This window comes from Microcaecilia unicolor, chromosome 6 (assembly GCF_901765095.1).
Source record: "Microcaecilia unicolor chromosome 6, aMicUni1.1, whole genome shotgun sequence".
Lineage (NCBI taxonomy): Eukaryota > Metazoa > Chordata > Amphibia > Gymnophiona > Siphonopidae > Microcaecilia > Microcaecilia unicolor.
The window spans coordinates 319,417,760-319,706,117 of record NC_044036.1 but is presented as its reverse complement, the minus strand read 5'-3'; the positions used below and the strand labels follow the sequence as shown (position 1 = coordinate 319,706,117).

The window sequence follows — 288,358 nt, the reverse complement described above, 5'->3', positions numbered from 1 at the left end:
TCACGTGCAGAGCAGGGTGACTCATGCGTACACTCAGCCAGGTAAGAAAAGCAGCTACTGTGAGAGACTAAAAGGCAGTGAAGAAAAGAGACAAAGTTAATAGAGAAGGCAGAAGAAATAGAATTAGAAGGAAGGGAGAAGAAGAGGAATAGGGAGACATAGCCACTGAGAGGGGGGGGGGGGGGGACAAAATTCCCCAGGCCTGGGCCTCCAGGGGGGACCCAGCGCAGGGGTCTTTTTCAGGGCCGCCTAGAGCCGGGGCCGGGCCCGGGACAAGGCCGCTCCCGGGACCCCCCCCCCCCGAGGTCACGTCGCGTTGCGCCCCCCCCCCACCTGAGGTCGCCGGGCCCCCCTCCACCCGCTGCCAGTGCCGGGCCCTCTGAACTAACCTGAAGCGCCTTCATCTTCGACGCAAGCAGCAGCAGCAGGGCAGACCTCTCCTTCCTTCCCTGCCCCGCCCTCGCGGACGTTACGTCAGGCGAGGGCGGGACACGGAAGGAAGGAGTGGCCTGCCCTGCTGCTTGCGTCGAAGATGAAGGCGCTTCAGGTTAGTTGTGGGAGCGACGGAGAGCGGGTGGGCCGGACTGTGGCGGCGCCAGGTCCCCCGCGCAGGCCCGGGCCCGGGGACTTTTGTCCCCCCTGTCCCCCCCCTCTCCGCGGCCCTGGTCTTTCTCTCTTTCCTGTTCCTGATGGGACCCGGTTATCATGTCCCGACAGGAGCAGGAGAGAGAAAACTCCGGCACTGGGCCCCCCTTGCATTGCCTGACTAGCAGCTGCTGGGCCCTCAGGCTGCACATGCTCAGTTTTGAGGAAAGCAGCCATAGGGGCAGGCAATGCTGGGCAGAGGAAGGAGCCACGCTGCCTGCATCTTTAGGGGCCAGCCAAGGTACTTTAGGTGGGAGGGAGGGGGTGCGGCAACGGCGGTGGTGATGATGATTTTGGGGGGGGGGGTGGCGGCGGCGGTGATGATGGTGATCCTGCCCTGGGCCCGGTGGCGGCGGCCCTGCCCCAGGCCCGGCTCAGTCTCTCAGCGGCCCTGCAGGGAGAATCCAGGAAGAACAAGAATGAATTGGTTAGAAAAGGGTAAAGACAGAGGGCAGGGAGGTGATTAAAATATGGAAGATATTGAAAAGCAAAACCTAAGAAATGGGAAAGGATGATTCTTTCTGTATACAAGTACACAGACAGTTAAAGAGAAAAGGGCTTATATTCAACCCGTGGCGGGCAGGGTTTTTAAGCCTCTGACAGCCATGGGCTGAATTAAGCCTGGATATTCAAGCTGGGCCATGTCTGGACACTGGTACTGAATATCCCAGTCAAAGTTGCAGACCCAGAAATTATACGGATGCTGGCCGATATTCAGTGCCGGCGCCTGCATAATTAAGTGGGCAATGATAGGACTGTTCTTTTGTGAATTCTCTCTGCCCGCGTAGCTACGTGGGCAGTACCCGCAAACTGTTTGCTCCTCCCTGACTCCGCCTATGGACCGCCTGGCATTAACCGCACAGTGCTGTGGTGGTCAGAGGGTATGTCCATTGAGTGGGCTTTCAGTGGGCAAGAGCCTCTGCTGCCTGCTTGAACCCCATTGAACAGTATGTAAGTCAGGGGCGTATCTGCGTGGGGCCACAGGGGCCTGGGCCCCTGCAGATTTTGCCCTGGACCCCCCTACCGCCATTAACCCTCCCCCGCCTACCGCCAACCCTTTCCCCGCCTACCGCCGTCACCTACCCCGAGGTCCGCTCCTGCCAGTTTTTTAAACTATTACTTCAGCTGGCGGGGGACCCCAACCCCCGCCAGCCCAGCCGAGGTCTTCTTTAACTTCATCTTCATCCTCGTGCTGTTAAAGCTGCATGATGCATCCTTCCAGTTGGATGGAGTTTGACGTCGCAGCACGTTGTACGGACGGCGATAGGCGGGGAAAGGGTTGGCGGTAGGCGGGGGAGGGTTAACGGTGGTATGGGGGGGAGGGTTGACGACGACAACGGCGGGGGGGGGGGGCAGCGGCCGTAGGGGGGGTTATAATGTGCCCCCTCACTCTAACCCCTGCCCCCCCTACCGCCGAATCTCAGATACGCCCCTGATGTAAGTGTAGCCCAGCAAAGAATCAGATTTCAAAGACTGTTAGAAACCAGTTTTACATCAGTTCATGAGTGTCCTTTGTTTAATCCCTTAGGTGATTACACATTGACAGCTGAAGCTTTCAACCAGTATGACAAAGTCCAGCAGATGAGCCATGTCTGCGCCATCAGCCCTTTAATCTCATTGGCTCTGCTAGCAACTCCGAGTTCCGCCCTAGTGAACACGACAATCTTGTTTGAGGCCTACCCTCGTCCTTCCCCTTATGGCAGTACCTACTTGTGGAACTTCAATGATGGGTTCCCTGTTCAGGAGGGAACAAATACAGTGATGCACTACAGCTTTGGAAAGACTGGAATGTACAATGTCACAGTTTCAGCCAATAACAGCCTCAGTGAGGTCACCACTTACCTGCCTGTGGTGGTAGGGGAAGGAATTGTAGGTCTCCAACTGTCTGCCAGCGGACTTAGTGAACTTGGTTCACCTACTGTTGTCAGTGCCACGTTACAATCTGGTACAAATGTGCTTTGGACATTTGACATGGGCGATGGGTCTGTGTACCATAACTTATCAGCAGGGTCTGTCTCTCACATCTTTGCCAAAGAAGGCAACTACACAATTACAGTAACGGCAAAAAATATCTTCACTTCTACCTGCAGGTCTATTACTGTGGAAGTATACCAATTTCAAATTACTGCTCTCCTAGCTCCGGGCTTCCTCCTCAGCAGAGAAATAGCCCTTTTCCAGGCATTTGTAACTGGGCCTGTCAAAGGGATCCACTTCTCTTGGAACTTCAGTGATGGCGACTCACCTTCAGTCTTGGAGGGTGACTCCAGAATTCGTCATAGTTATTCTAAAGCAGGAAATTATCTTCTGAACCTGACTGCATTCACTGCAATCAGTACAGACTCCCACCAATCCATAGTTGTGGTGGAAGATCGGATCCTTTCTGTGAAGCTGGCAGCTTCAGCACAGGCTGTGGCTCTGGGTGAAACCATTCGATTCACATCTGAGGTTATCCCTGCTCCAGACCCACAGCACCAGTATCGATACTACTGGGATTTTGGCATCAACGAACCACCTGTGCCATCAAGTACTCCTGAAATCACTTTCATCTATCTAGAGGAGGGGGTATATGAAGTCACTGTTCAGACGCAGAACAATGTAGACAGGCAGAACGCTTCCATGAAGATCATCATTCAGAGAGGAGTCGGTACCATCACTATCCATCATAGTGGGGAAACTGGACAGGTCCTGGCAAGCAACATTTCCTATGTCTTTACAGCTGAAGTTAGTACCGCAGCCAACTCAAGTTTCACATGGAACTTTGGAGATTTCTCTCCCCTCCAAGAAGGTCAGAGTGCCTCTCATACTTATGGCACCATGGGAAATTTCACAATATCAGTGTCTGGAGAGAATTTGGTTAGTTGTAGAACAGCCATGGTTAATGTAACAGTACTAACCCCGGTGAAATCACTATCATTAAGCTCTGATCACTTGGTGGAAGAGGTTGGGCAGGAGGTCACATTTTGGACCTCTGTAGCCACAGGGGACAGAGTCCGTTACCATTGGGCAGTTTGTGAATTCTGCGATTTTAGGGAGGGAATCTCCTCTCTCAAACATACCTTCTTCATTACCGGCGTCACCATGGTTTTGGTCATTGCAGAAAACACAGTCAGCACACAGAAAGCCAATATCAGCGTTGTGATCCAGGAGAAGGTACAAGGGGTTCAAATCCACAGTCAGGACACAGTCAGGGGAAGATACGCTGCTGCTGAAGAACCGTTTGTGCTGACAACAGATGTGGTGCGTGGCTCAAACGTGACCTTCAAGTGGGTCATTTCCCAGGGTTTAAGCCAGCTGTTCTCTGCAGAGGGTCCCTCACTTACTTATTGTTACAATACCAGTGGAGAACTCCTGGTGGTGGTAACAGCTGGGAACTTGCTGGGGAATATGTCTGAGAGATTGGTCTTACAAGTGATGGAAAGAGTTGATGGAGTCCAGGTACAGTCTACCACATCCAGTGCAGCTGTTGGGAGTCCAGTCAACCTGACGGTGTCTGTCGCTTCTGGTACAGATCTGCAGTATGCATTTTATATAGATGAGGAACCACAAGCCCTGCACAGTAACGATTCCTCTCTGTCCTATACTTATTGGTCTCCGGGTTCCAAGATAATAGTGGTCATGGTTTCCAATTTCATGGGCTCAAGTAATGGATCCACAGAGCTAAGAGTCCAGGAGCCAGTATCTGGTGTGAGTTTTAGTATCACTGGGATTGGCCAACCTTCCTTCTTGAAGTCTAATACCACAGTCCAGTTCCAGGGCTCAGTGGAGAAAGGGACAGATGTCCAGTGGGAGTGGTGTTTCCAGAGTGAGAAAGAGACTCTGCTCTTCCAGCAGCAGAATATCTCCTGTGCGCTCCAGGAGGTTGCCGTATACAGAGTGGTTTTGAGAGCCTGGAACCATGTCAGCAAGGATGTATTTGAACACACTGTCACTGTCCAGGAGGCTGTGCTAGGGCTTGAGGTAGAAGTGAACCATAAAAACATCTGTACTGACGACATGGCCAACTTTCGGTTCCAAGTCCAGCGAGGCACTAATCTGATGTTTGCCCTAACTTTTACCACTTTGGGGTTGACCCTAGACACCCTTAAGTCTAACTATAACTTTTCTTTCCCTGTTGCTGGTCAGCATCGGGTGCTGGTGTCTGCCTATAATAATGTCAGCCTTCAGACGGCATCTGTCACGGTGCACGTGCTGGAGAAGGTGAAAGGGCTAAATCTCATAAACTGCTGCCCACCCATCCTGGAGTTCAGGGAGAAGATGCCATTCTCTGCTGCAGTGCAAGCTGGAGGTCAGGTGAGCTTCTCATGGACTTTTCATCTTCATGGACATTTGGACCACAGAGCAATGGGACAACAGGTTTGGTACTCGCCACCCACTGAGGGGAACCTCACTGTTCAAGTATTTGCCAGAAATCTCTATTGTTTGGCATCTCTCATAAAAACTGTGATATTGCAGGTCCCTGTAACAACAGCCACTCTATCCAGCAATGGGACAAATGCCTTCATCAATCAGACGATAGGGTTTCATGCTGTAATCCAATATGGCAGCGATCTCCATTTCCAATGGAAATTTGGTGATTCCAATAAAACGTTTGAAAACAGAGACGTGACTGCAGCTCATAGATACAAGCAGCCCGGTGATTTCATTGCAGAGGTGAAAGTGTACAACAATATCAGTTTTGTGCTGGTGCAGGCAACGGTCACTGTGAGAGAGCTACAATGTAATGCTCCATATGTAGATCTGGTAGAGGCACCTTCTGTGATCCCAAAGTCGCAAGCGAGCTACTTTGAGGCCAGTGTAGATCTGCAGGGATGTACAGCCTACAGAGCGCAGTACCTTTGGAAGGTCTTTCGGGGAACAAGCTGCCAGCACATCAACCACACCAATCAGGTTCCCTTGGGCAGTGTGGATGTAGTCACCCCATTATTAGTGCTCCCCAGGCTCTCGCTGGACGTTGGTGCATACTGTCTGTGCTTCACGGCATCCTTCCATGACACTCCACTCCTCCATACAGCTTCCCTGTACATCACCGTGGTGCAAAGCAAGCTGGTTCCAATGATCAGAGGTGGCTCTCAGAGGAACTGGTCGGCGGAACAGGATTTGGTTCTGGATGGGAGCAGGTCCTATGATCCAGATGTGGGAACAACAGACGGAAATGTAACACTGGAGTATCACTGGGACTGGATAATACAGGTAAGACGTGGAACGTGACGAGGTGATGAGGAATTTCTCTAACAGACTGGCGCTTGGGTAGGAAGAGTGAATCAATAATTAAGGTGATTGTAACAAACATAATTGTTGTAATCGGCCACCGAAATAAATCCTTCAGTCAAAATATGTTGTATCAATGTAATATGGTCATGTTCTAACGTACGATACCCCTTATTTTATATAAAATGTTGTTAAATAAGAGGTATCGTACGTTAGAACTTGACCATATTACATTGTAAGTCAAATAAGTGTGGGTCGGATCTAGTATTCCATGGGACCCGGAAATATTCTTGTTCAATCAGTCTGTCTTGGGGATACCTGTGGAAGGGAAGGCATTGGCGCGGACTTGTTTTTGTGCAGGTCGTGTGACCATTGCCAGATCTTGGAAGCAGTGTAATAGCCCCTTGATGGTCAAGTGGACACAACTGTCGGAGTATATTGCTGAACAGGAGCGGCTCTTGGCACGAGAGAGGAACATCCTGACCAAGTGGACAAGGATATGGGCTCCTTTTATATCCAAGGGGTAGTCTTGGGGTAGGTCAGGGCATGTACTCGGCCAAATTTGATTGAACCTTGCAGGGGCGGGGGGAGGGGGATTAGGTTGGTTACTATAAGCTTTCTATATCAATAGTTTCTTTAAACTTTCTTTGTACAAAAACATAACTGGGTTGCACTTGGCTGAGTGTGGGGGTTCCTGCTTCTGTGGGACTCTTGCTGCAGATGAATCTAACTGTTTGGAACTGTTATGTCACACTGTTTTGTACAATGTATATTTGCTGGATTCATTAATAAACGTCTGGTTTAAAATTATAAAAAAAAAAAAATAGGGTTAGGGCATAGTTACTAACATATGCTATAGTTAACAAGAGTTATTTTAGCACAGGTCACATTTTATGCAGTGAAACTTAGTTACTAATAACTGGGGTTAATTGTAAAATAACATGTCTTAATGGTAGCCCACGTTAATAACTGTGCCCGTTAATCATCTACCTCAATACTGTAACTAACATGACTCCATAGCAAAAACAGTTCTGAAAAAAGAATGAGTACACTTACCTGAGCTCATTTGGCTATCCCAGTGCAAGCGTTTCGGCATAAACATGGAAAAGTCATGGCTTATGGTATATAAGTACATATAAGTACATAAGTAATGCCATACTGGGAAAAGACCAAAGGTCCATCGAGCCTAGCATCCTGTCCCCAACAGCGGCCAATCCAGGTCAAGGGCACCTGGCAAGCTTCCTAAACGTACAAACATTTTATACATGTTATTCCCGAAATTGTGGATTTTTCCCAAGTCCATTTAGTAGTGGTCTATGGACTTGTCCTTTAGGAAACCGTCCAACCCCTTTTTAAACTCTGCCAAGCTAACCACCTTCTTTACGTTCTCCGGCAACGAATTCCAGAGTTTAATTACGCGTTGGGTGAAGAAAAGTTTTCTCCGATTTGTTTTAAATTTACTACACTGTAGTTTATCTTCAATAAATACCTGAGAAAACAAAAACGCGCAGAATACATTGAAGCAGATGTTGACTTGCAAAAATACTTAGCACTAAAAATGGTTGACAGTAACTAGAACACGCAAGATATGGAGCATGCACCGTACGCTGCAAAATAAATACATGAATTGACCGATCATAAAAGCCGATATCTGGTATCCAATCTTGACCGACCAATTTCATTATTAAGTCCACAGGGAGAAATGGTTTTTAATCGATCAGTCCCCACTGATCTCAACAAAAGACCATTGAGGTCAGTCACTCATGAAGAAAGAGTAGATTGATCTAACACCATAAAGTGCAACCTTAGAACGTATGTCCCTACTGAGAGCAATGCGCCACTAAAAGCACTTCCATTCAACAACTGTGAACAAATATGAGTCGCTTCCGAATTCAATATAACTGACAAGGGCAAATTACCAGAAACATAACTCCCACACTATCACATATTTTTGAGACCTGTAAGGGTATACATTGTCCATTTTCAAACATCCTGATCTCTTTTAAGGACTGAAGACAGATAGAGCAAGGTCCACAACACTAGACATTGACACCCTCATGATCAAAAGCAAACGCCGGCGATAGAGGCTGTTAGCGCCATACTAGCGCCGGCGTTTGCTACCGCCCCATGATTAGAGCCCTCGAGCGCGTGAAACAACGCGCTCGAGGGCTCTTTGCGCAAGTAGCATGCAAATGCATGCTAAACAGGGTTCAGTGCATTCATCCCCAATGATCAGCGACCAGCATGCCAAAGATTTGGTCGCTGGCCGCGGCAAACCCTACGCCAGCTCCGAGCTGGCGTTAGGGTTTGCCAATCATTGGGGAGGAATGGTGAGCCCTGTCCAGCATGCAGTTGCATGCTGGTAGGCCCCCGTTCCCCCCCAAAGCAAACCTGCCAGGCTGCCAACAAGGGGCTGGAGGTCCCCCTCCGGTCCCCCCCAACGATCCCACCCCTGCAAACCCCACGAAATTGGTCCCTGGTGGTCTAGTGGCTGCCGGCAAAACCCCCTCCCACCCAGCGAGCGATGGGAGGGGGGGCTGGAGGTCCGCCGGACCTCCAGCCCACCCAACTCCCCCCCCCCCCAGCGTTGTCTGAACGATCCCTGGTGGTCCAGCATAAGGACAGCCCCCTCCCGGCCCCCCTACCTTAGTTGGAGGAGGGACGCAGCCTGCCTCCCTTCTCTTGGTTGACGACACAGCAAAATGGTTGCGCCGAGCCCCGCCCAGTGCATCCTGAGATGCACTGGGCGGGGCTACAGACCATGTAAGGGAGCAAAGGTAGGCGAAGGCGGGTTGGCGACGGCGAGTTGTTGGCGGCGGGAGGGGGGTCGAGAGGGTCATCGGCAGGGGGGTCCAGGGGCAAATCTACGAGGGCCCAGGCCCCCATCCCATAGTAGCTACGCCCCTGGCGCTTACAACTTGGAATCACGCCCATCTCAACTGAAACATGGTACAAACCCCTTGTGCCAAAATTAGGCGTGGATTCCCTTTATTCTGTAATTATATATGTAATACCCCTGATTTGCCCATGACCTTCCCATTCCATGCCCCCTTTTTGGACTCGCCCATAAAATTTTGGAGTGGATCCTATGCCCAAATTTATGCACGTACATTTCAATTAAATCTAATTAGTGCCAATAATTGCTTGTTAAGAGCTAATGATCAGCACTAATTAGCTCGTTAGTCAATTAAATTGCATGTGTAAATTGGGCCTGTGTCCAAACTTGTGCGTGCAATTGTTAGCGCTCTTTATAGAATTCTTGGGTAACTGTTTAATATACTTTATCTACGATGACTTTCAACCACTAAATGATATTTGCGAATGAGATCCTGATAGAGAAGCTAATCTGAGCTGTTTTTCTCTCTCCCTTAAGAGTGCTTTGTCTCCCTCCTGCTCTTCTTACCTTCCTCCTCTGAAGAGCATTGCAAACATAACCATTCCCCGTTCCATGCTGTGCAGTGGTGCTACCTATGAATTCACCCTCACTGTTAGACATGCCAGGAAGGAGCCTGTCTCTGTGACACAGACGGTAAGTTCAAGCCTTATCTTTCACTCAGTTCTAGGCCTATCTGTGTGTAATGATTCTACCAAAGGGGAAGAACAATTTCAAAGGTTTATCTTGTGAAACAGTAGAGAGACAGATAGGGTTATCATATGGCTCCAGAAAGAGGAGGATGGATTGAGCCAGCCAGCCGGGTTTTACTTCCATTGCACACGCCACGAAGCCCTATTTAAGAAGTATTTTGCAGGCCGGAGCAGTGGAATGGAACAAAAGGAAGCACGCACGATTTATAGAATAAGGTCAGTTGCATGCACAACTTAATTCAATAATTGGCAGTTAATTGGAATTAAGAGCTAATTATTGGCTATAATTGACTTAATTGGCGCCAATTAGCAGTTACATGTGTAACTGCCCTTAGCTGCTAATCTATAAGTTGTACGCTGAAATTCGAGTGTGCAACTTCAAGGAGGGGGGCGTGAACATGGGAGGGACATAAGTGAGTCCGGGGGGGGGGGGGAGGGTCAGGCAGTTAGATGCACCGGTTATAGAATACTGTTTGTTTATTTTTATTTTATTTTTTTATGCATTCTTGTTTCCCACTATTATTCAAAAACAAGTTTCCGTTCAAAGTGGCTTACAATTTACATTTTGGTGGAGTTACAATTGTGTTGTGCATTGTGGAGAGGGTATCTGTAGTTCGTGTGGTTATTCATAAGAGTTTTTGAAGAGAGAGATTTGAAGTGGAAAACGTAGTGGTAGCTTTTGTGTTCAGTTGTTCAGTTTTGATGATATTTATTCATATAGTGTTCGAAGAGGTAGATTTGAAAGGAAGGCGACGATATCTTTGTGATTAGCTGTAGAATTGTTTGAAGAGTTAGGTTTTCATTTCTTTTCTGAATTGGAGGAGATTTGTGATGCTTCTTATGGTTTTTGATATCAAGTTCCACCATTTGGAAAACCAGGTAGCTAAATCCTGCTGTGTAGGTAGTTTTGTAGATGGTGTTTTTGCAGTTGGGTAGATGTTGCCATCAGGGGCTTATCTGCGTGGGGCCACAGGGGCCTGGGCCCCCGCAGATTTTGCCCTGGCCCCCTCCCCGCCGTCAACCCTCCCCCGCTGCTTACTTTTGCTGGCGGGGGGCCCCAACCCCCGCCAGCCGAGGTCCGACCCGCAGTCTTCATATTTCTTCTTCCTCCGACTCCTCCGTGGCCATGCTGTAAGTAACGCTGCTGATTCGTTGAATCCAGTTCGGAGTCTGACGTCGCAGCACGTTGTACGGGGGGGGGGGGGGGGAGGGAGGCAAAAATGTGCCCCCTCTCTCTGGCTCTGGCCCCCCCCCCTACCGCCGGATTCCAGATAAGCCCCTGGTTGGCATAAGTAGTTTCTGTTTTCTGGTGGGGTTTGGGGACCCTCACCATCCAAGGTATGTGGGGTTGCAGCAGGGAGGTGGGGCAAACTGTGCCCCTCCACTTTGGGCTCTGGACCCCCCAAACATTGAAGTCTGGCTACGTCCCTGCTTTATTTTGAAAACCAGGTGATAGTAGCCCCTTTCAGGGAGTAGGCGTTGTTGACCATCCCCGAGTAGTTGTTTTACTTTATGAAATATGAATTAAAGTCTAGCATTTTTGTTTCTCATAATCAATACAAGCAAAATTTTAAGTAGCGTTTGAAGCCTAAATTTCGGTGCCATTTATTGAATTTACCCCAATGGAATAAAATTGGCAGGAGTGCAACACAATTGATGTATTTATGCAGGTTATATGAAAATATTGGACTCAATATTCAGAAGCACTTAGGTATTCAGCAGTGGTTGCCAACAGCATAAACGCTTTGTTTGAAAAACGTTGGCACTTTGTTGGCCTTAAAAGTTCAAGTTTTCCTTAAATTAGGCTGAGAGCTGAGGTGGGCCAGAACTGGGTTTAGAAGTCCTACAGGGAGCAGTGAAATTGGACCATTTTTGAGATAACTCACACATGATTCAGGTCTGAGCACAGAAATAGGAGGAACAACTTTAACCTGGAATTTTCAGTGTTCAGACATGCACACAGAGCTGCGCTAAAAATGAGCATAACTTCAAAGGGAAAACGTATCCGTGTATCCGTTTCAAGTTTTGTGTTCTACCGCACGGCTGAATGTTACCCTTGGTATTTACTGTATTTGGCTCTATTCTTATTATAAAATGTAAAAGACTGAATGCAGTGGCGTAGCGAGGGCGGCTGCCACTCGTTGCAGTTCGCCGCTGTGCACCCCCCCTGGGTGCAGCATGACACCCCCCTCAGTGCATCAACCCCCCCCCTCGGTGCATCAACCCCCCCCCCCTCGGCGCATCACCCAAGCCCCCCCAGAGTGCATTCTTGCCTGCCGTGTGCATGCCGCTGGGGGGGGGGGGGGTGTCGGTTCCGCTGGTTCCCTGCTCCCTCTGCCCCGGAACAGGAAGTAACCTGTTCCAGGGCAGAGGGAGCAGGGAACCAGCGGAGCCGACACCCCGCCAGCGGCGTGCACCCAGGGCGGACCGCCCCCACCAGCCCGCCCTTGCTACGCCACTGACTGAATGAAAACAAGAAGTGGAGATAGTGGTATAAATTCTGCCCAAGTCACCTGCTCCTTGTGACCCTGGGCAAGTCACTTAACCCTCCATTGCCCCAGGTATAAAACTTAGGCCCCCTTTTACTAAGGCGCGCTCACGTTTTTTTTAGCGCGCGCTAAAATTGGGTGCGCGCTAAACGTTAAAGACGCCTATGCGTTCCTATGGGTGTCTCTAACATTTAGTGAGGGCCCAATTTTAGCGCGTGCTAAAACCGTGAGTGCGCTTTAAGGGCCTTAGATTCTGAGCCCACTAGGGACAGAGAAATGTAAACTGCTATGGTTGATACCACAGAAATGTGGTACATCAAATCCACCTCCCGTTACCTTTTACACTTTAAGGGGACGGACAGAGGAAGAAGGTGCTCACCTGCAGCATATTCTGAACCTCCTCTTGTGGGACTTCTTTCCAAAATTGTAACTTGGGGGCCCTTAATTTAAGCTGACACCACTGAGTTTCAGAGAGTCTTATGCAGTGGCGTAGCTACTTGGGGCCAGGGGGGCCTGGGCCCCCTTGGATTTGGCCCTGGACCCCCCTACCGATGACCCTCTCAACCCCCCCCTCCTGCCGTCGGCTGCCTTTGCTGGCAGGGGACCCCAACCCCCGCCAGCCGAGGTCTTCTTCTTCCCACAAAAGGCTTCCTTCTGTTTCTGACATCCTGCACGTGCAGGACATGAGAAACAGAAGGAAGCCTTGGGCGGGAAGAAGAGGACCTCCGCTGGCGGGGGTTGGGGTCCCCCGCCAGCAAAGGTAGGCGACGGTGGGTTGGCGACGGAGGGGGGTCGAGAGGGTCGGCGGCGGGGGGGGGGGGCAAAGTTGTTGTTAGTGGCGGCGGCGGCAATGGTGGGGGGGGGGGGTGGGTGTCGGCAATGGTGGGGGGGGGGGGGGGTCGGCGGCACCAGGGGTGGCTAAAATATGTCACCCTCACCTTGGGCTCTGGACCCCCCTCCCGCCGAAGTCTGGCTACGCCCCTGGTCTTATGTGAAGCTTCTTTACACTTGGTGGTACACAAATGCCAAGTTACTCAATTCCAGACTGCAGTTTTTGGGACAGTCCTGGATTTCTAACAACTCTGTTCTAGTGAATTATGGATCTGGCAGCACTGATTTCAATGGGCAGGATCAGGCACTACAATTCCCACACTGCTTTGGGATGTAAGTTCAAAAGCAGGACTGGCCAGGACGTCTCTGGCTTGGCACTGGGTAACTTGGTACCTCTGGATGATGTCATTAGGTAAATGTAGAAGGGATTTTTAACTCAGTTCCTAACAGGACCCTGATGACTGTGTTAATCTATAGGTTTGGATCAGGTCTGGCCAGATCCTGCCAGTGACGCTGGAGTGTCGCTCCTGCTGTGCGCTATCCAGTTACCAAGTGAGCCGAAGTATTCACGTCACGGTGTCTGGGCAGTGCGAGACCTGTGACAACTCAACTCAGGTCAGCTTTTTCTTTAACTAATCCTAGGAGAGAGCTTGGGGACCACAAATTTCCAGTTTCTGGGGTACCGGAGGATGAACCTTACCCCTAAGCCAGGGTATGTCAGGGATAATCCCATCCCACCTCTCAGATTCCACTTCCTGTGAAGAGGTATCTGACCTCCAGTCCTCACCTCATTTTTACAAGAGGCCCTCCAGGCTGGACAGAGCTACATGCATTCAGACTTTGTGAGTGTTATGTAACACAGGAAGAGCGTAGATGATGGCAGAAAAGAACCTACATGGTCCATTCAGTCTACCCAGCAGTCACGTTCATTGCCAATTCATGATTAAATTAACAATCCTATTTTACTAAATTCAACTTTGATATCCTTCCTTCCCCCACTGATTTACACAGTACCCACACTCATGAGGGTTAGTTCTCTACAGCAGAAGCATAGCCAGGTTTTGACATCAGGGGGAGCAGACTTTTTGTAAAACAGGCACTGGGACGAGGCTGCAGGCCCAATCTGCATAGGTGCTGTTTCATTCAAAATTCGATAGGGGGAGCAGCCTCTCCCCTCGCACACCTCCTAGCTATGCCTCTGTTCTAAAACAGTGGATTTCAATCCAGTCCTCAGTCAGGCTTTCAGGATACTGTTTTAATTTCCCCCTCTTGGACCTCTTTCTGACTCCAGATCACACGGGGGACTAAAGATACCTATTTCACATAACAGGTTCTGTATAGTTTCTCTAACCTCCATTGTCACCCAATTACAAGAGGGTGGCATTAGGAGCTGTAATTGAAAACTAATTCCCATAACTACTGCTTTCTGTCTTCCTGGATCTAGGTATACTCTGGGCCATTTATGTTCCCAGATAATGCCTATTAAAATTCTGTCTAAGTTTCTCCAGAGAGTGAGTGTATGTGATTTGCCTTGTAAGCTAAATGTAAGGTAAAGAGAAGATAGAATAAAGACAGAGATAGGTTTAAATAGATAGATACATTTTATTTCTTACCCAAAGACAAGTCTTCAAGTTGGTACAAATACAGACATCAGACTTTAATCAGGTACATTCAGCAGATAGATTCTGGGTACAACCGGACAGAGCTTCGCCGTCTGAGATAAGCGTTGGGGCGGATACCAAAGCTATGGCAAATTGTCCCCTCTTTTATACACAAACTCTCCATAGAAGTCAATGGTGAGATACCTAGCTCTCAATTTCTGAGATGATACTTTCCCATGCAGTCTTATCAGCATGTTTTGGGAAGCGTTGAGATAACAGTTCCACATCTGTCTGTGTCGCAATACTTTTAAGAACTCTGTATAACCTCTGTAGCCTTCTATACAAAACTAATAGACTCCATTTTGTTCATCTGATTTAAAGTGACAGTTGTACCAGTTTGTGTCAGGACTCATTGTTCAGACCTGTTTTTTACAGATTCTGAAATATTAAATCATGTACTTGTTATTTGGCCTAGTCGGTACTTCTTCATTTATTGTAGGCTTCCTAGCCTTGGCCCTCACTATTCCAGTGGTAGATCCAAAGCTAGGCCATATATTAACATTCCCCTCTTCACCCTATCCCATAGGGTGACACCAGGGTTAACGTACCTTGGTACCATCCATTCCAGAAGGTATTCTATGAGGCCATCAAATTATCTGAGTCTTAAGCTCAACTGGTACAATTTGGATTGCTAGTAGGTGGTATATTTCTGGGCATATGGAATTCCCTTTATATTACCCAACCCCTTGGGCCTTAATCTTGATATTACCCCTCTTGAGGCGTAAATGGGACAAAACCATGAGTTCATCTACAAAATCTCACGAAGTATATGTATACGGGTAATAGCAATTTCAGGTGGATCATACTAATACTTTCAGGTTTTTTCTATGACTTCTATTGTATCTGTTGCATAGTACATGGGGAGATAATCTAATGTATGTATCTCAGTGGTCTTGAGAAGGAATAGTGGTTTTGATTAAGCATTGTTATGGGCTCAACAAATATATGGTTAGTATTCAGATTGCAGGCTGTTTAAGGTTGTAGATATTCAGAATCCTCAAACAGGTCGGAATTCTTGGATCTTACTATTACTCATCATTGGCATCCAATCATGAGCACTAATAAGTGGATAGCAAGTATGAGGTTGCCTCATACAGCAAAAATGGTATCAAAGGTTATGCATGGATCTTGACATATGCATAATGACCTGGAAGTATGGGAAGCAATTTATATATCCATTACCCCACTTGGAGCTTAGTCAAACCTACAGAAAGACATGCCTACACCAGAGTTAAACAATTGCATAACTGATTGATACTAACAGAGTTTACATCTACATTATGATATCTTAGCCAGTATTAGGGTTTGATGTTACCCTTGTGTCTGAGCAATATCAACTTCAATTTTAAATTACCTAAACAGAAATAATAGGGAAACTCTTAGAAAAACAATTAGAACAATAAAGAACAATAAAGAAAATAATAGGAAAATAAAATAAAACCTTTTCAATATCTAGACAGGATTACTGCTAAACTGAAAATAAAACAAAATATGAATCTATAATGTCCATAAACAGCATCGATCATGGTTGAGGCGGTGGAAGCGCCGAAGGATCTGGACGGAGATCTGGAAGATCTAACAGGGCTGGGTTTTCAGGCTGGCCCGTTGAAGGAAGTGGTCGGTCTTGAGATGGTTAGGCTGGTAACATCTGGTTCGGCGGCTGAGTAAATCTGTATATCTTTCACATGGACCCGAGACTTGTGGTCCAGCAGTTTGCAAGGTGTAAAGATTATTGCCACAACCTTGGGGGATCTAACATCATTTGGATAGATCTTGAAGACGTACTTGTGGTGTATAAAGTGGGATCTTTCCATGTCTTTATTCTAGGCATACACCATCATAATCAGTCCATCAAGAGCCAGAGGCTGGCAAAGGAATAAGCAAAATAACTGTATGCCTGAATGATACATTGCTATATCTTAGTGGGCATAATCAGTGTGAATTGAATAGACATGAAAGACAATGTAAACATGGAGAAAACAGTGCTAATTAAGTGCAAAAGCAAAAGGGAAACCAGAAGGGTTCAATAATGAAAAGCCAATTTACATAAATAGCAATAGTATATATGAAATTATATTTACAAAAAAACAATTAGAATTTAGAGATGATGGTAAATGTTCAATTATTGATGTATGGAGGGCAAGGAATATGGCGAACAGAAATAGGCAAAAAGGCACGGATAATGCGTTGCAATGTATAGCCAGTAGGTATGGATTCTTCACCTGTAATGACTACCATTCACCAAGGGTTGAGCCCTCAGCTGCAGGAGGCCAGCAGGACTTACGAGTTAGATGATTCAGAAAGAGAGGTAGAGGCCAAAGCTTTTTGTAACTCTAATAAGTGGAGAGCCTGTCTCTTTCGCTCATGGACCACTTGATGCATCTGTTGAAACTCACGCTCAATAATGTCTCGTTTTTCACACCAGGTAATGTTGGGGTCTGTGCATCTGTCTTTTAATTTAGCGATTCTTTGCTGCAACATAGCCTTCAGATCAGATACATTATCGGGTAGTTCTTCTTTGCTAGCAGTCGTGTCCTCGGTGAGGAACGTCAGCGGAATTCGTGTATCCATCTGGAGAAAGGCAAAACTAAAACAGACCAGTAAATTTATTGAAGGAAGTCATAATGCTAGGAGGTGGGTTGTGGGTATAAATGGGGGCCAGGAAAGAGGCTTGGTAAGAAACAAAGCATCGAAAATGAAAAACCAAAAAAAAATAAAAAATAAAAATAAAAATAAAAATAAAAATAGGCTTACACACAAAAAAATTGAAAATAAAACAAAATATTATACATCTGAATTGCGGCAAGGCATATTCAGATGGCAATGCAAGGAAAAGGTTCCTCGAAAAAGACAAATGGAAAGGAAAAAACATTAAAAAGTGCAGCCACTTGATTGACCTTCACATAGAGTTTAGGTAACCCTTTTCAATCAGTCAAAGAAGTAGGGAGAAGCATATCGCTTTAAGACAAAGCCACCATGTGGTAAGAGTTAGTTGAAGCAAGGTGTTAGTTAAATACACAAAGCATAAATTCCAGGACCGCTGCACACGAATAATGTACACCAGTTCTTCTCACAATCACTCACAGTGAAAGACAGAGAGATAAAAAGAGTAATAGTTGCCATATTGTGATAACCTGTTTTGAATAGAAAGGAATCAGAAAGTGGAGTGTATAATTTTCTCAATTTATGTCTGAAAGCTTTACCAATTCTCAGTCCAAGAATATTACAAAATCTATGATCAGCGCAAAATGCTCCCCCAAATGGCCAGTTCAAGGGAATATTTCTCGCATTCATTCCATATAACGGATAATGGTTATTAAATATTTCTTCTTTCTTAGACAAGGAAATAATGAAAAGCTTTCAGATGTCACACATGAATGTCAAAAATGAAGGCTTTATATTCATGAAAAAACTAAAGAAGTGAATGTCACATTAATTTAAACATCAATTTAAACAGCGTAACAGTTAAAGCAGAAAACATTTTAACCATGAGCAATATACAGCTTTTATTTAAAAGGGATCCCGTATAAAGTAAAATGGCATAAATAAGTCAGTTCAGGTATATATAAAAAAAACATAAAATGAACATCCTCTGGGGATTGCTCTTCCCTGCAGTTGATAAGAACTCCCCTGGGAAGGTATGCTTAGAAACAAATAAATAACTTGCTGACTTAGTTAGGTCATTTGTGTGGTACCATAAATATACACTTGCAATTAAACCTAGAAAAAATAAAATAAAGACATGTCACCTGTAATAGAAACAGAAACATCATACCAATACATATACAGAGAAATGGTTTCTGGATACTAAATGAGGAGCTGAGTAGTATGAGTAACTGAGAGCAACAAAATCAGATCGGGTTCGGACTACGTCAGTTAGTATGGACGGGTGGAATCGGGTGTGTATGTGTAAATAAAGTTTTAATAACCTTTGCAGAGTTTTGGTATTGAAGGTGCCCTTACGGGGCCACGAGAGTCCAGGCTGAAACTTATTCCAGGAATGCCATATTTGGCAAAACTTTATAAGATTTATGTGGTCTCCTGGGAAGTGATTTATCACTCTCTCAAGAGGCAGCATAATGAATTGGGTACCAGAACACCGATATCTGGGTTGTGTCAAATTGTATTAGCAAATCTAGTCTTATAAAACACTTATATCACTACAATCTGTTACTATTATCTCCACAAGAAATCCGAATATAAAATTGCCAATAGAAATCCAACTATGAATACAACTAAAAATCACCAACTCCGTGGATTATCACAACTAACGTGACAATGAACTACAGAACCCGGTACAAGGTCAGTGGTTCAAAAGGCAGCTTCAGGGATAGCAGGGAGACCTAGAAATGAAAATGTGCTAACAGTTTACAAAAACATGCACTGATTATCCTGATAGTAGAACATACAGAGACACAATCATACTCACGCATCTATTAATGTGCTCCAACAGAGGGACCTAAAATAAAAATTACCAATTAGCGGAAAGCTCAACGCTTTGACCGCAAGTGACATTAGGAGAAAGCAAGACAAAAGCTGCAAACAGAAATATGCATAGAGAGACAGTACGAAAGTAAATAAATACGTAGTGTCAGCTATTATATATTTATACTACTCTATCCCAAATTAATAAATACTACTCCCCAGAGTGTGCTTCTAAAGACAGGAATAAATCTCGGTTTCTACTGCCTGCCAAGAATTTTCCCGGTTACTTGGCCATGAGCCCCAGGCCATGATAGAGTCCCCAAAAAGGGACATTGCAAACACTCCCAAAATGAATTCAAAAAACCAGCGAATAAGGTCCTATGAATTGAAGAGCAGCGGTCCAATGGATTTCCGCAGATTAGGAATCTTCTCTTTTACCACTAACCCCTCCAATGGACCAACAGTGGTTTGGAATGTTTCTCGTTTACCACAAAACACTGAACAATTTATGGTGAGGAATTTTCTCTGTTGCCACTAACCCAACTAAAAACATTGGAAGACTATGAATTTTCTCTGTTACAACTAGCCGTCCAAGAATATTGAATGCCCTAGTCAACCTGTATACAATCGCAACGAAAGTCATTAGACGTCTCTTTATTAACCCCGCGCTCATCTATACAAGTAACTCATAGGTGGGCAATAATGCCGAAACCGCAGGCCACTCCGACAATGGAATGGAAATCTGCTCAAAATCTAATAAATGAGATACCGTCATCCATTGAGGGATCCCCTTCGATGGATGTGAGTCCCAGACATCGGTATCAAACCCAATGGTTATAGCGTGACACTGGTATATAAGAAAACAATAAAAGTATAGTATGTCCCAGGGAAAAGCCCCTGAAAATTACTATAGAAGTGATAGAAAAATAGAGAGAGAAAAACGAAATATTCCAAAGCAAAATAAAACAAATGTAAGCTCTTTGGGAAAGTCATAGTCATAAAAAGAGCCTTTAGTTGGAACACCTTAGTCAGGACAAAAAATGTGAAAAATTCCACGTTCATCATTCACTAGACAATATATTTTCCACTCAACAAACCAGGAGAAGGAAACTCAAAAGCATTAGAGCGGAACAGTAACAATAAGAAAGCCTGCAATACAAGGGCAAACAGTACAAATAAATTCATTCATACCTGTAGTAAAAGAAGAAAACTAATTAGGAAAGATAAGTGTACATATTATATGATAAAAACTGGGCCTACCTAATTTGTAATGTAAGGCAAAAATAAGCTGTAAGGGTAGGTTGAAAGCCGTATATGAAAACAAAATATAGACTTTAAACAAGACATGAAACTACTACATACTATAATAAGAGTAACAGAGGAGAACCATATATGTAACTGGAAAACCGATTTCAGCAAAAGGCAAGAAAATGTATATTAACAAAGACATTATAACATGTGTAGTCCGGAGCTATACCCCTAGAATAAATGAAATAAAGGTAAATACATATTAAATGCTTTTGGGGCGGGTACCGGATAGGTTGGAAGTCGCATCTAAACAGGAAAATATAAGAGAAGCATATAATTCAAGAAATTGTGAAACAGGACACTAGAATCGTTGTGCAAACATGACAAGTTAATACCCATAAATATGACAAATTAATATCCATACACTCAGAAAAGGAACATAGTAAATAAAATAAACCCCAATGCGATGGCAGGAAGCTTTTGTGACTAAACAGGTAAAAGGGGAAAAGAACAAATTAAAACATGTGATTCTTACATTAAGAACTTCCAATGATACGGCATAAAACATACATACTAATCAGTGACTGAAATGATATGTCTAAATGATGACAAACAGAACAGCTGCAGCATTAGAAGGAAAGAGAAGGTGGGTTGGGTTATAAAGAACCAACAGGAAATAATTGAAGAAGTGAAGCAACGCTGTATTCTCATGGCACGCAGTCATCATCTTCTCAACAGAAAAGGGAAAACATATTTTATATGCATATCTATTAAGGTCTTTAAAACGAGTACGTCATTAAAACAGAGCACAAGAAACCTGAACTATATGAGAATCTTATCTAGAGAGTGAATAAGATCCCCTCATATCTAGCGCAGTATAACACAAACAGTAAAATAGATAATGCAAGCAATAGAAGCTGATGGGCGGGGACAGCATAGCGCCTAGCTTATAACGGGAGCAAGATATAATCCATATAGCGTCTAAGCAAATTTCAAATAGGAAAATAAATAACAAACCTTAAGCATTAATTAAGAGTAGGACAAGTACAAATTTAATAAAACAACTGAAAATAGTAGCCAAGAGACTATCAAAATTAAAAAGGAATATATTTAAATAAGTGGCAGAGAAGAGAACGTAACCTTACAGACAGACAGGCTATATGTAAGAGCAGGAAGCATAGTCAGGAGAAAAGAAGGGTGCCGTTGCAGTACAGGGCGAAAGGTTATTACCGGAGATTATTAGAAACAGGATAATACATTCCAAAGCTAGAGATTAACAGATACGAGAGACAGAGAGGGCAGAGAATGGAGGGGAAGTTATTTATAAAACAGCCACAGAAAAAGAGGAAAATAGACAGCTATGCACTTGTAAATGGGGAAAGCAAAAATACAGAGAAATGAGACTGCAAGTATAGGGCGAGAGGTCTCAGTCATAAAAAGCTGAGAACTTGAAAACAGCCGTAGAGAGGAAACAGACCTTTCCTTTATTAGAGAGAAGTAAAACAAAAGTGGCTAGAGAGCTGAACGCCGTAATCGGTGCATCCAGCTAACGGTGAAAGAAAGTTATAAATAAACAAATAGAATAAGGAGACATACAAGCGGGTACGAGGAAAAAGGGACACACTCCGAACAGCAATCTTATCAGGGGTGTGCACAGAACGAAACTGTAATAACAGGAGGAAACAAAGGTAGCTGTGCAGTTCTAAATAGAATGCAGGAAGTGTGGTTCATAGCTAAAAAGGTAGCAAGAAAAAATTTTGTTTTAAAGGGAGAAAAACATGTAAGCTCTTCGGGTAAGGCACCTTAGTTTACAGTGTATACTAAGGTTGCCACACAGCAAACTATGAAAGGAAAGCTGGAGGGTGGTAGAGCAGAACAGGAAGGAAGCTAGGGCAAGCAGTACAAAAGCAATCATGCAGGACAAACAAAGCTGAAAAAGTCTGAGAAATCCTTAACCTTGTAGAACAGTTTTGGTATACGTAGCTTAGTGTTAAAGATTATAGATGGGCAGCGGACCAGCACTGCCATCATAGAAGTAAAAGTTATGAAAATTTGAGCACAAATATTTTTACAAGAAAGAGTCTGTAGCTAGCATGCTCTGGAAATCACGCTATATTCCTGTATTATAGAGCACAAGCACAATATGATAGCATTTAAATGTAACAAAAACAGTTGCTTCTCAACAATATAACCACAATATGCAGCAGTCTTCCTAAAACACTACCAGTTAAGCATTCAGCAAGAAATACATGCATATTAATCATACTAAGGTAAATGTGACATTATAGTGGAACATTAAGACATATATCTGTACAGGGCAAAAGAAAGTAACATCTGTAGGAATTGAGTAATACCATTTAAAGTGCAAAAACCAGGATCATGAAGCATAAATCATGGGGGGCCACGTAAATGAACTATCAGCATAATACCAAAAACAGATTAAAGAAGCATTGTAACGTAATCACAGGAAGTCATACTCGGACAAAGAAGGAGAAAGCCGGTTTTCAAAGGGGTAAGTTATGTATGTTTGAAGGAAAGATACCTTTTTAACACTTTGTAAACACATGGTGTAGCACAATGAAGTCTATCAGGCTGTCAGTAGCAGTGCAAAAATAAAGAAACCTGTCTCGGGTTTAAAATCATGACTCAGAGACAGAGTGAGAAAGTATTAGAGTAAAAGGAGAATGCAAAGTAAGACTAAGATGCAGTGCCATAATCGTAGAAGTGAAAGCAAAGATGCATCCGTACATTCTTACATGCTCAGAAGTGCGCGTATAACGGACTTGGCAGCATGAGGAAATATACCAGAGAATTAGATATAGTTAGATAAATTTAGGAGCAATACAGTTGACGGAGGATAGACAGCAAAAGGTTCACAATATCCCTGTGTAAATGATTGGTTAACTTGTACCACTCCAGCATAGAACAGAAGAAAACGGACGGAGAAGGGGAAAAAAAATTACTTTCTGAGCTTTTAAAAGTGACTGCCGAAGCAGTGCTGGACTGATAAGGCAGCTAAAGTGGGCAAGCTTCCCAGATTCTCATGTCCTTGAGATAGTGAACTACAGCGCTTGTTAGGGAAAACTCTTAAAAGTTACAGAAATATGTGAGGGAAAAAAGGGTTTAGAACTTCAGCTCTTCGGGCAAATTTAAATGGATTTATAAAGGCAGAGGGAATATATATATCAAATATGACAGCTACTAGTAATGTAGTAAGCTTTGTTCCGGAAAGAAAAATAAGACTCACAACACATGGGACTGAGAAGGAAAAAGATTAGTTTTATAGGGAATCTAAAAATGATTTCTAGTTAGCACCAGAAGCCAAGAAGGTGTATGTAAGGTGTTAAGTTACCCCAATTGGTATCGTGCGGGCCACACCCTTATAAATTTTACACGGACCACGAACAGTCGGTAGAGCATCAGAGAAGAGGGCAGGGAGGATTATTATGGCAGAGAAAGTGAGAGAAGAAGAAAATGTTGTGGAGGAAGGAATCCAGATTGAACGTAAGGGAGGAAAAAAAAAAATGGCTATGGGGGTGGGGTGAAAGCACAGAACTGAGCAGCAGTGAAAAAGGGCAATTAGGTGAACTACGCAGTAAATAATAACGGGCAGGAAATGCGTTTCAAAGAAAAAACCAAGCCAGATTTAAACAGGTGGAAACCGGTGCCGTGCATGCCAGCAGCATACAGAGATAAGAACTGAGAAAAGCAGAGCCGGAGCAGTATAGTTCTCACAAAATAAACAAAAAAATTCCAAAGCAGACGGAGTGCGGAAACACACACAAAGATGCAAAAGGAAAAAAGAGCGGGCACGCCTACTGACAATAAAGGGAAAATAAAAGATACAAGACCAGGAAATGTGTGTAACAGCTGAAAAGATACATCTGTCACATAAGTATACCCATTACAGTTTCCCACAAGCATACGGAGAAACGGAAATCAGAGGTTATAATGCAGCGTAAGGAAAAATAGCCGAGAAAAATGTGGACAGGAAGGGGGGCTGTGGGCTGTTAGAGGGAAAGCATAGTTCAGAGAACTAAAAGAACTGAATAGGGTCTTATGGGAAGTGTAGTGCACAAAGATTTGGATACGGCAAAGTCATGGGAGGCAGAGAAGTTTAGAGATAAGGGGAAAACAGCAGTTGAACGGCGGTAAGCAGCTACAAAGCTGAGCCCCGTAATTAGTGTTTGCAGCTGAAAAGAGAAGAGAGTTGTAGGAAGTAGGAGGGACAGTCCCGAGGCAATAATAAAAAAAAATCTCGAGGATAACTGTGTCAGCACAAGCAAAAGTATGTGCCGCACACACAGAGTAAAGGCAGTAGCAGATGTAGAAAGGTGGGGGCTGTCAGTGTTAAAGAGTGAGTATAGGAACGGAGAAAGCAGAAGGAGTTGTGGGGAGAACAATCTGAAAGCGTGCTGTTCTCCTAGAGTAAAGAAAATTCCCCCGATCCGGGAGCCTACAGAGGAGAACGGAGCAGGATTAGAGCCAGGGGATTAATAGGAAGAGGTAGGCAGAGGAAGTTAGGATGAAGGAGAGCAGGGAAAGGGATTGGGGGGGGCGACAGAAGAAGAAAGAACAGAATACATAGTAAGAACAGGGGGACAGGGATTTGAAAAGGAGGGATTAAGACAGAACACAAGATGGAATGGGAAACAGAAAATGCCCAATCTCTAAGGATTGTTAAGCGAGAATGCTAGCATAAAGACCAATCCAAAGATTTTGAACATTGAAATAAACTTACAGCAAACCCCAAATCGCAGTCGCCTGGATTCGTTGTTATGCACCATTCACACAACAAGCACAGTCTTGCGCACATCTTTCAAATCAAAGGGATGGACAGAATAGGAGAAAGAAAGAGGGTGAGAAAGAACAGAACAGAATATAGAAAAACAGAAATGAAAGTTTGAACTCCCCACGGGGTTAAAAATTAGGGAAAGAGATCAGCACAGAAAAGGGCAGGGAAGCAGGTGTGATAGTTCAGCGCAGGGCATGAAGACATTCAGGGAAGAAAGTACAAAGACAGAAGAATAGAAGAGTATTTAAAGTAGGGGTAAGAATGGACAGAATATTGGTGCCCAATACCCCTGAAGTGGGCAGTGTCCGTGATAGGGGAAAAATGAAGGAATAACAGCAGGGAGATAAGAGAAAAAGAGAAAAAGAGATGGACAGATGACATAGAACATTTGAACGCACAACGATATAAGTATCCCCTCTTGCGTTCAAAAAAAAAGAAGAGAAAGAAGGATAGAGTGAACGGTCAGCATACGGCTGGTCACCACTGTTTTAATTTCCCCCTCTTGGACCTCTTTCTGACTCCAGATCACACGGGGGACTAAAGATACCTATTTCACATAACAGGTTCTGTATAGTTTCTCTAACCTCCATTGTCACCCAATTACAAGAGGGTGGCATTAGGAGCTGTAATTGAAAACTAATTCCCATAACTACTGCTTTCTGTCTTCCTGGATCTAGGTATACTCTGGGCCATTTATGTTCCCAGATAATGCCTATTAAAATTCTGTCTAAGTTTCTCCAGAGAGTGAGTGTATGTGATTTGCCTTGTAAGCTAAATGTAAGGTAAAGAGAAGATAGAATAAAGACAGAGATAGGTTTAAATAGATAGATACATTTTATTTCTTACCCAAAGACAAGTCTTCAAGTTGGTACAAATACAGACATCAGACTTTAATCAGGTACATTCAGCAGATAGATTCTGGGTACAACCGGACAGAGCTTCGCCGTCTGAGATAAGCGTTGGGGCGGATACCAAAGCTATGGCAAATTGTCCCCTCTTTTATACACAAACTCTCCATAGAAGTCAATGGTGAGATACCTAGCTCTCAATTTCTGAGATGATACTTTCCCATGCAGTCTTATCAGCATGTTTTGGGAAGCGTTGAGATAACAGTTCCACATCTGTCTGTGTCGCAATACTTTTAAGAACTCTGTATAACCTCTGTAGCCTTCTATACAAAACTAATAGACTCCATTTTGTTCATCTGATTTAAAGTGACAGTTGTACCAGTTTGTGTCAGGACTCATTGTTCAGACCTGTTTTTTACAGATTCTGAAATATTAAATCATGTACTTGTTATTTGGCCTAGTCGGTACTTCTTCATTTATTGTAGGCTTCCTAGCCTTGGCCCTCACTATTCCAGTGGTAGATCCAAAGCTAGGCCATATATTAACAATACCCACAATGAATCTGCATGAGAGAGATTTGCATGAAAAGGAGATAGTGCGTGCAAATCTATGTCATACAGATTCATTGTGGGTATCACGAAAACCCGACTGGCTAGGTAACCCCTGAGGACTGGGTTGAAAAACATTGCTCTAAAGGTTGCCTAAATATAGGCAGTAAAATACGGGGTGCTAAGTGCAAATTCTATATCAGTAATTACATGTGTAATTGCCTTTATAGAATACGAGCATAAGTCTGCATTTTAGCACCTAACTTTAGTCATGAGCACTTATGCCATCTCAAAGGCTGGTTAAAATACTCACACCTAACTGACAGTATTCCATAACTCATGAAAGGGTTCAGCATGCCCCTGATCGGCCCATGCCCTTCCAGTGTTCCTGATCAGCTCATGCCCCTCCTTTGCCCCTCCCATGTCCCTGATTGGCCAATGTCCCTCCCATGTCCCTGATTGGCCCAAGCCCCTACCAGGTTCCTGATCGGCACATGCCCCTCCCAGGCCCCCCCATGTCCCTGGTTGGCCCATGCCTCTCCCATGCCCCTCTCATGTTCTTCATTGGCCCATGCCCCTTCCATGTTTTTGATCAGCCCACACCCCTCCCATGTCCCTGATCAGCCTATGCCCCTCCCAGGTTCCTGATCAGCACATGCCCCTCCCATGTCCTTGATCGGCCCATGCCCCTCCCATGTTTTTGATCAGCCCATGTCCCTCCCATGCTCCTGATCAGCCCATGCCCCTCTCATGTCCCTGATTGGCCCATGCCCCTCCCAGGCTCCTCACATGCTCCTCCCATGTCCCCGATAACCCCATCCCCTCCTATGTCCATGGTCAACTCATGCCCCTCCCATGTCCATACCCCCTTAGCAGTTACACACTATAGAATTTGCTCGCTATAGTTATAGAGCAGTTATGTGTATAACTGCAAATTGATGCCAATTAACACTAATTACCACCAGTAATCGATTATTAGTGCCAATTAGCAGCTAGTTTGTCTATTAAGTGATGTGAGTAACTGTAGGTATTCTACAACCCATGCATGCAGTTTTGCGTGCTAAGCATAGGATTGGATGCACAAGTTTACAGAATGAGGAGGATGGTATAGAATCAATTCCTACTGTGCGAAAGAACCTCTCCACTCCCCGAAGCTCCACCCTCTGAATATACTGCCATCTCAATACCAGAATATAGCAATAACAGCACAGCTCATGCATACAGTTGTTGCTCTTGACTGGAAACTCAAGGGTCACACTGTCCAGGTACAGGTGACGATGAGAGGTTGTTCAGGAAGAGGGCTGGTGCGTGTTGACAAGGATATGTCATTCTAGCTTCTATAGCATGAGTTTCTGCCGTTAATAAGGAGAAGCAAAGTTTAATGAGACAGATAAACACATTGCTGCATTTGGTGAGAAATTAGATAAGATTACTGAGGTCATGGGAGCCAACTTTTCAAAATTATTGGGGGTGCTAAGCCCAGTGGAAATAACCCCTCCCTGGACATATACAAGGAATTTTCTCAATATTTGGGGGGGGGGGGGGGCTCAAACACCCACAGAGCTGTTGCAGACACCATATGATATGACTGCCACACTGTTTCATGTTTTGTCATTGGCTCTTTCAGTATAAGTGGACAGTTCAGAGTTCAGATGGACAACTCCTGCCCTTGGACAACGCTACCACATCAACGGGAGCTTTGAACCGCGATTTGGTGATCCGCCAAGGGATCCTGAGAGATGGCATAAACTACACGTTTACTGTGACTGCATTCCAGCCCAGTGGAGAACTGTGGGGAGGATCCAGCATCACGCTGACCCCAAACAAACCCCCTAATGGAGGGGTCTGCACTCTTCAGCCAGAAGGCAACATCTACCTGTTGGAGACTTTTGTGTCATATCAATGCACAGGTGAGAATCTCTAAGGCTACACAGAAGCACAAGTGAATCAAAGTGAGGTAGGGTACTGCTAAAATAAGAACATAAATCCAAATTTGCAATAGCGAACAAAACCATCCCAGCGCTTGTCAATGTTCCTTTCTTTCATTCTTTTATATAAATCAATTCTTTTAAAGTTAACAGACCATCTGTTAACTTTAGAAGAATTGATTTACAAGAAAAGAGTGAAAGAAAAAAAAACATTTGGCAAGTGCTGGGATTGCTTGTTCAGAAACAAGCCATGTCAGGTCAAACCATAGGTCCACTGATCTCAGCATCCTATTATCTCTGACAGTAAGCCAACCTGGGTCATTCGGAAGTGCCAGGCAGGTCCCAAAGTGCAGACCCATTCCCTGCTGCCTTCTCCTGGGGATAAGTGGTGACTTAAGGACTCAGACCTGCCAAGTTTCCCCCGCATTCAGCAGGAGACTCCTGCTTTCATGGGTCATTTCCTGAACTCTCGCTGGTGAACGAAGAAGTCCTGCTGAGCAGCCTTCCCTTCCATCAGTACCAGAAGATGCATTAATAAGATGTCATCTACCGCTACTGTGGGACCAGTCTCATAATAAGAGCTGCAGAATCTCACAGCTCTTATCACGACTCTGGTCCCACAGCAGCAGGAGGTGATGTTTTGTTAAGGGTCCTCTGCTGCCCAAGGGGGTGGTGACTTGTTGGTGATGCGGTTGAGCCAGGAGGTGGAATGGACAGGTATGGGACATGGCCGGGTGGAATGGAGTGGAGCTGAAGTCATGGCTTATGAAAGTTCCTCTTAAAGATCAGGGACCCTTGGCAGCTCTGTGAACTTTCCTATAGCAGCTTGTCCAAATCCCTTTTAAACCAAGTTATACTAGACATGTTGACCATATCATTTGGCAACAAATTCCATTGATTGATTGTTTGCTGCGTGAAAAAAAATATTGGGGGCAATATTCATCCAGCAGCAGTCTGTGTTTTTATTAAACGCTGGCTGAATTGAGCTCAAATATTCAGTGCCAGGCCCTCATCTGGGTACCAGGTGGCTGCTGGGAGATACCCGGGTACTGCCGATATTCAGCAGTGGTACCCAGAGAGTTACATGGTTAGGTTAACTGGACAGTAATCTGGGCACTGCTGCTGAATATTTGTGGTGCTCAGGTAACTCCTGGCTCCGCCAGCCTCTACCCCCAGACTGCCCTGGCACTAACTGGATATTGCTGAGCTGGTCTTCCTGGATTTTCAGTGATACTTCTTGGTTACCTGCCACTGAAAATCCAGTGCTACCTAACTGGGTGGGAGCTTAAATAGCAGTGACTATCGGGCTCATTTTTTCCAATTTGTTCTACATCTGCTACTTTTTAGTTTCTTGGAATATCCTGGTCCTATCTGAAGAAATAAAGTTACTGCTCCCTATTTACCTACCTGCAAGGGGAAGTAATGAGACAAATCCAAATCTACTCTATACCTAGGGGGTTCTGCTTCGGTAAGGAGGATTATGTAATATCAGAGACAGTGTGAGCCCTGAGCCCAGCATTATTTATTTAGATTTTGCTCACACCTTTTTCAGTAGTAGCTCAAGGTGAGTTACATTCAAGTACTCTGGATATTTCTCTGTCCCAGGAGGGCTCACAATCTAAGTTTGTACCTGAGGCAATAGAGGGTTAAGTGACTTGCCCAAGATCACATGGAACAACAGTGAGATTTGAATCGGCAATCTCTGGATTGCAAGACCAGTGCTCTAACCACTAGGCCACTCCTCCACTAGCAACATTCCATGTAGAAGCCTGCCCTTGTAGATCAGCAACGCGGCCGCGCAGGCTTCTGTTTCTGTTAGTCAGACTCACAGAAACAGAAGCCTGCGCAGTTGCGTTGCTGATCTGCAAGGACAGGCTTCTACATGGAATGTTGCTAGTGGAATAGCAACATTAACATTCCATGTAGAATCTCAAATAGTAGCAACATTCCAGAATCTCAAAAAGTGGCAACATTCCATGTGGAATCTTCAATAGTAGCAATATTCCATATATTTAGATTTTGCTCACACCTTTTTTCAGTAGTAGCTCAAGGTGAGTTACATTCAGGTACTCTGAATATTTCTCTGTCCCAGGAGGGCTCACAATCTAAGCTTGTACCTGAGGCAATGGAGGGTTAAGTGACTTGGCCAAGATCACAAGGAGTAGTAGTGGGATTTGAACTGGCCACCTCTGGATTGCAAGACTGGTGCTCTAACCACTAGGCCACTCCACTCCATTGAGAGATACTATAAACCAGTAGCAGCAAAACTCGGATGCAAAATGAACAAATATGGAACGTCGGCTGCCCTGCCAAGGTATCTGCTGCTAGAGCCATTTGAAAGATTTACTCACCTGGTGCACAAATGTTGACACAGCCCATTCACTTTGAATGGACTGTGTCAGTGTTGCTGCATGGCTTGGTAAACAGGGGTGTGTGTGTGTAAAAATTAATATATTTATTTATTTATTTGGATTTTCCTCACACCTTTTTTCAGTATGGCTCAAGGTGAGTTACATTCAGGTACACTGGGTATATGTTGCTAACTTACTATCCCCCCTGTTTACTAAAGCTTAGCTCGCGTTATCTGCAGCAAGGCCCATTTTATTCCTATGGCCCCCTGCTGCTGATAAGTCAAGCTAAGCTTTAGTAACAACCCCCTATAATTGCACATGTCTTTGATGAACGCAAGCTAGTTCAATTCTGGTCACTGCATCTCAAAAAAGATATAGTGGAATTAGAAAAGGTACAGAGAAGGGCGACAAAAATGATAAAGGGGATGAGATGACTTCCCTATAAAGAAAGGCTAAAGTGGCTAGGGCTTTTCAGCTTGAAGAAACGATGGCTGAGGGGAAATATGATAGAGGTCTATAAAATAATGAGTGGAGTGGAACAGGTAGACGTGAATCGCTTGTTTACTCTTTCCAAAAATACTAGGATCAGGGGGGCACACAATGAAGCTACAAAGTAGTAAATTTAAAACAAATCGGAGAAAATATTTCTTCACTCAATGTGTAATTAAACTCTGGAATTCATTGCCAGAGAATGTAATAAAAGCAGTTAGCTTAGCAGAGTTTTAAAAAGGTTTGGATGGCTTCCTAAAGGAAAAGTTCATAGACCATTATTAAATTGGTCTTCGGGAAAATCCACTGCTTATTCTATGATAAGCAACATAAAATGTATTGTACTTTTTTGCGATATTGCCAGGTACTTGTGACCTGGATTGGCCACAGTTGGAAACAGGATGCTGGGCTCAATGGACCTTCGGTCTCTTCCAGTATGGGAATACTTATGTAGTAACCTGGCTGAGTTGGCTGTAGTTATTTTGAGGTTTTTTTAATTAGTTGTATGATATGTATGTTAATTATTCATATTTAATGTCTTATTTATTTTGTATGTTTATTTGCGCACCGCCAAGTACAAGGATGGTGCAGTTTATAAATATTTTAAATAAATCAATTTAACGAAGGAATAACATCACCCTGTGAGTCGATCTCTTCGTAAAGAGGATTGCAAAAAGGGTGACCATACATCTATAAGCCGGGAGCAGGAGGGGAAGACAAACTGAGCCAGTCCTGGAACTGCATTTCTTCATAGGCACCTCCTAATTCTGGCATTTCTAGCCTTCTGGATTAAATCATATACAATGTAACGCTAAAGCATTAGTTTGACTGTGTTAACTTGAGAAACGTTTTTTAGCCTGACGTAATGGAGTCCTTTGATTTCACTGAAAGTGAAAATTAGGATTGAGGCATGCTGGAAAAAGGATAACAGCTAGAAATTGATGCTGGATACTTTTTGCTGTGGTTATTTGTAGAATACTGGATAAGATCTTTCCCTTTTTTATTAGCTTTATTTATGTATTTATTTATTTGTAGCATTTGTATCCCACATTTTCCCACCTATTTGCAGGCTCAATGTGGCTTACATTGTTCCGTAATGGTGATCACCAATTCTGGAAAAGAGAAATACATATTTAAGGTGGAGGACACTAAATGTATTAGGTATACAGATAAAGAAAGTACGTTTTTGTAATCAGAAATAAGAGGTATAGGATTAAACTTACAATCGTGATAAATTAAACTCGAAATAATCAGGAATATGAAACTTCAATCGTGATAAATTAGTATGGACAATCAAAAGATAAAGAATTACGTTTAGTGAAGGTTCGATATAAATTTTGTTAACTGGTATTTAGGATGGATTATTGTGGTATGGTCTTCAATAATTTACGGAAATTGTTTATTTCATGTGCTGTTTTTATGGATTTTGGTAATTCATTCCATACTTGCGTGCCTATGTAGGATGCATATATTAATTTATATTTCACTCCTTTGCAGTTGGGGTAGTGAAGGTTCAATTACGTGCGTGATGATTTAGTAGAGTTCCTGCTTGGTAGGTCTTATAAGGTCTGACATATAACCTGGAAGTTCACCGTGTATGATCTTATGAACCAGAGTGCAGACCTTGAACGTAATACGCTCTCTTAGTGGAAGCCAGTGTAGTTTTTCTCTTAAGGGTCTGGCGTTTTCATATTTCGTTTTGCCAAATATGAGTCTGGCTGCCGTGTTTTGTGCAGTTTGGAGTTTCTTAATTTGTTCTTTGCAACCGGCATAAATTATAATTATGCATTATAATAGTTCTCTCAGGTTATTTAATATATTTTGGGTCAGGGGACTGGATCCTCCCTCTGTCTCCCTCTCTTTCTCATTATTACAAGTTCTTTGCTTTCTTCTCAGGATGGGTTGATGAAGACAGAAATCAAGGGCAACTAATTTATACTCTACTAGTCCAGACCTGTTCGCATGATGGCCAGTCCTGCCAGCAATTCTGCCTTTATCATGGGACGAAGTCCTCTTTCAGCACTTTACTGCCTGTAGGCTCTGGTGGAAATCAGTCAATGGTTGATATCTCTGTTGAGCTGGAAGACTTACAAGGTGCCAAAACACTGGCCCTGAAACGGTGAGTGTATTGTATTGTGTTTGGACTTGGGAAGTAAAATGCAAATCCAGACAGCTGAAGAACTTGTCAAGTTACAGTCTGAATCATGTGGGGAGGTTTGGGGCTTCATCAGGGCTTCATCCGGCGCCCCCATGCAATTGGCCCCGCCCTGCCCCCCGAAAACGATCGCTACACTACCCGCCCTCTTCTCCCCAGATCCTTTTCCTTTTTTTTTGTTTAAATTTACTTCTGTCCGGCGGCAGGGTAGCGTTAGTGAGAAGGAGGCGGCGCTCCCCCGCCCCGATGTGTCAGTCTTCCCTTTGCTCAGTGTTCTGACGTCATTTCTGATGTCAGAAGAAGGCAGAACTGAGCGAAGGGAAGACTGACACGTCGGGGCGGGGGAGCGCCGCCTCCTTCTCACTAACGCTACGCTACCGCCGGACAGAGGTAAATTTAAACAAAAAAAAAAGGAAAAGGATCTGGGGAGAAGAGGGCGAGGTAAGCATGGTGCGGCGGGGCACCCCCCAGAGGATGGCGCCCTCCTGCCATGCTTACCTCACTTACCGTGTTGGCACGGTCCTGGGCTTCATATACTTTCCCTTTGGGGCCTCATTTTTCATTCATCTATGCTTCTGTTCTTGATATATGTTTCCCCTACCCCACATCATCATTAATGTCAAATCCCACTCCCATTCCGTTTCTGTTTGGGCTTCATTTAGAGGTGCACAACTCCAAAATTTTCATATTGTGTCATTCCCCATATTGTTTACAGCAATACTCATTTTCTTTGGGAGGTTTTTGGCATTTTTTGTTTTGTTATGAGAGCAATGCTATTAAGAGTGAGAAGAGTGAGAGTGCACTGTTCACAAAGAATGCACACTATTTGCCAAGAGAGCACACTCATTCGAAAAGAGTGAGCACTTTTTCCCAGTAGTGCATGCACGTAAGCACTATTTGCACATGGGTGATAGTTTGTTCATGCATGCACTATCAAAAAAAGTGAGCATTCTTTGCAAAAGTGTGCACTCTGTGAATACTGTGCACTCTTTCTGAAAGTGTGCACTCTTTGTGAATATTGTGCACTCTTTGTGAAAAGTGTACACTCTTTTGGAAGAATGTGCATTAACCCCTTCCACACACACACAGTTTTCTGTTTCATTTTTTCTGTCATTTTTGTTTGAAAATGATATGCAATGACATGGGGAATGTTGTTTCAAGTGAATCAACATCCCTAGTGTATTACTTCCTCCCGTTTCTTAGCCCTCAGAGGAAGGGGGGAAGCACAGGAAAATAATAATAAGAAAGAGAACTTAGACTCCATTAGGCGCAGCCAATAATTACCTTTATTAGCATCTCACAGAGCCAAAACTACAAAAATAGTTCTCTCCCTGGAGCAGGTTGCCCACCAGCAGTGCACATCCTGAAAGACAAGGTCTGCTCAGCTAATACTGCCCCGGACATCACATATATACTGTTACAAGTTACTTTTTCCCAGAAATCATGTGATTTCAGTATAAACTGCGCTATACAAATGCTAATAATAATAATAATAATAATAACCATTAGGTAGCCTTATACCATATATGGATTGGTCATGTATTCTATCAGTCTCTCCTGATGTGTTTGCACGTGAACAGTCGGTGGCCATTGGTTAATTACTTATGAGTTCTGTGTCAGTTCTGCGTGCACAGCCAGAACAATACCCCTGTGTCCTCTCTCTGTCTATCTTTCTTAGCCCGCACACTGTGTCCTCAGCCTGTCAGCAACTGCCAAGGTTACACCTACCTTATATGAAAAACATACTCAGCTGCAAACTAAATGTTATGAAGTGTCAGTTCTCAGCTCCCGAGAAAGCAATGATTGTTACACAAGATGCTGAGTTAGTAGGCTAACATGTGAGAACCAAACTGAGCAAAGTACAGGCCTTAGGCCTAGCCCTTTGGAAAAGTTCAAACATAGAAAGGCATATACACTAGCTTTATTCCACAGTCTACCTTTGCATTTCTGTCTCTCACAGATTCCCATATAATTCTTTTCCCTTCAGTGTTGAGCTTCCATTTTATATTATATAGTTTCCATTATCCATTCATTGCCTCTCCCTCTTGCAGGACCCTGACCATTCACATGCCAGAATTGCCCCCAGAGTTCCAGAGTGTAACCAGCTGGCTGAAGAACAAGAGCCAGTCTGAGCTATGGGGCTTGGTCCAGCAGGGAAATCCCCTGGAGGTGATCCCGTACTCTGTGGCTCTTATCAGCACTCTCAATCAGGTGAAAACTCAGATCAATTGTCTTCCTACATCTTGAGATTTACCTCTAGGAAGAGAAGATAAGGGTGACTCTGTGCTTTGATTTTGTCCCAGGATTCAGAGGTGAGCAGAAGCAATAGTTGGAAGGACCTGGAGGACCGTATGTCTATCCGCAGTAACATCACTGTGGCACTTACTTCTCTTAAGATTGCCAGCGTGAAGGATGTGACCCAGCTGAGCGCTGCTCTGGCGCAGTGTGTGGTAGGAAAAGGCTCCATCTTTGCATCCTCCTCCTTTTAAAAACATGGCTCCCTTGGTTAAAACTAACACGAACACTTAGGCCCTGAAATTCAGACCACGGGAGATAGACGGGCTGTCTCTCGTGATCCACTCTGAACCTGGCTACTCAATGCCAGGTCGTTTCCGGTGACCAGCATTGAATATCAGGGTTTTTACGGCTGGTTTGAAGATAAGCAGCTATAGTGATATTCAGACATAGCTGGTTTATCTTTAAACCAGACAAAGATATACCAGGGTTTGACACGGCCAAATATAACTGCCAAACCTGGTTTAAAAATCAGCGGATAGCCAGTTACATCACGTGATATAACCGATTATTCACCAGCTGCTAACTGTGGATATTCAGCAGAGGATAGCCGGTTATCCTCTGATGAATATCGGTGGATAGCCGGTTAAGTGCCATTTAACCAGTTAGCATCTGTTCTGACCTGGTAAATAGCGCTAAATATCAGATGGTTAGTTTTTAAGCACGCTTAATAACACTGCCCTCCCCCAAATCTTTATAATCCAGTGGAATGAAAATAACATAGGTTTCTGCTGAAAATACTAAATAAAGCATAACAACCTCAGTCTGTAGGAATGGAAATCACTAACTCTGAAATTCTACAAATGGTGCTTAAAATTACGTGCCCTATTTGCGCATTTAATTTAATTGAATAGTGAGCCAATTAGCACTGATGAATTGGGTGCTAATAATCAATTATCGACACTAATTGACATTAATTGAAATTTTGCACACATTTTTAGTTGTGGGGATCCATGTGTAAATTTTACACGTGCATCCAAAAAGGGGGTGCAGCCATGGGAGGGTCATGGGCGGATCGGGGGTGTTGCTACAATTTATGCGTGCTGTTATAGAATAAGGGGGATCTGCGCCTAATTTAGGCACAAGGATTTACACCAGGGTTTACTTGGTGTAAATCCTTGCATCTAAAAGTTCGGCACTGCTCCCGACACTAAGCTTATTCTATAAACTGCGCCTAACTTAGCACGTTTTTTCAGCGCTATTTATAGAATTTGGTCCTAAGTTTTGTCTGTACCTTTCTGCTCCACTGCCAATTACAGACTCTGCTCCTTCCATCTTGCTGCACTGTATGCCTGGAATAGACTTCCTGAGTTAGTACTTCATGCTTCATCTCTGGACCTTTCTAAATCCTGGCTAAAAGCCCACCTTGCTTTCGGCTCTTGACCCCTTATTCACCTGTTCAGTACTTATGTTGTTTTAATCATTCCCATAATAAATGTAATTCGTTAATCCCTCATTGGTCCTGTTTGTCTGTCTTGAATAGATTGTAAGCTTTTTCGACTAGGGACTGTCTCTTACGTGTTTGTGCGCAGTGCTGCATAAATCTAGTAGTGTTATAGAAATGATTAGTAGTGGTAGTAGGTTTTCACACTGACCACCACAATTCAACTAATACAACCTCATTTTTGTAACATAGGATTTCAGAAACTGAACTCAAAAATGTCATCTCCTATTGGGCGGAATAAGCAATTCTAAATTAGTAGGAAACTCCAGTCTGCCTTGGCCTAGTTGCTTGTTTCCCCAATTTTTATACCTCCCGCACTAAGCAAGAGGCTTTTTACTTACATTATTCCATTCCATAGAATTAACATCAGTTCTTCAGAACTCCCTTGTCATCCCTACCAGACCAGTCCAGGACCAATGGGTTGTGCCCACCAACTAGGAGATGGGACACAGAGCCAGTGTGAAGTGAGCTGTGCTTAACATAGGGCTCCAAGCAGGCACAGCTCTTCAATATTGTCTTCAGCAGGTGGTTGATGAATATCCATGCAGTACTTCTAGACTGTTCTGTGTTTGGACCATTTGGAGAACCAGTTTCAGTCAAGAGGGCGATGGAATTCAGGGTCCTTTCATAAGAACATAAGAACAAAAGAATAGCCATATTGGGGTAAGACTAATGGTCCATCTAGCCCAGTATCCTGCTTCCAACAGTGGCCAATCCAGGTACATGACAACAGACTGGATGGACCGTCATTATCTGTCGTCATTTACTATGTTACTATGAATATATGGAATGAGGACATACTTTAAATACCCAGGAGTCCCTTTGTAATGTGTCACTGGGCTAAAGTCAAGATCTTCTATTTAATGCAACTTGCAATTGAAAGCCAATGCTGTTCTTGTAATAAAGGAGTTATGTGATCATACTTTGATGTGAGATCTGATCGTATTTTTGTTTTAGTTGCAGGTGTTAAGGTAGGTTTGGTAGCGTCTAAAGCCACCATTGCTTTTTGGATTAAAGAAGCTAAATTCATCTGCTTATTTGCTGCTTGAACAGTTAAGGGCACATTCGACAAAATGTATGGGTCGAATCTCATCAAGTTTCGCAAGATTATATTTGTAGAGATACGACTCTCCATACTTTTGCTAAGCATTACTATTTGGATGTGAGTACTAAGAATGAGTAGTGAAGTAGTGCTCAAGGCAGGGTTTTCAGAATCCTGCCCAAAGAAACAGGAACTTTGGTATATCCTATTGGTCCTTGACTGGTCTGGTAGGGATGAAAAAGAAGGTGAAATTTGGTCTTACCTGTTCATTTCCTTTCATTGAGTCCCACAAGACCAGTCCAGGGTCCCTCCCTAATCTGTAGTGCTGTTGTTTTTGGTTACTTTCCCCAAGTTTCTGAATGTTGTTGCTTTTGGGTCCTGAACTCTGAGGAACTACTGGTTTTGTTTTTGGACATTGCTTTGACATGATAACACTAAGGAGCCATGCCTGCCCTATATAAGGCAGAACTCACTTCGGATTGACTTCCATTTGCTGGTTGGTGGACTCAACTGGTCTGGTAGGACTCAAGGAAAGGAAATTAATAGGTAAGACCAGATTTCACTTTTTTGGGCTCATGGAACTTGTTCATTTAAGACAGTTAAAACCACCTTCCTCTCAAATCATGCTGAACCTGCCAAGTCAAGGAATGTGGCCAACCAGAAGGAAAGTTGAGTTACTTAGAAACACTGATTTACTAGGATGTGCACTATAGAATCCCTATGATCTTTGCTTAGAAGGCCTAGTGGTTAGGGTGGTGTACTTTGGTCCTGGGGAACTGAGGAACTGAGGAACTGAGTTCGATTCCCGGCACAGGCAGCTCCTTGTGACTCTGGGCAAGTCACTTAACCCTCCATTGCCCCATGTAAGCCACATTGAGCCTGCCATGAGTGGGAAAGTGCAGGGTACAAATGTAACAAAAATAAAATAGATACTATTGGAGATTCTACATGGAATGTTACTACTATTGGAGATTCTACATGGAATGTTGCTATTCCACTAGCAACACTCCATGTAGAAGGCTGTGCAGGCTTCTGTTTCTGTGAGTCTGACGTCCTGCACGTACGTGCAGGACGTCAGACTCACAGAAGCAGAAGCCTGCACGGCCACATTGGTGAGCTGCAAGGGCCGACTTCTACATGGAATGTTGCTAGTGGAATAGCAACATTCCATGTAGAATCTCAAATAGTAGCAATAGTGGAGGAGTGGCCTAGTGGTTAGGGTGGTGGACTTTGGTCCTGAGGAACTGAGTTGGATTCCCACTTCAGGCACAGGCAGCTCCTTGTGACTCTGGGCAAGTCACTTAACCCTCCATTGCCCCATGTAAGCCACATTGAGCCTGCAATGAGTGGGAAAGCGCGGGGTACAAATGTAATAATAATAATAATAGAAGATTTGCAGATGGAGAGGGAAGATTAAAATAAGATTGTAAGAGTTTAGTTTAGTTTAAATTTACTGCCCTTTAAACCATAGCCTTACAAAACAATTTACAATAAGATAAATCAAGGACAGAATAAAAGAATGAAAAACAAAGAACAAGTAAAAGAGTAAAGGAGATGAGCAGAGATCAAGATGAAAAAGAGAGAAGAGGACTACTGAGATTAAAATAATGACAAACAGAGAATCAGAACAGGGAAGGAGAAGGAAGCTAAGAATCTCTTTTGCTAAGAATTTCCTACCCTTTATCTCACTTTAAATTTTTGCAGGTGTCACCCGAAGAGCTCACCTTGGACAGTCACGCCCGCATATTAGAAACAGTTCAGCGAATGATCCACATTATCGGCACAGAGACTGAGGAGGGGCACAACACCCCCACCTCTGCCGGAAGAAGCATCTTAGGAATTTTAGGTGAGCTGTGATTCCTGATGCTTTTGTAGCATTTTACAAACTCTGTGCGAAACCAGGACTTCACAAACACAGCCATAGTACACTTATATTCAGAGTAATAGAAGCAGATTTCTTAATTTCTATGCGGAAAGGAACACAAGAAAGCAGATCGGAAGTTGATGTACACAAACTTTATTAGTAGAGTTACACACAGAATATATTGCCCGACACAGGCCGTGTTTCGCCCAGCAGGACTGCGTCAGGGGCTACTTAGTGATCTTCACTAAGAAATACTTGTACAAGGGTATATTCTCCACCAATTGATGCTAAGGCAAATTGTACCAAAGTCAGAAAAAAACAGCACAAGTCCTATATATATGACCAAGGCACGACATGAAATAAATTGTGTTGCCTGAATGCATGTCTTTATTTGATGTCATGCCTTGGTCATATATATATATATATATTATTATTATTATTAGCATTTGTATAGCGCTACCAGACGCACGCAGCGCTGAACACCTGGTACAAAGAGACAGTCCCTGCTCAAAAGAGCTTACAATCTAAATAATACAGACAGACAAGACAGTTACGGGTGAGGGAAGTAATGGGTGAGAAGGGAGGAAGGGACAAGGGGAGGGCAATTGTGGCTAGGAGCTAAAAGCAGCAGTGAAAAGGTGGGTTTTCAGCATAGATTTGAAAACAGGTAGAGATGGAGCTAGACGTATAGGTCCAGGAAGTCTATTCCAGGCATAAGGTGCCGTGAGAGAAAAGGAGTGAAGCCTGGAGTTAGCAGTGGAGGAGAAGGAGGACCACAAGAGAGACTTGTCCAGTGAGCGGAGTTCACGGGGAGGAATGCAGGGAGAGATGAGAGCGGAGAGGTAACGGGGGGGGGGGGGGGGGGGGGGGCTGCAGAGTGGATGCATTTAAAGGACCTGTGCTGTTTTTTTCTGACTTTGGTACAATCTGCTTTAGCACCAATTGGTGGAGCATATACCCTTGTACAAGTATTTTTTTTTTTTTATTTATGAATTTCAAAATATACATTCATGAAAATAAATGTCAGAAAATCAGGAAATACAATACCATGACTATTATACACATAGTCAAGAGTAAATAGCAATGTCTTTGTTACTTAGACCACAATCTTAGATCAAGATATAAGGTAATTAGTTACAGAGGTAAAGCATAAATAAAAAATACAATAAGAGGATAAGAGGATAAGAGCTAGATCTTTGCCTGCAGTTTTAGCTAACTTCGGTTGCTATCGAAGCAGATTCGTCTACATTTTCTTTTGCTATTACAAACTTTTTCAACTTTTCTGGTTCAAAGAATACATAATAAACATTTCTTAAGGAAATAAGGCATCTACATGCAAATTTTAACTTAAAAGTTCCGCCTAAGGTGAGAATCCGGGGCCTAAGTCCCAGAAATTCTCTCCTTCTTTTCTGAGTAGTTTTGCTAACATCAGGGAAAATTTGTATCTTTGAACCCAGAAAATGAGAAGACATAAACTTGAAGTATAGCCTAAGAATATTATTTCTATCTGTTTCGAAGGCAAAGTTTGCAAGAAGAGTTGTTCGTTCTGTTATAATTTCTAAGGACGTTTCCAAAAATTGAGTCAAATTTACTGGAGCCTCTTCAGTAATAGCTTTAGCTCCCGTAATATAATAAGCTTTTACAATTGGAGGTATAGTATTTCTTAGTGAAGATTACTAAGGGGCTCATTTTCGAAAGAGAAGGACGTCCATCTTTCAACATAAATAAGAAAATGGACGTCCTTCTCCCAGGGACGTCCAAATCGGTATAATCGAAACCCGATTTAGGACGTCTCCAACTGCACTCTGTCGCAAGGATGGCCAAAGTTCAAGGGGGCGTGTCGGAGGTGTAGCGAAGGCGGGACTTGGGCGTGCCGAAAACTTGGACGTCCTTGACCCATAATCGAAAAAAACAAGGACGTCCCTGACGAACACTTGGAGGTTTTCACCCGGACCTGTTTTTCTTATGACCAAGGCACAAAAAGGTGCCCGAAATGATCAGATGACCACCGGAGAGAATCGAGGATGACCTCCCGTTATTCCCCCAGTGGTCACTAACCCACACCCATCCTCAAAAAACATCTTTCAAAATATGTCGTGCCAGCCTCAGATGTCATACTTAGGTCCGTGACTGCGCAAGCAGGTCCCTGGAGCAGTTTTAGTGAGTACTGCAGTGCACTTAAGACAGGTGGACCCAGGCCCATACCCCCCCCCCCCCCACCTGTTACATTTGTGGAAGAAACAGCAAGCTCTCCAAAACCCACCAGAAACCCAATGTACCCACATCTAGGTGCCTCCCTTCGCCCGTAAGGGATGTGGTAGTGGTGTACAGTTGTGGGTAGTGGGTTATGGGGGGATTTTGGGGGGGCTCAGCACACAAAGTAAGGGAGCTATGTTCCTGGGAGCAATTTATGAAGTGCACTGCAGTGCCCCCTAGGGTGCCCGGTTGTTGTCCTGGCATGTCAGGGGGACCAGTGCACTAGAAATGCTGGCTCCTCCCATGACCAAATGGCTTGCATTTGGCCATTTTTGACATGGACATCTTTGGTTTCGAAAATCGCCTAAAGTCAGAAACGTCCCTGTCTAGGGACGACCAAATCTAGGGACGTCCAAATTTAAGGATTTGGACGTCCCTGACGGTATTTTTGAAACAAAAGATGGCCGTCCATCTTGTTTCGAAAATACGGTTTTCCCCGCCCCAGGATTTCGACGTTTTGCAAGGACATCCAAATCGCAACTTGGACGTCCCTTTCGAAAATGCCCCTCTAAGTAGCCTCTGACGCAGCCCTAATGGGCGAAACATGACCTGTGTCGGGCAATATATTCTGTGTGTAACTCTACTAATAAAGTTTGTGTACATCAACTACCGATCTGCTTTCTTGTGTTCCACTTTGGCGTTTGCGGATCGTCTGCCTTGCTGTTTCGTGGGACCCTCTATGCTGAAAGGAATACAGATTTGATATTAACTCCTGTTCAGATGGGGTTAGGACTCTGAAGAGCTCACTGCTGAATATGAATGAATGTGTCAATGCCTGTGAGAAGTGTAGGATAATGGGGAATAAGAGGTGTATGAGACAGGAAGATGAAATTAAGGTCTGGGGAGAGGAGGCAGTGATGAGAGAAACCGGATAAGAAGTGAGAAGAAGGCAACAGCTACATTTGGAAGAGAGAGATTAAAAGAGCGTATGAAATATAATAGGTGCACTATTTCCTATGTTTTAGTTCTTTATTTGTTATTATTGTTCCTTTTTTCTTGTATATTGCATTGAAATTTTTCAATAAAGCATTTAAACTAAAAAAAAATAAAAAAATTAAGGAACAATGGTGAATGCAGGGATTCATCTAATCTATGATGCGTCCATTGCTTTTTCAGGAAGGACTTTATCTACCCTGGACACTGTGCCCAGCAGACGTGCTTTTGCACTGGGAAGCAGTGGCGCTGCTGTATCCACATTTAACCTCACGCGAGCTCTTATGAAGTCTCTGATGAGATCCCGAGTTCTGAATGAAGAGACGCTGTCACTTTCTGTCTCTGAGATTCAAGTTCAAGGCAAGCGGGTGGATTCTAGGAGCTTAATGTGCACAGAGGCTTCTGACCGTCACTGCCTCTTCTCTCTTCCTACTGCCCTCTCTGCCCAGCTGGCAGGGAAAGGTGAGCTGGTGCAGGTGATGATGGACATCGGCATGAATCCCTTCCCTTTCCACTACATGTCAAACAACTCCATCTCTACTCATCTGGCCTCCCTGGAGTTCACAGCTTCAGATGGGACCCAGATTCCCATTTCCAACTTGTCTGAGGAAAAGTCCATCCGACTGAGGTTACCAGTCGAGGACCAGGAAAGCTGGAACGCCAGTGAGACATTAATCCACATCCCTCCAGGAGACTCTGTTAACTTCATGGTGAAAACAACCAGACATAATGAGGCTGTCAGGACCCATATCCATATTCATGTCACTGTGCCCGTGGGTAAGTCAATTCTGCCACTTCACTGTGCCAATGGGTAAAAATGCTTTGCTAGTGCTACGTCACTGTCACAAAGGTAAATCTGCCTCACTGTGTAACTTTGTCATAGCTCTGGGCTGTATCTCCTCTAGCTGTGACGGTTCTTCTATTTGCAGGCTTTGATCTTGCCCTGGAGAGAAAGCCTATGGTCTCTCTCAATGCACATGAGAGCCTGATGCCTAATGTCCCCCACTCATTGTGGAGACAAGATGTCACCTTCGCCTCGGGAATATCTGGCAGCAGCAAAGAGCTCACCATCTTAATTCCACCTCCGTAAGTACAAGATCACACTGCCGAATTCTGCTGCCACAATGATTAACCTTTGACGTCCCACAAGAGAAATGTTTCATCGCCAAGGGCCTAATTTAATAAGGCTTTCCTCCCTATAATCTGTCTCTGGAAGAAAAGCTTTGAAAATCAGGCCTCAGGCGATGCACCTGTGAGTTCCTTATCCTGGTTTACTCATGTTCCCACCTTAGCTGTGGTATCAACTCTATTCTCACTTTTAATGGTTCAACAAACAAAAAAAAAGGAAATCAAACCTTCCGTAGATGAAATAAAATAAAACCAAAAGAGCTTGTCAGGATGGCCAAAAAGGCTGAGTTTATTCAATAATAACACCAGTCTTCACATTCATTTTTTTTTTTAGTTTTTTATGTTTTTCATCAGGACCCCTGATGAAGGCAATTCCTTCTGCCGAAACACTGGAATGTTGGGTTTCCTTTCTTTGAAATACCTTTCGTATACTGCTTTTGGTGATATTTTGCATATTTTTTCTCTGGAAGACTAGTGTTGTTATTTGAATAAACTGGGCCTTTTTGACCATCCTGACGTGTTATTTTAGTGCCTTTCACTCTTTTCGTTTTATGTTATGGGTATAGGTCATGCATTTGATAAACCACCTTTCTGTGGTACAATCAAAGCGGTTTACATATTATACACAGGTACTGAAGGGTAGAAAAAAAGAACATGGTATGTAAAAGGAAATGAAATTTATTAACCTCTAGATTTTCCTCGTTATACCGGTGTATTTTACATCTTATATTTTTTCACTGGAAAGGACTCGTAATTGATTTAGTTGTCTTGCGATATTGATTTAGTTGTCTTGCGATAGTGACTACGGTGGCCCTGGATTCCTCATTCTCATCCTCACACATTCCTTTCCTAAAATATTTCCACTATCCATGTATGTGGCCACTCTGCAGGGCCCAGTCCTGAACCACGTCGGGGTTATTTTCAAGAGTAGACATTTAGTGGATCGTGGGTGCGAGCATTCAGGGGGCAGTTTTCAAAATAGCCTGCCCAAGTGCAAAATTCATAGGGAACATGGACATGTGGACTTTGTACATATTTTCAAAGGCAAAGTCCACATATACTTTTTCTTTGAAAATTGTCCACAGGTACAACTGGACCATCGACGTCACTCTTGCTTTTAGTTAGGGCTAATTTGGCTGGAAAAGAGCACACATCTATTTGACAATGCAATGCGCCCATGCTATTTTTTAATTCAACTGTAACACGTCCCCTGGCAGTGCCTCCCCTTAACCCAGCTACAGGCACACATGTTGTGGAACCCTGCTTGTACTCTTAGCCAGGTTAAGGGTGGGTAATTGTCATACAGCGATGTTGTAAAGCCTAAACATCACCGATATTCTGTGAAATTAAAGGCTAATGAGATCATCGTCCTCCGGTTGAGAAAAACATTGTGAAGTTTGTTTTTTGGGCTTTCTGGTTGAATAGATGTCTGTGTCTCTTTATATGAGCACCAAAATAGGTGCTTTCCTAAACCCTGTTACAAAATTATTCTCGTAGTGGCTTGCAGCTTGATATGTTATCTTTCTTCTTCTCCTAGCTTCAATGGCACATTCAAGGACTATCATGTCAAAATCACCAGTCACTTCTTGTATGCACCAGTTAATGCCTCAGTCAGTGTTTTCACCAGCCTCTGCCAGTATTTCCACTTTCAGAGCATGCAGTGGAGCACGGAAGGTATAACCCCAACAAATGCCACCAACCACAAGGAGGTGGTTTGCCTGACAGAACATTTAACAGTCTTTGGAGCCAGTCTCTTTGTGCCACTTCGCAGTGTTATCTTCCTTCCACCAGTAAGTTGTTTATTATCACCATCTTTCTTACTCTCCCAGGATGGGAGAGGACCAATCAAGCTTCGTGATCATTCATATCAAAGATTGATATTCCCTCTTTATTAGATTAGGACATTTTCTTAGTTCATTGACTGCCAGTGACATACTGTACCTTTCCTCCTTGCCCTCAGTTCAAGGTTTTTAAAGTTAGCTACAGATCTGTGGTAAAGGAGACGCAGCAATAATCCATTACGATGCCAAGAACCAACAAATTCATGCATTTTTTTTTGAAGCAGTCCAGGGTGAACAAATCAATAATTTGTCCATGGGTTACTGAAAGGTAATATAAAGAGAGTGTCTCTTCCTCAAGGCAAGAACTTCTCCAGCACAGTTCTAGATGAAGCGTAAAATTTTTTCTTCCCAGGCAGATGATCGGAACTGTGCTCACTACATTTCCTCCCCAACACCCTAAAGGCAGCTTTTCCCTTTGTACTTAATGCTGTGCTTCTGCATTTTGATTTCAGAGTGAGCACTCGAAGCAGAGTCCGCTTATGGTGATCACCTGCTCCATGCTTTTTTCTATCTACCTGGTGATGGTCCTGATTGCCCATAAACTGGATGACATAGACATTACCCGAGTGGGCATCATTCCATTATGTGGTCCCCCAGGCCGGTACAAGTATTGGGTGATAGTGAAGACTGGCTGGAAAGGGGGGTCAGGTATTTATTTATTTATTTGTTTGTTTTTGTATCTGACAATTATCCAAAAACAAGTTTCGGTTCAATGTGGCTTACAGTTGACAGTCAGTAGGAATTACAGTGTTTCATTACAGTTGCGAATTTGTCTAGATTTGGAAGAAAGATGGGAGGTATGACAGTCCTAGAGAACATATCCAGTCTCCGAGGCTCCATCAGGCCTTGTATGAAGCCATAGATGTAGTAATCTATTTCAGGCTCCAATATATAGCATGTGTTATGTGATAATATGTCCTCCTCTTCCCATCTCCATATGCTCAAGGATTCCATAGAGAAACAATGTGTGCATGGAGATTAGAAGAGTACATTTTTCTCTCATCCTTGAAGCATATTTATCTTCCAGACCAGGGGCTTTTAGAAAATTAATTATGAGCAAGAGAAAGAGATCAAGAAACATAAGGAATTTCTCCAGCAATAGTACAGGTATACTGATAAACCTCTCAGTTAGTCACCCTGGAGATAAATAGAAATAAATTCAAACAAAAATGAAGGTAAAATAATACCATTTTTATTGGACTAGCTTAATACATTTTTTGACTAGCTTTTGAAGACAATACCTTTTGTGGGTCAGAAAACTTCTGACCTGAAGAAGAAGGTATTGCCTTCAAAACAGGGGCGTAGCCAGACACCCAAGTTAGGATGGGCCTGGACCCAAGGTGGGTGGGCAGAACTCCGCCTTGTCCTACAAGTGATTTGGTTTCTCCCTCTCTCATATGGTCTTTCAAACATCCCCTCTCCCCCATATACCTTTTAAATAGCAGATTTTCACCGGCAGCAAACAGTTGTTGGGAGTTTTTGGCTAGTGGGGCTTGGGGTCCCTGCCAACCACATTATAGGTGTGCTGCTACTTGGTGGGCCTGAACCTAAAGTGAGTGGGCCTGGGCCCACCCCAGCCCACCCTTGGCTACGCCACTGCTTCAAAAGCTAGTCAAAATTGTATCATTTTCTTTTGTTTTGAAACTAAGTATGAGATAAAAGGAAAGATTTGTGTTCAGCAGCACAAATGTGGACCTCTTTTCTTATGTACATAATTAATTGGGGGAGCCCTACGACCAGGAATGCATATCCTGATCCCCGAAGCAATGATTATTTTGGTCCTGGGAGTGTCTGAGGCAAAGCTCTCCACTCCTGGGTCTGAGCTCAAATTTATAGATTAGCTTTACCCAAAAGTAGTTTGTTCCTTTATCTGACTGGCTTAAGTGAGATAGTTTCAGTCTTAACTAAAGGTAGCTTTGTGAATCATTGCCTCATCCTTTCTGAATTTCTCTCTCTCTCTCTCTACTGTAACGTTGTAGGAAGCATTGAGAATAAATGAAAAATTAGATTATTTATTAAGTTAAGTTCTGTTTCTTAATAAAAAGTTGAATATTTCTTCCTTCATTACAATTTGCATCCTATGTTGACAGCATACATTTAAGAACTAGAAACTGATGTACGCTTTGATGACCTTTCAAGTCAAGTTGTTTATAGTCCATTCTGAAGGTTTTCTGATACTGTTCTAGGTACAACGGCACATGTTGGTATTAGCTTATATGGATTAAATAGAAGTGGCTCTCGACACCTAGACAAGAGCTGGGCCTTTCAGAGGAATAGCCAAGACATTTTCCAAGTGGAGACAGATGCCAACTTGGGAGAGATCTGGAAGATCCGAATCTGGCATGATAACACAGGTGTGGCACTGGTAGATGGGAGAGAAGTTCATGTCATTGACAGTTTCAGGTTCTTTTATTTTTAGTTTTCTTTAGATTTTTTCATTTATTTTGCATAATTTTGCATGTTTAGCATTGGTTTTGAATGTCCTTGGATTTGGCAGCATTGCAGTAAAGTGATAAAATCTCACCTTCTCTCATCTCTCTCCCCCCATCTCCAATTTTGCTAGACCCATAGGGTCCGATACTCAAAGCAATTGAATATCGCTGTTAGCGCCAAACTCAAAGCCGGCTATGTTGGGGGTTCTCTGGGGGCGGAGTCAGCATGGTGGCTTGAAGGCTGATATTCAGCCCTTAAATGGACAGGTTTACCTCATAAATGGGACTGCATAAAGTCTATCCTATTTTTATGCGGCAACCCATGGCCTCTTATGTGATGGATATCGACTTAAGCAGTTACGTGTTAGCTGGCTTAAAAATAACTGGATATTCAAAGCCGAAGCCCATACAGGTCCCAGCTTTTAATATCCGGGTATAAAGCCATTGGCGGTGAGCTGCCGATGTCTGAATATAGACCCCTTAATATTTTCCTCTCTTCCCTTGCTTTCTTTTGGATTATTCCAACCAAAGCTTAGAAAGTCAAAACAAGGGGAATGTACTACTACTACTATTTAGCATTTCTATAGCGCTACAAGGCGTATGCAGCGCTGCACAAATATAGAAGAAAGACAGTCCCTGCTCAAAGAGCTTACAATCTAATAGACAAAAAATAAATAAAGTAAGCAAATCAAATCAATTAATATGGACGGGCAGGAAGAGAGGAGGGTAGGTGGAGGCGAGTGGTTACAAGTGGTTACGAGTCAAAAGCAATGTTAAAGAGGTGGGCTTTCAGTCTAGATTTAAAGGTGGCCAAGGATGGGGCAAGACGTAGGGGCTCAGGAAGTTTATTCCAGGCGTAGGGTGCAGCGAGACAGAAGGCGCGAAGTCAATACCAATACCAGCCATCTTTTGTCGTAGAACAAAAGGAGATTGCAGTATCCAAATGAAAAACTACAAACTTAAAGAAAAATAAAATACCCCCAAATCGCCTCTTTATTTGGCATCAAGCTACAATATTTTCTGTCTTCAAATCTACTGACCTGCCTTATCTGTTTCTTCTTCTCATGGATTCTCACACCGTGATGATTTGGGTTAGGGCTGCAACCCTAGACCTCTGTTGCTGCTTCTTTGATATTTATTCTGATGCTTTGGTGGTCCTAAATTTTAAACTGTCTAAACTCCTCATTCAGCCTTGTTGCTGTTATTCCAGGTTGGTTTTGTTGGCCGCAGTGGACGAACTGTGACCACTTGACCGCACATTTCCTAGGTTCAATGAGGCCGACATTCAAAAGAAGTTAGTTATCTGTTTTCCAGTGGCTGGTGTAGATTTTCAATTTTTTTTAATGGATAGTATCAGACTTTGAATTTGACTGAATGGCCTTGAAAGTATCCATACAGGAAGGGGCCAGGTTTGGGGTGGAAAGAGAGTGTGTTGAAAAATGATGTGGCTAGCAGCAATATCTGGGTAAATTATATGTTTAGGCGTGCTTGTATATTCAACACTCCTACCTATACTAGGGTTATCATATGTCCGGATTTACTCTGACATGTCCTCTTTTTGAGGACAAGTCTGGGCACCCGGGCGGGTTTTGCCAATCTGCCCGTTTGTCCGGATTTCTGGACAAACGGGCAGGCTGGTGGGCGGGCCGAAATCCGGACAAACAGGCAGATTGCTAGCCTCCCCTCCCCTTACTTACTACTGCCCTGGTGGTCTAGTGACCTCTTCCGCCTTCAGGGCAGGAAAGAGCCCCCTCTTTGCTGCCCGGAGCGCTGCCCTGCAAGCATCCTTCCTGTTCGTGATCTTGGCGCCAATTCAAAATGGCCGCCGAGAGCTGAAGTGACCTCGCGAGACGTCAACTCTCGGTGGCCATTTTGAATCGGCTCCGAGATCACGAACAGGAAGGATGCATGCAGGGCAGCACGTCAGTCAGGAGAGAGGGGGCTCTTTCCTGCCCCGAAGAGGTCACTAGACCACCAGGGCAGTAGTAAGGTAAGGGGAGGGAGGTGACGGGGGGGGGGGGGGGGGGGGGGAGGGGGGGGCGGAGCGAGGGCGTGAAAGTGGGCGGGGCATGTGTCCTCCTTTTTGGGGGACAAAATATAGTAACCCTAACCTATACAGATAGTGCTGCTGAAAATGCAGAATACGTTAAAAGCCACGACCAACTTTTAACTTTTTCCCATTACTGTGCCAGCTGAATATTGGGCCCAGTATGTCCAATAACTAGTGATGCACAGTAAAACAATGCCTTCCTGGGCTCACATCTACAGTGTAGCACATATTGATTTCAAAGAATCACACTCCTAACTTGGGTTTCATGTCGTATGTGCGTATTGTGTGCAGGTTGCATTACAACATGGAGAAATTGATGTTTCAAACCATCACTTCTTCAAAATTAGTAACTCTGTGCTTGTGAGAGTAGCAGGAAGTCCATGTTATGTATTTTTATAGATGAAGGCCTTGATTTCATCTCATTAGAGCATGACAAATGAACGCCAGACAACAGATGAGTGCAGTCGCTTAAGTGAATGGTTAAATCTCTTCTCAGTAGCCCTTTGAGGCTCTCACTGTGTTCTGTCTTCCTTGATCCCAGGAATGGACCCGTCTTGGTACCTGCAGCATGTTATTGTGTGGGACAAGCAGACGAATATCATGTACTTCTTCCTGGTGGAGGACTGGCTGTCAGTAGAGAATGTAAAGACTGAAGGGATGGTGGAAAAGGAGGTTTTGGCTGCCTGTGAGTCTCACTTGAATTTCACTTTAAATTAATTCCCCACCTTTTTTTGCCAGTCCAGGAGCCCTTTTACTAAGCCGCGTAAGCGTCTACGCTCGCCCACAATGGAGTTACTGCCCAGCTACCGTGTGGCTTTGCGGAAATTTCATTTTTGGCATGCGTCCAAAAATATATTATTTTCGGAGGTGCAAAATGGATGGGCTACGGCTAAGAAAGCAAATAGAATGTTGGGTATTATTAGGAAAGGAATGGAAAACAAAAATGTGCAAAGTGATTCATGTGGGAAAGAGGAACCCGAATTATAGCTACGTCATGCAAGGTTCTACGTTAGGAGTCATGGACCAAGAAAGAGATCTAGGTGTCGTTGTTGATGATACGTTGAAACCTTCTGCTCAGTGTGCTGCTGCGGCTAAGAAAGCAAAGAGAATGTTAGGTATTATTAGGAAAGGAATGGAAAACAAAAATGAGAATGTTATAATGCCTTTGTATCACTCCATGGTGCGACAGCACCTCAAATATTGTGTTCAATTCTGGTCGCCGCATCTCAAAAAAGATATAGTGGAATTAGAAAAGGTGCAGAGAAGGGCGACGAAAATGATAAAGGGGATGGGACGACTTCCCTATGAGGAAAGGCTAAAGCGGCTAAGGCTCTTCAGCTTGGAGAAAAGGTGGCTGAGGGGAGATATGATAGAGGTCTATAAAATAATGAGTGGAGTTGAACGGGTAGATTTGAAGCGTCTGTTTACGCTTTCCAAAAATACTAGGACTAGGGGGCATGCGATGAAGCTACAATGTAGTAAATTTAAAACGAGTCAGAGAAAATTTTTCTTCACTCAACGTGTAATTAAACTCTGGAATTCGTTGCCAGAGAATGTGGTAAAAGCGGTTAACTTAGCGGAGTTTAAAAAAGGTTTGGACGGCTTCCTAAAGGAAAAGTCCATATACCATTATTAAATGGACTTGGGGAAAATCCACTATTTCTGGAGTAAGCAGTATAAAATGTTTTGTACTTTCTGGGGGATCTTGTCAGGTGTTTGTGACCTGGATTGGCCACTGTTGGAAACAGGATGCTGGGCTTGAGGGACCTTTGGTCTTTCCCAATATGGCAATACTTATGTACTTATGTAGTTTTTACTATAACAAGGATGCAAGAAGGTGGTAAAAGAGAGTGACAGGGTTGGAGACTGAAAACAGTTCTAAAAATTGAAATATTAATAGTGAAGCTAGTAACAGACAAGCAGGGCATTATTTAATGACCAGAACAATAACAATTTTAATCTGTACATGAGATATAAGGGAAATATGGGATATGCAATAGAAATAAATACATATATGATGTGTGAAAATGGTGGCAAGCTCAGTAGTATCTGGCAGTGGTGGTCATGATGGACCTGCCAACAAGGGAAATGTTTGATTATGGTAAGTGTTAGTGACAGTTTGTTCTTTGTGATATCAGGTCTTCAGGAGCTGAGAAGCTTCCCTCGAGTCTTCCTCGCACAGCTGCTTCTCGGGTTCTCAGACTGGCACATCTGGCTGTCTGTCTGGGGCCGTCCACCTCACAGTCGCTTCACCCGGGTGCAGAGAATCACCTGTTGCATCTTTATGCTTTACCTTTTCATGGCCTCTTGTGCTTTGTGGTATGGAGCTGTAGGCATTAAAGGTTACAGGTATTTATTATTTCATTTAATTGATTTATAACTCACCTAATTGTCATGGTTCTAGGCGAGGTACAATATACGTTATATAATACTAGAAATAAAAACTCAACAAAAACATGCCAACGTGACAACACTGAAGTGAAGATAGGAGTGAAAGATGGAAAACGTATATGTCCATGTCAGAGAAAACAGTGTTATTTATCCAGGTAGCAGTTGCTGCTAGCCAGATGGGTGCTGCTGACCAGAACCATGTCTGAATCTTCAGTGGCATTATCCAGAAAATCATGGCTCTGCCCATTACCTGGATTTTCAGGGCTCATATTTATTTATTTGTTGCACTTGTATCCCACATTTTCCCACCTATTTGCAGGCTCAATGTGGCTTACAGAAATCTGTTATGGCTTCGCCATACCAGGGCAAGAATACAGTTGGTATTATACAGGAGTCAAGGAAAACAAGTAGTTATAGAAAGATACATTCTGAGTAGAGGTTGATAGGTGTTGTTTCGTAGGTAGTTATGGATTCTCCTGGTAGGCCTTGTTGAATAGGTATGTTTTCAGGGATTTGCGGAAGTTGGTCTTCTGCTCAGTGGGGTCGCGCTGTCGGGTAATACATTGCGGTTCGTAATCTAGAGATCTAAAACGGACCAGCTAGGCAAGGGACAGGCAGTCACCCTAGCGCAGGTAGACTCGCTCCAGACTTGCCCCGTAACAAACATCAGGGAGTACCTAGTGTTGAGTCCCCCGGGTAGCGATGCTCTGCTGGTATACCAGGATAGATCCCCTATGACCCTCTAGAAAATATTTGTTGTGTGTTTCCTCAGTTGTTTGAGGAAATTACCATTTTGTTTAGGTCTACCCCCTCCACCTCTGTCATCACAGGAGGTGAGACAAAATGAAAATGTTCTGACCCCCTCTACTCTTCCCAGGCCCTTTGGGCCTATCTTAATCTCTGGTGGTCCAGCAGGGGATAAGAACATAAGTATTGCCATACTTGGACAGACTGAAGGTCCATCAAGCCCAGCATCCTGTTTCCAACAGTGGCCAATCCAGGTCACAAGTACCTGGCAGAAACCTAAATAGTACCAACATTCCATGTAGAACCCCAAAGAGTAGCAAGATTCTAGAATTCTAAAGAATAACAAGATTCAATGCAGAATTTCAAAGTGTATAGCAACATTCCATTTAGAACCCTAAAGAGTAGCAAGATTCCATTCAGAATCCCAAGTACATAAGTATTGCCATACTGTGACAGACTGAAGGTCCATCAAGCCCAGCATCCTGTTTCCAACAGTGGCCAATCCAGGTTACAAGTACCCGGCAAGATCCCAAAACAGTATAATACATTTTATGCTGCTTATCCTAGAAATAAGCACTGGGTTTTCCCCAAGTCCATTTTAATAATGGCTTTTGGACTTTTCTTTTAGGAAGCTATTCAAGCTTTTTTTAAACCCTGCTAAGCTAACTGCTTTTACTACATTCTCTGGCAACAAATTCCAGAGTTTAATTACACATCGAGTGAAGAAATATTTTCTCTGGATCCTTGGGGTAGAAGTGATGCCCATTTTCTTCTGCCCATGGCTGCAGCTGCCTCCAATACAGCAGCTGTGACCTTTCATCCTAGTCTCACAATAGCGAGACTAGGGTGAAAGGTTGCAGCCACCATATTGAATGTGGCTATAACAATGGGAAGGAGTGAATGGGCATCCCTTTGACCCCAACGATCTTCCGCTGGATCACCAGGGATTGAGGTAAACTAAGGAGTCTGTGTGGAGTGGGGGGAGGGGGAGAGCACAGGGAGAAGAGTCAGAAAGGGCTGTCTTGAGGAGGGGGGAGCCAGAAAGGGAGGGGGCTTGAATCACGGAGGGGAGGCAGCTTGAAATCGCACATGGGATATCATTGCCAAACCTGTCAGCAAATGCAACCCTGCCCATTTTCATTTTCCAACAACAAAAAAATGACCGTTATTGTTAATAACTGTCCATCCCTAGCTGATATTTGGATGGTGGCTTGCGATGAATATTCAAATATAACTTAAAATGCCACAGCTGGCATTTTAATAAAACATCAACTGTGGAGTTTGAATACTGGCCATTAGCAACTTAAATGCTGTGAATCTTTGCTTGAAGCTTGAAACTCTTCTGAATGTATCTGTATGATCAATTTTCCTGTCATCTGGAGACTTTTTTCATTGGATGTGTCATAATCAGAGCTCTTGTTTTATTTGGCCTTCTGAGTGTCCCTATCGGGAGCCAGGCACTGGTGACAGCTGAGAGCATTGCAGTGGGAATGGTGGTAGCAGTGGTGGTCTTCCCCATACAGCTGCTTCTCACATCTATCTTCAGAGAAACTCAGAGTAAGGTATGCACTGCATGTTCTGTGCCTCGTTTTACCCAACAACGTATCACAGTCTAACACCCACCAACTAAAGAACCACATTATCAACATTAAACCATAAGGAACTGTACTGATCTGCAAACCTACCACTGTTACATAGGAACACTGTACAATAACCCAATTACCAACTCTACCTGTGTGTGATTTGTGTTTAAATGGTTGGTTTGTTCTTTATTGTATTTCATCAAAATGTTAGATTTCCCCCTTTTTTTTACTTTATTTTTTGACCTGAGTTTCATCCTGCTTCATTGGGCTTGAAAAATGGCTTGCAGTAGCGTAGGCGCGGGTTTTTGGAGCACACCGATCTGTTTTTTAGCGAGTCTGTAAAAAAGGCCTTTTTTTTTTTTGCTGAAAATGGATATTCGGCAAAATGAAAATTGCCACGCGTCCATTTTGGCTCTGAGACCTTACTGCCCGCCATTGACCTAGTGGTAAAGACTCATGTGGTAACCGGGCGGTAATGACCTACGTGCGAAAAAAGTCACTTGGTGCGCATCTGTTTACACACGCCCGAAAATAAAAAAATAGTTTTCAGATGTGCGTATTGGACACGCACCAAAAATGAAATTACCGCAAGAGCCACGCGGTAGTCGGGCCGTAACTCCATTTTGGCGCACGTTGGGCGCGCGTAGACGCTTATGCGGCTTAGTGAAAGGGCCCCCAAGGAACTGCAAAATCTCCAGTTTCAGCTAAAGCTTTTTGAGAAGCTGAACTCATGTCCTTCACATAGCAGCGCACAGGATACCATCTGAATCACAGGTCCACCCAGAAGTTTCACATTTATAACTTTACATGCCTGTTAAACTCTTGAGATCCTGGTGAATATCGTAAATAACACTTAAGTTTATGCCAGAGGCAGATGACACCTTATAAACTAATTACTTGAGTTAGATTCAGTTTAATTTAGTTTGGTGTTCGGTGTCCCTCATTAGGTAAATTAGCAAGGAGTTAGGGTTTTTTTTTTTAATCACTCGATTTTCTCACTCATAGTGAGCTTTTGCGACTGATTGGTTCCCCCCCCCCCCCCCCCTTTTTTTTCCTTGCTGGAACCAACGATATAAACGGACTCCTAAATTGATAGAGGGTTCTTGATGCATTTGTATTTTTCCTCTATCGGGAGATTTGAGGTTCCGTTTTGTTTAAATACTTTCTACTTGAGAGACACCCACAAACTATTTATTCAAACTTTCTAAGTTTATGGAATTGTTATTGGAACCTTATAAACTAAACAATTTATTGAGACATGAGCTTTTGAGGACCAGAGTCCTCATTTATGGTATTTATGTTCACCTGCTGTACACCTCCTTGGGCGAATCTCTTCATAAAGGTGATTAATAAATCCCAATCCTATATAATAAAACACACCTCCAACATTCTGAAGCTGACTGCATGGCTGAGGCATTCCTGCTCTCTGTATCCATCTCCTGAATTGACATCACGTACTTCCGGGTTCATCACAAGCAGAAGTGACCAACCACACGAGGTTTCTCGACTTTAGAATGTTGGAGGTGCATTCTATTAAATAGGATTGGTCAATTCCTTGAAGCACAGCCAGAGCTCAGTGTCCTGCACAGTAACACTCAGACACTAGAGAGAGGGGGGGGGGGGGGGGGGGGGCTGACACCAGAGAGAGGGAGGGAGGGAGGGGGGGGCCTGACACCAGAGAGGGGGGGAGGTATCTCTGTCACACACACACTCTCTCTCTCTCACAGTCAATGTCTTTCTCTCACTCTCACACACTCTATGTCTCACACTGTATCACATTCACTCTCTATGTGTCACACAGTCACTCACACACTCTCTTGGTCTCATACACTCAGTCTCACAGAGAGTCTGTGTCTCACACACTCTCTCTCTCGCACACACTGTATCTGTGTGAAACACACTCTCTCTCACACTGTGTCTCACATACGCACTTGCACACACTCTCCCTCTCACAGACACACTCGGATCCAGACTCACACTCTCTCTCTCTCACACACACACACACACACACACACACACTCGCACATTCACTCTCTCTCTCTCACACACAGTCACTCTCACATACACTCTCTCAAACATACACACTCCGAGGAAAACCTTGCTAGCACCCGTTTCATTTGTGTCAGAAACAGGCCTTTTTTACTAGTAAATAAATAAATAAAATTCTCCTCGAACGCTCAGGCCACAATAAATTGGTTAGTCTATAAGATGAACTCTCACAAATTTCAAAAACTGCACAGAGTATTTAAATTAGAAACTATTGATTCTAAACCAATACCCTGAATCTCAGTTGCTAATTTGGCACTTATATCAATTATCAATGATTTATTTTTATACAAAAAATAGCCTCAAAAGCCCAGGGTACCTTTAAATTAGGACACCAACTGTAATGGCTATCATCATTGGCTCCTCCACCACCCGAATAATAGCTAAGTAAAAGAAGTTGTTCTCGTTCTGGGATCTTCTTAATACTTTAGTATTGATATGAGTTTTTCAATTTCAGAATTAAAATATATGGTTGACCTTTGAGCACTTAGATCAAACATTTGTCATAGTCAACACCTCTCCTTCCGTTTTTTACTACAGGCTTTTTCTTCGAACATTAAAAAATTCTGGAAGTTTTTACTCTGTAGGTGTTTTCGGGTGGTGGAGGAGCCAATGATGATAGCCATTACGGTTGGTGTCCTAATTTAAAGTACCCTGGGCTTTTGAGACTATTTTTTATGTAAAAATAAATAATTGATAATTGATATAAGTGGCAAATTAGCAACTGAGATTCAGGGTATTGGTTTATAATCATTAGTCTATAAGATGCCATCTACTTGTCATTGTTGTTACACCAGACTAACCTGGATGCCCCTTTGAAAACCTAAGTTTATCTTCTCTTATCAGCTGGGACAACAAGGTGGAGGAGTGGCCTAGTGGTTAGGGTGGTGGACATTGGTCCTGGGGAACTGAGGAACTGAGTTCGATTTCCACTTCAGGCACAGGCAGCTCCTTGTGACTCTGGGCAAGTCACTTAACCCTCCATTGCCCCATGTAAGCCGCATTGAGCCTGCCATGAGTGGGAAAGCGCAGGGTACAAATGTAACAAAAATAAAATAGATACTATTGGAGATTCTACATGGAATGTTAATGTTGCTATTCCACTAGCAACATTCCATGTAGAAGCCTGCCCTTGCAGATCAGCAACGCGGCCGCGCAGGCTTCTGTTTCTGTGAGTCTGACGTCCTGCACATACGTGCAGGACGTCAGACTCACAGAAACAGAAGCCTGTGTGGCCACATTGAGTGGCCTAGTGGTTAGAGTGGTGGACCTTGGCCCTGGGGAACTGGGTTCAATTCCCACTGCAGGCACAGGCAGCTCCTTGTGACTCTGGGCAAGTCACTTAACCCTCCATTGCCCCAGGTATAAATAAGTACCTGTATACAATATGTAAGCTGCATTGAGCCTGCCATGAGTGGGAAAGTGCAGGGTACAAATGTAATAAAAATAACCTTAAAAGGATTGTCTAAGTGTAAGGAAATGAAAATCAAAATAAATATCTCTATGGCATTGCTGGAAAGCAGGAGTCATTGAACCTGGAAAGTGTATTACCAGGCTAGAAAGATCCCACAGCAGGAATGGGACATCATGTGAACATTATTGTTTATTGCTTATCCACAATTTATATACACATCAAAGTGGTATATCAAGTCTTATACTATTTATTTATTTATTTATTGGAAATGTGTAACCACCTTTATGAAGAGATTCACCCAAGGCGGTGTACAGCAGGTACAGTTTAACATAAAACTTACAATTTTGTTAACAGCATAACAATAGTAAAATAACCAAGAATAAACATAAATACAGTAAATGAGGTAAACTTGAAAACAGTAAATTGAAACCTAATAATAGAACTACCATGAAACAGTATAAAAAATACACACGTTTAACAGCAGTGGAATTCAAATACCAAAGATATAATACAATGTTAGCATAATACTAATGATACACCTAATAAGCATCATTAAAACATTCAACTAACATAGATAGGATGCTAAAGATTTTCTACAATACGGTTTACCATACAGCTGAGGGACCAAGAGCAGATATATGATGGGAAAAAGATGCGTGGTACAAAGTCAGTTGGGATAATTAGAAGGTTAGCTGAACTCAAGGCAAGTTCTTTGTATAGTTAAGCAAGAGATAAGGAACTGATCTAAGTTACAGTATGCGTAGCAAGCTAGTCCAGGTGCAGAATGAATGTATAGTCAGTCATCCTATATATTAAAGGCTTGGGAGAAAAGCCAGGCTTTCACCTGCTTCCTGAAGTAGAGGTAGTCTTGAAGTTATATGTAGCCCCTCTGGGAGTAAATTCCAGAGCGTGGGGGCTACTCCTGAGAAGGTTCATTGGCGGGTATCACATTGTACGATTTCTTTTGACGAAGGTACAGATAGTGATGATTCTTGAGAGGGCCTTAGAGGTCTCAAAGGTGTGTAAAGGGCTAACTTATTCTTTATTAGATGCAAGGTCATTCAAGTCAGGCCATCGTTTCAATGAATCTCATCAGTACAAAGTGTGACCCTTCCTTTTGTTGCTGTAGGTGGTTGTAGAGGATCCTGACCCACCTGCGCAGGACGCTCAGACTGTCGAGGTGGACATGTGCCTTGAGCACTCGGAGCTGGGGAGCTCTTCTTTCTTGTCCATTCCTGGAGGTCCGGACTCCATCATGGATGTCAGTTCCCTCAGCTGTGTAAGTAAACAAGGCAACCTACAGCTTTGTTCCTCAAGGACATCAATCAACAGAACCATATGTCCCGTGAATAGATCAGGCCTAGCACTCTTCCTTTTGTTTATTTTGATTTTGTTTTACAGGAATCCCCTGTGAGCGGAAGACCCGTCACTATTCTGGAAAATACTACCAAATTGGATAATGAAAGGTACTATTATGGTGTGACATGAAGATGTGGGAGGTTTGCAGAGAAAAATGGGGGTCCTCGTGGGGACAGTTCTCACTTGCCTACATGAGGACATCTGTAATCCATTAAAAGCAAGTGTTTCAGATTAACAGACTACATATGCAGTGAATAAATACTCCATGGCACCGGCAACATCTGCAGGGCAAATACGCACGGGAAAGTACAAAAGTAGATTTAAAAATCAAATCTGTAAAGCGCAGTTTCCTCTCCCTGACTCATCTCCACCCCTAGGGCAGTCCATTTTTGCAGTGGATAAAGCTAGCCACCTTGGCAGGAGCAGTTCAGGTCAAGCATAAGTTTGGTTTATGGTCTGGATTTTTACTCTTTCCAACCCAATGGAAGTTGGAAAGAAAGTTACAAAAGGAGTCAAGAATGTCTGTATGCTCATGTGTCTGGGGGCAAAAATAACTCTCTGAAAATAGTATGGAAAATGGTAAAAAGTCACATGTAGTTTGAAAATGGGCCAAACTGGACTGGGGGCTCTACAGAAATAATCCCCCCCCCCCCCCCCCCGAGAATTTTCAAATGTATGCATGCAAATTACCTCAAAACTATTGTGTTTTACTTATAGCACATGTAAATGTGTGTGGGCATTTTGGGAGGGATAATTTTCAAAGGGAGAGGATGCATATATGTTTCCTTTAAAAAAATGGTGTAACTTATGCACAAATGTTTAAAAATGTAGTATTTAACTCAATCCTTTCCAGTGCTAATTCAAGATGAGTTACATTCAGATACAGTAGGTATTTCCCTGTCCCCAGAGGGCTTACAATGGTCCTTTTACTAAGCTGTGGTAAGAACTGGCCATAGTGTGCCCTTACGTGGGCCATTCCTGCAAGCTAAGGCTATTTTTTACCACAGCTATAAAATAGCCTTTTTTCTATTATTTTCATTAATGGCCATGCGCTAGTGTTACCATTAGGGAAATGGAAGGGGAAGGGAAATGGGACTTGATATACTGCCTTTCTGAGGTTTTTTGCAACTACATTCAAAGTGGTTTACATATATATTCAGGTACTTATTTTGTACCAGGGGCAATGGAGGGTTAAGTGACTTGCCCAGAGTCACAAGGAGCTGCAGTGGGAATTGAACTCAGTTCCCCAGGATCAAAGTCCACTCCACTAACCACTAAGCCAGTGGCATACCAAGGGGGGGCGGTGGGGGCGGTCCGCCCCGGGTGCACGCCGCTGGGGGGGTGCCGCGCGCCTGTTGGCCGAGTCCGCTCGTTCCCTCCCTGCTGCTCCCTGTGCGCGGAACAGGTTACTTCCTGTTCCAGGGCAAAGGGAGCAGCAAGGAACGAGCGGACTTGGAGCCGACAGGCGCGTGGCACCCCCCCCCCCCCCAGCAGGTAGAAATGCACCCGGGGGGGGGGGGGGGAGGTTGTAATTTTACCGGGGGGGGGGGGGGGGGGGGGCGCGCTGCACCTGAGGTGGGGGCGCATCGGCAATCCGCCCTGGGTGTCAGCCATCCTAGGAACGCCACTGCACTAGGCTACTCCTCCACTGGCCTGCCCATTAAAAAAAATTAGAATGCGCACTTACTGCCTCCTAATTAGATGATGCTACGTGCTCTCGCAGTAATTGCGCACTAACCAGGTAGTAATGTAGATAGCACAGGAATGCCCACCTCTGCCATGACACGCCCCCTCAAAAAATTCCCCCCAAATTATTACGGTGTGGTTAGCACACGCACATTCTTAAACTAACATGGAATGCTTTAGTCTGTCCTGCATTAAGGTGTTTTTTGCAGAGTGTTAGCACCTAATGCAGCTTAATGAATGGATCCCCTAAGTTTGTTCCTAAGGTAATGGAGGATTAAGCAACTTGTCCAAGGCCACAAGGAGCGTCAATGGGATTTGAACCCTGATCTCTCGGGTTCATAGTTTGCTGCTTTAACCATTAGGCTACTCCTCCAGGTGTCCTGGGCAAGTCACTTAACCCTCCATTGCCCCAGGTACAAATAAGTACCTGTATATAATATGTAAGGCACATTGAGCCTGCCATGAGTGGGAAAGCGCGGGGTACAAATGTAACAAAAATAAAATAAATTACCTTCTATGTGCCTCTGTACAGTGCTGTCTATGTCTGGTATGCACTATACAAATCAATGATGATAATATTTGAGAATCATTTTAGTGCTGCTTAACAGTAAAGCACACAATTATGGAGTGGACTCCCGAAAGCTGTAAAAACAATCAATAACCACCTAAACTTCAGAAAATCACTAAAAACCAACCTCTTCAAAAAGGCGTACCTCACCGATCCAACGTAAATCCCCACGTCCAGCAACACAGCTCAACCAATGATCATACTGGACAATATACAATCTTCATTCCATACGACCTTCACGGTGTCTAACACACACCTACCTCATTTGACCACAATACAACCTTGTATTTGTTATCTACCGACTGGCGAACGCCTTTACGGTACTATGTAAGCCACATTGAGCCTGCAAATAGGTGGGAAAATGTGGGGTACAAATGTAACAAATAAATAAGTAAATGAAAATTTGATTTAACCTTAACCCTGTTCAGTTTTCAACTGTTCCTCCCTTCATAGCTATGGGAAACACTGGCTCTCCTGTGACAGCATCTTTGACATTCCTGATCTTTTGAACTCTGACCCCCTGGTGACTCGAAGCCGAATTCTCAAGAGGAAGAAAGCTTTGTTGAAGCTGGGGATGGCATCTCAGTCCAGCTTAAATGATGACCCCTTGTCCTTCTCAATGGGTGACTCTGCAGGCAGCAGAAGATCTAGCTGTGATCATCACCACCTTAATGTCTCAGGTACTGCGTGCTCAGCTCAGCCATTTGCTTCCTGTTGCTGGATTTCTACCATATAACCAGTGTTCCCTCCAAGTTGAGCGGGAGTCCTCCAACTGCACTGCTACCAGTAGGGGGTGCTGCTTCAATATTGTGTTTTCAATCGCTAGGGAAAGGCAGGTTCCCTGGAGTCCTCCACAACTTGCCTGGACCTCAGTATTGAACATGTGATGGTGAAAGAGCACCCCTCCACTGGCAGTACTGTAGGTGGAGGGCTCCCGCTCAACTTAGAGGGAACGGTGCATATAACTGATGAAGTAAAAATCAAATTTGGTAATTTATTGGTCACAGCAATAAACAAATTCAATATAATGCTAACGATATTAAAGGTACCAGAATGAGGGGAGCTTTAATTCATTAATTAATTAGGATGTGGACTCACAAACGAGAAGCAGTCTGACAGATCAAACCTACTTCTGATGAATACAAGTTTCTCCCTGTGTTATATACTTTAAATATATGCCTGGTCACTGTGGAACATGATTGGTCCTGGTGAGGGCCACCGAGAGGCAAACACCACTCCGGGTCTGCGCTCACCCCTCCTCACCTTGATTCCTCTCCTGCGCTCTGTTGCACAGGTCCTTCTTCCTGCCACGTCCAAACAGGAAATACTAAACATAGGAGGCGGGATGCGGCAGTAAGAAGGACCTGTGGCCAGCAGAGCAGAGTTAATGTGATAGCTCGATAACTCGGCTCTGCAGCGCACAGGAGCAGGAGAGCCATGCTAGTGTTGGGCGGGTCCCCCTTGGAGGCTGGGCCCTGGGGGATTTTGTCTCCCCTCTTGGCAGCCCTGGTCCCAGTGGCGTTCCTAGGGGGGGGCGGTGGGTGCGGTCTGCCCCGGGTGCACACCACTAGGGGGGGGGGGGTGCTGCGCGCGCGCGCCTGTCCTCCGTTGTTCCATGCTTCTTCTCTGCCCCGGAACAGGTTACTTCCTGTTCCGGGGCAGAGAAGAAGCATGGAACAACGGAGGACAGGCGCGCGCGGCACCCCCCCCCCCCCCGGCGGCGTGCACCCGGGGGGGGGGGTCCTTCGCGGGGGTGTCCTTTCGCCGGGGGGGGGGGGGTCCGCGCTGCATCGGGGTGGGCGCTGCACCCGGGGGGGCGGGGCGCATCGGCGATCCGCCCCGGGTGCCAGCGCCCCTAGGAACGCCTCTGCCTGGTCCTGGTCTTTTAGCTTGCCCTAGCATGAGTTAGTCTTTTATCTTAATACTTCACATCTTTTAAGGGACTGGTTAGGACTTGCCCTCTTGATTATGTGCTCTCCACCGAGGCAGACCCTCAGGTCATCTGTAGGTCTCGGGGTTTGTCAAAACTTTAATTTCTCATCTTATTTTGAGCAGAAGGGTTGGTTTTATTGTTTATTAAAATTTACTGTACTACCGCTGAAACTGAACTCAGAGCAAAGCAGTTTACAAATCTAAAATATAGTCAGAAAAAAACTTTATAAATCAAAATAAAAGGATACAAACACACCAAAGTATTAGCAAAGTAAAATGCAGACTTTACTGCCTGTTGTGCTGTTTCTGGCCTAACCTCTAATCTACTTATTTCTGTTATACCAAGTACTTAGTTAATTAATCCAGCTATTTATTTTATTTTTCCTCACAACCAATAATTGTTGATCTATAGAGTATTTTCAGCTGATCCACTATGTGTGAGATGTTCTTTTCTTCTTGTTCCAAAGGGGCAGATACTTAGGGTTACCATAAGTCTGGTTTTACCCAGACATGTCCTGTTTTTGAGGACTCTGTGGGGCATCCGGGCGGGTTCTGCCAGCCTGCCCATCCGCCGTTTTGGTGGTACATGAAAAGTGGTGGAGGGCTAGCCACCACAATGTCGTTTCAGTGGTACATGAAAGGTAGTGGAGGGCTTACTGCCCTGGGATTTGGGCTGAGGTTGTCTTCAGCTGGTGTAGATTGGGGATCCCTGCCAGCTACACCAATGTTGTGCCACTGCCCAGGCCCTCCCAAACCCACCCACGGTTAAGACCCTACTCCAGTCTTAGGAGTATGAGAGCACTGATGTATTCACAGTAAGCATTTCTTTTTCTTTTTTTTCTTGAAATGCCAGAGGAGCATCTTCTCAAATCAGTTGTGGCAGAATGTGGGAAGGGTGAGGGCTCAGACCACGTCACAACGGACAGTGGCAGATTCTCCCCGTCAGCAGACGCCGATCTGACCTCAGATACGTATGTCCATCTGCTTGTTCTCTGTGTTCTTTCCTTTATAAAACCAGTTGTGCTTTTTTTTATGTCTGAAACTATCCTAGTGAGCATTCCTAAGGGACTTGAAAATGGCATGACTCCTTTCTATAAATTTGCCGTGGCAACAGATTTTTTTCCCCACTATGACATGTTCCCACTTTGGCAATACCATCCTGATATTTCAAATCAGATACCAGAATATGTGGTAAAACTGACAAGATGGCTTTCATCTGCACCACGTTTTTAATGCAGCGGGTCTCAAAGGGGACCCTATTACTGAAGCTTAGCATGCGCTAATGGAATTAGTGTGCACTAACTGTTGCACATCCTATTTTATACCAGGGGCATAGCCAGACTTCAGCAGGAGGGGGGTCCAGAGCCTGAGGTGAGGGGGCACATTTTAACCCCCCCCCCAGTGCTGCCGACCCCCCCTGCCATTTTTGACCCCCCCCCCCCCCCCACTGCTGCCACCGCCACCACCAACTTTGACCCCCATCCCGGTGCCAACCCTTTCGACCTCCCCCTTCCCACCACCATCAACCCTCCCCTGCCGCTGCCGCCGTCACTGTCAGGTACCTTTGCTGGCAGGGGACCCCCAACCCCCGCCAGCCGAAGTCCTCTTCTCCAGCGCGGCCATGTTGCTGGCTGATCTGCAAGGCTTCGTTCTGTTTCTGTGAGTCTGACGTCCTGCACGTGTACGTGTACGTGCAGGACGTCAGACTCACAGAAACAGAACGAAACCTGGCGCCGGAAGAGGACCTCGGCTGGCAGGGGTTGGGGGCCCCCACCAGCAAAGGTACCCGACGGCGGCGGCGGGATGGCGGTGGGAGGGGGGGGTCGAGAGGGTTGTCGGCAGGGGGGCCAGGGCCAAATCTATGGGGGCCCATGCCCCCGTGGCCCCACATAGCTAGGCCCCTGTTTTATACCATATGGCATTTACCCCGGTTTCTACATAAGGCGCTGCAAGTTGCATGCATTAAATTGGGCGCATGCCCAAGTTACACTTGCACCTTAATTGAGTAATGAGCCAATTAGTAACAACCAATTATCACTAATTTGCAAACATTGAAACTTCTGCATGCTTCTTTTTAGGTGTATTCTAAAAAAACGAGGCATGCATAAATTCTAACGCATGTAGCTGAAAAGGGGAAAATCCACTACTTGTTTCTAGGATAGGCAGCATAAAATCTGTTTTACTCTTTTGGGATTTTGCCAGGTATTTGTGACCTGGGTTGGCCACTGTCTGAAACAGGATACAGGGCTTGATGGACCTCCGGTCTGTGCCAGTATGGCGATGCATATGCTCTTATGTACGTTATGGCATAGTATGCTACTTAAAATGTCAGCACAATACACGATAAAACATATTAATAGACAGCAAAGTGGTTAAACAGAGGTGGAACATATAGAAATATAAGATAAAGTAACAGGAGTTAGATAAACAATAAGGGTGATAAGCAGTGGCGTAGCGAGGGGGGCTGCCACCCCCCCCGGGTGCAGCACGATGACATACCCCCCCTCGGCGCATCGACACCGCCCCCCGACCCAGTGCCCACCCTCTTCCGTCCAACCAGCTCTCTACCTTAAAAAAAATATCGGAATCTGAAGCGAGGCGCAGCGCCTCGCGCCTGCACGTAAAAGAAATGTGCACCGTCTCATCGGGCCTTCCTTCGCTCTGTTTGTCCCGTCCTCCGCTGATGCAACTTCCTATTTCCGCAAGGGCGGGACAGACAAAGCGAGAGAAGGCTTGATGAGACGGTGCACATTTCTTTTACGTGCAGGCGCGAGGCGCTGGGCCTCGCTTCAGATTCGATATTTTTTTAAAGGTAGGGAGCTGGTTGGACGGAGGAGGGTGGGCACTGGGGGGGTGTCGATGGGCTGAGGGGGGAGGAGCTGGCAGGGAGCCTCCCCCCTCGAGCTGACACCCGGGGCGGACCGCCCCTCCCACCCCCCCTTGCTACGCCACTGGTGATAAGTTAAGAAAGGTGCAGGAAAATGATCTCAGCTAGGGTACAGTGTTTGCAGCCGGTGTTACTCCTTGTGTGTATATGAGACTAGGTAGTTAGTTGTTTCTTCCTTAAAGGCTTGAGAGAAGAGCCAAGCTTTCAAACACCTTAAGCATGAAACCCTGAGCATGTAATAACCTAGTGACGGCTGGGAAATACTAGTTTTGTTTTCATCTATCAAGTATTCATTGGAGTTTTACTGTCTTAATCAATTTCCCTCCCCTTAACTCTTCTTCCCATTCCTTATATTAACTGTCCTCTCCTCCCCATCCCCTCCCCATCTTTTCCTCTCCTCCCCGACCACTCCTGATGTCTTTCAGTTTGGAGAGCTCATGCAGCGACTGGTCCAGTACTGTTGTGGAGCAGAGAAGGAGCGGCTGGGGCTTCCTGCACAAGTCTTTCTCCTACATTTCCACTGTGACCAGCATGGGCAGTATCCTCCTTCCTGCCCTGGAGCCACCATCTGCCCCAGCTTCTTCCTTCTCCACACGAATTGGTGATTATATTTAGTGGAACGATCAGATGACGTGAAGGACTTGGAACGTGGAAGAGAGTGAGGAGCTTTGGGTTTCCTGCTGTCAGCACAGGAGGCGTAAAGATGCCGACTAGCTGAGATCAGTTTTGAATGGGGCAGTGGAATGCTGGTTAAGCAGTGCATTTTTTCTAGCGAAAAAGGTGCTGGTACTCAAATGCCAGGCCACCCTTCAGGGGTGGGGTGATCACTGAGGGACCCACCCCACAATAGCCAGGCCCCTTGCAACCAGTCACAGAATCTATGACAAGGCAAAATTTGTGTGTAGAGCCTGAATTCTTTCATTAAAACTTGGGGATCATGGGTCAATTTTAGCAGACAATAGAAAAGGTGCCAGTATTCAGTAGAAAACAACAAAGCAAGCAGAAGATATCCAGAAAGACCAAACTGAAGTCACAGATGTTGAGGAACCAAAATGATTTATTAGGACCCTACACGGTCTGTGTTTCGGCCAAAAAGGCCTTCTTCAGGGGTCTACAAATTGGTGTATACGGATGTTCCTCCAAAGGTTCTCACAAAATGAGACGATCGCTTGGAGCTATCCGAGTAAAGCGTGGACTTTTCAGTCTGCGGGAGATTTGGACTCTCTTTGTTGCTCTTTGCCAGTATTCAGTACCCCCAAGTACCAACACAAAAAAAAGCCTTGGTTTTAAGAAATAACATTCCACTGCAAGTCACCGAGTTTAGTTATCAAAAACTGGAAGACACTGAGAAAAAGGTAATTTTGACCTCTTTAGCCTATTTTTAAAATGTATTGTTGAATTACATTGTTACATTGCATTACATCAGCATCTTATATTTCACCAATACCTTATCAGTTCAAACATGTCTAGGAATAACACCAATCAAAACCAAATAATTAAAATAACAACCAATGCTAAAAATCAAATATTAAACTAGGTCTGACAAGCCAAATTTATGAAAGAAAAACGCTTGAAGTTTTTTCCTAAACATGAAATAATGTCTACGTGATCGAATAACGAACAGTAAGGAGTTTTAGATTGCCACTGCCTGATATTGTATGGAAGGAAAAAGTTGCTTCACTGATTTTACTCTACTTATAGTGGGGAAGCGCAACATAAATGTATTGCGAGTGTTGTGTATAGTCTTAGGTCCATGAAGCAGGGATACTAAATCGGACATATATAAAGGTACATCCACAGAAAAAAAATTAAAAACCGTGCAACCTAGTATAAAATATTTTAACAGAATAATCAAGCCTTGACAAAATCAGGGCTTGAAACAAAAAGCCTAAATACTGCTGGGTCGAAATAGTTTTTATAGCTCTGAGTTTCTTCAGAACATAGAATGATTTCTTCATTACAGTCTGAACATGGTGATAAATAGATAGTAAATGATCAAATTCAACTCCACAAATTTTAGAATATAAATCAACTGAAAATTGATTATCTCCAACTGTAAACTTCTGGATATAACTAGGGTTATTAGTAGATCCCAAACTTAAAAACGTAGAGGCTGATATTCAGACCACGGGAGTTAGCCCGGCCAACTCCAGCGGTTGGCGCTAAGCCTGGCTATTTAACGTCGGGCCGTTTCTGTTGACCGGCACTGAATCTCCGGGTTATTTTTGGCTGGTTTGAAGATAATAGGCTATGCTGATATTCAGATTAAGCCAGCTATCCTCAAACTGGCCAAAGATATTCCAGGGTTTGATTCGGACAAATATGGCCACTAAACCTGTTTTAAAAATTGGCAGATAGCTGGTTATATCGCACATTATAACTGGCTATCCGTTAGCCACTAACTGGGGATATTCGGTGGGGGATAGCCGGTTAATCCCCCGCTGATTATTGGAGGATAGCCAGTTAAGCACTATTTAACCAGTCAGCAGCAGTTCTGACTGGTTAAATAGAACTCAATATTGGGCAGTTAATTTTTTCCTTATTCTGCTTAAGCTGATGGGCTGTAACCCAATCTTCAATCAAGTTTATGCAAGTCCAGATATTCATCAGTATCTGACCAAAGTTGTGATTTTTTTATTTTTTGTTACATTTGTACCCCGTGCTTTCCCACTCATGGCAGGCTCAATGTGGCTTACATGGGGCAATGGAGGGTTAAGTGACTTGCCCAGAGTCACAAGGAGCTGCCTGGGCCTGAAGTGGGGATCGAACTCAATTCCTCAGGACCAAAGTCCACCACCCTAACCACTAGGCCACTCCTCCGGTGTCTCTCCATACTTCCTCCCCTTTTCTTCTGATTGTAAACTGCTTAGATATAAACTAACTACGAACTAGAATTGGATGAGCCAAACAAAACTGACTGCAATAGGTCTGGTAACATAACACCAAGGTGATATTCCCCCTTTATGAAAGCAGAAGACATGAGGACAATTTTATTAAGGTTTGCCTGTTTTACATGTGGAATAGGCCTTTTATAAAATTGCACAGCCGAATTCATGTGTGAAACTAAATGGGTTGAAAGAATCCACGTGCTTTTACACAAATCGTATATAGGGCATTTCCAGGGACATAGTTTGGGTGGAGTTAGGATATATGCACGTATTTAAAAATATATAAGTATGTATGTAGGTTACACACACACACATTTACAGTGAATTTGTGTGGTATTGGAACGTGTTCTGGGTGGAGGGGCATTTTCGATATGACGTCTACATCCAACTTTGGATGTTTTGTGAAAAATGTCCAAAAATCAATTAGTGAACATGACCATTGTCGAAGCTGAAAACGTCTATCTTTTCTCTTTGAAAATGACCATTTCCTAGACATTTTCTAGACATCTTTTGCTTAATGTATCTATCTTTTTGGACCAAAACAAGCCATTGGGATGTAGGAGGAGCCAGCATTTTTACTAGACTGGTCACACAGACATCCCAGCAGAGCAGTGGGGCCCTCTAGGGGGCACTGCAGTGGACTTCACATAAACGGTCCCAGGTACACATTTTACCATAACCCCCTTATATTGTATGGTGAGCCCTCCAAAACGCACCAAAAACCAGTGCGTATTTCCTAGTAAAAAAGGTGCCGGTACTCATATGCTAGGCCACTCTTCAGGGGTGGGGTAATCACTGAGGGACCCATCCCACAATAGCCAAGCCCCCTGCAACCGGTCACAGAATGTATGACAAGTCAGAATTGGTGTGTAGAGCCTCAGCTCTTTCATTAAAACTTGGGGTCCATGGGTCAATTTTAGCAGACAACGGAAAAGGTGCCGGTACTCAGAACCCCCAAGTACCCCCTCAAAAAAGCCCTGTCAAAAACGTACTCTACCCAACTGTATATCACTACACTAGCCCTTATGGATGCATTACAGATGAACAGCGTAGAAAAATATCTAAAAAATGGGTTTTGAAAATGGCCATTTGGACGTTTTTCTCTTTTGAAAATGAGCCCCATAGGCACCTATTTTGCCTTTAGAAAACAGTGATAAAACAGGCTTCATCTTGGACTTTCTACAAAGGCGTTCTGTTATAAACTTACCTCGCAGTATGATCTTGGCACAGAATGTTGTGTGTTCCTTTCCGGGAAAATGTCTCCAAATGACTCAGTTTTGCGCATACCCTGACAACAGTTAACCTCATTCCTAAGCCAGGGTATGAGTATGATGATCTCGGTCTCTCAGATTTACTGCTAACACTCACTGTAGTACTTGCATTGTGCCAACAAGCGCCTCCTTCTGGAGTTGTAAGATATGACATGCAGCCTTTCCTGGTTTCTAATACTGGTCTTGTTTGCAGGAATACCTCGGAGACCTCCCGGCTGGTTGTTCCCACATTGGATGTTGTCAGTGACCTATTCCTTCCTTTTCCTTGTCCTGATGGCTTGTTTTGGTGCTACTGTTGTCTATGGCTATTCTCTTCCCGACAGCATCGCCTTGATGTGGTTTATTTCCACTGGTTTTGCCTTCCTCACCTCCTTTCTTTTACTGGAACCGCTGAAGGTATAATCAGTATTAAAGCTATTTTAAAATTCATTGTTTCTTTGGGCCAGATTTAAGGATCGGATGAAAGTAAAGTGAAAATATGTTTACAAAAAAATCTCCTACAAGTCTCTTTGCTTGCACAATTTTGAATTAGTGCATCTTTTGCCAACATTTCAAGTTCTTGCAAGAAACAGGGAAAAATTCCACAAAAGAAATGTGCAGGAAAAGGTTTTCTGGGAAAACATACTGTGAGATTTTTTTTTCTAAGGGCTACATTTAAATTTGTGTTTATTCATATGGCATCCTACCCGGGGTAGAAAATGTCTCTGTGCCTCATGCTGTCTCTCTCACAGGTGCTCCTTGAGGCCCTATGTGCTGCCCTTGTCACAAAGCCGGTGGAGAGTGAAGGGGAAGGGCTGGTGGAGGAACCGCTGATCAAGAAAATGCCTGAGCGCATTGGGAAAGTGCGGGCACCTTGCGGCTATGGCCTTCTTCAGGCCAAAGAGGAGGCAAGGAAATTGAGGGCTCTCCAAACATTAATGAGGGTGAGACCATCTGTTCCTCTCTTCTTAAGCTCCTCTCTTTGCCTGTATAGTTCCTGTGACAAAACAGTGGATTTTTAAGCCTGTAAAACTGCCTTAATTAATTCTTGAAGTGTATTTCTCTAGTTTTGCCAGCAGGTGGTGCATGTTTATGTTTATAGCTGTTACAGAGAACTGATTGTTCCTTTTTTTAGTTAACACAGATAAGAGGTAACCTGCAGTGATGTGGCCAACTACTTTTAAAACTTGTTGTTCTGAGCTCTAATTGGCCCAGGAGCTCAATTCATCTAGAAAGTACTGGGTTTTTTCTCCAGTCTTAGCCATGGAGAAAAGAGAGAAGGATCTCTTTGCTGAGGCATATTTAATAATTTGTAGCAGCTATATGTCCTGATCTCCCCAGGTACTATTTAGATAGTAAACAAATGTTTAGATAGCTTTATAAGTAATCCTATTTCAGTTACCTGTTATTGTTTAGCTGATCACACCTTTTCTGTTCACTGTTCCAATTTTTTATGACAATAAACATTAATGAGGCTGAGACAGTCTGTCCTTCTCTTCTTAAGCTCCTCCCTTGGCCTGTACAGTTCCCATTCTCCCAAGCCCACAAAACTCCTTGTTCTATAATCTTAATGCTTAAAATTAAGCATAATTTTTATGCCAAGATTACGAAATACTAGCACTTAGGCGTGATTGTAACATTCACACACATAAGTGCCAGTTGGGCACTAAGCAGTATTCTACAAGCTTAGGGGGCCCTTGTACTAAGCTTCAGTAGGAAGTGGCCTGCGGTAGCATGGGTGCATGAAATTGCCACATGCTGAGGCCACTTACTACCGCAGCAGTAAAAATAACTATTTTTAATATAGAGGTTGTTAATGGCCATGCATTAATTGGCATCTGGCCATTTACTGCCTGAACCCTTACCACCTCCTATTTATTAGGCAATAAGGGCTCACACGCTAACCTGGTGGTAACTTAGACAGAGAGCAAAGGGAGGCCACACAGAGGTGGAGGTGTACTGGTTCCACATGTAACAACAATCAAAGCAGAAAGGGAGTAGGGAGAATTGGCTCTTCTCACACACTGAAGGAGACGTGTAGATGGATAAGATAATTCAACGAGACCATTTTGACAGTCCACAAAGATTTTCTCTTTGATTTCGGTTTATATTGATACCTATTCACTTACATTTGATAATGAGTGGAATGGAACAGGTGGATGTGAAGCGTCTGTTCACGCTTTCCAAAAATGCTAGGACTAGGGGGCATGCGATGAAACTACAGGGTTGTAAATTTAAAACAAATCGGAGAAAATATTTCTTCACTCAACGCATAATTAAACTCTGGAATTCGTTGCCAGAGAACGTGGTGAAGGCGGTTAGCTTAGTAGAGTTTAAAAAGGGGTTAGACGGTTTCCTAAAGAACAAGTCCATAAACCGCTACTAAATGGACTTGGAAAAATCCAAAATCCCAGGAATAACATGTATAGAATGTTTGTACGTTTGGGAAGCTCGCCAGGTGCCCTTGGCCTGGATTGGCCGCTGTCGTGGACAGGATGTTGGGCTCGATGGACCCTTGGTCTTTTCCCAGTGTGACATTACTTATGTACGTATAAGAATAACTTTCTTAAATATCGGCATTACATCATAAGACTCCTGAGGCAGGCACTCAGGCGCCAAAACACAGCTGCTGTGTCGAGTCATCCTTGATGTTTTGTAATGAAGACTCTTATCCATCTACACGTCTCCTTCGGTGTTTGAGAAGAGCCAATTCTCCCTACTCCCTTTCTGCTTCGGTAACTTAGGCAGTCCAATTTGGCTGCTAAACTTAACCGGTCAGCCTTGAATATTCCCAGTTATCGCACAATATAGCAGGTTATCTTTTTGGTGCTGACTGCGAATACTCAGCAGAGATAACCAGTCATCTCACACTGAGTATTAGTGGGTAAGCACTATTTAACCAGTCAGCAGCTGTCTCTGGCCAGTTAAATAATGCTGAATATCGGCAAATCTCTCTTTTCAGTTTTGAATTTAGACCTTTGCTCTCAAACCAAACTAGAGAAGGGCTTTGTAAAAGATCAGCTAAACTCAGAAAGTCCTAATATAGTATTTTAGGGCTGTGGTTATTTCCTGAATATCCGCCTATGAAGAGCCTGAGCACCTGCAGCTAAAATTAGCTGAATCTGAACTAGCAGAGAAAGGTACATAAGTAATGCCACACTGGGAAAAGACCAAGGGTCCATCGAGCCCAGCATCCTGTCCACAACAGCGGCCAATCCAGGCCAAGGGCACCTGGCAAGCTTCCCAAACGTACAAACATGCTATACATGTTATTCCTGGAATTGTGGATTTTTCCCAAGTCCATTCAGTAGCGGTTTATGGACTTGTCCTTTAGGAAACCGTCTAACCCCCTTTTAAACTCTGCCAAGCTAACCGCCTTCACCACGTTCTCCGGCAATGAATTCCAGAGTTTAATTACGCGTTGGGTGAAGAAAATTTTTCTCCAATTTGTTTTAAATTTACTACACTGTAGTTTCATCGCATGCCCCCTAGTCCTAGTATTTTTGGAAAGCATGAACAGACGCTTCACATCCACCTGTTCCACTCCACTCATTATTTTATATACCTCTATCATGCCCCCCCTCAGCCATCTCTTCTCCAAGCTGAAAAGCCCTAGCCTCCTTAGTTTTTCTTCATAGGGAAGTCGTCCCATCCCCGCTATCATTTTAGTCGCCCTTCGCTGCAGGTAAAAACAATGTACCAACCCCCACGCTTAGTCCATATACTTTAACACTGTGTTGAGTTCACTTCTTCTCTACAGAACTGCATCGTCCATATGCTCTTCCTGTTGGTAGTGCTGATGGTGAATTACCAGGGCTGTTTCCATGACAACAACATCCGACTGCTACACACTGCCATTAGGCAATCCATCACCATGGCAAGTGGAAATGAGATGAGCTTTACTGCAGTTCAGAGGTAAGGAGGGAAGACTGTAATGGTTCCAGAGGGGCTGATTCTCAAAACTCCGGCGCTATAGAGAACAGCGCCGGGAAATACTGCGGGAACAGCGCAGCAAAATAATTGTCCAACTGTTCAACACTAATAGCATGCAAATTATATGAGTGCTGTTAGCGCTGAGCATTGGGAAGTTAAGGGGGAGAAATGTACCAAACTGAGTGTTCAGTGGGAAATATATAAATATCTTTATGTAGGGTATCACTTTTCTGGCCTGCGGAAGTCAAACTATTTTATCAAACTCTAGAATTGTGCGATTATTGTGGTGATTCGACAGCGAACTTACTGCTAGACCAATTTCAGAGTTTTGTAAGGGAAAACACACCTCATGACCTTCTTTAGCGTTGATAAGAGGGCAAATTCCATGAGAAATTCTCTCTTCAAACGCCCTCGCCAGCTCTGAGCTGGCATTAGATTTTCAGCGGTAAGGGCAGGGTTTGGTTTGTGCGCTGTTTCTGAGCATTAGAGGGAATAGCTAAGGACCTCGTTTAAATACATTTTAATGCTATTTGTGGCCATCTTTGGAGTGCAAGTTGTCCCCAGCTTTGGTGCCCTCGGAACTTTCTGTGAACCCCAACGCCAATCACCTCTAGCACCAGCATTACGTTTTGAGCATTGGCCTCTGAGTGATGAGTGATATTTGAGAGCTGTAATGACAGGCAGAAATGGTGTGTGGTAGAAATGGGTAGGTAATGTTCTGTCATATGTCAGCTGCATTTTTTTTTTATTGTTGTTGCTATCCTTGCTACACTTCCTCTGTTCTCTTTCCAGTGTGGATGACTTGTGGCAGTGGATGGAGTCGGCCTTACTTGCTCACCTGTACAATAACCCCAGGACGACCCTGGTGGGAGCACCGCGTCTACGCCAAGACTGCTCTGCCCTGGACTTGCCCCTCGGTGAGTACCGTACATATCTCGGGAAAAGGATAACTGGTGGGTGGGCTTCAGAAACCATGCCACCCACATTCAAAGTACAAATCAACGATCATGTCACCATATCTAGGTGGAAGCAGAAATCAGCTTAAAAAGTGTCACTTGTATGCCTGAAGGTGTTAAGTAAAAACAGATGTGAGGCAAAAACAATCCTGAATGGTTGTGGGAAATGATAAAAAAGAGACTCCAAACTGATTATAAAGAAAATAGAAACAACTCTTGGAGTGTTAGTGTAACACAAGGCAGGGTTGTTTCATAGGTTCCACTCATTCCTTGGATGACCGACCCCACTTTCCCTACTGCATGAATTGTGGTCTCTCTCCTTCCACTAGTTTGGTGATAGTTTGACAGGCTGCCCCCACATCCCTGAGCCACACGTACAGACAGACAGATATAGTGATCTAGTGATCTAGACTGCCCCTATTTGACTGACTGTACATTTGTCCTTTAGATTGTAAGCTCCTTTGAGCAGGGACTGTCCTTCTATGTTAAATTGTACAGCGCTGCGTAACCCTAGTAGCGCTTTAGAAATGTCAAGTAGTAGTAGTAGTAGTATAGTGATGGCAAAAGGCACTTTACTTGCATGAAATATGGAAGGTAATCTTGGCAGAGATGCAATGAAACATTTTTCAGATATGTGAATGGATGCTACATGTTAGATGTATGCAAAGCTTTTTTAAGGGTGGGGGGATTTGGTTTTCAATTTGTTTGTTGGTAGGGGGAGGGAATTCATTATAGTTTGCATTTTTTTTTTCATTTTATGTTAAAAAAAATATAGGCTGCAGGCCCTGATACCGCCTTCCTCAGCTGAAAAATTCATAGTGCTGAAAAGCAAAATAATCCCCTCCTTACACTCATCTTACCTGCAATTAAAGAGCTTTCACACGAAAGCAGTGATTTCCACATGCTTCTGGTCTCCCTGTGCCCTAGTTCTGAATGGTACCAGCTAACCTTAGACTGGGGTCATTGTGTTATATGGGCTGGATCAGCTGCCACCATTTTGATAAAGTCACTCCTGCTTTGGTGAAGCTCTGGAGATTGCCACTGCCTCATATGTACCCTGACGATTACAGAAAAACTGAACTGTGGGAGATGTGTTTTAATTTTTTTTACCTATATCTTCTGATTTCTTTCTAACAAAAGGAAACTAAAAGTGAATGAAATTGTGTTTTTTGTTCATTTAATTCCAAAACAATATGAAACAAAAGCCCAGCCCTATTGAAAATCGGATGAATTTGAAACCTGTGTACATTAGCACAGTCAGGAAGTCTTCGGCCTTTGCTGCTGCCCGCTCACACGTTTTTCATAAATCCCCCCCCCCCTCTCCCAGGGTTATCACATCCCCAGGAAATACCTGTTCCCCAGATATTAAAATTCCAGAGTGTAATTTTGACAAGCCCTGAGTGATTTCCTGACCCCTTCTATCTGCCCATGCCTCTCCGGTAGCCGTAAGGTGAGTGCAGATTCCCTGAAGAAGTTGCATAGATTATGAACGTTTGCTTCTGAAAGACGCACTGTTAATATTGTACCTAGAAAGCAGAAAGGGTAATTTTATAAATTGTCACGTAAAGATAGGTGCAAATTGTATGTGTAGGTTACAGAATAATAGCACTTATGCAATGCACGACTGGTACCACTAATTGGCAATTAGGCAAATACTACTACTTATCATTTCTAAAGTGCTACTAGACGTACGCAGCACTGTACACTTGAACATGAAGAGACAGTCCCTGCTCGACAGAGCTTACAATCTAATCAGGACAGACAACCAGCACACATAAGGGATAAGGACAAAGAGTAGCAAGATTCTGGAATCCCAAAGAGTAGCAAGATTCCATGCAGAATCCCAAAGAGTAGCAACATTCTGTGCAGAATCCCAAAGAGTAGCAAGATTCCAGAATCCCAAACACTACTACTACTTATCATTTCTATAGCGCTACTAGACGTACGCAGCGCTGTACACTTGAACATGAAGAGACAGTCCGACAGAGCTTATAATCTAATTAGGACAGACAAACAGGACAAACAAGAGATAAGGGAATATTAAAGTGAGGATGATAAAATAAGGGTTCTGAACAAGTGAATAAGGGCTAGGAGTTAAAAGCAGCATCAAAAAGGTGGGCTTTTAACCTAGATTTGAAGACGGCCAGAGATGGAGCTTGACGTACCGGCTCAGGAAGTCTGTTCCAGGCATATGGTGCAGCAAGCTAAAAAGAACGGAATCTGGAGTTAGCAGTAGAGGAGAAGGGTGAAGGTAAGAGAGATTTACCCAGTGAATGGAGTTCCTGGGGAGGAATGTAGGGAGAGATGAGAGTTGAGAGGTACTGAGGAGCTGCAGAGTGAATGCACTTGTAGGTCAATATGAGGAGTTTGAACTGTATGCGGAAACGGATAGGAAGCCAGTGAAGTGACTTGAGGAGAGGGCTAATATGAGCATAACGACCCTGGCGGAATATTAGTCGTGCAGCAGAATTTTGAACAGATTGAAGAGGAGAGAGATGGCTATGTGGGAGACCTGTGAGAAGCAAGTTGCAATAGTCTAGGTGCTATGTGCTATTCTGTAAACATACACAACTACTTTGCTGAACACGTAAGTGCGAGGGGGCATAAATGTGGGCGGAGTATGAGTGGGTCATGGGCATGTCTCTGAGATGTGTTCATAACTTAGGGAGAGATGCACAGAACTCCAGCACTGTTCCCTACAGGGCCGGAAAACACCAGCTCTCACAACGAGAAACAAAATAACGACCAATGCTGAAGACTAACAACATGCAAATTATATGCACAGTGCTAGTGTTGAGTATTGGTTGGTAAAGGGGTCTGAACATTCCTGGCACATGCCCACAAGAGCTGTACGGTAGGCACACCTCTTAAATGCATCGGGACCTCCCCCCACCCCTATTCACTGGACATGCACACAATTCCTTGATGGTCCAGTGGAACTCTCCTGACCTCCTCATCCTAAAAACTTCTGTGGTGGTCTGGTGGACCCCTCCAAACCTAAAATAATCCCTGGTGGCCCAGTGGACCCCTCCTAAAAAACAGCCTGGTGGTCCAGAGGGCCCACTGACCTGAGCCAGTGGACCCCCCCCCCCCCCCCGGCTGACCAATCAAAACTATAAACACTGAAACAGCAGGGCTGGTGGGGGCCTCACTAGTTAAAGAAATAAGAATATCTGGGTACTGCTTGTGAAGACCCCAGGTCCTTCCAGCCAAAGACCACAGTTGCACCAGCTGGGGGACAAAATGGTTGGTGGTGATTCTCAAGTCCTGATAGCCAAAGACTGAAGGAGGATGCAATTAATTAGGATGCAAGAAGGTGTGGGACATTCTGTAATGTCTCCCTCATTTCCATTCCCACTGTCACCCTCCATTCACTCAGACCCTCATACATTCTCCCAAGCTCAGAGCTCGATTTATATGTATTGCAGCTCCTAAGCTGTTAATATTTAAGAGCCCCCCCCTATCAATTCAGTACAAAGTAAATTTTAGGTTTAATAAATTAAAAAAAAACCTCACCAACAATAGTCAATAATAAAACCAAAAATTATGCTTATTTTATATTGTAATTTTCATTATTTACAAATGCATTTAATATATATTTTAGAGAAGTATGACGCCCCCTGTATAATGTGAAGCGCTAAACTGTTGTTTGTCTAGCTTATGCTTAAATTTGGCTGCACCCACATCTACACCTCATCCTCCCCTTATAATCCTCCCTCCAGACACTATTAACCATCCACCCAAATGCAACCGCAAGATTCACACATGCTGGCCATGGAGTTATAAAAGGTGCTCTCTGAAGCTGCAGTGCCACTCTAGACTTACCAGGGCTTTTTTTGAGGGGGTACTTGGGGGTACTGAGTACTGGCACCTTTTCTATTGTCTACTAAAATTGACCCATGATCCCCAAGTTTTAATGAAAAAGCTCAGGCCCTACACACCAATTCTGCCTTGTCATAGATTCTGTGACTGTTTGCAGGGGGCCTGGGTATTGTGGGGTGGGTCCCTCAGTGATCACCGCACCCCTGAAGGGTGGCCTGGCATTTGAGTACCGGCACCTTTTTTGCTAGAAAAAACGCACTGAGACTTGCATTCAGTATATGCATTCATATTTCCTTGCATCCTCTACTATGCAAAAATGTATTGTTTTTCTGATCTGAGTTTGCTTCTCTCCATAGGACCCTCCTGGCCTGAATTTGCTTTTCTCTCCGTGCCTAACTTTCACACTAACAGTCCCTGCCCTCGTTGTGTCTCCCAGAACCCCCCAAAAGAGATTTTTCAGACAGGCTGGAAAGAGGCAGAGCCATGTTTTGAACCCAGCCCTTCAAACTCATCACAAGAAATAGGGTAAGGCTGATCACAATTTGTGTTGTACTGAACTGTGCTACACTATATTGTGTAATATTGTGATGACAATTACTATACCGGCCTCCTGAACTCCAGCCCTCTAGTGCAGGGGTGTCCAACCTTGGTCAAGGGCCGAAACCCAGTTGGGGTTTCAGGATTTCCCCAATAAATATGCATGAGATCTATTTGTATGCACTGCTTCCATTGTATGCAAATAAATTTCATGCATATTCATTGTGGAAATCCTGAAAACTCAACTGGGTAAGGACCGAGGTTGGATACCCTGGCTCTAGAGTATTACTGTGGCCTGTCTTAATTGTATTTCAAGAGTATCACTTCTCAGAGGCTTTAGCCTTTGAAGCATTCATTTTCCATCTGTTTTCCAACTTTGCTGTATTACTGCCACTCTGAACGTGGGTTGGCATGATGAGACACCTTTTTGCTCTGTCCTAGGATCTCTGGTTCTTTTGTTTCTACTTTCATTAAATGGTTCAGATCCCGAAATGGCTGCATCAGTTTTGCTCTCTGAGCATCAGCATTACAAGCAGCCTCCATTTTGTGAAGTTGTCCAGTGCAGTCCTAGTTTCACTCCACTGGATGGGTATGTTAATGGGAAGCCCATGGGTACCTTCACATGATGGTTTGTATTAGTAATAATCAGAGCCAAACTACAATACAAATTCTCTTAGGCTTCTGTGGATGGTGTCATGATCATTGTGTCTATCTGGGTTGTACCGTGTCCAGGTATGTGAAACCAACATTTCAGCCATCCTGTTGTGGCTTTCTTCAGGGTGCTATGAAGTCTGCAAGGATGTCTTTTTATAGTGGGTCCTCAAACCTGATTGGCTGGGGTTTGAGGTGGGCAGTTTCATTAGAGCAGTTTTGATTCTGGAAGGTGGGAAGATTTGTTGATACAGTTTAAACTCTGGAAGGTGGGAAAGATTTGGCAGGAAATTGATGTGGGAAAGTTCGGTGGACATAAATTCATAGTAACATAGTAGATGATGGCAGATAAAGACCTTTATGGTCCATCCAGTCTGCCCAAAACGATAAACTCATAGAATAGGTATGTGTCACGGTCTTAGGCTCTCGGACACTGGAGCGACGTGAGCCCTTGCACCACTGCTGACAAGCGGCAGCAGTAGGCAAGACCCCAACCAGAACTGGGTTACAAGCAAGGCAGGAGAAGCTGTAGACTGACAAAAGCTGGAACAACTGAACTGGAACCACAGGACTGGAACTACAGCAGTAGGCAAGCAGGGAATAAGCAGGACAGAGAAGCTGGTCTTCGCCTGCGCTTGACCACCGTTCCCCAGGGGTTGAGCCCCCAGGTGCAGGCGGCCGGCAGGACTTACTGGACTGAACCTGCAGACAGACTGGACCAACACAGACAGAGGACAGAGCAATGGCTGAAGCTCCAGTAGCTGACAAACACAGACAGAGAACAGAGCAATGGCTGAAGCTTCAGTAGCTGACAAACACAGACAGAGAACAGAACAGAACTCTAAACAAGAGCAAACAGAAGTGCCACAGGCACACCAATTAGAAGCAAGGCAGAAATGCAACCTGCAAACAAACTACCTTCGACCTTTGGAGATGCAAAGGCCCTGAATGGAAGAACACCACTTCCTTATCAAGGCCTTGACTGATGATGTCACAACTACAGGACACAGGCATAAAGCATACTGAAGCACAGAGAGGCTAAACACATACAGGTGCAGTATAGTGGAGCAATTAGAGCCATGCTGGAAGCAGCCAGCACACGGAGACAGAGACAGATCTAACTCAGGAAGAACAGACAGAAGCCAGCTCGGAAGCTGACCACCGGAAATAAGGTGAGTCTGAGAGGGGTCACGACCACAATCGTGACAGTATGATGTGATCTACATATGTATACTTAATCTTGCTTGATTTCTCCTTGCCATTTTCAGGATACAGACCTTAGAACGAAAATCGAGGTGAGAAAGTTCATTGAATTTATGTTCAACAAACTTTCCTGCTTCCTTTTCCCACCAAAGATATTCCACCATCCAGAGTTTAAACCGTATAAACAAATCTTCCCACCTTCTAGAATTAAAAACTGCTCCAGTGAAACCACCCTACCAACCAGGTTTGAGGACCTATTGTGTAAAGACAACCTTGCAGACTTCACATCACTTCGAAGAAAGCCACAGCAGGATGGCAGAAACATCAGTTTCTCTTTCCTGGATGTGGCAGAACCCAGACAGCCACAATGACCTTTACACCATAAATGACTTGCGGGGGGTCCATTCTCTAACCCCCCCACCCCACCCCTGTGAGTATCTCCACAGAGTGTGGAGAAGAGCATGTGCATTGGTGAAATATGCTGTCACCTGCATATGGAGTAGGCAGTAGTTGCCCAGTTCCATAAGTAAAAATACCAATTTACCTGTGGAAATCTCTTTGACTCTTGCATCCTTGTGCCTGGGCCTGTAGCCTTGCTTGTCTTAGGAAATCAGAATTAAAATCCATGCATATTAAAGCCAGCCTGAAAAAGTGGCAACCCTGAAGTCTACAAATTCTTTAACATTACCGTCTGCAGATATCAGTGTTAGGGTGTCATTTCCTGCCTCCCCATTTCTCTCTTTCTAGATTTTGGTTCTGGGGAAAGTTGGGACTTTACAATAGCTACACAGGTGCCTGGCAGGAGCTTGGAAACAGCTCTGGAGAAGCCCAAAGGGTCCTCAGAGAGCTTCGAGATAGCTACTGGATCAGCAAAAGGTATAGTACATCACTGTCTATAATTTGATAGATTTGTTGGGGATCCTCAATGTTTGAGGAATCTGCACGGAACATTCCCGTTAACATAGCTACAGGAATCACCCCAGTGATGTGATATTAACAATTTGAATTTATTAGTGACGCTCACTTAAACAGGCTTCCGAGGTGGTGTACAGTTTGAGGTTCCAGAATCATATGTACATATCTCTGGGACAAAACTACTAGCCCATTTCTGGCACAGGGAAGACATATTGTATACAAGGAGGTGGGAGCAGAAGAAACCAGTTGCATGTTATCTGATAGTGGTAAGTTCCATCAGGTTAGAAATGTCCCACTGCACTTGGTCTCTCTCTCTCTTTCTGCAGCGAATGATGATTAAGATTAATCATTTCATTTAACATTGAAGCCCAAGAAGTTACTAGGACAAGTCCATGTCTCATCTTCTAACCCTAATTCAATCATAGGATGAGGGTGTTCCTCAGTCTCTGATCCTCAAGAGTTCAACTGCACTTCTGAAAACTGATGGGCCTCTGTTGATTACACATTGGTAAAAAGTCAGGAATTTGGACTGATAATTGATTCCTTTTCACTCTTTCACCTTCTCCCTTTACAAATTCCTATTTCTAACAGGAGCAAGGCTGTTTTTGTGGAGTTCACTCAGTACAATGCTGATGTGAACCTGTACGCGGCTGTCACCCTCTTGTTTGAATTCCCGCGAGCTGGACCAGCTGTTCGCACTTTGACAGTACTTCCATTTCACATGCTGCAGCTGAGCAAGGGCCTAGATTTTCCACTTGCCATGGCGGTACGTAACCCTGAGTATTAAAATCAGTGGCGTAGCCACAGGTGGGCCTGGGTGGGCAGGGGCCCACCCACTTAGGGCTCAGGCCCACCTAACCATAGCACAGGTTTAGCGGTAGATGGTGGGGATCCCAAGCTCTGCCAGCTGAAAACTTCCTCCTGATGGCAATGAAAACGCTACTGTCCATGATACTAGCACCTGCGCATGCTCAGTTTTCAGCGCATGCCTGCTGCAGACTGCCAAAGTGGAAAGAAGCGTTTTTCTGCCAGCTCAGATCATTTTATGGGTGGGGTGGGGGGGGGGGGGGAGAACACGTGGTGCCCACCTTCTTCTTGCCTAGGCCCACCCATAATCTGTTGTCTGGCTACGCCCCTGATTAAAATGTGGCAAAGCTGGGCTGACCTGGTGACTTGGTGGTAATGCAGTGGACTGCCATACAGAGGGACCTGCGTTCCATTTCCAGTTGAGGTATTCTGCTCCTTAGGCCAGATGAAGTTGCATTCATAGCCCCTGATGGTTGTTGGGGGTGGGGGGAGGATTTTCAGTCATTGCACTATGGTGACTGGGCTTAGGGCCATGACAACAGGGCTCTGGAAGGCATCCTGGTATCTGATCTCCAGCTGAAGACTATTACTGCAAAGAATTAGTCAAGTGAATTGTAAGATGAGATAAAAAAAAGGGGGGGGCATGTGCTGACCCCAGCCTCAGTTCTAAATTACCTTGAAGCCAAAAAGAATAGGACGAAACTGGTAAATTCCATACTCCCCTGGCTAGTGCACTCTACTGAATTAGAGTGTTAAATATTCTTCACAGGACCTGGAAGGCAGCAGTCAATCACTGGCCACAACGACTGCTAGTCACAGTTTTACCATTAGGAAACCACAGACAAACTATAGATTTCTGCTGAGCACCAGTTACAGCTCCTCCATTATACCCAAGAACTAGATGGCAAAGTTGTGAACTGCTGAGCCTAGGAGACTCCATGACCTATTTAACTAACATTACAATAAATTCAAAAGACAGTTAAATGAGTCAACAACCATTCTACCTGATCAACAAACATCAACAAGGGACTACGGCAGGGTATAACTGCATACTTTCCTGTTTGCAGACAGTAAAATAACTGGCTGGGTTAATCCCAGATGCGTGCTCTGTATGGATATCTGACAGGATAGAAAGAAACTCCCATTTCTAATTCAAAGAGGGGAGTTTAGTGAATCTTACATTTGGATTTGCTGTGGACATCCCACTGGGCAAAATGTGTTAATGATTTTTTTCATACCACGGCCATCTTGTTCACACCTCAATATCATGGTCATCTGCAATTTTGTTGACATCTGGTCTTGCATTTCATTAGTTACACTCTGAAAGATTCACTGTTCTTCCTTCCTGACTCTTTCAGGTGTGTCTGCTAATATTCGGTGTGGGTTTTCTAGTGCCTCAGCTCTTGCTTCTGTTTCGTGAGAGGGGACTCTACTTAAAACAAGGAAGATGCTGGATCCAACTGCTCCTGGTGCTGCTCTCTGTCGCCATTGGACTTTTGCACTTTTCCTGTGTCTGGATGGCAGACGTAAAGCTAGAAAAATACCGACAAAATCGTCAGGCCTTCACCAGCTTCTACGAGGTGGTGATACTACAGCAGATGGAGATTGGCCTTTCTGCTATTCTCTTGATGGTCACCATGCTGAGGGTAGGGGACACACACATAAACAAACCCAGTTCACATCAAGAATTCCTAAACCTGTCCTGGGGATCCCACAGCCAGTCAGGTTTTTGGGATATCCACAATGACAATGCATCGGATACATTTTCATACGTTTGAGAGTCAATGCATTTAAATTCTACCTCATGCATAGTCATTGTGGATATCCTGGAAACTGAATGAGCTAGGAGGGCACCAGGACAGGTTTGGGGATCTCCGGTTTACGTCCGTGAAGGGTATGGAATTATTTCTTGAGTCAGTAATTTGATTTGCTTCTATTTGATGTCACAGAAGAGATGTGACCTTGTCTAACTTCTGGAACAAGCCATACTACCAAGCAGGAGATCTGTGGGTTAGCTGGGACTGGGGATGCTATGAAGGCAGTATTCAGAGACTACCAGGGAAATGGGAATAGCTGTAGTCATGGCATGGGAATGACATCTTGATGGCTGGAGTCAGAAGCAACAGTTATAAGGTTGTGAAAGGGGACAGACTAGATTGTCCCCTAGCCCAGGCTTCAAGTTTCAAGTTCTATTTAATCTTGATATGCTGCCGGAGCATACTGAGCAGTGTACAATATCAACATTATAAGGAGGGAGAAAGGAAAGGAACTACATTAATGATAGGAAAGAGCTAGAGAAAAAAACAAACAGAAAAGTGGGAAAGAGTAGAAGGAAAAGAGAAGAATTGGTCATCCATTCATTCAGGAGGTTAGCTGGTGTTTAGATCCTCAGGGGCAGGCATAGCAGGGAACATTATTGAGACATTAGGAGAGAAAAGCATCCTGAAATATGAACGTCTTTAGTTCTGATCTAAAAGTGATATGTGAAGATTCTAATCTTAGTGTTAAGGGTAGGGAATTCCATAAGGTGGGGGCCATTACACTGTAGATGTGTGCCCACATAGTATATGGTCTAATGTAATGGAAAGCAGGTACTGCGACAGTGTTACTGAGACAATTGAAGAGATCGAATGGGGGTGTAGGGAGTGATAAGGCATGAATGATAGGGCGGTTGGTCTGTATGGTAGGTCTTATGCGCAGGGACTAGGATTTTATGTGATGTGATGAGTGACTGGTAGCCAATGCTTCTGGCACATGCTTCCTTGCAGAAGTTGGTAATGATCTTAACCGCCATATTCTGGACAATTTGTAAGCGAAGAATGTCAGAGGCAGATGCCCTGCAGAAGTGAGTTACAGTAGTCAAGTTTATTGATTACAAAAGTATGCACCAGTAGTCTTAAGTGCTTCCTGCTTAAACAGATGTTGAACGGAGTAAAGAATACACAGTTTAAAGAAACAGGAGCGTACAATTGCTGAAATTTGTGGCCTAAAGCTCAACTGATGATCCAGAATAACGCCCAATACCTTGATAGTGGGCTGCAGTATGACATTGATAGGAACTATGGATATACCATCACCTTTCCATGTGAATAGGACACCTTGAGTTTTATCTGGGTTTAATTTCAACATGCGAGACAATAGTCAACCAGAAATATGAGCCAAGTTTAGCATTAAGCGCATTAAAGTCTTGGGGAGAGTTATAATCTAGAACTCTGAGAATTTGTATGCCATCTGCATATATGTAGGCAGTTAAGTCTAGTGACTGCACAAGAGTGAGTAGTGGAGAGACATGAAAATATTAAAAAGCACCAGGGCTAGTATAGGTATGTACTTCTGAGAGGAAGAGCCTTGCCAAAGGTCCTCATAGACTGTATCGGTTATTCCTATATCGTGGAGATGGTGAAGTAATAATATATTTATTTATTTGTTACATTAGTATCCCACATTTTCCCACCTTTTTGCAGGCTCAGTGTGGCTTACATAATACCATTAGGCGATCGCCAATTCTGGTATGAACAAAATACAGAGTGAAGTTGTAGGAGGGTAAAGTTCATGTGTGACAGAAACATTTGGGGATCGTAAAGAGGAGGAAGGGTTTAGTTATTTCCAGTATGGTTTTGGTTTCGTTGTGTTGCAGGGTTCAGGCATTTAGGTTGGATCATTAGGGTATGCCTTTATGAACAGGTTAGTTTTTAGTGCTTTCCGGAAGTTTAAGTGGCCATATATGATCGATTAAATCAAAGGCTGCTGTTAGATCCAATGCTAGGAGTTGTACAGCCCTATCCTGTGCTAGTTGCTGATTTAGGTAAGTCGTGATACCTAGTAGTGCCATTTCGGTATTAAGAAACCGCCGAAATCCTGTTTGATTAGGATGTAGTGAGTTGTTTTTTTTCCCCAGAAAGTCATTGAGTTGATCCTGGACAATAGATTCCAGTTATTTTCAACACAAAGGGAAGGTTGGATATGGGCTGAAGATTACAGAGAAGGGCAGTTCCTAGGGTTGGGCTATCGTTGGATGAATCAAAGCATGCTTCCAGATGGAAGGAAATTGTCCCTTCTCTAGGCTGGCAGTATCATTCTGAAAAGGTATGGAAGCAGCATGTCTGAGAATTTCTTAACAGTGACCCAACTGAGTGTGTTTGTAGGTGGAGCAATAATATAAAATAGATGTGTGGGGGTGGGGGGGAGGAATCCTTGGGTAATGTGAACAATATGCTGCCATGTACCAGCTTGGTTGCAATTGAGCTGGAGTGCAAAGAAGGAGAGAACTAATAGGATTTATCAGTTCTGTTTATATGATTGTACATCCCAGTGCAATGCACCATTTGGAGTCCCCCTTTTTCACAACTGAAATCGCTGCCACATCAAATGGACCAGGAAGGCATGTCAGAATTGTCCCAGTATCTTGTAGGGATGCGGAGCTATGTGGTAACTCCGGAGATCCCTTGAACTCATTCTGAAATGTGAGTGCTCGCTTGTTCTTCTCACTCACCTGGCTTTAACCTGGGACAGTAGCACCTCTCCAAACACAAAATCAGGTCTCTGACTTCCTGGCTCTTCCTTTCAGCTCCATATCAAAGGGGACAATTTGAGTCAGTCCTCCTGGTTTTAACCTACTGCATGCAGGGAGGGAGAGAAGCCTGTTTTTCCTAAGAACCAGTGGCGTAGCAAGGGGGGGAGGGCGGGGGGGGGGTGGGGGTGGTCCGCCCCGAGTGTCAGCTCAAGGGGGATGTTCCCTGCCAGCTCCCCCCCCGGGTGCAGCACGATGACACCCTCCCTTGGCGCATCAACACCCCCAGACCCAGTGCCTACCCTCAGTTCCGTCCAACCAGCTCCCGCACCCTACCTTTAAAGAAATTTCGGAAGCCAAGGCAAGGCGCAGCGCCTCGTGCCTGCATGTAAAAGAAGTGTGGATCGTCTCATCGGGCCTTCCCTCACTCTGTCTGTCCCGCCCTCCGCTGACGCAACTTCCTATTTCCGCAAGGGCAGGACAGACAGAGTGAGGGAAGGCCCGATGAGACAATCCATACTTCTTTTACATGCAGGCGTGAGGCGCTGCGCCTCGCCTTCCGAGATTTCTTTAAAGATAGGGTGCGGGAGCTGGTTGGACGGAGTTGAGGAGGGTAGGCACTGGGTCGGGGGGGGGGTGTTCATGTGCCAAGGGGGGGATGTCATTGTGCTGCACCTGCTACGCCACTGCTAAGAACAATTGGACTACAGCTCCATGCATGCAATGGGGCAAATTCAGAACAGGATCAACCCATCCCACTCAACATGGCACTATGTACTCATCCCTCCTCTTACTGACTGTTTCTCTCTCCCTAGACTGCTCGGCAGCTGAGTTTTGTTAAGAGATGGTCTGTATTTGAGAAGACATTCCGGCATGCGCTGGTTGATTTGTTTGCCGCCACCTGCCTCCTCTTCCTTCTCATCCTCATCTACGCTCAGTGTGGATATCTGGTAATTCTATGCTAAAGGTCCCAGGGTGAAGCAGAACGCACTGGTTAATACTGCCTATTTCAATGTATGAAGATTCATCATCGCTGCAGGTCAAAGTCCTGTGTGTATAGAACTCATGTTTTATGATGACTAGGGTTAGAACAAGCAGAGAGAACGTAATAGTAACATAGTAAATGACGGCAGATAAAGACCTGTACGGTCCATCCAGTCTGCCCAACAAGATAAACTCATTTTACATGGTATGTGATAGTTTATATGTATACCCGAGTTTGATTTGTCCTTGCCATTCTCAGGGCACAGACCATAGAAGTCTGCCCAGCACTGTTCTTGTACTAAGTTCTGAAGATTCTGGAATCCTAAAGAGTTTTAAGATTCCAGAATCCCAGTTAGTAGCAGCATTCCATATAGAACCCTAAAGAGTAACATAGTAAATGACGGCAGATAACGACCTTTACGGTCCATCCAGTCTGTCCAAAAAGATAAACTTATTTTACATGGTATGTGATAGTTTATATGTATACCCAAGTTTGATTTGTCCTTGCTATTCTCAGGGCACAGATCGTAGAAGTCTGCCCAGCACTCTTCTTGTACTAAAAGTTCTGAAGCTAATGTCGAGGCCCCTTAAAATTTACACTCAAGCCCATCCATATCTATTCAGTCACAATCAGGGTATAGACAGTAGAAGTCTGCCCAGCACTGGTTTTGCCTCCCAATTACTGGTGTTGCCACCCAATCTCCGCCAAGATTCCGTGGATCTGATAACAGCTAAGACTCTGCCCAAATTACTTCCCGCTCTATACTGTGCAGACCCCAGTTGTTCTCAGGGTTTCCTTCGCTTCTTAGCAGATAGGGCTATAATGCAAACCTCTTTGATGTGTTCCACTAATGGACTTTGTACAATTCAGTATTTATATGAAATTAACCTTGGCCTCTTTCTTCCCTGGGGACTTTCAATCCCGACAAGTATGGATTCTGTCTCCATATTAATGCTTGAATTTATCAGAGATGCATTTCCCTGCCAAGGGGAAGCTTTCACCCATGAACTGTGTTCTTTGACTGCAAAGTAGGAAACTTGGCTTTTGGTGGGGGGGGGGGGGGGGGGGGGGGGCTTTTTTTTTTTTTGGCTGTTCTGAAATTTTGAATAATACTTCTTAAAAAGCTTTTATAGTGCAAAATTCATAGCACTGCAAAAAATTGGACACAGCCGAAAACTGACAATGAATGCCACAGAATAGACACCATCATGGCTTCCCATAATGCACTGCAAATATTTTTCTTCTTCCTTGCAGATGTTTCATGCCACAGTGGAAGAGTTCAGGACATTTGGTTGTTCGTTCTTTTCTCTTCTCTCGGTACTCCATGGGAAGATGCATTTTCGCTCCCTTCTACAGCACTCTCCCATTCTTGGTGGCACCTACATTTTCAGCTATGTGGTTGGCTTGCTCTGGATTGGTGGGCGCTTCCTATGTGCCATCATACTCCACAGTTACCGTGGTGCGAGAGCTGAAATGTACCAGCCGACCGTGGAGCCGCAAGACTACGAGATGATTGAGTTCTTTGTGAAACGGTTCAAGCTGAGGTTGGGACTCAGCAAAACTAAAGAGGTAAAAATGCAGGAATCAGATGCCAAAAGTCAGTTCTAGGCGGTTTAGGTGAGCTACAGTTCAGTTTCCACGTTCGCTTATTCCTGGAGTTCTATCACTCATAGACTTAAGGTGGAGGCAGCCCAGGTACAGGAGCAGCTGTCCTCATTAGTTGAGGAGGAGACTCGGGGACTCATCGTCAAAGCACTTAGACCTATAAAGTTCTGTAGGTTACTATGGGACTCCTTTTCAAAAAGAGAAAGACGTCCAAAAAGTGGAATATATCCGCATTTGGATGTTTTTCTCACAAAAATGTCCAAATCGGTATTTTCAAAACTAATTTTTAGACATTTTTTCTACGAAGTCCATCAGAAGTGCATTCAAATCATAGGCATAAATACCTCCTGAATATTTTTTTCTTGTTATTTAACAAAACAGTGAAAAAGTGACACGTCGTAAAAATCATGCCGCCTGATATTTAAAACCATTGAACTGGCCAGCAATAGCTCCTGGCCGGTTAAATGGCACTTAACCGGCTGATTAGTGCTTAGCGAATATTCAGCGCATCACGGTCTAAGTTTGGTGGCCAAAAAATGGCCCAGCATTGAATATCCGGGTTCAGCTTCAAGCACAGCAGTCAACCCAGCTAACTCCCGTGATCTGAATATCAGGCCCATTGTTTCTATTGTTAAATGTGAAGTGCTTCCAAACTCGAGTTTGGAAGCACTTCACATCACATTTAACTACAGAAACAACAGGGGTCAATATCAGAGTCGCCTACCTGGGCTGGCGGGGACCCCATCCCCCGCCAGCCGAAGTCTTCTTCCTTTCAGGTTTCTGAGTCTGACGTCCTGCTCGCCAGGTAGGCAATAGCGAGCGAGCGGGGGTCGAGAAGGTCGTCAGCGATGATGATGGCGGCGGCAAGGGGGGTAGGCAATGATGATGGCAGCGGCGGGGCGGGGGAGGGGGGGGTTAAAATGTGCCCCCTCACCTCAGTTCTGGCCCCCCCTACCGCTGAAGATCAGATACGCCTCTGGTCGATATTCAAAGCAATTTAACTAGCCAGAAATGGCTCATAACTAGTTAAATCGCTTGTTCGGGGTTAACCGGTCATTTTCAGTGGCACTTAACCCCCCCCACATTCTATAGTAACCTATGGAATTTTGTAAGTCTAAGTGCTTTGAAAATGAGCCCCTATATATACAGTGGTGGAAATAAGTATTTGATCCCTTGCTGATTTTGTAAGTTTGCCCACTGACAAAGACATGAGCAGCCCATAATTGAAGGGTAGGTTATTGGTAACAGTGAGAGATAGCACATCACAAATTAAAATCACATTGTGGAAAGTATATGAATTTATTTGCATTCTGCAGAGGGAAATAAGTATTTGATCCCCCACCAACCAGTAAGAGATCTGGCCCCTACAGACCAGGTAGATGCTCCAAATCAACTCGTTACCTGCATGACAGACAGCTGTCGGCAATGGTCACCTGTATGAAAGACACCTGTCCACAGACTCAGTGAATCAGTCAGACTCTAACCTCTACAAAATGGCCAAAAGCAAGGAGCTGTCTAAGGATGTCAGGGACAAGATCATACACCTGCACAAGGCTGGAATGGGCTACAAAACCATCAGTAAGACGCTGGGCGAGAAGGAGACAACTGTTGGTGCCATAGTAAGAAAATGGAAGAAGTACAAAATGACTGTCAATCGACAAAGATCTGGGGCTCCACGCAAAATCTCACCTCGTGGGGTATCCTTGATCATGAGGAAGGTTAGAAATCAGCCTACACCTACAAGGGGGGAACTTGTCAATGATCTCAAGGCAGCTGGGACCACTGTCACCACGAAAACCATTGGTAACACATTACGACATAACGGATTGCAATCCTGCAGTGCCCGCAAGGTCCCCCTGCTCCGGAAGGCACATGTGACGGCCCGTCTGAAGTTTGCCAGTGAACACCTGGATGATGCCGAGAGTGATTGGGAGAAGGTGCTGTGGTCAGATGAGACAAAAATTGAGCTCTTTGGCATGAACTCAACTCGCCGTGTTTGGAGGAAGAGAAATGCTGCCTATGACCCAAAGAACACCGTCCCCACTGTCAAGCATGGAGGTGGAAATGTTATGTTTTGGGGGTGTTTCTCTGCTAAGGGCACAGGACTACTTCACCGCATCAATGGGAGAATGGATGGGGCCATGTACCGTACAATTCTGAGTGACAACCTCCTTCCCTCCGCCAGGGCCTTAAAAATGGGTCGTGGCTGGGTCTTCCAGCACGACAATGACCCAAAACATACAGCCAAGGCAACAAAGGAGTGGCTCAGGAAGAAGCACATTAGGGTCATGGAGTGGCCTAGCCAGTCACCAGACCTTAATCCCATTGAAAACTTATGGAGGGAGCTGAAGCTGCGAGTTGCCAAGCGACAGCCCAGAACTCTTAATGATTTAGAGATGATCTGCAAAGAGGAGTGGACCAAAATTCCTCCTGACATGTGTGCAAACCTCATCATCAACTACAGAAGACGTCTGACCGCTGTGCTTGCCAACAAGGGTTTTGCCACCAAGTATTAGGTCTTGTTTGCCAGAGGGATTAAATACTTATTTCCCTCTGCAGAATGCAAATAAATTCATATACTTTCCACAATGTGATTTTCCGGATTTAATTTGTGATGTGCTATCTCTCACTGTTACCAATAACCTACCCTTCAATTATGGGCTGCTCATGTCTTTGTCAGTGGGCAAACTTACAAAATCAGCAAGGGATCAAATACTTATTTCCACCACTGTATATGGCATCCAAATTTGGGCATGTGCCCAATTTGCATGTCATACATTTTAATTGAGTAACAATCCGATAGCTAGCAATAATTGTGCACTAACAACCAATTATTGCAGTTAATTAGCTCCAATTATGATTTGCGCATTCATCTTGATAAGCGCTATTTTATAAAGATGCATGTGCAAATCTTTTAGCGTGCAAATGGAAAGAGGGCGTATTCATGGTAGGGGCATGGGGCGTTCACTAAAGATGTGCTTAGTATTATTGAATTCAGGGAATCCACATCATACTTACACACCACGATTTACACCAGGTTTCAGTTGGTGTAAAATCTCATGCCCAAAGTTGTGTGCCAATCCCAGCACTATGTGCTATTCTAGAAATGGTGCACAATTTGGAACTCCATTTGTAGAATAGTGCTCTGTGTGCATTTTTTTCTGTGCCCAATTTACCAAATCTAGTACAAAATGTCTAGTTAACATCCAACTCAAAACTGGCTATTTTAGGGGCATTTCTGGAGCGCAGCCAGCACTTGGCCAGTTAAGTGCTGATATTCAGCACTTAACTGGCCACAGGCACCACATAAATAGGACCATATAAAAGTCAGTTCTATTTTTATGCGGTGCCCCATTGCCATTTAAGTGCTGAATATCACACTTAACCGGCTAGGGTTTAGCTGGCTGCAGAAACTCGGAAATTCAGTGCCAGAGCCAGGACATGGCCCAGTATTGAATTTCCAAGCATATTGCTGGCAGTGGTCAACAAAACGCTGAGTGCTGCCAGTTGAATATCGATCCCAATGATTTTTAAGATGTGTCACTTTTTCACTATTTTGTTAAATAATAAAAAATATATATACGGAAGGTTTTTATGCCTATGATAGATATTTAAACCTAAATTGCTGTTTAGTGCTCACACATGCTGAGGCTTTTCCTCTTTTGGAGGAGTAGCCTAGTGGTTAGTGCAGTGGACTTTGATCCTGGGGAACTGAGTTCAATTCCCACTGCAGCTCCTTGTGACTCTGGGCAAGTCACTTAACCCTCCATTGCCCCTGGTACAAAATAAGTACCTGAATATATGTAAACCGCTTTGAATGTAGTTGCAAAAACCTCAGAAAGGCGGTATATCAAGTCCCATTTCCCTTTCCCCCCTTTTAGTTAACAGTGGTTCCCAAACCTGGTCCTGGAGGCACCCCAGCCAATCAGGTTTTTAGTATATCCACAATGAATATTCATGAGATTTGCATGCAGTGGAGACAGTGCATGCAAATCTATCTCATGAATATTCATTGTGGATATCCTGAAAACCTGACTGGCTGGGGTGCCTCCAGGATCAGGTTTGGGAACCAGTGCATTATAGTGATATTTGCAGATATTGTATTTTAATGATTAAGTACCACTAACCTCATTTGCATTTTGTGTCTTTCCAGTTCCGTCATAAGGTGAAGTTTGAAGGAATGGAGTCCCTACTTTCCTGCTCATCTAGGAACTCCAAACTCTCTCGCTTGCCATCTGCTGGCACAGCCTTCCACTACTCTGGTTCCACCATCTCTTCTGGATCGTTTTGCTCAGAAGAGCTGGCTCTCCCAGACAGCCCTGCTCCTGATTCATATGATGTAGGGGTTTACTTGGAACGCCTACCGTTGGCAGTGAATAACTTGTTGGATCAGTTTGACTGTGTCAACAGAGTCCTAGAAGACGTCTGCTGCCTGGAAAGCGGGCTGGAGCAGATTCAGAAGAAAATTAACGAGAACAAGAAGATGCAGAAGGGGAGGAAGAACCCACAAGCAGAGAAGAAAGCTGCCTGGATACCAGCCACACAGCTGGCACTTGCAAGAACGTACAGTACCTTCTCTGAGTCTGCCCTCTTCAGGCTGAGAACTAGCAGGGCTAAGGTTTCAGCAGTTAATACTATGACCAATCAAGCACCAGTCTCCAAGTCTTGGCTGAGTGGACAGTCGATGGGAGCTGAGCTCTGTCAAAGGTTTAGCCAAGTACCTGGGATATCATGGAAGTGGAGACCGAAGAGTGAAGAGGGGCAAGGTTGCTCATTCCGTGATATCCCTCAGCGGCATGTTCCGCCGAAGAGGAGAGCGTGGCAAACTGAAAACACTGGGGACATGTAACCACATGCAAGCAAAGAATTTTAGGCCTATTAGTCAGCTTCCCTTTATTAGCAAGCAATTTTCAATACTGTAGGGCGTGAGCTTTAACTACAGAGTTGGAAGTATTGCAGCTGGTGCAGACTGCATTAGCTCTGACAGGACATTCAGAGCAAGGTTTGGTGGGTTGCTCAGTTTTTGTCAGGTAGACCACTGAAGTATGGTGTCCTTTAAGCATTAAGCCTATTCCTTGTCTTATTTATTTGCAGCCTCTGACACGGTTAATTGGTGACCTTGGTCTGTCCTACTATATGTACACAGATGATATTCAGTTCTATTGTATGTGGTCAATGGGTAGAAAGGACATAGATAATAGAGTCAATGAGGGGCTGAGGATAGAGGGTCGGATGTGGCAGAATAAACTGAAACTTAGTCAAATGAAGACAGAACTTTTGTTATTTCATAGGTCTAGAGTTAATACCAGCTGCCCAAGAATTGACCCAGGAGTTCAGGTTTTGACCCCTACAGATAAGATTAAAGCTTTGGGGGTATTGTTGGATGCCTGCCTTACCGTTGAGAAACAGGGGGTTACAGAGGGGAGAAAATGCCAGTACCACTTACGGACCATTTGGCATATATGCCCATATTTTGAACTGTGGGATTTAATTACCTTGGTGTACACAAGGCATATTTCTAGGCTTGATTATTGTAATGCTTTGTATGTTTCCCTCAGCTGGAATCCACAAGGGATTCAGCTTTTTATACACTAGTCCCTCTTTGCCAAAATATCTTCACCTTTAAACATCTTTACCTAAATTCAAGTCAGGACACAAGGGCTTCATTTTCTGTGAAGCTTTTGATGACTCATGACTCAGGGGGCCACAGGTGCCATTCACAGATTTTTTTTCTTTTCTTGCTTCTAGTTTACCGTTTCTATTTGTCACTTTTAATTCTTGTTTGTAAATTACTTTAATGTTTTGTAAGCATGGCTACTTAACGGTGGCATTGCAAAACAAAAACATATCAGTGTTGTAGAGCACGATTTTCTCTTTCAGATGATACTGTTCACAAGCTGATTCAGGCAGACTCTTTTTCAATAATTGGCTTTGAACTTTGGTATATTTTACCATTTGCGCTGACAGTGCCAACTTTGAAGAGATCCTGCAGGGCGGTTATAGATGCTGGTTAGTTGCAAATCTGGCAGTATTATGTCCAGCACAAGCATAATGCTTGTTCAAAATTTCAAGTCCGTATCTTTGTTTGCATGGAAGTTGTTGCGGTCTGAATATTGGTCCACATATGTTCCGATGAGTCGCGACCAATTTTGATGAACACTCTGAGTCAACTTGTTTGACTGGATTTTGCATCCATAATGTTAAAATGTATGTCATCGGAATTAGCATCAAAAACTGTACAGGATTTGAATTTTTTAACCATTCTTATAAATGTGTTTGGATTTTGGTAAATGTCGTGCGCTCATGGACTGACAACCTTTCAGAAAAGGGGGTCTAGATCTGCAACTATTGCAGTTAGAGACCTCACATTTTGGGAAACTTCGTTTAACACCTGACTCGCGCAACAGATAAAACTTGAACAAAATTGGAGAACATGATGCTGGGAACTTTTTTTTTTAATTTTAGACCACTTGGCATGGAATGACCCTTTGTCATAAAAATTATCTAGATAAATTAACTGACCAATTAAAGATGCATATTTCTGTTTTCGTTTTACTATTCATTTGTCTCTGTTAGAGTTGATGGACCCTCTGACTTCTTCCCTTAGATCGCGGGGGGTTAGGATCCCCAGTTGAGATCCTCAGCTGGTTGGAATTTTCTGAGCAGAACATTCATAAAAGACTCTGATAGAATGATCTGCTAAGTGTGTGGCAAATGAGAAGTGGTAATACTACAGAGATCTTGATAGCATTGCTGGACCTCTCTGGAAGGTTTTCTTGTTACATGGCACAATGCAAACTGATAACTGCTGGGGTTATATTCATGGAATTTGGTTGGTGAATCTTTTGAACTCTGGCACAGGAAGGGATCTTGATGCCCGCAGTACAGAAGTGGGCTAGGAGCAGCCAACCAGCTGGCTTTGTATCCTCCACCAGTTGCCTGGTCGCACAGCCACTTCCTGAACAAGACAAGTCTTCTGCTTCTAGCCAGTTACGATCACTTCCATATTTAACACATTTCCAATTTTTAGGTGCTGATTTTTTTTCCCCCCAGCCAGCTGGATTTTCAGGATATCTATAGTGAATATGCATGAGAAAAATGTACATGCAATGGAAAATATTTTTTCACTCAACATATAGTTAAGCTCTGGAACTCATTGCTAGAACATGTGGTAAAAGCAGTTAATATAGTTGGGTTTAAAATAAGTTTGGACAAATTCCTGGAAGAAAAGTCCACAAACTGTTATTCAGTTAGACCTGAGAAAAGCCACAGCTTATCCCAGAAGTATCATGAAATTTTGCTACTTTCTGGGATCCTTCTGGGTACATGTGACCTGGATTGGCCACTGTTGGAAACAGGATACTAGGCTAGAAGAACCCTTGGTACGACCCAGCATGACAATTCATGTGTTCTTATGCAAACTCATCTCATGCTTATTCATATTGTGAAAACCCAACTGGCTGGTGGTGCCCCAGGACAAGTTTAAAAACCACTGTCCTTCAAGAGCTGATAAGTACAGTTTTTTTGAACCTGGTGAGATGCCTTAGAAAAGTTAATCATATTATTTTATGTATTAATTTTCTTTTTTCTTATGTATCTCCTGCAAGCCCAAAAGCTTATCAAAGTAATGTACATACAGGTACAGTAGCTATTTTCACGTAAAGGTTTAAGACTCTCTGAATGACAATTATGGGTGAACATTTGCTTTGCTTGTTTATAAAGGGGTCACTGACAGTCACTTTTTTGTTTTTTGTCATTACATATCGTTATTCCTTTTACTAACCCTACAAAAGATCTCACAGTGCATGAGTTTTTAATAACAAAGATCTCATAGTGCATGAGTTTTTAATAACAATCCTTGTGTCTGTTGCTAATCCAGTCAAATGAAGATCTTAAGACACATTTCACTGTGCCATAATTTGTAAGGGGGAGCAATTTTGAGACTGGTGCATACTTTTACCCACAGTGAGAGGGGTGAAGGGGGCAATTTTTATGGGTCTTTTTATGCAGGTATCCTCTCTGTGTATGACAAGGAATATTAGAAGATGCTAAGATTCCTTGAACTGAGTGGTTTTAGTGTCTTCCTGCCTTAAAGAACTTGATTGGGAATATATCTGAAATAGCACCAAACTGATACACTCTGGAGGTCATGGTCTGCCTTTATTTTCTGACAGTTCCAAAACTCTGGGAGAAAATCTGTCTTTTTCTTTTGTCTTGTTTCAATAAAGTTAAATTAAAAAAAAAACGTTCTTCATTCTGCTTGTGTCTGGCCTTCACTCCTTAAACAAAAGGTAAATGCCCCTGTGCTTAGCCAACGAGATCAAATTCACTGTATCTAAGAGAAGCTTCCAGATGTAATGTTGAGTCCATTTGAATTCTTAGCAAAAGAAGTGCACCAAAAACATAACGCCAACAAAATTTCCGGAAACAAACGCTGTAAGCCCTCTTCTCCAAGAAGACATTTAAAAAAAATGTATTTTGTTAAATTTTAACACACCTTTCCTGAAGACCAGATGTGGTACAGATTTACATAAAAATAATATAGGGGTCCCAAAAAACAAGGCAAACGATCTGCAAACTCCAACGTAGACAACAAAACAGCAGATACAAAACGGAAGAATGTTCAAAAATGTATTGATGTCAAATACCAGACTTATTGCCCGACACAGGCCGTGTTTCGCCCAAGAAGGGCTGCGTCAAGGGCAAAAATCTCAGAGATATCATGCGTCGTAATAAATGTTATTCACATGAACCTTGAAATGTTAGGTTCTTGATAGAATAATGAGTTCTTGAAAAAACAGCAGGAAGGGTATACTAATGACGATCATCACGTGCCTTTCCTCCAGTGCTGAAAAAATGTATTTTGTTAAATTTTAACACACCTTTCCTGAAGACAAGATGCGGTACAGATTTACATAAAAATAATATATACATAAAATCCAGAAGCAAGTGAGCCACCATTTCAAAACTGTACAAGCAAGCAGACTTATTTAGACCTACCTTAGGGTGTCTTCAACCCAGTCCTCGGGACACACCTCACTAGTCAGCTTTTCAGGATAACCACAATGAACATGCATGGGACAGATTTGCAAACAATGGAGGTAGTGCCTGCACGTTTATCTTATGCCTAATGGTCTTACACATAATACGCAGGTCTAGGTGAACTGGAGAAACATGTATTTAGCAGCCATCTGGTGCCGGAGGGTGTTTTCTTGTTGAGATAAGTACATTTTACTGTTGCTCTCACAGTTAGCGTTCAAAGGCTCTGCCACTCTCCTGTGGGCCTGAAGACGTACCCAGCCCAGTGAAGAAACACCAGTGGGCATAACTGAAAAGTCTTTAGCTCAGTGACTGCTGGATGCGCTGTCTTGTTTCACAGTACTTTGCCTCTGTCACATGGTTTGTCAGGGCCAGGAGCCACTCCTTCTGCTGATCACCCATGCATAGCAGCATTGTCACTTCCTGGAACACGGAGCTTACTGACAACTGTGTGGCATGAAAATAAAAAGATTATGGAAGCAGAAACATCACCTCTTCCCCCCCCCCCCCGCCACCTAAAAAATTTTATTTAACATCCAAAAGCATCTCACCTCCTCAAAACAAAGCTTCTGGAACATGCAGATGCTGGCCTTGTTTTCCTGACCAATTTTGGCCTCGAATTTGGTGATTCCTAGTTTGGTGAATCCTACAACAGAAAGCACAGCGGGCACTAATGACACACACCTGTCTCAGTAGGATATCCGTGGTGTACTCCTACATACGGGCAGCATGGTGGTTTAAAAGTTCATTGAAGACATGTCTATTTCAGAAAGTGTTTAATACCTAGCTTTGCTTTGTTAATGGCTTTGCTTCCTGTGTGGTGGGTTGTGAGAACCTGGGGGTCTGGAGACACAGTGGATGGATGATATTTTTACTCTTTTCTTCTCTCTATGTAGCTCCTTTCTGTTGGAGGAGTGGAGGAGTAGCCTAATGGTTAGTGCAGTGGACTTTGATCCTGGGGGAACTCAGTTCGATTCCCACTGTAGCTCCTTGTGACTCTGGGCAAGTCACATAACCCTCTTGCCCCTGGTACAAAATAAGTACCGGAATATATGTAAACTGCTTTGAATGTAGTGGCAAAAACCTCAGAAAGGCGGTATATCAAGTCCCATTTCCCTTTCCCTATTTCAGATTCTACATGGAATGTTGCTGTTGCTATTTGAGATTCTGGAATGTTGCTGCTATTTGAAGATTCTACATGGAACGTTGCTACTATTGGAGATTCTAGATGGAATGTTGCTACTATTTGAGATTCTACATGGAATGTTAATGTTGCTATTCCACTAGCAACATTCCCTGTAGAAGCCTGCCCTTGCAGATCAGCAACGCGGCCGTGCAGGCTTCTGTTTCTGTAAGTCAGACGTCAGACTCACAGAAACAGAAGCTTGCGCGGCCGCATTGCTGATCTGCAAGGGCAGGCTTCTACAGGGAATGGTGCTAGTGGAGGAGTAACCTAGCGGTTATTGCAGTGGACTTTGATCCAGGAGAACCGAGTTCGATTCCCACTGCAGCTCCTTGTGACTTTGGGCAAGTCACTTAACCCTCCATTGCCCCTGGTACAAAATAAGTACCTGAATATATGTAAACCGCTTTGAATGTAGTGGCAAAAACCTCAGAAAGGCGGTATATCAAGTCCCAGTTCCCTTTCCCTTTATTTGTAATATTTTATTGTAAGCTGCTTTGATAGTTTTCCCTAAGGCATATAATCAAATAAAGTGAACCTTTAATCGTGGAGTAGCAGCTTTTTGATTAGAGCTTTGGATTACATTCCGCTGCTGCTCCTTGTGATCTTGGGCAAGTCACTTAACTCTCTGCTGTCTCAGGTACAAACATACAGTGTAATTATATAACTTGGCAGCTCAATACTATGTGCCAGTTCTATAATGGCATCTTGGTACCAAGATTCTGTTATAGAATGAGAATAAGTCGTCAACGATACGCCTACATTTACACATGACCACTTATGCCAGGTCTGTGGCTGGCATTAAGTTGGTTCACTAAGTGCGCTATGCAATGTACATAACTTATAATATTACCCCTCCCATGCTCTGCCCACATATACACCCCCCCTCACACTTACACACCATCACTCTGATGTACTACCTCACACAACAGCTTGTAGTGCATCTGGGTGTGTAAGTGGTGGTGTAATAGTTTATTTCGCTTGCTTTACCGCTTATCTCCATACAAAACTCAGCGGTTTACAATACAAAAAGCATTAATTGTAGATAAAATAAAAAAGAACTCCATAACATTAAAGTAAGCAGAAAGATAGAATCTAAAATTCAAAAGAATACAATACAAGCATCTTAAGAGAACAAAGTCGGTACACAGGACCAGTCAACTACCAACTCCTAGGACAGCCATTCCCAACTCAGTCCTCGGGGCACACCTAGTCCCACTGGGTTTTCAGGATAGCCACAATGAATATACATGAGAGATTTGCATGCAAATCTAACTCATGAATATTCATTGTGGATTATCCTGAAAACCCGATGGGACGAGGTGTGTCCTGAGGACTGGGTTAGGAATGGCTGCCCTAGGAGATTGCCTTTTGCAATTATAAGCTCTCTGGGGACAGGGTATTATTATTTATTTATTGCATTTGTATCCCACATTATCCCACCTATTTGCAGGCTCAATGTGGCTTACATAGTATTGTGAACATAGTTATTCCAATACGTTAGGTACAGTGAGTTTTGTCAAAAGGTGTAAGCTAAAGCTGAATAAATAACCAGGGTCCTCTGCAGCCCCAACAAGGTTTGAAATACATTTGGGACTATCCATTACTGGCGGTATATTCCCTCTCATTATTCATGAAACCACCTCCACCTTACCATAAAGCATCATCATCAGCGCTGCCTCCTTCCCAAACCCTTTGCCACGGTCGCTGGGCTCTACAAGAAAACAGACAGAAGGTGCTGTTGGAACCCATGATTCCTGCTGACTTATAGCGGTGGTTTTTAACACAGTCCTCAGGGACCATCTGGCTTGTCGGGTTTTCAGGATATGCACAATGAATATGCATGAGAGAGATTTGCATGCACTGCCTTAACATGCAAATCTCTCTCATGCATATTCATTGTGGACATCCTGAAAACCAGACTGGCCAGGTAAGTCCCCGAGGACTGGGATGAAAACGACTGACTTAGAGGGCACTCAGAAATAAAGGAATAGACATGATGCTTTGTGAAGGGAGTTTTATAACAGGGCAGTTAGGCAGGAAAGGAACTGGTGCACAAAATTACCCCTGCTCCGTGGCAGGAGGAATTCTGCACATCTAAGTGCCAGTAAGATTTATAAAACACACACATGCTGGTAAAAACTGCCCCCACACCACCCAGTCTCCAGCCCTGGAAACACTTCTGGGTATATCACATAGAAGAAGCCATTATGTTCTCTCAGCTGCTACTTTTGTGTGTGTGCAGCCCTGGAAAATATTATACGTGTTTATTTGACAATATAGAATGATGTTTTACACCCCCAAGTCAGTTATAAAATTACCCCAAAATTAGTGATGAAATATGTGATAAATTCCTATCACTTTCAAATTTGTTATTTCCTGGGGTATGCCTAGTCTGAACTTGCTCTAAGATGCCCTGAACTTCAAAGTATGGTGTAGTCTATAAATATAATTTGCATTGTATTGTCAGCCAGCGCCATTTTGAACCAGGCCTCAAACAGAGCAGGAATGACTGCTTCTGCTCCCATTAGACTACCAGACAGCCCCAGTAAGAATGGGAGTAGGATTGGGGGGGGGGGGGGGGGTGGAAACTTAGGGTAACATATGATGTTGTCAGCGGATGCCATATTGTAGGAGGAATGGTTATTGTAATCATGGTAGGGTACTGCGAGTGTTGGCAACTTCCTTTGCACTTGCCCCTTCAAGCTGCACTTGTGCCTGCTTCGGGCCAGGAGGAAAGGCTGTTATCCAAAATCTTTAGCCACCACATGTATTCACCAGTCTACATATTCAGCCCGCTCAAAACACACCCTACCTTCAAATCTTTGCATCCTGGTGTTCTACACATTCTAAAACCGCTATCTGTGCTATGAGGGAGTCAGTGGTATATGGCCAGGTTCTCATAAGAACACTCCCTCACTGATGAGTGAGCCACCTTAGGTTAGGTGGAGTTAACCTACTGAGCCAGAGGGGTGGGGCTCAGATAAGGAGGAGCAACTAAGCCACTAAGGTAGGCCAAGTTTATCTTGGAACCTGGATGCCATTGTAACTTTGGAACTTAGGGCTAGGCCAGGCCCAATTGTGCTGAATATTGAAGGACAGAACTTTAACTCAGACTCTAGACCAGAGACAAGAGGTTTTGTGCTGCTCTTTTTGAGAGACAGATTAGTGAACACCTGTCCAACCTTTTTCTATCGGGAGCCACATTTAATATTTTGTAACATTCAGAGAGCCAAAACAACATGCACCGTCATACTTTATCACGTTTCGTCAAATAGTGGCAAAATAAATGGTGCGCTGTCCCCTCCCCAGCCTTCACCCAGTCTCTCTCTCTCTCTTGTACCCACCAGCCATCACTCAGTCTCTCTTGCATGTATGGCCCCCCCAGTCTTCACCCAGTCTCTTTCCCCTTATCTGACTTCTGTTACAGAAGAAACAGCGGGAGTCCTGCTTCCCCACCACGACACACACAGCTCTCTGCAAGCTTGACCTGCGTAGTACTGGAAGTTAGGGTTGGCCTCACAGTTTCAAATCTGGTGAGTCTTGAAACCGCAAGATCAATCTGAACTTCTGGTTCAAGCTTACAAAAAGCTGAGTTGTGATAGGGAAGCAGGAATCCTGCTGTAAGCGCTACAAGAATTGTCATGCTACCGAGGGCCAGAAAAATGCTCTTGGTGGGCCGGATTCTGGCCCATGAACCCTAGGTTGTTTAAGCCTGGACTACTGCATGCCATGGCCCTTCAGGAGCAGGTCACGAGGAGAGTTTGTTTCTCCTCTCATGTGAAAGGAACAGGTTACTCCTCTCCCTATAAATCAATAAACGAATTTTGGTTTACTTTTAACCATTGCCTGGCTGTGATTAATCAAGGCTCCAGGTCCACCATTGCTTATGCTGCTACATGCATATGTATGTAATCTAGACATGAATATGCTGCCATTTACTCAACTAGATTCTAAAATGTTCCCCCCCCCATACTGTACCAGCAATCATGACTTCAATTTCTGCAAGTGCTGGATCCTCAGGAGTTGTGAGAAACAAGTTCACATCCCCCACCATACAGTCCTCATCCAGACACGCCTGCTCCTCCCACTTCTTCCGATCTAGCACAATAAAAGTGCATTCTGGGAAAACATGAACAAGAGAGAGAGGTTAGCGCCATTGTTCACTTTTATGTCAACAAAGGATGGAAAATGCATACAGGACTGCCCCTAGAGGAAGGACTCTAGGTGGTGACCCTGCTGGATTATTGTGTTTGTTTTTTGTAACCCGCCTAGTTAATAGGTGGGGTATAAATATTTTAAATAAATACCAAATCTCGGCAAGGCGACACTATGATTGAAGGATGGTTTGAAAGAAACTGTGATAGAAAGGGAAAGGGGAAATGGGACTTGATATACCGCCTTTTCTGAGGTTTTTGCAACTACATTCAAAGCGGTTTACATATATTCAGGTACTTATTTTATACCAGGGGCAATGGAGGGTTAAGTGACTTGCCCAGAGTCACAAGGAGCTGCCTGTGCCTGAAGTGGGAATCAAACTCAGTTCCTCAGGACCAAAGTCCACCACCCTAACCACTAGGCCACTCCTCCACTGTTGCTACTATTTGAGATTCTACATGGAATGTTGCTATTCCACTAGCAACATTCCATGTAGAAGTCGGCCCTTGCAGATCACCAATGTGGCCGCGCAGGCTTCTGCTTCTGTGAGTCTTGTGCAGGACGTCAGACTCACAGAAACAGAAGCCTGCGCAGCCTTCTACATGGAATGTTGCTAGTGGAATAGCAACATTCCATGTAGAATCTCCAATAGTAGCAACATTCCATGTAGAATCTCCAATAGTATCTATTTTATTTTTGTTACATGTGTACCCTGCGCTTTTCCACTCACGGCAGGCTCAATGCGGCTTACATGGGGCAATGGAGGGTTAAGTGACTTGCCCAGAGTCACAAGGAGCTGCAGTGGGAATTGAACTCATTTTCCCAGGATCAAAGTCCACTGCACTAACCACTAGGCTACTCCTCCACTCCAAAAAGGTGCCCACACAGTTTATGCATTAGGGCTAGAGATGGAGGAAGCGCTAATGCAGACACTGCGGACAGAGATAACAGCCCTGTTGCAGATAAAAGCCATGGTGGACTTATGCATGGACCCACTGCAACAGGAGATAAGCCACAGATGTTAATGAAAAAGTTCAAATGATTAACTACAATTAAATGTGCACCTGCAGATTAAGAGAAAATTACGTACTGCCACCTTTATCCTACATACCCTATATTTAAACCAGGAGGGTACATTAAGAGTTCACCAAAAACTGGAGCCAGTGGAACAGCAGACACGGGTTAGTTACCTGGACTTATCTGACCCTAGTATATCCTCGACAGAAATGGTGAGCTGGATAGTGTGAGGCAAGATAATAGGTCAGCTGGTGTTAACTGTTTGAGGGGTTTTCAGGGGCTTTAACCTTACAAAGGAAATTCCTTAGGACCTCATGTCATAGAAAGCAATGCAGTATTTCCCGAGGGGTGCAACTCTCCATCTATGATGACTTTTTTTACCAATGCATGTGATTTCCAGTGACAGCGCATGGGGATGTGAAAGTCTCCTGCCTCCAAGACAAAGCAAAGCGACTCACTGTCTGCATCCTCCCGCCAACTGCGCTGCATGCTGTATTCCTGCTCGAGGGTCAGGGGCTCCGAGGCAGTCAGTTTCTGCAGCATCTCTGATTTCATCCACTCATGGTACCTTTGGCAGAAGTACAAGGAAGTAAAAAAATAAAATCACATTTCTCCCAGCACAATCTGTTCAAAGTCAGATGTACACAAAAACAGCTGCAAAGGCAGAAGATGTGTTTTTCCCAACAGCTCCTGTTGCCAGTTAAAACAAATCTATTAAATGTCATTCAGTTTTGATTTCTATTTCCTTTTGAAGAAGAGGTTTGTTTAAGGATGCTGGAAGCATCTCCTAGTTGACAGCTGCATCCCCATAGCCTAAAACTGAGGTCCCCCCTATGCTGATGCCTTTTATGGCCCCCTATCAGAATTAGACTGATACACACGGACTGTGGCTGGGCAAAGAAGAAAAGACAAAATATGTAAAATTAATAAAAATAGCTGCTTTAAAGAAACTCCACAGGGACTGCTGTATTGGAAAGGGAACATTTTATTTATTTATTTTTGTTACATTTGTATCCCGCGCTTTCCCACTCATGGCAGGCTCAATGCGGCAGGCAATGGAGGGTTAAGTGACTTGCCCAGAGTCACAAGGAGCTGCCTGTGCCGGGAATGGAACTCAATTCCTCAGTTCCCCAGGACCAAAGTCCACCACCCTAACCACTAGGCCACTCCTCCACTCATTAGGTTCTTACCTTGGTAATTTGTTTTCCTTTAGTCATAGCTGATGAATCCATTATGGTTTTGAGTGCTCTCTATCTCCCCCTGCTGGTTGATGGACACAACCCATACGTAATGGATTCATCTGCTTGATGACAAGGAAAGCCAATGCATGCATAAAAACAGAACAAAGTAGCAAATGGAGATGTTAGGTCCATCTGGTCTACCCAATTAAGAGAAGCTGGATTTTCCTCAAAACCAAAAGGATGCTTGACTGCATAGAAAGAGGCATAACCAGGAGAAGGAAGGAGGATGTTAATGCCCCTGTACAAGTCATTGGTAAGGCCCCACTTGGAGTACTGTATTCAGTTTTGCAGTCCATATCTTGCCAAGGACATAAAAGATTTGAAGCAGTTCAGAAGAAGGCGACAAAACGGTATGGAGTCTGCACTAAAGACATAAGAGAAGAGACCTGAACCCTACCCTAGAGGAGAGGAGAGGCAAGGGAGACATAATATAGATGTTTAAATATACACAAAGATGGGGAAGCTGTAGAACTAGAGGGTAAGAAATGAAGTTGCAAAGAGGTAAGAGTAATATGGGAAAGGAAAGGGGATGGGATTTGATATTTGTACCTGAGGCAATGGAGGGTTAATAGGTACCGTATTTTTTGGACTATAAGACGCAATTTTTTCCTCAAAAATTTGGGAGGAAAATGGGGGGTGCGTCTTATAGTCCGGAGGTAGAGAAATTTAGCAGGCCACTCTCCCTCTGAGTTTGGGATCGCCCGCCCTCCCTCCTGCCGAGTTCCGAGATCGCCCTCCCACCGAGTTCCGAGATCCCATGCCCTCCCTCCCTCTGAGGTCTAAAAGTAATTTTACCTAGTCGGGGCTGCAGCAAAAAGCAAGCAGGCTCAGCACGTCACTCTTCACTTCTGTCTCTCTCAGCTCTGGTCCCACCCTCAGGTCCCGCCTTCATTTCCTGTTTGAGGGCGGGACCAGAGAGCCGAGAGAGACAGAAGGGAAGAGTGACGTGCTGAGCCTGCTTGCTTTTCGCTGCAGCCCCGACTAGGTAAAATTACTTTTAGAACTCAGAGGGCATGAGGGCAGGGGATCTCGGAACTCGGCGGGGCGGGAGGGAGATCCCGAACTCGGAGGGAGGGATTCGGACAAGATGCACCGGAGCATCTAGGTTTTAGAGGAGGAAAAAGGTGCGTCTTATAGTCCGAATTTTTTTTTTCCTATTTCCCTCCTCTAAAACCTAGGTGCGTCTTATGGTCCAGTGCGTCTTATAGTCCGAAAAATACGGTAATACTTTTTCACAGAAAGGGTGGCGGCAGGGACAAAAATAGTGATCTGTCAAAGAGGTGTGAGAAAATCTACCCACAAAAGGATCCCTATAAAGCAAGAAGGTAGAATCAAGGTGAAACTAAAATGACTCGCATTCCAAAAAAGGTATCAAGGGTGTATGGAACTGGCGATCGCCTTTACGGTACTATGTAAGCCACATTGAGCCTGCAATTAGGTGGGAAAATGTGGGATACAAATGTAACAAATAAATAAAAAACCTACACTGAGGAACCCTAAGCAAACGCAGAGGAGATAACACACACGTTCTGCAAAGAGTGGCAGGTACAATCCTCGCCGCTCTACTGGCAAACTGGATGGCCCATACTGAATCTGCCATCATTTACTACACTACTATGCCCTCTCAAGGACTATCACTAATCACACCTTCTCCAAAAGACATTACATGATATGATATCCTTAAGCGAGCCTTCTCCAGAGTAGCCCCCACACTCTGGAATGCATTGCCTGAAAGGCTCAGCTTAACACAAGACTATCTCTACTTCAGGAAGCAGGTGAAAGCTTGGCTCTTCAACCAAGCCTTTAATGGAAGAAGTAACTAACTTGTTAGTCTCACTCACACACACAAGGAGTGACACGGGCTGCACATACTGCAGAAGGACATGTTTACCCACTCCTACTCTAGCTAATATTTAACCATCACTCTGATCTCATGTGCACCTTTCGTTAAAATAGTCACCTTATTTTCTAACTGCTCTTACTCCCTTACCTATCTATATGTTAACCATCTCTCTGACCTCATTTGCAACTTTAAAATTAGTCACCTTACTTTCTAACTCTTCTTACTCTCTTACCTAATATAATAATTTGCTCCTCCAACATTCCAAAGTGTCTCACTGGGATCGTAACCACCTGCTGACGTCACTCCTCCAATGTTCTCTGTACCCCCTCCCTCCCAGTTCCATGGGACCCTGGAGCTGGGAGGGAGGGACAGAGGAAGGGGGGACCCTGGAAATGGGAGGGAGGGAGGGAGGGAGGGAGGGGGACACTGGAACTCGGAGGGAGGTGGAGGGGGCAGGGGAGAGATGCTGAACATGGATGGATGGAGGGGGCAGGGCACAGAGGACGTTGCCTGCATATGGATGAATGCAGGGGAGAGAGCATAATGCAGGGGAGGGAGGGGACCCTGAAAGTTGGAGGGAGGCAGGGAGGGGATGACCCTGGAACTCAGAGGCAGGGAGGGAGGGGGGACCCTGGAACTGGGAGGGAGGGGGGGCCCTGGCACACACTCTCATGCTCACACACACATTCTCTCTCTCTCACAGACACACTCGCACCCAGTCCCACTCTCTCTCTCACACACATACTCTCTCAAACATACACACTCTGAGGAAAACCTTGTTAGCGCCCGTTTCATTTGTGTCAGAAACGGGCCTTTTTTACTAGTCTATCTATATGTTCCATCTTTGCTTATACTCTTCACTGTCAATTAAAATGTTCTATCATGTATTGTGTTGACATGCTAAGTAGTGTACTATGACACACTTTGTATTGTTATTTGAATATTTTTACTGCTGTAATTGCCTATTGCTCATGTTTGATCGATCCTTGAGTGAATTCCTTCAAAAAGGTGGTAAATAAATCCTAATAAATAAAAGAAAAAAAATACGTATGTCTCAATGAAGAGGAACCTCAAATCCTTAAAATATTGCAAGAATCGGTTCAGTACTATCAGGTTACCTGATCTTATCGAGAAGAGGTCTCAGCCAAGGTTTCCACCTTAGAGTCAACTTCTCAAACATCAGCAGTACGGATAAACAAGGCTTTGGTGTGTGTATCAGATTTAGCTGGTATCAGTTCAAGCCATTCTATACCTGGGAACGTGGTGCAAGGCATAGGGCACCAGGGCAACCAGCTTTCCCTGCAGCACTGTGTCCTCATTAATCCTCATGGTTTCCAGCCTAAACAGAAAACAACAGTCTCTGAAATGTTTTCAGGGGTGGAAACGGCACTGTGGATCCCAAACCACGCACATCATCCCCCGGATTCTATATCTAGTGCCTAGATTTGCGTGCAATTTGAGTAATCAGCCCTTAACTATAAATAATTGGGTGCTAACAACAAAATATTGAAGTTAATTGGCACTCATTAAAATTTGCATGTGAATCTGTCTGTGTGCTATTCTATAAGGTAGTATTACAGTAATATATAGGCATACATCTAATTAAAGATGTGAACGGAGTAAATAGTCAAATTACTTCAAATATACTCAGCTTCAATTATATCCTCATTATACCCTCATTATAGCTAAACATTCAGAGGCATTTATTATAGGATCATCAGATTAGCGTACCAACCTCTACAATGGCTATTATGAGCCAAGCTTCTTGAAGAGAGGCGGTATCGAAATCCTCATCAATCCTAATTCTATAATGAGGGTGATATATTGGGTCTCCACCGTTCACTATCTAATGTTGCTGAAAAGCTAAGTATTAACTTGGAACTTAAAGATAGAATTGGAAAGACTGAGATAAATGATACAAAAAAACGTCATAATGAAAAAATAAGTACAAAAATGTATAGAATTAGGATTGATGAGGATTTCGATACCGCCTCTCTTGAAGATGCTTGGCTCATAATAGCCATTGTAGAGGTGGTACGCTAATCTGATGAACCTATAATAAATGCCCCTGAATGTTTAGCTATAATGAGGGTATAATGAGGATATAATTGAAGCTGATTCTATAAGGTATGGCACCTAACTCTACTAATGTACTTTTTAGAAATACTTTGGGCCACAAACGATCCCTACCTAGGGACCACACAATCCCCTGATAGGCGCTACAAAGAGAGTCGGGCAAAAGACAGACACATCTGTACAACCAAAAGAGATGACAATTTCATTAATTTGACACAGACAAGTCTGTACAACAAAAAAGCAGTGGCAATTCCATTAATTTGATATTTCTTTTTGGCTACCAAGTTACTACTTTGTTTTAACATGCTACTTTGTTCTGGTACGCACACAAATTGTAACAATATTCACTCGATTAATGTAACGGTTTGAGGGGTTTTGAGTTTCAAATTGTTTCAACCTCTTTCCAACCTGGATTTGTTCTCGGCCTAGAACTTAAAAGGTTAAGCAGAGTATAAATGCCAACACTGAATTAAATTAAGTTAGTGTGTAACTCAAAAGGGGGCGTGGCCATGGGCATGTCAGGAGCATTCCAAAATGTTGTGCAAATAGAGAATACAGCCTCAGCCTGCCTAACCTGGATGCTAGCATTTACACCAGGGGCGTAGCCAGACCTCGGCGGGAGGGGGGGGGGCCAGAGCCTGAGGTGGGGGGCACTGTTTAGTTGCCTCCCCCTGCCACTTTGGCCCCCGCCACTGCCGCAACCGGAACCCCCCCCCCCCCCACCGCCGCTCGCCCACCGCTGCACCAGGTACCTTGTTTGCTGGTGGGGGGGGGGGGGGGGGGGGGTCCCCAATCCCCGCCAGCCAAAGAGTCTTCTTCAGCACCGGTCGACTCCGGCGCCTTTGTGGTGTGATCTGTTTCTGACGCCTTACGTCCTGCACCATGCATGTAGACCCATGCAGGACGTAAGGCGTCAGAAACAGATGATCACACCACGAAGGCGCCAGAGTCGACCGACGCTGAAGAAGACTGTTCGGCTGGCGGGGATTGGGGACCCCCACCAGCAAACAAGGTACCTGATGTGGCGGTGGGTGGGTGGCAGTGGTGGGGGGGGGGCAAATGTAGAGGGGACCAGGGCATTATCTGTGGGGGCCCATGGCCCCACGTAGCTACGCCCCTGATTTACACCAAGTTTCAGCAGGCGTAAGTCTGGTGCAAGTATTGGCACTAAGTGTGATTCTATAAAGGGGACGTACGCTTTATAGAGTCACAGCGCCAATTTTTTCTGACACAGAATTTTGAGTGCCATTTATATATTTCTCTCCAACATGACCATATACAAATGAAAATTGGGGTATTTCTTAACTGATACAAATTAATAGAATATAATGCATATGTTTTATTGGAAAACTTGAAAAAAAGACAGGTGTTCATTAAGAGGTGTTGAACAATTTGGGTTGGACTAAAGATCTGTCAAAGACCAGTGTCCTATCTTTGGGTCACAAGTATTCCAAAAGACATAAATTACAATACATTACATACTGCTTACCCCCAGGGATAAGAAGTGGCATTCCCCAATCCCCAGGTCTACCTTAAAAATGGTTTATGGACTTTCCCTCCAAAAACTTGTCTAAACCCAGCTACACTAACTGCTTTTACCACTTCATCTGATAATGAATCCCAGAGCTTAATTATGCATTCAGTGAAAAAAAATATTCTGTCCTTCTTTGTTTTAAATGTACTACTTTACAACTTCGTGGCATGTCCCCTAGACTTTGTACTTTTCAAAAGAGTAACCATTCAATTTGTGTTTACGCATCCCATTTCATTCAGGATTTTATAGACTTCTATCATATCTCCCTTCAGCTGTCTCTTGGGGGGGGGGGGGGGTCTAAGTGTCGTTATAGAATAGTAGCACAACGCTGTACTGGTTACCCACTTACAACTGGTCAATGGTTCCCAAACCTGTCCTGGGGGGGGGGGGGGGGGGGGGGGGTTCCCAGCCAGTCAGGTTTCTGGATCTCCACAGCGAATATTCATGAGAGAGATTTGCATCCATTGGAAATTAAAAATAACCTTTCGGCTGAAACCAAAATTGGACAGAGAAAGGATTTGGGGCTGGTTTCTGTGCTGAAATTTGGATGATGCCCCCAAAATGTTCTGGTCCCCTTTCCCCACTTATATGGTCTGTGCCAGAGCCGGTGGTTGGGAGGAGGGGCTGGTGGTTGGGAGGTGAGGATAGTGCTGGGCAGACTTATACGGTCTGTGCCAGAGCCGGTGGTTGGGAGGCGGGGATAGTGCTGGGCAGACTTATACGGTCTGTGCCCTGAAGAGCACAGGTACAAATCAAAGTAGGGTATACACAAAAAGCAGCAAATATGAGTTAACTTGTTGGGCAGACTGGATGGACTGGATGGACCGTGCAGGTCTTTTTCTGCCGTCATCTACTATGTTACTATGTTATCCTTTGACTCACAAAATAAGCAGGCAGCCTCCAACCAGATACAAGGATGATGAACATCCTAGTGGGGCCTTCAGCCTTATAGTCTCCTTAATTTTTAGACCCCTAGCTTGCAGTCTCCCTAAACACATTTTTATAAGTAAACTCAAAAACTGTGATCATCACACAAACACCCTATAATAATGCAGGTTAAAGCACAGGAAAGAGATAACCCGTGCAAATCTATCTCATGCAGATTCCTTGAACATAAAAAACTCAGATGACTAATTCAACTATATAACAACCTATAACCTTATATTCATAATTACAAATAACATTTCAAAACTACTTCCTTAGCCTCTTACTTTGGTTAGGCATACCCCATGGTACTCATCAGCAGCCTGCACACCTGCATCGCTTTCACAAAACTAAGGATTTTTCGGCAGCAGAGAAGCATATTGTGAAGAATTATACTGACATTTGGATATTATCACTGCGGGGAGTGGGTGTAGTTTTGAAAAGTTTGTAATTATATTGTTTAATAAAGGTGGTATGTTTAAACAGTGGGAATGAGAAGCTGAATGAAAGATTATAGTAGGTAGTTATATCGCTGAATTAGTACTACTACTATATAGCATTTTTATAGCGCTACAAAGCGTACGCAGCGCTGCACAAACACAGAAGACAGTCCCTGCTCAAAGAGCTTACAATCTAATCGACAAAAAATAAAATAAAGTAAGCAAATCAATTCAATTAATGTGAACGGGAAGGAAGAGAGGAGGGTAGGTGGAGGCGAGTGGTTACGAGTCAAAAGCAATGTTAAAGAGGTGGGCTTTCAGTCTAGATTTAAAGGTGGCTAAGGATGGGGCAAGACGTAGGGGCTCAGGAAGTTTATTCCAGGCATAGGGTGCAGCGAGACAGAAGGCGCGAAGTCTGGAGTTGGCAGTAATGGAGAAGGGAACAGATAAGAAGGGTGTAGGGAAGGACGAGTGTGGAGAGATACTGGGGAGCAGCAGAGTGAGTACATTTATAGGTTAGTAGAAGAAGTTTGAACAGGATGCGAAAATGGATAGGGAGCCAGTGAAGGGTCTTGAGGAGAGGGGTAGTATGAGTAAAGCGACCCTGGCGGAAGATGAGACGGGCAGCAGAGTTTTGAACCGACTGGAGTCATCTGATTTTTTTTATGTTTAAAGAATTTTGACTAAATGTTGAATATTTAGCCCTGTTTGTATATTTCTGCAGATTCCTTGCGGCTGTGTTGAAAATCCAACTGGAGGGGATGAGAAGAAGGGACCAAGGACTGGGTTAACGTATATACTAACGATTCTCCAACTTCTCCGAGTTTGAGGGGGCGTCAGAACCTATTGTTATACAATAGCTGCAGGCGGTCTTTGCTGCCCTAGGCAACCGCCTAGTCTTGGGCCAGGCAAACTAGACCACGCCACCAGGCCTGTCTGAGACCTCCATGAACTTAACATAGCACATTATACTTTTCCTTAAATGGAGTAATGTGTCGACACAGTGACCCTCCCCCTAGCCCTGCGACCCTTTCCCTTTTATCCTTACCGGCTCCGTGCAACAGCCCACCCAAGCTTTAATCGACCTCACCCCGGCACGAGGCTTCCAAAGCCGAACAGATGTACAAGCGCTCCACCCCCAAGCCCCCAGCATCCAATCCGCGCGTCCGCACGTGACCACCTCCTTCGGATCCCTGACGCTTGCGGAAGCAGGACGGCGCGTGTTACGCGAATCGTTCCATTGGCTGGTTGGCCGGGCGGTAGTAGGTGAGCTGTCAGCTCGCGGCCGGAAGCGACTTAGCGACGATCTCCGCCCGTGTATCTGCTGCAGATGGAGAAGGCCTGAAGAACCGTGACAGTATGAAAGCACCCTGAGGAGTGTGTCTAGCCGTGGAGGTGTTCTTGGGGTGCTCTCACCCCCCGAGTAAACCTTGAGTAAGCCTATGGATGTGTTGCTAATTTCTCTAGGGCTGCTGTATTATAATCAGCATAAAATAATTTAGTAAGTATGTCCTCAGCCGTTATAATTGCTTATAATTACTTGACCCTTTGCATTTAATGTGACAGCTGCTTGTTAATAATTTTTAATGATGAGGGTGGTATTATCCTTGGATTAACTGTCTATACCAGTGATTCTCAAACTTTTTACTATGTGGGAACCCCAAAAATATTTTTTCATGCACCGAGGAACACTGTAACCCAGGAACCGAGTTTTGAAATCACTGGTCTGTACAGTGTTTGTGCAGGTCTGGTGGGAGGAGGAGTTAAAAAAAAAAAGTCTGCGATACAGTATGAAGGACTACTGTTTTTTTGGGTTGTTATAGAAGGAAGTCTTTGCTGTATATGACAAGTGCTTGCTGCTCCAAAACTCTCTAGTGGTACTATACTAGCAGTCTTAGTTTTATTTGTCATTTAGGCCAGCGGAAACGGTTTGACATAAATGTAATGCCTCCTTCAGGGTGTCTCTTGATCCATGGGTCCTGACTTGGCTGGAGTCTCCCGAAGGCAGTCTCTGTCGATCCCTTAATCATTTGGTGCCTCTACCTAGGGAAAAAAAGTGTTAGTGGATGGGATTACCCTCTTCTGCCCCCACAAAAAGTCCAAAAACTTTCTGTGAACAGGGCTGGCTAATAAACAAGTTTAATTGAACTATGTATATAGGCCTCTATATACACCTCTTATGCACTTAAGAAATAAGGAGTTCTTATCACATTAACCCAGTTACCACAAACAAACACCAACAGTCTTGTTGTTTAACCTCTTAAACCAGTAAATCAAATACTTTCAAATTTGTGCACTCAGACCAACAGCATTAGTGTTTAACCCAGATCTTCGGAACCAGTAACTTGTAGTCTTCTACACCCTTTTAAGACCCTTCAGTCTCGATTGCCAAGGTAGTAGTGGTAAGCCCTTACCAGTTCCTTATTTAAGTCTGTGTTAGGGCATGGCTGCATTGCCTCCTCTCCTTGCAAGTCCATCATATCCTAGTCCCCTCAGATCTCAACCCTTCGCTGGAGACTTCTTGGGCTGGTGGTTGCTTGTCTTCCAGGCTGGCTATACCTGTCCCTGCTGCGGCTTCCTGGAAGCTTCCCCTGGGGATCTGAGGGACCGGCACCCTCTCAAAGGCTGTCCTATGCTGGGTTTCTAGTGCTAGCCACACCTAGGGAGCCTTCTCCCTTGCTAGGCCCCTAGTGCTGATCGCACTCTCTGCAAGTACCAGGGTTCCCCACTAGAAGGTTACATCTCTTCTCAGCCCTAGGCACCGATAGTGCCCTACAGGCCATTTTATTCTGCCCTGAGCTGCTTCAAAGGTCTCCTTGTCCTGAGTAATGCTCTGAAGGGATGCTGCTCCCTCTGTGCCTTGAGCACCGTCTTCTGTTTTGAACTGCTCCCAAAGGCCTCTGTGCCATGAGCAAGGTTCCCAAGGGCTGTCGCTCTTCCTGTCTTCAGGAGAGTCTCCAAAGGTACTCTGCTTGCTGGGGTTAAGAATTACCAGCCCCTTTCAGCCAAAAGGGAAATGAGACTTGATATACCGCCTTTCTGAGGTCTACATTCAAAGCGGTTTACATATATTCAGGTACTTATTTTGTACCAGGGGCAATGGAGGGTTAAGTGACTTGCCCAGAGTCACAAGGACCATCAGAGATGGCTCAACACAAGGCAGACTTTTTCCCAGAGTGAACTCTCAACCATGCCACCAAACTCCCCCTTCCCCTAAACTTGTGGGGAGCACATTTTTTTATTCTTATCCAGCTCTCTCCATTGTGTGTGTGTGTGTGTGCATAATTTATTCCACAAACGTTATTCTCTTCACTGACTTTATTCCCGTAAAATGTGTAAAAGTGCACCCACCAGCCTGCCTGTCTGTTTTTATTTGCATGCAGGCAGAGCTGTGGCGCTCATCCCCCCTTCCTGCAGTATAACAATGTTCAATCAGCAACATTCCTATGCAGCTCCATCAAGCAAGCCAAACTGGCAGTTATGAACTCGCCAGTTCACCTCAGAAAGAATAGACCTGTTTGCGTTTTAAAAGCACTTTACCAAGATTTCTTCTGTCTCCTTATTCTTATTAAACCCACCCATAAAGGGGGTTTGAAGAAAGATGTAGAAATACATTGCAATCTAATTAAAAATTCATTTCTTGTGTTAAGGTCTAAAGTGGTTGAAGTAGATGGCAGACAGTTCGTCACTTGTGGCTTTCAGTAATCCATCAAAAATGGCTGGTGAGATCACAGAGACGGGGGAGCTCTACTCGCCATATGTAAGTAGAGGTAGTATTTTACTATACATCAACATTGCTACAGTTCTGAAAATTGATGTCATTCAGATGCTGATGTTTAGAATCTCAGTTTGTGGTTTCCTTAAAGCTTTCAGTTTAGCAAGATAATGCAAATTAAAAGATCCTCATTTTGGAGGGAAGTGAAAGTGCCTTACTTTCATGTGTATTAGAAGAGGGATAATATTTGGAATGGGAATAGACATGGAGTGATGTGAATTCAATAGGTATAATGTTGCTGTAGTGGAGATTTTGTAATGATATATAACAATGGTATAGGTCAGTGGTCTCCAACTTTTTCTACCTAATGGGCCACAAAGTGGACATGAGAAAGCATAAGTACATAAGTATTGCCATACTGGGAAAGACCAAAGGTCCATCAAGCCCAGCATCCTGTTTCCAACAGTTGCCAATTCAGGTCACAAATACCTGGCAAGATCCCAAAATAGTACAAAACTTTTTATACTGCTTATCCCAGAAATAATGGATTTTCCCCAAGTCCATTTAATAATGGTCTATGGACTTTTCCTTTAGGAAGCCGTCCAAACCTTTTTAAAATTCTGCTAAGCTAACCACCTTTACCACATTCTCTGGCAACGAATTCCAGAGTCCAACTATATGTTGAGTGAAGAAATATTTTCTCCGATTCGTTTTAAAATTACTACATTGTAACTTCATCACATGCCCCCTAGTCCTAGTATTTTTGGAAAGCATAAACAGACGCTTCACATCTACCCGTTCAACGCCACTCATTATTTTATAGACCTCTATCATATCTCCCCTCAGCCGCCTTTTCTCCAAGCTGAAGAGCCGTAGTCACTTTAGCCTTTCCTCATAGGGAAGTCGTCCCATCCCCGTTATCATTTTTGTCACCCTTCTCTGCACCTTTTCTAATTCCACTATATCTTTTTTGAGATGCGGCGACCAGAATTGAACACAGTATTCAATGTGCAGTCGCACCATGGAGCGATACAAAGGCATTATAACATCCTCATTTTTGTTTTCCATTCCTTTCCTAATAATACCTAACATTCTATTTGCTTTCTTAGCCACAGCAGCACACTGAGCAGAAGGTTTCAACGTATCATCAACGACGACACCTAGATCCCTTTCTTGGTCTGTGACTCCTAACGTGGAACCTTGCATGACGTAGCTATAATTTGGGTTCCTCTTTCCCACATGCATCACTTTGCACTGCTCACATTAAACATCATCTGCCATTTAGATGCCCAGTCTCGTAAGGTCCTCTTGTAATTTTTCACAATCGTCCCGCGATTTAACGACTTTGAATAACTTTGTGTCATCAGCAAATTTAATTATGTCACTAGTTACTCCCATCTCTAGGTCATTTATAAATATGTTAAAAAGCAGAGGTCCCAGTACAGACCCCTGGGGAACCCCACTAACTACCCTTCTCCGTTGCGAATACTGACCATTTAACCCTATGCTCTGTTTTCTATCCTTTAACCAATTTTTAATCCACAATAGAACACTATCTCCTATCCCATGACCCTCTGATTTCCTCTGGCGTCTTTCATGAGGTACTTTGTCAAACGCCTTCTGGAAATCCACAATACATAATATCAATCGGCTGACCTTTATCCACATGTTTGTTCACCCCTTCAAAGAAATGTAGTAGATTGGTGAGGCAAGATTTCCCTTCACTAAATCCATATTGACTTTGTCTCATTAATCCGTGCTTTTCAATATGCTCTTTAATTTTGTTCTTAATAATAGTCTCTACCATTTTGCCCGGCACCGACGTCAGACTCACCGGTCTATGATTTCCCGGATCTCCTCTGGAACCTTTTTTTAAAAATTGGCGTTACATTGGCCACCCTCCAATCTTCCGGTACCACGCTCGATTTTAAGGATAAATTACATATTTCTAACAATAACTCCGCAAGCTCATTTTTCAGTTCTATCAGTACTCTGGGATGAATACCATCCAGTCCAGGAGATTTGCTACTCTTCAGTTTGTAGAACTGCCCCATTACATCCTCCAGGTTTACAGAGAATTCATTACGTTTCTCCATCTCGTCAGCTTCGAATACCATTTCCGGCACCGGTATCTCACCCAAATCTTCCTCGGTGAAGACCGAAGCAAAGAATTCATTTAATCTCTCCGCTACGGCTTTGTCTTCCCCGATCACCCCTTTTACTCCTCGGTCATCTAGCGGTCCAACTGATTCTTTTGCCGGCTTCCTGCTTTTAATATACGTAAAAAAAATTTTATTATGTGTTTTTGCCTCCAACGCAATCTTTTTTTTCGAAGTCCCTCTTAGCCTTCCTTATCAGCGCTTTGCATTTGACTTGACATTCCGTATGCTGTTTCTTATTATTTTCAGTCGGTTCCTTCTTCCATTTTCTGAAGGATTTTCTTTTAGCTCTGGGGGCCATTAAAAGATTTTAGGTTTAAATGTGTAATTTTTAAATACTAACTTTGATTCTACAATATATATAATTTTTTTTTAATTCACTTTATTTTGCAAAACCCATAAATGTGACTCCTGAATAACACACTTGAGAGATCATTAATGAGACACCTGTGTCTGCATATTGTTCACCAGCATTGAAAATTGTGGTTTGCAATTTGTCTTGCACAATCGTAACAAACTTAAGAGACTGTTTGCAGTTAGCCTGACTCTCTTGTTTCAATAATGCTGATTGAGCATAAATGGCTTGTGTTAATGTTGGATGGATCCTCCTGAGTCTGTCCATTTTTAGTCACGTGGAACTCAGAGGACTGGGATGGGGGACATAAGGGTGGGGGATGCAGGTTCACTAATAGAGAAGTGAGGGATGCATACCCTGGATAAGAGAGGGGGAGAGTGAGAACAGGCTCTGGGGGAGCTAGAAAGTCCCTTGCAGTCAGGAAGCCTAGCAGAGAGTCCTGGTTAAGACCACAGATGAGGACTAGTCCTGCCCATGACCTGCACAGCACATGGATAGAAGTCCATCCTGCCCACCATGGAGTAGCCTAATGGTTAGTGCAGTGGCCTGCAAACCTGGGGAACTGGGTTCGACTCCCACTGCAGCTCCTTGTGACTTTGGGCGAGTTGCTTAACCCTCCATTGCCCGAAGTGTAAAAGAAGTACCTGTATATAATGATATACCGCTTTTCCGTGGTTACAGTCAAAGCGGTTTACATATGTCCCATTCCCTTTCCTAGGAGTCTGAGAAACTGGAAAAACCTTCAGATTTAAGTACATGTCTTTTAAATGAAGCAGGATTAAGTGATCTGTGAGCAGAAACACCACATGGCCCTTGGAAGTGATAAACCGATGCTGCACTTGCAGCTGTTTTCCTCCTCACTTGGAGACTCTTCAGGGTCTCTTGGCCTTACTTCCACTCTGCCTCTCTACAGACAGGTGAACTGCCCAACCTATTAACACTGGCCTCATAACAGATAGTTGAAAAATTGCATTTGCTCACCAGGATACTGTCCGGAGGTGGATAGGAAGGCCCTGGAGAGCTCCACTGAGTCGCACATGTCTCATATTGATGTGCATGCATACAAATGTGACCCTGTCATGGCACGTAGGCACTTGTAACACAGTGGAGCTTTGTGGGATGTTCTTTCTGTCCAGTTTGGATGGCGCTTTGTCCTTCTGGTGAGCAGGTTTAATTTTTCAAGTATCTGTTAAGGGCCACAAAACTTTACTACCATGACCGTGTGTTGGAGACCAGTGGTGTTGGTGATCTGATGATTGTCAGCAGTGGATTTTTTCCCCCTATCCTAATATGCTGCACACTTTTATTACACCATGGCCAAGAGGGATGACGACATGATTTGTCAGTTCCTGTGCACCTGGCGAACTGGAGTCCCAGGCTTTGAGGAGGAAAGATTTATACCAGTTATAGGCAAGCTGTCTGGAAAAACGTTATTGAGCATGCCATGCTGTTGCTTGTGGGGGCAGATGGAGTAACTGACTTCTGATTTACACATAAGGAAATGACCTCAAGCCATGCCATTAACTTAACTACTCATGGCACTTGGGAATAGTTTGGCTGCAAAGAGCACCAGATTCTGTCAATGTGTTAAAACCCCTCAGTTTGTTTATAAATACGTTTTATTTGTTAGCAAAGTTAAATGGATCAATTTATAATCTGCTGATTTGTCTTACATGAGAATGCACACACCCTGATGAACATGTTGCTCCGTATGTGAAGTTTCACTGGTTTGACAGCAGGACTTATTATAATAAGTGAACATATTTATTTATTTATTTTTTTTATTGATTGATTTATTTATCGCCTTTTTGAAGGAATTCACTCAAGAAAGTAAGGTGACTAAGTTACACATGAGGTCAGAGATATGGTTAAAATGTATTAAGTTAGTCCAATAAAAATCTTATTTTCTTTTCTATGTTTTTTAATTTCTATTTATTATCTTTAAAAGAGGACTAACATGGCTACCAAATCACTTTAAACAAATGCAGGAAAGAGAAGAATATAAGTACATAAGATCTAACAATCTTGAAACTAATCCACATCATGAGGAGGAGAGAACAAATTGAGAAATGGGGTGAGTGGGTGGTGGTGGTGTTGGGGGGGGGGCAGAATTACAAAGAAACTTTTAATGAGTTAGCTCTGTAAAGTGGCCAACAGAAGAATATATATGTATGGTCCATTTTTTCCACCTGCTCATGTTGGGTCCATCAAACGTCAGTAGAGGGTTTTTCAGTAATACGTTTTTAAATGAATGGGGTCCTGAAAGATGTACCAATTCTCATCATTGTTGTCCAGACATTTACAAGGAAATCTCAGGAAAATGAGGTCCCCAGAGCCGACTTGAAGCTTCAACTTCAGAAATGCTGCCTTATTTGAGGAGGTCTGGTTGCATCTGGGAAAGCTTCTGGCCATAAAGAGTACAGACGTCTTTGCACAAAATATCTTTAAAATATCGTTTTCTGCTTCAGAATAGATAACTTAATGAAAATCACCTCATGGATCTCTTGAGCATAAGCTGGTTCCCGGTCCCCTGAAATCTGAAGCCATCTTTCACTCTACCCTTCCAACTAATTCTCAATTCAACACCTGTTTCTGTTAAAGATGCTGTATTATCACTTGGCATTCTTATCGATAATTCTCCTTTACTTCTCACGTTTCCTAATACGAGCCAGAAGTCCTTCCTTGCATTTACTACTACTTATTTCTGTAGCATTACTAGATGTACGTAGTGCTGTGTAGACTTGAACATGAAGAGACGGTCCCTTCGCAACAGAGCTTACAATCTAATCAGGACAGACAAACAGGACAAATAAGGGAATTACTAAGGTGGGAATGATAAAATATGGGTACTGAACAAGTGAATAGGGGTTAGAAGTTAAAAAGCAGCCTCAAAAAGGTGGGCTTTTAGCCTGGATTTGTTGACGGCCAGAGATGGAGCTTGATGTACTGGCTCAGGAAGTCTATTCCAGGTGTATGGAGTGGAAAACAAAAAGAACGGAGTCTGGAGAAGGGTACAGATAACAGAGATTTACCCGATGAATGCAGTTCTTGGGGAGGAGTGTAGAGAGAGATGAGTGGAGAGGTACTGAGGAGCTGCAGAGTGAATACACTTGTAAGTCAATAAGAGAAGCTTGAACTGTATGCGGAAACGGATGGGGGAGCCATTTAGAAATCTCTGTTCTTGATATTTTTAGATACTAAAGCCCTGAAAACTTTGATGCATGCACTTGCTTTCAACCATCTGGACTATTCTGATTCTCTTTGCAGACCTTCCTCTTTATACAATCAAATGTTTTTAGCTTTTTCAGAATACAGCCATGAAATTACTCTACAGTACAAAGTAAGAACATAACATAAGAGTAGCCATACTGGGTCAGACCAGTGGTCCATCTAGCCCAGTATCCTGTTTCCAACAGTGGCCCAAATTAGTAGCAAGATTCCATGCTACCAATCTCAGGGCAAGCAGTGGCTTCCCCATATCTGTCTCAATAGCAGACTATGGACTTTTCCTCCAGCAACTTGTCCAAACCTTTTTTTAAAACACCCAGATACGCTAACCGCTGTTACTACATCCTCCGGCAAAGAGTTCCAGAGCTTTAACTATTCATTGAGTGAAAAAATATTTAAGTATTTCCATGTAACTTCCGTGAGTGTCCAGTCTTTCTACTTTTGGAACAAGTAAAAAAAAATTGATTTACTTCTTCTCGTTCCACACTGCTTGGGATTTTGTAGACCTCAATCATATCTCCCCTCATCAGTCTCTTTTCCAAACTGAAGATCCCAAACCTCTTTAACCTTTCCTCATACGAGAGGAATTCCATTTCCTTTATCATTTCGGTCTTCTCTGAACCTTTTCTAATTCCACTATATCTTTTTTGAGCTACGGCGACCAGAACTGAACGTGGTACTCAAGGTGAGGTCGCACCATGGAGCGATAGAAGCATTATAGTATTTTCGGTCTTATTCACCATCCCTTTCCTAATAATTCCTAGCATCCTGTTAGCTTTTTTGACCACCGTCACACATTGTGCAGAAGATTTCAGCATATTATCTACGACGACACCTGGATCTTTTTCTTGGTTGCTGACCCCCAAGGTGGACCCTAGCATCAGATAACTTTGATTCGGATTATTCTTTCCAATGTGCATTTGTCCACATTAAATTTCATCTGCCATTTGGGTGCCCAGTTCTCCGATTTCCTATGGTCTTCCTGCAATATTTCACAGTCCTCACGTGTTTTAACAGCCTTGATTAGTTTTGTCATCTGCAAATTTAATCACCTTTCTCGTTGTTCCGATTTCTATATCATTTATAAATATGTTAAATAGTTTTGATCCCTGCGGCACTCCACTATTCATCCTCCGCCGTTGAGAGAAATGGCCATTTAACTCTACCCTCTGTTTTCTTTCCAAAAACCAATCCTAATCTACAGCAGAACATTGCCTCCTATCCCATAACTCTTTAATTTTCTCAGGAGTCTCTCATGAGGAACTTTTATGAAAAGCTTTCTGAAAATCTAGATACACTACATCAACCTGCTCACCTTTATCCACATGTTTTATTCATGCCTTTAGAGAAATGAAGTAAATTGGTGAGGCACTCTATGGAATGTCACTGGTTACTAGTTTCCAGTAGAATTCAGTTTAAGATTTTGACACTCACATTTTGGGAAGAATTTCTATAAATGGTGTCCAAAATTAGGTGCCAGGAAGATCTGTGCTGGTTGTGGGCAATATATCTCCGTTATAGGCAGCCAACTCTGGAACGCCATACCACGACACATCCGTACAACCAATGAACACCTACTCTTCCGAAAACTGCTGAAAACTTACCTCTTCAAACAAGCCTACCCAAATGACCCAACTTAACTTTCGAACCTAATCCACACCACTATCGCTACCCAAACTCCAATCCTTTCCCCCACCTCTCTTCCTATTGTCCTATTCTACATAACTGTATTATCACAGTGAAACTTTGTACCATACCTTGTGATATCTCTATGATACTTTGTACCATATTTTGTAAGCCGCACTGAACCTGCTATCAAGCGGGAAAGAGCGGGGTATAAATGCTATAAATAAATAAAAATCAAATTTGAGTAAAAAAAAAAAAAGAAGATGTTCTGCAAAGGGTGCATGCCTTTCTAATCTGTTTGGCCACCTTAAGATCATCACATATGATCACACCCAGATTCTGTTCCTCTTTCATGTACAAAAGTTCTTCACCCCCTAAACTCTACCATTCCATTGGGGTTTTACAGCCCAACTGCATGACCCTGCATTTTTTTAAGCGTTAAATCTTAGCTGCCAAATTCCAGACGATTCCTCTAACTTTGCCAAGGAGGCAAACCTTACCAGACAGCCCTTTAGTAATATCGCTTACAAAAATGTAAAAAAAAAACCAAAAAAAAAACCGGACCCAGGAACCGAACCTTGTGGCATTCCACTAGTAACATTCTTTCCTCAGAATGAGCTCCATTTACCACTACCCTCTGTCGTCTTCCACTCAACCAGTTCCTAACCCAGTCCCTGTACAGCCCATACAGAGGGCACTCAGTTTATTAGTTGTCTATGCGGAACCATGTCAAAGACTTTGCTAAAATCTAAATAACACCATCTAGTGCTGTCCCTTGATCCAACTCAGTCAAAGAAATTAATCAGATTTGTCAAACAACATCTGTCTCTAGTGAAACCATGTTGCCTCAGGTCCAGTAATCCGTTGGATTCCAAAAACTTAACTATTTTCTGTTTTAACAGTGTTTCCATTAATTACCACAGAAATCACGCTTAATAGCCTGTAGTTCCCAACCTCTTCCTTATGTTTTTGTGGAGAGGGACCACATCTGCTCTTCTCCAGTCCTCCGGGACCACTCCTGACTCTAGAGAAGCATTGAAAATATCAGCCAGTGGATCCACTAGAACTTCTCTAACTTCCTTCAGTATCCTCAGATGTATGTCATCTGGCCCCATCATTTTGTCCATCTTTAGTTTAGCCCGTGCCTCATGAACACAGTCCTCTAAAAATAGTTCAGGGACAACCCTTCCATTCCTGTTTGCTTGTCGTCTGCGGTGCTTCTCCCAGCCCTTTTGCTGTGAACAGAGAACATAAATATTTGTTAAGCAATTCTGCCTTATCTTTATCAGAGCCTACATGTTATGGTGTGTTATACAGGGCTTCTTATCTGCAAATACGAAAATTCAGTTCACTGTAGATTACAAATCAAGAGCCACTAAGACATAACCCTGGGAAATACAAAATTCATTTGAAACAGAGTAAAAACAAGGACATTTTTAAACTATAAAAATACAAATCTAAACCCGACTTATGAAACAGAAAAGTTTTAAGAACTTTGCAAAATAATTGATAATTCTTGAGCAGATGCATCTCCAAAAGTAAAGAGTTCGACAATAAGACACACCAATAATGGAGAGAAGAATTCAAATATCTTTTAAAATCTGACAGAACTAACTGTGGGAAAATTGAACATTTGATCATGGGTTTTCCTATTACTGGTAGAATTACCATGCAAAAGTTGTACCAAATCACATAGATAAGATGGTGTAACACCATAAATAATATTAAATGTAATAATATACAGCTTAAACTGAGCCCTGGCCTCAACCGGGAGCCAGTGTAACTTCATGAGCAGCAGAGTGGCCGGTACAGATGTACCGACTGAAAAAAAACAAACAAACCAGTCGTGCTGCAGTACTCTGAATAAGCTGCAAGTGTCTCTGTCTTTGTACATATAGGCCTTTGAGTCTCACAGTGCCACGTTTGCACTTCCTTCTATAACTAAAATATCTAAAAAATATCTTGTTCTCCCATTTTACCGTATTGACTATTTTTTATCCTGCTCAGATTACTTAACCACAGTCGGCTTAGAATAATAAAGTGATATAGCTAAGTTAAAGTTCCTCTTTACTGGGAATCTATCAAAACAAGGGATGCCTGAGTTCTAGTAACCACCAACACTTCAAAGAAATATCCAGTCTCTGATGGTCAGGTACAGACCGGGAAGAATGCCCCAGCCCCTGAGGCAACGGAACCACCTGAGGAACAGGGGGCACCTCTCACTGCCTTGTTCTTCAAGGAGGAATCCTGAAGCAAATTCTCATTAAGGGAATACTTGAAAGCTTTAGATAATCCATTTGCCATAAGGAGAAAGGTCTCTTAACTTCCTTTATTGCTTGGTGGGTTGGGGGTAGGGCACAGTCCTAATGATCAAACTCAAGTAGAGGTCATTTGGAGAAGATCAGCAGTACCTCTTGGCAGTCTTCCATGTTAGTCTATAGGTCCTCTCATGGTGCTCATGGCCACCCTTCCAGTGATGCTACATTTTGGATTCCCTTTCCTTCATCTCTGGAGAAAGACAATGATAACCCCTTTGGGCACATGACACAGAATATGTTGGCAGTAAATTACATATGGGGGTGTCTCCCATCAGTGCCTATGAGATTGCTTCTGAAAATCTAGAACTGCCCTTTCTACTGGTTAGCTTACTTGGTTTATTTTCTTGGTAATCAGAAGAGTGTGCAAGTCTGGAGCACATAAAAGCAGCAGTTGCCTAATGTTTACAGCAGTGAGTTCAGAGCCAGGGAAATCACTTAACCGTCTACTGCTGCATGTATAAACAGGTTTTTAAGCCTTCCAGGGACAGAAAAATACCTTCTCTACCTGAATGTAACTTGCCTTAAGCAACATTTGAAAATAGGCATGAGCTAAATCCAGAACAAAAAAAAGGTAGGCAGACAGAGCTGGTGAAGAAGCCTGCTTGAGAAGGGGAAAGCAGACAGTGAAGCAATGGGCACAAGACTAGTTGATCTCTTTTTGGGTGTGGCTGCCAGTGCTCAGGTGTATTTCACTTGAGTCTGAGGAGGGACAGAAGGCAGCATAGAGCAGTGCTATAGGGATAGTCTCTCTTTTGAACGTGTTTTTATTAAGTGTTGTGAGTAATTATATGCAAAAATAAGTCGCCAATATATCTAATTCAAATATACATAGCTAAAGCGGAAATGATGCCAAGTAGCAGAAAAACAAACAAATTTGATTCAAAACTCCAACTCAGCATTCTGGAACAGTGTGCGTTCCAACATGAGTGATACAGGGATAAAACAAGACTTTAAAGCATTGCCACATCCCCAACCCTAAGCCTTTCACAGCTCAAACACGTGGGAGGGGCATAATCGAACGGGGATGGCCATCTCTAAGGGCGTTCTGGCGAAGGGGCGGGGAAACCCGTATTATCGAAACAAGATGGACGTCCATCTTTCGTTTCGATAATATGGTCAGGGACGCCCAAATCTCAACATTTAGGTCGTCCTTATAGATGGTCGTCCCCGGTTTTCGGCCATAATGGAAACCAAGGACGACCATCTCAGAAACGACCAAATCCAAGCCCTTTAGTCGTGGGAGGAGCCAGCATTTGTAGTGCAATGTCCCTCCTCACATGCCAGGACACCAACCGGGCACCCTAGGGGGCACTGCAGTGGACCACAAATTGGGTGCTGAGCACCCCAACCCCCCCTAAAACCCACTCCCCACAACTGTGCACCACTACCATAGCCCTTAGGGATGAAGGGGGACACCTATATGTGGGTACAGTGGGTGTCGGGTGGGTTTTGGAGGGCTCACATTTACCACCACAAGTGTAACGGGGGGGGGGAATGGGCCTGGGTCCGCCTGCCTGAAGTGCACTGCACCCACTAAAAACTGCTCCAGGGACATTCATACTGCTGTGATGGAGCTGGGTATGACATTTGAGGCAGGCAAAAAATATTTTTAAAGTTTTTTTTTTTTTTTTTTTTTTTTTTTGAGGGTGGGAGGGGTTTGGTGACCACTGGGGGGGGAATAAGGGGAGATCATCCCCGATTCCCTCCCATGGTCATCTGGTCAGTTTGGGCACCTTTTCGAGGCTTGGTCGTGAAAAAAGATGGACCAAGTAAAGTCGACCAAATGATCGTGAGGGACGCCCTTCTTTTTTCCACTATCGGCTGAGGATGCCCATCTCTTAACCATGCCCCCGTCCCGCCTTCGGAACGCTGCCGACACGCCCCCGTGAACTTTGGTCATCCCCGCGACGGAAAGCAGTTGAGGACGCAAAAAAATCGGCTTTCGATTGTGCCGATTTGGGCGACCTCGGGAGAAGGACGCCCATCTCCCGATTTGTGTCGGAAGATGGGCGTCCTTCCTTTTCGAAAATAAGCTAGAAAATCATCTATCTGTAAATTTCAACTACACTTAAAAGATAGAGCAGCATCTCATGATCTTTGTTTTCCTATCATCTCTACATCTCTCTTTTGTTCCTTTCCCCTCACTCTCTGCAGCCTTAAAGGGTGACATCGTCTCTCAGTGTTCTGTTAAGAAAACTGATGACACCCAGCAAAACATTGAAAGTAGAGGGAGGTGGGAAAATTAGGTTTTGCTGTAATTGGGGGGGGGGGGGGGGGGGGGGAGGGGAGTGCATTTGAAATTGGGATGGCAATTGGAAGATTTCTGCTGTCTTTTATTTGACAATTTTTACTGAGCAATTGCAAAATCCAAGAGCAAGAATATATAACGCCAACATCAAACATTAAGACCAGCATCAGCAATACAAAAGGATGTGTTATAGCCATGATGCATGAGCAAAGCTATTTGAATTTTTATATGTTATAATGGCAGTAAATTGGAAGGGGGAGTGTTGTTTAATGGTGGTATCTTTAACTTTTTCAAGTTATAATTAGGGCTCCTGGTTCTAGTAATTTATAAATAGTACATTTAGATGTTTATTTCAAGCAATTAGGTGCATTGGGAGGGTACTAAAATCCTGTATAATCAGCATTTTCATGTCATGAAATTAAATCTTAGGCATATGTTTAGATGGCTTTACTATTAAAAATGTTAAATTGCTTCACTATTCTCTCTCAATCCTTTTCACCATCTGTAGCAGTTATGGCAATCTTTCTTCCCCCCGGTACAAGTTCTCTTTCTCAGCACCCCCTCCCTTAAAGCAGTATTTCTCACTCATCACTCACTCATCTGTATACGTGGAATGCAAGGCACAAACCATCAAGAAACTCCAGACAGCCCAGAACACCGCAGCCAGATTGATATTCGGCAAGGCGAAATGTGAAAAGTGCCAGACCCCTTAGAGAAAGCCTGCATTGGCTCCCACTGAAAGATCGTATTGCATTCAAGATATGTACCTTGGTTCATAAAATCATTTATGGAGATGCCCTATCATACATGTCAGACCTAATTGACTTACCAGAGAGAAACAACAAAAGTTCATCGCGCACCTGCTTAAACCTTCACTATCCCAATTGCAGAGGACTTAAATAAGTCTGTACATACATCCAGTTTCTCATACACATGCACGCAACTATGGAATGAATTACCGATCGCCATAAAAACAACACACGATCTGACAACCTTCCGAAAGTTATTAAAGACCTACTTATTCATAAAGGAGTACAATAAAGATTCCCCATAACGATTTGACTTCTTAATTATTCCAATCGCAACTATTAAGGAACCCTCCTACCTGTTCATCCTAATTACATCCTCACGACTGAATATTATATTTTGTCCTGATATCATTATGTTATGTTGATCTTTCAATCCACTTCCAATCCAATATGATTTACTTATGCACTCTTATTTGTAACAATTGTAAAATTATTATTCCGTTAATATGATTGCTATGATATTCTAGGCACCCATCTGTATCTATATTCTGAAATTCTTATCCTACTTGTTGTTATAACATTTTGTAAGCCACATTGAGCCTGCAAATAGGTGGGAAAATGTGGGCTACAAGTGCAGCAAATAAATAAATCTTGTCTCTGCATATCTCTTCCTTCATTCATGGTAAAAAAAAAAATCTCCGTTTTGGCCATATGAACAGCAGATTTTTTTTTAATTTATTTTCGGTTTAGCTTGAACTGTGTTCAATAGTAGCTCAAGGTGAATGACATTCAGGAAATCAAGGTATTTCTCTGTTTCAAGAGGGCTTACAATGTAAGTTTGGACCTGGGTGTCGTCGATAATACACTGATACCTTCTGCTCAGTGTGCTGCTGCGGCTAGGAAAGCGAATAGAATGTTGGGTATTATTAGGAAAGGTATGGAAAACAGGTGTGACGATGTTATAATGCCGTTGTATCGCTCCATGGTGCGACCGCACCTTGAGTATTGTGTTCAATTCTGGTCGCTGCATCTCAAGAAAGATATAGTAGAATTGGAAAAGGTGCAGCGAAGGGCAACTAAAATGATAGCGGGGATGGGACGACTTCCCTATGAAGAAAGACTAAGGAGGCTAGGGCTTTTCAGCTTGGAGAAGAGATGGCTGAGGGGGGGGACATGATAGAGGTATATAAAATAATGAGTGGAGTGGAACAGGTGGATGTGAAGCGTCTGTTCACGCTTTCCAAAAATACTAGGACTAGGGGGCATGCGATGAAACTACAGTATAGTAAATTTAAAACAAATCGGAGAAAATCTTTCTTCACCCAACGTGTAATTAAACTCTGGAATTCGTTGCCGGAGAATGTGGTGAAGGCGGTTAGCTTAGCAGAGTTTAAAAAGGGGTTGGACAGTTTCCTAAAGGACAAGTCCATAAACCGCTACTAAACGGACTTGGAAAAATCCAAAATTCCAGGAATAACATGTATAGAATGTTTGTACATTTGGGAAGCTTGCCAGATGCCCTTGGCCTAGATTGGCCGCTGTCATGGACAGGATGCTGGGCTCGATGGACCCTTGGTCTTTTCCCAGTATGGCATTACTTATGTACCTGTGGCAGTGGAAGGATAAGTGATTCATCTAAGATAAAGACCTGCAGCAAGATTTGAACTGGGCCTCACTGATTGTTAGCCTGGTGCTTTAACCACTAGGCTACTCCTGGCCTGTATAGGCCTTGATGTCCTGGCTTCCTCATCTTTCTCCCTTTGGTCTGCCTTGGTTGCCAAGCCCACCTGCTTTTCCTCCTGCGCAGGCCTGCTGATGTCACCAAAGCTCCTGCCTTCCGTTGGACTGCGCTAGGGCCGACAGTTTGAGATCACTGGAAGGGGGAAGGAGAAGAAGCAGGTAGTGTCGATTGTTATATGGTCAAAGCAGCAGCTGTCTTTAGATTACTATGAGAAAATTTTGGGGGGTTTGTGGAGGAGTGGCCTAGTGGTTAGGGTGGTGGACTCTGGTCCTGGGGAACTGAGGAACTGAGTTCGATTCCCACTTCAGGCACAGGCAGCTCCTTGTGACTCTGGGCAAGTCACTTAACCCTCCATTGCCCCAGGTACAAATAAGTACCTGTATATGTAAGCCGCATTGAGCCTGCCATGAGTGGGAAAGCGCGGGGTACAAATGTAACTAAAATAAAAAATAACCAAAAAGCAGAATCCCTAGGTATAATGTAATGGCTGGTACCATGTAGTGCTATATTCTGGGTAGAGATGGAAAAGGTGACTAAAATCACCAGAATAAAAAAAAAAGGTTTTAATGAATTCTGTTAGAGCAAACAATTTATAATACAACAGTCCAAACCCTATCCTTTTATGTGAAAAAGTCAAAAGTTACAGAAGTTTAAACATGTAACTTTTTTAGACTTCTTAATGGACCCAAGACGTTTTCAGCCATTCTCAACATTTTCCCAGACAGTCACAAATGCCTAGTTATAAAATGTTTGAAAAATTGTGGATGTTTTATGTAAAAATTAAGTGACAGACAAACCAAAGATTTTGTTTATTCAGAGCACGTGATTGGACTGTCCTGTGGATTCAACATTTCTTTGCTGCTGTACTACAGTTGTGAAGAAACAATGCTGGCCAGTGACGATGAAATTTCACCTTTTTCATTAACCCTCTTTAAAAATTCTTTCCATCCAAATGGGTGTTATATAAAGGGGGTCACACAGAAATACCTGTCTCTTGGGGGGCAAAATAACCCCTTAAAAATGAAAAGAATGAGATGAAACTTGGCCTGGGGGAAAAGTGGTGAAATGACACATCAAGTTTGAAAATTGGCCACATTGTACTCCTTCCCCTGCCCCCCCCCCCCAAAAAAAAATAGCCCAATGCATTTCTATAAGAGAAGCAGTTCCAGCTTCTGCAGTATAGAAACTTACACACTGTGAAACCTAGCAGTTAGGGAATTTCTCCTTTCAAATTGCCTTACTCCTGTTCTCTGTTGTGTGTTTCCGTGTTGCTGTCCTGACAGTTTTGTCCACGGAGAGGGCCTGTTGCTGGCAGTAGTTGCTTTGCACCAATGGCAACGGACTCAGACAATGATAAATGCAGAATGTCACAAAGCTGAACAGCAGCTTAATCTGAAGGGTTCCCAGTTCACACATTGCTAGCGCTGTTTCATTAGTTGATTTTTTTTTTTTTTTTTAAATATTTGTTACTGTCTTGCGTGCATTTTTCTTTTAAGTGATTTGACGTTAAGATCCATATGGAGGGGCATAATTGAACGAAAACGCCTATCTCCATGGGCGTTTATCTCCAAGAGTGGGTCCGTGAAGGGGCGGACCGTACCGTATTTTGGGAAAAAATAGACGTCCATGTTTTATTCGACAATTTGTGAGCTGGGCGTTTTTGTTTTTCAGTGATAATGGAAAATGAAAGCGCCCAGCTCAAAAACGAATAAATCCAAGGCATTTGTTCGTGGGAGGGGCCAGGATTCGTAGTGCACTGGTCCCCCTCACATGCCAGGACACCAACCGGGCACCCTAGGGGGCAATTTTACAAAACCAAACAAAAAGGTAAAAGAGCTCCCAGGTGCATAGCACCCTTCCCTTGTGTGTTGAGCCCCCCAAATCCCCCTCAAAATCCACTGCCCACAAGTCTACACCATTACTATAGCCCTAAGGGGTGAAGGGGGGCACCTACATGTGGGTACAGTGGGTTTGGGGGGGTTGGACGACTAATAAGCATTAAGCAGCACAATTGTAACAGGTAGGGGGGATGGGCCTGGGTCCACCTGCCTGAAGTCCACTGCACCCCCTAACAACTGCTCCAGGGACCTGCATACTGCTGCCAGGGAGGTGGGTATGACATTTGAGGGTGAAAATAAAAAGTTGAGAAACTTCATTTTTTGTGGTGGGAGGGGGTTAGTGACCACTGGGGGAGTCAGGGGAGGTCATCCCCGATTCCCTCCAGTGGTCATCTGGTCATTTAGGGCACTTTTTGGGGCCTTATTCGTGAAAAAACAGGGTCCAGGAAAAGTGTCCTAAATTCTAGCTAAAAACGCATACTTTTTTCCCATTATCGGTGAAATGCGCCCATCTCTGTTCGGCAGATAACCACGCCCCAGTTCCGCCTTCGCCACACCTCTGACACGCCCCCATCAACTTTGTCCGCATCCGCGACGGATTGCAGTTGAAAACGTCCAAAAATCGGCTTTCGATTATACCGCTTTATTCGTTTTTGTGAGATAAACGTCCATCTCCCGATTTAGGTCGGAACTTGGGCGTTTTTCTCGTTCGATTATAAGCAGGATGGTCACTTTTTTCAGCCTGATCTCTCTCTATATAACCTGCTAATTTAACTGTTCATAACTGCACGAGGATAAATTTGGGGGAGCCTTGAGCTGGCAATGCTGTCTGTCCTGAAGAGATCCTATATACTGGCAGAAGGCTTTCAGTTTTGAATGAGTGTGTGCCTTGCTTTCCTCTTCAGATGATTGCCTCTCTTCTATTTTGTGATGGAGAAGTGCTTTTATTTTCCTTCACAAATTTTTTTATTATACACCACTTTGCTTTGTTTGCCAAAAAAGGTGGCTTATTAAATTCAGTAAACAATTTAGAAGTGGACATGCCATGTTATAACTTGCTGCCCCACAAATAAAGCAGTGCACTTGGATATTTTATTTTTGTTACATTTGTACCCCGCGCTTTCCCACTCATGGCATGGTAGAAAAAAAGTTTAAAAAAAACCCCCAGTTGCAAATGCTGCCTTTTTGCTGGGCTAATGGTGTTTGTGGCTAGCTCTTCAGAACCAGGGCTTCCTTTCTTAGATCAGTGTAAGCATTTTTTTGCTTTGACCTGATGAAAGGTGCTTAGCTTTCAGTAACTGGTCACACATTGTATGAAGTGAGCCCAGTAAAACCCAGTCTTGCAGAACAGAAGGCCAAAGGGCCCAGAAGCCTTTCCCTAGATTAGATTGCACCCTCTGGGGGATGGGAAGTGGTTTCCTGCGGCTTCTCCTTGTGCTTCCAGCCAGGTTTTCATTCTCCATCTGTCTGAATACTGACATTCTGCTTCTTTGAATGTGGTTCTTCTGTTTTCCAAAGTTGGTGTGTCTCAGTGTTGACACTTCTTTATCATGATGAAGTACAGAATCTGGTACTGCTTAGGTTACTTCAGTGGGCATGTGCCACAGAAAAACAGCACATGCCCACTGGTGTTAAACATGCTGGGGCCTAGGGCAAAAATTTGGGAGGGTGCCCAAAACCCACCAGCAGGCTATCTTCTTCAGCTTCAGGTAGGCTTAGGGGCCTCCTGTAACATAGGAACCCAAGGCAGCTGCCTTGTTTGCACCCCCTTAACACTGGCCCTGGCACTGAGGATGCACTCGCACCCCAAGACTGAGGTTATTGTGAGAGACATGTCATAATCCTCAATGATATGTAAAGGTAAACATGGGGGCCATCTCGTGTTTCATTCTGTAGCGTGTCACATTCTCCTATGAGCTGTTGGGTCGGTGGTTGCAGTCAGGATGTTATGGAAGCAGAAATGCTGAGACAGCTGCCCGAGGTCAGCCTGTGGCAACATACAGTCCATCCTTTTGCAGCAGCAGATTAAGTCTCACGTCCTCTTTAAAGTGAACTCCTCCAAGGAGGAAGCAGCCATAGAGGATGACGTTGGAATAATCCATCTGTAAACTGGTGGTGCAGAGTCAAGCAGCTAAATGTGGACCAGAACCCGTTGGAGAGAAATATTCACTATTGCCACATATTGGGGTGGGTGGTGTATTAGTCAGATGGGAGCTGATAGATTCTGGACAGTGTTGCCAGATGGGTGGGTTTCCCACCCAGTTGGGCTGGTTTTTAAGCCAGGATGCTGGAAATTGGGCTTCTTTTTTGTTGCAGCTGTGCGGGGTTTGTGCTCTTTTCCGGGGCTTCTATTGGTCCAATTTGGTCCAATAGAAGCTTTTCCGGGGCTTCTATTGGTCCAATTTGGTCCAATAGAAGCTTTTGCGGGGCTTCTATTGGTCCAATTTGGTCCAATAGAAGCTTTTGCGGGGTAGGGTTGACAGGGGCGGGGTTAATGACATCAGAGATGATGTCAGGGGCGGGGCTAACAACGTCAGAGGTGACGGGGGCGGGGTCGGTGACGTTGAAGGCGGGGTTTGACTTTGGGTGGGTTTTGGGCTGGTTTAGGGCCGATTTTGGGTGTGGAAAATTTTTCCCATCTGCCCACACTGATTCTGGAAGTGGGAAAGCCTTTGGGCTTCCATTCAGACAGGGATCCTATGTGTATCTGTCCCCTGCCTCCCAGTAAACCAAAGCCTTTGATCCGAGATTAAATGGCATTACTGTAGCAGTTGTTCTGAACAAACTTTGCTTTCACTGTTCTATTTTGGGGCAGTGTTTTCCTACCACTAGTGAAGGCCAGGCCAGCTGGGACATTGCTTTTTCCGTTTTTCTGATAGTCTGTCGATTGCGCCTTCGTGTCTGTTCTCTGTATATATTCTACATCTCCCTCCTCTTACAGGGCTGCTGGTTGGCTCCAGATTTCCAGCATAGACTTTATAATTATAAAATTGTCTTTACTCTCTTCATGGAACAGTTATGCAAAATGGTTTACAAATTATAAACCTGCAAAATGTTTTTATTTTGTGTTTAACATTTAAACACACAAGACAGAAAAACAATAGACAACAAATCTTGCCTTTACCCCCCCCCACCCCCGCATGCATGGATTTCATCATGCTTCCAGAATTCAGAGCTAAAAGCCCCCATGCGTGCAGTGGGGTAAAACCCAGCACTGGAACAACATGTCCTCCAGTTGGTACTCCACTTGCTCCTGAGCTGTGGGGCACTGTGCTTTGTAGGGCTTGTTTTTAAGATTTTCACAGCTGTTAATATTTTTGCTTGACTTTCTCTGTGGCAGGGGTTCTCAACCCAGTCCTTGGGACATACCAAGACGGGTTTTCAGGATATCCTCAGTTAGTACCGTATTTTTCGGACTATAAGACGCACTTTTTTCCCCCCAAATTTGGGGGGGGGGGGGTGCGTCTTATAGTCCGAAGGTAGACTTCTTCCTACTCACGCGATCTTCCCTGGTGGTCTAGTGACGTCGGGGCAGGAAAGACCCTCCTCTTTCCTGCCCAGCGCACTGCTCTCCATCCTCCTGTATGCAGCTTGACGGTCTCGGCGAGATTCAAAATGGCCGCCGAGAATTGAAGTCTTGGCGGCCATTTTGAATCTCGCCGAGACCGTCAGGCTGCATACAGGAGGATGGAGAGCAGCGCGCTGGGCAGGAAAGAGGGGGCTCTTTCCTGCCCCGACGTCACTAGACCACCAGGGAAGATCGCGTGAGTAGGAAGAAGTGGTGACAGGGCCGGGGGGAGGGCGGGATTCGGACAAGACGCACCGGAGCACCTAGGTTTTAGAGTTGGGGAAAAAGGAAAATTTTTTTTTTTCCTATTTCCCTCCTCTAAAACCTAGGTGCGTTTTATGGTCCGGTGCGTCTTATAGTCCGAAAAATACGGTATGTATGTGAGAGATTTGCATGCACTACCTCCATTCTCTGCATGTTCATTGTGAATATCCTGAAAATGTGACTCGCTAGGTATTTATTTTATTTATTTATTCATTCATGATATTTATACCCCACATTAGCCTGAAATAGACTCAAGTTAAATGTGGCTTACAAACAAACAATAAAGTGAATAAAACATAATAATGTACAGAATATAACACAAATTACAATAAGTTCAAGAAGCAAATTAATACATGTGCAGCAAGAACCAGGGATTTCGACTGTCTTAAGGACAAACAAATAATTAAGGGTGGCTAGGTGAGAGTATAATTAGGCAGAACTAGATGGGAAATGAGATTAAGAAAAGGATGTGGGTAAAATTCAAATAGAGTTCTTTGTATTCAGAAAGGCCAGACTGAAGAAATGTGTTTTCAAAAGACTTCTAAAAGTTAGGTAATCATCTGTAAACTTGATTTAGGAAGAGAATTCCACATTTTGGTGCCTTGATAGGCGAAATTAGCAGAGCAAATTGTTTTATATATCACATTCTTACAGGTAGAGAAATATAGACAAGATAGTCTCTAGATGATGAAACAGCGTTATGAGGGGGTAATTCAGTAAGATTATTCATATATGATGGGACTTGACCAAACAGAATTTGGTAAATGAAAACGCATTGTATGGTATTGTATTGTATTGGTATAGCCTGAGGATTGGATTGAGAAACCCTGTAGTAGGGTTCAGAAAACATTAGGGCCTTAGTCTTCACTGTTAGCAGTTCAGGTTTTCAGGATACATTTAATGAGTATTCATATGAGAGAGATCTGCATGTTTGTTGCCTTCATTGTATGCAAATTTATCATGCATATTCATTAGAGGTGTCCTGAAAACCTGACTCAAGGTAGTAATTATAAAGCAAGTTTTACCCATGGGAAATGGTTATTATAAAAGTGCATGGCTGAATGTGTGTGCAAATGACTTAACCCTTCCTTGCCCCAGGTGCAAAACCTAGGGGCCCTTTTACAAAACAGCAGTAAAAAGTGGCCTTACGTGGGTCTTTCTTGCACGCTAAAGCCATTTGTACCGCTGGGGTAAAATGACAAAATTTTCCTATTTTTTGTATTAATGGACACATGCTAATTTTGCAGTTAGCGTGTAGCCATTAAAACAGAATAGTGCATGAGCCCTCACTACCACCCATTATGCAGTGCTAATTGGTTAACACACAGCAATGTAGCTGCGTTGACTTCTTGGCACAGAACATGTCCACTCTCCACTGCCAGACATGCCTTACTGCAAAAAAAAAAAAAAGTATTTTTAGCATGTGAGTAGCGCACACACTTGCCAAAATTACTGCGGATACCTCAGCACACCCTGCTGTACACCACTTTTTTTGTTGAGGTAAGCATGCGTTGGTTCTTATCGCAGCTTGTAAAAGGGCCCCTTAGCTTGTGAGCTCACTAGGGACAGAGCGAAAGTACCTGTTGCTAATATTCCAAACCGCTGTGATTATACCACAGAAAGGCAGAATATTAAGAATAAGGGCACATTCTTTTACATGGTTTGTATATCGGCGTATCCAGAATGGCGTTCTGACAAAACTTGCATGGCATATGTATATTTGCATTTGTGCACTGCTGGGGGCAGTTTGGGAAGTTTGTTTTATGAAAGCACATTCATGCCTAAGTTGCCTTTATAAAGTCTTCAAAACGCACCCAGTGTAGCTTTTATAATACTATATCCACATCGGAAATCTACTTTGTAGGAAAGACCATTCATTTATTGTTATTGGCACATTTTATAAACAGCCTGTTGTTAAATTACCCTCCCTCCCACTTTAGATCCAAAGCATTCCACACAGGGGTTATAAACTCGTGGAAATAATTAAAAAATAAATATACTTTTTCCAATTGAATCCAGGTGGGCTTGGTCTACATGTTCAACCTGATTGTGGGAACAGGAGCTCTCACCATGCCCAAGGCCTTTGCTACTGCTGGTTGGCTCGTCAGTCTCGTTCTTATCATGTTTCTGGGCTTCATGAGGTAAGCTGTTTCTCCTTCATCTTTGTTATTCATTTGTGTCAGTTTTTCTCTGTTTGGTCTTTATTTCAGTTGTCCATCAGCATTTTTCTCTCTGCATAGCGTGATAGCCTGTATATTTTTCTTTCTTCTACCCAGTTGTCTGTACCTCTGTGACCCTGATAGCTAATGGGAATCTGGAGGTCAGTGTGTGGCAAAACAAGGGACTTATGTCTGTTATTTATTATGTGGCTTTATGGCATATTTTTCCCCAGTGCATTTCTCTTGTTTGGCCAGCAGGTGGTGTCTGTCCTCTGCTTTAAAGCTGTTGCAGAGATGACTGTTTTCCTTTCAGCTTAAGCCCTGAGGAGAAAGTAATCTGCACTGCTATTGGCCAAATACCCTCTCAGTGCTAATGTCCTGGGTTCTGATTAGCCCTGAAGTGCAAAATCCAGCCAGAATGTACTGGACTCCCCCAGTCTCAGAGAGAGGGAGTGTGGAGGGTTAATATCAATGCAATGAAACTGTTCAAAAACCTGTGAGCAGTTATATTTCTGAACTCCCCAGGTACTATTCAGGTAGTAATAAAATGTCTAGTTAGTTTTACTGTTGATACCAGTTATTTTACCTGTTATTGTTTTTCTAATTTCATCTTTTTTTCACTGTTCTGTTCCACTTTTCTGATAATAAACCTATTAGTTTATTAGCTCTGTTGTCCTGGACTGACTGAGAATCCTGGTGGTTTGTATTCTTGGTCTGTATGTATTTTCTAGGAACTGTAGGACCTCTGGGATTGTGGCCCAGTGTCTTTAGAAACCACTGAGGAGATAATGTGCGGGTGAGAGACTTGCCCAGAGGCAAGAGAACCCAGTGGGGTGGAGGGTATGTCATTGTAGAGCACGTTCACAGGTGCAGGCAGGCCTGAGGACTGCTAGGACAGACCCTTTAGGTGGGCCGCAGGGTTAACCATAGGTGGGTGGTAGGCATTTCATGACAGTGTTTTGATTTTTAATATTTCACTCTGCTGCTGAGGGCTTTGGGATTTCAGTTGTCACTTTGGGTTTGCTCCACACTGAGTTCTTTGTCCTGCTGCTGCATGTATCCTGTAGAAAACCTTCAGTCCCTGCTAGGGAGGTGGAAAATCATTACATGGCACCCATTGAAGGTTTGCTGGCTTTTCACACCAGGAAGAGTAATTTGTTGACTAATCTTGATAAATGAGTGTAGCATGGAGGGCAATTACAAAGCATTTTGTTGACCTAAAGAAGATTGATTTTGGTATCCTAACAAAAAGAAAGTGAAATTATTGTTTGGCAAATGGAAATAATGACTCTCTTTTGATGGGTCATGCATAGGGAATTCTGTGGAAACCTGCTCATTCAGGATTGTGATCTGGTGCCTTGCAAGGCTCCCCACCATGACACCTTACACAACGGGTGACAAGGTGCCATGAGTGTCACAGCCAGCTGTCATCTCGCAGTTTCAATTTAACTTTAATTTTCTGTTCTGTCCTTTTGTTTGAACATTATAGTACATAGTAGTGTCCTGTCCATAGCTAGCTTGCCTTGCAAAGCTCGAGCTCAGTAGTGACTTGGTGCCTTGCCCAGTTCGTGTCACAAGCAGCTCACCATTTGCACTGTAGTGATCATATTTTTTGCACACATTCTGTTGCAGCCTCATTTGCTTTCGGCCTGCAGTATTTGTGATCTGTCTCAATGGCAGCACTCATTGTTCATAAGTAATCTTGTTGTTTTTTTTATGTTTTTTTCTTTCTCCTAGTTTTATGACCACAACTTTTGTCACGGAGGCCATGGCTGCTGCGAATGCTCAGCTCCGCTGGAAGAGGCAGGAAAAAGAGAAAGTAATCCTCATCTATTTCCCCCTCCCCCCCCCCCCCCAATACCTTTTTTTTATTTTTAAATCAAGCCTTTTATTCACCTGTTTTGTGGTTTCCAAGGTAATAGCTTCAGTAGGTAAGACTTTGGATCAGAAAAGTGAATGTGGACTATGGTAAAGTGGGTTGTGTGTTCAGATTTGTTCTTGTCAGTGGCACCCAAGAAATTCTAGCTATGGGGTGACAACTTCTTTAAAAGTGTACAGAAAAGATAAAAGACACACTTTTAAAGTTGCCACCCCATAGCTAGAATTTCTTGGGTGCCACTGACAAGAACAAATCTGAACACACAATCTACTTTACCATAGTCCACATTCACTTTTCTGGTCCAAAGTCTTACCTACTGAAGCTATTACCTTGGACCTAGACGTTCAAATATTTGAAAGGTATTAATCCGCAAACGAACCTTTTCCGGAGATGGGAAGGTGGTAGAACGAGAGGACATGAAATGAGATTGAAGGGGGGCAGACTCAAGAAAAATGTCAGGAAGTATTTTTTCACGGAGAGAGTAGTGGATGCTTGGAATGCCCTCCCGCGGGAGGTGGTGGAAATGAAAACGGTAACGGAATTCAAACATGCGTGGGATAAGCATAAAGGAATCCTGTGCTGAAGGAATGGATCCTCAGGAGCTTAGTCAAGATCGGGAGGCGGGGCTGGTGGTTGGGAGGTGGGGATAGTGCTGGACAGACTTGTATGGTCTGTGCCAGAGCCGGTGATTGGGAGGCAGGGCTGATGGTTGGGAGGTGAGGATAGTGCTGGGCAGACTTATACGGTCTGTGCCAGAGCTGGTGGTCGGGAGGAGGGGCAGGTGGTTGGGAGGCGGGGATAGTGCGGGGCAGACTTATACGGTCTGTGCCAGGGCCGGTGGTGGGCAGCGGGGACTGGTGGTTGGGAGGCGGGGATAGTGCTGGACAGACTTGTACGGTCTGTGCCAGAGCCGGTGGTTGGGAGGCAGGGCTGGTGGTGGGGAGGTGAGGATAGTGCTGGGCAGACTTATACGGTCTGTGCCTGTGCCAGAGCCGGTGGTTGGGAGGTGGGGCTGGTGGTTGGGAGGCGGGGATAGTGCTGGGCAGACTTATACGGTCTGTGCCCTGAAGAGCACAGGTACAAATCAAAGTAGGGTATACACAAAAAGCAGCAAATATGAGTTATCTTGTTGGGCAGACTGGATGGACCATGCAGGTCTTTTTCTGCCGTCATCTACTATGTTACTATGTCTTGATAGAGCTCAATAAAGAAGAATGACTGTCTTTTGGACTATTTCAGTACTGGACTTGTGTATGTGTCAATGCTACTTTCTAGTCGAGGTTACAGTTGTAATAAAGTGGAATTGCTTGCATTCTGGTCTTGAGTTTTCCAAGTAGTAGGATATTCCATATGTAGGGTGAGATGGTCCTATGAAGTTGAACCTCTTATATAGTTGCCATTCCAATTGTTTGTGAAAAGAGCCAATAGTTTGGGAGCCAATGTTCGAACTTTGGGAGTTAGCTAGTGAAAATTCCCCTCTTTCTCTTCCCCCTCCCCCTTGTAGACATGTAGTGAGATGCATAAATTGAAATAAAGCGGTGGCATTGGACTGTTCGTATGGCACAGGTTGAATGTCTGGTTATTTCTGAATAAAGTTGTCCAGTTAAATTCCCGTGTGATTAAAAAAAAAAAGACATCTTGCTATTCTTTGTAATCCACAGATCACATACATTTATTTATTTATGATAAATTAACTAGGCAGTGAGCTTGCCCAGGTGATTGTAATCACTCTCTATTCCCTTCACTGAAAGAATAGATTGGAATATGGCTATTCTCACTCTATGAACCTCGTTCTAGCTTCAGCACTGAGGAGACAGGCTAGCAAAACGATGTGCTGTGTTCTGTGTTCCAGGTGGAGGAGGACGACTCGTGTTCTTCTGAATGTTCTGATAATGAGAATCTGATCCAGGATGGCCTCGAATGGTCAGAGACCCGTCCAATCCTGTCAGTGCGTGAGTGTATTTCTCCATCATCACATCGCCTCATCCCCATCACCTTGAGTCCAGCTGTCACAGAAACCATCCTCGGTCTCTGACCTCCTTGAGTCCTACTGTCATAAAAGGTGTCCCTGCCTTTTACTGCCAAGGTGGCCACGTTTACAACATGTATATTTTTGGGGACCCAATAGCTTGATCCTCTTCTCCCCTTCCTCTCCTCCCCCACGCCATCTGGCACCATGAATCTTCATTCAGAACTACCTGACCTCTTCCCCGTTGTCTAATGATCTCTCCCTCTGCCCTCAGAATCCTGTGTCATGGGCTCTAAATGACCATGCCTCCCCCCACCCCAGGGCTGTAAATGTTTTGCCTCTGTAGCATCACCAGCCAACTTGCTATGCAGAAGGCATGATCAGGAGCTGAACTAGATAGTACACAGCACTGCCGCTGGGCTAACCGTTGCCATGACTTTAACAGATGACATCTTCTATGTTGCTGCCAAGATGAAAGAACAGAGGGAGGGCTGACTGTTTTTTCTGTTGGTTCTTGACCCTCCCCTTTCTCCCACCAGAGCGACGTGGATCACGTGACTTTTTTGAGATTGTGGAGCGGGTAGAAATGGGGCAGATGGCATCCATGTTCTTCCATAAAGGTAAGGGCTGGTATTGCACAGAAAGGTACATTAAGTCTCAGCCTGGGCACTGAGCACTCAGTACGAGTGAAGTATTCAAAGCCATCTGTGGAAGTGGGCTGTTTAAACTTGCATACGCTTAAACATGTAACTCTGCCTGCATTGTCTGGTGGTGCTCGTGAGGGTGTATTTAGGTGAGGGGAGGGAAATAACATGTATAGATGGAAACTTAATGCATGTAGACTAGTGGTTAGGGTGGTGGACTTTGGTCCTGAGGAACTGAGTTGGATTCCCACTTCAGGCACAGGCAGCTCCTTGTGACTCTGGGCAAGTCACTTAACCCTCCATTGCCCCATGTAAGCCGCATTGAGCCTGCCATGAGTGGGAAAGCGTGGGGTACAAATGTAACAAAAATAAAATAGATACTATTGGAGATTTTACATGGAATGTTGCTATTCCACTAGCAACATTCCATGTAGAAGGCTGCGCAGGCTTCTGTTAGTCGTCCTGCACGTACTTGCAGGATGTCAGACTCACAGAAGCAGAAGCCTGCGCGGCCACATTGGTGATCTGCAAGGGCCAACTTCTACCTGGAATGTTGCTAGTGGAATAGCAACATTCCATGTAGAATCTCAAATAGTAGCAACAGTGGAGGAGTGGCCTAGTGGTGGACTTTAGTCCTGAGGAACTGAGTTCGATTCCCACTTCAGGCACAGGCAGCTCCTTGTGATTCTGGGCAAGTCACTTAACCCTCCATTGCCCCATGTAAGCCGCTTTGAGCCTGCCATGAGTGGGAAAGCGCAGGGTACAAATGTAACAAAAATAAAATAGATACTATTGGAGATTCTACATGGAATCTTGCTACTATTGGAGATTCTACATGGAATGTTGCTATTCCACTAGCAACATTCCATGTAGAAGGCTGCGCAGGCTTCTGTTTCTGTGAGTCTGACGTCCTGCACGTATGTGCAGGACGTCAGACTCACAGAAGCAGAAGCCTGCGCGGCCACATTGGTGATCTGCAAGGGCAGAGTACTACATGGAATGTTGCTAGTGGAATAACAACAGTAATAACAGGAATCTCAAATAGTAGCAACAGTGGAGGAGGAGTGGCCTAGTGGTTAGGGTGGTGAACTTTGGTCCTGGGGAACTGAGGAACTGAGTTCCAATTCCTACTTCAGGCACAGGCAGCTCCTTGTGACTCGGGGCAAGTCACTTAACCCTCCATTGCCCCATGTAAGCCGCATTGAGCCTGCCATGAGTGGGAAAGCGCAGGGTACAAATGTAACAAAAATAAAATAGATACTATTGGAGATTCTACGTGGAATGTTGCTACTATTGGAGATTCTACATGGAATGTTGCTATTCCACTAGCAACATTCCATGTAGAAGGCTGCGCAGGCTTCTGTTTCTGTGAGTCTGACGTCCTGCACGTACGTGCAGGACGTCAGACTCACAGAAGCAGAAGCCTGCGCGGCCACATTGGTGATCTGCAAGGGCTGACTTCTACATGGAATGTTGCTAGTGGAATAGCAACATTCCATGTAGAATCTCAACTAGTAGCAACAGTGGAGGAGTGGCCCAGTGGTTAGGGTGGTGAACTTTGGTCCTGGGGAACTGAGGAACTGAGTTCCAATTCCTACTTCAGGCACAGGCAGCTCCTTGTGACTCTGGGCAAGTCACTTAACCCTCCATTGCCCCATGTAAGCCGCATTGAGCCTGCCATGAGTGGGAAAGCGCAGGGTACAAATGTAACAAAAATAAAATAGATACTATTGGAGATTCTACATGGAATGTTGCTACTATTGGAGATTCTACGTGGAATGTTGCTACTATTGGAGATTCTACATGGAATGTTGCTATTCCACTAGCAACATTCCATGTAGAAGGCTGCGCAGGCTTCTGTTTCTGTGAGTCTGACGTCCTGCACGTATGTGCAGGACGTCAGACTCACAGAAGCAGAAGCCTGCGCGGCCACATTGGTGATCTGCAAGGGCTGACTTCTACATGGAATGTTGCTAGTGGAATAGCAACATTCCATGTAGAATCTCAACTAGTAGCAACAGTGGAGGAGTGGCCTAGTGATTAGAGTGGTGGACTTTGGTCCTGAGGAACTGAGTTCCAATTCCTACTTCAGGCACAGGCAGCTCCTTGTGACTCCGGGCAAGTCACTTAACCCTCCATTGCCCCATGTAAGCCGCATTGAGCCTGCCATGAGTGGGAAAGCACGGGGTACAAATGTAACAAAGAAATTCTGCCTGCAGGAAAAGCAGGCACAAATGTTTTGCTTGTGCTTTTTCCTATGGCAGTAGATGACTAATGTGCCCTGATTATGGGTAAAAAGTACTCATGATTTTTGCATCAGTACAGGCACTTTTTTTGCTTCCCAGGCCAATCAGTTACCCAAATGTGAATCATGTTGCAGTGTTTTGGCCAGAGTCAACAGGGGGCAGTGTAAGCACATGCAACATTTTAACCTCCTTCTGAAGAGCTTTCAGTAGTCTACTGAACCGAGATCGTATCCATAATTTGTGAATAGTTTTCCACTGTTCCTTGTGTCTTTCACATTCCCCTTCCAAAGCCTCTGTTTACTCTTGCCATGTTTCAGACGTTTACTCATCTGATTTGTGGGCCCATCTCCCTCTTTGTAGTTAGAAACCTGGCGTTAATACTTGTATTTAAAGATGTATTCGAGCTCATCAACTCTCTGGTCTTGTATTCAGTGGTAGCACTTGATAAATACGGTCACAGGACCCTGTCAGCAAAGAGGAGAGCTATTTTTATCTTAACTTACTGCAAATTGGTTGTACCAGAGAGCTTAATGAATTTGTCTCGTTTCCAAGGGAAGGAGTTCATCATTAAAGGACTTTCTCCTTTATTGAAATATTTTGGAAGGAAGCATTGAGAAATGCTTACTATAAGAATTTAAATTTCTTCATATCCCATCCAAAATGCCTTCTCTACACCAAAACTATACCTGCCTGTAAAATTCATTACTGATTTGTTTCCCTAATTATAGTGTGGTACAGGAGTGAGCAATTTTTTCCCCTTGGTATCTTGTTTATGGATGTTTTGCTGTGGGGGTAGATAGTACCTATAAATGAGGCCCCAGGTAAACGCAAAAATGCAGAAAAAGAAGTAAGGCCCAGATGCACTAAACGTTTTTCATCGTTAAATGAGCCCTTAAGGAAGAATTTCCGATCCTTTCCATGCACTAAAGCCTATTTTTCGACGGTAGTAACAGCTAACGAAAACGGAATGGAGATGAGCAATTAGTGTGAAAACCCCATTGAAACGACATGCACTAACCTTTTCCGATTGCCTTTACGCAGGAAAAAGGCAGGAAAACTAACGAGAGGTCTGGACCTCTCGTTAGGACAGCTCTGTGCCAGGAAAAAGTGTTAAGTGAAAAAATAAACAAACTTTGAGCCAATCCCAGCGCATTAGCAGAGCTAAAAGCGCTGTGATTGGTCCAAAGGACCTCAGAAAACACATAAAAAAATAAAAATAAAAAAAGGATCGGGAGGGGGCAAGGGCGCTCATCAGGAGCGTCCTGTACGGACAGCCTTGCCCCCCCCCCCCGCTGCTCCCCACTTTCCGCCGCTTCCCCCACCCCGAAAAAGCAAACTTCTAGAAGTCCCTGCCCCCCCTCCCTTCCTCACTACTCTCTCACCTCAGCTCCGCCTCCCGACATCCTCCGTCCGTGCCCCGCCCCCTTTTGGGGTTGTCGCCGCCATTCCCCTCCTCCATCGGGCCCCCCTTCCTCTTACCGGGCCCGTGCAGCGCCTCTCTCCTCTGTCCGAAGGCGCTGCACGGGCAAGAAGAAAGCTGAATCAGCTGATGCCTGCCTTTGCGATGGCGCGTCTTTCTCCTGCTGCGCCCGCCCCTGTCTGACGTCAGTAACCTACGTAGGTTACCGACGTCAGAAAGGGGCGGGCCCAGCAGGAGAAAGACGCGCCATCGAAGCTGGGCGAAGGCAGGCATCAGGCTTTCTTCTTGCCCGTGCAGCGCCTTCGGACAGAGGAGAGAGGCGCTGCACGGGCCCGGTAAGAGGAAGGGGGGCCCGATGGAGGAGGGGAATGGCGGCGACGACCCCAAAAGGGGGCGGGGCACGGACGGAGGATGTCGGGAGGCGGAGCTGAGGTGAGAGAGTAGTGAGGAAGGGAGGGGGCAGGGGCTTCTAGAAGTTTGCTTTTTCGGGGTGGGGGGAGCGGCGGAAAGTGGGGAGGGGGGGGCAAGGCCGTCCGTACAGGACACTCCTGATGAGCGCCCTTGCCCCCTCCCGATCCTTTTTTTATTTTTATTTTGATTTGGGAGCCATGTGCTTGCGATTTGACTGTGTTTTGAACGTTTCTGGCATGCGCAGAGCAGCCAGCATAACGCTTGGCTGCTTTGCGCATGCTTTACGAGCCGATTACCGACGGGGATTGGTGCATCGTTCTTTCCAATACCGCACCAAACTTTTTGGGGCTGTGTTTTTGGAGCATGCTTCGTTATTTGAAATTCGGTAAAGGTTTTAACGTTTCTGATTTTTTTACGTTTGCTTGATGCATCTACCCCTAAGTGTCCCTTGCTGCTTCCGCATCCCCCTGCTTCACAGTCTTCTCAGCTACTGTCTCGCAGTCCTCTGCCTTAACAGCATCTCTTTCACATATCCCCTTTAACCCCTTTCACACAGTGTCCTCTCCAGACACAATGGCTGCAATCACTCAATCTCCAGCGGCTCCAGTCATAGCTTGGGGCTGTCTCTTCAAATGAGACCTGATGTAGTAGTGAGGAGGAGGGTTGCGTGGTCTCTGGCCATGTCCTTCTTTACCACCCGAGGCCCAGTTTGAAAGTTTTTGAACCTTGTGGGACACTGTACAGCATGGAAAAGAGCGGCAGCCCAGGCCAAGCAGCAAAATAGGATGCGGCATCTTCCATGCCACTGCTCTCTTCCCTGCCGCTGCCCGATCAGTATGGTAACTGAGGAAGAGAATCGGAAAGGTGGGGGGGGGGGGGGGGGGAGCTGAGAAGGAAGAGAGTAGTCTGTGCTGAACTGAAGGAGTTGCTGCGGGGAGCACTGTGCTTCCCCAGCTGGGCCCATACTACTACTATAAATCACTTCTATAGCGCTACCAGTCGTACGCAGCGCTTTACAATTGAACATGAAGAAAGACAGTCCCTGCTCAGAAGAGCTTACAATCTAAATCAGGACAAACAGACAGGATCAATAAGGATAAGGGAAGGGCAGACAGGAGGACACAAGGATAAGATAAAAGGGACAAGTCAGGAGTCGAAAGCAGCATCAAACAGGTAGGCCTTTAGCCCGGATTTGAAGGCAGCCAGGGATGGAGCTAGACGTAATGGCTCAGGAAGCCATGCTACTTACATCTCATTTTTTTAATCTGCTGGCAAACAGTTGATGCTTTTTTTTTTCTAATTTTTTAGTGTGTACCTTTTTTTTTTTTTTAGTGATTTTTGCCAAGGGCTGACTTTTTGGTCAGTCTGCCTGTCAAGAGGGCAGTGAACCCAAAAGTCAGGCCCATGGTAAAATCAAAAACATAAAATCAGTTGTTCACTGGAATTCCCAAAAGCAGTTGTAGGTGAGGAAGCTGCATTAGCAAGCCATTAAATTCAAATCCATACTACAGATATATAATTTACATAGGTGTGTTGAAAATTGACAAGATAAGGACAAGTTTGGCCCATACAGTCTGCTCAGTTGTTTGTCTTGTTCTGTGCCAGGGTTTCTCAATCCAGTCCTTGGGAGAAACCCCCAAGCCAGTCTGGTTTTCAAGGTAGTCACAATAAATATGCATGATATAGATAGATATTTGTGTATTTACTTTATTTATTTGCATGCATGCATGCACTGCCTCCATTATATGCAAATATCTCAGGCATAGTTATTGTAGCTATCTTGAAAACCTGACTAGCTTGGGGTTCCCTGAGTCTGTTCTTGCTCTAATCTGGGTTGAGAAACCCAAATCTCTACCATTTTGGGTAGATAAGTGTTTTGAATTTTTATACATCAACCGATACTAGCTCACCTGTGATTAACAATCAGTCAATCCTCTTTCTACTGTATGGGTCCAAAACATGTTTACATTCCATTACAGTGCTGGGCTTCAGCACCTCCACTGGTTGGTTACACCAAGTCTTATCTTCCTTGTTGGGTCTTACAAGTCCCATACTTATTCCACCTTTCACTACTTAGCTTTGATATAAAAACCTCACTGTTTGGTGACAGTTTGGATTATCTGGAAACAGCCACCCACTCGATGTGCAAATTACTGCAACCTTCTTAGAATCCTAAAGCAGCTTCACCACTGCTGGTCTATTATTACCATGGCCACCCTCTGCCTATTGATTTGCATTTTGCCCTCTTTGGCCCTCCTTAAAAATTCCATGTGACTAAGCAAACACTCAAGGCACCTGGCTCCTTTCTACTGTCTGAATCACCTACCTTCTCTTACTGCTGCGTTCTGCATCTGCATTAATCATGTTTAGATCCTGCCACAGTTTTGGCTATTACTTCTGGAGTAGCCATTGTAGCACTCCACTGTTACTTGAGAGTCAAGGAGCTGGTAGAAGAGACAGTTAGCAGGTCTCTGTGATGTGCTGACTATGATGGGGATATCATGGAGGCCAGATCTCTCTTGGGGAGCACAGTCTGCAGTTCTGAAGTTTACACTTTCCCATTTGTTTTTTGCTTTAGTGGGAATCAACTTGTTTTACTTCTGCATCATTATCTATCTCTATGGAGACCTCGCAATCTATGCGGCTGCCGTTCCCATCTCCCTCATGCAGGTGACCTGGTGAGTTCTAGTCTCTCTAATTCTTGTGTGCTTAGGGAGTGTTACTGGTAACTTATAATCTGTGGTTGCTGAGAGTTCTGTGCTTTCTCAGTGGGTGTCACCAAGCATGCTTGAGTGTGTTGTTGCTCGAATCTCTGTTATTGTTCAGTGGATGTCGCCAAGCATGCTTGAGTCTATACTTGCTCAGTGCGTGTCACCAGGCATGCTTGAGTCTTGTTCAGTGGGCATCACCAAGCATGCTTCAGCCTATTGTTGCTCTGACCTCTGCACTTGCTCAGTGGTTGTCACCAAGCATGCTTGAATCTGTTCTTGCTCTAATCTGTGTTCTTGTCTGCACGTCGCCAGGCACTTGTTAGCATGCTTTTGCTGAGCGCTGTTCAGTTTGCACGATGAGGCACTGTTCCGTGACACTTGGGCTGCATCATGCACAGATACATCACTGCTCCTAATTCATTTTATATACCTAGTGTGAATGTACCTGTTATCCCATGCATTGGTGAGCTTTCTATTGCTCGGAGCTCTTTATACGTACATATATGTAGGGGCTGAATGTTATTGTCAGTAACGTCACTGTTTAAATACAGGGCTCTATTATGTTACATGGTGTCTGCATGCAGGGCCTTTCAGAGAATCACAGAAACCCGGGCCAGTGCAGATTGAGGTCCCAGACTTTTAACTGTAGAAGTAATATACGACTCTCATTTGCTTACCTGAAGGTTTTAGTCTACAATCCTTGAAATTATTTGCAGTAAAACGTGTTTATCTTAAAAATGCTTTCCTGTCGTTTTTAATTCAGGAAAAATTTAGTGTCATAACCATGGCCAGCCCACTGAGGAGCTCCTGCCCCATTGTAGAACAATGATGGGGTATAAAAACAAATTAAAAACTGAAAGCATATTCATCCGAAGCCATTGATGTAGACAGCCTGAGAACGTGCTTAGCATGTTCAGATATTTTTGAGCTTCTTAGCAAGTACAACTTGCCACTTCCAAGAAAGCTGCCATTTTCTGGGTTACGTATATGTTGTGCCAAAGAAAGGTAATCTTTCAGAAAGAGTAAGAACAGTGTTCAGTGTACATTTTAAGAATTTGGCTCCGTTATCAGTTTCTCATTTAACAGAAAAAAAACAAATAAAACTTATTGTTTTAAACAAATGGATGATGTCTTTCTATGTGAGACCCAGGACAAATAGCCCTGCTGGCTCCCCACCCCCCCCCCTTAACCTCAGTAGGCCCTATATACAGATTTCATCTTTGAACTTGTACAGGATCAATGTATGCAAATGACTTTCTCCTCTTCTTCGTCCAACCACTGTCACACAGTTCAACTGGTAATCAGTCCTGCAGTGTTGGCAAAGAGATGAAAAATGACACCGACCAGTGCTGGGGTTCACTGCGACGGATTGATGCCTACAGGATCTACCTGGTGAGTCTCGGAGATGGTGACCTCCATCGTAAAGCCTCCAGGATTGCTTCTGGCTCTTGTTTCTCTAATTCCTGTCTGCTTTATGGATATTGTATCCCAAGACCCAGTAGTTCTCTCCGGTTTCTTTTCAGCTTCGCGTGCAGACGGTTTCTTCTCTTTCATTCACTGCATGTCCTGAGAACAGGATGGAAACTAGTGTCACCCTCGGTGGTTCTGGTTTGGTGGTCTATATATTTAACAGAGAGCCCTGTGTACAGTGCAGCCCACCAAGAGATTAGGCTAGCGGCAGATCTTCAGGATAGAGATCATCTTTGTTTTGGGGGGGGGGGGGGGATCTTTAGTTATAAATTCCAGTAAGCTACTTTTCAAGTACATCCTTGGTCAAAATATAACAAATTAACAATCATAAGTTGTCATAGTACAATATAAAATGACACATAACAAAAAGAAAAATCACCATTAAAAATCAGATTTAAAAAGTATCATGGGTTGATTCTGTTGTAACTCTGTGGTTCTGTTTGTGTCTAGCAAGCGCACGTTGTTTCCCACGGTGTGGTACATGATGTATCAGGCTTTATACTTCCTGTAGCACTGATCCAGCATCATTGAATAGAAAAGGCTTCTCATCCAGAGTTCCCCTTTCGTAGCCTTTCTGAACCTGGCTGCATGTGTTCTAGCCTCTGTGGGCTTGATTTTTATAACAGGAGGTCTGAAGATTTGTTTGTTTTTAGAAGCCTCTCCACGCCTTTCTACCTAGCTATAGGCATGCCACTGAGCCTTTCTACCTAGCTATAGGCATGCCACTGAGGCACAAGAGTATGGCATTGATAGGTACAAGGTAGCTTGGTATATTTGTCCTTGATGATAATGGCAAGTTAAATGTTATGTAATTTTATTATGACTTTTTGTTGGTATTAATTTTTGTACAGTTTAACTTCCAAGAATTGTAGATTGTGTGGAGTGTAAGTCTCAAAAAGGTGGCATATTTATAAAATAGGCTCCCTCCCTTGTACCAAAAGGGATGAAGGGCTTTCTGAAATGTGCAATATCAGTGGTAGAGATGGCGGCAGATGCATCTACAATAGCACTGGAGCACACAAGTAACAGTTTTATTAAAAATAGAAAGAGTTGGAATACAAGATCTTACAACAGCAAAGTGGACTCAATTTCAGCAAATATAGAAATGTTTCTGATTTATGCTGACTACCACAGCTTGGAGAGGGGATTTTGAATTTTCCATAGTTCGTTCGAAGTGTGTTCTTGTTGTTGATTGATGGTGTTTAGTGCAGCATATAAAAGACTGAAGGGGGGGGGGGAGAAAATATTAAAAGTGTTAAACACAACGGTATGATTAAGGTGCAGAGAACTAAGTATGAGATTGTCTTTGATATGGTATAATAATGCAGCTATTTGTGTTGTAATTTTGATTCGATAAACAGGGTTTAAACATAACAAAGGCTCCCCAGATCCCACTCCAGTAGCGCTCAGATGCCGACACATACGTTTCCATTTGCTTTGAAGTTGGCATAAATATCTATATGTGTGTATTTTATATAAAATATGCATTTATCCTAACTCCACCTCCACTCTGCCCAAACTACACCCCTGGGAACGCTTACATGCAGATTGTGTGAAGCTTTACATTTTGCAAGTGTTACATGAATATGCAACTTTATGGAAGCCTTTTTATGTGTGGGGAAAAAATGACCCCACCCTCCCCCACATGACTGGGCTGCCAAGAAATGAAACTTTTCATGGTGCACCAAACCGGGCAAAGAGGTTTCTGTTTGGTTTTCTCTCCTCTGCACATTGTTTGTTCTGTCGCTGTCTGTAGTGAACCCTTAAAGCCAGAACTTGCCTCTTCTGTGACCGCAGGGGGCCAGTGTACTATTTCAGGGGTGACCAAATTCAGATTTGTTTGTCGCCCTTTCACCAGTCTCGCAGAATCTATTTGTTTAATGTCCTCCCTTGCTGTCTCCTGATAATTAGTTTTTGCTAATTGGTAGCTGGGTACAGTGTATTGGAAATGGCCCACTGATTCTGGTAATGAGATGTAGCAGGCGTGGAATGGTTATTTATACTGGCCACTTTTTGTATTATTAGAAATAATTACCCTCTATAATTCCTGTGTGCCACAGTAGTGATATTTTCTGCAACTCTGTTGGTGAGGTTTTGCCTCGGTTCCATTTGAGGCACTCAGTGTTGGTGGGGCCTTATTAGTATAGATGCTGGGAGATCTCCCCCCCTCCCTCCCCCGTACTGTCTTCCTCTCTTGGTAAATTACAACTCTATATCTGGTACTGTACTGCTGGTAGCATGGAAGCATGGATCTGCTTGTCCATCCTGTGGCTTTCGCTAGTTGGACCTGTCCACTTGACTACATAAGGTTTGCAATTAAGTGGTAGGATGACCTTGTTGACTGTTCACTTGAAGAGAGTGAATGACACAGTTGCCCCATTTTACCATCCTCATGTTCATCTCCCTCTTTCTTGTATATACATTGTCCCTTTTGTCCTTGGGTTGCCTCTTCCCTTCACCCCTTTGTTACACGTTCACCTTTTCTGTTGTATACTGCTCTCATCTTGCATATATTTAGAATACAGTGTTTGTCCTTATCACATTATTGGAAAACGCACAAATTCAAGAACTAAGATTTTCTTCCAGTGTGTTTTCGTTTGAAGTCATAATCTCTCTACCTGTGAGGTGAAGCCACAGCAGCAGATGGTGGTATCATCTATCAAAAGTGAACTGCACGGAAGGGATTTAGCAGAAAGGGAAAACAAACTTAACAGGAGAACTGCTGTTGTCATGTAAAGGAGATGTAAGGATGCTAATAGATGATGTATCCTGGCTTTGAACCCGGCTCTCAGGTTTGCACCGGGGTTTGGGAGACAGTGATACAGCACACAACTCTAGCATCCCGGTTTCTTGGCCAAAGGGGTCAGCTAAATATGGAGGTGATTTAAATTCTTGGGGATCATTGCAGTGGCGTTCCTAGCCTGGATGACACCCGGGGCGGATCACCGATGCGCCCCCCCCTGGGTGCAGCGTGCCCCCCCCCTGCGAAATGACACCTCCCCTCCCCGGGTGCATGCCGCTGGGGGGGGGGGGGGGTTCCAGGGCAGAGGGAGCTGCAGCGAACGAGCGAAGTTAGCGAACTCGGAGCCGACAAAGACCCCCCCCCCTCCCGGTACGCCACTGGATTATTGGTGTCGTCTTGCCAGGAGAGTTCTGACTGCCTTCAGAGTGGCTTTGGACTATTTTTATTACCTGACATTTCCTTTCTGTGTAAGATGATCCCTCTGCTAGTCTGGGAATTCAGAAGGGGTTTAACATGGAGAGAAGATAATTAGAATTGCCTGGCAACTCAAAACACTTTTATGGTCCCACACCCTCTCCACATGCTAGCTCGCTCCATACTTTACCTTCTCCCCCTGCATTCGTTCTCTTACATCATCTCCCTCACACTGTTTATTTCTACACACTTACGCTCTTGACTTCACCATACACTTTCTCCTCATGCTTTCTTGTACCCACTCTGCTCCTGTGGTTTTTCTACTTCTTGTCTGTGCTCCTTATTTCCCCCTTAACACTTTTTTTTTCTCTCTGTGTCTCTCTTCCCCCCACCCCACATGCTCTCTCCTTGATTTGCCTGCTTTGGGAACCCTGTCAGCTTAGATGCTCTGGCCATGCCTCCTTTTAGTCACCTGGCAGGGCTTCAAACTCTACTAGCTCCTCTGCTCTGGCCTCAACTTCACCACTTCATGCCTTTTTTGGGTTTGTCCCTACCACCCTCCACCTGTCAGCATCACAGAGAAATAGATGGACAAATCTAAAACAAAATCCTGTTTCATAGTATAAAACACGCAAGAAATGTGCGTGTGACTTTTCTAAAGTGTGCTTGGGTGATGAATGACTAGTTCTGTAAAAGATGTGACCATTGGGAAAAAAAATTACATGCGTCAGTTCTGGGGAGATCTTGTAACCCCTCCGTGTGTCGTGCCCAATGCTTCTCTGCAGGAAGTAGGAGCCTGGTGCTAGCGCTGCAAAGAAACGTCACAACTTCTTTTAATTATTTAAAAGAGATATTATTGCTTTATCAAATTGCGTCTTGGCTTCCTCCTTTAAAACTGGAAAATGATTGAAGATTTCCCTCTGCCTCTCAATATCTTCCGAACCCTGGCAGAAGGAGCTCATCAGGAAAGTGGTTTCGTATTTAATTACTCCCTGCGTCTAAATGATATTATGCCTATTACTCATAAAGATAATTGTCATTAGTCCTTTCAGAATAAAAGAATGGAGGCAATCATGGAATGGTGCAGATGTCTGATTTCTGTGTGTGAGGTGTGAGGGGGAGGGGAGAGTTAGAGGTACTGCCACAGAAACTGGTTTTCTTTCTTAGTCTGCAATCCGTTGCACCCTTTATTGGATGGATGGCTTTAGTGTACACAGATTGTTCAGGTAACTTTTAAATATGTTAGTCTTTTTTTTATTCGCAAAAATCAACAGAAGTAATGACAACAACTTAGATGATGGCTAATTAAAAACTAGTTGTCCCATCCAGTTTATGGCCTACACGGCTAAGGATATATCCCGCAAGTTCCTCGACCTTCACTTCCCCGGTTGTAAAGGACTAAAGTACAAGCAGATGCATGATACCACATTCTCGTACTTGGGCACGAAATTGTGGAATGCACTGCCTACAGACCTGAGAACAATCAACGAAACAACTATTTTTCGCAGATCTCTAAAGACATATCTCTTCAACAAGGCATACAATGAGACCGTTCACTTGTCTATTAGATTGTAAGCTCTTTGAGCAGGGACTGTCTCTCTTTGTTAAATTGTACAGCGCTGCGTAACCCTAGTAGCACTCTAGAAATGTTAAGTAGAAGTAGTAGTAGTAGTAACTAACGGGCACACAAATCCGCCTGACACTCACCTACTATAACTGCCTAACCACTATAACTACCTAATCACCCCTTTCTTCTTCCTTCTACCCTTACCTAACCTCGACACAATATTAAATGTATCTGTCACCCTACAATGATTTTGCTAACAAAATATGTAAGCCACATTGAACCCGCAATGACTATGTTGTTAAAACTATGTAAGCCACATTGAGCCTTCAAATAGGTGGGATAATGTGGGATACAAATGCAATAAATAAATAAATATGTACCAGTTGCCTGTCGCATATCGCTTCTTGTCAAAGTCGGGTTTGTTTTCTCTTCATTTCTCTGCTGTTATGGGGAGATAAATGTGTGGTTGTATTGCAGAGGTTTAGGTGTCTCTGGTGCAATCACATGTTTTAGTAAACCCCCAACTTGAAGAGAAGCTGACGCAAATTTTATGCAGGTACCAAGTTAAATATAAGGCATAACTTATCATTTATTTGCAGTTTTTTTTTTTTTTTGGGTTAACAAATTGAGAAGAAAATGACTATGAGAGGATGTCCAAACGTTTGCCTCTGCCAGTCTGTACTTTGGAGCACTTCCTTTGGCAGAAATACTGCTTTCAAACGTTTCCTGTAGCCAGCTAAGTGGTTTTGGAATATTTCCCCACTTTTCTAGCTGAAAACACTTATATCTCCCTGTAGGCGCTACATGCTTAGAGATTTCCCCACAGATTTTCAGTAAAATTCATGTCTGGACACTGTGAAGGTGATTTTGAAACCTTCATCTTTCTTCCCTACAAGTATATCGATGCCGAGGTGTTTCGGATCATTGTCTTGCTGAAATATCCAACCTCTTTTCAGTCTCTGTTTTTTTCTTCATTGACTGCAAGACATTAGCGTCTAGGATATTTAGGATATTGATATGTTGAATACTTTCTTTCACCTGCATAACATTTTCCTGTGCTACTGGCTCTCACAAAACATAATAGAGGTGTTATGTTGGGCAAAAGGCCGAAGCTGGACAATTTGTACAGTTTGTGTCTCACAAATGGCAAAAGACAGGTGTAGATGACTTTGTCATGTGCTGCAAGTGAGGTGCTGTGCAGCTCAGGGGCGGGGGTGGGGGGAAGACTGGTAAGTTGAGTACTGTCAACAGTATTTGGCGTTGACATATGGTTATAACCAAGACTTCCATCGTGTTTGGCTACCTTTATGTGGTTGGCGGGGGGGAGACTTGCCAACCAGTGTTTAAAGCTTGGGCGACTGTGGCCCGCATAGTGGCAGGTTGTTGGGCAGACTGGGTGGACTGTGCGGGTCTTTATCGGCCATCATTTACTGCGTTACTGAGTTGGATTCACTCCCATGCGTAATGATTTGCAGGATATTCTTTCATACAAACGCTTCGCAGGGATCTGTACTGAGGCTGGTGCTTTTAACATATTTATAAGTGATCTGGAAATGGGAACAGTGAGTGAAGTGATCAGATTTACAGATAACACAACACAAAATTCTTCAGTTATTAAATCGCATGTGTATTGTGAGAAATTGTAGGAGGATACTGGGAGCCTTTGCGGCTCATTTTCAAAGCACTTAGCCTTACAAAGTTCCATAGTAACCTATGGAACTTTGTAAGGCTAAGTGCTTTGAAAATACGCCTCTTTGTATCCAAATAGGGGAAAATAACCCAAATTATAGCTACAGGATGCTAGGTTCCACTTTAGGCGTTAACACCAAGGAAAAGAATTTAGGGGTTGTTGTGAAAAATGATTGAAATCTCTTCTGCTCGGTGTGCAGCAGTGGCCAAAATAGCAAACAGAATTTTAGGAAGAATTATGAAAGGAATAGAAAAATGCCTCTATTACTCCATGGTGAGACTGCATTTTGAATATTTATTTATTTAGATTTTGCTCACACCTTTTTCAGTAGTAGCTCAAGGTGAGTTACATTCAGGTAGACTGGGTATTTCTCTGTCCCAGGAGGGTTCACAATCTAAGTTTGTACCTGAGACAATGGAAGGTTAAGTGACTTGCCCAAGATCGCAAGGAGCAGCGGTGGGATTTGAACTGGGCACCTCTGGATTGCAAGACCGGTGCTCTAACCACTAGGCCACTCCTCCACTAGCAACATTCCATGTAGACACCTGCCCTTGCAGATTAGCAATGCGGCCGCGCAGCCTTCTGTTTCTGTGAGTCTGATATCCTGCACGTACATGCAGGACGTCAGACTCACAGAAACAGAAGCCTGCGCGGCCGCATTGCTGATCTGCAAGGGCAGGTGTCTACATGGAATGTTGCTAGTGGAATAGCAACATTAACATTCCATGTAGAATCTCAAATAGTAGCAACATTCCATGTAGAATCTCAAATAGTAGCAACATTCCATATTCCACTGCACTAACCACTAGGCTACTCCTCCACTAGCAACATTCCATGTAGATTCTCACATATTTATTTATTTAGATTTTGTTCACACCTTTTTGCAGTAGTAGCTCAAGGTGAGTTACATTCAGGTACACTGGGTATTTCTCTGTCCCAGGAGGGCTCACAATCTAAGTTTGTACCTGAGACAATGGAAGGTTAAGTGACTTGCCCAAGATCGCAAGGAGCAGCGGTGGGATTTGAACTGGCTACCTCTGGATTGCAAGACTGGTGCTTTAACCACTAGGCCACTCCTCCACTCCAATATTGTGTGCAAATTCTGTTCATTGTATCTAAAAAAAGATATAGTGGAATTAGAAAATAACTCCTACTACTACTTATCATTTTTATGAGCAAAGGCTAGAATGTGGGGCTCTGCAGCTTGGAGAAGAGACTGTTGAGGGCAGATATGATAGACGTCTATATAAAATCCTGACTGGATGAGAGCAGGTAAATGTGAACTAATTTTTACTCTTTTAAAAGGTGCATAGAAGGGGACATACCATGTTGTTATTAAGTAGCACATTTAAAAGAAATCGGAGAAAGTTTTTTATTTTTTTTTTACTCAATGCATAGTTAAGCTCTGGAGCTTGTTGTTGTGAGATGTGGTAAAAGTAGTTAATGTTGCTGGGTTTGGGAAAATGACTTGGAAGAAAAGCCTTTAAAACGAGGACCAGGAGAGAGCCACTACTTACCCTGGGAATAAGTAGCCAGGAATATTACTACTCTTTGGGATCCTGCAATATTCTTGTTTTCTAGATTGGCCATGTGACAAAACAGTGGGCTTAAGCCTGTAACTTTTATTAATTACTAGTAAAACATGCCCGTTTCAGGCGCAAATGAAACGGGCGCTAGCAAGGTTTTCCTCCCGAACCCCCCCTCCCTCCCTCCCTCCCTGCTCACCCCTTTGGCGTTGTGAAGGCACTGACCGCCATTGTTGCGGACCTCGTCAACGCACGCCAACGCCACCTTCAGTGTGCTGAGTCGTTGGTTGTGAAGCCACTGACGCCATTGCTCCGCCCTCGACGTCATCACGTTTGATGCGAGGGCGGGGCCCCAACACAGTGATTTCGGTGGCTTCACCACCACGAACCCTACGAACCGGAAGGAAGTGCCCGGAGGCACTGACAGTGACGTCAGTGTCCTCAGAATGTTGAGGGTGAGTTTATTATATAGGATTTCTTGGAAGTGTATTTCTCTAGTTTGGCCAGCAGGTGATGCATGTTTATGTTTAAAGCTGCTACAGAGAAAAGACCTGCTCCGCCCACATGCACACTCCCTTGCAGTTGCATGCTATACAGATTGTACACTAATCCCTGGATTCTCTATAGCATAGCGGAAATTACACATGCAAATCCAGTCGCATTCGGAATCTGTGCATGCAGTTTAACAAGCCAGTCAGCGCCAATAAGTGCCACTTAAGCAATTATTGAATTGGCATTAGAGTTTACGCACTCAACTTGCTAGGCGTATTCTGTAAAGTGGTGCATGTAAACTTTAATGCACGCTGCCAAAAAGGGGGCATGGAATGGGCAGACTATGGACGTTCAGAAAATCTACACGTATGGTTATAGAATACACCTGCTCCGCGCCTCTTAGGTGCCGGTATTTACACCAAGTTTTACATGGCGTAAATGGACACGCCTACAATTAGATGCAGGCATGGCTGCTAGGTATATTTCATAAACCAGCTTAGCGTATTCAATAAACCGTGCCTGGATAAGCGTGGTTTACAGAATACACCTAGGCAGAAATATTTTTGGCTTTGATTTTTCAGGCTCCATATATAGAATCTAGTCCTAAGCTTGTAAATACCGCCTGGCACCCAGCCAGCATGCATGTGAATGTTGCATTCATGCACATAAGTCCTGGTACCGTAGCACACAAAAACATCTAAATCTAAGCACCAAAGATTATAGAATTAGGGGGCTTGTTCCAAAAGGTTTCAGGCTTATCAAGGTTTTCTTTTATATACTTTAGGTTATCAATAGAAATCAAACAAAATAAAACATGGATAAGATGATACCTTTTTTTATTGGACATAACTTAATACATTTCTTGATTAACTTTCGAAGGTTGCCCTTCTTCGTCAGATCGGAAATAAGCAAATGTGCTAGCTGACAGTGTATATAAGTGAAAACATTCAAGCATTACTATGACAGTCTGACATACAATCCAGAGCTGGAAAAACTGAGGAAAATCATAAGAGATCTACAACCTATACTCCAGGAGGATGAATTACTGAAAGAGATATTCCCATCCCCACCAGTACTGGCCTTCCGACAACCACCCAACTTAAAACACAAGCTAATCAGAAGTAAACTTCCATCACAGACTGAAAAGGAACAGAAGGGCACACGTCCCTGTAATTTATCCAGTTGCAAACTATGCCAAAATATTTCACAGGACCCCACAGTTACCCACAAAGGAAAGATATTCAACATAAAGGGATCTTTCACTTGCTCATCTTCCAATGTGGTATATATCATTCAGTGTAAAAAATGTAACGAAGGATGCTATATTGGAGAAACAGGCCAGATGCTTAAGACAAGATTCAATTTACATAGACATCACATGAACAATACAGCCAGTAGGGCCCCCACCCCGGTGGGACAGCACTTCACAGAACCAGGACACTGTACCAGTGATTTCACAGTGAGAATACTGAAAGGTAACTTTAAAACCATACAAGAACGTAAGACCTTTGAAGTCAGAATGATTGAATATTTTAACATCCAACAGAAAGGACTTAACAAGGACCTGGGGTTCCTAGCCCATTATAAACCATAAAGCTGTATGTCTCTGTTGATCACCCTCCCCTCACCTACCCACACCCATCCTGTTAGAATATCAATGATATGCTTTGATGTCCCCATGCATACCTCTGACCCACCCCCATCCTCCCACCCTGTCAGACTGTCATAGTAATGCTTGAATGTTTTCACTTATATACACTGTCAGCTAGCACATTTGCTTATTTCCGATCTGAGGAAGAAGGGCAACCTTCGAAAGCTAATCAAGAAATGTATTAAGTTATGTCCAATAAAAAAGGTATCATCTTATCCATGTTTTATTTTGTTTGATTTCTATTGATAACCTTAAGAGTGGACTAACATGGCTACCACACTCCATATACTTTAGGCAATGACTTTTGTGATGAGGTCAAAGAAAAGGTTTCACTCTGACACATCTCCCATGCAAATGGTTCCCAAACCTGTCGGGGACCTCCAGCCAGTCACACACCCACACCTTTACCGCTGCTGCTTCTATAGATCAGCAACAAAGCAAGCTACAGCTACTGAGAGGCAAGACTCTTTATTCACGTGGCTCTCGGCTGTGCCCCGGAACAGGCAGTGATGTCTGACTGGGCAGGACCGTCGGCCATGGGAATGGATAGTTTGGCTCTGCAGTGGCTGCAGCTTGTTTTGCCATTGCCGCTGCTGCTGCACGGCATTTGGTGTCACATTGATATGTATAGGTTGCAACAGAATGAATCACCTCAAGGTTATTAACGATCTGCTCCTGAATTCTAAGAGTGCACTTCGTTTCCACCAGCCCCATCTATGTTCTGAGTAGCAAAGGTAGAAATAAGAATTTATCAAGTCTGTCATAAGCAGTGCGGTTGCCATGTTAATCCACTTGGATACATAGCAAGAGAGGTCAATGGAGAAATTCTAGTTGAAGTGTTTTGTATTTTATTTATTTACTAGTAAAAAAGGCCCGTTTCTGACACAAATGAAACGGGCGCTAGCAAGGTTTTCCTCGGAGTGTGTATGTTTGGGAGAGTGTATGTGAGAGTGACTGTTTGAGAGTCAGAGTGAAAGTGTGATTGTGTGAGAGAGTGAGTCTGGGTGTCAGTGTGTTTGTGAGAGAGTGTGTGTGTGAGAATGAGAGTGTGTGCAAGTGTGTATGTGAGAGACAGTGTGAGTGAGAGTGTGTGTGTGTGGGCGAGAGAGAGTCAGAAAGACATTGTATATGAGAGAGAGAGTGTGACCCGTGCCCTCCCAATCCATGGCCATCCATGTTACTCTGTAACCTGCCCCTTCCATTCATCCCTATCCAGCATTTCCCCTCTGTGCCTGAGGCCTGCCCTGCAATCCATATCCATCCATGCCCATCTGTCCCCTCCATTCATCCCTATCCAGCAATTCCCCTGTCCCTGAGTCCTGCCCTTCCAATCCATGGCCATCCATGCTCCTCTGTCACCTGGCCCCTCCATTTTTCCCTATCCAGCATTTCCCCTCTGTGCCTGAGGCCTGCCCTGCAATCCATATCCATCCATGCCCATCTGTCCCCTCCATTCATCCCTATCCAGCAATTCCCCTGTCCCTGAGTCCTGCCCTTCCAATCCATGCCCATCCATGCTCCTCTGTCACCTGGCCCCTCCATTTTTCCCTATCCAGCATTTCCCCTCTCTGCCTGAGGCCTGCCCTGCAATCCATATCCATCCATGCCCATCTGTCCCCTCCATTCATCCCTATCCAGCAATTCCCCTCTCCCTGAGTCCTGCCCTTCCAATCCATGCCCATCCATGGTCCTCTGTCACCTGGCTCCTCCTTTTTTCCCTATCCAGCATTTCCCCTCTCTGCCTGAGGCCTGTCCTGCAATCCATATCCATCCATGCCCATCTGTGCCCTGTATTCATCCCTATCCAGCAATTTCCCTGTGTCCCTCCCAATCCATGGCCATCCATGCTCCTCTGTCCCCTGCCCCCTCCATTCATCCCTTTGCAGCAATTCCCCTCTCTCCCTGAGCCCTGCCCTTCCAATCCATGGCCATCCATGCTCCTCTGTCCCCTGCCCCCTCCATTCATCCTTTTCCAGCAATTTCCCTCTCTCCCTGAGCCCTGCCCTCCCAATCCATGGCCATCCATGCTCCTGTGTCCCCTGCCGCCTCCATTCATCCTTTTCCAGCAAGTCCCCTCTCTCACTTCCATGCCCCCCCCTCGCATCCATGGCCCCCCCCTTCGCATCCATGTTCCCCCCTCTTCGCATCCATGGCCCCCCCTTCGCATCCATGTTCCCCCCCCCCCTTCGCATCCATGGCCCCCCCCCCTTCGCATCCGTTTTTTTTTGTTTTTCTTCTTTTAAAATGTACCTCCGTGGCGGTTCCGGCAGCGAAGCATCAGGGAAGTAGGCGGCGCTCCCGACGTGTAGCTGTCCCTTCGCTGTGTTCCGCCTTCTTTTGACGTCATCCTTGACGTCAGAAGAAGGCGGAACACAGCGAAGGGAAGGCTAGACGTCGAGAGCGCCGCCTCCTTCCCTGACGCTTCGCTGCCGAGCGATGCGATTGGTTGAGTGTCATTGCTCCGCCCTCGACGTCATCACGTTTGACGCGTGGGCGGGGCAGACAATGGGATCTCACCCCCTTCACTTAGAATGTTGGCTAACAGAGGCTTCATTAGAACGTTGGAGGTGCGTTTTATATAGAGAGATTTATTGTTTCTCCGAGGACAAGCAGGCTGCTTGTTCTCACTGATGAGGTGACGTCCACGGCAGCCCCTCCAATCGGAAACTTCACTAGCAAAGGCCTTTGCTAGTCCTCGCGCGCTCATGCGCACCGCGCATGCGCGGCCGTCTTCCCGCCCGAACCGGCTCGTGTTCGTCAGTCTTCTTTTGTCCGCGCTCGGTACGGTCGTGTTTTCGCCGTGTCGGGCCCCGCAAAGTCGACCTCGCGCGTTCGTCGTGTGTTCTCGAAAGAGAAAATTATAATCCATTCTGTGTGGGAAAAGACTCTTGGTCTTTTCTTCCCCCGCTATTTCCAGCTTTCGCCCCGGTAAGTTTTCTTTCGTCGTCGGGGTAGGCCACTTTTAGGCCTCGGGTCGAAGTTTTCTTCCCCTTGTTTTTTCGGTGCCTTTTCCGCCATTTCGACTTTTGATCTCGCCGGCGTGATTTTTCTGCCCATGACATCAAAGTCTACCAGCGGCTTCAAGAAGTGGAGGCTATTATTAAGAATAAAATTGCAGAGCATATACAAAAACATGGACTGATGAGACAAAGTCAGCACGGATTTAGTAAAGGGAAGTCTTGCCTCACCAATCTAATGCATTTTTTTGAGGGGGTAAGCAAACATGTGGACAATGGGGAGCCGGTTGATATTGTATATCTGGATTTTCAGAAGGCGTTTGACAAAGTGCCGCACGAAAGACTCCTGAAGAAATTGCAGAGTCATGGAATCGGAGGTAGGGTATTATTATGGATTAAGAACTGGTTGAAAGATAGGAAGCAGAGAGTAGGATTGCGTGGCCAGTATTCTCAGTGGAGGAGGGTAGTTAGTGGGGTCCCGCAGGGGTCTGTGCTGGGTCCGTTGCTTTTTAATGTATTTATAAATGACCTAGAGATGGGAATAACTAGTGAGGTAATTAAATTCGCCGATGACACAAAATTATTCAGGGTCGTCAAGTCGCAGGAGGAATGTGAACGATTACAGGAGGACCTTGCGAGACTGGGAGAATGGGCGTGCAAGTGGCAGATGAAGTTCAATGTTGACAAGTGCAAAGTGATGCATGTGGGTAAGAGGAACCCGAATTATAGCTACGTCTTGCAAGGTTCCGCGTTAGGAGTTACGGATCAAGAAAGGGATCTGGGTGTCGTCGTCGATGATACGCTGAAACCTTCTGCTCAGTGTGCTGCTGCGGCTAGGAAAGCGAATAGAATGTTGGGTGTTATTAGGAAGGGTATGGAGTCCAGGTGTGCGGATGTTATAATGCCGTTGTATCGCTCCATGGTGCGACCGCACCTGGAGTATTGTGTTCAGTACTGGTCTCCGTATCTCAAAAAAGATATAGTAGAATTGGAAAAGGTACAGCGAAGGGCGACGAAAATGATAGTGGGGATGGGACGACTTTCCTATGAAGAGAGGCTGAGAAGGCTAGGGCTTTTCAGCTTGGAGAAGAGACGGCTGAGGGGAGATATGATAGAAGTGTATAAAATAATGAGTGGAATGGATCGGGTGGATGTGAAGCGACTGTTCACGCTATCCAAAAATACTAGGACTAGAGGGCATGAGTTGAAGCTACAGTGTGGTAAATTTAAAACGAATCGGAGAAAATTTTTCTTCACCCAACGTGTAATTAGACTCTGGAATTCATTGCCGGAGAACGTGGTACGGGCGGTTAGCTTGACGGAGTTTAAAAAGGGGTTAGATAGATTCCTAAAGGACAAGTCCATAGACCGCTATTAAATGGACTTGGAAAAATTCCGCATTTTTAGGTATAACTTGTCTGGAATGTTTTTACGTTTGGGGAGCGTGCCAGGTGCCCTTGACCTGGATTGGCCACTGTCGGTGACAGGATGCTGGGCTAGATGGACCTTTGGTCTTTCCCAGTATGGCACTACTTATGTACTTATGTACTTATGTTAAGTGCACCCAGTGCGCCCGGGTCATCTCGCTCACTGACAGGCACGCGTCGTGTCTTCAGTGCTTGGGGGCTGGGCACCGCCCGCAGGCCTGTAGTCTGTGTTCCCTTTTGCAAAAGCGGACTCAGGTAGCGAGATTGGCCCAGTGGAACGTTTTGTTCTCGGGCTCTTCGTCGGCATCGGCACCGGGGGTATCGAGTGCATCGACGTCTTCAGCGTCCAGAGCTTCATCCTCGGCCGCCAGTGCATCGAGTGCATCGAGGCATCGGCCCTCTGCATCGGCGCCGAGACATCGGATAGCTGCATCGACGTCGGTGGTACCGGGACCTCGTCTGCTGATGTCGTCGGACGGTGGTGCTTCGTCTGGAGTGCAGGTGAGGGCTGTCCATTCCCCTGCTGGTGGTGGTGAGCCTTCGGGTGGGTCTCCCCCTACCCTGAGGGCTCCTGCGGTACAGCCCCCCCGAGACCGACCTCCTTCGGCCTCGGCCCCAAGGAAGCGACGACTGGATTCTACGTCCTCCTCGTCGGTGCCGGGAAGCTCCGGTGACATGCTTCGTTCCAAGAAATCGAAGAAGCATCGTCATCGGTCTCCTTCCCGGGTCGGCACCGAGAGCTCTGGGTCGCCAAGGGAGTCGGCACCCACCAGGCATCGGCACCGAGAGGACCGCTCACCCTCTGTTCAGGAGGTGTCGATGCGCTCCACTCTGGACAGCCCGGAACAGCCTCCACGCCCGGAACAGGTTCTGACGTCGACGCCTGCATCGACCTCCATGCCTTTCTCTGCAGCCGCTCTGAACGAGAGCCTCCGGGCCGTTCTCCCAGAGATTCTGGGAGAGCTGTTGCGCCCTACCCCTCCGGTACTGGCGGTGCTTGCGCCACCGGTACCATCGAGCGTGGCGCCGGCTGGCCCATCGCCCGAGGTGAGGTCTCCGGCGTCGGTGCCGCCGCCTCCCAGGAAGGCTCCCCGACTACGTCGGCGGAGGGAGCTTCGCCGATGCAGGCGAGGGAGTCTACCTCTCGACGCCCCCATCGTGGACGTGGCTCCACAGAGTCGAGTCGGGCACGGTTGCGGACACAGGTCCGTGAACTTGTGTCTGACACCGAAGGTGAGGCCTCGTGGGAAGAGGAAGAAGACCCAGATATTTCTCTGACGAGGAGTCTGAGGGTCTTCCTTCCGATCCCACTCCCTCTCCTGAAAGACAGCTTTCCCTTCCTGAGAGTTTGTCTTTCGCTTCCTTTGTCCGGGAGATGTCTACGGCCATCCCCTTCCCGGTGGTTGTGGAGGACGAGCCCAGGGCTGAAATGTTTGAGCTCCTGGACTATCCTTCTCCACCTAAGGAAGCGTCCACTGTTCCCCTGCACCATGTCCTCAAAAAGACATTGCTGGCGAACTGGACCAAGCCTTTAACTAATCCCCACATCCCCAAGAAGATCGAGTCCCAGTACCGGATCCATGGGGACCCAGATCTGATGCACACTCAGTTGCCTCATGATTCTGGAGTTGTGGATCTGGCCCTAAAGAAGGCTAAGAGTTCTAGGGAGCATGCTTCGGCGCCCCCGGGCAAGGACTCTAGAACCTTAGAGTCCTTTGGGAGGAAGGCCTACCATTCTTCTATGCTCGTGGCCAAAATTCACTCTTACCAGCTCTACACGAGCATACACATGCGGAACAATGTGCGGCAGTTGGCGGGCTTGGTTGATGCTCTCCCCCTCGAGCAAGCCAAGCCTTTTCAGGAGGTGGTCAGGTAGCTGAAGGCGTGCAGAAAATTCCTGGCCAGAGGGGTGTATGACACATTTGATGTTGCGTCCAGGGCCGCTGCTCAAGGTGTGGTGATGCGCAGGCTCTCATGGCTGCGTGCCTCCGACCTGGAGAATAGAATCCAGCAGCGGATTGCGGACTCGCCTTGCCGTGCGGATAACATTTTTGGAGAGAAAGTCGAACAGGTGGTAGAGCAGCTCCACCAGCGGGACACCGCATTCGACAAGTTCTCCCGCCGGCAGCCTTCAGCCTCTACCTCTACAGGTAGAAGATTTTTTGGGGGAAGGAAGACTGTTCCCTACTCTTCTGGTAAGCGTAGGTACAATCCTCCTTCTCGACAGCCTGCGGCCCAGGCTAAGCCCCAGCGCGCTCGCTCTCGTCAGCAGCGTGCGCCTCAGCAAGGCCCCTCGGCTCCCCAGCAAAAGCAAGGGACGAGCTTTTGACTGGCTCCAGCAGAGCATAGCCGACATCCAAGTGTCAGTGCCGGGCGACCTGCCAGTCGGAGGGAGGTTGAAAGCTTTTCACCAAAGGTGGCCTCTCATAACCTCCGATCAGTGGGTTCTCCTAATAGTCCGGCAAGGATACACCCTCAATTTGGCCTCAAAACCTCCAAATTGTCCACCGGGAGCTCAGTCTTACAGCTTCCAGCACAAGCAGGTACTTGCAGAGGAACTCTCCGCCCTTCTCAGCGCCAATGCGGTCGAGCCTGTGCCATCCGGGCAAGAAGGGCTGGGATTCTATTCCAGGTACTTCCTTGTGGAAAAGAAAACAGGGGGGATGCGTCCCATCCTAGACCTAAGGGCCCTGAACAAATATCTGGTCAAAAAAAAGTTCAGGATGCTTTCCCTGGGCACCCTCCTTCCCATGATTCAGGAAAACGATTGGCTATGCTCTCTGGACTTGAAGGATGCCTACACACACATCCCGATACTGCCAGCTCACAGACAGTATCTGCGATTTCAGCTGGGCACACGTCACTTCCAGTACTGTGTGCTACCCTTTGGGCTCGCCTCTGCGCCCAGGGTGTTCACAAAGTGCTTGGCTGTAGTAGCAGCGGCACTTCGCAGGCTGGGGGTGCACGTGTTCCCATATCTCGACGATTGGCTGGTGAGGAACACATCCGAGGCAGGAGCCCTGCAGTCCATGCAGATGACTATTCGCCTCCTGGAGCTACTGGGGTTTGTGATAAATTATCCAAAGTCCCATCTTCTCCCAGTGCAGAGACTCAAATTCTTAGGAGCTCTGCTGGATTCTCGGACGGCTCGCGCCTATCTCCCAGAGACGAGAGCCAACAACTTGTTGTCCCTCGTCTCGCGGGTGCGAGCGTCCCAGCAGATCACAGCTCGGCAGATGTTGAGATTGCTAGGCCACATGGCCTCCACAGTCCATGTGACTCCCATGGCCCACCTTCACATGAGATCTGCTCAATGGACCCTAGCTTCCCAGTGGTTCCAGGCTGCTGGGGATCTAGAAGACGTAATCCACCTGTCCACGAGTTTTCTCGAATCCCTGTATTGGTGGACGATTTGGTCCAATCTGACTCTGGGACGTCCCTTCCAAATTCCTCAGCCTCTAAAAGTGCTGACCACGGATGCGTCTCTCCTGGGGTGGGGAGCTCATGTCGATGGGCTTCACACCCAAGGAAGCTGGTCCCTCCAGGAACGCGATCTGCAGATCAATCTTCTGGAGTTGCGAGCGATCTGGAACGCTCTGAAGGCTTTCAGAGATCGGCTGTCCCACCAAATTATCCAAATTCAGACAGACAACCAGGTTGCCATGTACTACGTCAACAAGCAGGGGGGCACCAGATCTCGCCCCCTGTGTCAGGAAGCCGTCAGCATGTGGCTCTGGGCTCGCCGTCACGGCATGGTGCTCCAAGCCACATATCTGGCAGGCGTAAACAACAGTCTGGCCGACAGGTTGAGCAGGATTATGCAACCTCACGAGTGGTCGCTCAATTCCCGTGTAGTGCGACAGATCTTCCAGGTGTGGGGCACCCCCTTGGTAGACCTCTTCGCATCTCGAGCCAACCACAAAGTCCCTCAGTTCTGTTCCAGGCTTCAGGCCCACGGCAGATTGGCATCGGATGCCTTCCTCCTGGACTGGGGGGAGGGTCTGCTGTATGCTTATCCTCCCATACCTCTGGTGGGGAAGACTTTGTTGAAACTCAAGCAAGATCGAGGCACCATGATTCTGATTGCTCCTTTTTGGCCGCGTCAGATCTGGTTCCCTCTTCTTCTGGAGTTGTCCTCCGAAGAACCGTGGAGATTGGAGTGTTTTCCGACCCTCATCTCACAGGACGAAGGGGCGCTTCTGCATCCCAACCTCCGGTCCCTGGCTCTCACGGCCTGGATGTTGAGAGCGTAGACTTTGCCTCTTTGGGTCTGTTGGAGGGTGTCTCCCGCATCTTGCTTGCTTCCAGGAAAGATTCCACTAAGAGGAGTTACTTCTTTCTGTGGAGGAGGTTTGCCGACTGGTGTGACAGCAAGGCCCTAGATCCTCGCTCTTGTCCTACACAGACCCTGCTTGAATACCTTCTGCACTTGTCTGAGTCTGGTCTCAAGACCAACTCTGTAAGGGTTCACCTTAGTGCAATCAGTGCATACCATTACCGTGTGGAAGGTAAGCCGATCTCAGGACAGCCTTTAGTTGTTCGCTTCATGAGAGGTTTGCTTTTGTCAAAGCCCCCTGTCAAGCCTCCTACAGTGTCATGGGATCTCAATGTCGTTCTCACCCAGCTGATGAAACCTCCTTTTGAGCCACTGAATTCCTGCCATCTGAAGTACTTGACCTGGAAGGTCATTTTCTTGGTGGCAGTTACTTCAGCTCGTAGAGTCAGTGAGCTTCAGGCCCTGGTAGCCCAGGCCCCTTACACCAAATTTCATCAAAACAGAGTAGTCCTCCGCACTCACCGTAAGTTCTTGCCAAAGGTCGTGTCGGAGTTCCATCTGAACCAGTCAATTGTCTTGCCAACATTCTTTCCCCGTCCTCATTCCTGCCCTGCTGAACGTCAGCTGCACACATTGGACTGCAAGAGAGCATTGGCCTTCTACCTGGAGCGGACACAGCCCAACAGACAGTCCGCCCAATTGTTTGTTTCTTTTGATCCCAATAGGAGGGGAGTGGCTGTGGGGAAACGCACCATTTCCAATTGGCTAGCAGATTGCATTTCCTTCACTTACGCCCAGGCGGGGCTGGCTCTTGAGGGTCATGTCACGGCTCATAATGTTAGAGCCATGGCTGCGTCGGTAGCCCACTTGAAGTCAGCCTCTATTGAAGAAATTTGCAAAGCTGCGACGTGGTCATCTGTCCACACATTCACATCTTATTACTGCCTGCAGCAGGATACCTGACGCAACAGTCGGTTCGGGCAGTCAGTTCTTCAGAACCTGTTTGGGCTTTAGGATCCCACTCCACCCCCCGAGGGCCCTGTTTGTTCTGTTCCAGGCTGCACTCTCAGTTAGTTGGTAAATTTTTTAGGTCAATCTCAGTTATGTCCTCGCCGTTGCGAGGCCCAATTGACCATGGTTGTTGTTTTGAGTGAGCCTGGGGGCTAGGGATACCCCATCAGTGAGAACAAGCAGCCTGCTTGTCCTCGGAGAAAGCGAATGCTACATACCTGTAGAAGGTATTCTCCGAGGACAGCAGGCTGATTGTTCTCACAAACCCGCTCGCCTCCCCTTTGGAGTTGTGTCTTCCCTTGCTTTGTTTTGCTACATATGGGACTGACGAACACGAGCCGGTTCGGGCGGGAAGACGGCCGCGCATGCGCATGAGCGCGCGAGGACTAGCAAAGGCCTTTGCTAGTGAAGTTTCCGATTGGAGGAGCTGCCGTGGACGTCACCCCATCAGTGAGAACAATCAGCCTGCTGTCCTCGGAGAATACCTTCTACAGGTATGTAGCATTCGCTTTGCATTTGTATCCCACATTTTCCCACCTCTTTGCGGGCTCAGTGTGGCTTACAATAAGATATGTATAATGAAAATATAGTTGTTACAACTTGGTTATGGGTTACATTGTACAAGTTATGCGAGATAATCGAATTATCATTAGGAATATCACAATGGGACATCAACATTGAGACATTGGGAGGAGACAATGGGAAGCTTAAGGGCAGTGTTAAGACACAGAGGTACATGGTGTACATATTTCTGTGAGTAAATGTATGAGTAATGTGGAATTATGGGGGATGAGAGATCATAAGTGGATGTGTGATGCATTGATGAACAGTGAGTGTGGACTGTATGTGTTTTGGTTATTTCCGTAAATTGTCTCAAATAGCTGGGTCTTCAGTAATCTGCGGAAGGATGCTTGTTCGTGGATACATCTTAACTTCATACATCTGATGGGGTGAGAGAAAAAAAAAAGAAGAAGCCTGCTGGTGCCAGGACCACAACATTTTCCATGGTCCCTCTGAATCCTTTACCCTGTCCCATTGACCACACAAAAATAGTTCCTGGTGATCCAGATGAACATCCTGTCCTTCTCCTCTCCCCCCCCCCATCTCTAAAAACTGGGAGGCACTCACTCCTGCTTTTGGCATTACATCCTTCTAAATTGGTGGCTCCTAACCACTAAGAAGCCTACCTGCCAAATAGAGAATCAGCCCGATATGCCACTAGAGATCAGGTGCTGCTTCTCCCTCCCAGCTTTTAGAGGTAGGGGGGGGGGGCAGGGTGTCCATTTGGATTACCGGGGCTATTTTAATGGATTTGGGGATTTAAGGGGGTGGAGGTCTGAGGGCCCACTTGAGCTACCAGGGATCTTGATGGTCTGAGGTGAAGGACCGCACTTCATCTCAGATGACCCTTTTGCTCCTGTCTGCATCTTTTAAGTATTAGGAAAAGAGTAAATAAATAAAACATGCTAGATTTTAGTGTGTTTTTGTTTTTACATCTGCATTCATTAGCAAATTTGATTGCAGTTTGCATGTCCATTGCACTACCCTTTAGTGCAATTTTCTTACTCTGATTTTTTTTCCAAGCTAAATATCTTACTGCCTCAGGGTATTTTTTTTTTTAATTGAAAGAAGTCTTTAACTAAAAAAGTTTTAAAGACTCCAGCTAGCACTGAATTTTCAGATAGTCTTTGGCCAACTTTGGTTCACATTTTGTTTTAGCTGCTTGATAATTCATAGTTCTTATTTTAATCCCCTATGACACACCTTGTTCCACTATAGTTGCTCTATCCTGTGGCCTGATTAAAAAGTTCCAATCCTGGCTATCAAAGAAGATTCCATCCCAGAGGTTGCTACCTAGAAAGCATTCAAACTTACTACAGGGGACTTATTCTGGGTGATTTTACCATACTCTGTGAGATTAGCCCCCAACACAGCAATCTCACAGCCAACTACAGGGCCACTGACTGCCCCACTGCCACTCCACTAAATCCAAAGAAACACAGAGGAAAAGGGTAGTGGAAGCTCTCCCAGTCCTTAATGTTTATCCATGACTCAATTCAGGTAGCCGGAGTGTGGAGCAAATGGAGGTGCAACCTTCAGGATACCATCTTGGTCTCATTCCAGATGCTCTGCGTTCTGGTACTGGCCTGGTATAGGCAGGAATGTAAGAAATCCAAGTTGTGTTTGGGTAGGTCTGGTTTGCATAGGTGCAGGGTAACTGACTCGTCTGAAAAGCTTGTCTGCTTGATTCCTTCGGATGCTGTGACAGTAAATACTGCAGCTTCATATTTAATTTTAAAGTGGAGAAGCATGGATGGTCAACTTTTACAAGTCTGAGGACCATACAGCTCTTTGATAGCCACATGCGCCATTCCCAGTAGCTGTGGTTGCCTTTCCCTACTGGTGTATGCAGAGGCTCTTCTTTCTCCCATTTGTTCACCCAGTAGCTTCCCTCCACCTTCCCTTGTGTGCATCAGCATTATTGCCCAACTTCCTCCTCCCAGCATTGGCATCTCTGCTGTTAGTTCTCTACTAGTCTCTCAGACCTATTAACTGCCTCATCCAGATGCTGACTCTGTCTTTTTTTGTTAGACAAAAAAATAGAAGTGAGCAGTAGCTTGGTGCTAGATGTCAGGCAGTCTATCTATCGGACTCAGATATTGCATTTTTTTTTCAGGCAGAAGCTTAGATCTTCTGTTCTACTCATGGTTGATCCTAGTAATGGTGTTGGTGACTTTCAAAGATTCTGAGCAAGTTTATTGCAGAATCGTGCTTTGGGCATCATTGTGCAGAGTCAGGTAGCATTCAGGGCCATAGATTATCTGGTCTGTTTTCAAAATTTTGCTGTTTTTTTTTATTTGTACCCCGCGCTTTTCCCACTCATGGCAGGCTCAATGCAGCTTAGGTACTTTATTTGTACCTGGGGCAATGGAGGGTTAAGTGACTTGCCCAGAGTCATAAGGAGCTGCCTGTGCCTGCAGTGGGAATCAAACCCAGTTCCCCAGGACCAAAGTCCACCTGGTAATTTTTCTTCCTACTCATTAAGTACCCTGGAAATTCCCCTAATTTTATAACCTTTCCTATTCGTCACTGCAAAACCATAGACCGCTATGCCCTCTGGTAGATATGCACTCTTGTCCCATCCAATAGGTGTCTCTGTTGATCATAGATAGTCTTTCTCTCCTCTTGCCCCCCCCCCCCTCACAAACCAGGCTAGGAACAGCAAATGCTGCCACTGTAGCATCAGCTGACTTCAGGAACCATTGGACCTAGGAGTAGAACTTAAATTTTCCATGTGGCATTGTATATTTATGATTTATTTGTTACATTTGTATCCCACATTTTCCCACCTAGTTGTAGGCTCAATGTGGCTTACATAGTACTGGAGAGGCGTTTGCAGACTCTGGTGTAAACAAATACAAAGTGATGTTGTGGTAAGATAAAGTTCCATGTGGCACAGCCACATTAGGGAATCGTACAACGGAAGAGTTGTGTTATGTCCATTATGTACTTCAGTTTTGTTGTGTTGCAGAGATCAGGCATTTATGTTGGATTGGTGGGTATGCCTTTTTAAACAGGTTAGTTTTTAGCTTTTTCCGAAGTTTAGGTGGTCGTACGTAGTTTTCAAGGCTTTTGGTAATGCGCTCCACAGTTGTGTGCTTGACACTGAGCACCTAGCTAGCTGGATTAATACTTTTAAATAAAATTAAAATATCACAGGACTTTACCAGATTTTCTTTTCCGTTCCTTCTGGAGGAGTTTCCTAGTGGATCGAGCAGTGGGCTGAGAGCTGGGAATGCTAGTGCTCAGTTCCTTGCTTTTCCCACTGACATTCAGTATGGCTTCAAGCAAGTCACATCACACTGTTGCCTCCGCTTACCAACATTCATTCATTTCATGCTTTTTATTTACATGGTGCCTGTTTATTAAATCTGTACCTAATTGTTTTAATGCACATTAATGTGCTGCTAACACATGTTAGTAAATGAGTCCCTTAGATTGTAAACCACTTGGGGTAGAGGAATACCTATTATATTTATAGGGAATTCACCTCCAGCTCATCTTTGGAAAGGTGTTTTATATCCTTCCTGCTCATTCTGCTTCTGAAAGCCTCTCTGCCAGGAGGGGGTCCAGTGCAGGAATGGAAACCTCCAGGCTGCACAATTTCATCTTGTAGTGGATGAAAATAAGAAGCAAAAGTGTGTAGACAAACTGAAGAGCAACCTGGTGAAGAGAAGCATGGAAAACCAAGTAAGAAACAATCAATCTCTAATATGGCAGGGAGATGAGCTTTATTGACGAGGATCAAACCCGATGTGTCCACATTTCAGCAAATGCCTGCATCAGGGGTACAACATCTAAAAAGCAAAATAAAAAATGCTTGCTTTTGTTTTTAGACTATTGTGAACACACTTACTGTATGGCATTAGTCAGCTTTTGCTATTTTGTTTTTTTAGACGTTGTACCCCGATGCAGACATTTGCTGAAACGCGGCTGCATCGGATTTGATCCTCATCCTCCTGCCAAACTGACTATTTTGTTTCGTACTTGGTCTTCCTGGTGTCTCCTGGCCAGGTAGACTCTCTTTAGTTTGTCCATCTTGCAGTGCTCTTGCTAACATGGCCCATTGTTGGGGTGGGTGGGGGTGGGAAATGGTTCCCCACTCCTGTTCCTGTGCTTTGTGAATGTTGCTTATAGAATCTGGTTTTTCATGTTCTAGGAATTCTTAATTCTGGTGATGTCTGTTTTTTTTTTTAAGCCCAGGAAATTGGATTCTTAAAACTTTTTGCCACTTCTTTGAGGTGAACCAGGCTAATGGTTTTAACATAGTTGGATCACACAAAAAAAACCTCAAAGGCAGCATGTCATGAAGACCCTTGTGAAGTGGGGAGCCGGTTCATTAAGGAAAAAAAAAGGGACTCTTTCTGATTCATATCCTGGGTTAAAAAAAGGTTCAAAGCAGCAGGCTGCCTCACTAGTACCCCCTATAATAATACTGGCCTCATTTCAGATCATTGGGCCTTATACAGTATCCTAGGTTCCCCAGGGAGTCAGTGTCTGCATTGTAAACAAGAAGAATTACTATTTCTGGGTGTATGGGTTGTGTTGTTTTTTCTTAAATCCAGGGAGCAAAATAAAAATAAAAAAATCGATAAACCTCATTCTGCTAGGAGAAGGAGCCCTTTAGGTTTTATTGTGCTGTGTGTCTTACTTCCTCAGGCGGCATTCGCTGGCCACATTAGAAACTGCAAAATAAGAGAGCAGGGGAGAAGCGAAGAAAGACTGGAAAAATGTCACAAGGTTGGCTCTCCCTCCTCTAAGGGAGTGTGTTTTGGCTGTCGGATCAATTTTCAAATATTCAGCATTAAAAAAAAAAAAAAAACCCACTGGTCACAGCTTTTAAATATTTTTGTATATATTTAGTTCCGCTGTCCATAGTAGCAGTAACACAGACTGTATGTACACTGTGGTGAGCATCGCTGCTATATAGGTAACTGGCAATATTTCAGTCTTTTAGCTGTCCTAATTTTTTTTTAAACCTTTTCGTGGCATACTTTGACAGATCTTTGGTGTATATATTATAAATAAATCCGCCTCGATATATTTTATGTAATGCAGTACATTAGATTTAGTAGAACTGTAAAAAAATACATCCGTTTAGACAAGGAGCTTAATCTGGTCTTCACAGAGCTCCAGCAAGATACGATCCAACCAATAACACTTGCTATATGAGTCTATCGCTTATTTATCATTGTAAAGTATTGCACAGATTAAGCATAATAAAATAAACCAAAGCTACAAGTTGTAATAATGTATTGAATATAACTCCGTATGCTCCTCAGGGGCATATTATTATCCTAGAATTATTCTTATTAGCTCGTCTCTTGCTTTCTAAGTTTGCCCATCTAGGTATATGAATAGTGTTGAATATTGCTTTGTAGATGTAAGTGGAACGCCAGTGTTGTGTCCTGGTATTATCCAGATAGTGCTTGACCAGCCATCTATCCATTTAGAGCCACTGGAAACTCACAGATAGGGGTTTATCCATTGAAGGCTCCTTTTACCAAGCTGTGATGAGCACTAGTGAATGCTTACTGCAACTTAAATGGGTTTACCGCGGGGCGTTCTGAGGCTTTCCACAGTTAAGTTCCAAATCGGGAGGGGGCACATCAGGGAGGGAGAGTAGGCATTTCTGTGCTAATCAGCGCATCTATATTGCCGTATACTAATTAGCGTAGGATTAGCGCGTGAGCCCTTAAAACCTACAAAATATTTATTTATTTATTATCTCCTTTGTACCCAACAGTGTCAGGCTCAATGTGGCTTACAATGCACCACAGAGGCAGACGCCAATGCAGTAAAATGAAGCTAATACAGCAGAAAACCTGGGGAAGAGTAGGAATGGACGGAAAGAGAAAGGAAACCAAGAGGGAAGGGGGATGTGTCCAAATGTCTCTAGATCGATGCGCTTCCAGCAGTGGAGACACATGAAGAGGCCGTGGGATAAGCACTTCCAAATAACATGATTTTCAGAGATTTCCTGAAAGTTAGATGATCTGTGATGGTTTTTTTATGGTCCTCGGCAAAGAATTCCAAAGCTGAGTGCTAATGAAAGAGAAGGAGGTAGCATACGTGGACTTGTACTTGATGCTGTTGCAGTTGGGATAATGAAGGGTAAGATATGAATGGAAGAGTCTGAATGTATTCTGAAGCGGCAAGATGATGAGATCTATCATATAGCCAGGTACTTCACCATAAAGGATTTTGTGAACTAGAGAGCAGAGTTTAAAGGTGATACGTTCTTGGACAGGAAGCCAATGTAGTTTCTTTCGGAGGGGCGTGGCAATCTCAAACTTGGACTTTCCACAAACCAATCTGGCCGTCTGCAGTTTCTTAATTAGTTGCTATTTACATCCAGCATACACTCCGTTACAGTAATCCAGATGGCATAGTACGACGGACTGTATGAGGTTGCGAAAGACCTCTCGAGGGAAAAATGGTTTTATTCTTTTTAGTTTCCACAGCGAGAAGAACATCTTCTTTGTGGTGGCGTTAACGTGTTGTTCGAGTGAAAGTGAGTGGTCAAGGGTGACTCCTAAAATTTTGAGGCTATCTAGTATGGGAAGGTTTAAGATGGCGTTAAGGGCTCACACGTTACTGCAACATTTAGCAAGTGGCCATTTAGTTTGGAAAATGGAAAATTGGCCATTTTCCAGCAGTGGTATAAATGGTTTTGGTGCACGGGAAAGACCTGGCGCTAAGGCCACTTTCTGCCACGGTTTTGTAAAAGGGCACCTTAAGGAGCAATTCTGTTACTTGGTGCCTCCAGTTTGGTGCGCTAATGCTGAGCGCTGAACCCCAATCCTGTATCTGTGTACCAAGATGCTGTTACAGAATAAGAGTGTAAACCCAAATTGGTGCACCTAAGTTTAGACACAAGCATTTATGCCAGGTCAACGGCAGACATAAATCTGTGCGCCTGTGTGTGACATGCAAAGCATGTAACTGGACGCACCCACGCCCTCTCCTACATGTAGGCCCCCTTCCCTTTGCAGTTAACGTACTGTGGCACTTGCCACTTTGGTTGTACCAGAGAAAGACGGTATATCAAGAATCTATCATATATATATTTTTTAAATCTTTATAAATTTTTAGAATAATACAACAATAATAATAATACACATATATGTAAGAAATGAACAAGCTCCATATGGTGTATCCAATTAATCATCAAACATTTTCAAAGACTAAAATAAAAGCAACAAAACAAAAAGCAATAAAAAAAAAGTAGCAGTAGGTTAACAGAGAATAAAGCAGAACAGTATGTACATATGATTAAAGTTACACGTAAATATCACTTAACATAGTTGTCTAGCAATGACCATGTTTTACGGAAGGACAAAATATGACCAAATTTTATGGCAGCTGTTTCCTCATAACGCCTATATGAACAGAGCAAATTCCACCATTCATGAAATGAGACGTGCAGATTATTTTTCCAATGTAAAACAATCAAGTGAAGAGCAAGCGAAATCATCAAATGAAACAATTTTACATGCTTTAGTGGAACTGACAAACCAGGGGTGGATGCTTTAAGGATTAGCACTTTAAAAGACAAAGCATCTGGAATGCCAAATACCTTCTGAATAATGTCCCAAATCAGTTTCGAATACGGTTGCAAATTATGACAGTGAAAAAGCATATGATCAAGGGATTCCACATATTTAATAAAATAATGCATATGTTTTATGTATTTTTTTAACCTTCTGGAGTACTGTGGTGTACATACAAGCATAAGTGGCATTTTTCTGTGCACTTATGCGTGCAGAGTGAAGGTCACTGCAAGCGCCCAGTTAGAGAATTTATCCTTTTAGGGGCAGTTCTATTAAAAAAAAAAAAAAGTGCATGTCTAAATGTTTGTTTATGCCTATCTTGCATCGTATATATTTGTAAAGGGGCGGGGAACACAATTATGTGTACCTAAAGAGTACCTACATATCTTTGGCATTTAAGAACCCACAGTTACACCAGGTCTGTGGTTGGCATAAGTGCCCCTGCCTAAATTATAGGTGCTTATATACCTGGTTAGGCCAGTATCCTATAATGGAAAATAGGTACCGATGCTCTGTTATAGAAGCATCCTTTTAGCGACTGCCACCAAGGGTTAGATTCAGTAAATGGCATCTAAAATGTAGGCGTATCGGAATAACTCACGTAGCACTAGAATAGTGCATAGGCCGGGGGAATGCACGTGCATTTTTGTTGCTACATGCATTGGAATTTATATGCGCCTAAAAAGCACGTGTAAATTCAAATTATTGCCAATTGGTTATTGGCCAATTATGAATTGTCTCGTTATTCAATTGAGTAACTTAAGTAAATTGGCCATGTGCACAATTTAACGTGTACTGCTCACCACACCTTAAATCCGGCCCTAAATGTATAAATCCTTTTACATATTGAGCCGTGTAATTGTCTTTGTTTAATTATAACATACATTGCTTGCTTTGCCGATTGCCCTTGCCATTTTCCCATTTTACTATCATCCCCTTCTCTTTCCTGCTTAGCCAATTCAGTGGTAGCCCTTTGGCTATGGGCCATAGAGTGTGACTTGTTTTTGATTCCATGTACGTTTGTACCCAGGACTGATCAGTAGGTGCCAATATTGTTTGATAGTAGGGTATTCTTTCCCTCTCAGGGCAAAACTGCTGCTCCCTCACCTCTCGCTGACCTGAAGAGCAGGTGCCATCACGACCAGGAGGTGACTTGGGACCCCCTGCAAAGTAATGTTGCCAATGAGTTATCTGATTTGCCCTTGTATACTCTTTTTAATATCGGTTGGAGTGGTAGCTTGGTCTTTTCATTCTTGCATTATTGGGAGCACTTGATACAGAGTGCCCATCACAAGTGTTTTTCTGTTAATGAGGATTAACAAAGCTAAAGAAAATATAACAAAATAAATTGGATGGTGTGGTAAAAAGTTAGCTTAGCTGGGTTAGAAAAAGGTTTGGACAAGTTTATGGAGGAAAAGTCCACAAATCATTTTAAGGTAGACTTGGGAGAAGTCATTGTTTATCCATAGGGGTAAGTGGTATGGAATCTTGTTACTTTTTGGCATCCTGCCAGGGATTTGTGACCTGGATACTGGTTTGATGGACCTTTATTCTGATCCAGTATAACAACTCTATTAAAAAAAAAATGCTAGGGCCCTGGTTGTAAGGATGGTGGTCTAATGCAGTTGTTAAAGGAGAGAGAACCGAATGCATCTGTCATCGGTCTGCAGTGGCAAGGAGGCACTCTTATGAGGAAAGGCTAATGAGGTTAGGTTCTTCAAATTGGAGAAGAGACAGCAGAGAAAGCTAATGAGGTTAGGGCTCTTCAACTTGGAGAAGAGACAGCTGAGAAGGCTAATGAGGTTAGGGCTCTTCAATTTGGAGAAGAGACAGCTGAGAAGGCTAATGAGGTTAGGGCTGTTCAATTTGGAGAAGAGACAGCTGAGAAGGCTAATGAGGTTAGGGCTCTTCAACTTGGAGAAGAGACACCTGAGATACAGATATGATAGAGGTCTATAAAATCCTGAGTGGAGTGGAATGTGTAAATGCAAATTGATATTTCCTTTTTCAAAAAGTACAAAGACCAGGAGACTTAACATGAAGTTACGTGGTAATACTTTTAAGGAGAATATTTTTTTTAACTCCGCGAATAGTTACACTCTCTATCTCTGCTGGAGGATATAGTAAAACCAGATAGCATATCTGGTTTTAAAAAAGGTTTGGAGAAATCCATGGAAGTTAAGTCCATGAAACTGTATTAAGATAGACTTGGGAAAAGCAACTGCTTATCCCTGGGGAATAGCTAGCATGGAATTTTGCTTCTTGTTGGGATTCTGCCATGTATTTGTGACTTGGGTTGTCCACTGTTGGAAACAGGATACTGAGCTAGACAGATCTTTAGTATGACAACTCTTGTGTTCTTACGTTACTCGAATGAAAATATGTCATGGACTGAAGCTGCTGTTCTGGTTTTAAAGGTTTCACAGGGTCTTTCTCAGAACGATAGCTGTAGCTCAAGGGATTGGTACAATTTCTGTAGAAAAGGCAACATCCATGTCCAGGGGTCAGGTTTTTCCCCCCTAATGACCTCTGGATTACTCCATCTCTCATCTTTTCTTCCGTACTCTTAATTGGGACCTCTTTAAAATTAAGGTAGTTTATAGGAAGATACTGGTCCTGCTTAAGCATATTGCTTCCCAGGGCCACCTCAACCAGGGGACACAAAAGCCCAGGGCTGGGGAAAGACAGAGACCCAAAGAGGAAGAAGCAGACTTCCAGGTTACCCATCAAAGGATCTGAAGAGTAGGACAAGTTTTTACCTAACAATCTATGTGCACTTCGACTCTTTTGATTTCGTAGGAACTAGAGCCTTCCTTTTGTTTGTTGTTGAACTCTAAGCTGCTTTTATGTATAATTCTGAGCTATCAACCTGGGAGAGGAACAGGTTTCTGTATCTTTCTTTCCGTTTATGAACCACACAGTTTTGTTCACTCTTAAGCCATGGTCTGGTTGTGCTTGTAAAGACTTCATGCCCTACACCCGTTCATTCTATCACACACCTCTAAAAGGGACAGCAAAGAAAACCGCTCACAAGAGACAGACTGGATCAAATAGAGGTGGGGAACATCGATTAGACAGCAGGAGAAAGCATTCAGACGCTATGTTAATGCTCCCAGGAGCGCTTGGGATCTCCAGTTCCTTCCATGAATTTGACAGTGGGGGAACATATGCACAATATGTCTGATGCCCTTAGGACAGTTAAATCACCTCCAGCACAGATCAGATGGTAAGGATGCAAAGCAAAGAGCAGGTGCTGAAGCACCATCTATGGGTGACTGTTCAGTGCCAACCTCCCCCCCCCCCCAGTACCAGAGAGAAATACATTGAAAGCCCCTTTGGAATACACATGTATGGAACACAAGGGAATGCATAACTCTGTGTATGTACAAGGTGATGTTGTCTTCCATCCCTTATACTAACATAGTAACAGGTGGCAGATAAACACCAGTATGATCTATCTAGTCTGTCCAGCAAAGTGGCTTGAGTCGTACCTTCTGTTCTGTGCAGAACATGCAGGTTATCTCCGATGTGTCTTTGTTTAGGATGAACCCTGCTCATCCATGCAGGTTCCACCTCTCTAGTTTTGCTATGATCCCCTTCACTTGCTGTATAGGTATCCTCATCACCTTTGCTGCCTGTTAATCTCCCTGAGTCTGACTTATGAAAGTTTATTCCCATAAGTACAAAATGAGAGCTTTTTATAAATCAGACCCTCTGCATCTGGCCCCAGCCCCAGCTGTGCCTTGAGCGTGGTGAAACGTTCAGATCTCTTGAATTACAAATGTGAAAGCAGTGGCTGGAGTTATTGCTACTATTGATTCTTGATATCCCATCTACTTTTGCAAATAGAATAGTGACATTTAAAAATGAGCCTTCCACTCAATCTGTTTGCACACACTGTTCCAAGTCACTTTTCTCCCTTTCATCAAACTGTAATTTAAGAGGGGGTTTATGAAATGGATTAAAATCACTGTGTCCTTTGCAGCATTGGCGGTGCTGCATTCTCTCTCCGGGGAATCCAGAGGCTTTTAGAGTTGATTATGGTAGTGGTCTCTGTGCCCTGTTAGTGTTAGGGAGCTGTGTTAAGGATCTTGTCATAGTTTTCTGTCTGTCCACCGATCCACTGTCTCTTTTGAATGTCAAGGTGGAAGCTGGGGTTACTCGTGTCTTCAATTTTCAAAGATTATTTTTCAGATAGATTCTTTGATTAGCAGACAAGTCTTGTGTATCCAGACGCCAGCTATCTGTCTCCAGATATCATGTAGCATTGTGTCGGAGGTCTGCATAAGTCCTCCATCCCTTCTCTGTTGCAGCTAGCTGCATGTTTAGTCCTTGCAGTAACACAGTTGTGGACATACAGCGGGGGCATGTTGCCCATGAGCTGGCGTCCTACAGCCAATTTTGAAGTTGTGAGTAAATGGGAAGGCCAGAATAATTATGGAACAAATCTCACAAGCAAAACTTTGTGCCCAGTTTTAACATTAAAAAAAAAAATGTAGAAACACAGTGGCAGTGTTCCTGATGCAATAAGAAACTGGTATGTAAGTAACAAACCGGAACTCCAAACCCTCCAAACCTTTCTTCTATATACATAAGTATCAGGTTAACTATGTGAAAAAAAATGGGCTATCAAATGCAGTGCACTGACAAATGCAAAATTCAGTTCACTTTGATGGCTAACTGGTGCTGGTTTCATCATTTGCCCCATCTTTTATAACACAATCTGTATGACAATAGTGTTTTGGAGATTGCATTGGTAGAAAAGAAATGGCAAAAGACAAGTGAAGCTTCAGCAACTCCTGTGTTGTAGATCACTTTATTGTCACGTGCTGCTAGTGAGGGTTCTGTGCAGCTCGGGGGAGGGAAGACATCTTGACTGGTAAGTTGAATATGGTCAGCAATACTTGGGGATGATATGTTATACCCGCTAGTGAACATGAACAGCAGAATGATTGTGCCATGAGGGTGGTGGTTGTAGCCCCTCACCATTGCCTAGTATTAATTGGATTTAAGAAAACTCTACAGCGCGCTGGAGTGTCTAGATGAAGCATATGGACTTTGTGATTCACAGAGGCAGTGGGGACTTGGTCTCCCAGTACAAGCAATATAAACCAGAAGCAGGCTGCGTGAATGAAAATGCAGCTTAAGCAAATGAGCTGGCTTTAAGAGCAGAGCGTCTGGGAAAGACACCAGTCGAGCTGTGAAGGCAACATCGATGAACTGTGTGGCACATATCATGTGATATATTGTATTACACTATTTTGATAAACATGTGAAGTTTATATTAGGCAGTAAGGGCGAGTGGTGAATGAATGTGAGTGCAGTTAGATGATGCATGTCATCTGTTTTTGTCACCCCGTGGCTAGAATTTCTTGGGTGCCGCTGACGGGAACAAGTCTGGACACACGGTCTATTTTGCCATGGTCCACGTTCACTTTTCTGGTCCAGGGTCTTGCCTACTGAAGCTATTACCTTGGACCTAGATGTTCAAATATTTGAAAGGTATTAATCCGCAAACTAACCTTTTCCGGAGATGGGAAGGTGGTAGAACGAGAGGACATGAAATGAGATTGAAGGGGGGCAGACTCAAGAAAAATGTCAGGAAGTATTTTTTCACGGAGAGAGTAGTGGATGCTTGGAATGCCCTCCCGCGGGAGGTGGTGGAAATGAAAACGGTAACGGAATTCAAACATGCGTGGGATAAGCATAAAGGAATCCTGTGCTGAAGGAATGGATCTTCAGGAGCTTAGTCAAGATCAGGAGGCGGGGCTGGTGGTTGAGAGGCGGGGATAGTGCTGGACAGACTTGTACGGTCTGTGCCAGAGCCGGTGGTTGGGAGGCAGGGCTGATGGTTGGGAGGTGAGGATAGTGCTGGGCAGACTTATATGGTCTGTGCCAGAGCCGGTGGTTGGGAGGAGGGGCAGGTGGTTGGGAGGCGGGGATAGTGCTGGGCTGACTTATACGGTCTGTGCCCTGAAGAGCACAGGTACAAATCAAAGTAGGGTATACACAAAAAGCAGTAAATATGAGTTATCTTGTTGGGCAGACTGGATGGACCGTGCAGGTCTTTTTCTGCCGTCATCTACTATGTTACTATGTTATCTGTTTTTGTAATAATGTAATTGGTATATTACTGGAGTTTTTAGTGTTACAGGATGATATGTTATAACCAAGACTCCATCATGTTTGGCTGCCAGTATGATTGGCATGATGAAGACTTGACAACCAGTATTTAAGCCTGGGTGACTGGGGCTGCACAGAGTGGTGGGTGTGGCTTTGGCCACTTTGTTGGGCAGACTGGATGGACCATGCAGGCCTTTATTTGGCGTCATTTACTGGGTTAAAATTTCACTTTAATGCAATTTCCAAAACACGTTATTGAGTGACAGATGATGAAACAGTACTAGTTAGCCATCAAAGCACATTAAACCCAGTGCACCTACAAATGCACAATTTAATGTCCCATTTTATTCACATAATCAACGTGATAGCTTTGGCTATGTACACATGTTTTTTGAGGGCTTGGGGTTCTAGTTTGGTACTTGCATATCGGGTTTTAAATATAGAACTTTTGCTGAAAAGTCCCACAGTAAAGTTTTGCATCAAGTGTTCATTTTTTATCCTGTAGACATTTTTTCTCTTTCTGAAATTGCAGACACTAAACAGGGTTGAATTAGTTCACTTTACAAACTTGCAAATAGTAATGTGAATTATCAAGTTGTGATAAATGTGCGAGTAGTAATGTGAATTTGATGAATGATTGCTGCTGTTCAGAGGTTTCAGACTTACTGTATGCTAATTCAGTACCTTTTTGTCTGTTACCACGTGTCTATGATATGCACACCCCTTTTTTTTTTGCAGGAAATGGAATCCTTGGATCAAAGATATTCTGTTTTGCCACCCTGCTAGCTAACTTTCAGCCTTTCTTTCACCTGACTTTTGCCTGGAGTTTAAATCCCAGATGGATTTTGCAGCTCTCAGCATGTGAGAGCACCACTGAGTTCTGGAATGTTGACTCAGGATGGTTAATCCCAAATCCTACCATGATTCACAGCATTTACATTCCACTGTATCTGAAGATTTCCCATACTCTAGATGCACGCTTAGTAGGTTATTCAGTCCTGAGACAGGGTCTGCCTTACACCATCTAAGCTACTTCAGTGAAGGATCAGCATTACTATTATGCAAATTAGGTTGTCAGCTAGTGTGCTGGACTTTGGGGGGGGGGGGGGGGGGCAGGGAGGCCCTCCAAAAAGGCCTTTGATTTTCCTTCCAGTTCTGCCCACTCCCACCATAACTACAGCCACACTGTTGCCGTATCTCTTCTGCTTTCTGAATGGCCAGCCACATCCCATCCCGCCCACCATTCAAACAGGATATCTGAGACTGAAGGGGTGTTTTGAGTGTGCATGGGTTTGAAGGACATGGACTTGGGTTCTTTTCTGTTTTGTGGCCATGGGCACATGTGGCAACAGTTGGAGGTAAGGGCACAGGGAGGTTGGAGGGAAGATACTGAAGGGGGGGGCACAGAATGAAGGCTTACCTGGGGCACCTAATACTCTTACACCAGTCCTGTTTTAGTGAACCCTAAATTCTGACTGTATTATTTAGGGTTCACTAAAGCACTTAATCTTGTGGAATGCTAAGATATTTTTTTTAAAACCGTCTTAAATGTCATTTGCTTTGCCCTTGTCTCTCTTCAGCATAGCTTGTTCAAGGTTACCTTAGTCCCTCCGCGGCTTCCTTCTTTATATTATTCTACTGTGATTGAACAGTCATTGACTTTGCTTCTGACTTCACACAGTGATTTTAGTCCCATTGTAATTAATGAGGATTGTACAGCCGCTAAACAGTATTCACTAACGGGAAGAAATAACTTCCATTTAGCAGTTTGATGTCACATCTTATTCTGTGAGTAATTGCAGGGCTGAGAATCAAACTGTACTCTTTTTCCATGTTTCTCCCTCCCATGTTCTTATCCATTTTTCTATTTAATCCTTCTGTTTTCTGCTTTTAATCTCTCCTCTCTCTTCCCTCTTTAAATGACCTCAAGCAGATGTTTTATGAATCGGGTTAAAAAAAATTGCATGTTTATTATCTGAAGTGAATCTGGCATTGGCTGAAGGTTGATGCAGGACAAGAGTGGATCACGTTCCTTTATCCACTGAGAAAACGCTGCAGATCCATTATCTTTCTAACCTTTTTCTGTTCCGTTATCTCTTGGATGCCGTCCCCTACGGCAGCATGCGCAGGTTACAACTTTCTCTTGATCTTATGGCTTCTCAGCTTATATCACTGTTACATATCTTTATGGAAAATGGTTATCGTAACAGTTGAAACCCCCCCTTTTTTTTCCAGCTTGAGGCTAATAAGTGAGAAAGTCTGGGTCCAGTATTGAAAGCACTGACCTGTATAGCAGCAACCACATTTTACTTATTTGAATTTATCTTGCGCCTTTTTAATAATAGCTCAAGGTGAGCTACATCCAGGTACACTAGGAGGCTCGTTTTCAAAGCACTTAGGCCTCTGTTTACTAAGCCGTGCTGTAGGCGTGCAAACCTTTATTGTGCACTAAACATTAGCATGTGCTAACGCTCAAGACACCCATAGGAATATAATGGGTGTCTCTATCGTTAGTACATGCTAATTTTTAGCACACGCTAAAAAGTGTGCGCACCTACAGCGCGGCTTAGTGAACAGGGCCATTAGTAACCTGTGGAACTTTTGGAAGACTTAAGTGCTTTGAAAATGAGCCTTTAGTTATTTTCCTGTCCCCAGAGAGCTTACAAGGGGCAATTCTATAAATGGCATCTAGAGGTAGGTGCCAGAATTCAATTTTATTTCCCAGTAAAGAATGCTGTACATGATATTACTGTATATACTCAAATATAAGCCCATCAAAATATAAGCTGAGAACATTTTTCTCCTAAAGAAAGGGGGGGGGGGAAATGTTAATTCGAATATAAAGCTGAGGGCTTATATTCAAGTACTTCTGTCCATAGTGACCGCCATTTCTCTTCCTCTTCCCTGTACCTCCTCCTCACACAGTGACTGGCATTTCCTACATCCCTCCCTCCTACGATGACTGATACTTGTGACCTAGATTGGCCACTGCTGGAAGCAGGATGCTGGGCTAGATGGACCATTGGTCTGACCCGTTATGGCTATTCTTGTGTTTGCAGATGCTGGGGTCATGGATGTCAGCCATTAGGCTGAAATTAAATATTAGTAAAAACCAAGTGGTGGTCTTATCAAGTAAAGTCACTCCTATAATATTTCCTCATTCAATTAGGATGGATGATACTAGCCTTGAAATTTTAGCAGAATGTAAAGTACCTTGGAATTATCTCAGATTCTGAGTTGTCTTGTAAACCGCAAATGAAGAGTATTATCCAAAAAGCCTTTCTTAGGCTAAAATTATCGAGGCATTTGAAGAAGTTGCTTTCTGATGTTAATTTTCATTTTGTATTGCAAGTAATGTTCTGTTAGTTCTAGATTATTGTAACTCACTTTATTAGGGTCTATCGCAATCTGTAAGCTATTCATTACAAACTGTTCAAAATGTAGCAGCAAGACTGTTGATGAGGACATCTAAATGTGATCAAATATAGGAGCTATAGAGTATACTAGAAATATCTCTCAACTATAAATGTCCTCTCTGAATTCTGGATGTACGTCTATTGGTGTTGCCTAAATAACATACATCAAATCAATGGAGGAAAAGTCTCAAATGATTCCTTACTATAGGGCACGCTGGCCTTCAACTGTGTGGAGGACTTGCTGTCATCATTGGCAATAAAAACCTCCATAAAACTTTAGAAACTTTTTTTTTGGTGTTTTAATTTTTTAATTATACAAGAAAGGCAAAAACTTATCTTGTCTTATGCAGTGGCACAGGCACTCTTACTTTCCACGGCAGACAATGGCCAAGGTTTCGAATCCTTCATGGTCTGAGGTCTGTGCAACTGTCTACAAAGATTTATTTATTTTTATTACATTTGTACCCTGCGCTTTCCCACTCATGGCAGGCTCAATGCGGCTTACATGGGGCAATGGAGGGTTAAGTGACTTGCCCAGAGTCACAAGGAGCTGCCTGTGCCTGCGGTGGGAATCGAACTCAGTTCCTCAGGACCAAAGTCCACCACCCTAACCACTAGGCCACTCCTCCACTGTTGCTACTATTGGAGATTCTACATGGAATGTTGCTATTCCACTAGCAACATTCCATGTAGAAGTCGGCCCTTGGAGATCACCAATGTGGCCGCGCAGGCTTCTGCTTCTGTGAGTCTGACGTCAGACTCACAGAAACAGAAGCCTGTGCAGCCTTCTACATGGAATGTTGCTAGTGGAATAGCAACATTCCATGAAGAATCTCCAATAGTAGCAACATTCCATGTAGAATCTCCAATACTATCTATTTTATTTTTGTTACATTTGTACCCTGTGCTTTCCCACTCATGGCAGGCTCAATGCAGCTTAGGTACTTATTTGTACCTGGGGCAATGGAGGGTTAAGTGACTTGCCCAGAGTCACAAGGAGCTGCCTGTGCCTGAAGTGGGAATTGAACTCAGTTCCTCAGGACCAAAGTACACCACCCTAACCACTGGGCCACTCCTCCACTGTTGCTACTATTTGAGATTCTACATGGAATGTTGCTATTCCACTAGCAACATTCCATGTAGAAGTCGGCCCTTGCAGATCACCAACGTGGCCGCGCAGGCTTCTGCTTCTGTGAGTCTGACGTCCTGCACGTATGTGCAGGACGTCAGACTCACAGAAACAGAAGCCTGCGCAGCCTTCTACATGGAATGTTGCTAGTGGAATAGCAACATTCCATGTAGAATCTCCAATAGTAGCAACATTCCATGTAGAATCTCCAATAGGATCTATTTTATTTTTGTTACATTTGTACCCTGCGCTTTCCCACCTTTTACTGCATTTCATATCTCTTTTTTAGATTATACAAATCCATATTGTCTTATCATCCTGAATTATTTATATTTATATTATATATATTTTTGTCAATATTATGTTTCTTCTATATATATTGTTTTTCTTATTATATTACTTTGATTATATTTGTTGTTTATTTTAATTGATGTTTTTAAATATCTATTGTTTTTAGACTCCTGAGGCAGGCCTTCTGGCCGAAACACAGGTGTCTGTGTCGAGTCATTCAATAAAGTGGTTCTTTAAATTTAACTCCCATTCTCCTGGAGTCATTGGTCCATTTCCCACTCTTCTTCTGTACTTTCCCACTCATGGCAGGCTCAATGCGGCTTACATGGGGCAATGGAGGGTTAAGTGACTTGCCTAGAGTCACAAGGAGCTGCCTGTGCCTGAAGTGGGAATCGAACTCAGTTCCTCAGGACCAAAGTCCACCACCCTAACCACTAGGCCACTCCTCAGATCAATAAAAGCTTCATTTAATCAAATTTCCTTCTAGAAAAACAGTAAATACAGAGCATAACTTTATGCCTCACCTCACTGCTGTGGTTCATTTCCTTGTCTGATGTTACTCGCCGTCATGGCGCACCTAAATATCGGGTGACGTCAGACGCCACCTAAATGTGAACATATCACACCAAAGTTAAAGGAATTGCATTGGCTGCCTGTTTACTGGAGAATTAGATTTAAAGTAGCCATTCTCTCAAAAGCAGGATTTTTTGCTCTGCACAAAATTGGTTCGCTCTATAATGCTCTTGATGTCTTCTCCCTTCACACGCTTGTTCATTACTTTGTTTCATCTCACATTAACTATTGACACATTATTTTCACAGGTTTACCTTAAACCTAAATCAAACGTATTCAGACATTATAGAATACCATGGCTCATCTTATTTGCAACGTGAAACGTTCAGACCGAGTGCCCCCTTTCTATTTTACTGACTCTCTGGCTCCCTTAGGATAAAATTTAAGTTGCTCTGCCTCAGTCACGAGGCTTACTATGTGGGTGTCCCATTTTATTTGACTTCTGTCACTATCCCTTTCACTCCCACAAGGTCATGTAGGATAAATCACAGATAATAAATTACCTGTGTCCAGGTTCCCCTAAGCAGAACTATCTGCAAGCAAATAATCCTGAATTAGGTCTAGGGGTGGGAACCTTGGAACCTAGCCAAATACTTCCGTTAGAAAGAACTGTAGCTGAGACTGTAGGCTGAGATATATATATATTAGATTTATTATAGTATGTCAGGTAAGAAAATAGAGCTAAGGTATACAAAATAGAACTCTGCAAGCTTTGGCTGATTACAAAATTACTGGCTGATAAAACACTCATACGTCACACTACGAACACTAATTCTTACTGGTTACCAGGTAAAATTACACCACTGATCAGTCACACTATGTTACGAGGTAGTACAGTTATTAGCAGCTTCTCCTAATCACAAGTACGACAGCACCAGCCTTCTGCTCAGGTAAATTCCACTAACTAGCCCCCGACTAGTAGGAAATGAATCACCGTGTTTCTCACCAGGCTTAGACCTCAGGGTCGTTTCTCTCGGGAGCTGGCACGGGACACCTCACAGACTCAAGCTGGATTCACAGCGAGTCTCAGTCGCAGCTGGAAGGGAACTCTGCAGCAGATAAGGAGGTCACAGGTCACGCAGGGCAGGTACAGCTGAACCACGATACTTTCCTCCAGATACACAGTTCATCAGTTGGTGGACCTTATTAGGTCTCACTGGTCTTCTTTTCACCTCCACCTTGTTCCAAGGCTTCTTCCTAACTCTTCTCTCGTTGTTCCCGCTCTCCTCAGTCACTGATGCCCAGGTGACCAGCCGGGACCAATCTGGATCTTCCTTGGTTCACTGCGTGGCAAGAACAGTTCGTTGTTCTTGACCTTCAAGTTGTTACATTTTGGTATGCATTTTCTGTTTCTCACCCGCCTTGCTGGAGCCAGCCTCTCAGGGAGATAAGGGGGGCCTGGTTTGCCCACAGCATGTCCTTGGTGTTGAGCTTCTGCTGGAATATTCCACAAGCTGCAAAGCTGTTACTTGCTGACACAGAGATGTGCGGGTCAGAGTTTACAGTCTCCATTTGCTGTCATAGGATTATACAGGCCAAGGCCCGCAAGGTGAGACACACAGGGAAATACTCCTACAGTCACTACGTTCCCTTGACATTGTTTAGTACCCCCTTCCACTCGGTTTGGAATCCACTAGACACTTTTTTTCTTCTTGTTCCATGGTTGTGGATTGATCTCCTTCCCCACCGCATTGCACTCCAAACAATCCTTCCCTAGATTTAAGACATTGTTTGAAGACTTATCTCTCTAAACTTTCATTTGCGTATATGCTTTGAGGCCTCCTGCTCATCGGGCACTTCTCCTGGAACGTCCCTCCCCCCTCTATTCTCCTGACACTCTGTACCTATTGATCCCTGGTTGACTGCAACTGTCCTATTATATTTTGGATTTCTTTTCCCTCTCTAATTTTGCTGTATGTAAAGCACCTTGACCTACCAGCTCAGCTAAGGCAGTATATGGAGCATTAATGATAAACATTTAAGTTGGGACACCAAAAAGGTGATTGTTCTATTGTAAACTGCATAGCTATATGGGTATCGGTTGAATATTACTATTGTCTATAAAGCCAGTGTTGGTCACCGCTTCCAGGTATATGCAAACCCACTCAGTATCTGGATAGCAACATTGAATGAATGAAACAATACAAAGGGCTTGAAGTGATATTTAAAATTTATAAGACAAGAGCAGATAGAGATCTCATTACATTTTTTTTTTAAAGTGCCATTGCTATTTCCAGCTTTCACCTTTTGAAAATGATTCTTTTTATATTTTGCTGGTGAAAAAACATCCACTGAACGTTCATCCTTCGGGGAGAGGCTAAGAGTCTGCACCCCGACAGACAGAGGCCCAAAAGGTTAGCTACAGTGCTCTTTAAAAGCAGACACTGGCACCTGCAAACCAGACCTTGTGATTTCACTTGACATAATTGTGCATGTTGGGAGTATCTCTTTATTTGACGTTTCTGTGTATGGAGATGCAGATGTCTGGCACAGCCTTAGCCCTCTGCCAAGCGGTGAGAGCACCTGTGAAGTACAGATGCTACACAGACATTCAGAACTGGCTTACGTTGATGAGATGCCTGTCCCTCTCTTGGATGTAAGCAGGAGCTGGTAATCCGTTTGTGATATTAAAGCCAGTTGGCAGGGGTGCTGTAGCCAACATTTTATTTTACACAGAAAAATGTGTGTGCTTCTGTAACAGCCACAATTAGTGTAAGTTTGAAACGCACAAGTGAGAGCACCAATTGTAAAACCTTTAATCCGGGCTGCTATTCTGTCACAGAAGTGGTAAATCTCTCCTTCTCGAAACACACTGAATAACAGCAGATCTTTCCCAGACAGTGTTTTGTCTGGCTTTGCTGAAGTTGGAATAGTGCAGGAAATCTTCAGAACCCAGTAACGGTACATTGCACTTAAATATCTGTATAAACCTTTGTGGTGTTTATCAAGACTGTTCTGAGAGAGAACAGAGGAAAATCTTAAAAAATATTCTTGTACAGATCCTTTGATTCTGATTGAAACGCCATTTTAGGGGCAGGGGTGCCAGATTTAAAACTTAAAATGTTCAGTTGAAGAAGGCCCAGGTCATGTGCATTTATATTATGGAGGAAATGAAATTACTGAGATGCGTCTATGACTACATCATAATGTTCAACAGAACGACTGGTTGCTTTACAATGACAATTTGGTTTCAGGGGTGTACTTTAGTGTTAATGGTTCAGAAGGTAGTGGTGGGTTGATAGATTAATTATACTGATGAATCCAAGAGAGAATGCCTATGGGATGTAGGACTGGTGTTGGTCTACTTTAATGTCCCCACCCATACTCTGGAGCAGGACTTTGTTAATCCATCGTATCCTTCAGTTTTAGCTGTCCTACAGGGAGCATTTCTCACCTTTATCTCTTATGTGTTATTGGTTTGCCATGGGTCTCTGGGCAACCTGATTTTTATGTTAGATTTCATTCTTTCTGATGGGCACTTTTCCAGTCAGTATTAATAGTATACTTCTCTTGGTTGAATTCACAGTTCATGACTTGTAGCTGGCCTCCCAGGTGCTGCAGCTGGTATTTGAGAAGATTTATTTAGCTGGATTTGGCAGTATAGTAGAAGACAGCCAAAATGTAGTTGGGCTCGGGATATATATGACTTGCAATTCTCCAGATCATCTGTTTCACAGTTACTAAGATGGTGGGTGGACTATTCTTTAGTTCTTGATGAGAAATGGTCACAAAACTTTGACCTGTTTAGGATCCGTATAACTGATTTGCGTTGGTTCTATATTGCGTGTACATGATAATGATGATACTAGATTTGACTTGAGTTGTTGGTGGACTGTCATTAGGAACCTTTCGGTGGACGTTACCACAGAGTACCACTTCATTTCCCTCGTCTGAGCTATCGGTGGTGTAAAAGAAATGTTGGATGCATTGGGCATTTCTATATGGAGAGTGACCTGCGCCACTCTGTATTTAATGTGTATTAATAGGTTTACTGAGCTTTGGGAGATCAGAGGAAAGGTAGAAGGCATCAAAATTGTCACAGATTTGACACCAACTGCTTCACACAAGGCTCTTCCCTTTCCCTTCTCATCTCCCTCGCTTTCAAGGCAGTAAATGAAATGAATTGTGCTCACTGGGAGGTGTTCTTGCATCTGATCTCATGCACCGTCGTCTGTCAAGCTCCATTTAGCTGCACTTTCGATGTTTACAGAGTTTGTAGGTTTTTCACATGCTCATCATGATGTTCAAGAAAAATGAAGACTATCTGTTGATATTCTGAGCTTTACATTTTCCAAACCCTAAAAGAATTCATCTAAAAAGTGTTTCCAGTAGGGTTTCCTGATCTGACATCAACTGCTTGGAATGTGATTCCATATCAAATTAGGAAGCTACAGAATTATTTGCTGTCTAGAAAGTTATTAAAGGCTTATTTAGAAAAAATATGTGTCTGTTTGATGTTGGCTCTTACTATGTTTGTAATGCTTTTCCCGGAATATATCTGATTTCTTAAATTCTGGAATCTGCATAGAGCCACATGGCATAGGCGGAATATAAGAATCTTTTGTAATGTAATGTAAAAAGACATTGCTGAGTCTCATTTTCCAGTTGGGCCCTTAGACTGTTGCCCTCAGTGAACATTGCCTCTGCCCTGGTCATGAAAATCAGACTAAATTAATTCCAATACATGCAATCTGTGTCTTGCTGGGAATTTGGGAAGTCCAGTTTTCAGCACGTTTTACTTGGGTAAAATGGGGCTCTGAAAATTTGTCTTTCTCCCCCCCCCCCCCGTATCTGTGAGTGATGGTATCTGTGCTGTCTGACTGTACAGATAGTTCTACCTGTACTGAATAGAGGTAGATGGGGGGGGGGGGGGGGGGGTAAGTGGAGGAAGGGTGGGACCATCCAGCATAGCACAGGAATTTCATTTTCAAATCCATGTGAATGGCTCAGCTGTGCACTTTTTCAGGGACAAATACCGCATGTACTAATAATGATGGAGTCTAAAACTGTTTCAGAACTCAAAAATAGATGGGATAAACACCCAGCATCCCTAAAGAAAAAGTGTAGAGCATTTTCCCTCCAAAACAAAAATGGAAGTGGCTTTTTGAAGTTCATATAAGGCGGGGAAGCACCCTGCATTGTTTCCTTTTGAAAAGGAAGGGCTGGCCATGCCATGGGTAACACAGTAAATGATGGCAGATAAACTAACATAGTCCATGAGCAGACTGGATAGGCCATGCCACTTTTTATCTGCCATCATTTACTGTTAACTTGTGGCATAGCCAGCCCCAGTATAGGGTCAATAACCCCATGAGCCTATAAACCCCTATTCTATTTCAAAATTATACTAGTGCATTTCTTTTTATAGCTCAGGAGGACTTAATATTTTGGGTGGTCAGTAATTTTAAAAAAAGCCATATTATTTGGTAAGCAAACACCAACAATATATGCCATCTGCATGCATGTGGTAGTTCATGAATCCTGGGTTCCTGGTTGTAATGTTCCTGTACAGAATCGCACTGCTTGTCAGTCACAGGGCAGGTACAGAATCGCACTGCTGGGAGGCACAGGGCAGGTACAGAATCGCACTGCTGGGAGGCACAGGGCAGGGTTCCCCCCCCCCCCCTTTCCAGGAGTGATTTTGGTAGTAAAGATGGTTTATTCTGCTCTGGAATCGATGCCATGTTATGCAGGTTTTATGGGTGATGTGACTTTGGGCCTGTAAATAATGTTCCCATTTTACTGTTCGGAGGAATGAGAGTCCCTGCCTTAAAGTTCAGTTGTCGTATACAGAAAAATAGACAAAAATACAACTGACAAGTCTCATCTTACTAGAAGAGAGAACAGTTCTTCATGAGGGTATCCAGATGAGACAGTTCATATCAGTAATTGGAGATTCCCCCCCCCCCCCCCCCTAAAAAAATTGGGTCCATCTCACCTTCTGGAAAGCTGAAAAAGTTACCTTAATTGGAACTAGCAGGGCAGGAGGGAAGAGTAAATCTCTCTGCCAGCTCCCCTGGGGGGGTGTGGGTCTGAGGGAATAGGCAAGGACAGTGGGTGGGGGGCTTGAGTCCATCACCACTACACAGCATTTTGATTCAGGAGGTAGAAAAGAAGGGAGCCAGAGAGGGACTTTTACTCCCTTATTTCAGCCCTCCCCCCCCCCCCCCCCCCCAACCAGTCGTCGACCTCTTGGATCTTGGAAGGAGGGGAGATATGATAGAGGTCTATAAAATAATGAGTGGAGTGGAACGGTTAGACATGAATCGTTTGCTTACTCCAAAAATACTAGGACTAGGGGGTATGCGATGAAGCTACAAAGTAGTAAATTTAAAATGAATCGGAGAAATTTTTTCTTCAATCAACGTGTAATTTAAACTCTGGAATTCGTTGCCAGAAAATGTAGTAAAGAAGGTTAGCTTAGCAGAGTTTTAAAAAGGTTTGGACGGCTTCCTAAAGGAAAAGTCCATAGACCATTATTAAATTGGACTTGGGGAAAATCCACTATTTCTGGGATAAGCAGCATAAAATGTTTTGTACTTTTTGAGGGATCTTGCCAGGTATTTGTGACCTGGATTGGCCACTGTTGGAAACAGGATGCTGGGCTTGATGGCCCTTTGCTCTGTCTCAGTATGGCATGTACTTAAGAAGAGAGAAATAGCAAGTCACATTTAGACCTGCTTTTTCTGAGCTTAGATTTGTCTGGCTGGGTTAGATATCTGAAGAGCTATTCCATATCCTAGGTACCCACATTTATGGATGCATTACTCGCAGACATATTTAGAATACTAACAATTATTGCATATGTGTGCTCCAACCCATGTAAATGCCTAGGTGCTATTTTGTAAATACCTGCTGAACCTTAGTGGATATTTGCATACACATGGGGTGAACAAAGGTGGGGCTCCCACTTACATATATAACTTACAGATCGCCTAAATCAGCCATTCCCAACACAGTCCTCGGCAGGGGCGTATCTGCGTGGGGCCTCAGGGGCCTGGGCCCCCGCAGATTTTGCCCTGGACCCCCCTACCGCCATCAACCCTCCCCCGCTGCCGTTCTTACTTTTGCTGGCGGGGGACCCCAACCCCCGCCAGCCGCCCCGCGGTGTTTAAAATTCATCTTCGGCCTCCGTGGCCGTGCTGCTGTGATAGGCGCTGTTGAAATCCACTTCGGAGTCTGACGTCGCAGCACGTACAACGTACAACGACGTCAGACTCCGAAGTGGATTTCAACAGCGCCTATCACAGCAGCACGGCCACGGAGGCCGAAGATGAATTTTAAACACCGCGGGGCGGCTGGCGGGGGTTTGGGGTCCCCCGCCGGCTGAAGAAGAAGTTTTTACGGCAGCGGCAGGTGGAAGCAGACCTCGGCTGGCGGGGGTTGGGGTCCCCCGCCAGCAAAAGTAAGAACGGCAGTGGGGGAGGGTTGGCGGCGGGAGGGGGGTGGAGAGAGTCATTGGTGGCGGTGGGGGCTCGGCGGCGGGGGGGGGGGGGGCTAAAATGTGCCCCCTCCCTCTGGCCCCCCCTACCGCCGGAGTCCAGATACGCCCCTGGTCCTCGGGACACACTACCACTACTGCTACTATTACTACTACTACTTAACATTTCTAAAGCGCTACTAGGGTTACGCAGCGCTGTACAATTTAACATAGAGGGACGGTCCCTGCTCAAGGAGCTTACAATCTAACTCAACTGCATGCAAATCTATCTCATGCATAATCATTTTGGATATCCTGAAAACCCATTTGGATAGGGTGTGCCCCAAGGACTGGTTTAGGAATGGCTTTTGTATTCTATGGTGGAACCTAGGCGCGTAGGTTCGGTGTTAGAACAGGCACCTACCACATGATGCATGATTATAGAGTTTCCTCCCCCATCGTTGCTAGCTGTCAAACTCGCTCTCCCCAACCTGATCCTGCCCCCAGTTTAAAGTTTAGCTTCCTAGTGAAATTTAGGAGGATAAATTTATGTGTTTACGCCAGTTCTCAAATTACTAGATCTGGCTTGCTAGATCCTTATTGTGCATGTTACATCCCTTTGAACGTTGACCTCTTGGCAAAGAAACACAACTACAAAGCATCCTAAAACCCCCCATCACAAAATGAAGTAGAATATTGTAGCAGCAAAATATAATTAGGCAAATATAGAAAATAGAAATATAGGCTACCCAATAACATACTAGTGACAAAAATAATGCACGATACTGGATTTTTTAGTTCACGCTATCCAAAAATACTAGGACTAGAGGGCATGAGTTGAAGCTACAGTGTGGTAAATTTAAAACGAATCGGAGAAAATTTTTCTTCACCCAACGTGTAATTAGACTCTGGAATTCGTTGCCGGAGAACGTGGTACGGGCGGTTAGCTTGACGGAGTTTAAAAAGGGGTTAGATAGATTCCTAAAGGACAAGTCCATAGACCGCTATTAAATGGACTTGGAAAAATTCCGCATTTTTAGGTATAACTTGTCTGGAATGTTTTTACGTTTGGGGAGCGTGCCAGGTGCCCTTGACCTGGATTGGCCACTGTCGGTGACAGGATGCTGGGCTAGATGGACCTTTGGTCTTTCCCAGTATGGCACTACTTATGTACTTATGTACTTATGTACCCATCATATTCTGAAAGCCTTACAGTTCACTAGCAGAGCAAGACCTACAAAAGTATTAGCAAGGATGAAGCTGGCAGAATTCTCCTTTAATAGGTAGACCCGGTGGAGTTCTACATTAATAATAAATATGAATCCTGTTGCAATATTGATAACTGCTACCCTGTAACAACTGCAAGTTGCTTGGTGGGAGCGTTTTCCTTTTAAAACAGTTGACCACTGAAAAACAGCAGCAGACTGCCAAATTAACTGGCCCTCTCTCAGCCTGATTTTTTATTTTCTGACCCACACAGATCTTTGCTTATTGATCCTAGGTGGTGATTTTACTACTGTTTGATCTGACCTGCTGCAGCACTCCTTAATTTCAGAACAATTCAGGTTTCTTATTAGCTGCCAGAGAGATCGCTCCTTAAATGTATGTGTTGCTAGGGGAGATTTTTAGTCCTGCTTTCCCATCATTAGCAGAGTGCATGAGTCCCTGCAGACAGTCATTAAGGGATTGGTGAATGGGGAGGGGGGAGGGCTTCTACCCAGAAATCCTGGGCTCTGGTATGTGGAACTGTGCAAACCACTAGCCTCTTTCTGTCACTTTTTTTTTTTTTTTGCTTGCTTTCCAAAGGGAAGAAGTTTTGAGACTGCCATGGGCGTGTTTGGTTTCCTATCAATACAAAATATTTAGGATGTGTCAGTGGAGTTTAAGAATTCTGACCTTTTTCTTTGTATATGCATGTATGTCAGATCTGGGAAAGTATTACTGTGGGAACTTCTTGTTTTCATTGTTATACTTGAGGTTTGTCTTAATGGCCTTCAGCAGAGAGAACATTGATGTTTTAAGAGCAGAGGTGATGTCCAAAAGGTTAAGCATGAGTTTAATAGTCTTTGGTAATGTTAGAGATGCTGGATGCATATATTCTGGGTGGGATAGTGAGAAATAATAGACAGGCTTGATCAGTTTGTGATGGAGAGGCTGGGACAGGAAGTAATTTTGGGTGTAAGATGCTGAGTACTCTGTAGAGCAGCAATTCCCAAATTTATCCTGGGATAATCCCAGCCAGACAGGTTTTCAGGATATCCACAATGAATATGTATGAGATTGAATAGCATACACTGCCCTCCTTAGTATGCAAATCTGTCTCATGAGCATTCATTGTGGATATCCTGAAAACCTGGGAGGTTTGGGAATCGCTGCTGTGGAGGACCAACTTCTCATCTGTACCCTCTGCCTTAGTAATGTGTTGCAGTGGCGATCCTAGCCGGCATGACACCCGGGGCGGAGCGCCGATGCGCCCCCCCCCCCCCCCCCGGGTGCACACCGCTGGGGGGGTGGGGTGCCGCGGCGCGCGCCTGTCAGCTGAGTTCGCTGACTTCGCTAACTTCGCTGCAGCTCCCTCTGCCCCGGCCGGAACAGGAAGTAACCTGTTCCGGGGCAGAGGGAGCTGCAGCGAAGTTAACGAAGTCAGTGAACTCAGCTGACAGGCATGCGCCGCGGCACCCCCCCAGCGGCGCGCACCCGGGGCGGACCTCCCCCACCGCCCCCCCTTGGTATGCCACTGGTGTGTTGTTAGTTTGAGTGATGGTTAGATGTATGGATTTATAGCACTGTGGCCTGCTCCTCACTAAAACAGTGTTCAACAGTCCCTGCTTCCCGTGACCTTACACTGTTGAGAGAAAATGGCTAAATACAAATGTATCTTTGCCATTAATAAATAAGCAATACCACTTCAAACTTTATGTTGAATATTGTCACTCCATAGCCAATGATCTAAAGTATGATACAACCCAATTTCTTACTCAGGAACTTTCATGTATTACCATAATTTCTCCGAGGACAAGCAGGCTGCTTGTTCTCACTGATGGGTGACGTCCACGGCAGCCCCTCCAATCGGAAACTTCACTAGCAAAGTCCTTTGCTAGCCCTCGCGCGCCCGCGCGCACCGCGCATGCGCGGCCGTCTTCCCGCCCGAAACCGGCTCGAGCCGGCCAGTCTTCTTTTGTCCGCACTCGGTACGGTCGTGTTTTCGCCGTGTCGAGCCCCGGAAAGTCGACCTCGCGCGTCCAATTTGTTTGAACGTGGTTTTTTTCCTTCGGGAAAGCTTTGTCCTAGTCGGGAAGTGCTCCGGAAACCCCCCGCCGGGTTTCGTGTAAATCCTCCCCGTACTTCCAGCTTTTTTGCCCCGGTAAGTTTTCTTTCGTCGTCGGGGTAGGCCTTTTTTCGGCCTCGGTCGAGATTTTTTCTCCCTCTAAATTTGGTGCTTCAAATTTCGCCATTTCGGCTTTTGATTTCGCCGGCGTGATTTTTCCGCCCATGACATCGAAGCCTTCCAGCGGCTTCAAGAAGTGCACCCAGTGCGCCCGGGTTATCTCGCTCACTGATCGACACTCGTCGTGTCTTCAGTGTCTGGGGGCCGAGCACCGCCCTCAGAACTGCAGTCTGTGTTCCCTGCTTCAAAGGCGGACTCAGGTAGCGAGACTAGCCCAGTGGAACGTGTTGTTCTCGGGCTCTTCGTCGGCATCGGCACCGGGATCTTCGAGTGCATCGACGTCGTCAGCGTCCAGACCATCTTCCTCGGCCGCCCCTGCATCGAGTGCATCGAGGCATCGGGCCTCTGCATCGGCGCCGAGACATCGGATAGCTGCATCGACGTCGGTGGTACCAGGACCTCGTCTGCTGATGTCGTCGGACGGTGGTGCATCGGGTGGAGTGCAGGTGAGGGCTGTCCATTCCCCTGCTGGTGGCGGTGAGCCCTCGGGTGGGTCTCCGCCTACCCTGAGGGCTCCTGCGGTACAGCCCCCCCGAGATCGACCTTCTTCAGTCTCGGCCCCGAGGAAGCGACGGGTGGATTCGACGTCCTCCTCGTCGGTGCCGGGGAGCTCCGGTGACATGCTTCGGAAGAAATCGAAGAAGCATCGACACCGGTCTCCTCCCCGTGTCGGCACCGAGAGCTCTGGGTCGCCGAGGGATTCGGCACCCAGCAGGCATCGGCACCGAGAGGACCGCTCACCCTCTGTTCAGGAGGTGTCGATGCGCTCCGCTCTGGACAGCCCGGAACAGCCTCCACGCCCGGAACAGGTACTGACGTCGACGCCTGCATCGACCTCTCAGCCTTTCTCTGCAGCCGCTCTAAACGAGAGCCTCCGGGCCGTTCTCCCAGAGATTCTGGGAGAGCTGTTGCGCCCTACCCCTCCGGTACCGGCGGTGCTTGCGCCACCGGTACCGTCGAGCGTGGCGCCGGCTGGCCCATCGCCCAGGTTGAGGTCCCCGACGTCGGTACCGCGTGCGGTACCGACCGCGGCCACCTCCCAGGAAGGCTCCCCGACTACGTCGGCGGAGGGAGCTTCGCCGATGCGGGCGAGGGAGTCTACCTCTCGACGCCCCCATCGTGGACGGGGTTCCACGGAGTCGAGCAGGGCGAGGTTGCAGACACAGGTCCGTGAACTTGTGTCTGACACCGAGGGTGAGGCCTCGTGGGAGGAAGAGGAAGATCCCAGATATTTCTCTGACGAGGAGTCTGGGGGTCTTCCGTCTGATCCCACTCCCTCTCCTGAGAGACAGCTTTCTCCTCCCGAGAGTCTGTCTTTTGCCTCCTTTGTCCGGGAGATGTCTACGGCCATCCCCTTCCCGGTGGTTGTGGAGGACGAGCCCAGGGCTGAAATGTTTGAGCTCCTGGACTATCCTTCTCCACCTAAGGAAGCGTCCACTGTTCCCTTGCACCATGTCCTGAAGAAGACATTGCTTGCGAACTGGACCAAACCATTAACTAACCCCCACATTCCCAAGAAGATCGAGTCCCAGTACCGGATCCATGGGGACCCAGAGCTGATGCGCACTCAGTTGCCTCATGACTCTGGAGTTGTGGATTTGGCCCTAAAGAAGGCTAAGAGTTCTAGGGAACATGCTTCGGCGCCCCCGGGCAAGGACGCTAGAACCTTAGACTCCTTTGGGAGGAAGGCCTACCATTCCTCTATGCTCGTGTCCAAGATCCAGTCTTACCAGCTCTACACGAGCATACACATGCGGAATAATGTGCGGCAGTTGGCGGGCTTGGTTGATGCTCTTCCCCCTGAGCAAGCCAAGCCTTTTCAGGAGGTGGTCAGGCAGCTGAAGGCGTGCAGAAAATTCCTGGCCAGAGGAGTTTATGACACTTTTGATGTTGCGTCCAGGGCCGCTGCTCAAGGTGTGGTGATGCGCAGGCTCTCATGGCTGCGTGCCGCCGACCTGGAGAATAGAGTCCAGCAGCGGATTACGGACTTGCCTTGCCGTGCGGATAACATTTTTGGCGAAAAAGTCGAGCAGGTGGTAGAGTCTCTCCACCAGCGGGACACCGCATTCGACAAGTTCGCCCGCCGGCAGCCTTCAGCTTCTACCTCTACAGGTAGACGATTTTTCGGGGGAAGGAAGACTGTTCCCTATACTTCTGGCAAGCGTAGGTACAATCCTCCTTCCCGACAGCCTGCGGCCCAGGCTAAGCCCCAGCGCGCTCGCTCTCGTCAGCAGCGTGCGAATCAGCAAGGCCCCGCGGCTCCCCAGCAAAAGCAAGGGGCGAGCTTTTGACTGGCTCCAGCAGAGCATAGCCGACATCCAAGTGTCAGTGCCGGGCGACCTGCCTGTCGGAGGGAGGTTGAAAGCTTTTCACCAAAGGTGGCCTCTTATAACCTCCGATCAGTGGGTTCTCCAAATAGTCCGGCAAGGATACACCCTCAATTTGGCCTCTCAACCTCCAAATTGTCCACCGGGAGCTCAGTCCTACAGCTTCCAGCACAAGCAGGTACTTGCAGAGGAACTCTCCGCCCTTCTCAGCGCCAATGCGGTCGAGCCCGTGCCATCCGGGCAAGAAGGGCTGGGGTTCTATTCCAGGTACTTCCTTGTGGAAAAGAAAACAGGGGGGATGCGTCCCATCCTAGACCTAAGGGCCCTGAACAAATATCTCGTAAAAGAAAAGTTCAGGATGCTTTCCCTGGGCACCCTTCTCCCCATGATTCAGCAAAACGATTGGCTATGCTCTCTGGACTTGAAGGATGCCTACACACACATCCCGATACTGCCAGCTCACAGACAGTATCTGCGATTTCAGCTGGGCGCACGCCACTTCCAGTACTGTGTGCTACCCTTTGGGCTCGCCTCTGCGCCCAGGGTGTTCACAAAGTGCCTAGCTGTGGTAGCAGCGGCGCTTCGCAGGCTGGGGGTGCACGTGTTCCCATATCTCGACGATTGGCTGGTGAAGAACACATCCGAGGCAGGAGCCCTGCAGTCCATGCAGATGACTATTCGCCTCCTGGAGCTACTGGGGTTTGTGATAAATTACCCAAAGTCCCATCTTCTCCCAGTGCAGAAACTCGAATTCATCGGAGCCCTGCTGGATTCTCGGACGGCTCGCGCCTATCTCCCAGAGGCGAGGGCCAACAACTTGTTGTCCCTCGTCTCGCGGGTGCGAGCGTCCCAGCAGATCACAGCTCGGCAGATGTTGAGATTGCTGGGCCACATGGCTTCCACAGTTCATGTGACTCCCATGGCCCGCCTTCACATGAGATCTGCTCAATGGACCCTAGCCTCCCAGTGGTATCAGGCCGCCGGGGGTCTAGAGGACGTGATCCACCTGTCCACGAGTTTTCTCGAATCCCTGTATTGGTGGACGATTTGCTCCAATTTGACTCTGGGACGTCCCTTCCAAATTCCTCAGCCTCAAAAAGTGCTGACCACGGATGCGTCTCTCCTGGGATGGGGAGCTCATGTCGATGGGCTTCACACCCAAGGAAGGTGGTCCCTCCAAGAAAGCGATCTACAGATCAATCTTCTGGAGTTGCGAGCGATCTGGAACGCTCTGAAGGCTTTCAGAGATCGGCTGTCCCACCAAATTATCCAAATTCAGACAGACAATCAGGTTGCCATGTACTATGTCAACAAGCAGGGGGGCACCGGATCTCGCCCCCTGTGTCAGGAAGCCGTCAGCATGTGGCTCTGGGCTCGCCGTCAAGGCATGGTGCTCCAAGCCACATATCTGGCAGGCGTAAACAACAGTCTGGCCGACAGGTTGAGCAGGATTATGCAACCTCACGAGTGGTCGCTCAATTCCCGTGTGGTGCGACAGATCTTCCAGGCGTGGGGCACCCCCCTGGTGGATCTCTTCGCATCTCAAGTGAACCACAAGGTCCCTCAGTTCTGTTCCAGGCTTCAGGCCCACGGCAGACTGGCGTCGGATGCCTTCCTCCTGGATTGGGGGGAAGGTCTGCTGTATGCTTATCCTCCCATTCCTCTGGTGGGGAAGACTTTGTTGAAACTCAAGCAAGACCGAGGCACCATGATTCTGATTGCTCCCTTTTGGCCGCGTCAGATCTGGTTCCCTCTTCTTCTGGAGTTATCCTCCGAAGAACCGTGGAGATTGGAGTGTTTTCCGACCCTCATCACGCAGGACGAAGGGGCTCTGCTGCATCCCAACCTCCAGTCCCTGGCTCTCACGGCCTGGATGTTGAGGGCGTAGACTTTGCCTCTTTGGGTCTGCCAGAGGGTGTCTCCCGCATCTTGCTTGCTTCCAGGAAAGACTCCACTAAGAGAAGTTACTTCTTTCATTGGAGGAGGTTTGCCGTCTGGTGTGACAGCAAGGCCCTAGATCCTCGCTCTTGTCCTACACAGACCCTGCTTGAATACCTTCTCCACTTGTCTGAGTCTGGTCTGAAGACCAACTCCGTAAGGGTTCACCTTAGTGCAATCAGTGCATACCATTACCAAGTGGAAGGTAAGCCGATCTCAGGACAGCCTTTAGTTGTTCGCTTCATGAGAGGTTTGCTTTTGTCAAAGCCCCCTGTCAAGCCTCCTACAGTGTCATGGGATCTCAATGTCGTTCTCACCCAGCTGATGAAACCTCCTTTCGAGCCACTGAATTCCTGCCATCCGAAGTACTTGACCTGGAAGGTCATTTTCTTGGTGGCAGTTACCTCGGCTCGTAGAGTCAGTGAGCTTCAGGCCCTGGTAGCCCAGGCCCCTTACACCAAATTTCATCACAACAGAGTAGTCCTCCGCACTCACCCTAAGTTTCTGCCAAAGGTTGTGTCGGAGTTCCATCTGAACCAGTCAATTGTCTTGCCAACATTCTTTCCCCGTCCTCATTCCTGCCCTGCTGAACGTCAGCTGCACACATTGGACTGCAAGAGAGCATTGGCCTTCTATCTGGAGCGGACACAGCCCCACAGACAGTCCGCCCAATTGTTTGTTTCTTTTGATCCCAACAAGAGGGGAGTGGCTGTAGGGAAACGCACCATATCCAATTGGCTAGCAGATTGCATTTCCTTCACTTACGCCCAGGCTGGGCTGGCTCTTGAGGGTCATGTCACGGCTCATAATGTTAGAGCCATGGCAGCGTCGGTAGCCCACTTGAAGTCAGCCACCATGGAGGAAATTTGCAAAGCTGCGACGTGGTCATCTGTCCACACATTCACATCTCATTACTGCCTGCAGCAGGATACCCGACGTGACAGTCGGTTCGGGCAGTCAGTTCTTCAGAACCTGTTTGGGCTTTAGGATCCAACTCCACCCCCCGAGGGCCCTGTTTGTTCTGTTCCAGGCTACACTCTCAGTTAGTTGGTAAATTTTTTAGGTCAATCTCAGTTATGTCCTCGCCGTTGCGAGGCCCAATTGACCAATGTTGTTGTTTTGAGTGAGCCTGGGGGCTAGGGATACCCCATCAGTGAGAACAAGCAGCCTGCTTGTCCTCGGAGAAAGCGAATGCTACATACCTGTAGAAGGTATTCTCCGAGGACAGCAGGCTGATTGTTCTCACAAACCCGCCCGCCTCCCCTTTGGAGTTGTGTCTTCCCTTGAAGTGTATTGTCTTGCTACATACTGGACTGGCCGGCTCGAGCCGGTTTCGGGCGGGAAGACGGCCGCGCATGCGCGGTGCGCGCGGGCGCGCGAGGGCTAGCAAAGGACTTTGCTAGTGAAGTTTCCGATTGGAGGGGCTGCCGTGGACGTCACCCATCAGTGAGAACAATCAGCCTGCTGTCCTCGGAGAATACCTTCTACAGGTATGTAGCATTCGCTTTATTCTTCCTTACCATGTATATGCACATGATATATATGTTATGCTAAATGTATGTTACCATGTATGTATGCAACTTAATGCATTACCACTTGTAATTCTGTTATCCGGAAATGGCAACCGCCATTATGGCAAATGTAAGCCACATTGAGCCTGCAAATTGGTAGGAAAATGTGGGATACAAATTCTACAAATAAAAATAAAATGTGTTTTTTTTTTGTGTGTGGTTTTTTTTTAACGTGTCCCTTTGTCACTCTGAGAGGATGAAGCAGTCATTGTGTTGCTAGTTGGTTCTGCATCATTCTAATTTTTTGAGAACATTTGATCCCTGTGCCGTCCCACTTTCAGCTTTCTGAAACGATCCCCTTTTATAAGTCGTATACTCAAAAGTGAGGCTAATTTTCCATCTGCTGTCACCTGAAGAACTTATTTATTTACTAGTAAAAAAAGGCCCGTTTCTGACACAAATGAAACGGGCGCTAGCAAGGTTTTTCTCGGAATGTGTATGTTTGAGAGAGTGTATGTGAGAGTGACTGTGAGAGATGTAAAATGTGTAAAAATGTTTTTAGCTGTTTTCTGAAAGAAAGCAATGTTTCAATTTTACACATGACAAGAGGTAAAATATTCCATAATTTAAGTCCTGCAGTTTGAAAAGTAACAGCGTGGAGACCTAACAAACACATGGTCAAAAACTGATCCAATAAGTGCTTGTTCTCAGACCCTAAAGAATGTGTAGATTTATACATTTTAAGAGTAGAAGCAAGCAGAGATAGACCTGCATTATTCAATGCTTTGAAAAATCAATGTAATAATCTTAAATTCAATCCTATAAACAATTGGCAGCCAGTGCAATGATTCTAATGTATATGTAATATGTTCCTTACTCAGTTTTTCTGTTAACAATCATGCCACTGAATTCTGTGCAACCTTGGAGTCATAGCATATAGCCCTTCAACCCAAACAATAAAACATTGCAATAATCAAAGTAATAGCTTGCAAAATTGCTTGAAAATTCTCGAGTAAATCCCATAATCTATACAGTTAATTTAAAAAAAAAGTCCTAATTTCCTAATTGCATATCCAATGTGACTCTTCATAGACAATGTGGTATCCAACCATACCCTGAGATACCAAATTTCTTTCAAAATCAAAATGGTGCATCTATTTCTCCGAGGACAAGCAGGCTGCTTGTTCTCACTGATGAGTTGACGTCCTCGGCAGCCCCCTCCATCGGAAAGTTTACTAGCAAAGGCCTTTGCTAGTCCTCGCGCGCCCATGCGCACTGCGCATGCGCAGCCGTCTTCCCGCCCGAAACCAGCTCGAGCCGGCCAGTCTTCTTTCGTCCGCGCTCGGTACGGTCGTGTTACGCCGTTCGTGCCCCAGAGAGTCGACCTCGCGCGTCCTTTTCGACGTGTTTTTTCTTCTTTTTCGTTACAAAAAGTTCGGGAAGCGCTCCGGAAGTGTTCCGGAAGACCCTTTCGGGTTTTCTGCCCTTCCCGTAATTTCTCAGCTTTTGCCCCGTAAGTTTTCTTTCGTTGTCGGGGTAGGCCTAGTTTGGCCTCGGTCGAGATTTTTTCTCCCCTTAAATTTTGGTGCTTCAATTTTCGCCATTTCGGCTTTTGATTTCGCCGGCGTGATTTTTCCGCCCATGACATCGAAGCCTTCCAGCGGCTTCAAGAAGTGCACCCAGTGCGCCCGGGTAATCTCGCTCACTGATAGGCACTCTGCGTGTCTTCAGTGTCTAGGGGCCCAGCACCGCCCTCAGAACTGCAGTCTGTGTTCCCTGTTACAAAGGCGGACTCAGGTAGCGAGATTAGCCCAGTGGAACGTTTTGTTCTCGGGCTCTTCGTCGACATCGGCACCGGAGGCATCGAGTGCATCGACGTCGTCAGCGTCCGGACCATCTTCCTTGGCTGCCGCTCCATCGACTGCATCGAGGCATCGGACCTCTGCATCGGCGCCGAGGCATCGGGCGACTGCATCGACGTCGGTGGTACCGAGACTTCGTCTGCTGATGTCGTCGGACGGAGGTGCATCGTCAGGAGTGCAGGTGAGGGCTGTCCATTCCCCTGCTGGTGGCGGTGAGCCTTCGGGTGGGTCTCCTCCTACCCTGAGGGCTCCTGCGGTACAGCCCCCCCGGGATCGACCCTCTTCGGTCTCGGCCCCGAGGAAGCGACGGATGGATTCTACGTCCTCCTCGTCGGTGCCGGGGAGCTCCGGTGACATGCTTCGGAAGATGTCGAAGAAGCATAGACACCGGTCCCCTCCCCGTGTCGGCACCGAGAGCTCTGGGTCGCCGAGGGATTTGGCACCCAGCAGGCATCGGCACCGAGAGGACCGCTCACCCTCTGTTCAAGAGGTGTCGATGCGCTCCACTCTGGACAGCCCGGAACAGCCTCCTCGCCCGGAACAGGTTCTGACGTCGACGCCTGCATCGACCTCTCAGCCTTTTTCTGCAGCCACTCTGAACGAGAGCCTCCGGGCCGTTCTCCCAGAGATTCTGGGAGAGCTGTTGCGCCCTACCCCTCCGGTACCGGCGGTGCTTGCGCCTCCGGTACCGTCGAGCGTGGCGCCGGCTGGCCCATCGCCCAGGTTGAGGTCCCCGACGTCGGTACCGCGTGCGGTACCGACCGCGGCCACCTCCCAGGAAGGCTCCCCGACTACGTCGGCGGAGGGAGCTTCGCCGATGCGGGCGAGGGAGTCTACCTCTCGACGCCCCCACCATGGACGGGGTTCCACCGAGTCGAGCAGGGCGAGGTTGCAGACACAGGTTCGTGAACTTGTGTCTGACACCGAGGGTGAGGCCTCGTGGGAGGAAGAGGAAGATCCCAGATATTTCTCTGACGAGGAGTCTGAGGGTCTTCCCTCTGATCCCACTCCCTCTCCTGAGAGACAGCTTTCTCCTCCCGAGAGTCTGTCTTTTGCTTCCTTTGTCCGGGAGATGTCTACGGCCATCCCCTTCCCGGTGGTTGTGGAGGACGAGCCCAGGGCTGAAATGTTTGAGCTCCTGGACTATCCTTCTCCACCTAAGGAAGCGTCCACTGTTCCCTTGCACCATGTCCTAAAGAAGACATTGCTTGCGAACTGGACAAAACCTTTAACTAATCCCCACATCCCCAAGAAGATCGAGTCCCAGTACCGGATCCATGGGGACCCAGAGCTGATGCGCACCCAGTTGCCTCACGACTCTGGAGTTGTGGATCTGGCCCTAAAGAAGGCTAAGAGTTCTAGGGAACATGCTTCGGCGCCCCCGGGCAAGGACGCTAGAACCTTAGACTCCTTTGGGAGGAAGGCCTACCATTCCTCTATGCTCGTGTCCAAGATCCAGTCTTACCAGCTCTACACGAGCATCCACATGCGGAACAATGTGCGGCAGTTGGCGGGCTTGGTTGATGCTCTTCCCCCTGAGCAAGCCAAGCCTTTTCAGGAGGTGGTCAGGCAGCTGAAGGCGTGCAGAAAATTCCTGGCCAGAGGAGTCTATGACACTTTTGATGTTGCGTCCAGGGCCGCTGCTCAAGGTGTGGTGATGCGCAGGCTCTCATGGCTGCGTGCCGCCGACCTGGAGAATAGACTCCAGCAGCGGATTGCGGACTCGCCTTGCCGTGCGGACAACATTTTTGGTGAAAAAGTCGAACAGGTGGTAGAGTCTCTCCACCAGCGGGACACCGCATTCGACAAATTCGCCCGCCGGCAGCCTTCAGCCTCTACCTCTACAGGTAGAAGATTTTTCGGGGGAAGGAAGACTGCTCCCTATGCTTCTGGTAAGCGTAGGTACAATCCTCCTTCCCGACAGCCTGCGGCCCAGGCTAAGCCCCAGCGCGCTCGCTCTCGTCAGCAGCGCGCGCCTCAGCAAGGCCCCGCGGCTCCCCAGCAAAAGCAAGGGGCGAGCTTTTGACTGGCTCCAGCAGAGCATAGCCGACATCCAAGTGTCAGTGCCGGGCGACCTGCCGGTCGGGGGGAGGTTGAAAGCTTTTCACCAAAGGTGGCCTCTCATAACCTCCGATCAGTGGGTTCTGCAATTAGTCCGGCAAGGATACACCCTCAATTTGGCATCAAAACCTCCAAATTGTCCACCGGGAGCTCAGTCTTACAGCTTCCAGCACAAGCAGGTACTTGCAGAGGAACTCTCCGCCCTTCTCAGCGCCAATGCGGTCGAGCCCGTGCCATCCGGGCAAGAAGGGCTGGGATTCTATTCCAGGTACTTCCTTGTGGAAAAGAAAACAGGGGGGATGCGTCCCATCCTAGACCTAAGGGCCCTGAACAAATATCTCGTAAAAGAAAAGTTCAGGATGCTTTCCCTGGGCACCCTTCTCCCCATGATTCAGCAAAACGATTGGCTATGCTCTCTGGACTTGAAGGATGCCTACACTCACATCCCGATACTGCCAGCTCACAGACAGTATCTGCGATTTCAGCTGGGCACACGCCACTTCCAGTACTGTGTGCTACCCTTTGGGCTCGCCTCTGCGCCCAGGGTGTTCACAAAGTGCCTAGCTGTGGTAGCAGCGGCACTTCGCAGGCTGGGGGTGCACGTGTTCCCATATCTCGACGATTGGCTGGTGAAGAACACATCCGAGGCAGGAGCCCTGCAGTCCATGCAGATGACTATTCGCCTACTGGAGCTACTGGGGTTTGTGATAAATTATCCAAAGTCCCATCTTCTTCCAATGCAGAGACTCGAATTCATAGGAGCTCTGCTGGATTCTCGGACGGCTCGCGCCTATCTCCCAGAGACGAGAGCCAACAACTTGTTGTCCCTCGTCTCGCGGGTGCGAGCGTCCCAGCAGATCACGGCTCGGCAGATGTTGAGATTGCTGGGCCACATGGCCTCCACAGTCCATGTGACTCCCATGGCCCGCCTTCACATGAGATCTGCTCAATGGACCCTAGCCTCCCAGTGGTATCAGGCCGCTGGGGGTCTAGAGGACGTGATCCACCTGTCCACGAGTTTTCTCAAATCCCTGTATTGGTGGACGATTTGCTCCAATTTGACTCTGGGACGTCCCTTCCAAATTCCTCAGCCACAAAAAGTGCTGACCACGGATGCGTCCCTCCTGGGATGGGGAGCTCATGTCGATGGGCTTCACACCCAAGGAAGCTGGTCCCTCCAGGAATGCGATCTGCAGATCAATCTTCTGGAGTTACGAGCGATCTGGAACGCTCTGAAGGCTTTCAGAGATCGGCTGTCCCACCAAATTATCCAAATTCAGACAGACAACCAGGTTGCCATGTACTATGTCAACAAGCAGGGGGGCACCGGATCTCGCCCCCTGTGTCAGGAAGCCGTCAGCATGTGGCTCTGGGCTCGCCGACACGGCATGGTGCTCCAAGCCACGTATCTGGCAGGCGTAAACAACAGTCTGGCCGACAGGTTGAGCAGGATTATGCAACCTCACGAGTGGTCGCTCAATTCCCGTGTGGTACGACAGATCTTCCAGGTGTGGGGCACCCCCTTGGTAGATCTCTTCGCATCTCGAGTGAACCACAAAGTCCCTCAGTTCTGTTCCAGGCTTCAGGCCCACGGCAGACTGGCATCGGATGCCTTCCTCCTGGATTGGGGGGAGGGCCTGCTGTATGCTTATCCTCCCATCCCTCTGGTGGGGAAGACTTTGTTGAAACTCAAGCAAGACCGAGGCACCATGATTCTGATTGCTCCTTTTTGGCCGCGTCAGATCTGGTTCCCTCTTCTTCTGGAGTTATCCTCCGAAGAACCGTGGAGATTGGAGTGTTTTCCGACCCTCATCACGCAGGACGAAGGGGCTCTTCTGCATCCCAACCTCCAGTCTCTGGCTCTCACGGCCTGGATGTTGAGGGCGTAGACTTTGCCTCTTTGGGTCTGTCAGAGGGTGTCTCCCACATCTTGCTTGCTTCCAGGAAAGACTCCACTAAGAGAAGTTACTTCTTTCATTGGAGGAGGTTTGCCGTCTGGTGTGACAGCAAGGCCCTAGATCCTCGCTCTTGTCCTACACAGACCCTGCTTGAATACCTTCTGCACTTGTCTGAGTCTGGTCTTAAGACCAACTCCGTAAGGGTTCACCTTAGTGCAATCAGTGCATACCATTACCAAGTGGAAGGTAAGCCGATCTCAGGACAGCCTTTAGTTGTTCGCTTCATGAGAGGTTTGCTTTTGTCAAAGCCCCCTGTCAAGCGTCCTACAGTGTCATGGGATCTCAATGTCGTTCTCACCCAGCTGATGAAACCTCCTTTTGAGCCACTGAATTCCTGCCATCCGAAGTACTTGACCTGGAAGGTCATTTTCTTGGTGGCAGTTACTTCGGCTCGTAGAGTCAGTGAGCTTCAGGCCCTGGTAGCCCAGGCTCCTTACACCAAATTTCATCACAACAGAGTAGTCCTCCGCACTCACCCTAAGTTTCTGCCAAAGGTCGTGTCGGAGTTCCATCTGAACCAGTCAATTGTCTTGCCAATTTTTTTTCCCCATCCTCATTCCTGCCCTGCTGAACGTCAGCTGCACACATTGGACTGCAAGAGAGCATTGGCCTTCTATCTGGAGCGGACACAGCCCCACAGACAGTCCGCCCAATTGTTTGTTTCTTTTGATCCCAATAGGAGGGGAGTGGCTGTAGGGAAACGCACCATATCCAATTGGCTAGCAGATTGCATTTCCTTCACTTACGCCCAGGCGGGGCTGGCTCTTGAGGGTCATGTCACGGCTCATAATGTTAGAGCCATGGCTGTGTCGGTAGCCCACTTGAAGTCAGCCTCCATTGAAGAAATTTGCAAAGCTGCGACGTGGTCATCTGTCCACACATTCACATCTCATTACTGCCTGCAGCAGGATACCCGACGCGACAGTCGGTTCGGGCAGTCAGTTCTTCAGAACCTGTTTGGGCTTTAGGATCCAACTCCACCCCCCGAGGGCCCTGTTTGTCTGTTCCAGGCTACACTCTCAGTTAGTTGGTAAATTTTTTAGGTCAATCTCAGTTATGTCCTCGCCGTTGCGAGGCCCAATTGACCATGGTTCTTGTTTTGAGTGAGCCTGGGGGCTAGGGATACCCCATCAGTGAGAACAAGCAGCCTGCTTGTCCTCGGAGAAAGCGAATGCTACATACCTGTAGAAGGTATTCTCCGAGGACAGCAGGCTGATTGTTCTCACCAACCCGCCCGCCTCCCCTTTGGAGTTGAGTCTTCCCTTGGAGTGTATTGTCTTGCTACATACTGGACTGGCCGGCTCGAGCCGGTTTCGGGCGGGAAGACGGCTGCGCATGCGCAGTGCGCATGGGCGCGCGAGGACTAGCAAAGGCCTTTGCTAGTAAACTTTCCGATGGAGGGGGCTGCCGAGGACGTCAACCCATCAGTGAGAACAATCAGCCTGCTGTCCTCGGAGAATACCTTCTACAGGTATGTAGCATTCGCTTTACCTGAAAATCTAAAGGAGAATTTGTCCATTCCATTCTTGACAAAAAAACAAAACAAAACTTGTGTTTTTCCAGCATTCGATTGAATTGGCTGTCATCCAATTTTGAATCGTTTTAGGCCAGAGAGGATTCAAGAGTTTTCAACCTGAAAAAAGAATTGTAAATCGTCTGCATAAAGTTTATAATGCAGACCAAGACAGGTCAAAAGTTTACAGATAGGTGTCGTATATAAATTGAATAACACTGGAGACCAGGCTGAGCCTTGCAGAACTCCTGAGGAAATATTTTTCCATGAAGAGATATCAGAATTTATCTTAACTTGAAATGCACTGTTCTCAAGAAAGGATTGGAACCAACTCAAAACTGATTTGTCCAAACCGAATGGTCAGTTGTATTGAATGCCACCGAGACCTCCAATGTGACCATAAAGTATTGTTTCCTGTTATCAAATCCCATTTTGATAATGTCAAGTGTCAATACTAACAAAATTTCCATGTTATGCTTTGGTCGAAATCCAAATTGAGGCAAGTCCAATAAATTGTGTCTCAATATAATCCTGAAGCTGCTGTAATACCACCATTTCTAAAACCTTTGCCAAGAATGTGATGGAATACAGTAAGCGATAATTAGTTGGAACATGTACATCCAATTTCTTACTTTTTAAAAGCGGAGTAACTGGTTTTCCGGGGGGGGGGGGGGGGGGGGGGGGCACTATGGTAATGGGGGCTGGTAAATGTAGCCTGGTAGGTGGATATAAGGGAAGCCCAGCCTCTGGAGTCAGGGCGGAGAAATGGATAAAAAGGACTGTGATTAGTGGATCTGGATCTTTGGTCGCCTTACCCTTTCTGAGTACCAAGGGGGGAGTCCTGGAGCGTAACAGGTGTACTTTGGTGTGGCTGGTTGCTGAAACCTCTGCTAGGGGTCAGAGGGAGCCTGAGTTGGGTCCCCGTCAACAGGAACCATGAGAAGGAAGGAAGGCCTGGTAGGAGAGACACCCCAGGTGGGAGGGATGTGGGTGTAGAGGAGCCCCATTCCTGGTAGGACTTGACTAGCCAGCCAGAGAATCCCTAATTCGGGAAGGGACAGGCGTATAATGGACATTGATTGGGTGTGAGTTTGGCCTTTTATGCACTTGAATTGAAGAAATGAGGGTTTATTTATGAACCGTCGTTTGATCCAGTAAAAGAAAGTTCAAAGTTTACCTATTGAGACTGTGTTGGTTGTTATTTGAAAGTGGACTCTTACATCCATTGGGGTGAGAATACTCTTCGGCCTACTGGAGATTTTCTTTGGCCCTGGCCTGATCACAGCTCATTCTGAAGTGCAATTTGTTTTGTGTATCCTGGTCCCAGGGAGCTGAGCCGGCAGCCCTGACTGAGGGGTAAACCAGGGTTAAACATTAGTCTTCTAAGAGCACATTGGTCTCTTCTCCAGGTGACAATTCAGTGGGTTTTAATTAAAACAATTTATGAACAGGTGCCAGAATGGACTGTGTCGTATTGGCCCTGCTACGTTCGCACTGCAGCAATAATTTCTGTATGGGAAAAATAATATGCACATTGGATAGTCAACCTGAGGTGTTAATAACAGAGTAGAAACTATTTATATCTTGCGTCATCTGGAGCTTTTTATTAGCTTTTGCTGGAGTCTCAACACCTTTTTCAGGGATAGGGAGAGCAGTGCAGTCTTCACTTCTACTAGGAATTATCTGCCCCCTCACTAAAAGCTCTCAGTGAATTAAAAAAAAAAATAGGTTGTGACCTCCCAGAACACAATATCATTGATTTTTTTTTTTTTTTGGGGGGGGGGAGAGGGAGGGAATCCTGACGAATAATTAAATCTTTGTTCTGTTGTTTTTCCTTTCATTGAGTGATTCATAGAGTCAGAAATCGATTCCCTGAGTGCAGACTGTTTGCTCCTTTCTTCCATCCCATTTTGCTCTCCCTAGTTTCTCTCTCGTCGATGTTAACATTTTCATGATAAAGTGTTGCTCTGAAAATGTTAATGGGCGTAGTTTTCATGAAACACTGAGATGGTATGTGGAAGTGTGTTTTATTATTTCCCTGAGGGGGCTGTGTTTTATCCTCCTCTTTCATATGGGAAAGGTTGTGAGGAAGGTTGGAACATCTGAACATCTGACTCCCCGTTTATCAGCTACAGAAGATAAGATAGGGTAGGACTTTATAGGAATTACTATTATAAAGCAATGTAATACATAATTCTTCTGGCTCTGATTAATTTGGGGTATTTGAACTACATTGGATTTTGCATTTGTGGGGTCACTTACTAATGGTTAGCATATACTAACCGTTGGTAAATGACCTCTTTGGTACAGGGGCATACAGACTTTAAGGTTTCCCTAATAACCATATCGATGATTGGGCATCATTGTTCATTTATGGGTTCATTATCACAGGGAAGCATTTCATCAAACTACAGTTTCACCTGAACGACAGCCTTCATCTGCCATTTGCCAACCTAAAAGGGTTAAGCATTCTGGGATAGCAAATGTGGCGCCCTATGCCCAATCCAGAGCTCTTAAGCCAGGAGTGTTCATTATTCTAGAACAACAAAGTGGCGCCCTCTGCTCAATCCAGAACTCTCAAGCCAGGAGTGTTCATTATTCTAGAACGACAACAAATGTGGCACCCTCTGCCCAATCCAGAACTCAAACCAGAAGTGTTCAAAATGTGGCACCCTCTGCCTGGTCTGCAGCCAGGACTGGTCATTATTCTAGAACAACAAATGTAGTGCCCTCTGCCCAATCCAGAACTCTTACGCCAGGAGTGTTCATTATTCTAGAACAACAACAAATGTGGCGCCCTATGCCCAATCCAGAGCTCTTAAGCCAGGAGTGTTCATTATTCTAGAACAACAAAGTGGCGCCCTCTGCTCAATCCAGAACTCTCAAGCCAGGAGTGTTCATTATTCTAGAACGACAACAAATGTGGCACCCTCTGCCCAATCCAGAACTCAAACCAGAAGTGTTCAAAATGTGGCACCCTCTGCCTGGTCTGCAGCCAGGAGTGGTCATTATTCTAGAACAACAAATGTAGTGCCCTCTGCCCAATCCAGAACCTTTAAGCCAGGAGTGTTCATCTTGAAATTTCTCAGCCGGAGCTTCCTCTGCTACTGTGACTATTTGGATTGGGTCCAAGCTTTGTTGGTGCTACTGTGTCACTAAGCTTGTTTTAAGTTTTGTATTTTGTCTTTTTTCCTCCCTTCAGGTCGCATTTACCCTACTCCTTGGTCCTTTTACCTTTTTCAATGTCCAGAAGACAAAGTACTTGCAGATCCTGACGTCCCTAATGAGATGGATAGGTGAGTATTGGAACCTGCCCCATTGATATTGTGGGAAAGGAGCTTACTTAGTAACTGTACCGCTTGTAGGAAGGAAAATGAAAAGGTGGAGCTTCAATTAATGTCTGCATGGGAAAGATGATGCCTGGACCCTTCTTTTGCTAAGCTTGTTGGGATCCCAGACCACCAGCAATATCTGCAGGGAAAATGGGGGGAGGGGTGCCTAAGTTCAGCATGTAAACTTCAGGTTCCAGGCAGTGTGATTAACAGATGGCTTCCTCACACTGATGATACTGATTCCCAAGTTTAATTTAATACATGATTTTATAGCCTGCCACTGAAGCCATACAGAGCGGGTTGCAGAAAATTACATAAAATAACTTTTAATAAAAACCCAACATCATCCAACTCCTGTTAAATAAAGAGATCATTGCCTATAACTTGCCTTCACTGTATAAAACTACTACTACTACTACTTATTACTTCTATAGCGCTACAAGGCATACGCAGCGCTGTACACCATACATGAAAAGACAGTCCCTGCTGAAAGATCTCACAATCTAAAAATGGAATGTTGCTAGTGGAATAGCAACATTCCATGTAGAATCTCAAATAGTAGCAACAGAATCTCCAATAGTAGCAACAGTCCATGTAGAATCTCAAGTAATAGCAACATTCCAGAATCTCAAATAGTAGCAACTTTCCATGTTCCACTGCACTAACCACTAGGCTACTCCTCCACTAGCAACATTCCATCTAGAAGCCTGCCCTTGCATATCAGCAACGCAGCCGCGCAGGCTTCTGTTTCTGTGAGTCTGATGTCCTGCACGTATGTGCAGGACGTCAGACTCACAGAAACAGAAGCCTGCGTGGCCGCGTTGCTGATCTGCAAGGGCAGGCTTCTACATTACTACTACTACTACTACTACTTATTACTTCTATAGTGCTACAAGGCATACGCAGCGCTGTACACCATACATGAAAAGACAGTCCCTGCTCAAAGAGCTCACAATCTAAACAGGACAGGCAAACAGAACAACTAAGAGGTAAGGGAATTAAAGAGGTGAGGATAAAAGGGTACAGGGCAAGTGAGTAGTGGTTAGGAGTCAAAAGCAGTGTTAAAGAGGTGGGCTTTTAGCCTGAATTTGAAAACGGCCAAAGACGGGGCTAGACGTACAGGCTCGGGAAGTCTATTCCAGGCGGGAGCTCAAATATCCTAGTTTTCAACTTGAACCTAAATCGTTTATAATCGCACAGTTTTTTTTTTTACTCAGTTGGCAGTTAATACCCCCCCCCCTTCCCCTTCCCCCCAACCTGTGGAAGGGTAAAGGGTAAGTCCTCAAGGTTAGAAGAGAATTTTCTTGTGCAGACGATCAGTTTGTCTCCCTAAAACACACCTAGAGGGTAATTTTATAACTGATCACCTAATATGTGTGCAGATACGCGTATAAATTATACCCGTTTTATAAAGGACATGTGCACATAAGTGCTGTTGAAAACCCCCCACCTCCCCCTCCAAAATTGCCCCCCCCCTCAAAATAAAACCTGTGTAAACTGATATCTGCTGCAAGACTGTTTTTCATGTTTATGCTGTTGTTTTATAAAAGACACATATAAGCTCAAACCAGGAATGCCAAAAGATCATCCCGCACATTCCTTGATCTGCACTTCCCTAACTGCAAAGGTCTAAAATACAAATTAATGCACGCGTCAAACTTTACCTACTTAAGTACACAGTTATGGAACGCACTGCCGCGCAATTTAAAAACGATCTACGAACTAACGAACTTCCGCAAACTACTGAAGACCCATCTCTTCAGCAAGGCTTACCACAAAGATCAACCAATGTGACTATACATAGATCCTCCACACGTAGTTAGAAGTGTCTTATAATATCTGCTTGTCATACTACTATTATGTCTTATCATTATCACATTGCCAAAAATTTTCTGTAACACTAAATGTCTGTTTTCTATGATATTTCCACTACCCATGATGTATTGTGAGCCACATTGAGCCTGCAAAGAGGTGGGAAAATGTGGGATACAAATGCAATAAATAAATAACCCTATTTGGACTCAGATCAGACAAAGGAGGTGAATCTCTTCATAAAGGCAGTTAATCCCAATAAATAAAAATAAATATATGGATGTACAGACAGGGCAGGATGAAGGCAAAAGCAAACTAAGTATATGCCCAGGATTCAGATGATTAGGAGGAGCCCTTAGATGTGTAAAGTGACTCTCATGGTGGCATTTTGCTCTGGAAATCAGCTTCTGGCAGAGAGAAGAGTAATGGGGAACAGAGTCACTGCTGCCCAAAGAGCTCAGTTGGTTTTCTGCCCTCCTTGTGTGCTGTCCTTTATTCAGGAGTAGGAGTCTGAAAACCGCGTTTTATCTTCTGCTTCTTCCTCATCACATCAGGTTGTATCTGCAGTCAGAACCACACAGGGCTCTGTTTCTGGGATATTTAAAATGTCTTTTATATTATGAACAAGCCGTTAAGCCCATTAAAACGGGCAAGATTTTTCATTTCTGAAATGTAATTTAAAAGCTACCTTAAGGAGAAGTGTGAAACGTAATGAAATAGCCAAAGCAAGAAATGAGTGGATGTGCACAGTATACTTTTATATTCTACGTTCTTTCTGTAAACAGAATTTGAACCTTGTTATTGTCTGACTTATTTGATTTCCCATGGCCCTTATTGTTCTAATATTTTGTGTGTGTGTGTGTGTGTGTGTGTGAGAGAGAGAGAGAGTAAGTGTGTTTTCAGAGAGAGAGAGAGAGAGAGTGTGTATGTGTGTGTGTGTGAGCTGCTAGGAGTCCCTGTGACAGTGGAGGGTCAGTCGCTTCTTATAGCCAGTACTATGTTCTTTCTGTAAACAGAATTTGAACCTTGTTATTGTCTGACTTATTTGATTTCTCATGTCCCTTATTCTAATATTTTGTGTATATGTGTATGTGTGTGTGAGAGAGAGAGAGAGAGAGAGTGAGTGTGTGAGAGAGAGAGAGAAAGTGTGTGTGTGTGCGTCTGTCTGAAAGAGAGTGAGAGTGTGTATATGGGTGGTTTAAGTTTAAAGAGTCCATCTACTGCTTTTCTCTGCCAGTTTGTGCTGTGTGATCCTTCACTGCTTTTTTTTTTTCCCTGGGGCTGCTGTTAGTGCTATAGAAAGGATTAGTAGTATTAGTTTCTGTAGCGCTCCTCAAAGTTTTACAGCAGCTGACGTGAACTCCCAGCACTTGAAGTTCTGTGCAACCTGTCAGTGTCGGGCCGTTGATTCCATGGGTCAGTGTTCTATCTGGGCGGGGAGACAGTGACAGCAGTTATGCAGGCTCCGGAGTTGGAGGTACAGGCAAGGCCCTCGCGTGTGGTTGCAACGCCAGCCGCTTCAGTGTCAGTGGGGGAGTGCTCGATGACAACAGTTCCGATTTCAGTGGGAACCACCGCCATTTTGAGAACCACACCAGCTTCAGATCATCCGTCAGCCGAAGGGGCAGGACAGCTACGGCGGCAAAGCGCAAGAGACCTGTGAAGTGATGCATATGCAGAACAGCTGCGCTGTTCTGCACATGCGCGGCACATCAGTCAGAGCTCATTTATATAGTAGGATGGGGGAAGGGGTTGCAATGTGGCTGCTTGCTTAGGATATGTCAAAGAGTTAATCCTGCATTGTAAATGTCCGTGTAAGTTTACGCATTTGTACGCTTGGTAGTTTTATGAATGCCTGTTTCTGCAAGTAAAATGTCATTTCATTTACAGTTATATCTTATAAAATTACCCCTTTGAATATGGGGACTCATTCCTTCCTACCCTGGGCTGCCCTAGCTTTCTTCCCTGCTCTAGCCATCTCATCCCACTTGCCTTCCTTTCCATAACTCCCCCCCCCCCCCCCCCTCCACTTGTTACAGTATCTCATTCGCTTTCTCTTCCCCGTGATCCTTCCCTCCCTCTTCCCCCTCTGGAGCTGATGTATAAAGCCAACATGTGCAGGAGAGCAAGGTGTATACACTTGTTACTGGCAGCACAATGCAGAAAGGGGTTCGCTGTGACAGTGAACTAGCTCGGTACCCCTGAGGGGCATGGTATATTAAAATGAATGGTAATGAGACCATTAGGTTATCCTCTACAATGTAGAGAAATAATCAGGGTATTTTAAAAAATGCACAGGGCTAGAAATTCACTGCCAGGTCCACGGCAGCATAGTGGGGTTAATCAAGAGGATTTAATAGCCAGTTCCTAAAATTTACTGTCACTTTTTTTTTTTTTTGTGACCATTGCAAGTACCTGCAACTCTCTAAGTAACAGAAGCAAAGTAATAGCTATATGCAGAGGTAACAGGAGCTTCACTGTTCATGAGTCCAGAGAAAGCGAAAGTATCGGCACACATCCATACATGTTCTGCACATAAATATTATCCTTGGAAAAGTGTGGGGTTTTTTTTTTTTTTTAAAAGAAATTTTTGAAGCTAGTATTTCTCAGAGGCCAGGCAGGCCCAGCTGTATTCTCACATGTGGGTGGTGTCATCCAGCAGACTCTGGCTAGCATACAGATGTTTCAAAAAAATATTAGCAGTGTCCCACCATGCATACATGGGTTCCTCAGTCTTCGTTTTTCCACGGCACAGAGAGGACGAATCTTCGTGGTCGTCCCTCAGCACTTTTTTCTCTGCTTTTGCAGTGCTATCCCATGTGGGTATTTTCCCCTCATTTCTTCATTTTTGTCTTTAATTTCATTTTTTTAATTTTCCCTCTTAGTTCTTAGTGTTTTTGGCCCTTCAAGTTTTCATACTTTTTCATGGCTTCATAGGCCTGCTTAGGCTGAGCACCAACTTTGACTTAGGCTCTGCTACTTTTTGTAGTCCAAAATTGAGGAATTTAATTTGGCTGCAGTTCTTTTCTCGATGTCCAAGAAGACCCTGCCCCCCCCCCCCCCCCCCCAGTGGCTTCAAGAGGTGTGCCTGATGTAATCGGGTGATTTCGGTGATGGACTCGCACATTTGGTGCATTGGGTGCCTCTTGGGCCTTACCATGTCCCTAACTCCTGTTCTCTGTGTTTGAAAGTGCAGTTGAGGACATGCAGGGTGCATCAGGTCCAGCAGGAGACTTTTTGTCTCTTCGAAGGCTAATCCATCGACATCGGCACTGGAAGCATCGACCTCAATGGCTATCCAGAAGTTGGAAAACTGGGCATCCAAATGCCAGATGAGATGTATCCCCTCCCCCCCCCCCCCCCCTCAATTTACTATACTGCACTAGTGACTGCCGTGCACTAATGCCATCACAACCCATTCACTTTGAATGGACTGTGTTGGCATTGCTGCACAGCAGCTGCTAGCATGGCTTAGTAAACAGGGGGGTTAACGTGCAAAAGTGCAAAGTGATGTACATGGGGAAGAATAATCCAAATCATAGTTATTTGATGCTAGGTTCCACCCTAGGAGTCAGCACCCAAGAAAACGCTCTAGGTGTCATTGAGGACAGTACGCTGAAATCTTATGCCTGGTGTGTAGTGGTATCCAAAAAAAAAAGCAAACAGTATGCTAGGAATTAATGCTAGGAAAGGGATAGAAAATAAGACGAAGAATATTATAATGCCTCTTTTCCATTGTTTAGCTTCCCACTGTTCCAGAACCTGTGGGATATTTGTCTCCATCAACCAGTAGGTTGGAGATAGAGAATTGAAAACTGAGCTGAGACATCTTGGCATCTAGTCCAGCTCATCTTCAGTATTTTCTGTCTCCAGCAGATTGATGGGACACACTTTTCAGTCTGTGTCTCTGAGTGATTTGCTCCTGAACCAGTTGGTCAACTGATCCCCAGTTGAGTTTTGCAGGTGGCTTGAGTCTTCAGATCTCTGTTTCTGGTGCCCCATGAATTTTGTTCTTTCCTTCCTCTCCCCTGTTTCCTGTGGAGCTCTCCTTTTCCAGCACAACAACCTTAAAAAAAAAAAAAAAGGAGCGAGGTTTACTGGAGAGCGTGGGTCCTGTTTCTTTCTCATCTGGGGTAAAACCTGTGGAGGCTGTGAGCTTGGGGGAAGCAGCCGGCAGTGGTAAGTCTGATTAAAGTTTGACTCGGATCTGCTTGTAGGGCTACGAGATCTACTTTGTGCGAGGGATCCTGACTCAACTATTGGGACAGCATTGTGTTGTGCTTGTGCCAATTGGGGTGAATGGCAGGTGAGTAGTTTTCTCCGCTGTGGGTCCCACCAGCCAAGGTTGGGACTTTGTTGTGCGTGTAAGCAGGAAATCCCACAGGATGTTTGGGAAACGGTCGATGACAGGACATCTTCAGATTTGGTGCAGCATCCGAATATGCTGGGGACTTAGGCTCTCCGGCAGGGCCGGTGTGCTGTTTGATATAGGAGAGCACGAGAACAGGAGCCATTTTGTTGAAACAGCCTCTATCTTATCACGCACAGAGCACAACCATCGTTTTACAACCTCAGGGTCCTAAAGGTCATTCAGCTGCCTCAGGATCTTTTTCTCTGGTGTTTATATTACTGTTACACCAGGCCTATTTGCTGAAGCAGGGACAGTCGGAATTGCTGCAAGGTGCTTCATCTTCTTGCCCCACTGCCCCTCCGGCAACGAAGGGATCTCTTTTTGCTTCATCTGTCCAGTCCACTCCTGGAGGTCTATCTCTGCTTCTCTATCCTTATCTGATGTGGCCTCAGTCTACTTGGTCTATTCAGAGGAGCCATCATTGATGGAGATATTAGATGTGGGAGAGCTCCCCCCTGAGGAGAGGGATATCCCAAAAGTACTGAGGTTGTTTCATAAAGATGAGTTCAGTGCTTTTATTTTTGTGGTATTGGCGGTGCTTTCCATTGAGGAGCCTTCTGCTTTAGTGTCAGGAGTTCCAATTTTGTCAATCATGAGTGGGCTTAGAGGTTCTTCTAAGGCCTTCCTGATGCATCCAGATATTCAAGACCTGATTACAACAGAAAGGGTCTCACTGGATGCATGATTGAGTGGGAAGAGCCATGGCTCGCTGCTATCCATTGATTCTGGAGCAGAAAGAGAAACAGCAGCTTTCCAGTGTGGGCTCCCTTGTTACGGTGGTGACTAAGAAGACCTCCTTGCCATTGGAAGGGGACATTGCCCTTAATGACCTATAGGATAGGAAGCTAGAAAGCTCACTGGAACAAGCCCTTGAAGTGGCCTCTTTGGGCCTTCAAGTGAACATGTGTGCTCGTTCGTGGCTAGAACATACCTGAAGTGGCATTAGCAGTCTGCAACACAAGATGGGTGCCATAACACCCAGATGGAAGTGGTGTCCACCTACTTGTTGGTTGCTGTTTGACATGCTATGGGTTATGGCCCACAGTACGTCTTTGGTTGTCACGGCACTTTGGCAACTCTGGTTGCAGCATCGGTCACATCTAGTTAAACTGCCCTTTTCGGGCAAGTGGCTACTTGGAGAAGATTGCAGTAACTAGGGGAAACAAAGCCACAGCAGTTGCTGAGGCATCTAGTTTCTTTCTGTTCTGTAGTTGTCCTTCAGACATCTGCAGGAGTTGTCCTTCAAACATCTGCAGAAATTGGAGTGTTTTCTGACCCATATCGTGCAGAACAAGGGATCTCTTCTGCATCCCAGTCTCCAGTCCCTGGCCCTCATGGCCTGGATGTTGAAAGTGTAGTTTGCATTCTTGAATCTGCCTGAGGGTGTCTCCAGAATCTTGCTTGCTTCCAGGAAATACTCCACTTTTAATTAGAAGAGGTTTGGTGCGAGGGCAAAGAGGTTTGCCATCTGGTGTGAGGGCCCTAGATCCTTTTACTTGTCCTACACAAAAACAGCTTGAACACCTGCACCTTTTGAGTCTGGTTTCAAAACCAACTCAGTAAAGATACATCTCAGTGCAATCAGTGCTTACAATCACTGTGGAGTGGAGGAGTAACCTAGTGGTTAGTGCAACGGACTTTGATCCTGGGGGAACTGGGTTTGATTCCCACTGCAGCTCCTTGTGACTCTGGGCAAGTCACTTAACCTTCCATTGCCTCAGGTACAAATAAGTACCTGTATATACTTTGTAAACCGCTTTGATTGTAGTTGCAAAAACCACAGAAAGGCGGTATATCAAGTCCCATTCCCTTTCCCTTTTCACTGTGTAGGAGGTAAGCTCATCTCCGTACAGCATCTAGCTCATTTTATGAGGTTTGCTGTTGACAAAGCCCCCCGTCAAATCTCCCACTGTGTCATGGGATCTCAACGTTGTTCTCACCCAGCTGATGAAAGCTGCTTTTGAGCTGCTTGACTCCTATCATCTGAATTATCTGGAAAGTTGTGTTTTTGGTGGCAATCACTTCAGCTCGCAGTCGGTGAGCTTCAGGCCCTAGTAGCTGATCCCCCTACACTACACTAAGTTTCATCATCTTAAGGGTAGTTCTTCTCATGCACCCTAAGTTCCTTCATGAGGTGGTGTCCGAGTTCCATCTTAACCAGTCAATTGTTCTGCCAACATTTTTCCCAAAACCACATGCCCATCCTGGCGAAAGTGTACTGCATACCTTAGACTGCAAGTGAGCCTTAGCCTTCTACCTGGAGCAGACTAAAGCCCATAGATGTTTCATCCAGCTTTTTGTTTCTTTTGATCGAAACAGGATGGGGGTAGCCATTGTCAAATGCACAATTTCCAGATGGCTCGCACTCAATGTGGAAACTCAAACGAGTAAATATTTCACAACTTGGTACAATCAATGGCAGTAAGCCACCTAGACTACTGTAATGAAATCTATGTGGGATGCAAAGAAATAATCATAAAGAAACTCCAAACTGCTCAAAACACCGCAGCCAGGCTTATATTCGGAAAAACGAGATTCAAAAGCGCCAAACCCCTACGAGAAAAACTGCACTGGCTCCCAATCAAAGAATGAAATTGCGTTCAAAATCTGCACTCTGGTTCATAAAATTATCTACGGCGAAGCCCCGGGGTACATGATAAACCTCATAGACCTACCAACCAGAAACACAACAAGATCAACACGCTCATACCTAATCCTTCACCATCCAAGCTGCAAAGGACTCAAATACAAATCAACCTATGCATCCAGCTTTTCCTATATAAGCACACAACTATGGAACTCATTACCAAACACCGTGAAAACAACGTATGACCTACCAAACTTCCGGAAATCACTAAAAACTAACTTGTTCAAAAAGGCATATCCTAACGATCCAACTTAAACGCCTGAATCCTGCAACACAACAAAACTAATACTCGAAATGGACATAACTCTTCCTCCTTTCGATTCCCTAATGTGTCTGTTACACATGAACTTTACTATACCATAATATCACTCTGTATCTGTCATACTGGAATGGCGATCGCCTCACGGTACTATGTAAGCCACATTGAGCTTGCAAATAGGTGGGAAACTGTGGGATACAAATGCAATAAATAAATAAATAAATTGCAACTCCTTCACTTATGCTCAGGCTGGGCTGACTCTTGAGGGTCATGCCAAGGCTCAAAATGTCAGAGCCATGGCGTCGGTAGCCCACTTGAGGTCAGGCTCCATAGAGAAGATTTGCAAAGCTGTGATGTGGACTTCAGTCCACACATTCACATCTTGCTACTGCCTTGAGCAGGATACGCGATGTGACAGCCAGTTCAGTCAGACAGTCCTGCAGAATCATTTTGGGGTCTAGAATCCAAGTCCACCCTCCTAGGCCCAGTTAGTTGTGTTCCAGACTACACCTTCAAAGCTAGTATGTATATAGTTTAAGGTTAGTTGACTTTCAGGCTTATTTTCGAAAGAGAAGGGCGCCCATCTTCCGACACACAACAACCCCCTCCCACCCTAAAAAAAAAAAAACTTAATTTTTTTTTTTTTGCCAGCCTCAAATGTCATACCCAGCTCCCTGACAGCAGTATGCAGGTCCATGGAGCAGTTTTAGTGGGTGCACTGCTCTTCAGGCAGGCGGACCCAGGCCCATCCCCCCCTACTTTTGTTACACTTGTGGTGGTAAATGTGAGCCCTTCAAAACCCACCCGAAACCCACTGTACCCACATGTAGGTGCCCCCCTTCCCCCCTTAGGGCCATGGTAGTGTTGTACATTTGTGGAGAGTGGGTTTTGGGGAGGGTTGGGGGGCTCAGCACCCAAGGTAAGGGAGCTATTCACCTGGGAGCAATTTCTGAAGTCTACTGCAGTGCCCCCTAGGGTGCCTGGTTGGTATCCTGGCATTTGAGGGGGGACCAGTGCACTATGAATTTTGGCTCCTCCCACAACCAAATGGCTTGGATTTGGTTGTTTCTGAGATGGGCGTCCTCGGTTTCCATTGTCACCAAAAACCAGGGACGAACATCTCTAAGGACGACCATCTCTAAGGTCGATCTAAATGTTGGGATTTGGGCGTCCCTGACCGTATTATCGAAATTAAAGATGGACGCCCATCTTGTTTCGATAATACGGGTTTCCCCGCCCCTTCGCTGGGACATCCTTAGAGATAGTCGTCCACGTTTGATTTTGCCCCTCTTTGAGGCCTCGACATGTTGAATCTCTATTATCCTAGCGTTGTTTTTCAGTGAGCCTGCTAGCTAGGGATTTCCACATCTGAGAATATGACTGGGCCTGCTTGTCCTCGGAGAAAACTAAGTTACTTACCTGTAGTAGGTGTTCTCTGAGGACAGCAGGCCAGGTATTCTCACATACCCTCCCACATTCACTAGAAGTTGTATTCCTTTTAGCTATATTACCTGACCGAGGTACCCGCGTTCACATATCAGATAGGAAGACACCTGTTCATGTGAGGTGGGACGCTGCTAGAAATTTTTTGAAACAGTAGCCAGTGTCCGCACCAGGCTCCATCAGATGAATATGCATTAAAGAGATTCACATGTAATGGAGGCAGTGTATGCAAATCAAGTTCATGCATATTCATTGTGGATATCCTGAAAACCTGACTGGCAAGGGGTACTCCAGGACCGGACTTGGGAAACGATGCTCTAAAGATGGCTTTTTGTTTCAGTAGAGTTTGCAAAGAGAGAACACAATTAATCTTTCTTCCTCCGTTGGCCCGTTTCCAATCACCTAAGCTTGCTCTGTCGGCAGATGCATCAGTCCACATTTGTCTGTCTCTTGACAGCCCAACACTAGCCTGATCCATGATCAGTCCATTCCTCAATAAGCGCATCCTGATAGAGGAAGATGATTAAATGCACTCACAAAGGTGGACGATCGTTTTCTCTGCATTTCTCTTTCAGAGTGAACAAAAGCCATATCTGGAAACTTGTTTATAAAACTCGGCTTTGAAACTGATTGATTTGCATGTCAATCCGAGGGGAAGCGCAGCTCCTCCATAACAAATTCTAATGGCCTCGGCAACACCTCTGTGACTAGTTAGTACAATGAATCCCATATGCTGGCAATGAGTGAATGATTTATTTGCAACAGTTTAAAAAGGGAATTTAAAAAACCAATTAGAGAAGGAATAAGATTGGGGGGGGGGGGGGGGGGGGACCTTGTACAAATGAAGTTATCCGGCTTCAGGGCAGGTGCAGTAGCATAACAACATTTATTTGTTTCGCAACACGGGATATATGGCAACTGCAACCATCAATGGCAACTATGGAAGACTAGCCTAGTGGTTAGTGTAGTGGCCTGAGTACCTGGGGAACTGGGTTCGGTTCCCACGGCAGCTGCTTGTGACTGTAGGCAAGTCACTTAATCCTCCTTTGCCCCAGGTACAAAATAAGTACCTGTGTATAATATGTAAACTGCTTTGATTGTAACTATAGAAAGTTGGTATATCCAGTGGCGTACCAAGGGGGGGGCGGGGGGGGGCGGTCCGCCCCGCCCCGGGTGCACGCCGCTGGGGGGTGCCGCGGCGAGCGCCTGCTGCGAGAGTTCGCTAACTTCTCTCATTCACTGCAGCTCCCTCTGCTCCGGAACAGGTTAGTAAACTCGCAGCAGGCGCGTGCTGCGGCACCCCCCCCCCCCCCCCCCAGCGGCATGTACCCGGGGGGGTGGTCCGCTGCATCGGGGGGGGGGGGGCGGGGCGCCGCCCCGGGTGTCCGCCCCCCTAGGAACGCCACTGGGTATATCAAGTCCCATCCCCTTTCCCCTTTCCCTATGCGATTTGCACACAAAAAAACTGCAGTAGAAGGAGGAAAAAAGGGAGATTAGAGTGAGCAAGGACAAAAAGTTAGGAGTGAGGGGAGCAGAAGGCCTCGGTGTAAAGGTGAGTTTTCAGGAGAGCTTTGAAAGTGTGGAGAGAGTCAACCGATGTAAGGGAAGAGGGAATGGTAGCTCCACAACTTTTGGGCCAAGGTAGCTAAAGGCCATCTTTTAAGAAACGGTGAGGTGCAGAGAAGAGAGACATAATAGATTCTCATTAGCAGAGCGGAGGAGGAGAGTAGAGGATAAGAAACTTGTTAATATAAGCTGGTGCAGTTTGAATATGATGCATGAGGAAATGGGGAGCCAATGTTTAGCGTGAAGAAGGGGGGTGACCTGGTCAAAGCGGTGGGCACAGTGCAGTAGTTTCACAACAGTAGATGGATTAATTGCAAGCATTTCAGTGAGTACTTCAGGAGGACGGCATATAGAGCGTTGCAGTAGTCCAGGTGGGTAATGACTAAGGCAAGACGGAAGGAGCAAACAAACTGTGATGAGAGGAAAGCACGGACAGAGCAAATATGATGAAGGGCAAAGAAAAAGGAACGAATCATGGAGTCAATTTGGGCCTTGAAAGTGAGTTTACTGTCAACAATGACACCAAGAATTTTGGTGGAGTTGCAGAAAAGGAGAGGCTGGTTGTCAATAGTAGGACGTGGCAATAGTGTAGTGTATGGGGTTGGGAAAATGATGGATTCACCCTTGGAGATGTTGAAGAGCCGATGGTCTTGGAGACAGAGTTAAGACAGAAGTTAATATAGATTCATTAGAAGGAGAGTAGAACAATGAATTGATGTAGGGAGCAGAGCCAGGACAGCATGTCCCAAGAGGAGTGGGGCTCCCAGTTTGAATGCTCTTTTCCTGCTGTCAGGTCTCTGCTCCCATGCTTTTATTAATTCTGTTAATACAAACTACTGAACATTACAGTACTCCTGTCCTTGCAGCATGCTCTTGCTCATTACATCATCATCCTTGTCACTGAGGCGGCAGGTTTTGTTAGCATTGAGGTATGCTTAGTGCACGGCATTTTGAATTAACCTGAGCTTGAGTTTGTTTTGCAGAGGTATGGCTCAGGACCTCTTAACAATTTTGTTGTGACTAACAAGGTTTACAGTAAAAGATGGAATGGCTCAAACAGCTGAGTATGATGGGAGTCAAAATGGTCCTGATGTACTTTATTTTGTGGATCACTATGCTTAGATCAGTGGTTCTCAATCCAATCCTTGGGGCACACCTAGTCAGGTTTTCAAGCTATCCACAAGGAATATGCATGAGAGATTTGCATGCACTGCCTCTTTTTTATGTAAATCTTTCTTATGCATATTCCTTGAGAATAGCCCGAAAACTGGACTGACTAAATGTGCCCCAAGGACTGGGTTGAGAACAGCTAAGAGTATGTGATAAGAACACTTTCACCCAGCATTTACATCTCCTTTCTCTTTTGTATTTGAATTCCATCCTATATTCCTCACCTTTGTGAATAGGATATCCCTGTGCACTCTTTATTTCTCACTTTTCGTAATCAGCATCAGGATATTCCTTGTCATCAAGCAGATGAAGCCATTACGTATGGGTTATGTCCATCAACCAGCAGGGGAGATAGAGAGCACTCAAACTTTCACAGTGCCCTCTTGGCCAGCTAGCTCCACTGCCTCTTCAGTATTCTCTATCTCCCTTAGCAGGGTGGCTGTGCGCAGGACTCTGCTGCAGTATCTGCGAGTTACTAACTCTTTCAGGACTTCTGATCATCTGTTTGTTTTGCTATCCGGTTCTCGCAGAGGGTCTCCAGCGTCTAAAGCCACTATTGCCCGCTGGCTCAAAGAAACTATCTTTTCAGCTTATCTGCTGGCCGGCAGGGTTCCGCCTGTAGCCTTTAAGGCACATTCTACTAGAGCGATTTCTTCCTCTTGGGCTGAAACTGGAGCACTCTCTCTTCAAGAGATATGCAGTGCAGCAACATGGGCTTCTAAGCTCTCCTTTGCCCGACATTACAGGCTGGATGTGGCTGCCAGGAGGGATGCGCGTTTTGGTGCACAAGTGCTAGCGCGTGGTGTGGCTTGTTCCCACCCTATCTAGGGATTGCTTTGTTACATCCCATACGTAATGGCTTCATCTGCTTGATGACAAGGAAGGGAAAGTTAGGTTCTTACCTTGGTAATTTTCTTTCCTTTAGTCATAGCAGATGAAGCCATAAGCCCTCCCTGTATGATTGTCTGTATGCTGTGAATCTGTTTTTCAGGTTCTGTTCTAATTTCCTGAAGTTCCTTCCTTGGGAGAAAGTTGGAAAACAATCTTCAGGATTCATGTTCAGTTTAAATTTAGGAGGATGTGTTCATTCCCTCCAGCATGTTTTTTTTTGGAGAATGTGTTGATTCTCTTCAGGAGGCGCGTGTGCTCCCCTCCAGTTCTATAAATAGGAGGATGAGTTCATTCCCTCCAGTGTGTTGGGAGGATGTGTGATTCCCTCCAGGAGGCACGTGTGTTCCCCTCCACTTATACAATAAGGAGGATGAGTTTATTCCCTCCAGGAGGATGTGCATTCCCTCCTTTATGAGTTCATGCCCTTGTGATGGGCCATCGTTTGCTGTGAGGAAAGCTCTTGTGATTCTCATTGCGGTTTGCCATACTGCTTTGGAAGCTTCAAATACTGAAGAGGCAGTGGAGCTAGCTGGCCAAGTTCAATTTTGCACCTACTCGTTGTGATACTTCACAGAAGTATTTTGACCCCTGAGGCAGACTGCAGAACTGTCGAAATACGGTCCCGTGTCGGGTCATATAACATGTATTTGGTGCAATAAGGTTACTTCAGTCAACCTTCGGCTGGCGAGACTCCTTGGTCCATCCCTACTTTCTGGATTTGATTGTAGTTATACAAGTGGGGTTTTCTTTGCCCTGACCTGCGGGTTGCTGTTTTGCAAATGAAGGCTCACGGCACCTGAATCCCAGCCCTGGATCAATTGAACTGGAAGAAAAAATAGAGAGGAGGGAATTACTACACCAAGATCAGACATCTGCAACCTATAGCTACTGTTTTTCCTCCATGAAGATCTTTTTCTCTGTGAAAGATCAAGTCCTCACTGATATAGGAGCCCATCATTGTACAAGAAAAATAGATGCAGTTAGAAGCCTTGTAAAGAAGTGTCGTAGTGTAAATGTGCTTTTCTCCCTGCCATTTGTTGCACTAATTTCAGAGGTTTCATACATCATCTTAGGTGTATTGTAAAACTTCATTCCATGCAGCCACATAGGTAGTTAAATTTATAGGGAGTATTGAGTTGGGTGAATTATAGACCAATTCTGTGCCCTGAAATGGGGAGTAGCGAAGGCGTATCGGAGCCTACAGGCAGGTTCATCACATGCCTTTCTGAGCACTGTGAGGCAGCATGTGGATGAGAGTTCTCCTGCTTAATTTCTCCAGTTAAAAACAGTTGTAAATTGATTTGCACTAGGGAGGTGCATTTGTTGGTCTGCATTACATCAGTTTTCATATGCATTCCATTTTTTTTAAAAGTCTGAAATCCAGGTAAAAGCTCTAGCTAACTGAAAGTTTTTGCCCTGTGTGCATCCCAAATTTTCCCAAGTGCCTTGCCGTAAGAGTTTGTAGAGATTGGAGTTCTGGACTCCCATTATTATCCCCAGGACTCTTCTCCTGGAGACATCAAAGGTCCCTATCACTGATAATTCTTAGCAAAGGTAGATGGTCAGTTTTTCCCAGTAGAGAGCAGTAAGCAGTGGGATGCAGTATCTGTATTGGTTCCAGTCATTAACATTTATTAATGACTCAGAAAAGGGAGCAGTGAGCAAAGACATCAGACTTGCAGATGAGACAGAATTATTTAAAGTAATTTAAAATGCAAGCTAACAGGAATTGTAGGAAGCCCTCGTGGGCTTCTGAATGGAAGGTGATATTTAATATGGATAAGTGCAACTGATGCGTATAGGGAATAATAATCCTAATTATGGGTGGTGCCAGCCCAACCATGAGGCAAAACTAAGTAGTTGCCTAGGGCATGAGCTTTTTGGGGGGATGGGGCAGCAAAGAGCAGCTATAGCAACGGTGTGTAGCCTCAGTCCCTGAGGGCCACAATCCAGCCAGGTTTTCAGGATATCCCTAATGAATATGCAAGAGCTATATTTGTATGCACTGCCTCCATTGTATGTAAATAGATCTCATGTGGAAATCCTGAAAAACCTGACCTGACGAGGGCTGAAGTTGAACACCCCTGTCAAAGCAACACAACAGATCTGACAAACACACAAACTAAAACAGGAGGTACACTGTCCAGCAGGGAGAGTGGACAATTTTTAAATAGCACATTTACCCAGTGACGATCCTAGGTCGGCTGCCACCCAGGGCGGATCGCCGATGCGCACCCCCCCCCCCCCCCCCCCCGGGTGCAGCATGACAGCCCTCCTCCCCAGTGCATCAACCCCCCCCCCCCCCCCCCCCCGGTGCATTCTTGGCTGCTGGGAGCAGCCACGCGGCTCTCAGATCCGCTGGCTCCCTTGCTCCCTCTGCCCCAGAACAGGAAGTAACCTGTTCCGGGGCAGAGGGAACAGGGAACCAGCGGAGCCGACAGGCGCACGGCTGCTCTCTGCACCTCTCCAGCGGCGTGCACCCGGGGCGGACTGCCCCCACCACCCCACCCTTGGTACGCCGCTGCATTTACCCAGGATGTTCTGCAAGGAGTAGTGTTGGGGTGATTATGGTTGTTGGGGGTGGGGCTGGGAGCCAAGGGGCCTAAAGGTTAATGGGAGGCACAGTGCTGAAGGTTTGCCTAGGGTAGGAGTGGGTAACTATGGTCCTTGAAAGACCGATTGTGTTGTGACCCTTGAAGACTGTGCTTGCCCACCCTGGCCTGGGATGTGATTGTAAAAAATTGGGAATGTAAATGTGCGTGTGTGTGTATATTAGGTAGGGGGAGTGTTAGTGTGTGTGTACATGGGTTTGTGCTTACATGTTTCTGTGTTTGTGCATGGGTATTTGTGAGTTGGTATGTTTTCTGTGTTCCAACCATCAAGAGAAAAAATGAGGGAAAGGAGGTTTGAAACATGCAGGTTCCTTAATTATAGTTTTACAGTGGATCAATCTATATATACTGTAGCTGTTAGAGCTGCTTGTCCCTTAGAAATAAATTGTGGCAGTTTTGGGCTCAACTTCTCTTCCGCCTTCCACCAAATGCGGAAACTAAACTTCTACGGCACTAAAACTTTCTCCAGATTACCTCCTCCCTTCCTGTGACTTGGTGGCTTCTAGTTCTCCCCCTCCCCCTACCGCCTTTTCATTGGCTGGTTGCTACCTACAGTCTATGCAGGTTGTTAACAAAGGAAGCAGGTGGGAGAGGGAGCTAGAGATTGAGAACTGCAGATTGAGTTTTTAAACTCAGGAAAATGTCTAGACATTAGAGGCTGACCAAATTTCAGTTTAAATTGCAGTGCCGCAACTAGCCCGAAATCCAAATTCTTCCTGGTTCCATCCAAAAACGCTGGTGTATTTTTGGCTGAAACTGAAACTTTATGCTGTGTCTTGTTTCTTTCCGCCAAACAGGAGGCCCCCTCCGAGACCCAACAGTAGATTCCCCTGGGCCCGTGGTCTAGTGAAATAGGGCCAGGGCTTTTTTTGCGAGGGTACTTGGGGGTACTGAGTACCGGCACCTATTCCATTGGCTGCTAAAATTGACCCATGGACCCCAAGTTTTAATGAAAGAGCTCAGGTTCTACACACCAATTCTGCCTTGTCATAGATTCTGTGACTGGTTGCAGGAGACCTGTCTTTTGTGAGATGGATCCCTCAGTGATCACCCCACCCCTGAAAGGTGGCCTAGCATTTGAATAGCCGCACTTTTTTTGCTAGAAAAAACGTACTGAATAGGACAGACGGACTAGCTACTAGCACTGATTTGGGGCATATCTTACTACAGCCCTCTCCACCCCAACCCCTTCTTGCTAAATATATGGATAAAGTTTGCCAGTGGCTACATTTCACTCATAAGATTCTATGCTACAAAAGCTGGAACTCCTTTTTTTCATAGAAATGCATTGGGTCATTTTTGTTGGGGGGAATTATATCACTGAAACCCCCAATCTGCTTTGGCTCCTTTTCAAGCTCATTGTGTATTTTGTTTTACTAGTTTTCTCGAACAGCAAAAGTAGAGGCTGACAAATGGACAAACCATCTTGGGAGATGATATAAAAAAGCGTTTATTGAGCCAATTTACATAAGGGACCCGACACGGTCTGTGTTTCGGAGCATGAAGCGCCTGTCTCAGGGGTCACAAATAAAATTCCAAGTATAGAATCAAGGTAGGGAGCTCCGTTGGAGCAGATATCAAGTTAAATGTAGAGAGGTGTGGTAGCCGTGTTAGTCCACTTTTAAAGGTAATCAATAGAAATAAAACAAAATAAAACATGGAAATGAAAATAAGATGATACCTTTTTTATTGGACATAACTTAATACATTTCTTGATTAGCTTTCGATGGTTGCCCTTCTTTGTCAGATCGGAAATAAGCAAATGTTGGTAGATGACAGTATATATGAGTGAAGCATCAAAGGATTTCAGTGACAGTCTAACAGGATGGGGGTGGACAGGAGAGCAATACAATTTACAAGGCAAAACAATTTTATACTTTACAATGGGCAAGAAAACCCAGATCTTTAAGTACTGTCTGGTGGGTGTCAAAATATTTAATCATTTTGTCTTCAAAGGTCTTACGTTCCTGTATTGTTTTAAAGTTCCCTTTCAGGATCCTTACCATGAAATCACTGGTACAGTGCTCTGGTTTTGTAAAGTGCTGTCCCGCAGGTGTGACATCTTTGTTTGTACTGGCATTTTTCAAATGATGTCTGTGAATTAAATCTCTTCTTTAGCATCTGACTTGTTTCTCCAATGTAGCAGCCTTCATGTGGCGTATGATCTCAGTCTTTCAAATTCACTGCTAATGCTCACTGTAGTACTTGTACTATGGCAAAGGGCTTCCTTCTGGAGTTCATAAGCTGTTAAGTGTATAGACAATTTATCTAGAAGTGCTTGGGAACTTTTTGATCAAGCCTGTGGCTCCCCAAACCATGGGAAATATTTCCGTGTCCTTCTGCCATATTTTCTTGGTCTCGGACTGCATTTCTCGAAAATCTTCTCTCTCTGTCTCTACATGATTCACTTGGTAGTCACTTGGGACTAACACCCTGATGGCGAACCTATGACACGCGTAGCCATTTTCGGTGACACGCGGCCGCATGTGGCCTCATACAGAGAAGCAGCGGCGTTCCTTGCTGACACCTCTTCCCCCCCCCCCCCCGGTGAAATCACACCCCCCCCCGGTGCATGTTTACCCGCTGGGGGGGTGCCATGTGCGCTTCTATTGGCTCCCTCCGAGTCCTCCGCTCGTTCCCTCCCTGCTGCTCCCTCTGCCCCACCTCCTGCACGGCCGTTAGGGGATCTTTGACCTCACTTCCGGCCGGCGGAGCAGAGAGCAGCGGAATGCCGTGGGGGACGCATCTCTGTGATCGCCATTACCAGCAACCACATAACCACAGCAACCATCATCCAATCTACTGTTCTGGGGTGTCGTGGATTTCTAATTGACCATCATTACTGAGATAGGTGAGGGGGAGGCTGGGAGAGGCGAGGGCATGTGCTATGGGTGCCGTTTCCCGCCATTAGAAATAGCGGCAGCCATCTTAATTTACATAAGGTGGTCAGTTAGGCTAGTTAACCCCTAATTGCCTGCAGGGCTAACAGGCTATCTATAATTCTATCTTCTGTCACTGCCCCCCTGATGGAGAACCCAAAAAATAAAAAACCAAGGTTAAGTAAAGGAAGTGGTAGTAGCAGTAGCCGACCCTTTCAAGAGACATGGACCGAGATGTATGGCATTATAGAAAAAAATGGCAGATCATTTTGCGTTCTATGTACTGAAACGGTAGTAAGCAGAACGTGGAATATAAATAGACATTTTGAAACTAATCATTCCCAGCTCTTGAAAAAAAGTGAGGATGAAAGGAAGGCATACATTTCCAGGCAGCTACACTTTTATAAGAGCCAATCTAATTCCATCCTTACATTTGTAAAAGGTTCTACAAATTTAACATCTGCAAGTTTGAGCATTGCTCACTCCATAGCTCAGCATGGAAAAGCACTCAGTGAGGGAGGATTTATTAAAGAAACTCTCCTAAGATGTGCACCAGTTCTATTTCACGATATGCAGAATAAAGATGCAATTATTAAGAGAATATCTGAGTTACCACTCAGTAGAAATATCAATTGAAGATTTAGCCAATGAAATTCAGCAACAAAAAAGTCACTAATAGGCAGATTAGTTAAAGAATTCCCCCTCCCCCTCACTTATCTTAGTTCACGGCACCCCACACAAGTTAAATAATATCAAGACCAACAAAAGAAACCGACTGACAGATGAACAAAGAAGTCACTAAGCAGGTAAGTTAAATAATTAGTTTTTGGTTTATTAAATACAGTTATATATTACAATTATACATTTTTGTTATTTAAACTATAAATATCGCGAAATTATGTTTTTTTTTCTCGAAGTGACACACCACCCGAGTTATGCTCGGTTTTTTGGCGAATTTTGACACACCAAGCTCAAAAGGTTGCCCATCACTGGACTAACATCTCTATAATCAATGATGTCTTTTTTTTTTTTTTTCATTCAGCACTGTCAGATTTCCTGGCACTCAACTTTTTGTCTTTCGGGATGGAGATGTCCCATCTCTTCATTTTCCATCATTCTCTTAAGGTCATGATCCCAATACTTTTCCGGCACTAGCTATGTTGTAATGAAAAAGCTTCCAATGGATGAGATGTGCCGCCTTGTTGTGCCTTTCTGTATAGAGATTTTCTGCCATCAGGACTTCAGTTAGCTACCAGATGAGTGATCTTTTCCAGTTCCTTCTTTCTGACTTTCCTATTAGGATCTGCAGGTTAATTCCAAGTAGAGAGTTGCACGGGGACAGAAATCCTACCCATCCCCGCCCGTCCCTGCTGGAATCTTACCCGTCCCCACCCATCCCCGCTGGAATCTTACCCGTCCCCACCCATCCCCGCAAAAATTTAAACCATCCCAATCCGTCCCCACCCGTCCCCGCAAGAATCTAACCCATCCCCATCCATCCCCGTAAGAATTTAATAGTACATAAAAGAAAGTTCCAGTCAGCTCCCTTTCTGGATTTGAGCCACAGCACTGTAGGCAAGGACGGACCGGAAGTTGGAACTTGGAACACTCTGGTGCGCACATGTAAGATTTGTCTCTGATTCACTGGGATTGTGTGCTGAGAGGCCGCCACATGCACGCACCAGTAGGTCAGGTGACATCTGATTCTCGTGCCTGTGTCAGAGCTGAGGTCTGTGCACCAGCCTGGGAACAAAGAGGATTAATAGTAACATAGTAAGTGACAGCAAATAGACCTGAACGGTCCATCCACTCTGCCCAATAGTCACACTCGTGATCAATTCATCATTAAATCAACGAGTGTGATATTATATACTTGATTATGGTCTTTCTTTCGTGTTTCTGGAACAAAGACCACAGGAGTCTATCTGGCCCCATCCTTATGTTCCAACTGCTGGAGTTGCCATCGAAGCCCACTCCAGCCTATTCATGTTCTCATTTGTGGGACACAGACCGTAAAAGTCTGTCCAGCACTGTCCTCACGTTCCAGCCACTGAAGTTGCTGTCTAAGCCCTTTCCAGCCCATCCTACACCAGATTGCCATGTATGAGACACAGAACATACAAGTCTGCCAGGTATCAGCTCTAGTTCATCACAGCCAGAGTCGCCATCTAAGCGTCACTTGACACATCCACACACATGCAGCCATTTAAGGTTAGCTTTTATATAACTTCCATTTTCTAATTAGAGATCCTCTGTGTTCATCCCACGCCTTTTTGAATTCCGTCATCATTTGTGACTCTACCACCTCCTTAATGGAAGACTTTCCACATTTATGCTGTTAAAGCAAGGAAGAAGAGGAGGAGGAGACAGCACTCAAATAAATTGGTATTCGGTAGATGAGAGGCTGGTGCAGGTGCAGCTTACACTTCCACGGGAAGCCCACAGAACTGGTTCCATCCCCGCGGGAACCAACTGCCTCCGTCCCCGCGGGAACCCCGCAGAACTGCTTCCATCCCCGCGGGAACCCCGCAGGAACTGCCTCCGTCCCCGCGGGAATCCCGCGCGGACGGATGCCGTGCAGCTCTCTAATTCCAAGCGACCTTGCAGCGTTTGAGTTGTCAGCTGGGAATGGGGGGTGGGGGTGGAATTTGACACCATGCCATTAAAACCCATGGGGAGCATGAAATTGTTTGGATCCTGACCACAACAGGAGCATTAAATGTCCTGTTGAAGAAAAAAAGTTGGTGCTTAGTGTACTGTTAAGGAGGTGGGAGTGGGGGGGAGCGCTGCTAAGACCGAGTGCTACAGTGAGGCTCAGTTGAGGCTTAGGAACGATTTTCTAATGTTTATTTCCATTCTTCCCGAATAAATGATTCTGTCAGGCTCCATGTCGCCGTTGTTTTGGCACCAATGTATTTAAAGTAAAATTGAAAGCAGTGTCTTTTATGTCTGTAAAAATACCTGATTAGACTTGTCCTGTTCATTGCTTCTTAACCTCTCTTTGTCAAAATCTCAGGCCTGGTATCTAATATTAGATTGGGTGAGATTTACCGACTGGTGTCTCTATCTCATCGAAATGCCATTCTCTTTCCCTAGTCACTTTCATGGCAGAGAGATACCAGTTTCACTGCCAGTGTGTGTGTGTGTGGGGGGGGGAAATCATAGGAAAACTGTTGAATAGTTTTAAAATGCAATGTGATCTCTCTTCAGAGTATCCGTGCAAGCTCCCTTTGGGTGGTTGCTGGAACTTGGGGCTGACATACAAGCCTGGCTGGTGCTCAGCTTAGGAGGCATGCAGTAGGCACTGCTAAAAAGACAGTTGCTTCTCATTCCCAGGTGCACAAAACCTAACAAACCAGCAACATGGTTTTTACACTGGTTCTAGCTGGTTTAGCGAGCACGGAGAACATCATGACATGCACAAAACGGTTCTCCAAGCTCTTTTCCTATCACGGTAGCAGCTAACGATGATTGCATGCAAAGTAATTATAATGAGCTAATTACAAATGTGCATGCAAAGCTATGTACAGCCATTTTCGGAGCAATGCACAGAAGCAGCCCTTACCTTTACCATGGAAAATTTAACAGGAGGTGTGCAGCTGTCGGTCCTGACTGTTCTTCGTGGTTGCAAGGGTCCTATGCCACTCCTGCTGGAGGAAAAGGACCCGCGCGCTGGAGCAGAGAGATCGCTGTCTGTGGGGGGTGGGGGGGTGAGGGGCAGGGAAGACGCAAATGCCCCAGGAAAGCAAGTTAAAAAGGGCTGTGTGAGTCAAAAGGCACCAACGAAAAGGAAACCTCCCTAAAAGGAAAGGACAGGCTAGAAGTAAACAAAAGGTCACGGCTTCTGTTGTGAAGTTATTTCCTCTGGCAGTGTCAAAAGAAATTGTATGAAAGCCATATACAAACGCCACTGTGAGCATGGTCAGAGCAGCCATGCTTAGTGATTGGCTGCTCTGCACATGCCCAGCTGACCACCTGGCTTCCCCCCCCCCCCCCATCGAGCTGCTTACTGCTTTTGCGAGCAGCTCATTTGCATGCAATTTGCTTTGGAAATCGATCTGTATTTCCAAATTGGTAATTTTTTTACTGAGGTGGAAATACAGAGCGATTCTTTATGTGGACCATTTTGCATCTGGATCTAAGAGTGAAGACTACATGCGATCCCCAGGGAAACCTCAGAAGGCGCTAGAATCTGAGCTGCCGTTTGTAGAAGGTGAACAAACACTGACACGTGTGTGTGAACTCTGCATCCTCACAACAGTTTTTCGTGTTCTCGCTTCTGCAGTCGACTCTGTTTTTTTGAATTGAATTGGCAACTGTTTGATCACATTGAACTTCCATGTTGTACTGAGAAATCCTTCATGTGTCTTACAAGAAAGTAGTGTTTAATGCCAGGTTGTTTCTCCTGGCTGTGCATGAGCTTTCGCTCCTCATTGCTAATGGAGTTTCCTGGTAGGCGCATTGTTGGCAGGTTCTGGTAGATGGCAGCTGTTAGGCAATTAGAAGGCTGGGCCATGACCAGCTCTGTCACATTCTGATTTCTGGCATATGTAATGTGGCAGAACTTCAAAAAGAAATACTCCCTTGAAGCAGCTAAGTGCAACTGAACCTCCTCACATTGCAGATTTCATTAGATTCATTCACTGTTACAGAATCTTAGGCTGTTTTTGTGTCCCAGAGCACCCTGCGCTGTTATTGAGGTCTTCTGCATTGATAACGTTTTTTATATTTTTTATATGTTTTTATATTTCCAGTATAAACTTGTGTTGCTAGAGACTCTTCTAGTTAATACTAAGGTGTTCTTTATCTTTGGGAGTGAGGGCAAGGAATTGTTTTAAGGCTCCCATTGCATAATCTTGAGCCATTCCAGATTTTACTATTTATTTAAAATCATTTATTTCCCGCTATATCATACAGTTTACAGCGACTAACATACATGCTGTATATTCTTGAATATAAACCGCCATTTTTTGACCCCAAAATGGGGATATCGATTTATATTTAGGTTTCCCCACTGTTAACGGCATTTTTTTCTAACTCCGCTCCCTGTGGTTATCAGCTTTAATTTGCAGCTTCTTCCTCCTTCGACTTATATTTGAGTTATGTTCCCCTCCCCCCCTTTTATATTCGAGTATATACGTTAATTTGGAAAGCTTATGATTTTTACCCGCATAAGGATAGAAAAGTGTTTCTTGTCCTTTCAGATATAGTTAATTAAGTTTGCCAACTCCAGGCTCCGCCCTTTCTGCCTCGCCTCACCCCATGCTTGGAATAAACTCCCTGAGTCCATACGCCAGGCCCCCTCCCTGCCCATCTTCAAATCCTTGCTCAAAGCCCACCTCTTCAATGTCGCCTTCGGCACCTGACTACTACACCTCTATTCAGGAAATCTTGACTGCTCCAACTTGACATTTCGTCCTTTAGATTGTAAGCTCCTTCGAGCAGGGACTGTCCTTCTTTGTTAAACTGTACAGCGCTGCGTAACCCTAGTAGCGCTCTAGAAATGTTAAGTAGTAGTAGTATGGCTGAAAATGCTATACAGTGAGAATCTAAATATTTTCTGGTTAAACAGAGCACAGGGAAAGGGAATGGTACTTGATATACCACCTTTCAGTGGTTACAATCAAAGCGGTTTACATACTACACACTGTTTGTACCTGGGTAAATGGAGGGTTAAGTGACTTGCCCACAGTCACAAGGAGCTGCAGTGGGGGAATCGAACCCAATTCCCCGGGATCAAAATTCGCTGCACTAAACACCAGGCTACTCCTCCTCCTGTACCCACTTACATTCTGCTAATCAGCAACCTTGCCATGTTCGTACCCCAGCATAAATCTTCTGATTGAGGGCCTTGGGATGTGTTGTACCCCAGCTTCCAGTCTTCTGGTTGAGGGCCTCGGAAGTCAGCATACAGTCTTGTGATGGAGGCTGAGTTCTCTGCTCCAGCTCATTTGGTGTTGATAATGAGTTTCACCATGGTTCTTAATGAACTGCAAATGTTTTGGAAGTATGTTTTTCATTCTGGATCCTTCCTTCATATCGTGGAAGGCCTCTGAGGATTCTGTGGTCTGCGAAGGTGTGGATGACTTTGCAGTTTGCTTTTTGCACTATTGCTGTGGAAGGGGAATCGGAAGGGAGGATTAACCACATCTTTTCTGACAGATGGTATCTATAGTGTTTCTCACTGTCCCTAGTACTAGAATTAAGAGCTGTATATACAACACAGTGATTCACTCTTATTATTTCCGGGCACATTGGCTCCCTCCTCACAATGAGTTAGGCATCCAGACGGCATTGACAGATTGCTCTTATTTTCATACACATCAAATCTCTAACGTTCTGTCTGTTTAAGCAGGTCTAGGATAAGTGGGTCTGAGGAGTAATGAGGCATGGCCTTTATTACTATAGAGAGGTACAGAGCACAATAGTCTCTGCTTAGCAAGTTCATTTGCCGAAACTGCTTCACAGGGCTGCCCAGTGAGGGTTGGAAAATATATTTGGTTTTCCTAACACTGAAGCGTATAAAACATAGAATGTCTAGACATGAGGGCTGGGATACATAATATTTTCAAAGCACTTAGCCTTCCAAAGTTCCATAGAAACCTATGGAACTTTGGAAGGCTAAGTGCTTTGAAAATGAGCCCCATAGTCTGTGGCAGATGAGCAAAGCTCGAAGGAGGTTTGTCCGGATGAGACCTTGTTGAGACTTTGTCTTGTGAAGTCAGATACCTGATTTCAGATCCTAACTTGGTCTCCTCATTCCCTGAATTGGCCGGGATGGGACTATTGCCTAGTCATGTTCATAACTCCAGGAGAGATGAAACAAGTATCTTTCCTGCAAGGGTGCCCAGTTGTGGAATAAAATTTAGTACTGGGCATAAATACAGTGGGTTCACCTGGTTCTCTCAGCTATATATTTGGTCTAGATACAGAAGGGGAAAGCTGGTGAATGTACCTAATGAAATGTTAATGAGAACAGGATGAGGAGTACAGAGGAGGCAGACCAATAAAGAAATTATTTTCTGTTTTCCTGCCTTGCCATCTCTCCACCCCTTGGTGCTTGTCCTGGGATTGGTAGCATAGAATGGTACTACTAATTGGGTTTCTGCCAGGTACTTGTGACCTGGATTGGCCACTGCTGGAAGCAGGATACTGAGCTAAATGAACCATTGGTCTGACCCAGTATGGCTGTTCTTATGTTCTCTCTACCCCTTTTTATCTTGGTTCACCAGCTTTCAGGTCTCTCTTTCTTTGCCTATTTCAAGTTCCCTTCTCTTTCCATGCTGTAAGAAGGCTGCTTGTGTCATTTCTCTGGGGAGGGGAGGGTTATCGCTGGCCAAATTGCCCTTGCTTGACATCAGTGACTGAAGTTCTGCTGATAAAGATCACCAGGCACAAAAGATTATCAATGGAAGAGAGCCTGAATGGTTAGAACAGTGATCTGAGAACCAGGAAACCAGGGTTCAAGTCCCGCTGATGCTTCTTGTGACCTTGGGCAAGTGAGTGTAACTCACCTTGATCTCGTGTTTGGAAAGGCAAGTAATTAAATCTAGACCAACCCTCCCCCCCCCCCCCCCCAAAAAAAAAAAAAAAAAGAAAATCCCATGATCTTGGGCACCAGGGCTCCTTCCAAAATCAGGCAAGCAGGCTCTTCTGTAGTCTTTGGGTCCAGCCATCCCTCCCTTACGGTTCATAGTCGTAGATTAGCTGCTTGAACCATGGAAAAATGCCACAGGGTTCAAACAAGCCTATCTGAGACTGTGAATCATGAGAGAGAAGAACTGGTGGTCAGAGCTGTCGGGCTGGGTCCAAAAGATGGGGATGGAAGAAGGGTAAGAGGTACAAGCAAAGTTTTTATGTCAAGCAGTGTGCAATCCAACAAACCAGCCTTTCATGCAAAGACCAAAGCCAGTCAATTAGTTTAACTGAACGAGGCTATGCTTGAACTGCTAATGTACCTGTATACATGGGTACTTAACTTTTATTTGGCCTACCCTTTCATTTGTGGATACCATTGGCGTACCTTGACCAATTTATAGACTAGTGTATTTTGCTGGCTTTGGTGTTTCACTTTACTCATTGAGCAGTCTCTACATCACCACAGTAGTCATTACACTTTTGAACTCCTGATGCAGGCTGTGTAGCCGAAACACTGTGACCATATAAGGTCGTTTCATGAAAGACTGATTTGTTCAATTGCGCATTGCTTGATGTGTTGTTTTTTTGTCCACCCTTTGGTTTGCTGCTGTCTTGCTGTGGAGTTTTGGACTTCCTTCTTTTGTTTGCTGCTATATCTGTGTATGTGCATATGGGTTTTTAAAATTTACATCTGTTTAATTGCTAAAACTCGTTTTTGTGTTTCACTAAAACTTCCCATGGCAAAAAAAAAAAAAAAAAAAAATTTAAAAACTCCAGAGGCACTGGAATTTTGGACATACCACCTCATCAAATACATATAAACAAGATGTTGATGGGGGTAAAAGGGGAAATGTTTCTTGTAAGGCTCTGCTTAGTAATAACTCAACAAAAGTGATGAGACCCCAGTGGCTTGGTTGTAAATGTATGTTGCTTTCATTGCAGAGAGCCTTTTATAGTGGGGTGATTGTGTTCTCTTTGGGGAGGGAGCAGATGGAATGTGTTAAGGGCTGTGTTGCACTTTAAAAGTAATTAAGAGGGAATCCCCGTGTGTGTGTGTGTGTGTGTTTTTTTTTTAATGCTGTTAGAGATGATGCAAGATTACTGCAGTGTAGAAATGACTGCCAGATCTGCCATGTTCTTTATACTACAGTGCAGATCAACGGCACCCAGTAAAGGCCATAACCAGATCTAGCTTACTGGATGACCGTAATAAGTGAAAATCAGTACTGTTCGTGGTCCTTGAGAATATCGGGATCTCTACTCTGGATAGCCCAGTCCCTGGCCACGGTATGAAAGGGTGGGTCATCAGTGGAAGAATTACCTCCAGCAGGCACTCCTAGGCTTGAATTCTGAACTTTGCTCTTGTCTTTCATGTGAAGATGAGAAGCTCCTTATTCTGTGTTTCAGTTTGTAGGGCAGAGGACTAAATCACTCTCCTTTCTTTATGCAGATGATAAAGCCCTTTCCTCATTGCTTCTGGTCCCCTATCTCTGCTTTATTGATGAGTGAAACGCCGTATTCTCTATCCAGTCACAGGAAAAAAAAATACCTTACTTTTCCCAAGTGTTTTTTTCCATCCTAGGTGGGAGAGGTACTATGGGGGTAATTCTATAACAAGGCATCTGGTAGGAGCCTATTCTGTAAAGGAATGTAGGTAAAAATATACGCCGACTTTGGAACGAGCACTTATGGCATCCGTAGAGTTGACGTAAGTATGTATGAATTATTAGCAAACTAGGAAAAAATGCCCGTTTCTGAGCGGAATGAAACAGGCGCTAGCAAGGGGCCCCGTCCCTCCGAGCTACTTGCCTTGTTCGCTGTGGGTGGCGTTTCCGTTTCGGCCCTCGAGTGTCATAGCTCCGCCCTCGACGTCATGACGTTTTGACGCGAGGGCGGTGCAGACACTCCAGGGCACACCGGATATCTCGGGCGCCTCAACTTCCGTGGAGGCTTCAGAACGTTGGGGTTGCCTTTTATATAGAGAGATCAGGAAAGTATAACTTTCATTACAATCTACAAAAAAAAGATTTTTTTGTAGATTGTAATGAAAGTTATACTTTCCTGATTTGCTAATAGTTAATGTTAGGAGGACATTTAGACTAGTTTGATTCCTATTTATATTTTGATTTGTTGTAAGTATGTATGTGTCTAAGTTTCAGTGATATGCATGTAACTATCTTGCCCAGACTTCGCCTATGTGAATGCCAGGAAATGTGCGCATTTACTGAATAGCACTTGGGCTGAATTTTGGTGTATACATACATATTTGTACACATGCATATATGCCATTATTCAAAATTCAGCTGCTCGACTTCTGGGAAAGGCTCAGAAACATGACTGTGTTTTCCCTCTATTGGTCGTGTTACATTAGCTTCTTTTTAACATTTGTATCTGGTTCAAAATTTTGTACATCACACTCAAAGCTCTACATCTAGGCACAGCACTATATAGTTCCTCTTTAACTATCTTCTACACTCCTAACCACTCTCCTAGATATATTGATGCTTATTACCTTGTATTACCACCACTCAAAAACGCTCATTGAGTCCGCTGGAATGCTTCCTCTTTTTTTTATGGCCTCTAAACTGTGGAATGATCTTCTACTACAAGATTAGAACCCTCATTTTCTAAATTTAAATTCCTCTTAAAAACCCATTAAAAAAAAAAAAAATTAGCCTTTGGAACCCTTACCTCGATCTAAGGAAGAGTGCCTATCTCCTGGAGTCAGTGTCCATGCAAACTATTATAGCTGTCTTATTATCTGATTCTTATTTAAGTATGAAGGATGAATAATCCCTGTCCTCACATTATATTGGTGTTCTTTTCTACAATCTCCTGAAGGTTTGGCTTTTATTTTGTACACCGCTATGAACTGTGCATCAGAAATGGCAGAATCTCAGGTACTAAATAAGCATAAACATATTCTAATGAAATACACATGTGATCAACACATAACTGTTCACGTGTACTTTGTAGAATTGCCTTCTTATCCTTAATCCATGCAACATATTCTAGTTACTTGGGTTTGCTGGATTTTTGCCTGTGCTGCAGGGTGTTCTCTCCATTTCAGCAAGATCTGTGCACACCTGCACTGCAATGTAATCCCTCTTTTCAAGTAATGCAGGAGCAGATCTGCTTAAAATCAGTATTTGAAAAATTGCTTGCAACATTATGAAAGAATAACATGTAAAAGAATTTAAAAAAAAATCTTCAACCTTATGGGCTTTCAAAATTAGAATTTGAAATCTGTCCGAGCTGCAAAGGAGTGGAAAGCAAATGGCACCCTTAACCTTCATTATTCCAAAAGAAAGCAGCCAAAGAGTTCGTGTAGACACAGAAGAGACACAAAGAAAGAACAGTTGTCAGAAAGGCTTTGTTCATTTGCAGCCAGTGATGGTTGGAGTGGCAACTGGCCAAGGTGCTCAGGGAAGACAAAGAGCCTGGAAGAAGATAATAAAAGAAGGGAGGGAGGATGATCTCTGCAGGGCAGTGTTCTTGCTTTTACTCCCCAGGTTACCTTGTGTTTTTATTTTTCTAGACCTGGAACAACAGAGTCCTTGGGGTAATCTATCTTTGACAGTATCTCTAAGAACTGCCATTATGATACAATTGTATCACGATGCATACCAAGTCTGTCTTTGGGGCCAGATGCTGATATAGCTGCCCTCATTCTAAGCTAGACAGGTAGCATAGGAACCAACAAGTCCATTCAGGCAGACTATGAAATTCAGCCTGCCTGTCTGACATTGCTGCCTGGATGTCTCACTGCTATCTGAAACTAAACATGACCAAGACTGAGCTTCTTGTCTTCCCCCTAAACCAACCTCTCCTCTTCCCCCATTCTCTATCTCTGTGGATAACACTCTCATCCTTCCTGTCTCAGCTTGTAACCTTCGGGTCATCTTCAACTCCTCTCTCTCCTTCTCTGCACATATTCAACAGACTGCTAAAACCTGTTTCTTTCTGTACAATATCACCAAAATTTGTCCTTTCTTTTCTGAGCACACTACCAGAACCCTTATCTACACTCTTATCGCCTTAGACTATAGCAACTTGCTTCTCACAGGTTTCTCACTAAGCCATCTCTGTCCCCTTCAATCTGTTCAGAATTCTGCTGCACGACTTATATTCTGCCAGTGTCGCTATGCTCATTAGCTCTCTCCTCAAGTCACTTCATTGGCTCCCTATCCATTTCCGCATACAGTTCAAACTCCTCTTATTGACTTACAAGTGCATTCACTCTGCAGCTCCTCAGTGCCTCTCCACTCCTCTCCCTCCCTACACTCCTCCCCAGGAACTCCGTTCATTGGATAAATCTCTCTTATCTGTATCGTCCTCTTCCACTGCCAGCTCCAGACTCCATTCCTTTTAACTTGCTGCACCATATGCTTGGAATAGACTTCCTGAGCCAGTACACCAAGCTCCATCTGTGGCCGTCTTCAGATCTAGGCTAAAAGCCCATCTTTTTGATGCTGCTTTTAACTTCTAACCCTTACTCACTTGTTCAGTACCCATGTTTTATCATTCCTACCTTAGTAATTCCCATATCTGCCCTGTTTGTCCTAATTAGATTATAATCTCTGTCGAGCAGGGACTGTCTCGTGTCCAGTTTACAGAGCTGCGTACGTCTAAGTAGCGCTATAGAAATGATAATGATAAGTCGTAGTAGTAGATTGCAAGAACTCTATTGGCACATAGGACTGTGAAGAATTAACAACGGACCCATCACACTGCCATGTGTCTGCCCAACATATGTGTTGTTTAAGTACAGGAATTTGTATGCTCATCTGCCTGGAATGTTGGTGAAAACCGATATCATGCAGGAGGTCAAGCAAGAGCGACTGTGAGAAAGCCAATTGCTTATTCCATTTATTTAGGTGTACTTTATAGATTAGGCCTAAACTTCCATGCAATTTATAAAATACGGCGAGCTTCCTCCTGCGTGACTAAATGTAGTCGCGGGCAGATATGCCAAGTAAAACTTGTTGTAAATGCCGATGCCTAAATTATGCACAGACCAGGTATATTCTATAACCATATGCATAGATTTTAGAAATGTCAATGGACCTGTCCAGTCAACGCCCATGGCCACACTGTAATGCTACTGATTTATAGCCTTTCTCACTAACACAGACTGCTCAGTAATTACCGTGGATTATTTTGGATTCGTAACAAGTAAATGAAACCTTTATTAGAGGAGCTAAATTCTAGAATGATTAAGGTATATACAATTGATTAGCTATATACACACTGACTGAGTCAAATTAGGAGATATGCACACTAATTAAACCATCTAACTAAAAGAAAGCTATAAAACATATATATATATATATATATATATATATATATATATATATACATACAACACTGGTCTGGAAGCTCAGGCTCTTATTAGCTGGGAGGTCCGTTGCGGCGAAAGCTCAGAGTCTCCTTATTGACCAGGAACAAACCTTCTGCACGACACGTCTGCCCACAGATGAACCTCGACCTTGCTGTGACAAGCCCTCCCTTTTTATTAGGCTCTGAGCTCATGTTCAGAGCTATGGAAAATTACAGCTAAGGAAAAGTACAGAATGCTTACTGTGGGAACGTAGTCACGTGCTTTCCAAAGTCCAGGTGGCTAAGCTGGGCCTGGAAAAACAAGTGCTATCCTCCTCTTCACAATCTAAATTAGTTAGAGCTGTGTCTTATCTTCTGCATTCCAACTTATTTTAACACAATCAAAGTTAAACAACCATTTTTAAACAGAATTACTTCTAATCAACAATACAGACCCCGAGTGCACTGGTCGGTCCAGACAGGGTTGAAAAACAATCTTGAAAATTTCACTTCCATTACACACACACCCTTTTCAACTATGCAGCTTAGAATTTATGCACATCACGTTATAGAATACTAGTAAAAAAAGGCCCGTTTCTGACACAAATGAAATGGGCGCTAGCAAGGTTTTTCTCGGAGTGTGTATGTTTGAGAGAGTGTATGTGAGAGTGACTGTCAAGCTCATTTTCAAAGCACTTAGCCTCCCAAAGTTCCATAGAAACCTATGGAACTTAGCCTCCCAAAGTGCTTTCAAAATATGCCTCTGTGTGTGAGAGAGAGAGTGAATGTGCGAGTGTGTGTGTGTGAGAGAGAGTGTGTGTGTGAGAATGAGAGTGTGTGCAAGTGCGTATGTGAGAGACAGTGTGAGAGAGAGAGAGTGTGTTTCACACAGATACAGTGTATGCGAGAGAGAGAGAGAGAGTGTGTGTGAGACACTGACTCTCTGTGAGACTGAGTGTATGAGACCAAGAGAGTGTGTGAGTGACTGTGTGACACATAGAGAGTGAATGTGATACAATGTGAGACATAGCGTGTGTGTGAGAGTGAGAGAGAGAGTGTGTGTGTGACAGAGTTACCTCCCCCCCCCTTTGGTGTCAGGCCCCCCCCTCCTTCCCTCTCTCTGGTGTCTGAGTGTTACTGTGCAGGATGCTGAGCTCTGGCTGTGCTTCAAGGAACTGACCAATCCTATTTAATAGAATGTACCTCCAACATTCTGAAGCCGAGAAACCTCGTGTGGTTGGTCACTTCTGCTTGTGAAGAACCCGGAAGTACGTGATGTCTATTCAGGAGATGGATACAGAGAGCAGGAATGCCTCAGCCATGCAGTCAGCTTCAGAATGTTGGAGGTGCGTTTTATTATGTAGGATGCTTAGACTGTTCTGCACGTAGATTCTAATTAATGCCAATTAGTGTCAATACTTGCTTGTGAAGTAGCCATTATCACGGATTGGCTTGTTAACTAATTGAGTTGCGTGCACAGATCCAGAATATGCCCCATTTTGTGCGCGCAGCTTATATGGAATCTGGGGGATTATGCCAGTCTTGAAACTACCACACTAGTTGCCAGCACGTTTTTGCATTCAGTACAAGATTTTGACACTTCTGCACCAGATAGCATACAAGCAGTTACCTTGTCATTTATCCCCAAGTGGTATAACTTTATCGACCACAGCAATGTTTGAGATCTAAGGAGGGGATGCGGTTATCTAATGTGAAATTTACTTTGACACATTATGCTGTAATGAGAACAATGGCCTTCTGTGTAGTGGGTCCTTCATTGTGGAACAGATTGCTGGGCTGTATATGCTTGTGTATATATGCTTAAGAAGTTGATAAAAGAAGCACCTGTTTGGACATGCATTGACAGTGTGATAGTGCTATATTTGGGTGTGTGAGAGAACAGAGTTCTTGGTATGTGGTGTTTGTCCTGTTGATCTTTCATGTATTTTTAGGATTTTACAAAAAAATATTATATCTTGTTCGTATTTCCATCAGCAGGATTTGTTAGATTTAAAGCAATATTCTCTACTTTCCAGTTTACTCTGTCTGTCTTTGGAACGGTTTACCAGTGCAGATTCATTCTTTGAGGAATGTGTTTGCTTTTAGGAAGGTGTTAAAAACATATTTGTTCTCTTATTAGTTTTGTTGTTTTATTTATTTATTTTTGTTTTGTTGAATTTTTGTTAACATCCTGATGTATGTTTCAGTTCATCTTGTTGTTATCTTGCCTTGAATTCCTTTGTGGAGAGTTGGCGGGTTAAAAGACCCTGATAACAGTAGTAGTAGTAGTACTTAGAAATAGTTGGTATGCGTGGCTAGGGCTTTTGTAGTAGCTGCAAGCCTTCATGGGCTGCAGCTGGGTCAGGTTTTCAGGATATCTTTAATATGCGTGAGAGAGATTCATGCATTCCACCTCCATCAATGCAAATTCATTAATATTTTTGAGATTTGCTTACACACCGCCTCCATTGTATGGTACTCTGTCATGCATATTAAGTATATCCTGAAAACCTGACCTATTTGTAGCCCTCAAGGACCGGAACTAAGTAGCACTAGGATAGGGTTTTATTTCTTTTGTTTCTGCCTCCTTTGTTTAGATAAAATAACTTTCAGAGTCTTAACGCTCCAATTGGGCAGCTCATGTGTTGAGAAGAACAGAAGGAATCAGGAGTAGAACATGGATAGATTAGCTGAACTTGTGGTGTGCATCAGTCATCATATGCATGGTCTGTTGCATTTTGTACAGAATAGAATTCTGGGCTGACAACCCTGGGCTGTCTAAGGCTGTGCCTTTCCCAGCAAGCACAGAATGTGAGAGAGCTTCTGTCATATGCAGACAGCAGTTACCACCCTGTAATTGTAAACAGAGGGAAGATTTCTAGATTGTATGGAGAGCACTTCCAGGAACCGGAACATTACACTAGTGTTTATCAATGTCTTTTAACCTCCTGGACCATGATCAGATTATAATGATCCCAAAGTTAAAGGATGTAGGACTTTGGAGCCAGATGTTAGGAAATAAAATGATATAACACACCAAGAAAATTCCCAAATCACCTTCCCATCCCCTTTAAGATCAGCACAATCTAAAAATCAGGCTACCCCACATTTATAGAATAAATTACATATCTAAAAGATAGTGTTGACTGTGAATTGGTAAAAGGTGAAAATAGATGCCTTCCTGCCACTTTATGATGTGTTGGGGACCTGTTTAGTTTTCTCCTATTTTGTCTATGGGTGGGGGAAGTTTAGTAAATAGGGCCCTGCATTTGTGCTGTGCATATGGAAGGAGATCTGTTTGAGAAGTCTGCAAAGCAGAGGCTTGAACTCTCATTTCTCGGGGGCCACTTGCAGAGTTAAACCTCAGTTTATCGCCATTATAAGAGACTGTTGAAGGAAGTAGGTCAGCTCTTTACCCTTGTCTGAATGAGGATCAGAAAGATTTATTGTGTCGTGTTGGCAGGAGCACAGATATAAAGGGATCCTGCAGTTGAGCATAATTAAAGATAAGAACGTTTTCATGTTTATGAATGTCTACACCTGCCATGCCTCTGCCTGTGGTTTTAGACAGTGCGGCCTTTGCGGTTTTATATTGGCTTCATGCTCCATTTCTTTCTTTCTTTTCTTATTCTTTATCTCTGCCTCTCCCATATCTCTCTCTTCCTGTTCTTCTCTGTCTCTCCCCCCCCCCCCCCCCCCCCCCCCCCACCGTTTGCATTGCTGGGTTTATGTCAGTGGTTGTGAAAAACTGAAAACCATAGTTGAATTATCCATTACAGCTGAAAGAATGGTTCCCAGGGGAGCAGCCTTTATCTCAGGTTCCTTGAGCATCTTTTTCACTGATTTAACTCATGGAAAATCTTTTAAGAATTCTGGACATTTTTCTCTTTAAATTCTTCCTTTTTTGAGAGTCCTTCTGTGCCAGACGCACTTTTAACACATACAATTACCACAAGCTTACAGGTTTATTAAGATTATTCTTCAGCTCCACTTTCTGACCAAGTTCTCAGTGCGCCCTTGAAAAGACTATCAGAAGTTGAAAGGCTTTTACTCCTCTCTTTGGGGCCCTTTTAGTAAGCTACAGTAAGCACTAATGTGTGTTTACCACAGGGTGTGCTGAGGCGTCCCACTGTAAGTTTTGGATGTGCGCGTGCTACCTATGTGCTAATGTTCCTTCTCCTCCCCCCCCCCCCAGCCCCCCCGTGAGCCGGCTCTCCTCCCTCCCTCCGTATCCGTCCCTCACCAACCTGATCTTCGAATCCTTTGCCTGCCCGCTAGCGCTGACTCTCCCCTGCCGGTTCACGCTTCAAAATGGCCGCCGAGACTTCAGCAGAAGTCTCGCGAGGCCGCCTCTGGAAGTCTCGGCGGCCATTTTTAAAGCGCGAACCAGCAGGGGAGAGAGCGCTAGCGGGCAGGCAAAGGATTCGAAGATCAGGTTGGTGAGGGACGGATACGGAGGGAGGGAGGAGAGCCGGCTCACGGGGGGGCTGGTGGGGGAGGAGAAGGAACGGGGAGAGGGCGGGGCGAAGGGAGAGCTGCCTGGTGCCGGCCCTGCGTTTGGGGGGGCATTGCCCCCCCTCGCCTCCCCCAGTCTACGCCCATGCTTGTAGCGCTATAGAAATGATAAGTAGTAGTAGTAGTTCTGCGTGATGCGTGAGTCCTTACTATATGTGTGGAGGAGTGGCCTAGTGGTTAGGGTGGTGGACTTTGGTCCTGAGGAACTGAGTTCGATTCCCGGCACAGGCAGCTCCTTGTGACTCTGGGCAAGTCACTTAACCCTCCATTGCCCCATGTAAGCCGCATTGAGCCTGCCATGAGTGGGAAAGCGCGGGGTACAAATGTAACAAAAAATAAAAAAATAAAATATAATGGGTGTCTGTAGGGGGCCACACACTAATGGGGAAATTTAGCGCTTGGCCATTAATAGGGAAAATAGAAAAATCAGCCATTTTACCCCAGGAGTAAAAATGGCCATAGAGTATGGCAGGGGCATGGGAGCTAGCCCCCCTGCTTTCACCCCCTCCCCCGCTGCCGACCCTTCCCGCCGCCGCCCTCAGGTACCTTTGGTGGTGGGGGTCCCCATCCCCCGCCAGCCAAAGTCCTCTTCAGCGCCGGTCTCCGGTGTGTTGCTGATCTGGATTCTGTTTCTGTGAGTCATGACGTCCTGCACGTTCCTACGTGTAGGACGTCAGGACTCACAGAAACAGAATCCAGATCAGCGAACGCGCCGGAGACCGGCGCTGAAGGAGACTTCAGCTGGTGGGGGTTGGGGACCCCCGCCACCAGGTACCTAGCGGTGGTGTGGGGGGGGGGGCAGCGGGGTCAGGGAGGCTAAAATATGCTCCCTCACCTCAGGCTCTGGACCCCCCTCCCGACGAAGTCTGGCTACGCCCCTGGCGTGCATGAATGACCTGTGTAAGGATGACTTAAGGCCACTTTGTACCGCAGTTTGGTAAAAGGGGCCCCTTGGTTACATTTAAATAGGTTTGTGCAATTCTGACTGTTTCCTAGCAGCTTTGTAACCTTGCATCTGTGTGCCTGGCTCTGTTCTGTGTTCTGTCCCAAGGCGTCCTGAGTAGGTTGCCAAATTGTGCACAGCAGTGGCGTTCCTAGGGGGGGGGGGCGGTGGGTGCGGTCTGCCCCGGGTGCACGCCGCTGGGGGGGTGCCGCGCGCGCCTGTCCTCCGTTCGTTCCATGCTTCTTCTCTGTCCTGGAACAGGTTACTTCCTGTTCCGGGGCAGAGAAGAAGCATGGAACGAACGGAGGACAGGCGCGTGCGGCACCCCCCCCAGCGGCATGCACCCGGGGGGGGGGGGGGGTTTCCTTTGCAGGGGTGTCCTTTCGCTGGGGGGGGGGCGCATCTGCGATCCGCCCTGGGTGTCAGCCCCCCCTAGGAACGCCACTGGTGCACAGAAATACATGATGGGAAAAAAAAGCAGTGCCTTTTTATGGAACTTTTATGCACTAACCATTAGGCTGCTGCTCCATCTCTTTAGAGGTTAGGTCCTGAAAATTTCTCCAGAGGTTTTGTTGTACATGGTTATTTTCTCCTGCTCTATTTTACCAATGTAGCATCCCGCTTTACATTTAGATTAGAGGAGGCGTATCAGTTGGACCTCCTTATGGTCTAGACCTTTCCTACCTGGGTAATTGTAGGATCCTGCTCTTTATGCTGAAATAATTTTCTTTTCTTTTCCTTTCTTCATCCTTTTTACTTCAACCCCCCCCCCCCCCCCTCCCACCACTTATCCTCTGCTGTTCCTCTTGTTTCTTCTGTCTGCTTCTTGTCTCTTTCTGCTTCCTTCTAAGCTTCCCAAACTTCTCCAAATTTCTGACCCTGTGCATATATTTTTAGTGACTAGGGATGTGTACTCATTTGAAATAATATGGGAAATAACGATTGGAAAAACCCCTGGAATTTTTTTTTCTAGTCATGTGCACCATTGCTTCAGTGTGCACCTGTAATGCGTGCTATTAATGAAATTTGGCCTGAAACAAAAATTTAACAGTCATTGCTTGTTTGGCTAATATCAAGTGTAGTATCTGTTTTTATCAATTAAAAAAAAATACATGAAAACAAAAATAAATAACACAGAAAAGGGAAAGGGATGGGATTTGATAAACCGCCTTTCTGTGGATACAATCAAAGCAGTTTACATATTATATACAGGTATTATTTTGTACCTGGGGCAGTGGAGGGGTTAAGTGACTTCCCCAGAGTCGCAAGGAACTGCAGTGGGAAGCGAACCCGGTTCTCAGGCCACTGAACTAACCATTAAGCTACTCCTCCACGCCAAATGAATTTTTTTTGTGTGTCTGCACACCCCTATTAGTGACGCTTTTGACTGATGTTTGTATGTCGTTCGAATGGTTTAGGAAGGTGTGTATTTGGATTATAGATGGCAGGGTGAAATATTTGATGAACAAAATTACAAAAGACTTTCCGTTTGATAGCACAGTGTCTTCATTACAGAAAAACTAAAGTTTACAGGGCATGTCCATGTGGAGCAAGTGCAGATACTGTAACCCACTACAAGCAAGGCACCGACATCCCCCAGTCAGATATGCAGAAACCTGGTTTCAGCTCTATCTAGTATGCCATTACTAGGGAAAGGATGACTGCTTCATTTGGGAGACTTCCCCAGTGTTTGCTCACATATGGAACCTCTTTTAATATAAACTGTGGCGGATCTGTGGGAGGAGAGGAATGTATTGCTCAGTGGCATTTTTGAATAGCTCTCTGTAATTAGATGACAATTGTAAGTGTACCGAATCTATAAAAACAAAACATAGCAAGCTCCTGAGCTTTTTAGGGTAAGGCTCACCACTTAGTTCTGCTTAACAGTTATAGAAATACAATGTGATGGTGCATCATTTGTGGGCATTACGTCTAGCTTGTTTAACTTAAAAAAAAAAAAAACTGACTAGGGACCCTCCTCAGATGAGGAATAGGCCACATGGATGGTCTTACGGACAAGTGGGCTACCCCATTTTTCACAGCTGATTGGCACATTTGGCCATTGGGGATAGCCTGTTCCATCACACGCAAAAATCAGCAAAATTCACTGACTTTTAGCTTAGTACACTCGTCCGTAGATAAATATTGATGCCTTGATGCACTAGATCCAAAAGCTGCAAATTTGCAAAATTGAGGATAAGCCCACATGTCTATAAGACCATTTTGATGGTTATCGTATAAAATGAGCTTGCAATATGCTTTGTGCAGCATCCCATATGTATGGATAGATGCTTGATAGGATTGGTGTGCTTGGTAGGTCTATGAAGATTCTGAGGTTGCAGTATAATGGATAAGACGGATAACAAAGTTTAATTGTTCTGTTTTCTTTTTTTTCCAGCCTTTACCATCATGATCATTTTGGCCTTGGTTCGGATCAGCAAGGGCCAAGGTGATGGGCACCCTTCTCTGGGCCAACTCTCTGGCATTCGTAATCTCTTTGGCGTGTGTGTCTACTCCTTCATGTGTCAGCACTCCCTGCCATCCTTGGTCACTCCCATCTCCAGGAAGAAGCACCTGACTCAACTTGTTCTGCTGGATTACACTCTGATCCTGGCTTTCTACAGCTTGCTTTCCTTCACCGCTATCTTTTGCTTCCAGAATGACATTCTCATGGACATGTATACCCTCAACTTTGCCAACTGTGATATCATCAACCTTGCCTTCATCCGCTACTTCCTGGGACTCTTCCCCGTCTTCACTATTAGCACCAACTTTCCTATCATTGCCGTAACACTACGTAATAACTGGAAGACTCTCTTCCATCGGGAAGGGGGAACCTACCCTTGGTTGGTGGACAGGATTGTTTTTCCATTAATTACCCTAGCTCCTCCCATATTGGTGGCATTCTGCACCCATGATTTGGAGTCCCTGGTGGGCATCACAGGGGCCTATGCTGGCAATGGCATCCAGTACATCATCCCTGCCTTCCTAGTGTACTGCAGTCGGAAGCAGATGCAACTCATCTTCAATGGGAACATTGTGAATAAGTACCAGTCACCATTCCGGCACACCTGTTGGATCTGGTTTGTGTTGGTCTGGGCTTTTTCCTGCCTGTTATTTGTGACTGCAAATATAATTCTAAGTGAAACTAAACTTTGATTCTAGGACAGAGAAAAGGAAACGTTTTCCATCCAGTTGTCCTGTAGACACTTTCACTCATTTCTTACTGACTGTAGGAAAAAAAAAAAAGAAGAACCATAACAGGTTTTTAGCGGAGCAAAACTTTTCGCTGCATTTCACTATCTGAGTATTTAAAATATTTCATGCAATCTGTGACACAGATTGACTTGGATACCTTCGGAAATGATTCCCTGCTTGTTCTTCAAGTGGTCTTTGCATTTCTGCACATTGTGGATGTTTTGTCAATTCCAGGAAGAGCAGACCGAACAGGAGGGAGCTGTTCTGTGGTGCTGGAGAGGAAAAGACCTCTCTGCCTCCAAAGAACAGTAGACTTGTGTTCTGCTTACATTCTACAGAGGCCCAGTCTGGAAATGTTCTTAGTATGTTAGTCTGTCCTTCCTTTTTGGCTACAGACAAAGGACCTTTGGTTTTCCCAGTCAAAACCTGAGGGTGAGAAAGGACGTTGTGAAACTGAAGGTATCCTATTGATGATGATTCTCTTTTTACTTTTTCTTTGTCATAATTCTGGAAACAGCCATTATATCTCTGAAAAACCTAGAGAAGAATGCCTTTAGACCATTGCTGGGACCTTTCTCTTTCCTCCCTTGTCCTGCTCTCTCTTCCCCCTTCCTTTTACCCCACCGCCACTGTAACCAAATGAGACAGACTCGGACCTGAAGCCATGTCCTTCTTCCAGTCTCTTGGTGTTGCTGTTAAGTAGCTTCAGCTGTTCAATTGGTGTGTCAGTGTCACAGGTGCCTTGATGCAGCAGGACCAGCTTTTGCCTTGGTGGTCCAGGTGCTAATTATCAGGATTCGTCTGTTGCTTCACCCCGCAGCTGTGCAGTAAACTGTGATCTAGCCCTCCTGTGCCTGACTAATTGACCTTGGTCTCCGCTCAGGAGGACAGTTTGGTTGCTAGTTTGAATGCTAACCACCCTGCTGCTGCCAGCTGCTGCATGTGTCCAGCTCTTGTTAGATGAGAAATAACGAAAAGGACAGACTCGGAGTGAAAAAGAGTGCTCCAAACAATCATGAAGATTTTATCTTTGTTTTCAGTGGTATGTAACAGTACTCCAGAAGGTTCTTGTCCTTTTCCAGATCTGTGTTCAAGCAAAATAAACATGACCTGTTTCTCCATTACATATTGGCACCATTTTCTTCTACCCATGCTTCTAAGATAAGACTACCTCAATGACTTCTGTGTCTGGTGTGGGAGAGAATCTGAGGTTCAGAGCTTGTACTATCCATAAGAGAAGAGTGAAGCACAGATCTTTCTGCTTGTGCACATAGCTCTAACAGGCCTTCTGCTTGCTCTTCTCATCAGCTGCCCTCCTGCCAGTCTTGAGCAATACGGAGGCACACATCTGCTTTGTTCCACTATTTATTCTTGTGCCTTTTTTGTGAAATTTGCTAGTGAAGGGTAGGGAAGATCCCAGATATCTTTTATCAGAAAAATAATTCATCCTCTTGCTGGTCAAAGGATGCTTCCCTTTCCTGAAATTGGCCTGTATTGAGCCGATTTGCTTTGTTGGGGTTAGTATGAAAAGAAAAATTTTTATGCCTTTGAATCATGAAGAAAGAGGAGCCATCCAAAAACTAGGGACTATTGGACCATCTGGTTTCATAATGGTGGCCTCTGATTTACAGCTGCTGCTATAGTTTATTGCTATAATAAGGCGCAGGGTTATGTCCAAAATCTTTAGGAGGATTGTCGTTTGCTTTCTTTGATTAGATTGGAAACCCGTGCAAAAGTGTCAGCATTAATTGTGGGGTTTCATGTGCCTGCTGCACTGTTTTTCTGCTCTTAATATCTCATGATCTTTGCATTTCGGATGTAGGGTACTGAGGCCTGTAAAGCGTGGATGCTTAAGGATCTATTACTGTCCAAGGATCCAAGTTTAGGAAATGGTGGACAGATACTCAAATACCTGCATTGGATAAGATGCTGATCATTGAACATCAAGTCAAGGAATCAGCTGGCCGATCCTTACACAAGGTTCATTCTAAGGGTCAGTGTGCAGTTGACCCTGGACAATGGAGGTTGTAGGACAAGATACTGACTCCTGTTGCCAAATCATTTATATCACATGGTGGAACACATTCGTTCTATCTAGTGTCTTTGTGGGACTTGAAATACATTCTGTAGGCATTATGCAGCATGAACCCTACTTACTGATACGTGTATTAGAAATAAATCACAATGAATATGCTGCCTTAGGAATGTTTCACTAAGTCTTTTCAGGCCAGTTTGGGACTGCAGCCAACTATATAATAAAGTGTATCTAACGGTTCTTAGTTAGATAGTCATTAAAGAGCCTAGCTTAAGCTGTACTTGGGATAGGCTCCCTTTTGAGGGATCTTCGAGTGGCCTTGTTCTCGAGTCCTGATTCATGTGTGAGCTCAGCAAACTTTATTTCCATTACATAGTTTCCCACTATGAAAAAAATAAAACATGGTTTAGCTAATTTATATGCAGAAAAAATATATATAATACAAGGGGACTGAGAAATTTTAACAGGGAAGGAGGTCTTTAAAGGCAAAAACTATGACGACATCCCTTTTTGTCCCAGGTTTCCTGGAACAGGACTCTTCCGTGAGCACACTGTATGTACAGCATCCATGACACAATCTCTCCTTTCAGGCATGGTGTATTTGTGCTCTTGAGACGGGTGTGTAAATGCTCTATATACATGAGAGAAAACATCAGATGATTCGCACACCATGGCAATGGTGCGTGGAAAAAAAGCAGCATCAATCCTGTACCCACACAAAGCTGTTTTCCTTTGAAGCACAAGACAAGTCTATAATTATATTTGGAATATGTGACAACTTTATATACTGAGCATTAATTAACAGAAACAAGATTTGAATTAAGCCACAAATCTTGTGAACCTTATTATTATCAGTGGTAGCATGCTCAGATAGGGTAGTTGGGAGGGGGGGGGTATGCATACACATCCAGATGGTGGCTTTCTGCTAGGTCTCTGATCTATAACCTTTGAGCTTGCTTCCTTTTCCCCATTGCAGATGAGTGGAATAAGGACTCCCCCTGTTGTCTCTGATCGTTACTTGTTAGAAAATTACCATCTTCTTTTCTGTGTGTGTGTATATTTCCTCACCAAAACAGCATGGTAATTCTAATAATTATTTGTGCTGTTTTCAACTTAAACTAGCAAGTGAGCAGCATGTGCTAAAGATCCTGACATGGTGTAGATCAAGCAGTCTGCTGTTTTCAGTTGTGTTTATACAGGGGGTCATGTCGGAAGTATGGCTGAATTAGCAAAGGTTTATAACTCAGACTCCAACCCATGCTACTGTCCATGTGCACAATTGTCATAAACATTCCTGGGAGCGGGGAGGGGCTCTTAAAAGTCTGGGGACAGAGGTCTGCCTCATGAAACACTGTTGAAGAAACTCACAAGAGATAATCATTGGCTTAAAATACTGAAAACCCATGCAGATGAGCCGTGGGGCCCTGGAGGGTGATGGGAATCTGAGGTATTGTAAGCTGTCAGGTGTTTGAAGCTTCTTCGAAAGTATCAGCAGGGAAGCGTTGAGTGCGGTCGTCTCATAAACTGTAGCTTGGCATTTCCGGATCAGGATGTGCCATGCTGTGTCTGATTTAAGCACGAGATTAGATTTGTAATGGGTAATAATATTCCGGTCCTTGTTGGGGAGTAGCATGGTACTCCATGCACAGCTTGTCTCCAAATGTAATTATTTTAGAGCAGAATAAAATCTCTTGTGATACACAGCTGTGGGCCTCGTTTCTTCTTAGGCTGGGAGAAGAATGATGATTTTCTTGAGGGGTCCTAACTTTTGCACCTCAGTAGGAACAGATAACCAAGGAGAAGGAAGGGAAGATAGGTGTAATGAATTCGGGAGCGTCTTGGAGAAACACAGCAGGAACTGAGACCAATAATACACAGGCTCCATCCGTCACTGGATCTTGCTCCTGCCTCTAGGTGTTCTGTGGATAAAGCATCAGTGCTTCTAAAACACAATTACATTTCTTTCCACATAAACCCCAAAATTAAATCAGTCGGCTTCCCTGGGCTATAAATTGAATTTCTGCGGTCAAATTTATTATCACAATAAAACGTAAGGTTGATTTATGTCAAAATGTATTTAAAATGCATCTTTATGAAAGGAAATCTTACACATTCTCTTTTTGATATCTGTAGCAAACAAGATTATGCACGGTTGAAAATACTTTGACCTAACTGTGGATCTGCAATGAAAGTAGTGCAGTGAAGGATTCTGCCTTCTGTTACTAAAGAAAAGAAGTCATTTTCCACGCATTGATGCACCCTCTACTTATTGTCATAAACAGTCAGGTGACCTGCTCTGCAAGTTGACAAAGCAATTGGTGTGGCATGGCCTTCATAACTGCTTATACAGGAAAATGATAATCAGAGCAGCAGCACCACCACCACCACCTGAATGTTTTTAGAGCAATAGATATTTAAAATATGGTAAAATCATTTCATTTAGTAGTTAATTATGAAGGTGTATCCAGCTTTGATTTCATTTCTGAACAGAATTTGGCATTTTCATGTTTTTATGAGGCAATTCATGCTTAGCTGTGTCTCCCATTACCAACCTGAGTAAACTGTGGTCACTACTTCACAGATCTTTTTCAAAATGCCTTGAAGGCATCTCTCGAACTTTTGTGAACAGAGCATGAAATGATGATTATGAACTTGGAAAAGATGATTTATTTATTTATTTTAGGTGGGTAATGTTAGACCAACTCTAATTTTATTCCTTTTGCTAAAAAGTACTGCAATCTGGGACAGCACGATATTCTTGAAAGCTCATTTTAAACACTTAAAAAAAAATTGAAGGCAATACAATGGGTAAGAGATCTACAGAAGATGGAAAATTTCTGCTGTGGTTTGATTCAGGCGGTGCTTCTTTTCATGGTCTAGGAGATTGTCTTCTTCCAGCTGTGCCTTCATTATCTTTTTATGTTAAGATGCAGAATAAAGCTTTGGATCATTTTGGTGGTGTGCATTTTGAAACATTCACTTTTGCCTAAGTACTGATGCTGTACCCTGTACACATACACCCTAATTCTATAAATTTGTGTGCACAATTTATCGAATAAGGCCAATTGCATGTATAATTTAATATAATATGATTTAATATAATATGATGGCTGTTAATTGGAGTCAACAGCCAATTATTGGCTTTAATTGGTGTTAACTGTTGCTAATTAGCGCCAGTTCAGAGGCGCAACTGCCCTTAGTCGCTGTTCTAGAAGCTGTGCTTGCTAATTCTATCATGCACCACTTCTAGGGGGAGCATGGACATGGGTGAGTATTGGGCCTACCTAAGAGTTAGGCAGGCAGGTTAGAGAATACTAGGAGTTAGATGCCTAACTAGCATCCTTTGACATGGTATAAATGCTCTCCAGTGCTGTAGATATTCAAGGTGTGAGTGTTGCATGCACTGTCCGTGACACTAGATCAACATTTCCTGTCCTCCATGCTCAGTCTGGCATCGCACTGTTCCCAGCCCCACAAAGCTCTACAATTCCCCCCACCCCGCTCCGCTTCCTTGCTTTAAAATCCATCTCCAGTCCTCTCCCGAGCTGCACCAGTGGCAGCAGCACTCATAGGCTGCCTGTAGCCTGCACTGCGACTTCCTCTCTGAACCGTCCCACCCTTTCTGATGCAACTTCCTGTTTTCTGAAGGTTGGGACGGTCCCACCCCTTCTGATGCATCTTCCTGTTTTCTGAAGGGTGGAACAGTGCAGAGATAAAGTCCCGCTGCAGGCAGCCTATGAGTGCCGCTGGCGCTGCCTGGGCGAGGACTGGAGCTGATTTTCAAGTACGTGCGAAGGAGGGGACCTACTTCCTGTTAAAGGTTTCTGGCTATGTCGCTAATGCCTAAAGTTGGACTTACACTAGTATTCTATAACGGCTGTTATACAATTCGCGCTTAGCATGCTGATACCTAAATTTTGGCTGTTCTTGAATCCGTCCTTTAAAGGGTAGTTCTGTAAACTATTTGTGCTATATGTGTAGAATACTAGTATGGACACGCATTTATGCCAACATTCCACCTAACCGCTGTTTTATAAATACCCATCTGTTTTGCTCAGGGCATATTTGCCAAAGGGGCGTACACACGGGTAGAGCAATGGTGAGAAATAAGTGGCGCTGCTACTTAACATGCACGATTCACAGAATACCATGTTACACGTGTTGCCACATTTAGGGCCTAGCATAATTGCGGGCGCCTAGATATTAGGTTCGCTCATACTGGGTTATGCTTATATTCTGTAATGGAACCCAGGTGCCTTGGTTTGTTAAACCCAGCTCAGATAAGCTTATGTACAGGTGCTCCAGACAGCTTTAGAAAAGGCTATTTCTGTGCATAAAAATTGCCCCTTTTAGCTAGTTAGGTACATTTAAAAGGCCAAAGATGAAAATTTGGCATCTTTGTGTGGAATAAAGATGAATTTGACTAACCTTCATTGAGAATAACTGATTTCTGTAACAGGTTTTTATTTTTCCTTTATAAAGTCCTTCAAAAGCAATCTGTTCAATATGTGCAGAGACAGAGAGGAGTCAAAGATGACTCCAGAGTAATGGCCTGAGGAGACAGGAAGGATGAGTTATCCACACAAGTAGAGAATAGTGGAGAAAATAAGGAGTTCAGTCTTGGCCAAACATACAGTGGGGGAAATAAGTATTTGATCCCTTGCTGATTTTGTAAGTGTGCCCACTGACAAAGACATGAGCAGCCCATAATTGAAGGGTAGGTTATTGGTAACAGTGAGAGATAGCACATCACAAATTAAATCCGGAAAATCACATTGTGGAAAGTATATGAATTTATTTGCATTCTGCAGAGGGAAATAAGTATTTGATCCCCCACCAACCAGTAAGAGATCTGGCCCCTACAGACCAGGTAGATGCTCCAAATCAACTCGTTACCTGCATGACAGACAGCTGTCGGCAATGGTCACCTGTATGAAAGACACCTGTCCACAGACTCAGTGAATCAGTCAGACTCTAACCTCTACAAAATGGCCAAGAGCAAGGAGCTGTCTAAGGATGTCAGGGACAAGATCATACACCTGCACAAGGCTGGAATGGGCTACAAAACCATCAGTAAGACGCTGGGCGAGAAGGAGACAACTGTTGGTGCCATAGTAAGAAAATGGAAGAAGTACAAAATGACTGTCAATCGACAAAGATCTGGGGCTCCACGCAAAATCTCACCTCGTGGGGTATCCTTGATCATGAGGAAGGTTAGAAATCAGCCTACAACTACAAGGGGGGAACTTGTCAATGATCTCAAGGCAGCTGGGACCACTGTCACCACGAAAACCATTGGTAACACATTACGACATAACGGATTGCAATCCTGCAGTGCCCGCAAGGTCCCCCTGCTCCGGAAGGCACATGTGACGGCCCGTCTGAAGTTTGCCAGTGAACACCTGGATGATGCCGAGAGTGATTGGGAGAAGGTGCTGTGGTCAGATGAGACAAAAATTGAGCTCTTTGGCATGAACTCAACTCGCCGTGTTTGGAGGAAGAGAAATGCTGCCTATGACCCAAAGAACACCGTCCCCACTGTCAAGCATGGAGGTGGAAATGTTATGTTTTGGGGGTGTTTCTCTGCTAAGGGCACAGGACTACTTCACCGCATCAATGGGAGAATGGATGGGGCCATGTACCGTACAATTCTGAGTGACAACCTCCTTCCCTCCGCCAGGGCCTTAAAAATGGGTCGTGGCTGGGTCTTCCAGCACGACAATGACCTAAAACATACAGCCAAGGCAACAAAGGAGTGGCTCAGGAAGAAGCACATTAGGGTCATGGAGTGGCCTAGCCAGTCACCAGACCTTAATCCCATTGAAAACTTATGGAGGGAGCTGAAGCTGCGAGTTGCCAAGCGACAGCCCAGAACTCTTAATGATTTAGAGATGATCTGCAAAGAGGAGTGGACCAAAATTCCTCCTGACATATGTGCAAACCTCATCATCAACTACAGAAGACGTCTGACCGCTGTGCTTGCCAACAAGGGTTTTGCCACCAAGTATTAGGTCTTGTTTGCCAGAGGGATTAAATACTTATTTCCCTCTGCAGAATGCAAATAAATTCATATACTTTCCACAATGTGATTTTCCGGATTTAATTTGTGATGTGCTATCTCTCACTGTTACCAATAACCTACCCTTCAATTATGGGCTGCTCATGTCTTTGTCAGTGGGCACACTTACAAAATCAGCAAGGGATCAAATACTTATTTCCCCCACTGTAAATACAGTCAATGAGGTAAACTTGGAGACAGGTAACTTGAATCCTTAAAATAGGAGTTACATGGTACAGTATCAGAAAATACACATTTAACAGCACTGTACAACAATCATAACTGATATAAATATGATAAATGGCAGCAGAGTACAAATGATAAATCATTATAGGCAGCATAGAAGAATATATAACATACAACACACATTTTATAAATAGCGCCCAAAAATTGGTGCTGAAAAAAAATAAGTGCTACTCTGTAAACAGCACTGAACGTTAGGCACTGTTTATAGTACGCTTACCAGCTTATTTTCAAAAGAGACGGACGCCCATCTTCCGACACAAATCGGCAGATGGACGTCCGTCTCAAAAACAGGTATAATCGAAAGCTGAATTTGGATGGCCCCAACTGCTTTCCGTCACGGGGACGGGCGAAATTCTCCGGGATGTGGCCGAACGGTAGCGAAGGCGGGACAGGGGCGTTCCGGGGCGTGGTTAACAGATGGACCTCCGCGCCTGCAATTTCCCCACCCCTAGCTGTCTGTTCGTCTGTCCAATTTAGATTGTAAGCTCTGTTGAGCAGGGACTGTCTTTTCATGTTAATTTGTACAGCGCTGCGTAAGTCTAGTAGCGCTATAGAAATGTTTAATAGTAGTAGTAACTGTATGTTGGGGGAGGGGGTCCCACATCTTCTCAGTTAACGCAAAGGCTTTGCATTTAGTGAAATTTTGATCATTATTGTGTGATAACTGCAAAACGTTAGCACATTTTAGGGGGCCTACATTAAGAAAAAGGGAGGGATGAAAACAAAACATTGGTGAATACAAAGACAAGAAACAGCAACATGATACAAGGGAGATAGAAGGAGGTAAAGGCTGAAAACTGGCACATACAACCAAGTTTTAAAACCTTTTCTGAAATCTAAAATGCAAATCCAAATGTTTAAACCCCTGTTCCTGGGAAAAGTATTGCTGTACAGCTGAAATATGTTGGAATGTAACTCTCATAGGAGCCAACGTTTCAAAATGATTGGCGGTGCTAAACCCAATGGAGATTGCCCACAGTCAAATCCACTTCTTTTTTCTAGGATAAACAGCATAAAATCTGTTTTACTCTTAGGATCTTGCCAGGTACTTGTGACCTGGATTAGCCAGTGTTGGAAACAGGATACTGGGCTTGATGGACCTTCAGTCTGGCTTAGTATGGCCTTATGATCAGTATTGGGGGTGCTCAAGCACCCACAAAGCTGGCTCCTATGATGTAACTTAACTGGACTTGAGGCTACTGTGACCCACTTTACTGACTGGATTTTTTGCTCATCCTTTTTTCTGTGATTAGTGGATGTCCATCACAGGTCAGGCACTAGTGCTCAAGAGTTTGACTTTGCTCTTTTTTATGGGTTGCAGTTCAGCTGCATGCGTTTCGTAGCATAATTTTCATGTGCATTGCAGAGACCAGCTCCCTCCTCTTTTAGAACTGCTTGGGGAAAGGGTCACGAGGTCACTAGCACACAAAGTTTTCTTCTTTACAAGAAATAGGTTGATGTGAACCAACAAATTTGTTCATATAGAATTTAAGTACATAAGTAATGCCATACTGGGAAACGACCAAGGGTCCATCGAGCCCAGCATCCTGTCCACGACAGCGGCCAATCCAGGCCAAGGGCACCTGGCAAGCTTCCCAAACGTACAAACATTCTATACATGTTATTCCTGGAATTGTGGATTTTTCCCAAGTCCATTTAGTAGCGGTTTATGGACTTGGCCTTTAGGAAACCATCCAACCCCTTTTTAAACTCTGCTAAGCTAACCGCCTTCACCACTTTCTCCGGCAACGAATTCCAGAGTTTAATTATACGTTGGGTGAAGAAAAATTTTCTCCGATTTGTTTTAAATTTACTACACTGTAGTTTCATTGCATGCCCCCTAGTCCTAGTATTTTTGGAAAGCGTGAACAGACGCTTCACATCCACCTGTTCCACTCCACTCATTATTTTATATACCTCTAACATGTCTCCCCTCAGCCGTCTCTTCTCCAAGCTGAATAGCCCTAGCCTCCTTAATCTTTCTTCATAGGGAAGTCGTCCCATCCCCGCTATCATTTTAGTCGCCCTTCGCTGCACCTTTTCCAATTCTACTATATCTTTCTTGAGATGCGGCGACCAGAATTGAACACAATACTCAAGGTGCGGTCGCACCATGGAGCGATACAGCTATTTAACTGCTGTACCTAATGCTACCACAGTTTATTACAGGAACCTTTTATTTGGAAAGGTTATTCTGATTCAGGAGAGCAGATATAGCTTGTATCTTTGTTCTAAATTTCTCTACTTCTACTGTAGGTAACAGAGTTTTGAAAAAATTGTCATTTATGTGACCTGCCTGAAAAGCAAATTCTCTTGTCCATATTTGTCACAGAAACATCTGATTTTATAGTACAATGAAAATGTATAAACAAAGTGAAATGAACTGGACAGATGACTGCCTAGTGATAGGCTGAGAATCGATCGTGAAAACTGAGAAAACCACAGCTGTGTTGGCAGCTCAGGCTGAAATCCCACTAGTTCCTCGGCTAATTAATTCTTTTGAAATTACTTCTCTGTGAGCCCAGTGACAGACCAGAAAAGGTTGTTTCTCTTATTCGATGTCTGTGACGTGAGATCTGGATTAGGAGACAGACTGCATGCTGATAGAGCTGCTGTATTTTCTGACACCCTCTCCATCTCTGTCACAACCATTCTCTCTCTCTCTCTCTCTCTTCTGTCCCTGTTTTTCATTCTTTTGCTGCCTCTCTTTCAGGCTCCCAGTCCAAGCTTCCATGGAAGGGCAGATTCTGTGAACACAAGACCATAGGCTGTTGTCCATGTTCACTCTCATCTATTTATGACATTGCTGGAGACCTTATGTTCTTGGACTTGATGGAGAGGAGATTGGACATTGGGGGTTCATAGCAGGAGAGGGAAATGAATATTGGAAGGCAATATGGGGTTGAGCGGGATGGACATCAGACGTCTATGGTGGGAGCAGGATGACTAGACATTGAAGATTCTGGTGGGGAGGGGTGTGTGGACATTGGAGGGCCACAGTGGAAGTGTGGAAAGGACAATGGGGACTAAACATTGAATTCAAGTCTTGGGGTGGGAGGTTGGCCCCACAATACCACCAATACTTGGGCTGTGTGTAGAGCTGGATTCGATATGACTTTATAGTTTTGTAGGTCAAATGTGTTTCATGCCTATTTGAATGTTTTTGTTTGAACTCTGATTTTACTATCTGTGTGAACTTTAATGGTATGTTCTATTAATTATGCGTGCACAATTGTGATTCATTTTGTGGTGTTTTGATAGATGAAGTGTAAAAGAAATGAAATGCTCAAACCAAAAATATCATTACCCTGTGTAACACTGGATGTTCCTCTCTGTTCTTTCCTTATCATTCCTTTAGGTTTAGGAAAAATAAAAGAAAGGAGAATTGTTAATACCAGTAAAATAACATTACAAAATACAGAAAGGACAATAAACATGGAGGATTCCAGCAGGGGCAGACTGAGAGTACTCTGGGCCCCCAGGCACTGAAAGTACTCTGGGCCTCCCCCTCCCCTGCCATACTGCTGCTGCCACTGCCACCAGTACCCCCATCCCCATCGTGCTGCCTCCGTCCCACCATGTTGCCGCTGCCCCCCCCCCCCTACCTTGAAGGGCCATGGTGGTCTACTGGCTGTGGCTCCTGCGGGTGGGCAGGAAAGAGGAGATTTATTTCCTGCCCACCCGCTGCCTCTACTCTGCCTGGCAAGGCGCCATGTTTACAAAATGGCTGCCAAGACTTCTCATGGTAGTCTAGCCTCTCGTGAGACTACCACGGGAGTCTCAGCAGCCATTTTATTAACACAACGGTGCGACCACTGAGAATAGTATGCTGGGCCTCGTGGAGGTTGTAGTGTGTGGTGGCAGGCAACCAGGCAGAGTTCCATACAATATTTTGAAAACTAGACTACCTAATTAGGGTGAAAAACCAGTCCAAGAAGAGTTATGAAGGAAGCTACCTATGAGTTTGCTTCATAGAGGAAACTGTGTCTATTTTGGGGAGATTTGCAATACCATTCAACTTAATCTTGTATACTGCTACTACTACTACTACTATTTAGCATTTCTATAGCGCTACAAGGCGTACACAGCGCTGCACAAACATAGAAGAAAGACAGTCCCTGCTCAAAGAGCTTACAATCTAATAGACAAAAAAATAAATAAAGTAATCAAATCAATTAATGTGAACGGGAAGGAAGAGAGGAGGGTAGGTGGAGGCGAGTGGTTACAAGTGGTTACGAGTCAAAAGAGGTGGGCTTTCAGTCTAGATTTAAAGGTGGCCAAGGATGGGGCAAGACGTAGGGGCTCAGGAAGTTTATTCCAGGCGTAGGGTGCAGCGAGACAGAAGGCGCGAAGTCTGGAGTTGGCAGTAGTGGAGAAGGGAACAGATAAGAAGGATTTATCCATGGAGCGGAGTGCACGGGAAGGGGTGTAGGGAAGGACGAGTGTGGAGAGATACTGGGGAGCAGCAGAGTGAGTACATTTATAGGTTAGTAGAAGAAGTTTGAACAGGATGTGAAAACGGATAGGGAGCCAGTGAAGGGTCTTGAGGAGAGGGGTAGTATGAGTAAAGCGACCCTGGCGGAAGACGAGACGGGCAGCAGATTTTTGAACCGACTGGAGAGGGGAGAGGTGACTAAGTGGGAAGCCAGCAAGAAGCAGATTGCAGTAGTCCAAACGAGAGGTGACAAGGATGTGGATGAGGGTTTTGGTAGAGTGCTCGGAAAGAAAGGGGCGGATTTTACGGATGTTGTAAAGAAAGAAACGACAGGTCTTGGCAATTTGCTGGATATGAGCAGAGAAGGAGAGAGAAGAGTCAAAGATGACCCCAAGGTTTCGAGCTGAAGAGACAGGGAGAATGAGGGATCCATCAACAGAAATAGAAAACGGGGGGGGGGGGGGGGGGGCGGGGAGGTTCAATGCGGTTAACAATCAAGAGAGCTGAACAAACTTTGGGAATTACACATATAATTATAAATGTTTAAGAGAAAATTAATTTAAATACTTCCTAAAAGCTTTTCAACATTTTCTAAACAATAGGTAAGAGCCTATTTCCTTTTGGAAAGTGGTGATGAATTCCAAGTATGTACAACTAAGTAGTGTAAAGTAACATCATAAGCTCTCTTTGAAACATAAGGCTTTGGACTGGGAAAAGAACCGGTATATGCATTGCTGGCAGATTTATGAATTTTCTTGTTAAAAGAAAATAAAATGCAGTTCAAATAAGATGGAGCTGCCCCCCCCCCCCCCCCCCCCCCCCAAATTCTATAAGCCATAATACAAAGCTTAAACTTTATTCAAGCAGCAACTAGAACCCAGTGCAAGGATCTCAATAATGGCATAATTCTATCAGACAAATGCGCTGAAAAGATGAGCCTTGTGGCTGTATTTTGTACAGTTTGTAATCTAGCCAGTTGCCATTTAGTGCATCCAGCAACATACAAATTACAATAATCCAACTGTGCAATCATTAAGCTCTGGATAACTAACCTGAAAACCTAAATTCTAAATTCTCCAAAGTTTTCTCATTAAGAGAAAAGATTTTTTAACTAGAGAGGATATTAAACAAAACACCTAATATTTTCAACTGGAGCTCAAATTAAAACTTTAAGCCATCAATATAGAGAAGTGTATCATTCCAGATATGGTCCTCTTGGCCAGAAACTTTGCCTTTATTCAGTTTCAGGCTGTGGTCTGCAATCCGTCTCTCAAGCAGGGGCGTAGCCAGACACCCAAGTTTGGGTGGGCCTGGGCCCAAGATGGGTGGGCAGAACTCCGCCTTGTCCCACAAGTGATTTGGTCTCTCCCTCACTCGCCTGCATGCCATATGGTCTCTCAAACATCCCCCCATCCCCTGCATACCTTTTAAATAGCAGCTTTTCACAGGCAGCGAGCAGCAACTAATACACACTGCTCAAGTTGACCCCACAGCCTTCCCTCTGATGCAACTTCCTGTTTCCGCATAGGCGGAAGTATATCAGAGGGAAGTCTGTGGGGCTAGTTTGAGCAGTATATATCAGTCGCTACTCACTGCAGGCGAAGATCTGCTATTTACAAGGTATGAAGGAGGAACAGTTGTTGGGAGTTTTCGGCTGGTGAGGCTTGGGGATCCTTGCCATCATACGTGTGCTGCTACTGGGTGGGCCTGAGCCCAAAATGGATGGGCCTGGGCCCACCCTTGGCTACGCCACTGCTCTCAAGTAGTCTTACACAGTTTACAATCCTGCACGAAATGTCAGCATTACTACTTACCATTTCTGTAGCGCTACTAGACGTACGCAGCGCTGTGCACTTGAACATATAAGAGACTGTCCCTGCTCAACAGAGCTTACAATCTAATCAGGACAGAGAAACAGGACAAATAAGGGATACGGGAATTAATTAAAGTGAGAATGATACAACAGACATGGGTACCGAACAAGTGAATAATAGGAGTTAGGACAGTGGTTCCTAAAGCTGGTCCTGGTGGCACCCCAGCCAGCCAGGCCCTCAGGACATCTACAATGAACACCCGTGAGAGGTGCACTCTTATCCAGATTATAATAAGGAAGGTCTGTTAAAGCTGGGCAGTACTAGAAAAGGGAGACTGCAGTTCAGTATGTAGACTTTGTATTAAGGAACAAAGAAGCAGAGAGGAAAATCCTCACGCAAATCAAGGACAACGAAAATGAAAAAGTGAGGACAAATGTAGAGGAGATCCAAGAAACTTTATTGATAATCGGATAACGACCGTTATTCGATTATCAATAAAGTTTCTTGGATCTCCTCTACATTTGTCCTCACTTTTTCGTTTTCTTTGACTTTGTAGTAAAGGTACTGCTGTGTCAGAAAACCAGAACTGGAATTCCATGTTAAACAGGAATTAAAAGGGAGAATAAGGAATTACCTGTTCTATTGTAACTGAAAAAGAAAAGAATCCCAAGTCAGTGATATGAAGATGCCATGAGTTTTGTTTTGTTAAGAAACATTACAGTTTTTGATTTTGAAAAGAAGCTTTAGTGTAGCTGTGCTGTGCGTGAGGCCCTTGACAGTAGTGACTGCTTAATAAGGCCTTGGCAGGGTTGTCTTGGTGGCCTATAGAGGGCGCTAAGCCCAGGACATTGAAGATCTGAGACCAGGATGGCCTGGGATCATGAACTGTGGCATATCTATTCAAGGTGCGTATTTTGCATACATATCCCCTGTCAGACAGTTTATCTGCATTCTTTCAGTTTATCTGCACCTCTGCTCCATTCTTGCCTGGGCAGTGGCACTCATAAGCTGCCTGCACCCAAGACTTTCTCTCACTCTGAACCGTCCCTCCCCTTCTGATGTGACTTCCTGTTTTGTGAAGGGCGGGATGGTTCAGAACTTCAGAGTGAGAAAAAAATCCCGACACAGGCAGCCTATGAGTGCCACTGTCCGGGCAAGTCTGCAGTGGAGGTGATTTGAAAGTATGGATGGGGAGGGACGGGAAACGCACCCTCTGTGAAAAATTCCTGGATTGGTTGTTGATGCAGGATATACTGTGTTTTTCTGCCGTAGCTGCTTTTTCTTCTCTTACCCAAGGCTTTTCTGGAGCTTTTCCTGCTGAATCTTTTTTCTGTCAGGTTTGGTAATGTGCATCTCATCTTTGCATTTTGCACAGTACCAGATGAAATGCAGTTGTTTCTCTAGTGTTGCATGCATGCAAAGTCTGGCTTCTTGGTGATTTATTTATTTGTTACATTTGTATCCCACGTTTTCCCACCTATTTGTAGGCTCAATGTGGCTTACATAGTGCCGGAGAGCTGTTTGCAGACTCTGGAGTAAACACATACAATGTGATGTTGTGGTAGGATAAGGTTTATGTGGTAGGACCACATAAAGGAATCGTACAACGGGAGAGTTGTGTGATAACCATTGCAAACTTTAGTGTTGTTGGGTCTCAGAGATCAGGCATTTACATTGGGTCAGTAGGGTATGCCTTTTTAAACAGGTGGGTCTTAAGTGTTTTTCTGAAGTGTTAGTGGTCTTATGTAATTTTCAAGTCTTTTGGTAGTGCGTTCCACAGTTGTGCGCTGATGTAGGAAAAACTGGATGCGTAAGCTGATTTGTAATTAAGTCCTTTGCAGCTTGGGTAGTGGAGATTTAGGTACGTTCGTGTTGATTCGGATGCGTTTCTAGTTGGTAGGTCGATCAGGTCTACTACTACTACTAGGTCTGTCATGTATCCCGGTGCTTCGTCGTAGATGATTTTGTGAACCATAGTGCAGATTTTGAAGGCAATGCGTTCTTTGATTGAGAGCCAATGTAGTTTTTCACGGAGGGGTTTTGCACTTTCGAATCGTGTTTTTCCGAAGATGAGTCTTGCAGCCGTGTTTTGAGCGGTCTGAAGTTTCTTTAAGGTTTGTTCTTTGCATCCCGCATAAATTCCATTGCAGTAGTCTACATGGCTTAGTACCGCTGATTGTATCAGGTTGCGAAATGTTTCCCTCGGGAAGAATTGTTTCACGCGTTTGAGTTTCCACATTGAGTAGGACATTTTCTTTGTTGTGGATTTTACTTGGGTCTCTAGTGTTATGTTACGGTCCAATGTAACGCCGAGGATTTTCAGGCTGTCTGAGACAGGGAAGGTGTGGTCTGGGGTGTTGTTAGTTGTGGGATTGTCCGTGGTGTGTTGGGATGAAAGGATGAGACAGTGAGTTTTTTCTTTGTTGAATTTTAGTTGAAATGCATTTGCCCAGGAGTCCATGGTATTCAAGCCGATCTTGATTTCGTTAGCAATTTCTGTCAGTGTAGATCTGTAAGGGATGTATATAGTGACATCATCTGCATAGATGAAAGGGTTAAGGCCTTGGTTGGATAAGGTCTTGGCTAGTGGGGTCATCATTAGGTTGAAGAAGATCGGTGATAGCGGTGATCCTTGTGGTACTCCGCAGTCTGCTTTCCACGGTGATGATATGTTTGATTTTGCCTTTACTTGATATATTTTTGTGGTTAGGAAACCCTTGATCCAGCTAAGTATGTTGCCAGCAATCCCGAATTTGTCGAGTAATCTTATTAATATATTATGGTTTACCATGTCGAATGCACTAGACATGTCGAATTGGAGGAGGAGGATGTTGTTACCTATTGCTATTTTCTGCTTGAATTTGGCTAGGAGAGTGAGTAGTACTGTTTCTGTGCTGTGTAACGGGCTCACTTCAGGTTTTAATTTCAGGACATTTATTCTACATTTGGTGAAGGTCTCTCTTTTGTGACCAGGTCAAGACTTCACTATCATATAAGCAGATTGGCTGAATTATGCTCTAAAATAACATTAATAGCCATTTTATTGGAGGATTGAAACTGGCCAAGGGTTTCTTTACTGCATATAAGGCCCTTAAAGTTTTTTCTTATAGGACTTTTATAGCCCATTTAAAATCTCCTGATGCATTTAGTGTCAGGCTGTGGTAAGCATAGTCTCTAAGCTGTGCTGTTCTTCATGGTTATTTATGAAAAATCTGAAGTGCTTTGAAAAAAATTGTTTTTGCCTTCAGATTCACCAGTGCAACCCATCATTTCCAATGCTATTTAGGGGGATTAGGTTCTCTGCTAAACTTTCAGAAGTAGTAGACAAAACGACCTGACCATCTGCAGGCAGCAGACATTTGGCAACCCCCTAATTTTATAAACTTGGGCATCCAACTTTACGCTTAGCACACAAAGGTCAATTGTGTGCAGTTTAATAATTGGCTTAAATTGGTGTTAATTGGCATTGGCACCAATTAGCAGTTGCATGCGCAATAGACCATAGTCACTATTCTAGAAGTTGTGCACTCATTTTCTATCATGTTCAACTTCAAGAGGGGGAGTGGCCATGAGAGGGGATGGGCAGGTCAGGGGGGGGTGGACATGAGAGGGGCAGATCAGGGGGAGTGGCCATGAGAGGGGATGGGCAGGCCAGGGGGAGTGACCATGAGAGGGGATGGGCAGGTCAGGGGGAGTGGCCATGAGAGGGGATGGGCAGGTCAGGGGGAGTGGCCATGAGAGGAGATGGACAGGTCAGGGGCATGCTTAGGAGTTAGGCATGCAGACCCAGGTATTCTATGTTCAAGCACCTTTCTGACCTCATTTGCAACCTTCTTTAAACTAGTCCCTTATTTTCATACTCCTGTTACTCTGTTTTATCTATATGTTCCATCTTTGCTTACACCCAATGCTATCTATTAAAATGTTTTATTGCGTATTGTGTTGACATTGTAAGTAGTATACTATACCATACTTTGTATTGTTTGAATATTTTTACTGCTTTAATTGCCTATTGCTTATGTTTGACTTATTTTTGCTGTACACTGCCTTGAGTGAATTCCTTCAAAAAGGTGGTAAATAAATATTAATAAATGAATGAATAAATAAAAATATGCGTCTAACATTGTGGATATCCTGAAAATCTGACAAGCAAGGGGATACTCCAGGACTAACTTGGAAAACACACAGCACATTTAAAGTCATGTTAATAAGGCTGATGGTTATTCAGCACAGAAGACCAAAAGGTGGAGCCCAACACCAATGCTTTTAACACCAAGTCTGAGGACCTATAAACAGTTATCTCAGTACCTCTGCAGTAGCATTAGTGGCTCATCCCTCTTTTCTTCCCTTTAAGGCAGGGGTTCTCAACCTAATACTTGGGACACACCCAGTCAGTCAAGTTTCCAGGATATCCACAATGAATATGCATGAGATGGCTTTGCATACAATGGAGGCAGTGCATGCAAATTTATCTCATGCAGATTCATTGAGAATTTTGTTTAGTATCCTATCCCATCTTCTTGCATTATTCTTTGATTTCCTGAAAGGGAAAGGGGATGGGACTTGATATACTGCCTTTCTGTGGTTACAATCAAAGTGGTTTGCATATTATATATAGGTACTTATTTTGTACTTGGGGCAATCGAGGGTTAAGTGACTTGCCCAGAGTCCCAAGGAGCAGCAGTGGGAATTGAACCTAGGTCCCCAGGATCAAAAGGGTAATCGGATTTCATATACCACCTTTCTGTGGTACAATCAAAGCAGTTTACAATTATTATATGTGTTGTTATATGGATGTCTCCTGGTGTTTGAGATCTATCAGGCTTATTTTCGAAAGAGAAGGACGCCCATCTTGTGACACAAATCGGAAGATGGGCGTCCTTCTCCCAAGTTCGCCCAAATTGGCATAATCGAAGCCTGATTTTGGGCGTCCCCAACTGCTTTCCGTCGCGGGGACGTGTTGGAGGTGTAGCTGAAGGTGGGACTTGGGCGTGCCTAACACATGGGTGTCCTTGACCCATAATCGAAAAAAGAAGGGCGTCCCTGACGAGCACTTGTACAACTTTACTTGGCCCTTTTTTTGTTACAACCAAGCCACGAAAAGGTGCCCGAACGGACCAGATGACCACCGGAGGGAATCGGGGATGACCTCCCCTTACTCCCCCAGTGGTCACTAACCCCCTCCCACCCTCAAATGTCATACTCAGGTCCTTTGCAGCAGTATGCAGGTCCTTGGAGCAGTTTTAGTGGGTGCATTACACTTCAGACAGGCGGACCCAGGCCCATCCCCCCCTACCTGTTACACTTGTGGTAGTAAATGTGAGCCTTCCAAAACCCACTGTACCCACATCTAGGTGCCCCCCTTCACCCATAAGGACTATGGTAGTGGTGTACAGTTGTGGGTAGTGGGTTTTGGGGGGCTCAGCACACACGGTAAGGGAGCTATGCACCTGGGAACAATTTCTGAAGTCCACTGCAATGCCCCCTAGGGTGTCCGGTTGGTGTCCTGCCATGTGAGGAGGACCAGTGCACTACAAATGTTGGCTCCTCCCATGACCAAAGGGCTTGGATTTGGTCGTTTCTGAGATAGGCGTCCTCAGTTTCCATTATCTCCAAAAATCAGAAATGACCAGTCTAAGGTCAACCTAAATTTCCAGATTTATTTATTGCATTTGTATCCCACATTATCCCACCTTTTTGCAGGCTCAATGTGGCTTACAGAGTGTTGTTATGATGCAGTCATTACATGATCTTAGATACAGTCGATAATAAGCAAAGGTAGGTAATTTAGATGTAGGTGCTAGGTAGGTGTTGTAAGAGGTGTTTTAGATGCATCTGAGTAATTTGGGGAACAGTTAGTGAGGATGTCCTTAGTAGGCTTTTTTGAAGAGATGTGTCTTCAAAGATTTGCGAAAGCTGGTTAGGTTGTCCATTTTTTTCAGGGCCATGGGTAGTGCGTTCCAGATCTGTGTGCTTTTGTACTCAAAAGTAGTAGCATATGGGCATCCCCGACCGTATTATTGAAACGAAAGATGGACGTCCTATGAGGACGTCCCAGAAAAATTTGGGCGTCCCTTTCGATTATGCCCCCTCCACGTTTTCTTTTGGATGTGTCTGTTGTTCTTGTGTGAAGCCTTCAAGTTTCATCTCTTCTCAGAAGTGCTAGAAATTGTCTTGTGAAGAGCTCACTACTCTGATAACTAAATTAGGTTTTATATTGGGATTCAGTTCCTTTAACATGTCCCAGAAGGAATGATTATCTGTGACTTCCTCAGTTTGACAGCTTTTTTTTTCATGTATTCTGCTCTTTTCCATTTCAGGTGTGCCTTCTAATTCCTTAGATTATAAAAATAGATGAAGCTTAAATATGTCCTTAGGTACTCTGCTTCAGTTAGAGAATTTTCTAACCTTTAGTCTTAGATATATGTTGTTACATTTCTTATTAAACCAGGCTATTATACACCTGTTTGTTTGATTTTCTAATTAGTGATTCCCATGATGATCTGTGTAACATTGCCTTTAAGTTCCTGACTGCTTTGTTCATGTCCTGTGGTGCCTGTCTGTAGTATTTTTTTTTGTTTTGTTACATTTGTACCCCGCACTTTCCCACTCATGGCAGGCTCAATGCGGCAGGCAATAGAGGGTTAAGTGACTTGCCCAGAGTCACAAGGAGCTGCCTGTGCCGGGAATCGAACTCAGTTCCTCAGTTCCCCAGGACCAAAGTCCACCACCATAACCACTAGGCCACTCCTCCACTGTTGCTACTATTTGAGATTCTACATGGAATGTTGCTATTCCACTAGCAACATTCCATGTAGAAGTCGGCCCTTGCAGATCACCAATGTGGCCGCGCAGCCTTCTACATGGAATGTTGCTAGTGGAATAGCAACATTCCATGTAGAATCTCCAATAGTAGCAACATTCCATGTAGAATCTCCAATAGTATCTATTTTATTTTTTGTTACATTTGTACCCTGCACTTTCCCACTCATGGCAGGCTCAATGCGGCTTACATGGGGCAATGGAGGGTTAAGTGACTTGCCCAGAATCACAAGGAGCTGCCTGTGCCGGGAATCGAACTCAGTTCCTTAGTTCCCCAGGACCAAAGTCCACCACCCTAACCACTAGGCCACTAGGCCACTCCTCCACTCCACTTTAATCAGGACTGTGCTATCATGCACTGCTGGGTTCCCCCCCCCCCCCCCCCCCTTAAGGAAGTTTGATATTTATTTTTCTTTGTTGGGCCCATTTACACTTTGGGGAAAGTTGGTGAAGATTTGGGGTGGCAAGCTGGGTGCTGGTATTTGATTTGATTTTAGAATTATTCTTTTGAAGGAGTTTTTGTATTTGCTTTGTTATATTTTGAGTTTTGTAATGTCTATCTTATATGGGGTTTTTTATTTTTAAATCATTTTTATTGTTGAGAACATCACCTGTACAGTTGTTCAGATAAAATCAAACAGGTCACACAGCATGTCAACTGCACTAACAATATCATCTGATAGTTTAAAATTTTTCTTTTTTATATCCCTTCCCCTTCCCACCCCCTCCCCCCCCCATCCAACACTCGCCCACAATCATATTAGATGGTCGTGCACAATGTTGAGGTAACCAAAGGAATACACCCCTCTTCATGGCTCGCCGCAAAGGGCCTTGGCTCTTATGGCCCCTTGCTCAGTGTTACTTCCTCTGACAGGGATCATCTTTGTCATCTTCAATTTTTGCATTATGTTAATTTGGACTCAGCCATAGCCATCAATGACAGAGCAGCTGTAGACATTATATAACCATACTTCATAATCATGTCCCTATAACCAGCTCTCAGTGGCAGAATATTCTGCTCCCGCAAAACAGCTGTTTATAGCCCGCTGATCCCTCCGATTTGTAAATACCAGTCTAACCCTCTCCCCTTTAATCCCTCCCTGTACACTCCCCCCAGCCCCTCTTCCCCCCCCCCCCCCCCCCCCCCTAGGGAGTCACCATGATGTACCAATCAGCAATTCAAAATCCTGCTGCGTGCCACTGGGGTCAAAGAGTCCCAGAAGGGTGCCCACCGCTTGCAGAATGCATCACCTCTAGGCAAGGCTAGGTCTCCCACCCCCCTGCGCTCCAGTGCGCACAAAGAAATCATCCTGGACTTCCACTGTTGGAAAGTTGGGGGTTCTACTACTATCCATTGATGAAGTATAACTTTCTTGCCTATAAGGGTAGCTCTCCTCAAAAAGGGTTTAAGCCCCACTGCTCCAGGTGTCTGCAGTTTAAAGAGATCAAATAACTGCGCGGCATGGGGCTTCCAGTTCACTCCCCAAATAACCGACACATGTCTGGCCACTCGCCTCCAAAAATCCAGGACACACGGGCACTGCCAGAACATGTGCCCAAGGCCCGCCGGGGAGTGAGCACACTTCGCACATGCGTCATCTGTCCGCATTGCCGCCCTCATTGCCCTATGTGGAGAAAAATACATGCGCATTACAAATTTGTAGAGAGTTTCTCTCAGCGTCACATTTTCTGTCACCCTGGGGATATTCAGCACACAAGTCTTTAACTGGTCTCCCCTAAGCCTCAGGGTTAACTCGTTATTCCAATGGGTTGCTAATTTTTCATAATCTACCTCACCCAACTGCTCTCTCAGCCGCGCATGGTAATATTTTAGGGGGACTGCCAATTGTGCATCTAGGGCAAACACCTCCAAGAGCTTTGTCCACACTTCTAGCTTCAGGGAGTCAGGGGGGATTGACCGGACATAATGACAGAGCTGATGCCAAGCCAAGAAGTCTCCCGCCCCCTCGCCAAATTCCAACCGCCAGGCCCCCAAAGTCTTCCTTTCGCCATCCTCTGAATAGAGCTGATGCAAATAATGTGCCCCTCTGGCTCTCCAGGCCTCAAATTGAGCTGAGCTCGTGCCCGGTGGAAAATCAGGATTACCCTGTAACGGTAACAAAGGTGAGTACCTCGGCGAGAGCCCAAAAAGGCGACACACCCAACTCCAGGCCCGCCGCAATGGCAATAACAAAGCTGCATAAGGCTCAGGTACCTTATGTTCACATGGTTGGGCGTGTAACCACGCGCTAAAATGTATCGGATGTAATAGACGCTGCTCTTCCTCCGAAAGGGTGAAATGATTCTTGCCTCTAAGCCAGTCGGATATATGCCTCATGTTCCCGGCGACAGACAACAACTTGACATTTAGTAAGCCCCAGCCCCCCTGGCCTCTAGGTCGATATAATTGCGCTGCCGCCATCCGTGACCGCTTCCCCTGCCAGATACAGCGTGCCACCAATCTAGTCACTAATCTTTCATCCTTCCTTGTGAGTAATATAGGCACCGTTTGCATGATATAAGTCCACTTAGGCACCAACACCATGTTATACAGTGCCACTCTACCCAGGCTCGACAGCGGCAGCGATTGCCAAACCCCGAGGGAGGTCTTCGTAATGGTACGCAGAGGCTCGACATTCAGCTCATAGAGTTGAGTCAGATCTCTTGGTATCCACACTCCCAAGTACTTTAATGGGCCCGACGTCCAAGATAGCGGAAACTCTCCCTCCCACCCAGTCCGTATATGGTCCTGTATCGGGAATGCTGCTGATTTTTGTAGGTTAAGAGCAAAGCCAGAGAAGTAACTAAACTCTTCAATTTCCCCGAGAAGGGCCGGGATCGACTGCCTGGGCTGTGTCAGGGTCACCAAAATATCATCTGCAAACGCTAGTGTTTTCAGTGGGATTGCTGAAAGATTCACCCCCGCAACGTCTACATTGTTCTGGATATACCTCAATAAAGGCTCCAGGTATAAAAGAAACAGTAAAGGGGACAGGGGACATCCCTGCCTTGTACCACAGGACACTTCAAAAGGGGCTGTACATGTTCCATTTACCACCAGAGACCCTCTTGGCTTTTCATAAAGCACTTCTACTGCCTTCCGAAACCATCCAGCAATCCCAATATGATCAAGCACCGCAAACATATAGTTCCAACGCACTTTGTCGAATGCCTTTTCGGCATCTAAGCTGACCAAAAGCAACGGCTCGTTAACCACATGGCTCCGCGCAATGGCCAGACATACCTTCCTCACATTCACAGAGGAGTGACGCCCCCTGACAAATCCTACCTGCCCCTCTCCAATCAGCGAGGGCATATGTAACGCTAACCTGTCTGCTAAGACTCTGGCCAGGATCTTTAGGTCAACGTTTATCAGGGAAATCGGCCTGTAAGAACCAGGGAGGTCCACTGGTTTGCCTGGTTTAGGAATCAGCGAGATCAGTGCGTCATTGGAAAACCCAGGGAATGAGCCCTGTTGCAACGAAGCTTCAAAGAAATCGAGTAGCGGGACCGCAACTTGCGGGAACATACACTGAAAGAACTCAACCGAAAATCCATCTGGCCCCGGCGCCGTACCTCTCCTTAATGTCTTGACCACTCGCTGAATCTCATTCCCCCTTAGAGGCGCATTCAATTGAGCAATCACCGAGGCCGAGAGACGGGGAAGTCCCGAATTCTCAAGATATTCACTCATAGAGGGCCCCTCCTGAGGGCATGGCGACGCATACAAAGCCGCGTAATAATCATGAAACAACTGTGCTATCTTTGAGGTCTGAGTTTCCCTCCGTCCATTAGGGCCTATTAATGATGACACAAAGCGATTACCCCCCCAGGTTTTGACAAGCCTCGCTAACAATCTACCTGATTTGTTCCCAAACCGATGGAATCTAAAAGAACGGTAGAACAGATGTTTTTTAGTACGTTCATGGATTAGGGCATTTAAAGCCACCAAAGCCGATAGCATCTGTTCTCTAGTCTGTGCCGAGGGAGTTGCCATGTGAATCCGTTTGGCCTCTTGATATACCTTCTCTAACCGAACCAGTCCCTGCGAGAGACGCCTAGACCTCGCACACATGTATGCTATAATGTCCCCGCGCAACACAGCCTTAGCCGTTTCCCAGTATAATCTCGCGTCTGAAGTATGGCTGGCATTCGCGTCTGCAAACAGTGACCATTTTTTCTGGAGATAGTCCTTAAAATTCTCATCTTCCACCAGATAGGAGGGGAATCGCCACAACCGTCGTCTCAACCGCGCCTCTCCAAAATCCATGTCTACCCAAATGAGTGTGTGGTCCGAGATCTCCATCGGGCCAATCTCCGACTTTACTACCTGTGAGAAAATAGGTGCAGATACCAATATATAATCCAGTCTGGACCACGTGCCATGTGCCCGTGACAAATGCGTGTAATCACGCACGCTGGGATTGCACAACCGCCACGGGTCCACCAAGTTCAAGGCTTGACATAAATAAGGCAAACCCTTTCCTGCTCCCATCACCATCCCCACATTTGGGCCTGAGCGATCCTGTTGTGCATCCAGCACCTGGTTGAAATCACCTACTACCACCCAAGGCACCTCCGCATATTGTATTCCTAGGCGCACCAGGTGCTGGAAGAACGAATGGTCGTACACATTAGGACCATAAACATTTAAGAGGTAAAAATCTTGCCCCATAACATTCAGTCGCATCAAAATATATCGCCCATTCCTATCTCTTTCCACCACTTGAGCATGGCATTGTAAGCTTTTATGTATCAGTACAGCCACCCCCCCCTTTTTACCCTTGGCTGATGCAAAAAAGCAGTCCCCCACCCAACGCTGTTTTAACTTTAGGTGCTCTGCATCAGAGAGTTTGGTCTCTTGTAGACAAGCCAGAGAAACATTGTGACGCTGGAGAGCAGTTAATATTTTTGTACGTTTAATGGGGGAGGTAATACCACACACGTTCCAAGAAATTAATCGTGGCAACGGTGACCTATCCAGGGTCCCTACTCATTGCTTTTATCCAGGTCCGTTCACTTATAGTGTTGGAGACTCCCAGGCGCCCAGCCCTCGCCCAGTAGTCCGCAACCCCAGGAATCTCCCAGGAGACCGCTCCCACCCCAGCTACACACTCATCAGTATACCATCCCCCCTTGGACACCATGGGACTCCCCAGAATTAACCCCCCTCCCCCCCTCAGAACCCCCCCCCCTCCCTCCCTTTCCCCTTCCACTCCCAGTTCCATTCTTCTCCATGCCTCCATAGAGAAGCCTGCTTTTTGTGATCACGTAATGACACCTGGAGGAATCCCATCCTCTCTTATAATTCTATACCACATACATTTTCCACCTTACACTCCCTTATCCTCTTACCTACTCACACCTTAACGGATCTTGACCATTATCCCACCACTTCTCCCCCTATCTTCCAGACTAAAGCTCTTCCTCCCTGCTGCTTAACCCCCCTCCATAAGCCACCCTCCCCATTCTTAAAACCATACTGCACAACCAAACATTAGCAGGTACATGCCTTAATTCACATGTTTCTTTTGTA

General features: G+C 44.8%; 3 protein-coding genes across 7 annotated transcripts in view; 2 read left to right on the top strand and 1 right to left on the bottom strand.

Annotated features, from left to right (window-relative positions):
• Positions 1 to 96,976, top strand: part of LOC115473398 (polycystin-1-like) — a 148,785-nt gene extending 51,809 nt beyond the window's left edge. The window contains exons 15-47 of the mRNA XM_030208333.1: positions 1 to 41; positions 2,174 to 5,835; positions 9,227 to 9,382; positions 13,236 to 13,373; positions 27,911 to 28,193; positions 32,948 to 33,170; positions 35,258 to 35,417; positions 35,510 to 35,656; positions 39,692 to 39,833; positions 43,224 to 43,817; positions 43,970 to 44,126; positions 45,706 to 45,958; positions 46,462 to 46,657; positions 48,196 to 48,363; positions 51,033 to 51,176; positions 52,630 to 52,840; positions 55,068 to 55,191; positions 59,802 to 59,951; positions 60,074 to 60,138; positions 62,739 to 62,965; positions 65,071 to 65,188; positions 67,530 to 67,705; positions 71,457 to 71,659; positions 71,995 to 72,186; positions 75,003 to 75,157; positions 75,968 to 76,092; positions 80,310 to 80,478; positions 83,092 to 83,220; positions 83,851 to 84,025; positions 85,425 to 85,712; positions 89,392 to 89,526; positions 90,816 to 91,130; positions 95,320 to 96,976. The exon at positions 1 to 41 is cut by the window's left edge and continues 96 nt beyond it. Of these exons, the coding sequence (XP_030064193.1) occupies positions 1 to 41; positions 2,174 to 5,835; positions 9,227 to 9,382; positions 13,236 to 13,373; positions 27,911 to 28,193; positions 32,948 to 33,170; positions 35,258 to 35,417; positions 35,510 to 35,656; positions 39,692 to 39,833; positions 43,224 to 43,817; positions 43,970 to 44,126; positions 45,706 to 45,958; positions 46,462 to 46,657; positions 48,196 to 48,363; positions 51,033 to 51,176; positions 52,630 to 52,840; positions 55,068 to 55,191; positions 59,802 to 59,951; positions 60,074 to 60,138; positions 62,739 to 62,965; positions 65,071 to 65,188; positions 67,530 to 67,705; positions 71,457 to 71,659; positions 71,995 to 72,186; positions 75,003 to 75,157; positions 75,968 to 76,092; positions 80,310 to 80,478; positions 83,092 to 83,220; positions 83,851 to 84,025; positions 85,425 to 85,712; positions 89,392 to 89,526; positions 90,816 to 91,130; positions 95,320 to 96,015 (10,117 nt within the window). The 3' untranslated portion in view covers positions 96,016 to 96,976. The remainder of the gene's footprint in view (positions 42 to 2,173; positions 5,836 to 9,226; positions 9,383 to 13,235; positions 13,374 to 27,910; positions 28,194 to 32,947; positions 33,171 to 35,257; positions 35,418 to 35,509; positions 35,657 to 39,691; positions 39,834 to 43,223; positions 43,818 to 43,969; positions 44,127 to 45,705; positions 45,959 to 46,461; positions 46,658 to 48,195; positions 48,364 to 51,032; positions 51,177 to 52,629; positions 52,841 to 55,067; positions 55,192 to 59,801; positions 59,952 to 60,073; positions 60,139 to 62,738; positions 62,966 to 65,070; positions 65,189 to 67,529; positions 67,706 to 71,456; positions 71,660 to 71,994; positions 72,187 to 75,002; positions 75,158 to 75,967; positions 76,093 to 80,309; positions 80,479 to 83,091; positions 83,221 to 83,850; positions 84,026 to 85,424; positions 85,713 to 89,391; positions 89,527 to 90,815; positions 91,131 to 95,319) is intronic.
• Positions 96,977 to 99,813: 2,837 nt separating this feature from the next.
• NAT9 (N-acetyltransferase 9 (putative)) lies at positions 99,814 to 115,757 on the bottom strand. 4 transcript variants are annotated; one of them, XM_030206341.1, is made up of 7 exons: positions 115,670 to 115,757; positions 110,900 to 110,986; positions 107,022 to 107,131; positions 105,370 to 105,510; positions 103,043 to 103,102; positions 100,757 to 100,851; positions 99,814 to 100,652 (listed from the first exon to the last, which is right to left on the bottom strand). In XM_030206341.1, exons 2-7 carry the CDS (start codon positions 110,974 to 110,976, stop codon positions 100,506 to 100,508), a joined length of 630 nt encoding a protein of 209 aa, XP_030062201.1. In that variant the 5' UTR covers positions 110,977 to 110,986; positions 115,670 to 115,757; the 3' UTR covers positions 99,814 to 100,505. The 4 variants fall into 4 exon arrangements, with proteins under 4 accessions (XP_030062201.1, XP_030062203.1, XP_030062202.1 ...); XM_030206343.1 differs by lacking the exon at positions 110,900 to 110,986 and having other exon boundaries at positions 115,670 to 115,732; XM_030206342.1 differs by lacking the exons at positions 110,900 to 110,986; positions 115,670 to 115,757 and adding an exon at positions 110,766 to 110,887.
• A 122-nt stretch (positions 115,758 to 115,879) lies between these two features.
• Positions 115,880 to 263,613, top strand: TMEM104 (transmembrane protein 104). Of its 2 annotated transcripts, none has more exons than XM_030208332.1 (10): positions 115,880 to 116,055; positions 118,272 to 118,381; positions 140,450 to 140,571; positions 142,327 to 142,408; positions 144,321 to 144,420; positions 144,977 to 145,057; positions 151,737 to 151,836; positions 153,159 to 153,261; positions 219,980 to 220,073; positions 260,613 to 263,613. In XM_030208332.1, the coding sequence occupies exons 2-10, from the start codon at positions 118,292 to 118,294 to the stop codon at positions 261,371 to 261,373; spliced, it is 1,533 nt and encodes a 510-aa protein (XP_030064192.1). In that variant the 5' UTR covers positions 115,880 to 116,055; positions 118,272 to 118,291; the 3' UTR covers positions 261,374 to 263,613. The 2 variants fall into 2 exon arrangements, with proteins under 2 accessions (XP_030064192.1, XP_030064190.1); XM_030208330.1 differs by having other exon boundaries at positions 115,880 to 116,122.
• Positions 263,614 to 288,358: the final 24,745 nt, after the last annotated feature.

Excerpts from the sequence above, each read along its gene's own strand:
- NAT9 (XM_030206341.1), bottom strand. The coding sequence starts at position 110,976 with ATGAGGATTAATGAGGACACAGTGCTGCAGGGAAAGCTGGTTGCCCTG. Across the intron at positions 103,103-105,369 it reads AATTGAAGTCATGATTGCTG|AGCCCAGCGACCGTGGCAAA; the intron begins GTACAGTATGGG and ends GTTTTCTTGTAG. Across the intron at positions 100,852-103,042 it reads GCTGATGATGATGCTTTATG|GATTCACCAAACTAGGAATC; the intron begins GTAAGGTGGAGG and ends TTTCTGTTGTAG.
- TMEM104 (XM_030208332.1), top strand. The coding sequence starts at position 118,292 with ATGGCAGACAGTTCGTCACTTGTGGCTTTCAGTAATCCATCAAAAATG. Across the intron at positions 144,421-144,976 it reads CCGTCCAATCCTGTCAGTGC|AGCGACGTGGATCACGTGAC; the intron begins GTGAGTGTATTT and ends TTCTCCCACCAG. Across the intron at positions 151,837-153,158 it reads TCCCTCATGCAGGTGACCTG|TTCAACTGGTAATCAGTCCT; the intron begins GTGAGTTCTAGT and ends ACTGTCACACAG.